The following is a 288,068-nucleotide window of genomic DNA, read 5'->3' on the forward strand; positions in this document are numbered from 1 at the left end:
CCATGTCTGGAACAGAAATCAGTCCAGCAAATGGGGTTGGTATTAACTGCTGCTGCTGCTGCTTTCAGCCAGCCAATGATATGGTGCAATGGTTAGAGTGTTGGATTATAACCTGGGAGACCTAGGGTTTGAATCCCCACTTAGTCATGAAGCTCACACTCAACCTAACCTACCCTTACCGGATTGTTGTGAGGATAAAATGGGGGGGGGGGGGACACACCATGTAAACTACCCTGAGCTCCTTGAAGGAAAAGGAGGCATAGAAATGTAATAAATAAAACTTATTTATTTATTCATATTCATATTTATTTATTCCTCTCATTTGTATAGTGTTTCCTTTTTCGCTGAAATGAAGGTGTTGGAATAAAATAATGACACCAGAGTAGACATAAGTTATTATGAAAGTTACATCATTTTGGCTGCAGTAGACAGCAGCATAAATAATGCTGGTTTTGGTGGGAGGTAAAACTGCAGTGAAGTGGAAATGGGTCTGCAGGCAATGAATACCATGCAGAACGGAATGAAGTGTCTCATCTTAAGTCCCTGTTGGCGAGATGGCAGAGCTGGGCATATGTGCTTCATGCAGCCTGTCCTGTACCTCCTAAATTAGTCTCAGCTGCAGCAGAGGATGCTAAGATAAGATTCAACTGCCAGCGTGGGAAGCTTTTGTATACGGGATTTCAATGAATGTCAGCTTGCCTTTTGCCTCTGAAAGGTCGTGGCTCACTGGTAGAGCATCTGCTTTGCATGTAGAAGGTCCTAGGTTCAAACCTCTGCAGTATTTCCCGGTGGGGCTGGGATAGCCTGGGCAGGTACCACAGAGAGACCAGCTGCCAGTCAGTGTTGACAACACTGAGCAAGGCAGACTAATGGTTTGACTCAGTACAAGGCACCTCTCTGCACTCCTATTTAATCCAGCCCTTTATTCAGAAACCAAAAGGACTAGAATCCTGCTTGCAAGAAGGCCCCAAGTTCATTCCCTGCCATCTCCTGGTAGGGCTGGGAGAAATTCCCTTCCTGAAACCCTGGAAAGACACTGCCAGTCAGTGTCAACAATATTGAACTAGGTGGACCAAATGGGTCTGACCTGGATATACCATTGATTAAAATGAGATGAGGGTTGAGCAATGAAGGTCTTTTGCTTCTATCCAAAACTAGCAGTCAACTCCTGACTACAACTAATGAGAATAAAGTGCTGTTAAATTCAAGGGTCTTTTTCTCAGGTAAATGGTTTTAGGGTTGCAGACTGCCTCTAAAACCTGTGCCATGCTTTTATGGGCCTGGAATATCCTTACCAGGGCCACAGACTGTGGATTTGATTCCGGTTTTCTCCAGCACTGGAACTCGGTTGATGGCGCCTTCAATGTGCTGTGTAAACACATCCCAATCCAGATCGAAGAGGCCAAAAGCAAACTTGTCCAGCACCTGAAAGAGCCAGCATGCTCATTTCCAAATGTTCTGGCCCCTCAAGAAGTTTTCAAAGACGGGGATTCAGCAGTGGACAGCTGTGATTGCCAGTCCAGTGCTGTCCTGCTTTGGTCAAGACAGAAGCCCATGTCCTTCATTTCAGGAAGGAGGGAGCTATTGAGGGCTACTAGCCATGATTGCTACGCTCTTCCTCCATGAACAGAGGCAAAAACACTTCTGAATACCTGTTGCTGGAAACCACTGGAGGGGAAGAGGGCTCTTGTGCTCAGAACCTGCTTGTGGGTTTCCCACTTGGTCATTCGAACAGGATGCTGGACTAGGTGGGCCACTCGCCTGATACAGAAGGCTCTTCTTATGTTCTTATCCATACCTAGCCTGACCTGTCCACACTGCCTGCCCATCACAGGTGACAGTGCTGCAATCCCTTTCTCCACCTCAAGGAGGGGCTCCAATACCTGTGCAAAAGTTCACAAACAGCTTTCTTAAGCGGGGACTGGTTCACACGCCAGCAGATTCTTTGTGCAAGCCCTGGAATTTTAACAACACCTCTTCAAGGTGGACCAAGGTGGTGCCTTCAAAATCCTCCAGAAACATCTCTGATTTCAAAGTCGTCTGGGCTTTTAAAATGTAGTGTTTTAAGCACCTTGTTCAACACACACACATCTTCCCAGCCTCATGCAGTGCTGTGCTTTTTTAAATTCCTTATGAACACCACTCACCTCCTCCCAGAAGATGGGATTTGACTCATATCCGCCCACAGAAAGGGCATCGCCTTGGAGACGCAGATACACGGAGGTGTCATGATCTCGAACATTTGGCATGTTCTAAAAATACCCAAAGAGGAAAAACTAACAAATCTGGGGGAAGACACAGCATGTTCACATATATATACACACACAGTGTTTGTTTGTTTGTTTGCTTGCTTGTTTGTTTTTAACTGTGTACCTTAGTCACCTGGTGCCCAACCTTTTTTATTATTATTTTCCTGGGTGCTTTACAATCGTTTTAAGGCCTACTGTGATTTTAAGAGCTCTGTTAGCAGAACGTATGTTTTTTTCTGCTCCTGGAGTTATTTAGTTATAGATTGTTTATAAATGACAATATACATTATGGCGATGTACAGCAAAATCACAACTTTGTAAAATTATAAAATCATAAAATGCAGACCAAACAGCCATCAATGAATTAAATCAATTACCTAAAATCACTTTGGGGGGAATGCTTTCAACGGGTGATGACATATCAGAATCATAGGTGCTGTCTGATTTCAAAAGAAGCACTGTATGTATATCATTAGTTTTGTAGTGAGGATGCTTGGCTATGACAAGAACAGGATGCTAGACTCAGTGGGCTTGCATTGTCATCCTGCCAGATTTTCCATGTGCTCTGTCCCCTGACCAATCTCTCCCCTTTGACATCCCAGAGTCTCCCTTCAGAAGCTCTTGATTCATGGGGATGTTTTAGGGTAGGTGTAGACACCATGGTAAAGATGGAGCAACTGAGCAGCCTTGCCTGGTGCTCTGGTGACCTCCCATCCATGCTACCAGAGTGCATTGTATGTGGGGCTGCCCTTAAAGGCAATCTGGAGTGTACAGCTAATGCAGAACAAGGCTGCCAGGCAGATATGTGGGGCAGCCTGATGAGACCATGTGCCCCCCCGCAAATACGATATGATACGATAATCTTTATTGTCATTGTCCCATACAGAACAACAACAAAATTGAAAAAGTCTACATCAAGAAACCAACAAGCCTGCTATCCCAGCTATCCCAGCCTGGTTAGCCCCCTAAAAACTCTGATACCCCATAATTAAATACAATATGCTCACATAGAGACTCCCTTAAAAGGTAAAGGGACCCCTGACCATTAGGTCCAGTCGTGACCGACTCTGGGGTTGCGGCGCTCATCTCACTTTATTGGCCGAGGGAGCTGGCATACAGCTTCCGGTTCATGTGGCCAGCATGACTAAGCCGCTTCTGGCGAACCAGAGCAGCGCACGGAAACACCGTTTACCTTCCCACCGGAGCAGTACCTATTTATCTACTTGCACTTTGACATGCTTTCAAACTGCTAGGTTGGCAGGAGCTGGGACCGAGCAACGGGAGCTCACCCCGTCACGGGGATTCGAACCACCAGCCTTCTGATCGGCAAGTCCTAGGCTCTGTGGTTTAACCCACAGCGCCACCCGTGTCCCATAGAGACTACCTTACACTGCGTTTAAAACCAAAATCGCATTTGGATAGAAACTGTTTCTCAGGCGGCTAGTCCTAGTCTTTATAACCCTGTACCTTCTTCCAGAAGGCAGAAGCTGAAAGAGATCATTTCCAGGGTGCGTAGTATCCTGCACTATCTCTGCAGCTTAAATGCTGAAATCACTAGTTTAGATAGTGTTATTGCTTTGAACTGTTTTTGCAAAAGCATTTTAATGATATAGTTACTGATGCATTTGCTGCCCTGGGCTTCTTTGGGACAAAAGGCAAGATACAAAATTAGTGGTAGTAATTGGTGGTCGTGATAGTGGTAGCAACCAAAGTAAGACACTCATCTGATTAGGCTCACCAAGTGGCCCCTGGAGGGGCGAGAGTAAAGTGAGGAGCATAGGGTCCTACATCGGCTACACTGTAAAGCGATTTGGTGAAGAAGAAAAGGACACACACACCCCAACCCGCCACTAAAGGATCTGAGACGTCTTCCACAGCAATCACTGATGCAAAGCACTAGCCTCTCCTGGGCTGCGTTAGAGGGTCTTAGAAGGACATCTAGTGGAAAGATGAGGAATAAACCATCTCGAGACTGCCTAAAAATTACAGCAGGCACCCATCACAAAATTTAGTGCGGACCCTGATTTGGGGCTTTGTAAAGTAGCCCAACTTCGTAGAAGGTGCTTCATTGGCTGCTCAGTTCAGCTTAGGGTCTGTCTGAGCCTGTTTCATTTCCCCACTATTCATTATTGGAGGGAGGTGGATTGTGGGGGGTGGGAAACTGCAGCTATTCTCCTTATCACAGGACAAAATTTGCAAGCTTGGTGTAGCCCCATCAAATTGCAGATTATGCTCACACACCACCACACCACACCCACGAACATTAAAAAAAAAATTCAGCAAAATTGGATGAAATTTGCAGGTAAGATTGTCCGTTCCAGAGGCACAGATCCCACCAAATTTCAGAAGAATAGATGCAGTGGTTTTCTTGCAGGGGTAGCTGTTACAGTTTTAGGTTGGGTTAAAACAAAAATCACCTAATCTCCCCTAGCATTTTGCTAGTCAGTAATCCACAATAACGTCTAATAATTTCAGTGGTTCTACTCTGTATATGACTGTTTGGATAAAACCCAATATTTATATCACACTCTTCAATCAATATAAACCATGAGCAGTCTTCAACAAAGGGTTATGCTGTGGTACACACAAGAGAGAGAAACTAAGAAAATTAGAAAGCACTGGATTAAAAACTAGTATCTGCAATCCACTAACCTGGATCCCTTCTATCCTCTCTGTGACGACATACGCATGGTGCATTGCCACAAGTGGCACATTAACACCGGCCATCTTCCCCAAGGACTGGGCCCACACACCTGTTGGGAGAAGGAAGATCTACCATTGGATGACCACAGCAATCAGGGATGCCTTCGGGGTGGGAAGGACTCGTTGATGCACTGAGCTCACATCAGCTTCTGGTTTGCTTGACAAACGGCTATAGCTCTTTGCATGAAGAAGACTCAGTTAGTACTGGGAAAGTCTCCATCTGAAACCCTGGAGAGCAGCTACCAGGCAGTGTAGAGCTAGAAGGACTAATGGTCTGACTCAGGATAAGGCAGCACACTGGCAGAGCATCTGCCTTGCATACAGAAGGTCTCCGATTCCGTCCCTAGTGGCATCTCCAGGTAGGGCTGGGAGAGATCCACTGTATGAAACCCTGGAGAGCTGCTCCAGTCAACGTAGACAATGCTAATTGAAATGGACCAAGATAGAAGGAACCCCAATGGATCGTGGTTCTAGAATCTGGAGGGAGGAGACATTTTTCTTACCCATGCAGTTCACCACGCAGGGAGTCTGGATGGTTCCATGGTCTGTCACTACAGCTGCTACCCGTCGGGCTCCCATATCATCCTCCCTTAATTCAATGCCTATCACAGGGCAATTCTCAATCACCTAGACAAAGCAAAGTGACAAAGAAGCTGCATGTTTTTCTTTCCTGCACTTAAACCCCACCCTTCTTCAAGGAGGCATACACAGTTCTCCCCCTCTCCATTTTATCCTCACAACAACCCTGTGAGGTAGGTTAGGATAAGAGACAATTACTGGCCCAAGGTCACCCAGTGAGCTTTATGGCCCTTGTGACTCACCAGAGCTCCTCGGGCGGTGGCTGCCCGGGCGAGGGTCATACAGGTCCCAGCAGGATCCATCGTGCCATCCTTGGGGACGTAGAGTGTGCCATAGAGGTCATCCACATTCATCAAGGGATACAAGTCTTTTGTTTCCCCAGGCGATAGGACATACGATTCAATACCATAAACTTTACCTAGCTAGAAAGCATATCAAGAGGACAAGTGTCTCACAAAACAACATCCAAGAGACTGACTAGTGGATCAAGCAGAGATCTATCTAGTTCTGTCCTCACAGCAGCCAACTAAATGCCCCAATAGGAAACCTGCAAGCAGGACCTGAAATGGGACAGAATTAGCTCCTCAGGCCCTCCTTATTCTCCTTGACAGAGGAGAGGAACCAGCTAGGACATTTTCTACTTACAGACATGAGCCTTTTGTATTCGTCCAATCTTTGCTTGTTAGAGGCAATGAAGAGGCCACCATTTTGAATCCATCCCGTGTGGAGGCCTGTCTCCTGCTCTAGGTCTTGGCTAACGACGGTACGAGTATGAGCCAACAGTTCAACCTCCACATCACTGGGGCGCAATTGCCACAGCAGGCCTAAGCGAGACAGGAAGGGAAGGAGGTAAACTATTATTCAATATGGATGTAAGGTGGTGTCAGTTTCCATTGTGGCCCAGGTTCGGCACACAAAGCACTGTTTCCATTCCACAATGGTTTGGTTTGCAAACCGAAGACGACAATAGTGAATACCGATTTATATTTGCTGGATCTGTTTCTGTTCCAGACATGGGGCAAGTAAGGCAACACTGACCATTTTCCCATTCCTGTTTCCATTAGAATTTTCTGGCATCCCTGTTCTTCAATGAGCAGGGGAAATTGGACACTGTGCCACATTTAAGGCATGCATAAACTATCAGCAACTAGGATCTCTTGTCTCTGCCAGGAGAAGGGAGCATCCTCTATGAGCACAGGGATGAAATTCGTTAGAAAAGAACAACTGCCGCTGCCATCCCTCCTGCAGGAGGCAGAAATGGCCATCAACTTGGATGGCTTGAAAACTGGATTCGACAAATTAATGGAGGAGGAGGCAGCTACCAATGGCTACTAGCCATGACGTCTATGTTCTGCCTCCACTGACAGAGGTGGTACGCCTCCAAATACCAGTTGCTAAGAACTGCAGGTGGGCAGAGTGCTGTTGCTTCCAGGACCTGCACAAGCATCTGGTTGGCAACTGTGAAAACAGGATGCTGGACTACTTGGGCCATTGGCCTGATCCAGCAAAGTTCTACTTATGCTCTTAAATTCAGGCATTCTCTGCAGCAGACCCTAAGCTGCTCTGTGCCTCCCCCACAGAGATGCACCTTGCATCAGGGTCGCTGTGAGTGGTGCAGAGACGTGTGAACACCAACCTAAGCTCTTTGGAGAAGAAGCGGGGCTAAAATTTGGTAAAACAAATAAATAAATATTGGAGAAGAAGCGGGGCTAAAATTTGGTAAAACAAATAAATAAATATTGGAAGCTTTCATTTTTTTGCATTGTAGTTTTTGCCTTCTTACTTTATGGCTGAATCATTGAGCTTTCGTTGGATTTTTTTTACATTGTAGTTTTGTATTGTTTGTTTTTACTTTATGATAGATTCATTAAGTTGTTTATTGGACCCGTGGGGGCTTTTTTTTTGGTAATTTTTGAATATTGTTTTTTTCTGTTAATTTTTATTACTTCATTCCCCTCTCTAAGATTGAAGAGCAGGCTACAAATACTGTAAATGAATGAATGAATGAATGAATGAATGAATGAATGTACACCACCCATCTGACTGGGTTGCCCCAGCCACTGTGAGCAGCTTCCGGTGGATATGAAAACATAATAAAACATGGGTAGGCAAACTGGCCAGATCCAGCCCTATCACCTTCTAAATCTGGCCCGTGAACAATCCGGGAATCAGCGTGCTTTTACATGTGTAGAATGTGTGCTTTTATTTAAAATGCATCTCTGGGTTATTTGTGGGGCATAGGAAATCATTCATTATTTTTTTCCAAAACATAGTCCAGGCCCTGATATAGTCCAGTCTGAGGGACAGTGGACCAGCCCCCTGCTGAAAAAGTTTGCTGACCCCTGTAATAAAACATCAAACATTAAAAACTTCCCTTTCCAGGGAGGTTTTTGCCTTCAGGTGTCTTCTAAAAGTCAGATAGTTGTTTACTTCCTTGACATCTGATGAGAAGGCGTTCCACAAGGTGGGCACCACTACTGAGAAGGCCCTCTACCTGGTTTCCTGTAACCTCACTTCTCACAGTGAGGGAACTGCCAGAAGGCCCTCAGTGCTGGACTTCAATGTCCAGGCTGAATCACAGAGATGGAGACGCTCCTTCAGGTCATATCAGTAATACTACAAATCATCACCATAATCTCTGGCACAGGCAACAGACAGAGCCTCCACAGGCCTCTTCAGCTATCTAATTGCATTTCTTTCCCCTTTCCCTTTACCTGCTGTATGCCAGGTGGTCCCTGAGGTCAAGCGGTCCCTCTCCAGTAAGACAACGTTAGTCACCCCCATCTTGGCAAGATGATAGGTGGTCTGGCACCCTAAGCTGCCTCCGCCCACCACCACCACATCAGCAGATGCTGGGACTGGCTTGGTGGGCCCTTGGCCCTGAGGGGCCTCTTCCTTCAAGGTCTTCTGATAAGGGACACTCTTTTCGGTCTGCTGGCCTGTCGTCCTGCTGCTAAAGAGTCGTATGTGTCTCCAGGGACATGGCGGTTGGAAGGAAGAGGCAATTCGAAATGCTTGCTTCAAGGTGGCCATGGCGATCTGGAGAAGAAAGCAAAGGCATTGATGCAACTCGCCAATCTATGGAGTCAAAATCCTTCTCTTTAACAAATGGGTGCTTATCATTCCCAAGTCAATGTGTTTAGCCTCAGGGTAGCAGACGCGAACACTGCTTTATTCCTGTAGTGATGAGGGTGTTAGAAGAAGTTGTAAAGGAAAGGTGATGGAGAGGAGGAAGAAGAGAAACTTCAACTTGGGTGCTTTTCCAGTTACATCATTCTCATGGTTATTTAAAGGGTTGGGGTGCTGTAAAACCATACAGTCCAGTGCCTAAAATTACCCAGCTGCACCTCTGTTTCTCTCTGAGGTATCCCAGCAAGCTTAAGAAAAAACCCCAAATCCCCCAGAACACATTCTCAAAAACACTGCTCCATGTTAAATGAACTATAAATAAGGCAACTAAACTCATATTCATGTTTTAACTTGTATTGTAATAGACACCTCTTAATTAAGTGTCTTCATTTGGCCAAGCCCTGGGGCAATTCAATTTTGGATAGCAGGGTTGTGGGGAGGGGTGTGTGGAAGGGTGGTTCTAGTTGCTGGAGGGTCAGGACTTTGGGTGTGTCTTTCCTTCATCTGAACTTCAAGCCAGAGAGTCTGCAGGAAGCAGAGGAGGCTCTGTCTCTGCACAGAACCAGGGAGAGGGAAGAGATGCCCAGACTGCTCAACATGCAGAAGCAGAATTCAAAGTCTCCCTGCTTGAAACCCTGGAGAACTGCTGCCAGACATTGCTGACAGTACAGTGGTACCTCGGGTTACAGGCGCTTCCAGTTACAAACACTTCAGGTTACAGACTCTGCTAACTCAGAAATAGTACCTCGGGTTAAGAACTTTGCTTCAGGATGAGAACAGAAATCGTGCAGCGGTGGCGCAGCGACAGCAGGAGGCCCCATTAGCTAAAGTGGAGCTTCAGGTTAAGAACAGACCTCCAGAATGAATTAGGTTTTTAACCCGAGGTACCACTGTACTGAGCAGTGTGAACCCTAATGGTTTGGACTCTGCAAAAAGCAGCTTCCAGTGTTTTGATAAGAGTTCTGCTATGCTTCCCTTTTCATTAATCATCCATTTGCTTTTATCCTGCCTCTCATTTTGAAATTCTATTATTATTACTGGGTTATATCCAATGTTTGTACTACCTTTAATTGAAATTAATGGCACGACTCACTTAGGCCCATGAATTTTAATGGGTCTGCTTCATGTGAGACAATCCATTATTATTTCATTTATATCCCACCTTTGTTGCCAAGAGCCAGCGGTTAGGAGCTTTGGACTTGCATATGAGAGCTGGCCTGGTTTTATTTCACTGCTCCTAATTCCAAGCTCCAGTGTGCACACCCCCACCCTCTCCGGGCTCCTCCACTATTCCATCAGAGTGAGTTTCTTGGAATCCTGCACAGTCAACGAATTCCTCTGTCAAGCAGGCTTGAATCTCTGCTTTTGCAGTAGGGACCTGAGACTCTCATTTGCAACAGACACACACCCTTTCCAAAAGATGAAACCTTGTTTGAAAAATAGTAATTTTCCAACACAGCTCTCTGGTATGAATATAAACACCACAGCTTGAAAGAGACAAGACTAGAACAAGGCAAACACTTAAAATACACATTCCCATGCAATGCAGGAATTTCAGCTATAATACAGTGGTACCTCAGGTTACACACGCTTCAGGTTACAGACTCTGCTAACCCAGAAATAGTGATTCAGGTTAAGAACTTTGCTTCAGGATGAGAACAGAAATTGTGCTCTGGCGGCGCGGCAACAGCAGGAGGCCCCATTAGTTAAAGTGGTGCTTCAGGTTAAGAACAGTTTCAGGTAAAGTACGGACCTCCGGAACGAATTAAGTACTTAACCTGAGGTACCACTGTATCCATGACAGAAGGCCACCCAACCTCTGTCTAAAAACCTCCAAGGAAGGAGTTTCCACCACTTCCCGAGGGAGTTCATTCCACTGTCTAACAGCTCTTACTGTCAGAAAGTTATTTCTGAAATTGTTGGTACAGGTTCTACCATCCAGAGCAGTAGAAAACAAACTTGTTCCATCTTCCATATAGCAGCCCTTTGGATATTGGAAGATGGCTATCATATCTCCTCCTCTTTTCCAGGCTAAACATCCCCAACTCCCTCAACCATTCCTCATAAGCTTGGTTACCAGACCCTCAATCATCTTGGTTGCCTTCATCTGCACACCTTCCAGCTACTCAATATCCTTCTTAAATTGTGATGCCCAGAAGTGGACACAGTACTCCAGGTGTGGTCTGACCAAGGCAGAATAGAGCAGTACTATGACTTCCCTGTTGATGCAGCCTAGAATGTATTAGCTTTTCTTGCTGTTGCATCTCACTGTCGACTCATGTTCAGCTTGTGGTCTACTAAGATCCCAAGATCTTTTTCATATGTACTACACACAAGCCAGTGTCCCCCGTCTTATATTAGTGCATTATATATGCTTGCTTACTGAGACATATATAAAAAGCTGACTTAGGTAAAGGGACCCCGGACCATTAGGTCCAGTCGTGACCGACTCTGGGGTTGCGGCGCTCATCTCGCTTTATTGGCCGAGGGAGCCGGCGTACAGCTTGCGGGTCATGTGGCCAGCATGACTAAGCCACTTCTGGCAAACCAGAGCAGCACACGGAAACGCCGTTTACCTTCCCGCTGGAGCGGTACCTATTTATCTACTTGCACTTTGATGTGCTTTCAAACTGCTAGGTAGGCAGGAGCAGGGACCGCGCAACGGGAGCTCACCCCATCGCGGGGATTCGAACCACCGACCTTCCGATCGGCAAGTCCTAGGCTCTGTGGTTTAGACCACAGAGCCACCCGCGTCCCTTCATAAAAAAGAAAAGCTGACTTACAACAGGTCAAAAATAAAGGACTTCTTCATGCAACAAAGAGTTATGGAACCTGCCTGCAGGAGGCAGTGATGGCCACCAACTTGGACAGCTTTAAAAGAGGATTAGCCCCATTCATGCAGAATAAGGCTATCATGCTTTACACAGTTGATGCATGGAACACAAAACATCCACTTCATGCACAGCTCATATGCATGCCAAACACCACCCTCAAATGCAACATAAAGGAAAGTCAGCTCCATCCTGTTTACCTCTGAAGTCAGGTTGCTGCCGGACTCTTCTCTCTGGCTGCTAGAAGTGCTGGGCTGGGCTGTCAACCACGCTGCTATTACACAAAAAAATTAAGCAAGAGTTGAAAGAGGACACCAGATCAGAAGTGAAGGCAGCAGCAGCTGCTGCTGCTATTGGCCAGGGGCTGCTAGTCCCAGAGTCCAGCCAGTGCATTTCTGGGAATGTGGAGTGACGTGTACACAGCTCATGTGCATGGGCATAGCCAAGGGGGAGCAGGCAGGGGCAGCTGCCCACCCCAACCAATAAAAATCTATAAAAATGCATAGCTAACTGAGGTTCTCCCCTGCCAAAAAAAGGCCTGCCCCCCAACAAAAATCCTGGCTATGCCCATGCTCATGTGGACATATCCTGCCTCAGAAGAAGAAGCTCCTTCTGTGCATCTGTGCGCATTTGGGCAGCAAGCTTTCGCAGAGTCTGGCTTGAAATAGAATCACATAATTCTATGCTCCAATGGGCAAGCACAGATGTTTTTGGCACAATTAACAAAACGAGGGCATGCCTTGCATTGAACTTTGCACAGTACTAACTTGTGGGATTTGTTGATAGAAAATCTGTTGTCAGTGGCAGCACCGGGGGGGGGGCGGGGTAGAATTCATGTGGGCACAGCAGGGCAAAGTATATTTGTAAACTAACAGCATGTGTTAATAACCAGCAATGTAGGTAGCAACTGTTGGGGGAAACAAATTCCTTGTTTTGGGGTGTATTGGGGGCCCCCGCATGCCACACATGTCTGTTTTATGGTTGCCATACATCTGGGATTTCCTGGACATATACAGAATACTGCAGTCAGAAGCAGTGTCTGGGCTGAAATCGTTTTTTTAAAAAATAATAATTAATGTCCAGGAAAATCCAGACATATGGCAAAAAAGCTCAACAATTTTTTTGTTTGATGGTTGTTTAAAGAAACATCAGACAATATCATGCTGAAGGAGAGGCGGCAACTGAATGGATCTCCCCCCCCCAAAAGAAAATACATTGGGGAGATATTTGGGGCAGAAGTAGATTTTACAGGAACAGAGACTCATAAATGGCAGTTAATCCAAGTCTGCAAAGTGAATATTTATGCGTTTCCAAAGCTTTATACATAGCACTGGTCAGGTTTTCTAGATATTCTTTTTTATATCACACCTTTTCCTCCACGGAGCATAAAGCGGCGAACATGGTTCTCCCCCTCTCCTTGCTACCTTCACAACAACCCTGAGATGAAGGACTAGGCTGAGAGAGACAGCGACTGGCCCAATGCCACCCAGTGAGATTCATGCTGCTGAGTTCGGGATTTGACCCCCTGGTCTCTCCCAACGGTCTACTCTAAACACAGCTACATCAGCCTTCCAATGTACATAGCCACTTTTACAGAGCTCTCTGCCCCACCGAGCTTACAATCAATTTGATTCAGAACTGGAAGGAGACAACCGAAGGAGAAGGAGAAGAAGAAGGAAAGGCAACTAGCAGCAGAAGAAAGAGAAAGAGAGAAAGAGAGAAAGAAAAAAAAGAGAAAAAGAGAAAGAGAGAGAGAGAGAGAGAGAGAATGCAAGTGGCAGTGCATGCGTAAGTGTTCGTGTGAGAGAGAGAGGATTATACCTTTGCTTCTTTCTGAGCTCTTTCAACAGCACCACACTTCTCTCCCGCGCCAGCAAACGAGGCAACTTTACAGCGAGAACCATTCCTTGTAAGAACAATCAAATGTGGGCAGTGTCGGCTAGCTGGGCTCTTATTGGACAAGAGACTGGAGAGGGAGGGGTTTGCCACAGTGCAGCTGAGGAAGGAGGGGCTGGCTGTGTTGAAACTGGGTTAAAGAGCCAGACCTCCCGTAGAGGGGAAAGAGGGGCGGCTCAGGGATCATCTTCCGAGCTCTGCCTTTGCACATTTGCACATTCTGCCGGTTGTAGGCTGTGCATTTTCTGAGCTCCGCAAAAAATCCTGTGCACCAATTAAGGAGGAGACTTTTGCTTTCAATAACGTTTCCTTTATTTGTAAAAAGTATTTCTATTCCACCCCCTTACAAAATATTAGGGAGCTGTCCAGCAAGGTAGAAAATCTTTAAAAGCAGTGTGAAGCAAGTCTTGAAAACGACTGGCTAGACGAAAAATCTTTTTAAACAACTGCCTATGTCTGTCAATGTAAGCGAAAGGTCTTCAAGATTCACCTGAAAGGGAAAAGTTAGAGGCTGCCAACCGCGTCTCTGCAGGAAGTGTGTTCCATGCAGCACTGGAACAGCAACGCCAAACACGGAAGGTGGGATTGGGCCCTCTTAACAGGTCGGATAACTAACTTGTAAACCGCTTAGAGGTTTTACTACAATCAAGTGATAAACGTTCTTGAGTAAACACATAAATGAAATAATTACCTCCAAGCAGAGCTTTGTGGCACAATAAAGGGCTATCAGTCTTGCAAGCAAAGGGAAAGTTCAAAGTTTCAGAATTTATTTATTTATAAGAATAATTATATTCTGCCATTCATAAAAGAAATCAAAGCTGTTTAAAATAGCAGCACCATCCCGATACAATAAAAATGAATGTAAAATGTATCCTCTCAGTTGTGTGCATAAGCTTTCTGGAATAGAAAGGTTTTCAGCAGAGTTTGAAAAGTTAAAACAGAAGGCGCCTGCTGAATTGGGCGTGTGAGCCTGCCAATGTTTTCCAAAAGGAGCTGAATTTAGGGCCTTCTCACTGCTTGCCCCAGACTTTGGAACTCCCCTCCTCTCCAAGCCAGACTGGCTTCTTCCTTGGTGTCCTTTGACTGGCAGGTGAGGATTTTCTTGTTCCAACAAGAGCAATAACTGACTACTATAACGAAAGAGCTGGTGCGGTGCTGTTTTTATTGTAATTTTCCATATGTTTATAATAGTCTGTGTAAAAATTAGTGTGCACATGCGGGGCAGTGGAGAGGAAAAAACAAAATTAAGAACAGAAGCAGAAATATTTTGTTATTGGGGTACACGAAAGCAAGAAACACACACCACAGGACATACATACAGACGTGGTCCTTTCCTGCAACATTCTCCCTGCCCCCATAAAGCTAGGTGACTCTTAAGGAAGAAGGGGGTTGCCTGGGGGGGGGAGGTAAAAAACAAGAGGGGAGAGGGATGTTGGAGTTGAAGGAGAGAGAAACACAGATGACACTCCCCACTTTCAGGGTTATTTTTACATCTTTCCATATAAGACTGGGGGGGCTCTAAAAATGGAGGAAGGTGCTGGTGGGATTTTTTGGTGAGAGGGGGGCGTTAAAAAAGGCAGAAAAAAGCTACAGGAGGGGACACACACACACTTCCAAGCTGCACATCATCCAGTTGTTTTGCTGTTTTCTTGCATTTCTCAATCCCTCTGTGTAAAACCACGGAGATGTTAGTTTGTTTATTTGGTTTGTTTGTGCGTGGGAGAGATTTTATTAAGACAAACAGTAGCAGCTAGCAGGCACCATTCAAAAGCCTCAGATGCTGCTCGGAAGAGGACCCGGGAGATGCGAGGAATCGAGAGAAAAGCAGCTGCTTCTGCATATATGTTTTCATTTTATCTTTAAAGCGGGGCAGCAGGTTTTTTGTTTTTGTTTTTAAGAGAGAGAGAGAGATGCAGGAAGACATGGACTGCAAGTAAATTAAGGGAAGGGAAGAAAGGAGGGGAGGGAAGCTGCAGGTCCCCTAAACATTCCTCAAGTTTCCCCAAGGAGCTGCATCTCACCGGTTGAAAACCAATGGTTTATTATGCTATGGTCTTAAAGCCTTCAGGCATTAACTAGAGCTAAGTGCCATGGACTGACTGGATGAAGAGGAGTGGTGGGAGGCACCAGCTGGGGAAGCCCCAAAGGAAATCCCAGAGAAGGAAGGCTCAGAGCCCGGGGACTGGCGGTGGGACACTGAGGAGACGTCAGAGGGGGAAGATTGGGAGGGAGTGCTGGATCCTGAAGGGACAACAGGGTTCAGTGAGCAGAAGGAACCTGTGACAGGGAGAAGTTCAGACTCTGAGGCTGAGGCAGAAGGGAAGGAGTGTCAAGGGACTGCTGAAGAATCCAGAGAATCTCCTCTCCCCGATGATCTCCAGGAATGCACAGGATAATGAGGAGGGCAGAACAGGGACCGGAGGTGCTCAGACACCGTTTGAGGCTTCTCGGGAAACATCTGGGAGAGCAGTCGTCTTAGGAGGGGTAGAAGGCAGGCACCTTCAGCCCTGGCAACTGCTCTATAGGGGAAGACTGGGAAGTGTTGCTGAGTTACATGTTTGTTCTTTGCATAAAGAGTTAACTTCTCATTGTGTGAGATTGTATGGGAAAAATATGGAATAACAATCTTGCTTAAAATGTATATAGGAAGTGCAGTGTAAGTGATGGAAGTCAATCAATGAAATTTTATTATTATTTTCATATTGAGATATTTGTAGAATAAATTTGGAAGAAACTCTTCCAACTTTTCTTCTTTTCTCTTTATTTTTTCTTCTTCTTTTTTCTTTTCTTCTTTTCTCTCTCTTTTGTTCCTTTTTCATGTAAATGTGCCTATTTGAAGTGTATATGTGTGCATGTATTTGCAGTGTTTTGCTTATATTTTTGTAACAATTATGTTAAATAAAATTTAAATAAAATAAAAAAATAACTTCACTGACAATGGAGATCTGTTTCCTTTATTGCTGACCTGCATCTGACTCTAGCCCTGATACGAAGCATGCTGGTTATATGAGGCTGATATTTATCCCACAAATTTTAAGAGGGAGGGGGAGGTTAGGTTGGTAACAGAGCCCCTGTGTTGCATGCAGAAGGACCCACGTTTAGTCCTGGGCAATTCCGGGGGGGGGGGGGGAGACCTCTGCCTGAAAGTCTGTAGAGCTGCTGCCAGTCAGTGTAGATAATATTGAGCTAGATGGATCCAATGGTCTAACTCCGTAGAAGGCAGCTTCTTAGGTGGCTGCTTCCCTGGCAGCAAGACCTCTTGAACTCTATGATCAAATGAGCAACCTAAGAAGTACCTGGCAGGAGTAGCCTCCACACTGTTGCCTGTTCTCTCCAGTCTTTCACAAGAGGCCAGGCCTGAAAGGGAGAGTCTCTCTCTCTCTCTCTCTCTCTCTCTCTCTCTCTCTCTCACACACACACACACACACACACACAACTCTGTCTCAGTGTGTACTCAGAAGTGACGTATCTAGATAAGGATATGGTTATTTCTTGGTGTTTCATAACTCTGTGGCTACTATATGATCTGCCCAATCACCAGCATGAGCAAGAAGCTACCAAAGGGTGATTGGTTGAAGGGTGATTGGATAGCAGAGCAGGTAGAAGAGATACCCACCCTCCCTGCTTTAACTCATGCAGGATTCTTGGCAGTAGCTGACAGAGAGAGAGAGAGAGAGAGAGAGAGAGAGAGAGAGAGAGAGAGTTCTGAGAACCAGATGGAGATATCTGGAGGGCCACTTTTGCCCCTGAACCTGAGATTTAGTTTGGGGTGCTTTTCATTAGGGAAAAACACCAAAAGGGGCAAGCACTGTGGTGAAAACCAGCATTCATATCAGAAGAGAAATTGTTTCATAGATTACACATCTGTTTGGAGTGTCAGACTGGGGAAATCAGTAGTTCAGACACCTGAGGGTTTCTCTTTGCTGAAGTTGCAGCACTGAAGTGACCCTTCCAGGACACAAGCCTGGGCAGTGTGTATGGAGCTCATGGGCTGCCCAGATGACCAGATCCCCCTCTTGGGCTCGCCGTTGGGGTCCAAAGGAAAGCAGGGCAATATGTTTGGTCCCAACTTGGCTACAGGAGTTGCTCAAAGGAGGCATACAAGGTGCCAGCCAACCGCTTTAAGGACTCCGCTCCAGATTTGTGGCGGAAATGTGGGATACAAATGTAAAATAAAATAAGTGAGGAGCATATGAGCACTCAGGTGCTACTGGGGACAAAAAACACTCAGGTGCTACTGGGAAGTTTTGTCTGATGCAAATCAACAGTTCAGCATTTCTTCAGGAGAACATGAAAGTTTATTTATACAGCTGCCTCCATTGGAAATTTGATTTTAACTATTTGCCATTAAACTTCAGTGTGGAGGTGGCAAAAATATCTCTCTTTGGCCTTACTAAAAATGCATTTCTCTCTCAAATCTTTTGTGAAGGGTCTGAGGGGGAGAGAATTTGGCACATAACCCTGTCTTCTGTATCCAAACCCTGCCAGCTGTGGGAGGACAGGGACCTTCAGTGTCCACAACTGCCTCATAGAGGCATGACCTACTGAGAAGAGTTGCTGTGTTCATTAGGCCTGGCACTCCTGAGCAGACCTTGTTTCTTCTAAGGAAGAGTAAACTTCACTTGCTCTATGTGATTTATTGCTGGCTCGCTCCTGACACCATCTAAAGGGTTGGGGGACATTCCATGGTCTATGGTCACCCAGCAGTACCCCTGTTGTCTGAGGAAACCCCCAGCAAGCTTAAGAGAAACACCAGGATCTCCTAGAACACTTTTTCAAAAAACAACTCTCTGTATTAAAGTGTGAGGCCACTAAATCCACTGCGTTTTAAATTGTATGCACCAAACGTCTCCTAAATCAGTGTCTCCTTTTGGCCAAGTCTTAGAGGCAACACAATTTTGCAGCGGAGGGTTTGAAGAAAAAATAATAATCGGTGGCTCTAGTTGCTGAAGCCTTATAGGGGAATGCCTCTTTTAAATAGATGCATTCTTCCATTTATTGTATGCAACAGAATCATGGAATTGTAGAGTTGGAAGGGACCCCAAGGGTCATATAATTCAACCCCCTGTAGAGAATGCTACTTCTTAAAGTAGGATTATTGGCCATGATGGCTGCAGCTGATATTAGGTGAAATCCAATAAATATGGTTCCCCACCCCTGATGTAAGAGGTGGCACTCCACTCTCACAAGAGAGTGCTTCTTTTAAAATAGGGACTTTTCCCCATTTCCTGCATGCAAGAGGAGAAATGCTGCTTCTTAGATCAGGACTAAGACAGGTGTGGCCCTCCAGATGTTGCTGAACTAGAACTCCTATCATCCGTGACTATTAGCCATACTGGCTGCTGGAAGTCTGGCTATATATGGAGGGCACCATGCTGCCTCCCCCTGCTTTAGATCATATCCCACAACTATGCCAAGATTCTGAGAAACACACGCAGGTGATGGGAGCATCTGTGTGTCTCAAGCAGCAACTCTACCATTCCTGTTTGCCTGACAATCACAACTACAAATGGATTTTCAGTTCCTCTCCCCATCTATAAACCAGACTTCACATGATCGTATATAATGTCCCGTCTTCCATCTGGCCCCAATTCAGGGGTAGTGCAAAAAGAACCAAACGAGAGCAAACAAATCAGGGAATTTACATATTCTTTTTTTATCCATTGGTACAATTATTTTAAAAATGTTTTTTCTTCTTCAAAACCAACTAAAATATATGTACAATATTCTCACCACATCATCATCATCATCATCATCATTAAAGAAAACTTCCTTTCTTATTCACAAATATATATTGTGGTGACAAAGTGGGTCCATAATTAATTACAAACGAAATAATCCCTTAGATTGGGGTAGGGGGAATATTACATCAGTAAACAAACATACAAAAGAAGAAAACCCAGCCCCCTCCAACCCACCATCCCTTTCCTCCCCCACCCCAAGAAATGCTTTTATTTTTTCTCAGAAATCAGCACAGAAGGCAGCAAAGGCATTTCAAGAGAGAGGTGCGCGCTGCTCCGGTTTCATTTTTGAAGGAAGTATGATTTGCCTTCACCAAGAGGTAAGCAACCAGCAACCCTTAGTTATTTCATTATTCTGGCAGAATACCCTCCCCACTTTCCCCTCTGTTTTCCAAAAGCTGACCAACAGAACTGCGAGGCTGTAGACTCCATGCACATCTTATTGGAAGCAAATCCTACAAGGAAGCCTGACAGCTGAAGGTGCACAAAAGAAGGAGTTCAAAGGTGCTTCAGTTTATGCTTTGCTGGCTTCTCTGGGCTGCTCCCTGCAGCAAGTTCCAAGATCAGCTCTTTGCATTTGGTAACAGTTATGGATCAAAGAGGCACCCAGAGGCAGGAGAGGTTGATTCATTGGGGCACAGCCCCACTAACCCCTGCTCAGTCCTCATGCCTGTCATCTTCTTACTTCCAAGCCAGACTGGGATGGGGGTGGGGTGCTGGCTATCAGCTTCCTCCTCTTCCTCCAAGCAGATCCTCACTAAACAGTTAAAGCACATTGAATAGGCATTTAAGAACATGGCTACCCCCCCAAAGATTCATGGGAACTGTAGTTTCACCCTCACAGAACTGTACAGTGGTACCTTGGGTTAAAGACGCTTCAGGTTACAGACTCCGCTAACCCAGAAATAGTACCTAGGGTTAAGAACTTTGCTTCAGGATGAGAACAGAAATCATGCGGCGGCAGCGGGAGGCCCCATTAGCTAAATGGTACCTCCGGTTAAGAACAGTTTCAGGTTAAGAACAGACCTCCGGAACGAATTAAGTTCTTAACCCGAGGTACCACTGTACTTCCCAACAACCATAACAAACTACAGTCCTCACGATTCTTTGTGGGGGAAGCCATGCATGTTGAAATGTGCTTTGCATGAATGCAATGGATCAATCCTATGTTGTCCTTGCAGAGCTCAGCAGGGACAGTAGGGATGACACTAGAATCAGCTGCCTCTGCCTGTCAATGCAATCCCTAAATATATTATCTCTTAAGTGCACCAAGCACCTCTGGATGGGAAATGAACTTGATGGGGGGGGCAGGATTTAACTGCCGGTGATGGTGCAATCTGGGTAAACAGGGTGGGATATTAATTTAGACAAATAAATTATTTTAAGGTGACGACTGAGCGAGACATGTTGAGTTTTAAGAAAACGAGTTGCATATTTTATTCAGAACTGACAGCCCTTATCAAATCCTAACCCTTAGGGTGACCGATGTTTGGACGTCAATGGGTGATTTAACACTTCTCTCTTTCCAAAAGAGCGAAAACTGTGAAATTTGCTGATTTCTCGATTGGGTGTGCCCTGGGGATGTTCTTGGACTCCAGCTCCCAGCAGCCTCCAGTAACCAGCATGGGATGATGGGAATTGTAGTCCAAGAACACATGGAGGACCCTAGGTCGGGTGGGGAAGGCTGCTGTGGAGCACAGGCCCCAGAGAACCAGCCTGACATCCCCCAATCACAAGGGAGAAAATCCACTCAGAGATGTGCAAGGGAGCATTTTTCAGACTGAGAGCCACATTCCCTCATAGAGAACCTTCTAGGGAACACAGTGGTTGGCAGTGGTTGTGTTCCTTCTAGGGAACACAGTAGTTGGCAGGGCCAGTAGTGGAAGCTGGTGGAGGAACAGGTGCAAGTCTTACATTTCTATGGCAAGCTATATCCCAGCCATGAAAAAGGCAAGTGTTTGTATGTCCACCTTTCTTCATCCATTCATCCAAACAAGAGGCATTACCCCACTGCAAGGTGAGATATCCAGTCAGCCAAACCCACTTAAGGTGTGGAGCAAGCATTCTTAAATGGGGACAGGGGTGTGTGGATGTGGAGTGGCCTCTGGGACGAATTAAGAGGCTTAGATGGCCACTTTCAGCCCCCTGGGGTCTGAAATCCCCCACCCCTGCACTAAGAAATGAGGATCAATGTCACACTCCTTAAAAGTGAAGGAGAACCTGATGAACAAGGTCAGACACAGGTGATGCCTCACCTTTCTGGGCAACCTTCCAGGAGTGACATTCTCAGGGTTCATCCTCATCCAAATTGAGTAGATGGTCCTTTTATGCCAACTGGGGAGGGTGTGATGCCTGAATGAGAACAACACAACCATGGCCCTGCCCCCAGACACCGATTCATGCCTGTTGAGTGTGTGAGATCAGTCCCACATACCATCCAAACTACGTCTGTAGTCTGTGAGAGGACTCCCTCCATTGTCCTAATGCCAGAGTCCCCAGAAGCCTTGTAGAAATCAGGACTCCCCTTCTCCATCGCTCCCCACCCAGGAACAAGAGACTCTCTCCAATTCCAGAGTTCCACCATGCCATCCCTGTGGTGGTTTTGGTCCAACCTTCACTAAACAGGCTTTGTAAACCACCCCTAAGCCATGTGTCACAGAAGGCTTCCCTCAGACGCCCCACAACTTTCCAGAAACACCACCCAACTTTGGATTTCAAAATCTTATGTACAAGTCAAGCCATCAATGAAAGATAAAGCTAAACTGTCTCTCCCAACCCCTCACCCACAGAAAGCACAAATGCGCAAAGAATCCCGTTCTGTTGCATGTCCATGTGCGTTTGCTTGCTTGTTTGCTTGCACCCCATTTGTTACAATGGGCCCAACAAGAGGCTTTTGTCTTAGTTGTTAGTGCTGGAAGAGGGACAGTCGCTTTTTCAGAGCCCCAGAAAAAGGGCTTGTTTCGGCTTTCCACTGGGCCAACTGCTGACAGCGCCTGGGAGCTCCAGACGTCACTGGACACCCTCTTCTTCAACGTAGGTCGAAGGGAACCAACCAATCTGCAGTCGGAGATGGAAAGCAGCAATTAAAAAAACAACACCCAGAGCCAGAGCCAGGTATCTATCCACTCTTAAGAAGGACCCAGTTATCCATGTTAAAATGTAGAAGGACCCAGTTATCCCAACAACCAGTACGCACTCTTCCATTGGTTTCTCCTTTCCACCAGCCCTGGTCCCCGCCTATCCGGCTGTAGATCTTCACAACGTCCCCTTCTCTCAACGAGAGCTCCCGCATGTCCCGCGCAGCAAAATTGTACCTCGCCACCGCTGTCCCTACGACCCGAGGTGTGAATACTGCAGGCAGACAAAAAAAGGAAGGATGGTTAGGAAGCATTGTGGTGCTTCACATCTGCCAGACTCTTTCCTGAGCACAGCTGGACCGAGTTCAACCTGACCTCTTGCATCTGCTGTAAGAGCAAGGCAGCACAATTTCACCTTGTGCACATAGGCCTCATTTGAAATGTGTCACAGGACATTGTTAAATTGGTTCGTGCCTACTGCTTTGTGGGAATGGAATAAGATTCTTGGATTTTTTTGGGGGGGGGGGGGAACTGGCATGTGAATTAAGCCACTGATGAAGTGCTGTGCAGATCATACAGTGCTGGGGTGAGGAACCTTCTTCAGCCAGAGAGCTGCATTCCCTTGCAGACAAGCTTTCAGGGGCCACATTCCAGTGGCTGGTGGTTTGCCGTGGCCTAACAACAACGCATGCATCTCACCAACCCTGAGGACCCACACAATTAAAATGCACGGTCACAGTTCAAGGGAGCATTCCTTCTAGGCAAAAGCAGTCAAGGAAAGTGTGAAGCAAGGATGAGGCGAGGGGGGTGGCTCAGTGAGAGGGGTGGGTCTGGTGAGAGTCCCGAGGGCCATACAGAGAGGTTTGGAAGGCTGCATTCAGTTTCTGGGCCTGAGGTTCCCCACCCCAGTATTAGGTAATTCTCTTCTTAGCAATGTGGTCCTCATTCAAAATAGTTAAAAGTAATTACTGCAGAAAGGAAAACTCCGCCATATTTTTTTTTTAATTGCAAATGTGCTGGAAGAGGAGTGATTTTTTACAAACATGCTTTAAAAAAATAAATCCCTGGTGAAGTCACCCTGTGCTTTAATGCATCCATTCAGCAAGCAGAGGTTGAACTGCGTTCCATGCAGGCTGAAAAGTGTGGTCTGTCTAGACAGGCTTCTAAATGTGGGATCAGGAAAGGATGCAAAGGATATGCCTCTGAAATGTGGCAATGAATGGGACACAGGGACAGCTTGTGTTTGGAATCCAAGATGACACAGAATGAATGCAAAGGCAGCAAAGGGAAAAAAATCCCACCAGGACATTCAATGCCCCACTGAAACAAATGGAAGGCGCATCAGGGCAGGACAGAGAATGCTGGTCAGGTATTTTTTTGCAAAGAGAAACATGGAGGTTTCCACAGCTATCCAGTAGGAAATTCAGCTCAGAGAGAGACTTGAGTTTTGATCTATCACAGTCCAATATTGACACCAAGTTCTGGCTAAATGGAAGTCGGAGGTGAGCTTTGAGGGAATTACTGGGCAGGGGGGAGGTGGAAATAGCTCTCTCCCCCCCCCCCAATAATTTATTGTGTGTTTTCAGGGTCAGCCAATGATATTTTGCTGCCAGAAGCAAAGGACAAGAGGGTTGCCCCCTCCCATGAAATGTACAGAATCCACCCCAAGGGCCAGCTGTTTAGGAGGTACAAGCCAGATCTTGTAGCACACAGAGATTTGTTCTGCAACTCCTTGCTGCTGTCTGACCACCCACAACTGCCTCACTCTGCCTAATGGTCAGAGATGACATGGGGGGGTAGGGTGGGGCACAGATCCACACCATAAATTTAAACCACAACCAATATATGTTTAAAGCACATGGCTTCCCCGGCAACTGTAGTTTGTTAAGGGTGCATATTTTATTCATTTGTTGCATTTATTTATTGCATTATATCCCACCTGTTCCTCCATGGCTCTCTCCCCTCCTCATTAAATTCCCACAACACTTTGCGAGGTAGTTTAAGCCGAGAGGCGGTGGCTGGCTCCAAAGTCTCCTGCAGTGAATGCCACAGCCGAGTGGGAGATTTGAACCCGGGACTCTGTGAGGGGAAACTACAGTTCCCAGGATTCTTGAGTGGGGGGAGCCATGTGTTTTAAATGTGCTTTGAATGCACATTAAAAGTTTGCTGTGGATCTGGCCAAGGACTGATGGGAAAGCCCTTTTCTCTTCCAGGTGACCAATGGATGAATGTCTTCTGGTGGTGATGATGGAGATGGCAACATGCTGCAATTTCTCAGGCTACCACCAGAGGCCAAGTTCCTCTCTCTTTTCATGCACATATGTATACATACAGATCTCTAGATATATATATACACACTAACAAACACATATGTATATATATATACCTGACCAGAAAGGAGTGGAGGCATTCTGAGAAGTGAAGTTGTGGCCCTGAGGACTGAGAAAGGAAAAATTGTAGGAAGCACAGGCAGCTGCAGAAAGGTCAGAGAGAGAGAAACAAAGCAACGGGAGAAAGGAAGGAAGGAAGAAAAGGGTCGGAAAACACAATTAACGAGGGAAATTAACAAAGGCGGGGAGAGAAAAACATGGCACACACCCAGTAAAAGCAAACTCAGAGCATGCATAATTTTTCTTTTTCATTCCCGCCCCCCAATAATGATAATAACTATGTTTTATTTTTTGGAATATCAAAACATTATCATTGGATCAGACCAAGGCTCATACAAAGAGTCTGGCTGCTGGATCAGGCCAATGGCCCATCCAGCCCAACATCCTGTTCTCACAGTGGCCATCCAGATATAGAGGCCTGTGGGAAGTCCGCAAAGCAAGACTTGAGCCCAACAGCAACTCTCCCCTCCTGCAGTTTGCAGCAACTGGTGTTCAGAAGCATTGCTGCCTCTGGCTGTGGAGGCAGAGCATAGCTCATCTGCCCTCGCAACTTGCCCATTTTGGCCTGGAGCAAGGAAGAGGGGAGCCTGACTGCCTTTGACTGCTCTTAGTGGGCAGAGTAAGATACACACATCCCATAGGACCCACTCCCCACAAAGTATATAGCATGTTGGTAGCGACTAAGCCCCTGTAGGTTTTGGGGTTGCATGCAATGCTTGTCACACTCCAGGCAAACCCACTGAAACTGATAGGCATGATTAACTTAGGTAGGTACGGCAATTTCAATGGGTCTACTTTGAGTGGAACTTACTTGGATGCAATCTTTGGCCTGTGGCTTGCAAGCAGAGGGTTTGCTCTACTGTTGAACTAAGGACAGCACCCATAACATCCCTGTCCTGGGTGTTTTTTATTCTCAAGTGATTAAGAGAAACTGATTGAAGGAAGGGATTTCAACTTCCTTTTATTACCTGGTGACCGAGTCACGGTTCTGGAGGTAGAGCGTTCCCGCGACTTGTAAGGGTATTTCAATGTTGTGTCCAGTTGTTTAAAACTCTCCTTGAGTGAGTGAGCTTGATAGTATTCAACAAGTTCCTACAAGGGGATGGAAGAAATTAAAACAAAAAGCAAAACTTTAACTTCTTGGAAGAGGGTTCTCTAAATAAACTTTAGTCACCAAGGCAGGCATACCCGGCCAAGTTCAAGATATTATTTTCAGTACACAGTCGTACCTTGGCTCCCAAACGCCGCAAACCCGGAAGTGATTGTTCCAGTTTGCGAACACTCTTTGGAACCTGAATGTCCGATGGGGCTTCTGCAGCTTCCGATTGGCTGCAGGAGCTTCCTGCAGCCAATCAGAAGCCGTGTTTTGGTTTCTGAACGTTTTGGAAGTCGAACTGATTCCGTTCGACTTCCAAGCTATGACTTTACATTATTATACAGTCAAACCTCAGTTTTCAAACATCTTGGCTATCGAACGTTTCAGAAGCCGAATGGACTTCTGGAATGGATTACGTTCAAAAACTGAGGTTCCACTGTATTATTATATATTCATTTATACCCTGCCTTTTCCCCTGATAGGGGCTGAAGGGAGGTCTACAGATGAAAACAAGAATTGCTAAAAACATAGAAAAAACAATAATTAAAAAATAATTAAACGTTGATAAAAATTAAAACTATATACATCAGAGCTTTCCAAACTGTGTGTTGCGACGCATTAGTGTGTCGGCTGCCATGTGTATTGTGTGAATGCTCCCCGCACTCCTCCCAGGGCTGGAAAGGGGTTAATTAAACCTCTGGTTTGCTAGGAAAACTGAATTACCATTTCATGAAATGATATATGTCTAAAAAAGTGTGTCTCCAACATGAAAAGTTTGGAAACCTCTAATATACATAAATAAAATTTGTTTAAAACATAACCAGTTACTACCATAAAAACAGCATGGCACCAGCCCTTTAATCAAAAGCAGTCAGTTCCCCAAAGCCTGTTGGAACAAGGTTTTCACCTGCTGGCAGAAGGACAACAAGGAGGGAGCCAGTCTGGCTTCTCCAAGGAGGGAGTTCCAGAAACTGGGAGAAGCCACCAAGAAGCCTTATCCCACAGCCCTACCAAGTGGGCTTCTGAAAGTGGTGGTACCAACAGAAGGGCCTTCACCAAAGATATCAAAACTCTGGCAGGTTTGTATGAGGAAATGGTCTTTCAGAGAGCTTGGACTCAAGCCAGGTAGGGCTTTATAGGTCATAACCAGGACTTTGAATTATGCCTAGAAATGGACTGGCAGCCCCTTCACTTGAAACTCGCCACCTATTCACACCAATAAGTACTCTTTGTACTCTTTTCAAAGCCTGCTGAAAACATTTTGTTTGGACAAGATGTTTAGAAAGTTGATACGAGCATTAATGTATTTAGTCTGTTGTTATTTTGACTTTTCAAAAGTATTAAATTATTGTATTGTTGTCAATTCTTCTTTTTCATTTATCTTTTTTTGTGAATAGCTTTGAGGGATTTTTTTTTTACGATCAACCAAGCTATGTATAAATTTTATGAAAATATGTTAATAATAATAATAATAATAATAATAATAATAATAATTTGTTATCTCCAAACAAAACATACCAATAAGCTTTCAAATTTTTTTGCTTCGGTGATGTGAATCCAGTTGTCTTTTTCGACCACCTTAATGTGCTTCACCTCCTCATTAAACCTGCAGGGGGAGACATGGAGTAGGTTAACCAGAAAGATCACAGTCAGGTTGGGGTGGTTTGGAATGCCACTGTGCCCCTACAGCAGGGGTCGGCAGCCTAAGGCCCATGGGCCACAAGCAGCCCATGGGGGTCATTTAACTGGCCCATGGACCCCCGCGTCCCGCTCAGTCGGCTCCCGTGCACTACGCTAAACCAGAGTGGAGCAGAGTGAGGACCGCCTTCCGCTATGCCGACCAGCTTCCCATTGGCTGCAGGAAGGTCCTGCAGCCAATGGGAAGCTGCGTACGGCTCCTCCGCGCTGGAAGGAGCACTGGAAATAGCATTTGTGCATGCATGCACTCCGGCCCATGGCAGCTTCTGCGGGACAAAGAACCGGCCCAAGTCACAAAAACTTTGACAACCCCTGCCCTACAGGAATGGTGGTGTCCTAAAAAGGCCTACTGACCACATGGGGTAGGCAAATCTGACTCTCTCTTTTTTATTTTTATTTTTTTAAATGATATTTATTCCAGATTTAAAGTTACAAAAAAGAAAAAGAAAAACCATACAAAATACAAAGAAAACTTTAGCCATAACAAAGCAAGAAATAAACAAGTAAAAAAGAACAATAAGATACAATAAAAAAGAAGACTTAACAAAAAATATAAAAATACATTGAGTTAAAATAAAACAAAAACAGATTAAACCTTTACATAGCCTTTTCCCTTTACTTATTTCCGTGACCTCCTCTCACCTCCCAGTTTTGTATTCTAGTTCAGATCGTGTTTCCAGCAAATCCTTCTAACCTTATTTTCATTTACGTATTTTAAAATTAAAGTAATGTGATTAAACCTCCTCTAATTCATCAATTTCATCAACTCATTTTTGCTTAGTCCATTATATCATATCTACCAGAACGACCTAATATTCTTTTTCCAACCTCTTTCTAACATTCTTTTATATTGCAGTACTTTTGAAGATATATTTTGAATTTTTTCCAATCTTCTTCCATTGACCCTTCTCCCTGGTTCTGCAAAGTATTATAAATCTTTGAAAGAATGGTTAATGCAGCCTTTAAAAGAAGTTTGCAATGAAATATTAGGGGGGGGGGAGGCACCCGAGTCGTGGAAAGAAGCTTATATTACACTTATACCGAAAACAGAAGCGGAAAAGACACAGCTTAAGAACTACCGTCCCATATCTCTACTTAATGTGGATTACAAAATTTTTGCAGAAATTATGGCTAAAAGATTAAAAAACGTATTGGTGAAATCCATAAGGACCAAGCGGGCTTTCTCCCGGGGAGGCATTTGTCAGATAACACGAGGAATATAATTAATATTTTAGAAAAATTACAAGTTAATATTAACACTAAAGCAGTTCTAATATTTGTGGATGCGGAGAAAGCCTTTGATAATATTTCTTGGAGTTTTATGAAGAAAAATTTACAGGGAATGGGGGTAGGCCAAGGTTTTGAAAACGGTATAGGTGCAATTTACTTGGAACAAAAAGCTAAGTTGATTGTAAATAACGTAGTTACAGAAGAGTTTAAGATTGAGAAAGGAACAAGACAGGGTTGCCCAATCTCCCCACTGCTTTTTATATCGGTCCTGGAGGTTCTGCTTAATATGATCAGGAAAGACCAATTGGTTAAAGGTATACAACTCGGAGCCAAACAGTATAAATTGAAAGCTTTTGCTGATGATTTGGTTTTGACATTACAGGAGCCAGAATCCAGTACCAAAAGAGTATTGCAATTAATTCAAGAATTTTTTTAGTTTCCCATAAATATTTAAAAGGGGATGTGTTGTTATGTGGGGTTAGTGTACGATGTAGTTTTGAAATTGGTGGTTGTGGAAGCTTCAGTCCACTACAGTCATACCTTGGTTTTCGAACATGCCTAGTTCTCAAACGTTTTGCCTCCTGAACAATTGAAACCCAGAAGTGACTGTTCCGGTTTTCAACCGTTGTTTTGGAAGCCGAACGTCTGACAGGGCTTCTGATTGGCTGCAAGAGTTTCCTGCAGCCAATCAGAAGCTGCGCTTTGGTTTTCGAACGTTTTGGGAGTCGAACGGACTTCCGGAACAGATTCCATTCGACTTCCAAGGTACGACTGTATTTTGATTCAGAATTTGCATCCTCAAATTGTATCCAGGGTCAGACAAAAACCTGCCCCTTGATCTTGGGAACTATCCTGCAAATTTTGGTTGCGTTATCAATGTGTTCAAATGCAGAATGAGCAAACACAGCTTACAAAATGATATAGTTTATGGGGCAGTAAGATTGGGGTTGCGAGCAAAATAATACCCAGGGCTCATCCCCCGCACAGGGCCCATACCCTAACCATGTGCCCATATGCCAGGACAGAAGCATGAGGTCTTTCTCCTTGCCCTACAGCTACAGGGGGCTTTTTTGTTGTGGCCCTGCCCAGGCAGAAACCCCTCTCCTAACAAAGCTGGTGATACAACTGCAAACATTCCTGCACCCGCTGCAAGGAACTACACCCCATCTCAGAACAAACCTAATTAGATCACTTACTTAATGCTGATTGCAAAGCGCTCTGCCTCTGCCGGCCTCTCCCGGATCAGGTACGTCCCAGTAACATGCAGCTTCAATAGATTGTCTGTCTGCTGCCTTTCCATGTTTCCTGCAAACCTGAAAAACAAAAAAACATGAAATGCTCATTTACTCATTTGTTTTTGAGAGCAGAATTTTCTAGTTTGAAACCCCTACTTTCATTTCTCCAAGTTTCTAGCCCCTGTGGCCAAGAATAACTTGTATGGATTTATTAGTAATTTGTATTCATGCTACATTTGCATTATTTCAGCATTTGTTGTTGTTTCGGTGGTCTGCTGTTGTTGCTTTAGTTTTCTATACAGTGGAACCTCGGGTTGCAGAAGTAATCCGTGACGGAGGCACGTCTGCAACCTGAAGCATTCGCATCCTGAAGCGCCACGTCTGCGCAGACACCAGCACGATTTGGCGCGTCTGCACGTGGCAAAACCCAGAAGTAACCTGTTCTGGTACTTCCGGGTTTCCCACGGTCCGCAATCCGAAAACACGTAACCTGAAGTGTCTGTAACATGAGGTATGACTGTACGCTGCTCCCGAGTTACGTTTTACATATTAAGTGCTACAGAACTCATTTGAATCAAGTTATCAATAAGGTAACTTGAGTAAGTAAGTTTTAATCAGTCCCAGCTGGCGTGACAATTGTCAGGGGACAATGGAAGTTGGATTCCAGAAACACTTTGGCTACTCCAAGGTATGCCAAACAAAAGCCGTAAGCATCCACCTTTAGGTCTCCTGGTAAAAGGTAAAGGGACCCCTGACCATTAGGTCCAGTTGTGACCGACTCTGGGGTTGCGGCGCTCATCTCGCTTTATTGGCTGAGGAAGCCGGTGTACAGCTTCCGGGTCATGTGGCCAGCATGACTAAGCCACTTCTGGCGAACCAGAGCAGCGCACGGAAACGCCGTTTACCTTCCCGCTGGAGCAGTACCTATTTATCTACTTGCACTTCATGATTTCGAACTGCTAGGTTGGCAGGAGCAGGGACCGAGCGACGGGAGCTCATCCCGTCGCGGGGATTTGAACCGCCGACCTTCTGACCGGCAAGTCCTAGGTTCTGTGGTTTGACCCACAGTGCCACCTGCGTCCCAGGTCTCCTGATAATGCATGCCTAATTTGAACACTGGAACTCACCAAGGATAGGCAGAGTAATCCATCTCTCGTGATGGGGGCCGGCTGTTAGGAGGCTGCAGAAAGCAGAGCAGAAAAGAGTTACGCAAGTAGTGGCATCCTAAGAAGGCAAACAGTGGTGGTTGTTTTTTAATGAATCACAGCATTGTATAGTTGGAAGGGACCCCAAGAGTCATCTAGTCCAACCCCCTGGAATGCAGGAATCACAGTTAAAGAATAACTGAGAGATATCTATCCAGCTTCTGCCTGTTGTTGTTTAGTCATTTAGTCGTGTCCGACTCTACGTGACCCCATGGACCAGAGCATGCCAGCTTCTGCTTAGAAACCTCAAATAAAGGAGAGCCCAGCACCTTCCAAGGGAGTTCATGGACCAAGTATAAGTGTGTAAGTTAATGAGTTATTAGCTGTGAGGAAGATGAAATTGGCCACATTGGACAATATGTTAGCAACATAACTGTGCCCTTAAGTGAACGTAAGAGGCCTGCAGCTGGATCAGGCCACAGGGTCCAGGTGCCCCAATGGGAAGAAGCCCACAAGCAGGACCTGAACACAACACAATCTCTCACCATTTGAAAATTCCGAGCAACTGGTATTATTCAGAAGTATACTCATCATGGCTAGTAGCATGCATGCTGATTAGCTTATTCCCATGCCTCCCCCGCCACCTCCATATGTTTGGCTGAATGTCTCCAGACTAAGAAACACAAAACGTCTTGATTTGTTTTTTCTCAAATAATACACTGGTTTTGTCCAGTTTTCTAAATAAGGTTCTATCAAGACTTTTCTCCTATCTGCATAAGTTAAGTGATTCTGCTAACATTCCTGTCTCCTTACTCTGGCATCCACTGGGCAGGGTTTGACTGACGAGCTGGGGAAATAACCAGACTTCTTCGACAATATTAGCCTTCCCTGCAAACGAAGATGAGAAAAAGAGTCATAGGGCAGAGTCATAGCAAGAGTAATAAAAAGAAATTGTTATTTAGGGGAATTGAATTTAATTCTAAATTATATACCGCAAATGTAGGAGATTACAAAGGGTAAAAAAAAAAATATGGATGCACTGTGCCATATTAGAAGCAAAAAAACTCGTTTTGATGAATTGGAAGAGCTGCAAAAAGATTCCATTGAGCACATGGATTGATCATATGGACAGACTAGCTACATACGAACGAATTGCATGCCGACGCAAATTAAGAATGGATAAATATGAAGAAATCTGGAAGGAATATTTAAGCGATAAGGCGGACAGTGGTGGGAAGTAGGGGGAGGAGAGGTGGGGAAATATTGTTAAAAAGGTGTAGTCATAGGTATATCACTACTCAAATCTGAAATGTTAAATTGTGTTATTAGTGTTATTGTGGTTTTTGTTGCATGTAATTTTTGTGGTTGTTGTTTGTATTGAAAAAATGATTAAATAAATTTTTAAAAAGTCATAGGGCAGAGTCATAGCGGGTCCTTTTGGCCTCAGAGAGTCATAGGTTCAGTTAACATGGACCAGGAGAAGCAGGACCAGGAGAAGGCCGCAGTGCAAGCAGGCTGCTGGGGCAAGGGCTGGGGAATTATGCTGGCCATCCAGGTTGCCCAAGAGGCCACTGTTTTGAAGCCTCCAACATAACACCCATGGGTGCACTGGGACCCTTGAGGTCCCCCCTCAAGGAAGAGTCATGTCAGAAATCAAGAATGCTTTCCAGCCAAGCAAAAATGCTCAAGGAGGGTGTGGCCTAGGAAGACTTATGGGGGCCATACAGAGAGGTCTGGAGGGCCAGATTAGAGCCTGAAATCCCCCACCCTGATTTAAAACTAAGTTGCAAATCAGTTCCATTGGATGCAATGGCTGAGCTTGTGCCCCATCTTCACCTAAGATCTCCTGGAAGTTTCCAGAGGGCCTCCCAGCACTCACCTCCCACCACTGTGACTCTGGGTCCCCTCGGAGGAGCTCAATAACTTCTCCCGTTTGAAATGTCAAGACGGGCTTCCCTGGGGGAGCTGGGTTGCCATGGTAGTTCTGGACTGCCACCATTTTGGGACCTGCATGTAGACAGAAGGAAGGAGATGCCATGCTGAAGTTGGAAGCAATTAAGTCAGTGAATGAACTTCTATCAAAATGTAATCATCATCATCATCATCCACTCATCTGACAGGGTTGCCCCAGCCACTCTGGGGGGCTTCCAGCAAAATAAAACATCAAACATTAAAAATTTGCTATGCAAGGCTGCCTTTAGATGTCTTCTAAAAGCCAAAGTTGTTTATCTGTTGACTTTGCCGTTATATGGTGGAATCGAAGGCTGATATTGCTTTGGGGCAGCCTCATTTATTTAAAGAATTTCCCATTTTCACTATTTGGCCAATAACTAAGTAAATAAAGATTCCCAGAACAGCCTACAGATCAACTAGAAATAAATAAATCAGTCTCTGCCCTTGAGCTTATATTCTTTTAAAGAAAACAACCCAGCCTATCCTGTTTAATCCTGCCTTTTACTCAGAAACAATGAGGACTAGACTATCACTTTAAGGGGAGAATAGAGCAGCTGCTTTGCATATAGAAAGCCCCAGGTTTAATTCCTAGCAGCATCTCCAGGTAAGGCTGGGAATATCTCCTGTCTGAAACCCTGGAGAGATGCTGCCAGTCAGTGTTGACAATACTGAATTAGATAGACCAACTCTTGGGGGTCTAATGCTAGTATTTAATTCTACCCTTATTCAGAACAATGAGGACATGAACCTCATTTATTTTTAGTGGAAAGTCCCTAGCTCAGTGGCAGAATACCTGCTTGGCATGCAGAAGGTCCCTGGTTCAAGCTCCACCGGCATCTCCAGACAAGGCTGGGAAAGAGTCCCTTGCCTGAAACCCTGGAGAACTGCTGCTGTCAGTGTAGACAATACTGAGCTTGATGGGCAAGTGGTGTGACTCAGGATAATGCAGACCATTCATCCATGCTCTGAGACACACACCAGGGATGCAGCTGATCTGTTCTGCAATTTACTGTTCCTCATCTCACTAAGCAGCAGGAGTATTTTGAGGAAAAAAGAAAAAGCACCAGCAATAATAATAATAAAGAGAAAATCGCAACCTTACCCATATTCAATGAATCCTGGACAAACAGACAGAAAGAGAGAGAGAGAGAGAGAGAGAGAGAGAGAGAGAGAGAGAGATTTTAAAATTGTATATGATTCTTTCTGGGCCACAAAACATCCTGCTTGCTGTAACAACAGTTCACACTCTTCCTCTGTCTTCCCTCCGAGAGTTGAAAAAATAAGTATCACAAAACAGGTACAAACCTTGTCAAGAAACAAAGTTAACTCTTGATTAATAGGGGGGGGGGGGGCTTTTTCAATCTGGGAGCTCTTCCTAGGGACTGCATGCCAGTAGTGAGTGGAGCTAAAATAAAAAGTGGGCACAGCAGGCAAAAAAAAAGGGGGGGGGGGCAAACAAAGTACAGGTGGACAAAATTCAGCCATGCAAAAGCCAGAAGTTTTCCCACATTTTGCCTTGCTTTCTCTGTCCTCCATCGGAGCAAAGGGAAAAGGCATCAGGTAGAATCATAGAATCATAGAATCATAGAGTTGGAAGAGACCACAAGGGCCATCGAGTCCAACCCCCTGCCAAGCAGGAAACACCATCAGAGCACTCCTGACATATGGTTGTCAAGCCTCTGCTTAAAGACCTCCAAAGAAGGAGACTCCACCACACTCCTTGGCAGCAAATTCCACTGTCAAACAGCTCTTACTGTCAGGAAGTTCTTCCTAATGTTTAGGTGGAATCTTCTTTCTTGTAGTTTGGATCCATTGCTCCGTGTCCGCTTCTCTGGAGCAGCAGAAAACAACCTTTTTCCCTCCTCTATGTGACATCCTTTTATATATTTGAACATGGCTATCATATCACCCCTTAACCTCCTCTTCTCCAGGCTAAACATGCCCAGCTCCCTTAGCCGTTCCTCATAAGGCATCGTTTCCAGGCCTTTGACCATTTTGGTTGCCCTCCTCTGGACACGTTCCAGTTTGTCAATGTCCTTCTTGAACTGTGGTGCCCAGAACTGGACACAGTACTCCAGGTGAGGTCTGACTAGGCTGGCACTGGGTGTGCCTGTCAGCAGAGCCAATCTGCTGCTTCTGCTGCCACACAACTGCCCTCCCTGTCGTCACCTCAACTTTCCCATTATGTGGCAGTGACTTTGCAGGAGTGACCGACTGCTCCCGTCCCCATCTCCATTGCCCAGTGATGCCAGTGCACAAAGGAAATGAAATCTCAGGCACTTGCAACCAACAGATAGGAACATCCTTTCCTGGAGAGAAGACAAAAAGAAGTGATGGATCTTACCTGGTCTGCAGGCGAACCTGAAGATTTGGGTGGGTTGGGGAAAAATGAAATGAAAATTCTGATTAGCTTGAGCAAGAAGCTCCACATTTCAGTTTACACCGTGGGCTGAAAGGATCCCAAAACCCCAAGAGAATATTTACTTACTTACTTACACCCCTCCCTTTTCCCAGACTAGGACTCAAGATGACATACACAAATTAAAAGAACACAAACAGAATACAAAAAGCTAAAAGCATATAAAAGATAATTGTTAAAAAGGAATGAAACTCATTTAATAGAATTAATACAATATAAATATCAAATATATTTAAATACAGGCAATAAAAACAGCACAGCACTATTTCAAAGCCCTTTCCTTAAATAAATTAATAATAATAATAATAATAATAATAATAATAATAATAGTTTTTTTAAAGTCCCGAAAAGCCTGAGAGAATAAAAGTCTTCACCTGCTGGCAGGAGAACAACAAAAAGGGAGCCAGTCTGGCTTCTCTAGAGAGGGAGTTCCAAAGTCTGGGAGCAGTCACCAAGAAGGCCCTTCATAACGAAGGGGGCAGTGTATTGCCTGGGGTGGCTGCTCCGAGGCTTTGTGGGCACCAAGAGAGGACATCAAGGGTGGCATTGCACTCACGTACCACATTAGGGACCAACGGATCATTGAGGCAAACCACACTGGTGAAAAGCAGCTTCCGCATAGGAGAAACTTACTGATTTTGCAGGGGGGAATGACTTCCAAGCATTCCTTGTGAGCACCAACTTTGCATTTCACACACTGATAACCCTGGTAGAAGGTCCCTCTGTGAAAAGAGGAGTTGGGAAGGGTTAGGAATCACAGCTGAATAATCCATGACAGATGGCCCTCTGTTAAGCTAAATGTAAAGGGACCCCTGACCATTAGGTCCAGTAGTGGCAGACGCTTGGGTTGCGGCACTCATCTCGTTTTATTGGCCGAGGGAGCCGGCGTACAGCTTCTGGGTCATGTGGCCAGCATGACTAAGCCGCTTCTGGCGAACCACAGCAGCGCACGGAAACGCCATTTACCTTCCCGCTGGAGCAGTACCTATTTATCTACTTGCACTTTGATGTGCTTTCTAATTGCTAGGTTGGCAGGAGCAGGGACCGAGCAATGGGAGCTCACCCCGTCGCGGGGATTCGAACCACCGACCTTCTGACCGGCAAGTCCTAGGCTCTGTAGTTTAACCCACAGCGCCACCCATGTCCCAGGCCCTCTGTTAATCTCTGTTAAAAACCTCCAGTTAAGAAGAGTTCACCACTTTCCAAGGGAGTCCTGTCCACTGTTGAATGGCTCTTATCATCAGAAGGTCCTTCTTTAGGTCTAGATGGAATCCCCCTTCTTGTAATTTCCCCCACCATCAGCAGAGACACAGGACCAGATACTTCTCATGAACAAGCTTCCCCACAACACACCATTTTACCTGCGTCCGTTTTAGGTGCTTCCCCTTCTCCAAGCATAGAACAGAGAAAGATGCCTTATACAAAGTCAGACTATTGGTATATCTTGCTCAGTACTGCCCACTCTGACTGGCAGAGGCTCTCCAGGATTTCAGGCAGGGCTATTTCTCAGCCTTACCTGGAGATGTCATTGGAGAATGAACCCGGGTTCTACTGGATGCAAAACTGATGATCTACCACCATGCATCTTTTCCCTCAGAATAAAATACGATTCCAGTCTTAAATGGAGTCAGGCCATATTAAGTCTATTTAGCTCAGTACTGCAGGATTTTAGGCAGGGGACAATCCTAGCCCTACCTGGAGATGTTTCTGGGAACTGAACCTGGGAATTTCTGCATACAAAGCAGCTGCTCTGCCACTCAGCTGTGGCCCGTCCCCAAGTCACTGAGTCACTGCAAGCCTAGCCGCTCTGTTGCAAATCACCCAGAGATCTGCCAGCAGATGCCAACCCACCTCCCGCCCACCATTGGTCTGGATAGACACTTTCCAGCAGAAGAGTTTCACCTGAGAAACATCTTGCATGCTTTACAGTTTGTCGTCTTGTCAAAGGTGTACATCTGGAAGTTGTGGTTGTTTGCCATGGCTTTTTCCGGCTTGATGTTCGACCTGATTCAAAGGGAAAACGAAAAGAGCTGATGTTTATTTTTAGTTCTCAGGACTATCCTGATCAGCTTCAATAACACTGCACGCTTTTCCAACTTATTCAGGAAGCTTCTGTGGGCACCCTGAGGATCACGAACCCAAAGTTCCCCGATAAACTCAGCATTTCAATTCTTTTGTTTTAATTTCTAAAGGAGTCAAGAGGGAGCCAACCTGTCTACTCATGAGTAACCCCCACTGTGGCCAGTGGGGCCTGACTCCTTAGTAAGTGGGCTCGGGATTGGAGCTAGGATTTGATTTGCCTGCAAAAATGCTTTAGCTTCTTCTTTTTAATAAATGCAAGCATTGGGGGGAAAAGGGGGGGGGGAAGAAAATTTTATTTATTTTAGTTGCATTTATTCCACTCCTTTTCCTCAAGAAGCTCAAGGACAGTGGTGTACAAGGTTCTTTCCCTCCTCATTTAATCCCCACAAGAACAACTCTGTGAGGCAGGTTAGGCTGAGAGGCAGTGATTGGCCCCAGATGAGCTTTATGGCCAAGTGAGGATTTGAACCCTAGTCTCTCCCAGGTCCTAGCCTGACATTCTAACAACAATTCAAATGACAAATCCCATAGAAACATTGGACAGGGAGATCCTGGGACATCCTCTCAGGGGCTGCAGGACCGAAAGACTGGTGGTACCCACTTTTAAAACCCTTCCCTTAAAAATATATAGAACAGCAAATAAAACTATGTAATGTCAAACTGCCTCAATGTTGCCTATTGTCGGGTCTTTTGCTGGCTCTGGAGTTTTGCCGGTGTTTCCTTTGATATGTGCCAACATGGTGGCTGTCAAGCCTCTTCTTCTTTTAAGTGCCCCAATACTCACATGGCCATTTCGAACTGCTCCATCCACTTCCTTTTCATGTCTTCCGTCTTGCAGAAGAATTGGAAGCCCTGCTTGCCTTGGAGGTGAGTGAGGTAGAAACCGTACGACCACTACCAAGGGAAACAAGAGAGAGCAATGGATGCTAAAGCAATCAAAATGGTCCCTCCCAATGGAGTCTGGTCCAATCAGGGCAAATGGGGAGTGCTGTCCTGCCAACCTCAGCCTGCCCTCAGCCAGCCCCCATCTGCCCTCCTTCCTTCCTTATAAAGTGTCCCTTATTGACGTGTTACAGCGATAAGATAAAATTAAATCTGACTGTGTGGACGCAGCTTACCATTTTTCCATGCAACTGAGAAGCATGAGAGGGGAAAGCAGAGACACAGTTTGTTAAAAAGAGGCTCCAGGGTCCAGGTCACCCATGTTTTAAAGAGAGAGATTGGCTTCCAGGAGCAGGGAAGACTCAACCTCCTGCCAACCAAGCCCTGCACCCCAAAATATAGATGATTAAGAGGCAAGGAACTAGGATGGGCACATAGCCACATCAGAAGTCCTCCATTGGCCACATTTTGAATTGAGGTCAGGGAATTTTTACATTCTTAGATCTGATCTATATGAAGGAGCGTTCAGCCCCAAATGGTTACTAAACCAAAGCCCACCTGCCAAAACTAAGCATTTCAGGACCCTACTAGGCAAGGGAAGCTCTTTCCATGATGCCATCACCAGGGGATTCCAGTCATGGGGTCTTTTCAATGCTGCCCCCCCCTTTTTTATAGAATGCCCTCACTGGCAAAATGTGCTTGATTCCCTTGCTATTAGCTTTCAGAGGGATTTTAAAATATTCGTTTTCACCCAGGTCTTTGGTAGTTAAAAAGACTGTTCCTGGCAACCCTAAAATAATCAGGGTAATATGATTGCTTTTAGAGGTTTGTAAACATTTCACAAATGTTTTAATTTTATTTTTTAATTGTACTGTTTTAACATTTTGGTGTTTGTCTCCCTGGGCTCTTCTGGAAGGACAGAATAAGAATGTAAATGCTAATAATGTGAGTTTGGGGGTCAGTCTGGAGGATTCCCTGAGTCCCTTCCAATTCCTGTACCCAGTGAGGATTAGAATCCAGTAAATGAGTTTGCCAAAGTAGTGGGAGAAGTTTCTTTGTAAGACAATGACCTTAGCTGGCCACTTAAGGGTCCTCATCAGCACCCCAAAGGAGGAACTTGCTGGTTGCAAAAGCCCCAACTAAGTGATGGTGCCCCTCTGGCTAAGGCGTGGGTCTTTCCTTCACCATCCACTCCTTGTTATTAGGTAAGCGAACAAGAGCCAGAGTGGGCTGTGAGAGCTGAGCTGAAAGCAGTCTGGAGGCTGGATACACAGAGACCTGCTTGCTCTGTGCTGGATCCAAAGCTGTGACTAATGGAAAAGCACTAATGTGAGCCCCTCCATCCTATGCTCAGGTTGTACAGATGTGTAAATGAAACCATATATCCCAAGGGCAACCGCAGTCTCAGCTAACCCTCATTGCAAGGAAACATAACCTGGGTAAGTGCCTGGAACCCCTGGGGTCTCTCACCACTTAAGAGATTGGGATGGTGAGTAATCATCATCATCAATAATAACAACAACCTTCTTTATATCTTTATTGTTCATCGGGTCATCCGTCATCTTGTAGCAGAACAGCTCGATGATATCCTTCTGCTCATAGTTGTAGCCTTTTCTTTTGCAGACGATCACCACTTTGTCAAATAAAAACAAGTACCTGCCCCCACACCAAAGAAAAGATACAAAGCCAAGGCTTGAAAAACACATTTTTCAACAGCATTAAAGTAATTTTGAGTGTCACTCTCTTCCCATCCCTTCCAAGGTAGCCTGGGAACATTACATCCACATCATCCATTTAAAGCATATTTATGCCACTTTTCACAGTTGTGGCTTCCTCAAAGAACTCAGGGAAGTGTAGTTTACACTTATTGCACTACAATTCCCAGCATCCTTAGCAAACCAGAGTTCCCAGCCTTATTTGGTGAGCAGAAGCCACCTGCTTGTTCTCACCTATCCTGCTTCGTATGGTTCACTATTGAGCGGACCTTCAGTTCACCGTCTATTTTGGGCCTCCCATATTCTTCCAGTTTCACTGGCTGTGGGGTAACACAGGAAAGTGTTGAGAGAGGGGGAAAACAAAAACCTAATAATAATAATAATAATAATAATAATAATAATAATAATAATAAATTACTTATACCTCACCCATCTGGCCGGGCCTCCCCAGCCACTCTGGGTGGCCCCAACAGAATATTAAAAAGACAATAAAGCATCAAACATTAAAAACTTCCCTAAACAGGGCTGCCTTCAGATGTCTTCTAAAAGTCAGATAGTTGTTTATTTCCTTGACATCTGATGGAAGGGTGTTCCACAGGGCGGGCGCCACCACTGAGAAAGCTCTCTGCCTGGTTCCCTATAACCTCACTTCTCACAGTGAGGGACCTCAGTGTACGGGCTGGACGATGGGAGTGGAGACGCTCCTTCAGGTATACTGGGCTGAGGCCGTTTAGGGCTCTAAAGGTCAGCACCAACACTTTGAATTGTGCTCGGAAACAATAACTATCAAAAATAACTTAATGATACCCAGGAGCAGCCTCAGATCTTGACTTCAAATCTTGCTTAAGAGGGAATCCTGGTTAAGGCTAGCAGGAGAAAGAAAACGGGGTCAGAGAAGCTCCTGATCTGCTGTTTATAAATCCCATGGCTCCCAACCTTCTGTGGTGTGTGATCTGTTATTAAAGCTGCTGCTCTTTGCTTTTAGATGCTTTTGGTTCTGCTTGTTTTTGTTCTGTTTATAGGTTGTGTTTTCATGCTGGAAAGGGCTGCAGCTTTGTGGCAAGCCTACCTTGCAAGGAGAAGGTTTCCAGAGAGGCCTGGGAATGTCAAGGCACTGGGCAGTCAATACAGACAATATTTTGCTAGGTGGGTTGAGGGTCTGACTAATAGAAGGCAGCTTCCTATGTTTCTGGGAAGGGTCACAGCTCAGTGGAAGAGCAACTACTTTTCATGCAGAAGATCCAAAGTCCAATCCCCAGGTGCACCTCCAGGTAGGGTTAGGAATGCCCCTTCCTGAAACCCCGGAGAGCCATTGCTGCCAGTCAGTGTGGGCAACACTGAGCTAGAGGGACCAAGAGTCTGACTCAGCATAAGGCAGCTGCTTCCTTCGTTCCTATTTAATCCATCCCTCTATTCAGAACTATGAGGACTAGACCCTCAATTTATTTTTTAGGGGAACAGCATTCAGAAGGTCGCCAGAATTTTATCTCACCAAGTTTTCTATGGAACTCTGAAATTCACTTATTTTCTTTAACGTCTCCTTGTCCCGCTTGACTTCGTTTATATACATGGCCAGGTCCTGAAAAAATGAAACACACACACACACACACACACACACACACACACCACACACCACACACACACACACAGAGCTGGCTGTAACATTGTGATCTGGCAGAATCAGCTGAGAGCCGTCAACACAATAAGAAACAGTGGTGGACAGGCACGCATACACTGGCTTTGGGACTGCCCCATTCAGATATTTTTCAAAGGATCAATTCAGAGAAGGGCTATTCCAAGACACAGTGGATGCCACCCCCCAGAATCCTTTGCAATGCTGCAGGGATGGCCACAGGCGGGGGCATAAGGCGGAATTGTCTTCTATTTTGTATGCAACACTGATTCCAATCAGTTGAAGTGCATCTTCCTATTCACCTCACTGCCTGCTGTAGCAAAATTATGTAACTTATGCCATTTGCACAATTGATTATTTATTTATTTATTTATTTATTTATTTCACCATATAACTGCTTTTTAAAAAAGCATCATCCTTTAAAGCAGTTTACAAAAAGATGAAACAAATTATCAAGGGAAAAAAAATAATTTAAAACTTTCAAAAAGTTAAAATAGCAACAGACTAAAAAAAGATCAAAACTCACACAAACTTCCTAAACATCTGGGTATGTTTGTCTATGAGCAAAAATGTGTCACTAGGCAGGGAGTTCCAAAGTATAGGTGCTGCTGCACTAAAAGCTCAATTTCTTACAAATTTGGGATGGGTATTGCATGGTCCCTATAACAGGGCCAGTTCTGATCAAAGCAGCCAAATGGGTACACAGAAGGCAAGGTGCTCTTAGAGGTGAACTGGACCCAAGTTGTCATGGGCTTCATATACTAATTACTTAAGTTATGTCATCATTATGTTACTGCACCCCACGGATTTCAGTGGCAAAGGAAGTGCAATGAATGGTGTCCAGTGCTAATCCTGCTCAGAGTAGACTCATTGACATTTATGGGCATGGTGAACTTCATTTAATGCAACCCAATTGGGGGGGGGGACGTAATCAATTATGTATCATTTGCGAACTGAAAGTAGCAAAAGCAGCAAATGCTGATTATATTTGATGGATTGATCTCTGTTCTAGACAAGGGATGAATAAGCAAACGTCAGCAATTGCTGCTCCCATTTCCATGGGAATTCTTAGTCACAGGTTCCTCTTGAATGGAGCTGTGGTGCTTTCACTGTGGTGCAGTTCAAAATGGATGAAATTTGTGCAGTGGTTAAAGGGCTGGGACTAGGAGTCAGGACATACCGGGGTTCAATCCCTGCACTCAGCCTGACAGGTGCTCACAGGGTGATCTTGCACCAATCACTGTTTCACTTTCTCTCTTTCAGCCCAGTCTACCTTACAGGGTTGTTTGTGAGGGAAAAATGGGGGGACAGGACATAATGCTGGCATGAGCAACTTGGATAAAAAGTGACACACAATAAATGTAAAATAATAATAATTTTAAAAAATCCAGTCCCCAAAAAACGCACACTGCAACAGGGGCTGCTTTGCATTTTACATGGCACCGCCGAAATTTCATGCAGAAAACACATGCAGCATGGTGGTGTCCCTCACCACACTTGCATGTGAGCTTGCCCACTGGCAGCTTGTGATGACCTGCATAGAATGTTCAGGGGTGTTTTAAGGTTTGCCATTGTGAGAAACGCAATCGCTGAGCAGAAGGGAGCCCTTGGTCACGGTGCTGCAAATCCCCTGGTGGCCAGGAGAGGGCGGCAGATGGTGTAAGGCTGAGGAAGCAAAGCAGCACATTTGTTTTCTGTACCAGGGTGTGTGTGTGTGTGTGTGTGTGTGTGTGTGTGCGTGCACCACAAGAAATAAATTAAACAGGCACACTTGTGAGCCCGAGCACTCATGCAGAGAACAGGCTGCCAGTTGAGTCCCTGTGCAAACTTTGACAGGCTCTAATCCAGGCTTCCTCAGCCTCGGCCCTCCAGATGTTTTTGGCCTACAACTCCCATGATCCCTAGCTAGCAGGACCCGTGGTCAGGGATAATTGTAGTCTCAAAACATCTGGAGGGCCGAGGTTGAGGAAGCCTGATCTAATCTTTGCCTCTCCCCTGCAGTGTATACATAGTTGGGGGCGGAGTCCTGGGTGATTATTTTTGTGCCAAGGGGAAGAAAAAGAGGAAGAACCTGCCTTCACAGGACGCTGCCACATATTGTCAGGGCTCTGGGATAATCTTCCCCCAAAATCAGCATCTCATGCAGAGACACTGGGAAGAAATGTAGGGAGCTCTTGCTCTAAGACTGTAATAAAGCCTTCAACAACTTGTCCTTCTCCACATGTTTTGGACTACAACTCCCATCAGCCAGTCAGGGATGATGGGAATTGCTATCTGCACAATCTGGAGGGCACCATGTTGGCAGCCTCTGCCCTACTGTATCTTTAGAATGTGTGTGTGGGGGGGTGCGCGCATACCACTTCTTTTCATAGTCTCCCACCTCCTCCATCTCCCCCCCCCCCGCCCAAACACACTTTCTGCCCTGTCAGTTCAGATTAAGTCAGAGGGATGGAGACTTTTCCAAGACAAGCCCTGGGGGTGCTGACCTTCCACAGCTTCCCCAACATAAGGAAGATTAATCCCTGGCTGAAGTGACAGTGCTTGTTAAGGGTCACACAGTCCCAGGGTTTCAAACACTGAGTGGCAGCAACAGTTAGCAAGGCAAACAACACCCAAAGCGTAATGGAGTGAGCCAAGAGTTGCCTGTGGCCACCATCTCCTTGCATTCCAGGAAGTGGCCTATTTCAGGAGGGTTCAGGAATCCAGGGAGAGCTTTCAAACCATGTTTCGAGGGACCTCAGGGGCTCTTCAGGGGTCAATCAAAGGTTCAGAATGTCAGGGAGATACGTCCCCGAAGGTAGTTTGTCCAGGGCCTGATGACTTCCCAATCTGCAGCCTTAGGAGCCTCCCTTCATATCAGGGGATGCCACCTCCAAGGAGAGCCATCAATATCCCGCCCTCCTTACCCATTAGACACCTATGGAAGACCTTTATTTCAAGAGGCTTTTAAATGTTTCATAGAATCACAGAATCCTAGAGTTGGAAGGCCCCCAAAGGATCCTCTAGTCCAACCCCATTCCAAAGAAGAATCACAAAAAATTGATTGCTTTTAGGGATTTCATGGACCACTGCATTTAAAGTGACATATTTTGCTGTGGCTTTTTTTAGAATTTTGAGTACTCATTGGAATCCATTGGCAGACGCTCAGTAGTCTCAGTGTCTTTGTTGGAAATGTTTAATATTATCTTACTGTGGTTTAGATATTTAAACTAGCTGGGATCATTGGACAGGCTTTAACGACTGATGTCTTAATTGACCACGAATAGAAAAACGTTGCAATATCATCTGTATTATCAAAAGGAGTTATTCCTTTGGATTGGAGCATGGCACTTTGAAAGGAATTACTGTAGCATTTAGACTGTTGCTGTGATGGTTTTTCAACTTGCATTGTTTCCTGTTTTGCTTTGAGCTGCTTCAGTGTGGAAACTCAGCAGAGAAAACCATAAGTTGATGCAGAGGTGAACTGAACTTCAGCTTGGAAAAGAGAAACAGATATGATTGATAGATTAAGTTGATAGATCGGACTTTGGGACCGTGAACTTTGGAGCATGAAAGCCTTGCAGCTGGGTCCATCTGGTCCTACCTCCTGTCCTCACAGTGGCCAACCAGGTGCCCCAGTGGGAAGAAGCCCACAAGCAGGACCTGAGCACAAGAGCTCCCCTCCCATCCTGTGGTTCCAGCAGCTGACATTCAGAGTCACACTGCCTCCAACAGCGGAGGTCAAACACAGCCATTGTGACCCTCCATGGATTTGCCTATAAGAATATCTGGAACTTTGGAAGATTAGGAACAAGTGTGGCCTTGAAACAATACACCCCAGCCCAATACCTGGTTAAAAAAAACTGGGGCTCCTACCTGCATTGCTTCCAAGGCTTCCTTGAGCTGCTGCTTTTCTGGCCGATCCGATGAATGGCTGAGAAGCTCCTGAAAGGAAACTGCAGCATGTCAGAGGCATGCTGATGTCTTGCTCCATCCCACAGTGTGAGCCTCACATTGGAAGCTAGCATCAGTGGCAAACTTTCTGCAGCCACAGAATCACCGGCAGCAGGGAAGTGAGGGTGTGTGTGTGATGACTCCACCTCCACTGTGTATTTCTGCGAACCAGAAGCCTGTTACAATCATCCAGCAAGTAACCCATGAGGGGTGTGTTGTGGCAGCTCAGCGAACCCAGAACTAACAGAAGGAATTTCATGCATCAGCAAATTATTTTCAGGTTTCTTTCCCCATCAGCTAATTGACCCTCCTTGCAAAACAATGAGGATCAACAAGCCCATGCTTCACAAAGGCTCCGTTGCAATTGTGCAATTGCTGGTGCAATTATTAACATTTAAAAAGATGAGTGAAAGAGGGTGGAGGGAAATAAATGTGGGGAGGGGAGCTATGCATCCTTTCCTGGAAAAGGTGTGTAGCAGCAGCATAGCTCTTAATTGTATCAGACTAGGACCTGGGAGATCAGGGTTCAGTTCCCACTTTGCCACATGAAGCTCACTGGGTGACCTTAGCCTAGTTGCTGCCTCTTGGCCTAACCTTCCTCACAAGGTTGTTGTGGGGAATTAATCAAGAAGTGGAAGGAACCATGTATGCTACCTTGAGCTCCTTGGAGAAATAGGTGGAATAAAGGTAAAGGTAAAGGGACCCCTGACCATTAGGTCCAGTCGCGACCGACTCTGGGGCTGTGGTGCTCATCTCGCTTTATTGGCCGAGGGAGCTGGCGTACAGCTTCCGGGTCATGTGGCCAGCATGACTAAGTTGCTTCTGGTGAACCAGAGCAGCGCACGGAAATGCCGTTTACCTTCCCGCTGGAGTGGTACCTATTTATCTACTTGCACTTTGATGTGCTTTCAAACTGCTAGGTTGGCAGGAGCAGGGACCGAGCAACGGGAGCTCACCCCATTGTGGGGATTCGAACTGCCGACCTTCTGATCAGCAAGTCCTAGGCTCTGTGGTTTAACCCACAGCACCACCCGCGTCCCATATAGGTGGAATAGAATAGAAATGCAATAAATAAGAACGGCGTATAGAGCTTGATGAGAGAAAGGGGACTGGGGTTTAGTGGAGTCCCAGGCTAAGCCCCAGAATCTATCTTCAACAGTCCCCTGTGGATTTGCAGGGGGGTTCCCTCCTGCTGACAATCTTGCAAGACCACATAGCTTGTATTCTTCCTTATTGAGGAACAGAATCTGCTTGAACACGAAATTACCCAGGTCCTGACTGATCAGGCTCCTCGTTTGCACGAGAGGTATTATTCTTGATCAAAAAGTGCCAACACAAGCCTCCACAGGCCTACCCTGCAGGGACAACTGGGGGCTGAGCATGCTGTGCAAGGGGATGCTAGGGGGCGGGGCTTACTTGCCCACCTTGCCTACCCATAGACACAGCTTCTGAATATTCAGGTAAGTGCCTCAACTCACCTTATGGGAGTTGTTGAGCTTTGCACAAGGGAGCTAGTATAACGGACTGTAGCTTGTGTGCACTGGGGACATCTTTCTCCAGGCTAACTCTGCACACACTGCTGCTCTCTTTCTGCCAACTTCAAACTCTTGTCTAACTTTCAGACTTCATCAAACCTGCCCCTCAGGCTGGATATTGAACCAAGAGTGAGGTGGCAGCAGGGAGAGGAGAGAAGAGGAGAGGAGCGTTGCAGCTAAAGGCCACTCCAGAGAGGGCATCTGATGTGACCTATGCTGTCAGGCTGATCACATCACATCTGCCAACATGGCACAGATCAAAACTGGGAGATGCTTGCATCACTCCTTTCCACAAGCTGAGGGCCACAACCTTATTTCATCCAAAAGACTACCTGCCACAGGACGAAGAAAACTCCATTTGCTTAGCCAGGGCTGTTTCAGAAGACAAAGGGCAGCAAATTTTTGCTGCCCATTGACCTGACAACTGATGAAAACTGAAACAAGTTAGTGACCTTTTCGATCTAAATGTTATTTCTTGTAGTTTTGCTTAATTGCTTTGACATCGATGAGTTTTAATTTTCTATTTGAATTTGATAACGGGCTGTAAGCTGCCCTGAAGGGAACTGTAGATGTGGTAGAAGTTGCTACATCCATCAACTTGAGCCCTCTAATTAAAGGTGTGGAATAACACCTGGAGTCCTGGGTTCCGATAAGGGATATCTGGCTCTGAATCCCTGGGAAAAAGCAAGACCTGCAACAAGGTGTTTCAAGCATGGGTGTATTTCCCTGCTCTTAAGAGATTTTAGTTGACTATACTCTTTTCTGAGATACTCCTTTCCGTTCCACAATCAAATATCAAAGCATACATCAATCAAATATGCTCTTCTATAGTTTCTACTGAAAGCCAGTGTGGTGCAGTGGTTAGTGTCAGAGTAGGACCTGGGAGACCCGGGTTCAAATCCCCCACTCTGCCATAAAGCACACTGAACGCAATGTTGGGCTCAGTTACTGTCTCTAAGCCTAACTTATCTCACAGGGCTATTGGAGGCGTAAAATGAAGAGGGGGAGAATTGTTTATACTACCCTGATCTTGTTGGAAGAAATGGGGTGTAGAAATGTAACAATAATTGTGATAATAATGATAATAATATTCACAAGAAACGTTTATCATTTTTTTCTTGATTTGCTTTATATACTTTAATTTCCCTCCCCCCCCAACCACACTGTAGCTGGAGGAATTTCTGCCCCTATCAGAATAGAGGTGAACCCACTTACTTTTAATAAGAGGTGATACTTCAAAACTCTTTGCATTGGCACCACCAACAAGTCTTGCAGTTTAAACTTCCCATCCTGAACTTTCAGTGTACATTCCTGAAAGAGGGGGGAGAAAAGTGAGAACACTTTAAAAAAGAAAAAAAGAAAATCTTTGTTTTCAAAAGACTATCACTTCATGCTACTGTTAAGAAATTATCTAGTTTCAATTGCTCTGACTGTGGAAATCCAATTTGCATCTAAAAAACAGTGCCTAGACTATCAGGGATCAAAGCTGAGCTCTTCTTTCATTGATGGCCATTAACATGGAAGGCTTCAGAAGAAGAATAAGGCTGTCAGTGGTGACTAGCTATGATGGCTATGATATTCCTCTACTTTCTGAGGCCCAGTATACCTGAAGGAGCGTCTCCATCGTTCAGCCTGGACACTGATGTCCAGCTCCGAGGGCCTTCTGGTGGTTCCCTCATTGCGAGAAGTGAGGTTAAAGGGAACCAAGCAGAGGGCCTTCTTGGTAGTGGCACCCACCCTGTGGAACACCTTCCCATCAGATGTCAAGGAGATAATCAACTATTTGACTTTTAGAAGACATCTGTTTAGGGAAGTTTTTAATGTTTGATGTTTTATCACTTTTTTATTATTAATATTCTGTTGGGAGCCAGTCACCTGGGCGGGGTATAAATACTGCTTGCACTTTTCCCATAATGGTCACTGTGAAAATTAGACTAGTTGGGCCCCCTTTGGCCTGACCCTCTTCTTATGCTTTTTCTAGCTTTCTACTTAGAGAGATCTCCAGCAACTGGTATTCAGAAGCAGGTTGTCTCCAACAATGGAGGGAGAACACAGCTGTTGTGGCTAGGAAGCCAATGATGGCAATGAATTCATCTAATCCCCTTTCAAAGCCATCCAGGTTGGCCACCCACTTGCTGATCTCTCCCCGCACCCACCAAAAGCGCTCAGCACAGTCACCTCAATTTTCTGATGAACATCTTCCCGGTTGGCCATGAGGTGATTCAGCGTGGTCTGTGCATATTCCATGCGGCTGCAGTACTCGCCATATATCAAGAGCCTACAAGGAAGAAGAAGGGGAAAGGATTTGACAACTGCTTTGACTCTCTGCTTGGCCCACTTTGGCATGGCATACAGTCCAACCCTAGTTAACATTGGTGATGTGACAACCCCACTCCTGACACAAGTTTTAATATATTTTTACCTCTCCCTTTGCTCCAAAATAGCCCCGTGCAGAGTACATACAATCCATGCACTGGATTTTGGGGTGCATTCTACGTTCCAAGATTCAGGCTGGGATTGCTCTGGCCCCAGCATCCACCTAATGCAGTGGTCCCCAAACTTTATGGAACCAAGTGGTTGCATAAAGCGATCACCAGTGCCCACTACCCTAGAACTTTCATTATACACCTTTAGGCACCAGGCAAAAACTTTCCTCTTCAACCAGGCCTTTGGCTGATTAACATCTTATACCCCTTTTAAATGGGCTCATAGGGAGAGCAGGGATTATGGCTTTTTTGGTTTTGTTTTTATTAGGCATTTTGTGTTTTTTTATTGTATTTTTATGCTGTGAACCCAAGATCTACAGATGAAGGAACGTATACAAATTTAATAAGCAATAATAAAAAATAATATCCTATCCTACCCTATAAAAAACAATATTTAGAATAGTGGGCTGAAAAAAGAAAAGTTCTCCACCCTTGTGTGACCTAAACTATCCAAAGGAGAAACCAGAAATCTTAGCCAGTATGAAACTGTTCCAGAATCTGGATTGTGTAAAGGGTGGAACACACACACACACACACACACACACACACACACACACACACTTGGGTGGACCTTTACATAATATCTTGCTCTCTTCTTGCATCACCTTCTTCTTGTTCCAGCCAATTTGGCAACATGCTTTTATGTTGAAACAGTTTTCCTTGGGCGGCTCGTTGAGGGAGATAATTGGAGCCTTTGCAATCTTTGTGCTGCCAAGCTTGACATGAATGCATTTTGGGGCCGGAACTTCGAAGGAAGGTCAGGATTTCAGTGCCAAATGATTCGGACAGGGACAGCTGGCATCAGAGTTACACCGAAGTCCCTCCGATAAGTTTCCAGCAGTCTTGCTGAAAACCTTCTTTGCTTCTTTAGAAATTCCTCCCCAGCCAGAGCCTCTAGATTCACACCAGGACACAAGTCCCAGCTCTTGAGATCTTTCACCAGATGTGGATCAGATTATGCATGAGGTCAAGAGAATCACCCATAGCACACTTCGGATGCCCCAGTGGGGGGGGGGGTGGAACACGCCTGGGATATATTTGCTAGTCTCATCCAAAGTTGCCCCCCCTTTTTTTTGTTCCTGCAGGGGGTCGGGTTATTAGCTGTGAGAAGAGGACCCTTGTGGGTCCCTTCCAACTCTACAATTCTGTGACTGGGACTCCCACATCCTGCTTACTTTGTGGTGGCAGGAGACCTGGGTTGAAATACAGCGATGTGCCATCAGTATGCCCCATGCAACTAATCATCTGGGGCTCTGAGAACACCTTTAGGAGGTTCCCACAAATCCCTGCCATGTTCTCTCTCTCCCTCCACCAATTGCCAGTTTCCTTTCCTCCTTTTTCTTTTACCTTTCCTTGAATTCTAGAAACACTTTGGCCAAGCTGCTCCCTCCAGACATCATGGAAACATCGATAGCTCTCAGGAAATTGAAGTGGACTTTGATGAGGTCCTGGAAAAGAAAGAAAGGAAAGGGGAAGAGACATAGTACCCAAAGGTTATGCCCACTTACAGTGGTGGAGCTTCATGCTCCGGCACAGGGAGGTGGAGACATTGGCGGAGGAAGAGGAGTGCGGGGGGAGCGCACTGCCCCTGGCAGAGCGATCCTGGTGGAGTGGCATTGTGGCTGCTCTCCCACCCGCACTGGGCGCCATGCCCCCTCAGACGTGCGCCACACCACCAGGACGCACGCCAGCCCCACCCCCACCTGCTCTCTGCCCCCAGTGCTGGAGCATGAAGCTCCGCCACTGGGGGCATGTTCTGGGGGCGTGTTGCCCAGCACAGGTGGGGGGGCAGCTGCGATGGCACCCCACCAGGATTGCGCTGCCAGGGGCGGTGCGCTCCCCCCCCCTCCTCTTCCTCCGCCAGTGCCCACTTATGTGAAAGAGAATACAATTTACTTGTTATTTAGAAACAAAAAAGCTCCACTCAGGCCACCATAATTAACCACTCAGGAATTATTAAAAGGGAGTCATTGTGTGTAAAGTGAATTGTAAACTGCAGCAGGGTCAGACTTGAAACCCAGGTTCCTTAAATCAAGGAACTAAATCTGCAGCCTGTGTGAAAAAGGGGAGAAGAGATTTAAAGGTCTGGATCTTAGACAACATTAAGGTAAAGGTAAAGGTACCCCTGCCCGTACGGGCCAGTCTTGCCAGACTCTAGGGTTGTGCGCCCATCTCACTCTATAGGCCGGGAGCCAGTGCTGTCCGCAGACACTTCCGGGTCACATGGCCAGCGTGACAAGCTGCATCTGGCGAGCCAGCACAGCACACGGAAACGCCATTTACCTTCCCGCTAGTAAGTGGTCCCTATTTATCTACTTGCACCCGGGGGTGCTTTCGAACTGCTAGGTTGGCAGGCGCTGGGACCGAGCAATGGGAGCGCACCCCGCCGCGGGGATTCGAACCGCCGACCTTTCGATCGGCAAGCCATAGACACTGAGGCTTTTACCCACAGCACCACCCGCACATGCACAGAAGCACTAAATCACACTTTGCGCATGTACAGAAGCACCAAATCGCAACCCGTACATGTGCAGACGCAGCGCTGCGGGTTGTAAACGTGCCTCCCGCATGGATCATGTTCACAACCCAAGCATCCACTGTACGAAACCTCTCTTTGTCCACCCATTTGATATATTTTTTCTTTAGCCAAGGAATAAAAAGCAAATTGTAAGTTGAGCTAATTTCGTGTTTTAAAAACATTAATGTGTTTACAATGTTGCTTAATCACCAAAGGGGAAAGTAACATTACCTCCAAGACAACATTACCTCCAAGTTAATAAATATTGCTTCCATTTCTTGTAGAGTCAAAACCAGCCTCAACGGATTCATGTAGTTCTGCAAAAGCGAAACAGAAAAAGGTGGGAAGCATAGGCCACAACACCCAAATTCTACAGCAGGGGTGAGGGAGTCTAACATGGTCATCTAAGTCTCTCTATCTGGCACATGAAATTCCCAACAGGCCATGCTCCGTCTCCCATGTTCATGCGCTCATGGGTCTTGCTCTGGTCTTGCTCTGCAGTTTCCTCAGGTGATTTTGCCTGGCTGGAAGTTGCCCTTGAATTGTGATCATGTCTCTTGCTTACCTGAATGGAGGTTGTGTGTGTGTGTGTGTTTGTGTGTATCTTTAGAAACCTATGACTTTGAATATAGCTTGCTGTACAAGGGTGAGAGCCATATCGTTTATTCTGCCACTTTTGTCTCTGGCGCCACTTACCACTGTTGCATTGCCCTCAGAACACTGCCCACAAGGCAGTAAGAACTTAAGAGCTCTACTGGATCAGGTCAAAGACCACCTAGTCCAGCATCTTTCTCTCACAGTAGCCAGTCAGATGCCCCAATGGGAAACGCGAAAGCAGGACCTGAGCACAACAGCAACACTCTGCCCACTTGAGATTCCCAGAAACTTAGAGGCAATGCTGCTTCCGAGAGTAGAGGTATAGCGTCAAAAGAGCCTGGCTGCTGGATCAGACCAAAGGCCCATCTAGTCCAGCATCCTGGTCTTCTGGCTAACCAGAAGCCACAAACAGGACCAAAGTTGCAAGAGCAACTCTCCCCTCCTGTGTTTTCCAGCAACTGGTATTCAGAGGCACCCTGCCTCCAGTAGTGAAGAAGAAGCAGGAGACCCTAAGAAAGGCTCTGTTGGATCAGGCCTGTGGCCCATCCAATAAAAGCAACTTGTTCCCACAGTGGCCGACCAGATCGTGTTATGGGAAGCCCACATGCAGGATCTGAACACAAGAGCAACTCTTGCTCTAACTAAATATTCAGTGTACATACCTCGGGTTACAGACACTTCAGGTTGCGTTTTTTTGGGTTACGGATGCGCTGAAATCCGGAAGTACTGGAATGGATTACTTCCGGGTTTCAGTGGTTGCACATGCACAGAAGCACTAAATCACACTTTGCGCATGTGCAGAAGCACCAAATCGCAACCCATACATGTGCAGATGCAGCACTGCGGGTTGTAAACGTGCCTCCCGCATGGATCATGTTCGCAACCCAAGCATCCACTGTACAAAACCTCTCTTTGTCCACCCATTTGATATATTTTTTCTTTAGCCAAGGAATAAAAAGCAAATTGTAAGTTGAGCTAATTTCGTGTTTTACAAACATTAATGTGTTCACAATGTTGCTTAATCACCAAAGGGGAAAGTAATTACTTGGCTCCTGGCTCCACATTATGCTCCTTAAGTTATCATCTTTACATACATGTGTGTGTGTGGTTTTAAACAATTCTGAAATGCAAAACCAAACCATAATTCATCAAAAGGAATTAAAAGGCAGGCCTGGCGAGACGTACCCACCCAAGATAAATGGCCCTGCTCCCTTATCATTTGAAGGCCATCAAACGGAGGTAAGGGAAAGGGTCCTTATCAGAACGGTTATGGAGCTCCTGCCCATCAGGAAGAGTAATGAGTCTGTTAAAAGCTGTCACTGGACTGGGCACGAGAGGGGGCTGGATGTTGCAAGAGGGAGAGGAAAAAAACTTTTTGGCAGCAAGGACAGAAAAACAAAAACTCTCCACCTCCTTTCACGATGCCTTCAGCTCCAGGGGGCATTTTCCATGAAAGGAGGGTGGCCTGGCTGTTTTAAAGTCTCCCTTCCTTCCTTTCCTTGTTTGTTTGCAGCATTTATCTCCCACCTTTTCCTCCAGTGAGCTTAAGGGTGTGCATAGGTAGATTAGGCCGGAAGAAGGAGCGGGGGGGGGGGGGGGAGAGGGAGAAAGAGAGACTGGCCCACGAAGTCATACCCACACCTATTGTCAGAATTTTGATTGTAAGATCCCCGTCGTAGAGCCCAAGCGTCAAATGCACTGACATATGTAATGTAGCAATTTGTACTTGACATTCACCTTTTCTATGTCTTCGAGAGTCTTGTAGTATTTGGCCTCAGTTTCCTGGATCTCTAGCAAACAGCAATTCCTTTTGTCATCTTCCGTCATGCCCATTTTCTAGAGGGAAAAACATAAACACTGGCATGTTAGCATGTCTAAGCTGCTCGTTTTGATCTGAACTCAACAGAATGGAACTTAGGGATACCTTCAGGTAGACAAGGGAAGCTGTTTCATGCAGAGCCAGACCACTGCCTATGCTATCAGGCAGCAGCAATCCAGGGTTTTAGGTGTGGGGGGGGGGGGAGGCAATTCCAGCCCTGCCTGGAGATGCCATTGGGGACTGCACTGGGGCCACCTGCATGCAAAGCAGATGCTCTACCACTGAGCTATAGTCCTTTCACTGAAAATACAGTAAGGTTCAAATAGGAATGAAGGAATCTGCCTTATCAGACCACAGTATAAGGCCATCATCAGTAGCTTTGTCTAGCTAGATACACATGAGGCAGGACGTTCCCAGAAGCAGCTCCTGGATCAGGACTCACCAACCTTCTTAGGCCCATGGGAACATTTGGATTTTGGAGGGACTGCTCTGGGCGCTATTTCCTCTAGTCACTTCTACCCCACCCCACCCTCCAAAACCAGTCCTTCTCTTGCACACACTCCACTTTCCCAAGGGATCTGGGTAAAAGTTGGACCCAGTAGAATTAAACTCAGCCGTGAGCATATAGGGTTACTTGAGGAAATGGGAAAGAGGGTCACTCTGCCAACTTCCTCCTTCAACTTTATGTGCTCTTTAAGGGAGAAAATGATAGCTACCCTCATCACTTTGTGGCTAAGAGGGCAGTTGCAGGGTGCACTGGGGCTTTTACTGCAGCCCCTTCTTGTCCTACCACATTCTAAGTGTATGAACGAATGTTGTTTTGTTTTGTTTTGTTTTGTTTTGTTTTAATACTGTCTTATGCTAACCAATGAACTGTTTTACTTTTTGAGGTGTAAATTGCTTTGTAACCTATTGGTGGCAAAAACAAAAACAAAAAAATCAGTTCATAAATAAATAGCCAGATCTATGCATGTTCCAAATGAGGCACAAAAGGCACCTGAGATGTCCATTTTGAAGCATGCAAACCTGGGCTTGGGACCATGGCACATGCAATGGATAAAAACTCTTTTCACTTATAGCCGGGAACACTTACCTGCATATATCTGATCTGAAGCATGGAAGGGGCACACAGGGAAAATCAAGAAGGGTTAGGACGTTTTGCATCACAAATCACCCATTTCATTTGGAATTCTAAAAATGTTTTTGCTGCACATTGTGGGGATAAGTTACAAAGGCCTGCAAAGGCCGCTAATATGTCTTAGGTATACTCATAATAACAAAAGAAGAACTTGCTGGATCATGCCATAGGGGTTGCATCTAGCCCAGCTTCCTGTCCTCACAATGGCTAACCAGATGCCCATTATGGGAAGCCCACAAGCAGAATCTGAGCACAAGAGCACTCTTCCCTTCATGCAGTTTCTAGCAACTGGTATTCAGTACGTCCAACTGAAGGCAGAGCAGAGCCATTATGGCTAGTAGCCATACAAAAGCCCTCTTCTCCTCCTCCATGAATTTGTCTGATTCACGGTTTAACTATGCTCTGTGCGAATAAGGACTTTATCTGTCCTGAATCTTCCAACACGCAGCTTCATTGGATGTCCACCTGTTCTAGTGTTATGAGAGGAGAGGAAAACTTTTCTCTGTCTACTCTCTCCATCCACAATCTATAAACTGAAAAGTCCCAAAATCCTCACTTTTGAAAGCAGCAGACTTTGCATGACTTTTAACACACTGCTCAAAAAAGGGGGGAAGGTGCCCCCCAGGGAGCGGAATATCAGGGCAATGTCTGTCAACACTTGCCAGAATCTAAAAATACTCTCAGGAGAAGACGTGCAGCTGGCTAATTGAGCCACCCATCCATCCCAACTTTCTCAGCCTCAAGAGAGAAGATGTGACAGCTAGCCAGGGCAGGTTGTCATCTGCTTACTATTTTTATGCCTCCCTTACACATTTATCTCTCTCTCTCTCTCTCTCTCTCCCCCTTGCAGAAGGCACTCCCCATACTCCAGATGACCTCCCAAAATGTTTTGTTTCCCCATCTAAAAAGCAGCAGAAGTGAAGGTTTAGTGTGCGAGATGACCCCAAAGAGAGGGAGGAAGAAGGTGCATTTCAAACAAGAACAAAAAAACTATTGGGTGTGGGTATGCCATTGATGATGGGAATAAGAGACACACACACCCCCATTACAAGTGGCACATAAGAATCATTCTGCATTGGTAAGAAAACAGTATTTTAGTGTGGAAGCATCCACACTTTCACTGATCCACACTATCACTATCACTGAGCTATGGCCCTTCCCCCAAATCATTCAAGTGGCTACCCACCGCCATCACAATTCTATTCAGATTGCCCCCCTCCTGATATTCAGTTCTAAAAACAGTAGCTAAGGGGACCACCCCAAAAAGTTATGAGGCTGAGGCCTTTCTTTCCATTGTCATTTGAGCATGCTCAGGCCTTCAATGATGCCCTCACCATGGGCTGCTGGACTTCCACTTTGATAATATCTTCATAGATGTCATCCCCTTCATCTTCACATGGGACGCAATCATAGATGTCTTCCCCCAGATCGTGCTCACTGGAACAAAACCAACAAGGGTCGTTTAGTGCATCAAAAGAAACAGAGGAGGCCACGCTCATGGTTAAGTGTAAAAAGTCACACAGAAAATGTTAAATAAATAAAAGGTGGTTACGTGAACTGCAGCATGACGACAGCCATACATTTTTATGTATATAGGGGGAAAACCAAATGGTTAAACATATACCGTATTTGCCCGAATATAAGCTGTACCTGAATATAAGCCGCACTTTTAAAATTCGGGGGGGGGGGGGAGAATACCCAAATATAAGCTGCTCCCTTAAAATTCCATGGGCACTCACACCCATTCCATTTTACCATATGTCTGTTTCAGCAGCGATACCTTAAAAAAGCCCATTTTTGTAAAGTCGTGAATTTAAGCTGCACTTAAACTGTTCACCGTCGGAATATGGGGGGAAAAGGTGCGGCTTATATTCGGGCCAATACGGTAAACGAATCTTGTAGATGGGCAACCTTCTGGATGCAGCATGCCAAGGGTGGGCAGGGCCAGAGGCAAACATGGACAGAGAGCAACAAATGTGCCTCTTGGTTTTGTATGGTAGGCTACATTCTAGCCGTGTCCAAGCCAGAGCTTTCTACACATGCACACACAACACAGCAACATCTCTCAGATGCTGAGATGGGCACAGGGGGCCCTCTTCATAGGTCCTCCACCCTCAGAGGCTGGGGGCAGGGTGGACCAGGGGGAGAGGGCCTTCTCTGTGGTGGCCCCTAAGTTGAAGACCTCCCTTCCCACAGAGGTGTCTATGTATGGCCAATGCATGCCTCTTTCCCTTGGTCTTTGGCACCTGAGGTGTGTTTGTTTTAGGATGCACCTTATTTTGTTATTTTAAGCAGTTTTAAGCTGTTTTTAATGTTGAGTTTTTAACCAGCCCTGGGATCTTAGGGTGAAGGACAAATAATAAATTGTAACAACAACAACAACAACAACAACAACAACAACAACAACAACATGCTGCCTCTTTATTCTCCATACAGGCAAGCAAGAGGCATCATCATAGTTCAAGGCTGAACATCTGCACATGGTTTTGTACTGGAAGACAACACTTTATGCTTGGTAATTATTATTATTTTTAAATCAATAAAGTTTGTAATCAATCATTCATTCAATAAAGGTGGCAGAAGTCCTTGAGGAGGGAACAGAGTAGGACTCATGGGGGATGTGGTCTGGGAAGGGGGACAGCCTACGAACACTCCCAAGGGCCAGACAGAGAATTCTAGAGAGCTGCATTCATTCTCTTGGCTTATGTTTTCCCCAACTCTGCTATATATCCAGAATTCATAGAAGGGGGCTTTTGAAGAGCATTTTTAGGGAAATCAAATTTGCTTAGTCTCCAGATTCTGTCTCCTAGCCGTCATTCCTGCACTGCAGGGACTTGAAGTAGGGTCCCTTTGGGTCCCTTCCAACTCTGCACTTCTATGATTCCTGTCCAGCAGTTGCCAAACCCCAATGTGGGGACCCACACCTTCCGGCAACTTCCGCAGCAGGCACTCAGCAACTTCTGATAGCAAAGGTTGGCTTTGAAAGCAAAGGTTGGCTTTGAACTCGGGATGTGAGCTTTGGCCTCCTGCTGAGTTTAAAGAGGGCACTGGCAGAAATTGCCTTTCTCTCCCTCCTCCTCCATCGCCACCAGCTCTCTTTGCAGTGAAAAATGGCACTTTGCCTTGCAAGCTGAGGCTCTGCGAGAGCTGTTTAAAAACAAAAACAGCTAGAAAGCGTTGGCTGGAGAGAAGACTCTCTGTCACACCCATTCCCTAGCTGCTTGTTAGGGGAATGATGGTCTCCTAATTGCCCAGATTATCTAGGGAATATGAGGGTCATATCACTGCCCAGCCATGATGAAGCTTATATTTACTCCAACCATTGGGGTCCCCTGGATGTACCCTTATCTCAATCCCATCTCTGGCTCAGAGGAATGCAGAAATAAAGGAAGCTGCTTTATATTGTATCAGATCATTGGTCCATATAGCTCAGTACTGCCTGCACTGACTGGCAGTGGCTCCCTAGGATTCTGGATAGGGGATCTCCACATGAATATGCTGTTGAGGATTGAAGCTGGACTCTTCTGCATGCAAAGCAGATGCTCTGCTCCTGAGCTTTGTGGCCTTAAAAATGATTCTAGTACACGTGGTTCTAAATAAAGGGCTGAATTGAATAGAACATAGGAAGTTGCCTTGTACTGAGTCAGACCATTGGTTCACCTAGCTGCATTGACTGGCAGCAGATTTCAGACAGGGAATCCTTTCCTAGCCCCACCCGGAGATGCCATTTGGGGATTGAACTTGGGACCATCTGCATGCAAAGCAAGTGCATTACCACTAAGCTAAGCTATCACCCTTCCCCATTCACGGAAGACACAAGTGGGGAAGGGTGGAGAGATAGATCACCCGGGCAGTCATTCTCCATGACTGTCCAGGACAGAGGGCATGGCTTTTCCCAAATCGTGAGGGCCAGACAGAGGTCTGGAGGGCTACACTTGCAGCAAACCAGGGGCAGGGAACCTTCTGCATTCCTGATCTTGTGCAACTACAACTCCCATCAGCCTCAGCAAGCAATGCCAGGGATGATGGTAGGAGTTGTGGTTCAGCAACATGTGGAGGGATGCAGGTTCTTCACACCTGCAGCAAACCAATCCACTCCAGTAAGATCAACGAGTCTGCCGTTAAATAATTTCAGTTGCTGGTTTGACAGTGGCAGATCTGAGCAGCATGTGAAGCCAGCCTTTGCTAATAGCTTAAGAACCTCCTGTGTGTGTGTGTTTACGGACTTCCTGGATGCTGCTGCCTCTGTTTGGTCACTTGCAGCATCCCCCTCTTTTTGCAAAGGACAGCAACCGGGATGGGCTGTCAACTCTGGTTATATAGCAACCCAGCAATGATCGTTTTAGCATTTTGCCGCACCACACAGCAGAGCCCGTGGGTGAAACAGCGCATCTCAACTTGTCACTTGGGTTATTGTAGGGGACACAGCATTGGCAGGGGTGGGGTGGGGGGGATACCACACACACACACACACACACACACACACGACCTAACCTAACACAGTTTGGCTTGGAATGCTGGGAACTTCATATAAGTTACGGCAGTCAGCCCTGGAAAACTATTTCATACCCTCAGCTCTGGAACTGATCTGCAGGAGCGCAAATCAGCTAGCACTGCTGAGAACCATCTTCATCAAGCTCCTCCTTCAGCCATCATCCACAGCAGTTATTCCATCAGGCTGCGTGGCAGGGAGAAAGAGGGGACCGGGGTGGGTGGGGACAGGGCTTCTCTCTTGCCGAAACACCAGTAACTTTCGGCTTCTCCTCTCCTTGAAATCTGCAATTCCAGCTATCTATTACAAGAACTCAGGAATGAAGGAAGAACCAGAGTCATTGTGATCTGGGGTCCTGGAGGAGGGGGCAGGTTAGAGACCTGCTACTATTTTTGAAGCTGGGTCCCAGTCTCCAGCATCTTAGAGCTGCCCAAGCAGAGTGAAAGGAGTTGAATCAGCCACTGAGGATCGGGTCCTTGGGTTACTCTGGAGAAGGTGCATGGGAAGAAGACAAATGCTCATGGGGGTGTGAAGCAGGGCTAGGAAGAGATGTGGTGTGGGGAGAAGAGTGTGTGGCTTGGGGGAATCCAAGGAAAAGAGAGGGGGGAGTGAAGGGCCATATTTAGACCCATGGGCCCGAGGTTCCCCACTCCTATGCCCAAATAAAAAATGAAATCAGGAACAAATAAAATCCCATGGCAGAATCCGTTATTTGGTAGATACTTACTCAGCCAGTTCTTCCAGGCTCCTATAGACATCATCATCATTTTCTGTGGTCTCCTCTGAAGGGAATGGCCTGGAAAGAAAAGAGTGGGTGGGTGGGGAGATACAGAGAAAGTGTTAAGTCTACTAAGAATAAGAGTTGGGAAGACCTGGAAATATGAGAACATCTGCTTTACGTTCTTTTTAAAAACAGGATAAGGCAAGTAAGGAATGCAAATATGATCAATGCTGCTTCTGTGATATGCAGGTTAGAGTGGTCTGGAGAATGAACTTTTGGTTCCTACTCAGAGCCTCTGTATTTATGGAGACTAAAGCCATCAATGGTAAGGGGCCTTGTGGAGAGCCAGTGTGGTGTGGTAGTTAGAGTGCTAGAATAGAACATGGGTAATCAGGGTTCAAATCCCTAATTAATCATGAAGCTCACTGGGTTGCCTTGGGGCTAGTCACTGCCTCTCAGCCTATCCTAGCTCACATGGTTGTTATGGGGATTACAGTAAACGAAAATGGGGAGAGCCATGTGCACCACCTTGAGCTAATTGGAGAAAAAGGTGAGATAGCAATGCAATTAATAATAAAATAAGTAATAAATAATAATAATACCAGCTGATGGGAATCATAAATGGGGAGAGCTGCTGTTGCACTTAGATCCTCATTGTGGGCTTCTCAATGGGGCATCTGGTTAACCATTGTGAGGGACAGGATACTAAACTAGATGGGCCTTTTGGCACGTCTTATGTTCTGAATGACATCAAATTCATGTCATTACATGGAAGAATAAAATGTCAACTGTGCTAGATATACAGGAAGAGATCAGAATTTTAAGACCCTCCATGACTCATTTTCCTGAACAAATAATGCAGTTCCTCATTGCCTGACGTTTCTGATGAATGCTGAACCACTTTCAAGGATTTTTGGGGTTAATAGTGTAAGAGGAGGTGGCGCTGTGGGTAAAACCTCAGTGCCTAGGGCTTGCCGATCGCATGGTCGGCGGTTCGAATCCCCGCGGCGGGGTGAGCTCCCGTCTTTCAGTCCCAGCTCCTGCCCACCTAGCAGTTCGAAAGCACCCTTAAGTGCAAGTAGATAAATAGGTACCGCTTACCTAGCGGGAAGGTAAATGGCGTTTCCGTGTGCTGCGCTGGTGCTGGCTCGCCAGAGCAGCTTTGTCATGCTGGCCACGTGACCCGGAAGTGTCTTCGGACAGCGCTGGCCCCCGGCCTCTTAAGTGAGATGGGCGCACAACCCTAGAGTCAGACACGACTGGCCTGTACGGGCAGGGGTACCTTTACCTTTACCTTTAGTGTAAGAGGAGACCTGCTGGATCAGGGCAATGGTTCATACAGTCCAGCATCCTGGTCTTACAGTGGCCAACCAGATGCCTATAACCAGTGAAGAACTCGGACCACCCCTCGTGGGTGAAGCCCAGGACCCAACAGTTTGTGAAACCACCTCCCCCATCAAAACAAATGACCCAGGCAGTTGCAAACTGCTTTGGTATCATCAGCATTCTTTTCTTCTTATTTTTTAAAAGCACTTTGTTATCAGGGGGTAGCGCTCTCTCTCTCTCTCTCTCTCTCTCTCTCTCTCTCTCTCTCATACAACGTGTTTAGCTTCAGAGGAGTACATGTCCACCACCATAGAGAGGTGATGCCCCACACAAGGGGAGTTCATTTGTTCTTGGTTCCCAAGGCAAGGCAAGAATCAGCACGATTGAGAGATACCAAGGTATGAGTTCAGGACCATGGATAATGCTCCTGCAGAGGAGGCCAAACATCAACGTTGTTTTAGCAAAGCCTTGCAGCAACTGACTGATTCTCAAAGCAGGGATAAACAGTCATTGGCTGAAGGATCCATCCACCAAAGCTCCTCTTCCTCCTCAGTTAAAGGATTGATGCTGCCTTCTTCATCCATTGGCTCATCTGAAATAATGGGATTTTTAGTAGTGGGATCTCCACTCCGGACTCTATTGATCCCGAGGAGTCTGTGGATCAGAGACGGGTGGTAGAGCTGTCTCCTTGGGGCTCAGGGAATAGCAGCAAGCTGTAGTGCCTTCTGGGCATGGATCCATCTCTTCCTCAGAGCTGTAGGTGCTTGAGGACTTACTGCTGAGGATTAATTTTCCAGGGGCCATGACAGAAGAAGATGAGTGCTTCTGGCGAAAACAAGGGGCCAACCCTTAAGTCAACTTGATTTCCTAAGCTTGCCTGTTCAGTTGGCTATTCAGGTGGAGCAGAGGGTTAATCAGATTCGTTTCCTAGAACGCCAAAGGGCACTCCTTCAAAAGCAGAGCCAGGCTGGAGACAGAGAGGCAATGATGAGGAATTACTTACTGCAAGGTGGAATAGAAATCTCAGGGCCCGTCAGTCACCCTCTCGGCCTGAAGAACTTGACAACTTCCTTTTAATTATTGAAGAGCTGGTTCTTGATGCCATGTCCCAGTTGGTCAAGTCAGTGCACATCTGCATGGCAGAGCTGTACACTAAATCCCGCCTCATGCATAAATATTCGGTTGTCAAAGCAACCAGGCATGTGGCAGCTGCCCCCAAAGGCCCTACAGGTCTTTAAAGACTCCCCAGCAAACCATTTCAGAGTTTTTCTTCAGTTGATGTGCCCCAGAGATACGTCTGCCATCCATGTAGGATATCCTTCTTGGAGAAGGGGAACGCCACTACTCAGTCATTATTGTTACACAAAAGTTTGAGTGGGGGCATATGGGGTAAGACTACCTTATCGATATGTGTCTCTTACTTCCAAAATGCTTTCCTTTGTGGAATCTGTTTTATTAGGATGTCTGCAAAATTGTACTACACCTTCTGTTTATTTTATCCCAGCTGCAATAACATGCCCCACACAACTGTCATTCTCTGTTTCTTTATAGTTTATAAGTTGTTGTTTTTTAAAACTCAGCAAACACATCTTTTTATTACTATAGTAATTATTATTATTATTACTACTATTATTATTATTATTATTTTATTTATACTCCGCCCTTCCCAGTTTAAAAACCAGGCTCAGGGCGGCTAACAGCAAATATAAAACATTGATTAAAATGCGACTTAAAGACAGCATAAAACAGCATAAAATACAACATAAAATACAGCATCAATATTAATAAAATTCAGGGTTTGTTTGGGGGGGGCAGTCAGTAGACATCAAATGATAACCAGGGCTAACTGGCCAAGTTGGTCCTGTTAGGACCAGCAAGGAGATCAGGGAAGAATTTAAATGTGGGGTCCCAGAAAGGGTTTCTTCATAGAAGAGGAAAGGGAAATGGGGAATAGAGGATCAGGCTAATTCAAACTGAAGGCCAGGTGGAATAGCTCTGTCTTACAGGCCCTGCGGAAGGAGATCAAGTCCTGCAGGGCCCCAGTCTCATGGGACAGAGCATTCCACCAGGTCGGAGCCATCACTGAAAAAGCCCTGGCCGTGATGGAAGATAGTCTGGCTTCCTTAGAGTCCAGGACTCTTTTATTATTCATGGACCTTAGGGTACTCTGCAGGACATACCAGGAGCGGCAATCCCGTAAGTATGAGGGTCCTAGGTCTCTTTTAAAAGATGAAAAGGCCTGGAGGCTTTGCAGGTAGACAAAGGAGCCCATCTAGCCCAACATCCTACTCTCACCATGGACAAGCAGATGCCTCAATGGAAGTTCCAGTAGCAGGACATGAGCACAACACCATATGCAGAAACAGAAAGACTCAATTTCCATCAACTGGTATTCACAGTGGAGGTAGACCCTGCCTACCAAATCAGGCCCTCTGTTCTCACATTGGCCAACCAGGTGCCTCAATGGCGAGCCCACAAGCAGAAAGTGATAGCAACAGCGGTCTCCTCACTTGTGACTCCCAGCAAGTGGTTTTTCAGAAGCATTACTGCCTTCAACACTGGAGTTAGCATACAGAACCTAAGGAGAACCTATCTGGATCAGGCTAGAGGCCAGCATCCTGTTGTCATGATGACCAGCCGTGTGCTCATTAAGGGAACCCCAAAAGAAGGAACTGAACACAATAGCACTCTCCCCTCCTGTTCTTTCTGATGACAGGAACCCAGAAGCACCCTGCCTCCATTGTTGCTAATTAAAGGGTCAAATGACCTAGGGATGGCCTTCTGCATACTCTGCAAATGGGAACTACAGTAAATTCCAGCTCCCACAAACGGTGTGATGTGCCCTGAATCTATTGTATCCATTTCATTGTGGAGTGGAACAGACCATATTTCATAGAACTGTGTTGACATTCTGGAGAAGACTAATCCCGCCATGGCACAAGTAATAGAGTCCCCATACCATTTGTTTCCTCCTCCTCCTCCTCCTCCTCCTCCTCCTCCTCCTCCTCGGACCTTGCCTGCACTGCAGGGATGTTTTGTTAATTAGAGAATGAGAGAAGAGAGATTGGCGGCTCAAAAGGTATTACACACCAGTACTTGTTCCCAATTAGCCGAGCAAGCACCTCCGTGTAATTACAAGTGCTGGGTCATCATCCATAATTTTTCTGTCCCCTTTTCTTTGCCTGCAATGAGCATTAATCATGCCACACAAAAAGCAGGCTTACTTGTAAGTGGTATTCTGACCCCACTTCACCCAGGTGATCTCTAGTTCATAATTCTCCCTTTCCTGCAGCCTAAGTTTCATCATACATGATTAAAAATCTCCAAGAGGTGCTATTCTGGATTCAGAAGCATGAACTTTAAACCCGTGCTTCCCACCTCCATCCCCAAGTAGGAACATAGGAAGCTGCCTCATCCTGAGCTAGACCATTGGTCTATCTAGCCCAGCATTGTCTACACAGACTGGCAGCAGCTCTCCAGACAGGGGTCTTTTCCCAACCCTGCCAGAAGATGCTGGGGATTGAACCTGGGAGGGTTTTGCTGATTATGCTACCACCAAATATGGTCCATTGGCAAGGCTCTTTTGTCCTAGGCTGGGGGATATTCTCTTCTCCAAGCTGTGACTTACCGTACTTTTCGCTCTGTAGGACACACTGGACCATAGGACACACCTTGTTTTAGAGGGGGAGAACAAGGGGAGAAAAATTCCCCCTCTTGCTCTCGAGGCTTTAGCGAAAGCAACGCGAAGCCTCCAGAGCGCGGAGAGAGCGCTCCCTCTGCGCTTCGGAGGCTTCGCATTGCTATCGCTGAAGCCAAGGAGCCTGCATTCACTCCATAGGACACACACACATTTCCCCTTAATTTTTGGAGGGGAAAAGGTGCATCCTATAGAGCAAAAAATACAGCATTTCTTTGCCCAGCATTCTGGAGAATTTACCCCCACCCCTTGAATGTGTTTTATTCTGCTGATAGGCTGCTGTTTGTTCTATATTTCATTATTTTCACATTTATATCCCACCTTTCCTTCAACAAGCTCAAGGAGCTCTATACAGTTTTCCAACTTCTCCGCCTGTTATCCTAACAACAGCCCTGTGAGGTAGCTTAGCTAAGAGACAGTGATTGGCCCAAGGTCACACCCAGTGAGTTTCACAGCTGAGCAGAGATTTGAATCCTGGCCTCTCCCAGACCGTAGTCAGACCCTCTAACTTAGTGGTTCTCAAACTTTTCAGGACACCACCCCCTTGGTCCCATAAATTCATCACCAGTGCCCCCTACCTTACCCTTTGAAAAGCCTTATTCAGAATAGTGGTTTGCATGACCTACCAAGGAAGATAATAGCACAATAAAATTCAAAACAGTGACAATTAATTGCACTTTTATTCTAAATCCCATTTAGTTTAACTAAGTCAACAAAATGAATGAACATGATTCAGTGATACCACCTTTTCAAAGTTTAATAGTCATTATCTCTAGCATCTCCTTGCCTCTTGGTGCCCCTTCAAGTAATCCCACCACCCTCCGGTGGATGGTACCACCCACTTAGGGAAGCAATGCTCTAACCACTACACCACACTGCCCCCACTATGTTGACATTTTAGAGCACATATTTCCCTGACACACTTTACTGAAAGGCTACTAAATATTCCAAGCTGAATTTTGCAGAGCTGGAGAGGAAGACACGTGTGACATTGTGCATGACTACAGCTGCAGCGTATTATGTCTAATCATAGCAGCACAAGAACAGTGGTTCATTAGAAACGGGCCTTTGTCGCATTGTGCCGTTCACAGCTTGAGCTCTGGAGAATAAAACCCCCTCTTCCCCACTGAGATATATAGGCAGCCGCTACCTGCACAACTCTGAACAGCAATTCTATCCTCTGAGGTTTAAGTAATTGCATTTACAAAATAATAAATTTTAAAACAGAGCAATACAGAAAATTGAGGATGTTGTGCATCCTAGCTCAAATCTCGCTGTTATGGTCTAGTTCTGTGCTGAAATCTCCTTTCTGGTTCCGTGAAAGTGTTCTTCCACCGAGAAAGAAGCTTCCAGGTTTTTTCCTGCCTTGTTCTCAGGGGCACATAAGGAGTTTTTAAGAATATCAGAAGAGCCCTGCTGGACCAGGCCTATGGCCCATCTATTCCAGCATCCTGTGCTCACAGGATGCCCGTGGGATCTAGACGGTTTTAAAAGAGGATTAGACAAATTCATGAAGGGCAAGGCAGCAATGCTTCTGAATACCAGTTGCTGGAAACCACAGGAGGGGAGAGGACTCTTGTGCTGAAATCCTGCTTGCAGGTTTCCTAAAGGCATTGGGTTGGTGCATGACGAATTTGAGCTCTTAATACAGGATGGCAAATATGACCTAGTAGGCATTACTGAGACCTGGTGGGATGAGACACATGACTAGAATGTAGAAATGGAGGGGTTTAACCTGTTCAGAATAGTCCAAAAAGGAAGGGAGGAAGAGGAGCATTATATGTAAAGGATGTGTACACTTGTAAAGAGATCCATGACCTGGACCTGAGAGTATTTGGGTAAAAATTGTAGGAGAGGGGGAGAAACCCCCCCAATAATCTTACTGTGGGTGTCTGCTATATATACCTAAGCCAGTCTGAGGACTTGGGTAATGCCATCCTACAGCAGATTCCCAAACATCCAAAAAGGAGACTTCAACTACCCAGATATCTGTTGGAACTCAAACCAATTCCTCCAAAGCTCTGCTAACAATTTCAGAAGGTGGAAGAAGCAATAAGGCCATAATCTATATTGGACCTGGTCCTCAGTAACAGGGAGGAACTGACTGACGAAGGGGAAGTACTGAGAACCTTGGGAGGAAGTGATCAGTTCCTCCTGGGTTTCATGGTACTGAGGCAAGCTAAGTGTAGTCGAACATGCACACTGGACTTTAAGAAGGCTGGTTTCAAAAAGCTGAATGAACTATTGGGTGAGATCCCATGATCAGAAATACTGAGAGAGAAGGGAGTCCAAAATGGATGGGGGTTTCTTAAAGGTGACTTGTGCCCTGTGCCGCTTCCTTGAGCTGACTCCAAGCATTGCATATTTATTTCAGCAATGATAGCCAGCCTTTGAAGATCCAAGTTTAGAATAAATGGAGGCCACACTTGGGTTTGTGCAGGGCAGGCAGGCAGGCAATGCGAGGGAGGGTGAGGAGAAGAGGAGGAGGGTGGGTGGGTTTTCGTCCAACCCTTCTGGCAGCTGATCCAACAAGGCAGCGGGAGTGTTTGTTCCTGGGATGAAAGGCAATGTTTGCAAAGACCAGATCTTTGTTGCATGGGATTGCAAAAGAAACTTTCCACTCCCCAAAATTGGCTGTCCAGGGATCAAGTGTGAAAAGAGTTTTTAAATGTCTGGAGGTTGCATTTGTTGGCCAAGGAAAGAGGAACTGGGATTACTCATCCATGAGAATGATGTGAGGGGGTGCAAAAATCTGGGGGTTCCAGTACCTGCTGGAGGAAGAATATAATATAAGCCCTGCTGGATCAAGCCCATCTGGTCCAGTATCCTGTTCTCACAGTGGCCAAGCAGATGCCCCAATGCGAAGAAGCCCAGAAGCAGGACCTGGGTGTAATAGCAATTCTCCCCACCAACTGGTATTCCGAGAGCATGGGAAATTCTGGGACTTTGACCCACACACACACAAAAAGGTAAAGGGTAAAGGACCCCTGGATGGTTAAGTCCAGTCAAAGGTGACTATGGGGTTGCAGCGCTCATTTCGCTTTCAGGAAGAGGGAGCTGGTGTTTGTGCATGGACAGCTTTCTGGGTCATGTGGCCAACATGACTAAATCGCTTCTGGTGCAACGGAACACCGTGATAGAAGCCAGAATGCACGGAAATGCTGTTTACCTTCCCACCACAGTGGTACCTATTTATCTACTTGCCCTGGTGTGCTTTTGAACTGCTAGGTTGGCAACAGCTGGAACTGAGCAATGGGAGCTCACCCAGTTGTGGGGATTCAAACCACCGACCTTCTGATTGGCAAGCCCAAGAGGCTCAGTAGTTTAGACCACAGCACCACCCACGTCCCACCTACACCAAAATCACCAATCTGCTTCACAACACCAAAGCAACCCCTCCCCCATCTTCACAGGTAAAGGTAAAGGGAACCCTGACCATTAGGTCCAGTCGTGACTGACTCTGGGGTTGCACTGCTCATCTCGCTTTATTGGCCAAGGGAGCCAGCGTACAGCTTCCAGGTCATGTGGCCAGCATGACTAAGCCGCTTCTGGCGAACCAGAGCAGCACACGGAAATGCCGTTTACCTTCCCACCGGAGTGGTACCTATTTATCTACTTGCACTTTGATGTGCTTTCGAACTGCTAGGTTGGCAGGAGCAGGGACCGAGCAATGGGAGCTCACCCTGTTGCAGGGATTCGAACCGCCAATCTTCCAATCGGCAAGCCCAAGGCTCAATGGTTTAGACCACAGCGGCACCCGTGTCTTCACAGAGCAGTAAGCAATTAAATTTAAGAAAACCTGTTCTGCAGATTTAAGAAAACAATTTTGAAAATGCTGCAACCTCAAGCAAAATGGAACCCCTTACCTAATTCCTTTGTTTTGAGCGATGCTGTGATGAGATAGTCTGGAGACTGCCGATATCACCTAATGAAAGAGAGACAAGGATGGGTGTTAGAGACAGATGCAGTTCTAGAGTCAGGTAACAAGGCTGTTATCGTCATGCAAGAAAGTCTCAGGTGGGAGTCGCTTTTAAGGATCTGTTTCCCCACCTGTTAGAAAAGAATGTATTTAATTTTGGTATAATTGCAAAGCCGTTGCTCACCTACAAAAACAATAATTACGTCAAGGAACTACATCTAAGTTTTACTCAGAATAGAGCCATTGAAGTTAATGAAGCTAAGTTCATTAACTTAGGAGGGGAGGGCAGTTGCTCAGTGGTAGAGCTTTGCAGACAGAATGTCCCAGGTTCATTTCCCAACGGCATCTCCCTGCCTGAAACCCTGCAGAGCTGCTGCCAGCCAGTGTCAGCAAAACTAAGCTAAGTGGACCTAGGGGCAATTCAAAATGTCTTTCTGATCATCTCTATCAAAGCAGCCGCCATAGTGAAGCATCAATTAACTTTTCTTTTTGCCTTATGAGAAAGACCACATTAAAAAAATAATAATAAATAAATCAGTACATATAACGGTAACAGCGTTTTACAAACTCACAATCAATAAAGAAACATGGCTGCATTGTCCTTTTCATTAGTAATTCATACACAGTATACAATTGCATAACCGCCCGCCCTCCCGCCCCCACCAGCTTGAAGTCCACAGTGATTATTCACTAGTAGATCACTTATTTTCCTCTGCCCTCCCGCTTCTTCTTCTTCCTTTTGTGTCTTGTTAAGGCTGCAAGCCTGAGGGCAAGCAGCCCTGTTGCTGTTTTTATTGATTCGCAAGCCACTCTGGGAGCTCTTTCCTGCAAAAGAGCAGGGAGTTTTTGAAATAGGCTTTGAATAAATAAAATAAAATAAAATAAAATAAAATAAATAAATGTCCCAAAGCGAAACTAAAAATCTGAATGTAGCGAAAGGAGCTATTTTGCTAGGCAAGGATGGCATGATTCTCACATATGCTGAGAGGAGCTGTGGACAGGGATAGAGTCTTCCACAACTAAGCCTTATGAGGAATGGTTGAAGGAAATGGGTATACAGTGGTACCTCAGGTTACATACGCTTCAGGTTACAGACTCCTCTAACCCAGAAATAATGCTTCAGGTTAAGAACTTTGCTTCAGGATGAGAACAGAAATCGTGCGGCGGCAGCAGCAGCAGCAGGAGGCCCCATTAGCTAAAGTGGTGCTTCAGGTTAAGAACAGTATCAGGTTAAGAACGGACCTCTGGAACGAATTAAGTACTTAACCCAAGGTACCACTGTATTTAGCATGGAGAGGAGAAGACGCCTTCAAATATCTGACGGGCTGTCACATGGAAGATGAAGCAGGCTTGTTTTCTGCTGCTCCAGAGGGAAGAATCCAAGCCAATAGATCCAAAGGAAGAAAGGAGACTCCGACTAAACCCTGGGAAGAACCTTCTGACTGCAAGTTGTTCAACAGTGGAATGGGCTTCCTCGGAAGGTGGTGGGCTCTCCTTCATTGGAGTTCTTTTGATGGCCATCTACCAGGGATTCATTGCAGTGGGGTTAACATACGAACATAAGAAGTGTCTGCTGGATCTGGCCAAAGGGGGCGCATCTAGTCCAGCATCTCATTCTCATAGTGGCCAGCTGGTTCACCTGTGCAGAACCCACAAGCTGGATTCAAGCACAAGAGCAGCACTCTCCCCTTATGTGGTTTCCAACAACAAGCATTCAGAAACATTGCTCCAGCTGTGAAAGCAGAGCCTAGCCATTATGGCTAGTTGCTGTTGGTAGCCTCCTCCTTTTTCTTGAATTTGTCCAATCCTCTTTTAAAGTCATCCAAGTTGGTGGTCATCACTGACTTCTCTGGGAGCAAGTTCCATAGTTTAACTATGCGCTGCTGGGTTAGACTAGATTACCCTTGGTGTGCCTTCCAACTCAACAATTCTATGACTCTTTGGGATGACGTGGAAGCAAAGGAGTTCTACTTATTGACCCCTTCCTGGCCAATAAGGGAAGGGGAATGTGAGAGGGGCTCTGTGTCTTTGTGACTGAGAAATTGTTCAATGATCACCTGTGCCTGCCATCACCATTAGACCCATCATTACCACTCCTGTGCCTAACTGGAGTTAATGGACTGCATTCAATATTAGTCCTGCTCAAGAGCAGCCACCATCAAAATGACTAACTTAGGTTCATTCATTTCTATGGGTCTTTTCTAAGTAGAACCGATGGACCTGCATTAGTCGCACACATTAAAGCAAAAACTGAAGACATCTGAAGGCAGCACTGTATGGGGACGTTTTTAATGTGTGATGTCTTGCTGTGTTTTAATTTGTTGGAAGCCTCCCAGAATGACTGGGGTAAGCCAGTCAGATGGGCAGCATATAAACAATATATTATTATTATTATTATTATTATTATTATTATTATTATTTCTACTCTGAATAAATGTGTATGAAGTGTCAGGGGAGAGCAGTTCCTCTGATGGGGACGGGACACGTCATGTTCCTTCTGGGGTAGTTTGTCCACCATTGGTTTCCACCCTGCACGCAGTTCTCACCTGTGGCTCCTAAAAGTTGTCAGCATATGACAGCAGCCACACCCTGGGAAATGACTTCGACTGGCCAGCTAAACCAGGTGGGTCTCAAACCCTTAGTAAATTAAAGACTTCCCCTGCATGTGAAGACAGGCTCCAGTGGACGAAGCAGACCAGACCAATAGTGGGTCCAATGGTCAAGAAGGCAGCTTTTGCATGTCCTGTAGAGGGAAATGAGGGGCAGATGTGGCTCATCAGCCTGCAAAGGGAGCCCATCTCAGAGAAGGAAAATTCTAATCCTAAACCTCCACTGCCTTGTGGAATATCTTCAGGAAAAGGCTAAGGATTAAACCTACACAAATCTGGATTAGAATCCCTAAAACGGTTGGATGGCGCCTTGTATTTCTGCAGCCAAGCTGGTGCCAAATGTATTGCTCTGCTTTCCTTTGGACTACATCAGTGTGGCTGGGGGAGGGGGGCTTGTTGTCTGGGCAGCCCAGGACCTCCACACACACTGCCCAGGCTTGTGCCCCCACCTCGCGAAATCACTTCAGTGCTGCTAATGCAGGAGTTTGACCTCACCCCTGGAGGCACACTCCATTGTTTCTCGAGACAGACAGATGCTAACAACAATTACTCTGAATAGAGCTAATATAGTGGACGCTCGGGTTGTGAACATGATCCGTGCAGGAAGCACGTTCTCAACCCACAATGTCCGCAACCCTCAGCACCCCGTCTGCGCACACGCAGATCGCAATTCGGTGCTTCTGCGCATGTGCAAGCACCGAAACCTGGAAGTAACCCGTTCCAGTACATCCAGGTTTGGCACAGTGCACAACCCGAAATCACGCAACCTGAAGCGCCTATAACCCGAGGTATGACTGTACTGGATGTTTTATATACTTTTATTTCATAAAATTTATACAATGTATGATGATTTTTAACAAAACTTCAAAGCAGCTTAAAAAAAGGGAATAAAACAAAATTATCAGCAAAAGCAGTAAAAACTCTTCAAAACGTTTTTTAAAAATAAAATCTGCAAAAAACTAAAAAAAAAAAAAAGATTAAAACATGCACCAGCATTCTACATATCTAGGTAGTCTTGGCTAAACCAAAATGCTTTTAGCAGATGCTGGAAAGAGTACAGTAAAGAAGCCTGCCCGATAGGCAAGGAGTTCCCATGTGTAGATACGGCCACGCTAAATCACAGAATTTTAGAGTTGGAAGGGACTGAGTTATGGGTGTAGGAATGGGTATTATGTGGCACCTGTATAAGTGCCAGTTCAGTTGAAAGCGATTAAAAAGAGCTGCACAGGCCTGTCCATTCAGATAGATTACATATAGATCTATTTATGTATGTATATATTTGAAGATAACATCCAAGGGATAGCCTGAGATGTAAATCTTCCTCTCTCTCTCTCTCTTTCAGGGAACTGTGGGTTCTTTTCCACAATTCCCTGTAAATAACAAGGGAAAAGCCATCCCTTCTGTTACATCCCGAGAGTGCCATCACCACATGGACATAGCTGTCACTCGGCATTTGTTAAAGGGTCAGACCTTCTGACAGGCTTATTAAAGAGAAGAGATCGATTCTTGGACAGAGTTAAATTTACCAAGCAAGCAGAAAGGAGAGAAGGAAAACAATGATCTGACCTACAAAAACAAAACAAAAAAAGATGAAGAAGAAGAGAGGTAACAGGCCAGAGGCAGCCCATCTGCTTCTTGCTCAGACTTCCCCTGGTGTCTCTCTCTTAGGGAGACGCAGCCACAAAGTACAGCCACAGCCCACATCATCTCAACCAAACTGCTCGAAATTTAGGCATGATGACAGTAGTCCTACCCTTTTAAATGAGGGGCCTGTGTGGGATCACAGAGGAGAGGAGGAAGGGGGGGTCTGGTTTTATGCAAGAGAGAAGGAGGGAAAGATGCAAGGGAGAGATTGGGAAGAGAATTTTGGAGCGGTTCTCCTTTTCATGCAGACCTCTAGCCAATTCATGCTTGCTTGAACCAATAAAGTGAAGCTAAACTTAAATCAATTTTGTTGCTCTTGTGCCTAGGTCCTGCTTGCAGGTTTTCCATCGAGCTTCTAGTTGGCCACTGTGAGGACAGGATGCTGGATCATGAGAAGCCTTCAGCCTAATCCAGCAGGGCTCTAATTATAGTCTACCTCCACCACTGGAGGCAGCATGCCTCTAAATGCCAGTTTCTGGTGATCACAAGTGGGGAGCATGATGCTGTTGCACTCAGTTCCTGCTTTTGGGCTTCCCATTGGGGTATCTTAGCCACTGTGAGAACAGGATGCTGGACTACATGGGCCACTGGCCTGATCCAGCTCTTCCTATGTTCTACAAAAGGCCCCAACCCCAACCCCCCACACCTACCTGCTTGATTTTAATACTTTTCATAACTTCTTCAGTCTGAATCAACCAAGACAGGTGGGTGGGTGGGTGGGTGTGCATACCTTTTTTTGCACAGGTCTCCTGCCTTTAACCATGAGCCCCCGCTTCCAACTCAAGCAAAAGTGTTTTAAGCAATTCAGTTTTGCAGCCCTGTCAAGCACATCCTCTGCTTGCACAACCAGTTCTCAGCAGAGGCAAAAGATGCAAGGCAGAAATTTGTCATGAAGAAACATACAAGGCCCTATGGAAGGGGAACCTCGGTTTGCCCTTCCATGAGCTTGCCCTCCTGTGACTCTGAGCATGCTTGACACTTGGCGTGGCTGTTCCAAATGATGACAGACAGTCACACGCACACACTGACCCCGTGCTGCAGGCAGGCACGGAGGAGGAAGAAGGTGACGACCCTCCGGTGGCTGTGTGAGGGTCACAAGGGAGGCATCCTGGCTCATAAAGCAGAATTCTGCGGCTGCATAAATTAATTCAAATTAAGACAAATCTGAATAATTGCTTCTGCTACTGTTACCTGAGACAAGGGGCTCTGGAATTCACTGAAACCTGTTTGGTTTTTTGTCTGTATTTTAATAGATTTGTTTTTATATTGTTTTAATTTTATTAGAGTTTGATTACTTTTTAGCAATTAACTTTTAGCTTTCTGTATTTTATCTGTGTTGTTTTAACTTATGTAAGCCACCTTGAGTCCTGGCCTAGAAAAACGGTGGATATAAATAAAACAACGTCATCATCAACAGCAACAACAACAACAACCTCACTTCATCATCCCCTAAACGTTGAACATCTTATCCAGCCATCGACCAAGCTTTAGAGATTCTGGCAGGCACACTCACATACTACCAAATCTACCATTGCAGTCTTGAGAGCTAGAAATCTGTTTTTGAAGATAAACATATAAACAAACGAAGAGTTCCCAGAAACCCAGATTCTGCACTTTCCCCCCAAGGTTATGACCTTTTCCTGCATCCCTTGGGAAGACAAGTCAGTGCTCAATGGGTATTCGGGTACATTACCTTAGCAGTTCTCACAACAGCCTGTAAGGCAGTACAGTACTGGTACTATCCTTTACTGTTGTACCTTAGCAGCTTTTAAAAAGCAGAGGAGAGCCTGTCTATAGGACCATTTTACTACCTGTCTCATCACAGAACTGCATTTGATGCGGGGGGGGGGGAGCGCTCCTTGTAACTTGGTTTGATGCTACAGATAATCAGCCTACCCTGGGGTGAGGAGCAGAGAATGAGAAAAATGAGGTAAAAACTGGTGACCAGAAAATAGCCTGCCCTATTATTGTTCTCTAAGATCATCTATTGCCTGGGGAAATGCAAAACTACGAGGACTAGAATCTTACCTTGTTTTTAGGGGCAGTATGGTATTTATTAAGGGACGCGGGTGGAACTGTGGCCTAAACCACAGAGCCTAGGGCTTGCCGATCAGGTCAGCGGTTCGAATCCCCGCAACGGGGTGAGCTCCTGTTGCTCGGTCCCTGCTCCTGCCAACCTGGCAGTTTGAAAGCACATCAAAGTGCAAGTAAATAGGTACCGCTCCAGCGGGAAAGTAAACGGCGTTCACCAGAAGTGGTCTAGACATGCTGGCCACATGACCTGGAAGCTGTCTGTGGACAAATGCCAGCTCCCCAGCCTATAGAGCGAGATGAGCACACAACCCCAGAGTTGTCCACGACTGGACCTAACGGTCAGGGGTATCTTTACCTTTACTATGGTATTTATTATTGCTGTTTAAAAGTATTAAACTATCACACTGTTATTGTCAAGGACCTAACATTTTCAATGCCATGAATTACAGTGGTACCTCGGGTTACATACGCTTCAGGTTACATACGCTTCAGGTTACAGACTCTGCTAACCCAGAAATAGTGCTTCAGGTTAAGAACTTTGCTTCAGGATGAGAACAGAAATCATGCTCTGGTGGCCTAGCGGCAGCAGGAGACCCCATTAGCTAAAGTGGTGCTTCAGGTTAAGACCAGTTTCAGGTTAAGAACGGACCTCCGGAACGAATTAAGTACTTAACCTGTGGTACCACTGTAGTGCAGAAGGAATCAGGTTCAACCCCTAATGGGTTCCTGCATGAAACCATTGAGAGGCACTGCCAGTCAGTGTGCACAGTACCAATGACCTGACTCAGTCTAAGGCAGCATCCTGTGTGCCTGTTTAAATTAACCCGAACCATGAGGACTAGAATCTTGCCAAAGGAAGGGTTGTACCTCAGTGATGAAGCATCTGCTTTGCATGCAGAAGGTCCTAAGTTCAACCCCCAAGAGCAAATCCAGCCACGGCTGGGAAAGAGTCTCCTGCCTGAAACCCTGGAGAGCAGCTGCCAGGCAGGGTAGACAATACTGAGCTAGATAGAACCCACAATCTGGCACAGTGTAAAGGAGCTTTCCATGTTCCTATGCAAGAAAGGCAAATTTCATCCTTGGATAAAAATTCCCTGGGAATTTTTTTTCTCCCCTTCACTAGCTCCAACAAGACTGAAAATGTGGAATAGTGTGGCAGAGATCACACCCAATTAATATTTCAGGCCACCAGCAGGGGATCAGGAGGGCATCTAAGACCTCTTAGTTGGCGGTGGTTCAATCCAGCTGGAGGAAGCAACGGGTCAGCTGACAGCTCAGCGCACAGCAGTCCTCAGGAAAGGATAAAAGTTGGAAGGTAAAGGAACCATGACTTATTCATACGCCTCAATTCAGCCCTACGCTCAGAGGCCCCATGACACTGAAATAACAGTTCAGCAGCCGTTTGGTGTAACTGAAAGGTTATTAGGAAACCAAAACAAAAAACAAAAAAGCAAAATATAACCCACCTCTTCCCCCCCCAGCACTAAAAACAAATGAATAACTAAGAAACTGATCCCTTTTGCACAGATATGGGAAAGCTTTTTTTCTGCTGCTGCAGAGAGCAGATACAAAACCAATTGATTCAATAGACAAGAAAGGAGATTATGACAAAGCATCAGGAATAACTTTCTGACGGCAAAAGCTGTTTAACAGTGGAACCAACTCCCACGGAAGGTGGTGGACTCTCCTTCCTTGGAGGTTTCTAAGCAAAGGTTTTGTGGTCATCTGTAGGTGGTTCTCTAGTAGAGATTCCTGCATTGCAGGTGATTGGACCAGATGGCCCTTGGTGACACCTTTCAACACTACAATTCTATGACTCTAACAGCTCTTTGAAGAGGAGGGCATGTGTGTTAACCTGATTGTGGGTATGGGGGCAGGCAGCAGATCTCAGCTGCTTGATTCTACCACCATGAACAAGTATAGTACAAGAGGATACCATCCTTGTATTAAATGATAAGGCAGCTCTGGTTTGGGACATAAGAGCAAAATCTGGGTTCTGCTTAGGCTGGGCCAGACACAGCTGTGCTGGCTGGGACTGGTGGGAGTCGTTGCAGCTCAATGCACCAAGAAGGCACTGGGTTGCAGGAGGCTGGTCTAGTTGCCTATCTAGTTGTACCTATCAACCCAGTTTCCCCATTCTCCCAGCAGTCAATAATATGGGTCAGGGCAGAAATATAATAGTACCTCACAAGGCTATCCTCACAGCCACAGCATTTTTAATTGGGAAAGGGTCTTAGCTCAGTGGCAAAGCATCTGCTTGGCAAGTCCCAGGTTCAATACCCAGCATTGCCAGGTAGGGTTTGGAAATACTCCAATCTGAAACCATTGAGTACTGCTGCCTGTCAGTGTAGGCAATACTGAGCCAAGTGGACCAGTGGTCTGACTCAGTAGATGGCAGCATCTTATGCTCCTAAGGCAGTTTCTATATTCCTAATTAAAGAATTTCAACTTTCTCTAACATGATTATGGTGTTTTTTTCTAAACAACCCTAACAGGCCCTTCCAAAGGAAAGATGGATTCGAGAGAATAAACATCAGCAGAAACAGCAGACTCGAGGCACCCTCCTTGCAGAGTGAAGATAGCATTAGATTTAATCCCAGAACCATCTGCACATGCAAAGCCAGGAGGGTGAGGATGGCGTGTGGGGCCTGAGGAAAGCTGCTTGGAAAAGCAGGCAAGGCGGCTAAGAGCCCCTTGACATCTAAATGGCTTTGGGCAGGAGACATTACTGCTGTCAGTAATGACTGACAACACACTGTGGAAGGTTTCCTATCACATCACATACCCCTGCAAAATCTGGTCGAAGGACAGCAGGAGAAAAGAGCATTTAGCTAAGTGCAAAGCAGCTTCAGAAGCAGCGCTGGCAAAAATGGGTGCTCTTTATTGCTCATTTTTAATTTTACAATTTGTTAGATTTCTTACTCCCACCCGTTCACTCTTGACACTTGAAGAGTAGATTTTTAGGATGTGAAGTGTAGATTTTTAGGACCCACCTTATTTTTGTGATTGTAAGTTGTTTCAAACTGATTTTAATATTGTGCTTTAACGGTGCAAACAGCCCATGGACCTTAGGGTGATGGGCAAGTGAGAGAAGAAGAAGAAGGAGGAGGAGGAGGAGGAGGAGGAGGAGGAGGAGGAGGAGGAGGAGGAGGAGGAGGAGCACTGGAGCATAAAAAGAGTCTGCTTGCTGGATCAGACTAGCGGCCCATCTAGTCCAGCATCTTATTCTCACAGTGGCTACCCAGATGTCTCTTCTGAGAAACTCGCAAGCAGGATTCGAGCACAGGATTCGAGCACTCTCACCCCACGTGGCTTCCAGCAGCTGGTATCCAGAAATCTTACTGGCTCTGACCACTGAGGCAGAGCGTAGTCCTCATGGCTGGTAGCAATTGATGACCGTCTCTTCCATGAATTTGTCTAATCCTCTTTTAGAGTTATCTAGGTTCGTGGCCATTGCTGCCTTCTACTTCTGAGAAGATACGGTTAGGATTGGGTCCCTCTCCACCCTGGCTTTTGACACCTTGAAATGTAAATTATTATTTTTTTAGGACTCAATTTGTTTTTATGTTTGCAAATTGTTTTAAACTGTTTTTAATTAAAAGTTAGCAGGGTGGTAGAACCCAGGGGTGAGGTTTTTTTTCTGCCCGCACCTAGCCTATCAGGTTTTAGGATGTGGCGATGGGGGGAGGCTGTGTAGGAGAAGCATCGCATGCGCTAATGCACACTCAGCCCTGTGAGATTGGATGTGACACCCTGACGCAGGCGTGTGCTTCCCAGCATGAAATCCCAGAAGGAGGCCAAGCCACCACCTACAGAGCTTTCCACCTAACCATCAGGTCCCCTTAGCGCTGGGCTCAGTGGAGACGTCGGGCAGATGATCCCAGTGTCAGCCTAAGAGAAGCATCCGAACTTTACCAGCCTGTCTTCACTCCTGGCAGAACATCATCACCACCTTTTGTGTAGTTAGAACTGTAGATTTGTAAAGCTGGAAGGGACCCCAAGGGGGTCATAGAGTCCAACGCCCTGCAATGCAGGAATCACAGCTAAAGCATCCATGACAGATGGCCACCCAACCTCTGCTTGTAAGTCTCCAATGAAGTCCACCACCTTCCAAAGGAGACAGCGATTACCGTCAGGAAATTCTAGCATTACAGGTGAGGGGGGCGGGGGGAGATTCCTCTATCCCACTTTCTCCATGTCATGCATAATTTTATAAACTTCTATCACATCGCATTTTGATGAGTTGTTATTTGAATTGTTTTTTTAATTATTATTTATATTGTTCTACTGTTAAATAAATTAACAATAATCATAAGCCCCCAAAGCTGCAGCCTTTTCCACACAGGGGATCTGCTCCAAGCACAGAAAAAGCAGGGTGTCACTAGATCGCTGCCCACCCCCCGCCCACAATTACAGCCTGCTTCAAAAAAGATCAATTATTTAGCTGAGCAGCACCTACCCACTCACACTGCACCCTGCCCCACAAATACCATGTCAGCCCGCATATGGCGCCTGAAACACGACAACCCACTTACAGCAGATCAATTATTCATGGCCACTTCATGTCATCGCCGAACACATAATCCTAACCGCTCCTGTTACCCCATAACACGTGTTTGGGAAACCATGGGGGACCGCAAGGCTAGCACAGCACCATCTATCTCTTATCTCTTTCCTTTTCCCCCCTCTTTCTTTTTTGGTTCCAGACAGACAGAAGACAACAACAGGATTTTATCAGGTTTGCAATGGATTCCCCCAGTAATGGGTCATTCCCCAACCCATGTGGCCTGAGGGAGATAAGAACACAAGACTGACTCTGCCAGGTCAGGCCTGTAGCCCATCTAGCACAGCATCTTGTTCTTATGGTCACAGGGGCAAGCCTGCAAGCAGGACATAAGTGCAACAGCAAATCTCCAGCTGCTATCCCCGCCATTGTCTGGTTCTCAGAGGCAGACTGCTCCTGGGCATGGAGGTTCTGCTATCACAATAGGCCCTCATAGGAAGAGGCCTAGGCTGCTGGATCAGGCCAGTAGCCTGCCTAGTCCAGCCTCCTGTCCTAACAGTGGCCAACCAAATGCCCCAAATCAGAAGCCCAGAAGCATGGGATCTCTGACTGTGGAGGCAGAACATAAAAAGAGCTTTGCTGGACCAGAAGCCCAGAAGCATGGGATCTCTGACTGTGGAGGCAGAACATAAGAAGAGCTTTGCTAGACCAGAAGCCCAGAAGCATGGGATCTCTGACTGTGGAGGCAGAACATAAGAAGAGCTTTGCTGGATCAGAAGCCCAGAAGCATGGGATCTCTGACTGTGGAGGCAGAACATAAGAAGAGCTTTGCTGGACCAGAAGCCCAGAAGCATGGGATCTCTGACTGTGGAGGCAGAACATAAGAAGAGCTTTGCTGGACCAGAAGCCCAGAAGCATGGGATCTCTGACTGTGGAGGCAGAACATAAGAAGAGCTTTGCTGGACCAGAAGCCCAGAAGCATGGGATCTCTGACTGTGGAGGCAGAACATAAGAAGAGCTTTGCTGGACCAGAAGCCCAGAAGCATGGGATCTCTGACTGTGGAGGCAGAACATAAGAAGAGCTTTGCTGGATCAGAAGCCCAGAAGCATGGGATCTCTGACTGTGGAGGCAGAACATAAGAAGAGCTTTGCTGGACCAGAAGCCCAGAAGCATGGGATCTCTGACTGTGGAGGCAGAACATAAGAAGAGCTTTGCTGGACCAGAAGCCCAGAAGCATGGGATCTCTGACTGTGGAGGCAGAACATAAGAAGAGCATTGCTGGATCAGAAGCCCAGAAACATGGGATCTCTGACTGTGGAGGCAGAACATAAGAAGAGCTTTGCTGGATCAGAAGCCCAGAAGCATGGGATCTCTGACTGTGGAGGCAGAACATAAGAAGAGCATTGCTGGATCAGGAAGAACACTCTACCTGTCTTTGAGGTAGCTGGAGAGGCACAGGAGGTGCATTTGAACCTCATTCTAGAGGTTCCCCATCCCTGTCCTGCAGGCTACTCACAGCCCCCACAGTGTTGGGAACACACACTCACACAGAACTTCCTTTGACCTCTGCACATCGAAGGGCAAAGTGGATGTCCAGCAGGGAAAATCCAGTCTTGGCTGCCAGTCACACACTGTACAATTGCGGAAGCTGTTAAGGTATTTTTATGCTAGGGAACACATCTATCGTACCTGTAACCACACCTCCCGGGTGTCCCTTGTGTGCTTGTTGAAAGCACATGCAGAGGCCTGGAGGGGTAATAGCCAACTAAATGGAAAACTCATTAACCTTGGTCACTTATAACTCCCAAAGGAGTAACAGCTGAATTTCCTGAAACTTTGCATGGTATCAAAACAACAATGTTTAATATATCTTTGGTGTGTTTTGTTTTCGTTTCTAAAAATGGAGTGGCTGCCACTGTTGAGGACTCTCCAGAATTGTAGAATTGTAGAGTTGAAAGGGACTCCAAGGTTGTCTAGTTCAGCCTCCTGCAATGCAGGAATCACAGCTGAAGCATCTCTGACAGATGGCTATGTAGCTCTATTTACAAACCTCCAATGAATCATAGAACTGCAGAGCTGGAAGGGACCCAAGGGTCATCTAGTCCAACCCCTTGCGATGCAGGACTCATAGCTCAAGAATTCCCACCAGATAGCCATTCAAACTCTGCTTAAATGCTTCCAATGAAGAAGAGCCCACCGCCTTCTAAAGTAGCCCATTCCACTGCTGAACAACATAAAAAATGGTCAGGGATGATGGGAGTTGGAGTTTTGCAACATCTGGAGCGGCACAGGTTCCTCAACCTGGCTTTAGATGATTCTGGCCCTTTGTTGAGACAACATATCATGGGGCTCATCCATCAAGGCCCAATGGGAACTGTCTGTGGTCCTGAGCTTGCCTTTGCTTCATGAGACTTTTATAGTTGCTATCATTTGCCCAGCATGTGTGTGTAAGAGACTTGGAGTTATGATCAACATCAGTCCTACACAGAGTAGACCCACTGAAATTCATGGATAAGGCTACATTGACAACCATACATTTAAAGAACTATGTGCCACTTTACACAGCCATGTCCTCTCTCAAAGAATTCTGGGAGAGAGTTGTTAGGAGACCTCCTATCCCATTCCCACAGCTACAGCTCTCTAGGTGGTTTAATAATCATTCCCTCTTCCCAGGGAACTTTGGGAATGGTAGTTCTGGGGAGAGAACAATGGATCTCCTAACAACTCTCAGCACCCTTAACAAAACTATAGCTCCCAGAATTCTTTAGGGAAAGCCACAACTGTTTAAAAGGGGCATCATAATGTTTTAAATGTAGAGTGAATGTGGCTTAAATTAGGTTCATTAATTTAAATGAGCGTCTATGGGGTGTTATGGGAGGGGTAGTACCTCTGGTGGGGGACATGGTCCTTCTGGGGTAGTTTGTCCACCTTTGGTTCCCACCCTGCAGTCAGCTCTCACCTGTGGCTCCTAGAAGCTGTCAGCATGCCACAGCAGCCACACCTTGGGAGCAGCTTTGACTGGATGGCTAAACCAGGTGAGAGTAGCCAATGGGTCTTAAACCCAATGGGGCTTGTCAACCTGGGAAGGGAGCCCATCTAGGAGAAGGAAAACTCTGATCCTAAATGTTTGAAGGATATCTTCAGGAGAAGAAAGGGGTTAGGAGTAAATCCTACACAAATCCAGAGTGGAGTCCTTAAGACAGATGCTGTCTTGTATGCCACCTTCCAACAACTTCTGCAAACCAAGCTAATGCCAAATGCTTTCCTTTGGACCAAATCAGTGAGGTCAAGAGGGGGGTCTTGTTGTCTGGGCATCCCAGGACCTCCACACACACTGCCCAGGCTTGCTCTTGAACCCCGAGGGGGTCACTTTGGTGTTGCTAACATAGCGGTTTGGTTTCACCCTTGGAGGTGCACTCCATTGTCTGTTGAGACAGATTGGATGCCAACAAAATTTAAATGAGTCTACAGCTTAGTTGAAAACAACCTCCTAAAACTTCCACTATTGGAGTTATACTGTTTCCCCAATTTGGCAACAAATGTTCACACACCCACACACCCAGAAGAAGAAGCAATCCGAAGTCAGCCCGTTCCCAACTTTGACTAATGCATATCCACGCAGAAAGTCCTCAGGGTAAACGCTTAAGACAGACGGCCCACTGACCTTTTAGCCACAGTTCAGAGAGTCCACGTCAGGCCATGTTAGACTTGCTGAGCTGCTACAGGGACAAGCGATTACACCTCTCAAGATAATAAGGTTAGAGCCCCTTAACAGGCTCTGATTGCCGCAAATGCATTTTCCAGATGAAAGCATTACTTCCTATGGGGGGGGGGAGGGGAGAAAATCCCTCTTATCCAAAAGAAAAAGAAAAAAACACTACAGAAAAAGCTTTATGATTTTTATCACATCACTGCTGAAAGATTCAGGAAATATTCTTCTTCACACAGTGTGTAGTTTGACAATGGAACTCCCTCCTCCAGGAAGCAGTGAATGCCACAAATCTAAACGACTTTAAAAGGAAATCAGACAAATTTAAGGATGGCTACCAGCCATGATGGCTTTGCTCTACCTCTACAGGTGGAGGCAGAAGTGCTTCTGAATGCCAGTTGCTGGAAACTGCAAGATGTAAAGGTTGCTGCCGTGCTCAGATTTTGATTGTGGGTTTCCCACAGGCATCTTGTTGGCGTCTGTGAGAACAGGATGCCAGACTAGATGGGCCACTGGCCTTGATCCAGCAGGGCTCTTCTTATGTTCTTAAATATGACAATTTGCAGCTTGGCTCACTTCCTTGATTTATCTGCTCTATCCTGAAGTCATTTACCACTTTCTTTCTTTTCTTTTTCCACCTTTGCCACATCAAGCGGTTGGTCCCTTACCTTTCCTGCCCCAACCTGGCCACAGTGATCCATGCGACCGTCACCTCCAGGCTTGACTACTGTAATTTGCTCTACACGGGGCTGCCCTTGAAGCTGTCCCAGAAACTCCAGCGGGTGCAGAATGCTGCAGCGAGGCTCCTCACCTAGGACCCTCGTACCTACGGGACCACCTCTCCTGGTATGCCCCACGGAGGACCTTAAGGTCCATATATAGCAACACCCTAGAGGTCCTGGGCCCTAAGGAAGTTAGATTAGCCTCGACCAGAGCCAGGGCCTTCTCAACACTGGCTCCAGCCTGGTGGAACGCTCTGTCTCATGAGACCAGGGTACTACTTCTGGGTTAGAGGAATCTGTAAACCAAAGTGTTCGTAACCCAAGGTGTTTGTAACTCAAGGTACAACTGTACCCCTAATTAAATCAACCAATCTGATTCCTGAAGACTAGAAGCTTACTTCATTTTTTAAGGGAAGGGCCATAGTTCAGTGGTAGAGCATGTTCCCTGCAAGCAAAAAGTTCTGGGTTCAATCGTCAAGTAGACAGCACTGAGCTAGGTTGACCCGTGGTCTGATTCTGTGCAGGGCAGCTTCCTACATCCCTGCTTTTGACTGGATTTACTAAAGCAGATGGGAAACACACATACATGCCCCCTCCTTCCATCAGTAGGAAATACACAGCTATTCAAGGCCTTCTTCCCAGAAAGCAGCTTAAATCCACATGACTCTTAATCTCTCTTGATCAAGGGTCTCATGTGTAAGCAGGAAATATTATAGATCTATTTTCCCCCTTAGGCCTTGGAGCAGTTTCCTCAACATTCACATAGTATTCTAAGTGCTGGAGGATATAATTCAAGGTAGTTAAAAGACGGAATAAGAAGAAAGCTTGAGATGGGGAAAGGTTGTGGAAATTGTGTGTTTGTGTGTGTTTGTGTATGTTACTTTGGTCATGAGGGAGAAAAGAAAATGAGTACATACGCTGCAAAGATAACAATCAGAAGTTAACCTTGGCATGTTCCTATTTATTATCCAGCTTTCAGCAGCTTGGAAAACAGCAGGTTTAAAATACACACACACAAACACATGTCCTTTGTGATCAGAACTAGGGGAAACATTTGATTCAGTTTGCATTTAAAGGCGTACCTACCAAATTCACACTTTCCAAAATAATATGCAAGCTGAAATGCAACCAGCTTTCAGAACCTGCCCTCCTCCAAATTTTGCAATGCAACCCCTGTGGGTTCAACCTGAATGGCCAATAAAACCCAGACTCTAGAGGTCAGCAAAACAGGACATTTATTTAGGCGTTTCAACACAACCTCAACCAGAAAACGCTATATGAAGAAGAAGAAAAAACCCCACAAGCATTTATACACTTACAAGCAAATGGAAGTAAAGGGGCAGTTGTGTCTATATATGGCAGCACTTCCTTCTACTAGCTTTTATTGGTTTAATCAAGAGGAATAACAACTTTCTTATCTTTGCCTCCTTCCTTTGTCCTCAACAGGTAAAGCAATAGTTCCTGTGTACATGTTGTTCTGTCCTTCTCCCATGGTTCTTTTGGAAACAGTCTTCACATTCCAACCTTCACCTGCTCATCCTTTCTCTCACACATTTCAATATTCTTTCATTCTTTAATTTCCTTATAATTTTATTACCCTTCCACATAGTAAGTGCAAAAATGCATATGCTAGTGTAAAGCATGCACAAAAGTGCATATCATAGTGGAAAAGGACATACAAAAAAACAACAACCATTCAGCACTAGCTGTTACAACCTTTTCTCATAGTTTCTCATCCAAGAGCTTGGATCAGCCAAAAGGAGGCCCACCTAGTCTAGCACCCTGCCCTCACAGTGGCCAACCAGGTGTACCAGATAGAAGCCTGCAAGCAAGGACCCAAACACAAAGCAACTCTCCAGTTGCTGTTCCCGTCATCTATCATTTAGAGGTAGAAGTCCCCTGGATATGGAAGTTCTACTATCACAATACACCACCTTAAAAGGAGAGCCTGGCTGCTGGATCAGGCCAAAGGGGCCCACCTAGTCCAGCATCCTGTTCTCACATGCACCTGAGCACCTCTCACAGTAAAGGGAGAACATGATCATTGCAGCTAGCGATTCCAAACTTTTTCATAGCTCAGCCTTCTAATGCTGTCTCTGAGGTTGGTGGTATCAAGCTGGAGAAGGGCTATAGCTCAGTAGTAAAGAGTCTATATTGCAAGCAGAAGGTCCCAGGTTCAATCCCCGCTGGTATCTCCAGGTAAGGATGGAATAGATTCCTGACTAAAATCCCAGTCAATGTAGACAGTGTAGACAGTACTGAATTAGATGGTTTGACTCAGTATAAGACCACCTCCTGAGTTCCTCATCCAGTATATCCCTGTGACCCAAATATTTTGTCATTTCAGTGGAGCAGGGTAAGGCAAACCCCTCCTTCCTTGCACATGCAGGTTCGCTCTCTTAAAGCCCTTCCTGCCTTTTTGAGCAGGGAGGCAGCTCAGAAGGCAGAGAGTGTTTGTCCCTCTGGGGAGAATGTCAACTTTGCTAAAAGGATGTTGACTGCAACGGGGAAACCAGGTTAAAACTCCCGAAGAGGCACAGGCAGCCTTGGGGAAAGGACGATTTAAAGGCTCAGAGTTGCTAGCGGCTGAGAGCTTTGCATGATTCAGAGTGTGAACTGCCAGGGGATGCCAAGGAGAGGTTTCCAGAAAAATCTTTTTCTCACTATAAATTTGGGTGGGGAGATATTAGGGTCCATCACTCTCACCTCCTTCACAGTTCAGAAGCTGCCTTATACAGAGTCAGACCAGTGATCCATCTCGCTTAGTACTGTCTGCAGTGGCTGGGAGGAGGAGAGTTATCTTGTATTGAAATCCTGCTTGCAGGTTTTCTACAGGAGGCATCTATTTGGCCATTGTCAGATCAGGATACAGGACTGGATGGGCCACTGGCCTGATCCTGTGACACAGCTCCCCTTAGTGTCTGCCTTTGCTGTCCCCAGTTGCTTTGAGCCCACAAAATGGGAAGACTGGTCTTCCACAGGAGCTGGTGTTTATTCTGGCAAATTGTCAACGTGTTCAAAAACAAAAAGGTTTGAACCTTGGTTTTCCAGTCACAGTCCTCATTAAATCCCCACAACAACCCTCTAAGGTAGAATGGACTGAGACACAGTGACTGGTTCCCAAGGTCACATTGAGTGAGCTTCATGGCAGAATAGGGAATTTGAACCCTGGTCTCTCTCCCATTTCAACCACTGCACTACACTGTCTTTTTTTTCTTTTTTCCACCGCTCCATGTGGGCCAGCAGGGCTGAAGAAATAAAGGTCCATTTCACCATCTGGAGCAGGTGGAAAGTACCTCTATTTTACAAGGAAAACACCAAGAGGCAACTTTTGTTACTTTGATTGACAGCGCTGCGATTTGCCAAGATCCAGCGAGCAATGCATTCACACAAGCCAAATAACGAGTGAAAATATCAGAGGAAGCACCTTAAATGAATTGCAGCACGTGCAACCTTTTAAAAATGCTCGCTGCTTCAGAGAGTTTGCCCCTCAAAGCCTTCCACAATAAAGAAATGGAAGAAGACATCCATGGAATAGGAATTCCAGCTTCAACTCATGCAGTGTGCCCCTTCCTGAAATCCATTGTTGGGATGTTAATAGGCCATTGGAAAATTGCAGGTTCTTGTTTTGGCGACACTGTGGCACAAGGCATGATATTGGGTTCACAGAAAATTGCAGAGTCGTAAGGGATCCCCAAGGGTCATCAGGTCCAAACCCCTGCAAAGCAGGAACCACAACTAATGAGAATCCCTAATTATGTTAATGGTGAAAAGAGAGCGGGTAGCTCTGTCAAACCTAGATGGCTCCAAGCAGGGCTCTGCTGAAACAGCTCCAGTTCCAAACTGCCGGATTGAAGATAGTAGATTTGGTCATCTTGGAAAACATTTCATGAGGAAGATCAGAGGTACTCAAGCTGGTACCCTCCAGATGTTGTTAGATGCAAACTCCCATCATCCCTGAGCATTGGGCGTGCTGGCAGGGGCTGATGGGAATCCAAAAGCATCTGGAGAACACCAGGTTGCATTTTGGACAGGGACTCCTATCATCCTCCCCTTCTTTCTTGTAACGCTATAACTCCAGGTTATCCAATGAATATGGGAAGATTCAGGACAGACAGAACATGCAGCACAGAGTTAAACCATGAAACTCGCTCCTCCAGGTGGCAGTGATGACCACTAACTTGGATGTCTTTAAATGAGGACTGGAGAATAAGAATAAACCCTGATTTGAACCCCCCCAATTTGGCAGCCATCACTGCATCCTGTGGCAGAGAGTTCTACAGTTCAACTGTGTGGAAGAGTCAAGCCACTTGGACCAACCAGACAGCCAGCTTTGATATCAGAGCTTTTATTGGGTCTGATGGGCTTGGATTTCCCAGGCAAGCCTTTAACATATATGGATAGTGAAGGGCAAAACATCATTCAACCAAAAGAAAGCTGAACACACACAATTCCTTATTTCTGTAGCTGTTAAAAGCACCCTGTGCATGTCGCAAATAAGTCAGACACGACACTCCAAGTACCCAACATTGTGCATGTCAAGGGGAAAAAATAACAATAAGAGCAGAACAGAAAGTAAGGATTGCAGTGTAAACGATTTTTGTTCTTCTACAGAGTTCCCAAGGGGAATGTCATGTTGCCTTTCCAGCTTCAGAACATTATTCCAAAACCCTCCGCAACCCAGTTTGTACTGTTTGCATGGAAAGCTGTGGTGCTGCTCAGTTATGATATGTTATTATCCTAGCCTGTCAGATCCATCCCCACAGACCAGCTTCTTCCACAATTTGCCGGGGGCGGGGGGAGAGGATACGACACAGGACTGTGGAGTACAACTCCTGAAGTCAACTGATAATAAAGCCTTTATTTATACATATCTGATGATCACAATGCTTTGCAGGGGATTTCCTAGGCATTTTCTGCCATCAGTTGTAGTGACTATCGTAAGTGGTTGTGGGTTTTTTTTTGTTTTCGTTTTGGATTTTTGTATTAATGGAACATCAAAAGCACAAACAATCATAGTTACAAAACATAGCAGCAGTACAAAGGTTGTGTTTTTCAAATAGCAGATAACATAGAAAAATAAAAGCAGCAAAACATATCATGAAATCATCACTGTTTGGTGTGGGAAGAGAGTCTTGTATATCTCAATCTGATAAGTAAGAAATTAAATCCCACCGATGTGGATATGTTCCAAGTGTTCCTTATCCTTAGAAAAACATGATTTGCGAATTGTTTTCTCTGAAGTAGCCGGAGTCCACATATTATTGCACTACAATGACACTAGCCAGTACTACAGAGTAGGACCTGTGAGACCAGGGTTCAGATCTCCACACCCCCATGAACACCGGGACCAGGTATAGGGGGTGCTAGGGGCTCCAGACCCCTCAATATTTTGCATTGGGGGCCCAGACCCCCAGTATTGAGAGGGCTGACATCCCCCGTCACCACCAAGTGCCCCTAGCCGGGAGCCAGGAGGGGGCTAGGATGGGCGAGGGCAAGGATCACCCAACCTCCTCCTCACGCGGCACCTGGCAAGAAGAAGGACAAACATGGTACTGGCTCCTCCACACTTCCCTTCCTTCTCCCCATCATATGTCCCACTGGGGTGGACTTGTCACATGACCTCACGAGACACGTCATGTGACATGTCATGTGATGCCTCCCATGTGCGCCTTTGCCCATGAAGTTTACTACATGACCTTTGGAGCCAGTTCTCCCCCTCTTCACTTAATCCTCATAACAACCCTGTGAGGTAGGTTAGGCTGAGAGGCAGTGACTGGCCCAGGGGGCTTCATGCAGAGTAGGGATTTGAACACTAGTCTCCTGGGTCCTAATCCAATACCCTGACCACTACACTAGCACTGGCCATCCAGAATTTTATTTTATCACTTATTTATATCCCACCTTTACTCCGTAAAAGCTCAGGTTGGCATCCATGCTTCCTCCTCCGCCCTGTCCCCCATTCATGAGCACAACCAGCCAATGAGGTAGACGAATGAGGTCATGCTGTGAGTCATGAATTCATGGCTGAGTGGGGATTTGAACCTGGGTCCCTCGTGCCCTGGTCCAGGGCTCTTAACCAGGGTAACAGCCCCACCAGCTCAGGACATGCCGTTTCGCAACCGGTTACAACTTAACCCCATAGGAACAGTGCCCTGGGAAAGGCCTGCTAGGTGCTGTTTAGCAGAGCTTGGACTAGTATTTGGGCACAATCCTGCTTTTATTCACCATTTTTACCCCATGGGGCATGGGGAATGCTGGGCATGAACAGACGTCCAGGGAGCATGTTTAGGTAACTTAACTTAGCTGCAGGCTCAAGGAAGAAGCAGAGAGGGCTGAGAGCATATCCTACCCAATTATGATTTAGTAATCTTGGAATGTAGAGGGCTGAATGCAAAAGAACCTGCCCTCCAGCTCACAAGAATGTGAAAGGAGGAACAAATCCCCATAGCAGAACAGCTGATAAAAGTTCTTCCTACTCAACAGGTCTCCTGCATACGCTCCGCTTCCTAACTCAGGCTGGGTACACACAAGACATTTAAAAAACACGCAGCTTCCCTTCCAATGAATCCTGGGAACTGTAGTATTCCTCTAACTGAAGGGTGACAAACTGAATTTAAGATTAGAAAAAGAAAAAGAAAAAAGACTTTCTTCATGAAGCACATAGTTATTATGGAACTTGCTCCTGCAGGAGGCAGTGACTAGTCACCAATCTAGGTAAAGGTAAAGGGACCCCTGACCATTAGGTCCAGTCGTGGCTGACTCTGGGGTTGTGGTGCTCATCTCGCTTTATTAGCCGAGGGAGCCGGCGTACAGCTTCTGGGTCATGTGGCCAGCATGACTAAGCTGCTTCTGGCAAACCAGAGCAGCGCACAGAAACGCTGTTTACCTTCCCGCCGGAGCGGTACCTATTCATCTACTTGCACTTTGACGTGCTTTCGAACTGCTAGTTTGGCAGGAGCAGGGACCGAGCAACAGGAGCTCACCCTGTTGCGGGGATTCGAACCACCGACCTTCTGATCGGCAAGTCCTAGGCTCTGTGGTTTAACCCACAGCACCACCCGCGTCCCATTCACCAATCTAGATGGCTTTAAAAGAGGGTTAGACAAATTCGTGGAGAAGACGGCTTTTGATGGCTGCTAGCCAGGATGGCTATGTTCTGACTCCACAGCCAAAGGTAGTGATGCTTCTGAATCCCAGTTTCTGGAAACCACGGGGGGGGGGGGGGAGGCTCTTATTCCTTGATTCCAGCTTGCTGATTTCCCATAATGGACATCTGGTTGGCCACTGTAAGAACAGGAGACTGTACTAGGGCCACTGGTCTGATCCAGAAGTCTTATGGTTTTTTTAAATGTGGGCTTTGCCTATTGGTAAAGAGGTTTCCATACGTGAACAGCTAACTCTATATCTTCTGGTAGTCAGCTTGATTAGTAATCGCTCAGGGCCGGGAATAGAGTTGGGAGAAGTGTGGGGTGGGAAATAGGGAATAGGCAAGGAGGGGTGAGGTGTAAAGAGAGAGGGGCTTGGAGAAAAGTAAAAGGGGCAGGGTTGGTGAGCTCAGTGAACAGGGGTAGCAGCCCCTAGAGAGAATATATTTCCTGGAGAGAGGCAGGGCAGGGAGAGGCATAAACAGAGAGATGAAATGAGAAGAACAAAGCTCTTTGCAAAACCCCTTAGGGTGTGGCACGGTTTGGGGAGCATGCCAGCCTGTCAAAAGAAATTGTTTCAGTTTGTGTCATGCTGCAACCTGCCTTCTTGAACTGACAGGATTCGAAAAGGCACATTTTAAAGTCTGGTGTCTGGCCAGAGAGGTTCCCGAGCCAAGCCCACTTTTCAAGCCTTTCAAACTGACCACTCCCATATCTCTAGCTTGCTTCCCTGTAGGGACAGCTGCTTGACAGGGGGGAGAATCAAGCTCTCTCCCTCCCACAAGTAGTGCATTTGGAATTTCTGTGTGCCAGGTGGGATGCAGGGGGTGGCTGCTACTATTCAGAAATGTGGCAACGGACCTCTTGTGTGGCACAGCCGCCTCCTTGTTCAATCCCCCCCCCCCCCATGATTTAAAAAAAATGATGCTCCCCTGGAAGTTTCTCTTGCAAAAAGAACTTTGTCCCTTGATTATGTCCATGCTCAAGGCAAATCGACTGTATATTGACAAGCTGGAAAGAGTGAAGAGGAGGGTTGACCAAAAAGAATCTGGAAATCAAGCATTATATGAGGAACAGTTAAGGGAATGGGTATGTGGATAAGAGGAGACTGAGAGGAACCACCTTCAGATACCTAAAGGGTTCACACATGGAAGGTGGAGCAAGCTTGCTTTGTCCTGTCTAGAGGGTAGGACCTGAACCAATGGCTTCAAGTTACAAGATTAAGAGATTCCAACTAAACATCAGGAAGAACTTTCAGATGGTAAGAGCCATTCAACAGTGGAATGGACTCCCTGGGAAGGTGGTGGACTCTCCTTCCCTGGAGATTTTTAAGCACAGGTTAGATGGTCATCTGCAAGGGATGCTTTAGTGGAGATTCCTGTATTGCAGGGGGTGGATAAGATGATCCTCAGGTGTCCCTTCCAACTCTACAATTCTATGATCAAACACAGTGGTAGGGAACCTATGGTGAGCAGCCCTAACAAGCCCCACCAGGCCTCCGCCTTTTATCCCATGAGGCTATTTCAGCCAAGAACACCTGTCCTACAATTGACATAGAATCACAGACTTGTAGAGCTAAGAGGGACCTTCAAGGGTCAAGTAGTCCAGCCCCCTGCAATTCAAGAATCACAGCCCAATAAACCCTAACCCTGATAACAGAATGGCATAAAACTTGCCCGCAGATTTTAACGAACATCATTTTGCTAGGCCTCTAGGATTAGCTTGATCCACTGTTGCATATTTTGAACCTGAACACACACACACACACACAGAGAGAGAGAGAGAGAGAGAGAGAGAGAGAGAGAGCTGCCTACTTGAAAATAAATCTGCTTAATTTTTTAATAAAAGCTCACTCAAGTTCCTGGAGGCACCAGAGAAGCTTTCAAAGAAAGTCCCCAGCAAGGACTTCTTTGCAAGAGTATACTGCAAGTAGTTCGGAGAATATTTTCAAAAATTATGCATCAGCCCCTGGTACTCTACTTCAAATCCTCTGGATGACAATCGATGGCTTCTGCCATCAGCTGCCACTGCCAGTGTAATGCTGTAGAGCTGATTTGCGGAGCTGTCGCTAAAGGCTGCAAACTTCTTCTCTCCCACACTCTCACTCACACACTAAGAGAGATAGAATACAGAAAAAACATCCCATTAATCAAGCTCACAAACCAAAACCAGCAGATTCCTGTGTCCTGTACGAACAACACGTACTAAAGCATTATAGAAACACATTTTTGCATAATTTATTCTGCATTTTTACACTATTTTGCATAATTTATTATATCTTATATTATGGCTGGCAATTGCTGCACACTTTCAAGCCTATTTCTGCAATCATGAGGGCTAGGTACTTGTTACTGCATATTCACAAATGGAAGCAAAGATCCTCAGTGTGCTCATTTCAGCATCCAGCAGCACACTATCCTCTTGCAAAACCACTAAATACCCAGCTGGGGCTGACCTCTAGCATGATGTCAAAGGCTGCTAAACTGCTCATCATTTACAGCTGGACCATACATGGCACCCGCCAGAGTAATAATAGACAGGTCTCAAAAGGTCTCTACTATTTGTTTTGATTCTCCTGTCTCTATTCTGCTCTTTGTGGGATCTAACAAGTTTTCTCTGAAACCACATTCACACCATACATTTAAAACACTCTCATACATTTTAATAGTCATGGCTTCTCCTCCCAAAGAATCCTGGAAATGATAGTTTGCGAAGTGTGACAAGACGTGCTAAGACAGGGGTAGGCAAACTAAGGCACAGGGGCTGGATGCGGCCCAATCGCCTTCTCAATCCAGCCGGCGGACGGTCCGGGAATCAGCGTGTTTTTACATGAGTAGAAGGTGTCCTTTTATTTAAAATGCATCTCTGGGTTATTTGTGGGGCCTGCCTGGTGTTTTTACATGAGCAGAATGTGTCCTTTTATTTAAAATGCATCTCTGGTTTATTTGTGGGGCATAGGAATTAGTTCATTTTTTTTTTCAAAATATAGTCCGGCCCACCAAATGGTCTGAGGGACGGTGGACCGGCCCCCTGCTGAAAAAGGTTGCTGACCCCTGTGCTTGGAGATCCCCAGTTCCCCTCACAGAGCTACAGTTTCCAGAGCTTTCTGCAGAAGAGGAATTGCTTGTTAAACCACTTTGGGAGTTACAGCTCTGTGTGGGGACTATGAGGTCTCCTAACAACTCTCAGCACTCATAAGAAAACTACAGTTCCCAGGATTCTCTGGGGGATGTCATGGCTGTTCCAAGTGTCATCATAGTGTTTAAAATGTTTAGCACCAGTGGGACACTAATCTTATCTTACCTGATCTAGAGGCCCAAATCAGATGTGATGTGTAAAACAGGTACACTCCAAGATTCCATCTGCATTTAAAACACTACCATACCATTTTAATAGTCAGGGCTGCTTTCCCCAAAGAATTCTGGGAACTGTGGTTTGCAGTGCTAAGTGTTTGGAGATCCCCAATTCCCCTCACTGAACTACAATTCCCAGAATTCCTTGGGGAATAAGCATTGTAGGACACTAGACTAGATGACAAGTCTTTGATTCTGATTTGAACATTAAACCGTTATGGGCATTGCAGAAGAACTGAGGATGGACCGAGGCAGTGGAGAGCTTTTGGTTGTTTTTTTTAAAGATATTTATTAAGATTTTCAAAATATTACAAAATAAAAAAAGAAAAAAGAAAAATACAAAATAAAAATAGTTAAAAACAATTCAGTCTTTCAATCACTTATCTTTCATTTGCTTATTTCCCGGACCTCCTCACACCTCCCTTTTCTGTATTCCAATTCAGTTTGTTAGTTCAGCAAATCCCTCCCCTCTTTGTTTATCCTAATCTTCAATCTTAAAGTATTGTAACATTAGATTTTTACCTATTAATAGTCCATTTTTTCATATTCCCTTATAACATTACAGCTAGAAACCACTTAGTTTCTATCCAACATCATTCTAACATTCATTAATTTTACAATATTTCTGTAAATAGTCTTTAAACTTTTTCCAATCTTCTTCCACCGACTCTTCTCCCTGGTCTCGGATTCTGCCAGTCATTTCTGCCAGTTCCATATAGTCCATCACCTTCATCTGCCATTCTTCCAAGGTGGGTAGATCTTGTGTCTTCCAATACTTTGCAATAAGTATTCTTGATGCTGTTGTGGCATACATAAAGAAAGTCCTGTCCTTCTTTGGCACCAATTGGCCGACTATGCCCAACAGGAAGGCTTCTGGTTTCTTTAGAAAGGTATATTTAAATACCTTTTTCATTTCATTATAGATCATCTCCCAGAAAGCCTTAATCTTTGGGCACGTCCACCAAAGGTGAAAGAATGTACCTTCATTTTCCTTACATTTCCAACATTTATTATCGGGCAAATGATAGATTTTTGCAAGCTTGACTGGTGTCATGTACCACCTGTATATCATTTTCATAATATTCTCTCTTAGGGCATTACATGGCGTAAATTTCATACCTGTAGTCCACAACTGTTCCCAGTCAGCAAACATAATGTTATGTCCAACATCTTGTGCCCATTTAATCATAGCAGATTTCACCGTTTCATCCTGAGTATTCCATTTCAACAGCAAGTTATACATCTTTGACAAAATCTTAGTTTTGGGTTCTAACAGTTCTGTTTCTAATTTTGATTTTTCCACCTGGAAGCCAATTTTCTTGTCCAAATTGTATGCCTCCATTATCTGATAATAATGAAGCCAGTCTCGCACTTTATCTTTTAATTTCTCAAAACTCTGCAATTTCAATTTGTCTCCTTCTTGTTCCAAAATTTCCCAATATTTTGGCCATTTGGCCTCCATATTGAGCTTTTTCTGAGCCTTTGCTTCCATCGGTGACAACCACCTTGGGGTTTTATTTTCAACGAGGCAGTGGAGAGTTTTTAAGGAAAGGAAAGGTCATCTTGCTAAATCCTATACATGCCTATAGTAACAGAGCAATTTCAGTTCCGTAGATCAGATCTTAAATGCAGGAAGGTGTTGAAAGTCAAGAGATTTTGTCCCTGAGGATGATCCTAATTGGCTCACAGCCCTTCCAGCTCCTTTGTATCTCTAAACAGCCTCCAAGCTGTACGGATAATATTTCTGCTTTTCACACACAAGGGCCGTAATGTTTCTGTGCTTGGAGAAATCCATCTTCCAAGCTGTCCTATTTGGTATTAAAAACTGGTTTCCATAGAAACAGCTAGGTAGAGAGCACAGCAGCTAAATCTTTTTTACCCGCTTTAAAAAATGAAAAAAGAATGAGCCTTGATTTTCTATCCCTTGCTATATTTTAGGGGTTAGGCCTAGTAAGCTGGAAAGTCAGGACCATGTCAACGACTCATGGAAGACAGCTATCATTGACTGTGAGCTGAAAATGCTCAACACTGACATTGCCACTCTACTGGAAACTAGGCTTGCTTCAAATGGCTGCCTCTGAGATAGTGTGTACTTTCATTCGAGGAGTGATGGGGGTCTGTTGAACCTGGCACGTCTCCACTAGTTTATGGAAGTGAGTTGTGGGCAACTTACAACCTCCAGGAACAATGCCTCAACACATACACTGTGTCAGGAAAATTTTGGGCATCACATGTCAGGACAGAGTCTCAAACAAATATGTATTCTCTCAAGCCTACTACTTCCAGGCATTGTCACACCCATGTCTCAGGGATGTCTACACTGGCTTGGTCATGTCCACAGAATGGAAGATGGCAGGATCCCCAAGGACACCCTCTGTGGAGAGTCTTCAGGCAACAGACTCATTGGCAGACCAAATGTGTGTTACAAAGGTATCTGCAAACGTGACATGAAGGCTGACAACATCAACCCTGCCATGTGGTAATCCCTTGCAGACAACCACAGTGCCTGGAGACAGACAGTCAGGTCATGCATCAGTAGCAGTGACCAGAGGAAGAATGCCCACTGGGAGGAGTGTAGAGAGAAGAAACGCCTTGGTGCATCTGCAGCAGCACCATACGCATTCATCTGCCCCAGCTGCAACAAAACATGTCTCTTCCCTATCAGTCTCTACAGCCACAGAAGGCACTGCAACCTTCCAACAGTTTGACTTCGCCCCCAAAGGCACACTCCTCCATTGCCTCCTGAGACAGGTGGATGCCAACAAAAACAGGCTAAGTCCAAAGGTAGTAAATTGAAAGCACAACAAGGAATGGCTTTACTATTATTATTTTTAAAAAGTGTGCCAATTAGAAGAATAAGGGTCCTTAAATTCACTCATGGATCTCACTCATTTTTAAGGGTCTAAATTGCGAAGCCTCCCTTGGAAATCGCTTGACATTTCATTTCAAGATCAAAGGTGAATGGCATTAGAAAAATTAGACTGGCAAAGTCCCAGCACGAAGGAAGAAGCACATTTCTCCTGCCAATTAAAAGAATTTGGAGGCATGGGAGAGCATGCTAATTACTAACTCGAGGCTGCTGAAATAAACAGCATCTCAAATCAAATAGTTGGACCATATGCCCACAGAGGAATCTGAAAAAAGCAGGCTCTTGGGGTCTTAAGAAAGACCCTCCACTCTGCCCCAAGGCTGATACGCCTTACCAATAAATACGTTCTGCAGATATTTGGTCACATGTCAGCAAATTCAACAATGACATAGATGCAAAAAGCATTCGATTCCCTCGTTAGGTAGCGGGAGAGATGTTGTAGCTCTGATACATCTTTTCTGCCTCTTCCTCCGCTTCTGACACGTCCTGCGCCCCCTCCCCCATGCCCCTTCCTCTATCTCTGACTGCTCCAACTCTTCCCCTTTCTCTAGCCCTGACTCCTGCCTCACGGGTGGCGCCCTCTCTCAGCTCAGCCTCCGTCCCCCTGCCTCCGGACCACATTTGTCAGAATCCTGCCAGTCCTTGACACCCGGGCACAGAAGATAGCAGATCTAGCTGAAATGCAACACAGGGAAATCTGCACTGACTGTTGCAAGGTATCTATAATTATAATTATTATTATAGTATGACTGTAAAATTATTATATAATCTTAAAAGGGGGCATGGCTGTGAGGGGATGTGACTATCGTGAAGGGACCCTGCACTTGTGAATTTGCCACTATGCTATGGGGATGGGGGGGGTTGCACACTCAGGCCCCTCCCCCATCTCCCAAGCAAATTTTCAAGACAGTGTAATCACATTTAGGCTTATTTAGACAAGAGAAGTGGCTCAGCACTTTATAGTGTTTATCCAGCACTTCTGATGCATTTGCCATGTAAATGTTTTTGGGAAAGAAGGGGGGAGCAAATAAGAAAATATCACACAGAAGGAAGGAGAGCAGAGAGCAACTCATCATGCATTATGTAGCTCTTCCTTTCAGAGCACGCGGAGGGTAAAAAGAGATGGTGCTAAATTGAATTGCTAAAAAAAACAACCCAACAACCTGGATGTTAAAGTCCTCAGAAGATGTGCATTTCAAAATCTATTTCTTCTTGTAAGCAGAAGATCCATCTTGTCACATCATAATGGCAGAAAAAAGTCCTTCTTCACATGTGATGAGTCTGCATGTTAGGGGCAGGGAACCTTTTTCCAATTGAATTTCAGCCCAAAGACTGCAGCTCTTTTGAGGAAAACCTTCCATGAGCCATGCAATAAAAAAGATCAAAAATAACTAATTATTGTGCAAATATGTTTTTTTTGGGGGGGGTGCATTTCTGCCCCTCCAGCAACTCCCATCAGCCCAAGACAGTGTGGCCAATGGCCAGGGATGATGGAAACTAATTGGAGTCAACATCTGCAGGAATACAGGTTCCCCACCTTGATTTAAGGGGACACTTCATGTCCCCATTGGGGAGGAGATATTAGTGCCCCCTGTTTCCAGACTGTGACAGAAATCCACATGTTTTGGCTAGCATACGCAAAACGGATCTGATTTGAGCAAGAGGCACACTGTTTCTAGGCTCCGGCATGCAAGTCAAAGGCATCTGTGGCTCGTGGACCCAGCAAAAGCTCTTCCTCAGTTATTCAGCCGTCCCTGCTGAATGCAAACGAGGTCACGTCCCCGATGTTCATCAATTAAGGCAAATCCAAAACATTGCCTTAGTTGGCCAAAGCCTCATTTATTCAAACTTCATCAACGTCTCCTGCAGCGTTTTGATAATCAGTTACTAATACTGCTGCTCTTTTAAACCTGGCACGGAGAGGAGGGTCAGATGGGAAAGATGTTCATTGAAACATTTCCTCTGTCTCAGCCAAGGGCTATGGGCTGGTTTCAGAGCAATGAGAGTCATTATTACTGTTACAACCAACGTTTGCCCATTTGCTTTTGCTCTGAAGGCGTCTATGACAGCTGCTCTAGTTCAATGGCTACTAATCAGGATGGCTCTGCCTTTATGGTACCAGAATACAGTGGTGCCCCGCAAGACGAATGCCTCGCAAGACGGAAAACCCGCTAGACGAAAGGGTTTTCCGTTTTTGAGTTGCTTCGCAGGACGAATTTCCCTATGGGCTTGCTTCGCAAGACGAAAATGTCTTGCAAGTCTTGAGATTTTTTTTTTCGCTTTTCGCCCCCTTTATCTAATCTGCTAAGCCTTTAATAGCCTTTAATAGCCTTTTAGCAGCTAATCCGCTAAGCCTTTAAGCCTTTAATAGCCGCTAAACCGCTAATAGCGCTAATCCGTTAAGCCGCTAATAGGGTTGCTTCTCAAGACGAAAAAACCGCTAGACGAAGACTCTCGCGGAACGGATTAATTTCGTCTTGCGAGGCACCACTGTACCAGAAACTGCAGTAGGGGAGAGGGCTCTTGTGCCCAGGTGCTGCTTGAGGGTTTCCCACTGACAGCATCTGGGTGGCTGCTGCAAGAACAGGATGCTGGACTAGATGGGCCAATGGCCTGATCCAGCAGGCTTTTCTGATGTTCTTAGCTGAAAGGGGCAAGCCCCTGGACGTCTAAGAATGTAAGGAGAGAGTCGCCTCTGTTGCCTAATCCCACTTTTGCCTATTGCCTACCCACCACTGGCATGCAGCCCCCATAAGGTTGCCCACAAAGGAAAGTGGTCCTACAACTGAAAAAGGTCACCCTACCCATTAAGGGGCCCAGAGCTTCACTCTACACTGAAAACACACTTGGTGAGGCAGAGAAATACTGTTTGGTCACACGCTGGTTTGGTAAAATGCTGTTTAGGCAATGCTAGACAGAAGCTACTCCTTCATGCCTGCTCTCTGAGGGATCTCAGCAAGACAGAGGTGTGCAGGGAGCCTTTAAATTTCCTGTCCCACGGATGATGCAGGCTGTGGTTCACCCACCACACACTCCTTATGGGGAAGATGAAAATTCAGCATCTGTTCTTAAAGGGTTTGAGATATAATTCAGGCTCCTCAGGAATGAAAATGAACAATGTGGGGATCTTGGGGTGGGATAGAAGGAGGTGGCCACAAATTACTAACCTTAAGACATGTGGATATGCAATAAAGCACATTTGTGGACAAGTAATTTTGCCAGTTTGTGTGTAAAGACTGGTTCTGACATCTTTCATGCAAAGAAATATCTCTCACTCACTCACTGTGTTTGTGTGTGTTCAGGTTCAAAAGATGCAACAGTGGATCAAGCTAATCCCTCCAGACATGAGCCACTGCCAGGGGTCAGAGAGTCAACTCCCCTTCCCCCCCCCACAGCTTTCCTAACAATACTAATTAAAAGAGAGGAGGGAGGACCCCCACAGGGCTGTTAGCTCAGCCAAGTCCACCCCACCCCCCATAAACAACAAACCCTTGCAGGAAATCACAGTCTCATGTAGGTATTTGTACTTTAAATGAAAACAACACTCTGTGAAAATCGGCACATTTTTATAAAAAATGATAGTTTTTTAGAGTTCCACACTTTTACAATAGCACAGTTGGGTCAGTTCCCCCTTCCCCTCCATAACTTATTTTTCTAGGATCTTTTCATTCTGCCATTCGGTCTCTTGTAAGGACAGTCAAACATATCAATTTCGTGCATTGCATTTTTTTATTTCATTGAAAAGATTTTTGGTTACTTTTTTTACTTACTATTATTTAATTGTGACTGTTTTGAATTATTTTGTGTTGTTATCTTCGCTGGTGGATTGTGGAAACCACTATTCTGAGAGAGGCCTATTAAAAAAAATACGGTGGGGTAGGGGTCCCTGGGGGTGAGCTTACGGGAACCAAGAGGAAAGGGGCCCCGGATAAGTTTCAGAACCACTGATCTTCTGGGTGCTTTAATGAGGGGGAACCCCAGAGAAAGGAGATCTAACTTGAACAGCCCAAACTGGGTCTGCAGGGGGGAAGCCAGCAGAGTAAAAAGCTTGGTCCTGTGGGCGTGCCCTGCTGTTCCTGTCAATGCTGCAATGTGATGATTTCCTTCCAGGAAACGAACATGGGCTGGGGGAAAGAGGGTTGTTTCACTTCACTTTGAGGTTTCACATTTCTAAATAAAGGTTGGTGGAGGTAATCTCAGCATGACCCAAAGGGAGAGAGAGGTTGGCTGTGGGCCATCTAGCAAGTTGGTGGCTGCCCCAGTAACAGCTCTAATTCATGGTCAATACAATACCTGTCCATCTCTCCCTTTGTCTCTCTTTGTCTCAGCAGAGCACCTGTAGAAAGTCCCAGGTTCTATGTTGGACAGGTGCTGCCAGTCAGTGCAGGCAATATCAAGCTAGATGGGTAATGGTTCCACTCATGTGAGACAGCTTCCTACATTCCATGTTAAAGCAGCCCTTTCTTCAGACCACGGGTACTGAAATCTTGTTTTATTCTTAGGGGGGGAAAGGTCCCAGTTTCCATCCCCAGTGGCATCTCCAGTTAGGGCTGGGGAAACCCTGGAGAGATGCTGCCAGTCAGTATCAACAACACTGAACTTGATAGACCAATAGTCTGACTGTATAAGGCAGGTTATTGTGTTATCTAGAATCACAGAATTGTAGGGTTGAAAGGAGCTCCCAAGGGTCATCCACTCCAATCCCCCGCAATGCTGGAATCTCAACTAGATCATACATTGAAGAATGGCCATCCCAAAACCTCCAGGAAAAGAGAATCCCCACCTTTCATGACAATCCATTCCACAGACTAACAGCTCTTACTGTCAGAAAGTTTTCCTGATCTTTAGTCGGAATCTCCTTTCTTGTAACTTGAATCCATTGGTTCGAGCCCTACTCTCCAGAGCAGGAGAAAACAATCTTGCTCCATCTTCCATGGTACAGCACTTTAGATATTAGAAGATGGTTATCATATCTCCTCTTCAGTCTCCTCTTTTCCAGGCTAAACAGACCCAACTCCCAGAACACAACCACAAGAAGGACACTCGCGGGGTAGAAGATTGTCAAAAGTGTGCAAATCTAATTTATGTCAAAGGGGGGTGGGGGAGTGGGGAGGCTGTTTTGAAAAGTCTGTGCCATCTTCACAACAGGGAATCCAGAAAAGATATTGTTCTTGGAGAAGACAGGCAGAAATCTTCAAGGAGATGACTACAAAAGCAGGACAAACCCCCTGCTGTCTTCCCCCTCTCGCTTCCAAAGCTTTGATTTTCAACAAAATAAACTTGAGTCGCCCAGGAATAACTCAACCCAACCCAACCCAATCCCCACACCCTTGATCCCACACCCAGACCCTTCTTTCCGCCAAAGCTAAGATGAAGGTAAACATGTCCTATGGCCAAAGTGTTTCAAGTTCTGCCAGGAAGCACACATGTGCACTCTTGGTTGGCTTCATAAGAGGATTGGACAAATTCATTCAGGAGAAGGCTATCAATGGCTGCTGGCCACAATGGCTATGCTCTGCCTCCACAGTCACAGGCTTCTGAATACCAGTTGCTGGAAACAGCAGGAGGGAAGAGGGCTCATGGTAGATGGTTCAGGGCAGATAGGGTTAGGGTGGAGTTGGAAATGGTTCAGGAAAGGACAACCACAATGATCAAGGGGATGGGGCAACCTACGAAGGAAAAGAAGCAGCATTTGGGACTTTTGATAGACGTGTATGCAATTAGGCATTCTATGGAGAATGTGGATAGAGAAATTTTTTCTCCCTCTCTCCTAATGTTAGAACTCATGGACGTCCAAAAAAGCTGAATGACCCAACATTCAGGACAGAATAAAAGGAAGGAATCTTCATGCAGTGCCTAGTTAAACTATGGAACTCCCTCCCATGACGAGCAATGGTGGTAACCAAATTAGATAGCTTGAAAGGAGGATTGGTCAATACAATGCAATTAATACTGAATACAATGGCCCATCTGAATACTAGCTGCTGCAAGCCACAGGAGTGTGTGTGTGTGTGTGCGCGCGCGCTTGTACACACTATTCCACACACTAATTCCACACACTAATTGGAATAATGCTAAAGGTCACATCACTTGCCCCATCTGGTCTCTCAGTTGTTCCAGAGCAGGGATGCAACTAATTAAAAAATAAATTGAGCAGGCTTTGTTCAGCCAGCTGAAAGAATCGCTTCACACACGCGCGCACATGCACACACAAAGTGTCTGCTTCCTTATCTAAAGTCCGTAATTAATCAAAGCACACACACTTCCTATTGGCTAGAAATACAAAACTCCATTGGTGACATTATTTCCTGGAGGGCAACAAGCATGAGGCAACAGGAAAGAAGAGGCTTGTTTTTGGACGATTGTGGGGCATGACAAGGGAGGGGTGATGGGCATGAGAGGTGACCATCCTGAGCAGCAGAGGCTACTGGGTTCCAAACCTTTTGCAGCACCCCACATAAGAACATCAGAAGAGCCCTGCTGGATCAGGACAATGGCCCATCTATTCCAGCATCCTGTTCTCACAGTGACCAACCAGATGCCCCATTGGGAAACCCACAAGCAGGACCTGAGGACGACCTCTCTCTCCTCCAGTGGTTTCCAGCAACTGGTATTCAGATGCATTGCTAACTCCTACAATGGAGGCAGAATATAAGAAGAGTCCTCCTGGATTAGGCCAATGACCAGAAACCTGTTCTCATGATGGCCAAATGTCTGTGAGATGCCTGCAAGCAAGATTCGAACACAAGAGCAGCATTCTCTCCTCCTGCAATATTCAGCAACTGGAATTCAGAGGCAGAGCATTAACCATCACCTCTGCTCTGTACAGGTGTGGTACTTTTGATCTGAAAGCTTGCATATGACTGAGCTCTCAAAGAATGAAAGACAGGTATGCTAAGACTCCAGGCTGGCAAATAATTTATTAGACCAGGATGGAGATCACAGCTTTAGATCCCTCCTTTGTTAGCTAGAGCTCACGCTGGCTTGCCTTGTCTCCAAGTGACAAAGGGAACGAAGATAAGATCTTACATTATCTAATGCCCCATGAATTCAATGCATATAACTCCTTCAGAATTCAATGGGAGCAAGACCGAGTAAGAACTCTCAAGGGGGAGGGGAAAGGCAATGGCTCTTGTCCGTCCTTACAAACCAAAGAAGACCATCTCTGAATGCAGAGTGGTGTCATTTAAGTCATTCTTCCCCCAATCTGGTGAACCACTCCAGATGTTTTGGTCTGCAACTCCAATCAACCCCAGCCAGCATGGCCATGCTCCCACAGAATCATGGAGTTGGAAGGGCTCACAAGGGTCAACTAATCCAACCCCCTGCCATGCAGGAGTCTTTTGCCCAACGTGGGACTCAAACCCACGACACTTGAGATTGAGAGTCTCACGCTCTACTGACTGAGCTATCCATCAGCCCCAGCATCATATGGCCATGCTTAGGAGCACAGGTTGTGTAATTTTCCTGCAACACACAGCTACACTGGCTGAAGCTGCTGGAAGTTGCACTTCCAAACATCTGGAGGGCGCACGTTTTTGGGAGGCTGATGTAAGCCATCATGCCTAATAACCAAGCACATTCAAGGACTGAAGACTGGTGGTTTGCTTAACTTTTCTTAACCAAACGGAACTATCTACCGCAATAAGCTGTTGGGATGGCCTTTAAAAAATTTAATGGGGCATGTCTGCCATAAGACCCTAAGAAGAGCCTGCTAGATCAGGCAGATGTCCCATCTTGTTTGTTGGTTTGTATGTCAGTTTAATAAAATTTATACGCTGCTTGATTGTAAACACACACACACACACAGCAGTTTTAGCTTTGATAAAGCAAAAACGTCAAGAAAAATTCATAATGTTATTTAAAACATATAAAAGTCCAGCATCCTGTTCTCACAGTGAATGAATAGGTGCCTGTGGGAAATTGGTAAGCAGGACTGGAACACAAGAACCCTTTCCTCACACCACCTGGTAGTTTCCAGCATTCAAAGGCATAATCTCTCTGACAGTGCTGATAGCCTCCTCCATGAATTTGCCCAGTCCTCTTTTAAAGCCCTCCAAGTTGGTGGCCTTTAATGAGTTCTATGGTTTAACTCTGCACTGCATAAAGAAGTGTGCATGCACGCGAAAGCTCATACTAATAACAAACTTAGTTGGTCTCTAAGGTGCTACTAGAAGGAATTTTATTATTATTATTTTATTTTATTTTATTTTTTGCATAAAGAAGGACTTCCTTTTATCTGTTCTGGAGCTTCCAACATTCAGCTTCAGTGGACATCCACAAGTTCTAGAGTTATGAGAGAAGGGGGAAAGCTTCTCGTTCTCCACTTTCTCCATGTCACGCATAATTTTATAAACTCCTATCATTTCAGCTTCTACTTACCTTTTCTAAAAAAAAATAAAAGCCCCAAATGGTGCAACCTTTCTTTAGAGAGGACTTCCTCCACCCCCTTGGTCATTTTGGCTGCCCTTTTCTGAACCTTTTCCATTTCTGCAATATCCTTCTGGAAGTGAGGCAAATCTGTATAACAGCATTATGATATTCATCCAAGCAGTGGGGGGGGGGGGGAATCTCCCCGCAAATATTTAAATCAGCAAGACTCCCATGCAAGTAATCATTAAAGGCACTTTCCTATGAACTCAGTAATTGAAACCAAGGCTGTTTATTGACAACAGTATTTAAGAGCTAAAATAAATGTTAAGCTAAACGCCTGTTTACTGCCAAGTAGACAGCCATGCATCCTAAACCATCCTCCGTCTCTCCCTGCTGGGTCCCCAGTAATAATTGTAGAATTCTGTGATGTTGCTATTTATTCAATCCATATGATAACTAGGCAGGAAATAAGACAGCTAAAAATTAAAGCTTATACAGTTGTACCTTGGATCCCAAATCCCTTGGTACTCAAGACGTTTTGGCTCCCAAACGCCAGAAGTGAGTGTTCCGGTTTGCGAATGTTCTTTGGAACCCAAACATCCGACAGGGCTTCCACGGCTTGGCTTCAGGAGCTTCCAGCAGCCAATCAGAAGCCGTGCTTTGGTTTCCGAACATTTTGGAAGTTGAACGAACTTCTGGAACGGATTCCATTCGACTTCCAAGGTATGGCTATACTCCACAGCAGAGGTCACCAACCATGGGAGGAATTGTGCCCTTGAAGTTTCCCCCCTGGGTCCCAAAACACCTTGGAGCCCTGTACCACATGCAGAGATGCTTGCAGGAGTGGTTACTTTTTCCTTCAGCACTCTTTCAAGGCAGGAAGTTGGAAGAGTGATGCATTCCCCCCTCTTACTCTTCTCAGCTCTACAGTCATACCTCGGGTTGAAGTAGCTTCAGCTTAAGTATTTTCAGGTTGCGCTCCGCAGCGACCTGGAAGTAACGGAGCATGTTACTTCTGGGTTTCGCCACTCGCGCATGCGCAGACGCTCAAAATGATGTCACGTGCATGTGCGGAAGCGGTGAAAAGCGACCCATGCATGCCCAGACGCACGGTCACGGGTTACGCTCTACTCAGGATGCGAACGGAACTCCGGAACGGATCCCATTCACATCCAGAGGTACCACTGTATATGCTTTCTAGGGCTCAGATTAACTCTGTGCCTTTTAACTAGATTAAGGTTACCAGATGTCCCAGTTTCCCAGGGACAGTCCCCGGATTTACAAATCAGTCCCCATACAAAACCCATTGAAGTTGAAAAGTGTCCCTGGAATCACTGAAAAAAATCTGGGAACTTTAAACTAGATCCCTTGGGGACAGGGAAATCTGAAGTGTGCCCACTCCTCCTCTCTTGTGCAGGGGTGGGGGGTGGGGGGGTCCAGGGGAAACAGGAAAGAACTGACCGAAGGCACAGCACCGACCAGGGGTTAAAATGGTTGGTGGCTCCTGGCTTAGAATATAAAGAGAGACAAAAAATGAATTACTACTACTATTTTCATTAATTACAATTATATACCACCTTTTCCTCCAAGGAGCTCACGGCGGTGCACTTGGTTCTACTCCTCCTCCATTTTATCCTCACAACCACCACAAGGTTGGCCAGACTGAGAGGCAGTGACTGGCCCCTAAGGCCACACCCAGTGAGCTTGATGGCTGAGTGGGGATTTGAACCCTGGTCTCCAGGTCCTAGTCCTCATTTAATTCCCACAACAACCCTGTGAGGTAGGTGCCACGCAAAAAAAAAACCCCTCTTCTCCCTAGCCTTTGGCTCATCTATGCCTTTTAAACGGGTTTCACATTTATATATATTATTGTGTTTTTATGCTGTTAAAAACTCTGTGATCTTTGTGTGGAGGGCAGTACAGAGACCCATCAATCTTTCCTTTGTCCAAAGCCAGCTGAGATTTCTGCCTCTCCCAACTCTTGTTCTGGGATTTTGCAACATCACTGGGATTTTGCAACATCACCTATTGGGGTGAGCTCTCTTTATAAAGGCTGGAATGTTGATATGAGAGATGCTCTTCCTCCAGGGCAGGTGCAGACATTTTGCAATGGCCTAAAACAGATATCATCACTTTGCAAAATGGGGTGGGGGTGGGGGAGGTTCTTCTGCCATCTCTGTGTTGAATCTGGGTCAGAATAACAAACTGGCCAGTTGGTTAAAAGCTAAAATTAGGCACTTCACAGACCCATCCAGGAAAGGGAAAATCCATAGTATTGGATTGGTCGCTCGCCTCAGGGCAAATCATGCATCACGCTGCTTTCCTCGTCACCTGCTTGACAAAATGGGGAGGTACTATCCAATGTGAAAGAGGTGCACCTTTCAGCTGAGAGGCCTCAGTGCAACGCTTGCGATTCCTGACGATTGGTGGCCATAGGTACCCATGCTTCCTTCAACAGTGGAGGTAGAACATAAGAGCATGAGTGCTGGATCAGGCCAATGGCTCATCTAGTCCAGCATCCTGTTCTCACGATGGCCAAGCCCCAAAAGGCAGCCCATAAGCAGGACATGAGTGCAGTAGACTGACACTCTAACCACCATGCCGCACTGCCTCTCCCTCCTCCTCCAATTAGCTTAGTACTCTCCAGGGGAGCACCAGAGATTTTACACCATTAAATAAAAGCATTTCAGCTCCATGAGCCTCCCAGTTTGTTCTCTGCAGGACTTTTATCTCCTGCAGGTCTCTCCATTCTGACTCTCTCTTTTTTTCTTCCTAAAGGTTTGTAAAAATAATAACTTGGTGGAATCAAAACTAGTTAATAGACTCTGGAAGGGAAAATTGACATTTCCCCTCCCCCTGCCCGGATTGCCCTCCTTCCCTCAACATCCACAGTCCCCATAGATCAATTTTCATTTTTCCGCATAGAGCTCAAGGTGCTTCCAGCCCTTGTAAATAAATGCCAGGCATAATGAGTTTTGAAACAAGTCGCCTGAAAGTAACAAAGAAAATGACAGCCTTGCTGAAAAATGATGGTACTTTGCAGGCAATCCCGGGCGTCACTTAAAATGATTACCGAGAGCCATGTGACGCTGCCGGGAAAGGCTGACAGCATGGGATGATGACAACGCTCCAAGCCTCCCTCCTGGAGCCTCCTCTGCCCTCGCTTCATCTCTCTCTCTCTCAAAGAACAGATGGATTGCAACTTGTTCCAGTTCACGGAGCTGGTGGCTTCCCTACGCAGCTGGCAAAAACGATGTGCCTTCTTCCTGGCACTCCCAGGGAACCCCTTGGAAGCGCCTCAGAGAAAATGGATGAGAGGCAGAAAAGCTTTCCATGAAGGGCTGAAAAGCATCTCCCAAAGAAAGGATTCCCCCACAGCCAAGCTGCCCTTCACCCTAGTTACAGAATTTCCAGTGTAAAAAACTATATAAGCTAGGTGCTAAATGGCTCCTTTAACCAGCGTTACGGTTGCCAAAACAAAATGCCTAGTTGCCATTCCCGGGGCAGACAGCTCAAAAATTTTAAATATGACTTTTTGGTTCTTGAAATTCTTTCTGATTTTGTGCAGGTGAAATATAACGAATATAATTCTACAGGATGTGTGTGAAAACAGTCAAGATCAAAGGATTCCCAGGCATGCACCTCCAGATGGTGGAGACGTCAGTCGCCATCCTGGTGCCCAGGTATCTTCACCTGGTCACAAGCAGATGATAGCCAGATGAAAAATGCGCCTGGTGCCTGGCAAATTTTGAATGCTGAGCATTACAACACAATATTAAAAACAGTTTAAAATAACTGACCTTCACATAAATAAGGTGGGCCTTAAAACTGTACGCCAGACAAGTGTCAAAAGCCTGGTCAAAGAGGGGCATCTTCATTCCAGCATTTGCCAGAAGCTGTGTAATGAAGGTGCCAGGTGCACCTCTGATGGGAGGGAGTTCCACAGCTTAGGAGCTGCCACAGAGAAGGCCCTTTCCCAGGCCATTCCACCCACCAGCCTCTGAAGCTGGAGGAACTACCAAGAGAGCTCCCATTGCCAGTCACAATGCCCAAGAGGGTCTGTACGGAAAGAGGAGGCTTTCGGGTAGTTTGGGGCCCTTTCAATATGAATGTCTTAAATTGGGCCTGGAAACTTAACAATGTCCAGCTCTTGGGGGTGGGGGCAGATACTGTTCAAAGCGAAGCTCACATTTCACACACCAGCCTAAGGTACAGTGGTACCTCAGGTTACATACTCTTCAGGTTACAGATGCTTCAGGTTACAGATATAGTAACCTGATATAGTTACCCAGATATAGTACCTCAAGTTAAGAACTTTGCTTCAGGGTGTGAACAGAAATCGCGCTCCTGTGGCGCAGCGGCAGCGGGAGGCCCCATTAGCTAAAGTGGTGCTTCAGGTTAAGAACAGTTTCAGATTAAGAACGGACCTCCGGAACAAATTAAGTTCTTAACCTGAGGTACCACTGTAGTCACATTTGTTTATTTCAGTGGCTCTAACACTGAACAGGACTAGCTTTGGGTACAATCCAGGGGGGTTGGGGCATTTAAGAAAACCTGTTATCCCTTTTTTTCTCTTTTAATCTACAATAGTACCTCAGGTTAAGAACTTAATTCGTTCTGGAGGTCCATTCTTAACCTGAAACTGTTCTTAACCTGAGGTACCACTTTAGCTAATGGGGCCTCCTGCTGCCGCCAACGCGTGATTTCTGTTCTCATCCTGAAGCAAAGTGCTTAACCTGAGGTACTATTTCTGGGTTAGTGGAGTCTGTAACCTGAAGCCTCTGTAACCTGAAGAGTCTGTAACCCGAGGTACCACTTTAGTTTTAATTGACTAGTGGGGGGTAGTTACACCTGCATTTTATTTCAGAGTGACTATTTTTCTCCAGCCTTTGGACCAGAGTGCATTAAAAGCGTGTGTTTAAATAGATAGTGCCGCAGGAACAAGAGTGAGTATATTACTGCCCTGTTCTGGTATACATCAAACAGCAACATGATACAAAGGCTGCATGAGCCATTTCAAATCAGCTTGTAGAACAGTCACATAAAAATGTGTTATGAACGGGAGATGAAAGGAGGGAGGGTGCACGCAGGTGGATAAAAAGGAAAGGAGATTTCACTAGTTGCCCTGTCAATTTTAACCACGTGCCCAAGTTAGATTTTTGCATCCCCATCTTCACAGGCATAATAATTTAAGAAGAGCCTGCAGGATCAGGCCAAAGGGGGCTTAGGTAGTGCAGCAACCCGTTCTCACAGTAGCCAGCCAAATGCCCCCATGGGAAGCCCACAAGCAGGACCTGAGCACAAGAGCCCTCTTCCCCTCCAGAAGTTTCCAGGAACTGGCATTCCTTACTTCCTCTGACCACGGAGTCAGAGAGCACAGCCACTGTGTCTAGTAACCATCAATAGTGCTCTCTCCTCCTCCATGAATGTGTCTAATCCTCTTTTAAAGCCATCCTGGTTGGTGACTGCTTCCTGGGGGAGCAAGTTCCACAGTCCAACTATTCGCTGGAGGAAGAAGAGTTTTCTTTTGTCTGTACTGAATTGTTCAACATCCAGCTTCATTGAATCTCCGTCAGCTCTAATGTTATGAGAGAGGAAGAGAAACTGACGAGAAGCACTCAAATAATAAAATCAATAATGAATAATAAGTGCTGTGCAGGGTGAAATCTACCAATGCTAGCAATTTCTCCAGCCACACTTTTATTCTGAAATTCTCAAGCAGGGAGCCTGAATTTCTAATAGACTAGTCCTGGGTCAGGAGAACTTTCCCAGAGTGGTTTAACCATCAATCCCTTTCTCTAGGAAACCCTGGAAATTGCACCTCTGGGAGGTGAACAGGGAGTCTCCTAACAAGTCTCAGCAACCTTAACCAAATACAGTTCCTACATTTTAATTTTTTTATTTTTTGCTGGAAGCCATGACTGTTTAAAGTAGCACAATACTGCTTTCAATGTAAGGTGCAGAAGGGACATCTCATTCAGGTTCTCAGCCTTCAGGCACACAGTGGATCCTAACCAATTTAGCATGGTGTGGATGTGCTTTCAGCAAGTGAGCTGACATCCACACGGCACCAGAAATAAAGTGTGCACCCCAGGATCATTCTGACAACCTCCCAGCTCTCCGCACAAACCGCTTTCAAGGTGTGATTCCTGCACTGCAGGGAGGTGACTAGATGGCTATTTGGGTCCCTTCCAATTCTACAATTATTATTATTAAGCTTCACACCTTCTCTGCCAGGCACCACAAAATACAATTAAGCTCCGGCCAAATCTAAACTCGACAGCAGATAAGCTGCACAAGGGTCATGACCATGGGGAAATGTGCGGTTTTAAAGCTGGCACATCTCAAAGCCTCCTGTTTCTGATCCTTCCGTCTTTGTTCAACACGTGACAGGTAATTTGTTTTATTATAGTTTGGGATTTGTTTTTTGCACTACCACAAATTCAATCTGGAGGCAGAGTGGGGCCTGTTATCGGGTTTCTTGTCAAACTGTAGGCCTCCAAAAACAAGATTAGTCTCAGGGAGAAAGGGGGAAAGCTGATGGATGGGGCTTGCATATGCTACGGCAGTGGGATTGTGTGTTTGTGTGTGTACCCATTATAAAAAAAATTCTGATTTCAATTTAAGTTAATCTCAACAGAACAGCCATTTCTCACAGTAGTACATAACAGAAAATGGAGCAGTTTGCTGAAGTAACTGCCCACTAGGGTTGCCATGCGTCTGGAATTTCCCGGACATATCCACTTTGTTCACCTAGAGAAGATGTTTACTCACCACAGGTGACTAAGTTGAGTGGAGATCTACAAGCCTGTCTATACTTAGAGACCACCATCTCCTACCTATTCGGCCTTGTTTAATCCCGTTTCTGCCCACTCTAAATCCAATGACCACACAATAAACACAATTTGATATATAAGTGGCTTCCTGATTATACTTTTCTCAGTTTCTTTCTGAACAGGGAGTGCTGCACATATATTTCCAAACAAGGTAATTAGACTGGGCCTGCCAAAACAGAACAGTTCTGACAGAAAATGGCAGCTGAATCTCATTTGTCCTTATCGCCAAGCGGGCAGACAACCTGGCCCCAGTTCCAGGCAAGTCTGGTGGGTCTAGGATTGATGGCTGCTCACGTCTGATGATGGAAATCAAGATACAGACAGGCTTGCAAAGAACAGGAAGACAACAGGCTGATCCATTGTGATCTGATGGACAGACCCCTAGGCAATAAACACTGTTCACATAATGGGGGTGCCCTGCCTGGCGATGAACAGGCTCTGTTCATCCCCAGCCCCCCCAAAGAATGCAGATAGCACAGATTACAACTGCCTCTATTTATTTGCTATTACAGTGGAACCTCGGGTTGCGAACGTGATCCATGCGAGAGGCACATTCACAACCCACAGCGCCGCGTCTGCGCACGTGCAGGTCGCAATTCGGCGCTTCTGCGCATGCACGAGTGCTGAAACCCAGAAGTAACCCGTTCCAGTACTTCCAGGTTCGGTGTGGTGCGCAACCCGAAAACGCATAACTTGAAGCATCTGTAACCCAAGGTACCAGTGTATAAATTTCACTTTTTTTGTCTGAGTTACATCCAATCACTTTTAAAGGGGCCAGTGGTCTCCTACATCTCCCACTGCAAAGAGACATGCAACACATCACCATGATATCCAAGTAGCAAGTTCCTGCATTGCAGGGGGCTGAACCAGATTAACCTTTGGGGCTCTTCCAACTACAATTCTATGATTCTATGAAGTGCTGGAGGGGAGGGGAGGGGAGGGGATTGCATAGGGAAAATGCCACACAGTATTGGAAGCTTCTTGCAGGAACCAGCACTGGCCTGCAATCAACAATATTTGCAGCATCAACTGGGAAGGTGGTGATTTATTTTGATTTATTTTTATAGGCTGGAATCTGGCACGTGGGCATCCAGGACACACGTATTGAGGTCGGATGTACCCCGATGCAAGCCCGATTGTGGTGTTGTGTAAACAGAGGGGTTAGAGTGAGAATGTTTACTCAGGAACAATGGGGAGGCTGATTAACTGAGATGGGATAATAGCTGGACTGGGTACGTGGGTGTTTTGGCAATAATGACCTTTCGTACAATCATGCCTCAGTTGCATTATTAACCCAGTCCCTCTGAGGCCACCTTGCTCAAGCTAGAGGGGTGTTTGCATGGAGATGCACAGAAAGAGAGAAAGCCATGTCCTCTGGTTTTCAGTTTCTGTGCTCCACAGCCATTCCCCCTGGCTTCAGTCCCCACCTTGTCCCCTTTCTTGGCAAATCACAGCATCTGAAAGAACAGAGGGAAGTCTAAGAAAAACCCTTATTCACCCCAATGCCACCATGCAAATGCCAGCGATCTGGAGCACCAGAAGGAACAGCATGTCCAATGCCACAGCTGTGAAAACTGTCATACATCTGCTGTCTTTCTTAGCTGCTTTGCGTTTTGTTTCCTCTTCTCGGAGACCCTCATGCATATTTTACCATCGCCTGTAGCTCCACCATCATCAGATCTCATAACAACTGAGAGATTAAAATTGAATCTGAAAGGGAGATGTTAACAATGGTGAGGAAAAAAAGCGTTATTTCAGCTGTGGCCTGTGTCAGGGTCTGTCCTTCCTCCAGGGCCAGTTCAACAATTAGGCCAGGGGTAGGAAACCTAAGGCCCGGGGCCAGATGAGGCCCAATCATCTTCTCAATCTGGCCCGCGGGCGGTCTGGGAATCAGCGTGTTTTTACATGAGTAGAATGTGTGCTTTTTAAAAAAAATGCATCTCTGGGATATTTGTGGGGCATAGGAATTTGTTCATTCCGCCCCCCCAAAAAAATATAGTCCAGCCCACACATGGTCTGAGGGACAGTGGACTGGCCCACGGAAGAAAAAGGTTGCTGACCCCTGAATTAGGCCAAGCAGACATCTGTCCTGGATGCCACCAGTGGGAAAGGTTGCTGGTCTCTGCTAGGTAAGCTGCTTTGCTGAGAACTGGAGATCCCAGCGGGGACTGAATCTGGGAACTTTTTGCATGCCAGAGCAGAGAATTGTGCCACTAAGCCATGACCCACCTGCTAAAAATGAATAAGATCTTAGTCCTCATCATTCTGATTAAAGAAATGAGAGCAGAACAGGAAGCTACCCCATCTAGCTAAGTGTTGTCCACACTGGCTGGCAGCAATTCTCCAGGGTTTCAGTCACGGTTTTCCCTCCCAAGCCCTACCAGGAGATGCTGGGGACTGAACCTACATGCAAAGCAGATGTTGTGCAACTGAGCTGCAGCACTTTCCAGGACAAAGGTTGCTCCTGCGTCCATGAAAAGTCAAGCCATCTAGTTTGCCCCTGCCCACAGCAAAGGCTTGAGGGAGGGGGACCCTTTTCCAGCACACTTGCTAGGTAAATGGGCCTATTTGTGAAGTCTGCCAGTGAAACAGTCCAGGAACTCTGTAGCCGCTGCCACCCTTGGCATACAGAAGGAAAAGCTATGTGTAAACATTTCAGTTGCATGCATTCATTTTCCCCTTCTTGCATTTCCAATATTAATTGGATTATTATATCTGCAATGCTCCAGGAAAGAGGTTTCTTCCCTCCTTTCCTCACCTGCCACTTCCTTCATGAAACCTTGTTGATAAAGCTCTTTGCCGTAAGAATGAAAAGCATCACCCTAATCTGTAGGAGCTGAGAAGTTTAAACTGAAACAATTAAACTGAAGACCCGTTTTCCTGTTTAATTCAGCCTTTTATTCAGAAACATGAGATCTATTTTTATATTTTATTTTATTTTCTGTTTTTATTTTATTTTTATGGGAAGAACCTTAGTTCAGCGGTAGAGCACCTGCTTTTCATGCAACTGCATCTTCAGGTAGGGCTGGGAGAGACGCCCTGACTGAAACCCTGGAAAGCCGCTGCTGCAAGCCAGTGTAGACAACACTGGGCTAAGATGGAGCAATAGTTTGACATAGTAGAAGGCAGTTTCTTGTCCTCCATTTCTTTTCTCAGGTTGCAACCAGAAACTTTGCTCCATTTGCATTCATTTCCCTCGAAAGAAAATGAGGTCATGCAAGACTTCAAAGCACCAGTTTGTTTCCCAAATTCTTCCCAAAGGAGCCAACCTTTCAACATCCCGCCCTGTTTTGCTCAAGCGGTGACCCTATTCTGTCTTGCCTAAAAATTGAGTACATGATTATTATTTTTTAAGCTTCACATGCTACCATGTGGAAGATGAGTAAAATCATTTTAGCAAGTGGAGAAAAGCAAAAGTAGATGGTGCCTCCTAATTTTAAAATCAATTGAGAGTCCTCTAAGATTAGATCGAAGGATCAATGGAGTCTACCAGTACTGTCCACTTTATAAAAAACATGCATCAAAGAAAGGTTGAATTCTACAGCCTGGTTATTTGATGATCATCCATATTCTGAGCCTCAGTTTCAATTAGGTGATTACTGTAAACTGAGGGGTGGGTAGGTAGTGTGGTGCAGTGGTTAGAGTTTTGTACTAGGATTTGGGACTGCCTGGTCCAGCATCCAGCCACTTCTGAAGTTCTTATGTGGTATTGGGGGTGTGGGGAGGCACCTAGAATGTCCTATGAACTGGCAGCTTTAGTAGAGTTGCTCTTCTTTTTTTGCTCCTTTTTTAGGGAATTCGCAAAAAATAAATAAATCCAACACTTCCAATATGGGCTGCCACACACCCGGGTTTCCTGGACATTTTAAGCAACTATTGAAAATTCTGGATGTACGGCATCTTTAAGCTTTATACAGTGACTATTGCTGATTTTCTAGTGCATACATGCACCTATATGATAGTTCAATTCATCATCTTTTCACGCAGGCTCTGCCTCCTCACAGTTTTACAAATCATCCCATTCTAGCCTGCGCCATTTTATTTGCGTTTCACTCTATCAAGTTTTATTACAACCTAGCGCTGGGACTTAATCATATGTATCTCACATTCCAGTGCCGGGTGGGGGGGGGGAATGCTACAAAACAGTATCTGAAGGTTTGGCTTTGAAAATTGTGTTCATTTGCAGTACCCTTTTCATTTAAGGTGGTGGTGGTGATGATGGTATTGAGGGATTAAAATCCTGCAGAAAGAAGAAGCAAGAGAGAGGGGGTAGCTTCATTCTGCATCTCTGCACCCAGTTATAGAGCTGGGTAGAGCAGCTTTTTGAGCCTGAGGGCCACACACCCCTAAGGGAAAGCCTTTAAAGGGCCACATTCCAGCAGTGGGAGTGGTGCCAGGGAAGAATGGTTGGGGAATGGATGGGACTCATACCTTTGAATGGCAGGCTACATTTCAACCACACAAAAGTCAGAGGGTGTGTGTGTGTCCCACCTTTTTTCTCCATGGGGCTCAGAGTGGCTTACATGGTTCTGCCCCTTCTTATTTAATCCCCACAACAATCCTGTGAGGTAGGTAAGGCTGAGAGTGAGTGACTGGCTCTAGGTCCCCCAGTGAAGAGGAGAAGAAGAAGAAGAAGAAGAAGAAGAAGAAGAAGAAGAAGAAGAGTTGTTTGGATTTGATATCCCGCTTTATCACTACCCGAAGGAGTCTCAAAGCAGCTAACATTCTCCTTTCCCTTCCTCCCCCACAACAAACACTCTGTGAGGTGAGTGGGGCTGAGAGACTTCAAAGAAGTGTGACTAGCCCAAGGTCACCCAGCAGCTGCATGTGGAGGAGCGGAGAAGTGAACCCGGTTCACCAGATTACGAGAATACCCCTCTTAACCACTACACCACACTGGCGTCATGTGAGCGTCATGGTTGGTTAGGGATTCGAACCCTGATCTCCCAAGTCATAGACCAACACTCTAACCACTGCACCACACACTAGGGGCTTCCTCCCTGCTCACTCTGCTCACCGACTCCTCTGCCAAGTATCTTTCCTCCACACCTCACCAACCCCCTCCCTTTACACCTCATCCCCCTTCCTTGCCTATCTTCCCACAAGTTGCCCCAAGGTCCTCCCCCTCCTGCCCAGCTTGCTCCAAGCCCCACCCCTGTTTAAAGGCAAGGGCAGGTGCTTCACACAGCAGCTTGCTAAACCACTGTGTGAAGAGCTTCTCCCCTGCCTCTGTTAAACCTTTCTGCAGAGCATGAGGACACCTAGCTTTTTATGTACATAAGAAGATATGGACACAGACACACACTGGAGAGTGGCCTATGGAAACTCCCAAGTCTTGTCTAGATGATGCATTTGTACCCCACACATCCTCCAAGGAGCCTCAGGTACCCCCCCCTTTCATCTTCACAACAACCCTGTGAGGTAAGCTAGACAGAGTGAGGGCAACTGTTTTGGGAGCTACACCTGACCATGATTTCAGGACTAACCCTAGAGTTACAACCCTGGATCTTCTTCAGAGATGGGAACCTGGCCTTTCTTCGAACCTTTCTCGCTGCATCTTAGAGGACTGTGGTCAACAGAACTTTCTGCTTAGTGCACACGGTCAGCAGCATAGTCTGTTCACAACCTGTGGGTCCCCAGATGTTGTTGGACTACAACTCCCATCATCCCTGAGCTCTGGCCTTGCTAGCTAGGGGTGATGGGAGTTGTAGTCCAACAATATCTGGGGACCCACAGGTTGAGAAAGGCTGGTCTATTGGGACTTACCTCAAATACACCAGGGTTCAGGGCAAAAAGTCAGCTAACCACCGGCATGAATCCTTGATACAAGTCCTGCACTATCTCTTCTCTGTCACATCATCTCTTTTTAATGTTAGGAAAGAGGGACTATTCCCTTGCAGACAAATCTTTCTGCTGTAGGTAACCTCCTTAACATGCACAGAGCCTTGCCTTAACTCCCCAGTGTTGCAGACGGAGCGGATTTTACCTCCTCATATAATATATAAATTTCCACCATATGACATAAAAACGTTCTAGATCCTCCATCTGTCTGTAGACACACAGTTTATGTCTTATGGTTTCTGCAATAGCCAAACTCTGTAAATTCTTATACCACACAGCCAAATGCATTGCTGGACCGTTGAAATCCTGGCTGCAGCTAACATCCATGTCAAAATGTCTTTGGAGTGACAAGCTTTCAGGTCGTCCACCCACATATTCAGTAATGACAGTTGCAAGGAAGCCTGAACAGGGGATTTACGGTAATTATGTTAGATATTTCTTGATATGCTCGAGAAACCAGAGGGCATTCCCACCAAACATAGAAGAATCGAATGCTGCTACATGCAGATTCACAGTTAATAACCCATTTGGGGATTTTCCTGACTTTTAAAAAATGTTGCTTCCTCCTCCTTCTCTGATACAGAAGCCAATTGCTCAATTAATTTCATCTCTTTAAAATACAATCTTCTGCAGTCAGGAGCTGCGCTAAGACTTTGGGTTTGCAACGATTGCACTCTCTCTCTAATTCCATTGCTATTGACCGGCTGAAGGATGCCTTGTGAGCAAGTAAAGGGAAAGATGACCTAATGTGGGTGGATTTGAAGAGTGAAAACCTCAGGGAGACAGAAATTAAATAAGGTTTGATGATTTTGAGATCCTAGTCACCTGGGAGCTGATGAAGCAGTGGGCCAGATGAGTGATTACGGGTAGAGAGTATTTTATTTTATTTTATATTTTTTATTTTACTGAGAGGTAGCTCAAATGGCAACAGTTTAGAGTAACTGTGGAGGGTTCAATCACAGAAGAAGACAGAAAACAGGACTTGAGTGCAACAGCTGTGTTCTTACCACTTGTGATTCCCAGAAGCTGGTGTTCTGAGCTAGACTGCCCCTGGGTATGGAGGTTCTGACAGTAGACCTCCATATGGAGAGCCCTTCTGAACTGAACCAAAGACCTAGCTAGTCCAGCATCCTGTTCTCACAGCAGCCAACAATATACCCCTTATGGAAAGCCCACAAGCAAGACTCAAGCACAAGAGCTTCCTCCCCTCCAGCGGTTTTCAGCGACTGATATTCAGAGGCATTCTTGCCTCTAGTCATGGAGGCAGAGTACAGCCACAATGCTTAATGGCCATCTGTAGCCTTCTCAACCATGAATTTGCCCAATCATTCTTTAAAGCCAATCCAAGTTGGTGGCCATCACTGCCTTCTGCCGAAAGGAGTTCCATCATTTATGTGCTACATGAAGAAGCAGAATAGGGCACTATTAAGTAGAGATCGTTCGGTACCAGAATTGCTTTGACATGTTTTATTGCTTTAATCATCATCATCGAATGTTAAAAACAATACAGCATTAAATATTAAAAACTTCCTTAAACAGGGCTGCCTTCAGATGTCTTCTAAAAGTCAGATAGTTGTTTATTTCTTTGACATCTAATGGGAGGGTGTTCCACAGGGCGGGCGCCACTATCGAGAAGGCCCTCTGTCTGGTTCCCTGTAACCTCACTTCTCGCAATGAGGGAACCGCCAGAAGGCCCTTGGTGCTGGATCTCAGTGTCTGGGCTGAACGATGGGGGTGGAGACGCTCCTTCAGGTATACAGGACCGAGGCTGTTTAGGACTTTAAAGGTCAGCACCAACACTTTGAATTGTGCTCGGAAATGTACTGGGAGCCAATGCAGATCTCTCAGGACTGGTGTTATGTGGTCCCGGCAGTTTCCAGGTCACCTTCAAAGGTAGCCCCACGTAGAGCGCATTGCAGTAGTCCAAGCGAGAGATAACTAGAGCATGCACCACTCTGGCAAGACAGTTATGGGCAGATAGGGTCTCAGTCTGCGTACCAGGTGGAGCTGGTAGACAGCCACCCAGGACACAGAATTAACCTGTGCCTCCATGGATGGCTGTGAGTCCAAAATGACTCCCAGGTTGCGCACCTGGTCCTTCAGGAGCACAGTTACCCCATTCAGGACCAGGGAGTCCCCCACACCCGCCCATGCCCTGTCCCCCCAAAACAGTCCTTCTGTCTTGTCAGGATTCAACCTCAATCTGTTAGCCGTCCAATGGTGAGGCCTGAATCCCGACTGGAAGGGGATTTTGTTTATTTATTGCTTGCACTTTGCTGCCCTGGGCTCCACTGGGAGGAAGGGCAGATTATAATTTTAAATAAATAAATAATTTAGGAAAGTAATAGTTCCACTCTATTCTGCCTTGATCAAAACTCACCTGGAGTCCTGTGTCCAGTTCTTGGCACCACAATTTAAGAAGTATATTGACAAGATGGAACGTGTACAGAGGAGGGTGATGTCATTCTGTGCGTCTGCATATGCGCATGCGCGAGCGGCGAAACCCGGAAGTAATCCTTTCCTGCACTTCCGGGTCGCTACGGGACGCAACCTGAAAACGCTCAACCTGAAGCAAACATAACATGAGGTATGACTGTACCAGACTTTTAGAAGACATCTGAAGGCAGCCCTGTTTAGGGAAGCTTTTAATGTTTAATAGGCTATTGTATTTTAATATTTTGTTGGAAGCCGCCCAGAGTGGCTGGGGAAACCCAGCCAGATGGGCAGGGTATAAATAATAAATTGCTATTATTATTATTATTATTATTATTATTATTAGATTCCTGCATTGCAGGGGGTTGGATGACCCTTGGGGTTTTTTTCAACTCTACGATTCTATGAATCTATAAAATTAATATTAACACTACTCTGTTGCAAGGTGAATGATGCCTTTCTAGATCACATCAAAGCGGCCATCACAACTCAGGAACTTGTACTGATGGCATTTGGGGGCTACAAAAATTAAATAAACAATCTATCTCAGCCTATATGAGCTGCCAGAACCTTGACTCAGGGCATCAATCAAGCAGAAGAGCCTGCCAAGAGTGCCACTTCTAGGGAGAACCGATCATATGTGCACACTATCCCAAGCTCTGAAGGAAAAGGGTCGTGATCTTTGGATTCTTGACAAACGACAGCAGCAAATCTGGCAAGGGAGTAGGGCAATGTCATGTTTTATATGTGCAAATGGCCAAGCAGAGTGGGATGCACCCAAAGTTATTTCTTAGGGCAGATTACATAAAGGGGCTTGTATGGAACTGCCAGGGAAGGTTTAATTTAGTTCACATTTATATCCCACCTTTTCCTCCAAGGAGTGAAAATATCTTGGGAGGTGGCCAAACCCATTCCAAAAACCAGGCAAAGTCATACGAAGGCCAAGTTTCAGTCTGCCATCTTAATTCAAAATGGTGTCTGGCACCCAAACATCTACGCAGACCCCCACTTCAGGAACCCTCATGCTGAGTTTTGCAACTACATTCCCACAGGTGGCTGAACCAAAAGGGCAAAATCACACCAAAATGATGTTTTGGTCTGTCATCTTAATTCAAAATGGCAGCCATATCCAAACATGGACAAAAACTTCCACCGTCTCCTTGAGAATGCTCGTGCTGAATTTGGAATGGCATCTCAAGAGACATCCAAACCTATAGAAAACAAATTGACAGACTGACCGCGTTCCAAAATGCACAGTATATGTGGAGACCTGGGACAAGGGTGAAAGTGCAGGAGAAATGAAAACCGACAAATTCCTCCATCTCTAGTAGAGTTGCTATATAACAAATGCTTTTCTTGCATCTGTTTTATCACAAGGGTGTCAACAGAAAGAGAGGCCTATGGGCTTTATCTAGGGTTACGGGTAGATTCAACTCTAAAGCCTGCAGTTGCTGACCTAGGAAACTGTTACGAAAACTCTCCTTCTGTGTGTGTGTGTGAGAGAGAGAGAGAGAGAGAGAGAGAGAGAGAGAGAGAGAGAACGAACCCCCATGTGTAAATTAAGAACTGGTGATAAAGAGGCAGAATCTCCACAATTCGTTCTGCAGATTCCTTGCAAGAACCCTTTCCCCTCCCCAATCATCCTTCTTTCTTTTCTCCAGCTTTTCTTGCTAGAGCAGAGCTGGAATTCAGCTAGGATGGGGGGGGGCAGGGGGGAGAGAGGAATAAAAAACAATTGACTGCAAGGCTAGAAATTTGTAGCAGATAAACTGCTACTGATCTAATTGCTGCCACCAACGACAGAGTTCTTTTCTGTCCTTCATGATTTGCCTTTGCTGGAAAGTTGTTGTAATGACTGTATGTACAATGACTGTTGTAATGAATGGCGGGGGGGGGGGGGGGAGGAATGGGGGATTGGTATGCTGATCTGAAGACAGGCTTTGCTTTGATCAGCCCTTATATATCTGGGACCCTAATTGTCTTCCAAAGGATTTTTATTTTTTAACAAACCCTGTCCTTTAATCTTATGCCACTTCATAATCTATTATTTTATGTTGCAGTCCTAACAATGTTTACTCAGAGGTTCCACTGACTTCAATGGAGCTTTCTCTCAGGTAAGTGGTTTTTTTGATTGGAGCCTTGGGGATCTATATCCAGCTAAAGCTCCAACTATTCATAGAATTAATCATAGAATGGTAAAGTTGGAACGGCCAAATCAAGCAACGTATAAATTTCATGAAGTAAAAAAAATAAAATTAAAACTGTGAGTAATTCACTCTTCTTTGAGTATCTCATAAGCCTCCTCTTTACTGAGGTTTAGGCAACGTGCAAATTAAATCTATCCAGCAGTTCAAAGGCAGAGGATTAATCAATATAAAATAAAATGATATGAACCTGCAAAAAACCCCACAAAAACCCCACAATCCTGTCCAGCAAGTATCTCCTTTGAAAATGGGAGCAATCCTTATTTGGTGTCATGTGCACACACCTCTTTGTGTGTGTCTTCCTCTAGAGTGCAGTTGGTCTTCTTTTTGTTTTGGCCAAATGATCTCATGCTCTAGCAAAAATGACACCACTGCTAAGTTCATTCACTCTCTCAGTCCTAATGGTGTGACACATAAGTAAAGCATCACCTCCCCCCTCTCCTCAGAACCACTCACTTCCTGCTAATTGTAGATTAAAATGCAACCCCAGTAGCAGGAGAGAGTCATTAAGACAGCCCAGGAAAAAAATTAATGATTCAGGGACAAGTTGCTAAGAGTTTCTCTCCCTTCATCCTTGGGGGGTCGGTGGGAGGAGGGAAGCTTCCACCACCAGTAACTGCAAGAATTTCAGAGTCAAGCCATAATCTGGTTGTAGGTCTTTCTACAATTTTTTTTATTTCTTTATTATTTTTAGTCATGGTATTTATAGCCCACCTCTTTCTTTAGGGAGCTCAAGGTGGCACACACAGTTTCCCCCCCGAGTCGTCTCATGTGACCCTCACAACAACCCTGTGAGGAAGGTTAGTCTGAGAGGCAGTGACTGGCCCAAGGTCAGCTGGTGAGCTTTGTGGTCCAGTGGGGATTTGAACCCCTTGCCCCCCAGGTCCTAGTCCAGCATTCTAACCGCCACACCACACTGGCTCTCCTTGTATGAACGAGGCAAGCAGGTTGAAGACATAGCCAAAGACTTACCTCTGGCGAAGCCAACAAGAGGGATCCTAGAGTTTTGTTTGGTGGCCTCAACATCATCGCCATAATCATCATTACTAGATCATACCACCCATAATCCCCTGTGAATACTCATCATATTGTAGTGTTGGAACAGGTTCAGAGAATGAAATGGAACAACTCCCCTACAAAGAAAGGATGCAGTGTTTGGGAGTCCCACAGGAGGCAATGATGGCCACCAACTTCAATGGCTTTAAACAAGGACTGGACAAATTCATGAACAAGGCGGCTATCGGTGGCCACTAGTTTGTCTTTACTTAGTTCCAGCCTTATTTCAGACATTGTGATATACTGATATATTGTGATACTTTGCTGGTGATATATTGTGATGTTGAAAACCAGATGTCGCCAGGCCCAGACAGAGGGGGGACATATGGGCCATAAGCGAGCCCATCTAATCTAACATCCTGTCCTCACAGTGGTCAACCAAATGCCCCAAAGTGAGGCCCATGAACAAGACTGAAGTGCAACGGCTTCTCCCCCACACCTATGATGAGGATCCCTAAAGTTCTCCCACAACTCCCTGCCTTTCACCACATTAAACACATGCAATTGCTCAAGCACAAAACTTCAGAATAAACTGCAAAATAAGAAATCTTGCAAATCAGTGTGTTATGTGGAATTCAGAGGTTTGAGCTGGGGTGCTCTAGTGAAGTGCACAAATGATCCACAGAACATCAACAATGCCCCGGGTCTCTCATCTGCGGATGCAAGGCCAATCATGTGCCCCCCCCCCCACCCAAAACACTTGACATAGATTCTTTGTTTCCCCTATACCCAGATAACTATAGGAGACCACCTGTCCCTGAATGGAAACATTTTCCAGAAAACTGTATCCATTAGGAACAAGAAGAGAGCCTTTAGGTTGCTGCTTTCCCCAGGTCTCCAGGGAACTCTGCAGGCATGTTCTCTCTAATGCAGAAAGATTCCGGCACTTTTGTCATGACTAATTTGAGCATTGTATACCAACAAAAGAGCTTTTGCGGCCTCGCCAGCAGAGACTTCTCCTCCCCTTGCTGTCAGGAGGCCTTCCGCAGAACTCCCGTCTTTAAAAAAAATCACATGTCATTACATTATGGTGCTTCCTAAACCATCACTCAAGACATGATGATAATGAAGCAAAACCTGCCCCTTAGATTGCCTCTCCCCCCCCCCAAGCCTGAGAAAGTCAATCAAATAGAATCAGATTTAAGGTTGTTGACTAGATTGGGGGGGGGGGAGAGATAATAGAATCCGAGAATTGTAGAATTGGATGGGTCCCAGTGAGTCATCTAGTCGACCCTTCTACAATGCAGGAATCACAGCTAGATGTCCATGTTGGGAATGGATCTGGCCAGGCGGCCATGACATTTTGTCATAACCAACTCCGTATCCCATTACCTGCTTTACATTCCTCTGCTGGGTTGCCTTGCTTCATCCTCAGCTTTACAAGCTAAGTGCAGCTTAGAGCAAATGACTGGATCAGGGTCACCAAGAGTCCCTTTTAGCTGGGATTTGAACCCAGGTTCTCTTGAGGCCACATTTGCACCATGCATTTAAAGAATTGTAATGCCACTTTTAAAAGCCATGGCTTTCTCCAAAGAATTCTTAAGGAGACCCCCAGTAGTAGCATTCCCAGAGCAGTTTAAGAACCAATCCCTTTTCATGGATACCATGAATAGTGCTCCCCCAGATTATCTCAGTGATCGAAGGGATGTAGATGATAAGGCAATTCTTAAGGTCTCCTGGGTCCAAGCTATTCAAGGCTTTGTTCACTAGTGACAAGAACTTTGAACCTGGCCCAGTAGCAGGCAAGAAGCCGTGGCAGATCTTTTAACCTTGTTGTCAAAGAGGTGACATGATAGAAATTTTATAAAATAATGCCTGGCATGGAGAAAGTGGATGGAGAAAACTTTTCCTCCCTCTCTCCTAACTCTAGAACTCAAGGACACCCAGTGAAGCTGAATGTTAGATGATTCAGGACAGATAAAAAGAATCTAGATGGCTTTAAAAGAGGATTGGACAGATACATGGAGGAGAGGGCTATCCATGGCTACTAGCCAGGATAGCCTCCACAGCTGGAGGCAGCAATGCTTCTGAATACAAGTTTCTGGAAGCCACGGGAGGGGAAAATACAGTTATGTCTGGGTCCTCCTTGAGGGTAACAGGTAATGGGCATCCGGTTGGCCACCGTAAGCACAGGATGCCAGAGTAGATAGGGCATTGGTCTGATTCAGCAGGTTCTTCTTTGCACGCTAGTATAAACACACACCTGTTAAAGAATAGAAAGCTCTGTGCTGTAATAGACTAAGTGGGCAAGTGGTATATAAACGTTAAGAAAACAAACAAACAAATGAAGTTGCACAAGCGCTGATAGATCCAGCATGCGCTCCAACTGCCCAAAGCAGTTTTCCTCAGTTTGGCTTTCCATATTTTCCTCAGTTTGGCTTTCCATGTTCTCGGTTTGCGTTTTGCCATTGGGATGACTGGAGGCAAAAGGATGCAGCATCCTGCCCAGAGGCATGATTCACAAGACAGGTGTCTCCCCAAGGCAATTCAGCGTACGTCTGCATAGGACAGCACTATTAGATGGCTCTGCTCTGCTCTGCTCTGCCTCCACAGTTGGAGGCAGTAATGCTTCTGAGTGCCAGTTGCTGGAAGCCACGGGGGGGACGGGACAGTTTGCTCTTGTGCTCAAATCCTGCTTGCAGATTTCCCACAGGCATCTTCTGGCCAGCCACTGTGAGGACAGGATGCTGGACTAAATGTGCCAGTGGCCTGATCCAGGGTCTTAGGCTCTTTTGCCATTTTAAAGCTGTGGTTGTCTTTCCCAAAAATGTGCAATCTCTCTCTCTCTCTCTCTCTCTCTCTCTCTCACACACACACACACACACACACACACACACAACACTGAAGCCTATTGTCCCAAGGAAAGAAGGAATGAAAGAAAGATTAGGGACAGAGAAGATTTTTGTTGGAAACGCACAAACTCAAATCAAGAGGCTCTGAGTTTACAGCCTGTCTGGCAAGCATATGAATTAAGTCAAGAGATTTTATGGGTAATCCTGCGATCACAGAACTTAATCTATTTAGGATGCTGGACAGTGGCTGCTTTAATAAGGAAGCCAAGAAGGCCAACCCCGATGAACATTAAGGGCTTCTCAGTTCCTTGGCTTGCCTGCTTTCGCCACCCTCCTATTTTCAAGAAAGACTCACTCAGTCAAAACAGCCAGGCTGCTGTCGGCAGGTGCAGCCTGTGGAACAGATGTTTCCAGCTTAAAATACTCAGAAAGCCTGCACAGGAAGGACTCCCCCATTTTTTTAAAAAGAAAATGAATCAATTACAGATTCCTGTGTTTGTTCAACTGTGCAACAGCATGAGCTCTCAGTTTCATTGCACTGCAAAATGGCCCAGCATTATTGCAAGGCCCTGTGTTTTTCATTTTAAAGGTATCTGTTATTCTGCCTTCCCACTGGCAGCTGTGGACAGCCTCACACCAGCTAATTTAGGGAAGCTCACAGAATCAAGGCTGTTTGCATTTGCCATCAAGGTAACCCAAATTGCATACTGTAGCATATCGTGTTTTGCAAACTGGGGAGCTTATGTTCATGCGCGGATCAGCCACTTCCAAATAAATTAAGTCGTTAAGAGGCTCAGGGAGCCCAAAGCACCCACCTGCTGTCAAGGAGGCTGCCTACTGTCTCTGTGTGATGACTGTGCCTCCTTCCACTCAGCCTTTGCTGCAGGTGCATCACGGTGCCACATTTCCACATGAATCATACTCTCAGTACAGTGGCATCATTTGCCTTGCCAGGGAGCTGTCTGTCATGCCTCTGCATGAGTTGTTGCTCTGGGTCAGCCTTACAGAAACACAGAAATCTGCCTTATGCCAAGTCAGATGTGGTCCATCTAGTTGTCTACACTGACTGGCAGCAGCTCTCCAGGGTTCTAGACAAGGAGTCTCACAAAACCCCACCTGGAGATGCTATTGATGATTGAACTTTGGCTCTTCTGAATGCAAAGCAGACGTTCTACTACTGAGCTGTGGCCCTGCCCAGGGCAGATGCAATAGGTTGGAGTCAGAATTATAGAGTTGGAAGTGACCCCTAGAGGCATCCAGTCCAACGCCATGCAATGCAGAAACCAGCAAAATAATCCATAATAGATGGCCATGCAACTCTGCTTGAAAACCTCTATGGAAGGAAAGTCCACTACTTCTCAAGAGAGTCTATTCTATTGTCAAGCGGCTCTTACTATCAGAAAGTTCTTCCTGGTGTTTAGTTGAAATCTCCTTTCTTGTAACCTGAAGCCATTGGTTCAGGTCCTACCCTCTGTAGAAGGAGAAAGCAAGCTTGTTCCATCTTCCATGTGGCAACCCTCTAGGTATCTGAAGGTGGCTCCTCTCAAGTCTCCTCTAATCCAGGCTAAACATACCCAATTCCCTTAACTGTTCCTCTTTTAAGTCTTGATTTCTAGACCCTTCTTGGTCACCCTCCTCTGCACACCTTCCAGCTTGTCATTATATAGTCGATCTACCTTGAGCATGGACATAATCAAGGAACAAAGTTCTTTTTGCAAGAGAAAACTTCCAGGGGAGCATCATCTCTTTAAGCATGGAGGGAAATGAAGGGAAAGCACCCAATATATTTGCAACTTGCTCAGGCTTTGCTGTGACCCATTAACCTTCATCTGCACACATTATAACCTGCTAAACCTAGGAACCCCTAGTTTGCTTGTGTGTATTTGTTTGTTTGGGTAAATGCAGGTGGAGTAAAGTGGCAATGTGTTGCTAATTGGAAATGGCAGAGAGCCGGATGGAGGATGGAGCTAGGGCAAACAAAGCCAGCTGCCCACCCACCCACCATCCAGGCCACAGTCTGACTGCTGTCGTGCCAAACAGCTCTGTGGGGGTTCCCTTTGAGACATTGCTTTCATCAGCAGCTAAGGACCCTGAAATCCAGCGAGTTCTCTTTCCCCCTCCTTCCATTGCCAGAAACACGACCATGGCAAGCATGTTCTCCACAAGGCAGGGTTTTTTTGGGGGGAGGGCCTTTCCCAGTGCTGAATGTAGTCAATTGTTAGGCAATGGTCAAGGGATGCCAGGTGGAAGCTTTCCAATCAGTCTAGCTCAGTTGCCTGTTTTGTGGGCTTTGGTGGAAATCAAAACCACCTCCTGGTTGGCCCCCTGCCTTGGTCAACCCCAAACATGCTGGGATCATGTTGTCTTTTCTCTCTGATGCTGCAGGGTGGTTTGTGCCATGGAGCAGAAGCACCTACACTTTGGAACTCCCTGCCTGTTGACATCAGGCAGGGGCCTTCACTATACCCTTTTCAGTGCCTGCTAAAAACATTTTTGTTTAAGCAAGCCCGTCCAGATATATAGAAAGAAGACGTGAGTTTTAATCTGTTTTTAGTTTATTGTTATTTTAACTTTTTTGAAAGTCTTGAATTGTTGTTAATTCTTCGTGTGTGTGTGTGTGTACTACAGAAAACCTAAAAGAAAACCTAAAAAGAAAGAAAGGAATTGCTGGCAAAAGCAACAAACACACCCATCAAAAGACATGGCTCAGTCACTCAGTTGCTAACCCAAACAAGCGCCTTCATTTTTCTTAAGTTGACTTGTGACTCAATATCCCCCTGCCAGGATTTTTTTCATAGCAAGATCCCACACACATGACCCATTAATTCAGAACTGCAGAGTCATTAAATACTCCCTCTTTTAAAACCATCCCTGGCAAGCTGAAAAGAAGAGTCAAAGGGAAGAGAGAGGGGTGTCTGCTAAGTTAATGAGTGCTTTGAATTATAGTCCCCTGAAAGAGAGGAAGCGAGACAGAGAGAGTATATAACTGGAAGATTTGCTCAGAAAACATGGTTGGCTCCCTTTCCAGATCATCCTGGCCACCAACCGCCCTGGAGAGCTCATTCTATATTTATCTAGGCACATCTCATTACACCATGCTCCGGAAAATTAAAGAGCCGGCGAGGAACTGGCTTTTATGTTGCCACTACTGTTAGCCAAAGGCTTTGGCCTACATTGTAATTTTGCATAATTCACTGAGAGGTTAATATGCCAAACCCTGGAGGCTGGGAGTCACTCTTTGGCCACAGCTAATGCTAGATGGGCAGCGGGGGGTGGTATTTGTCTTGCACTACAAGGAATGAATAGGCAGGAGGCCCAAGGTTTACTTGAAATAAGGGGTATCCCTCTTTGTTCCAGTTGAGAGCTGCTGCCAGTCAGTGTATGCAATACGAAGCCAGATGAACCAAAGCCCTTGTTCATTATATAAGGCCACATTCACACCATACATTTAAAGTACTGTGATGCTATTTTAAACGGCCATGGTTTCTTCCCTCCCAAAATCCTGGAAGCTGTAGTTTGTTAAGGGCACAGAGAGTTGTTCAGAGACCTCTATTCCTCTCATAGGGCTGCAACTACAGGCGATTGGCCTAGATGACACTTTTGGCTCCATCCCGCTCTACAGTTCTATGATTCTCTGAATTTCCAGGGTGGTTTAACAATCAGTACCTCTTCCCCCGGAACTCTGGGAACTGTAGCTCTGTGACAGAGCAACAGAGGTCTTCTAACAACTCTTAGCACCTTTAACAAACCTTTAACAATTCCTTTAACAATTCTTGGGGAGAAAGCCCTCACTCTCCGTTTTATCCCTACAGCAACACTGTGAGATGGAGTTAGGCTAAGTGAGACATTGACCAGCCACAAGGCAAGCTTTGTGGGAAAATGGGAGGACTGGAACCCAGATCTCTCCAGTCCAAGCCCAGTACTCTAACCACTATACCACACTGCCCCCCATTTTCTCCTGTTAAGTGTTAGCTGCAACATTGCTTGTTTCCCCTCACATCCAGCAGATGGAAGTAAGTTGTTCTGATTCTGTTCTGGCAAGATTAGAAAGTTTATTTCTCATTCCAAAATTACCGTATTTTTTGCACCATAACACTCACTTTTTCCTCCTAGAAAGTAAGGGGAAATGTCTGTGTGTGTTATGGAGCGAATGCCTGCGGGTGGCGGGGGGGATCTGCTGCAGTCGTGAGCAGAGGATCCATGGTTCCCCTTCCTTCCCTCCTCCGTGGTTACAAAGCATGGATCCACATGGATCCTCAGGATTTTTGCATTGGGCTACTCCAAACTCACTGTCAGATCACATGTCTGTGGCCACAGCATGAACCACAAAAATCATATATCCACTATTTCGTTTAGAATTTTTTTTCTTGTTTTCCTCCTCTAAAAGCTACGTGCGTGTTATGGTCTGGTGCGTGTTATAGAGCGAAAAATACGGTATCAATCCTCTTTTTCCCTGTCTATGGGAAAGCAGAGAGGTCAGAATACAAAAATAGACCTCTTTAAGGTGATACCTAAACCCATCAACCCTGCCCCGTATGGAGCACTTACTGTATCAAAGCAAAGCTACAAAGCAAGGCTGGTTGTGTGACATACACAGACATACAGTCATAACTCGGGTTGAAGTGGCTTCGGCTTAAGCATTTTTGGGTTGTGCTCCGCAGCGACCCGGAAGTAACAGAGCATGTTACTTCCAGGTTTCACCACTTGCGCATGCGCAGATGCTCAAAATGATGTCACGTCCATGCGCGGAAGCGGCAAATTGCGACCAGCGCACGCGCAAACACGTGGACACAGGTTGCGTTCGCTTCAGGATGCGAATGGGGCTCCGGAACGGAGGTACCACTGTACATCCAGCGGTACCACTGTACATCTCCTTGCTTTTGGCCTTCCAGCATCTGAATGAAAAGCTTTGCAGGCAATAGTGGCTTAAAATGCAGTGAGGTCGTTTTTGCCCATTGGGCTGCAAGTTTATACATTGCTGTGCACACAGAGAGGAGGCAGGAATGCACATTACCAGTTTGGTTTCCCTGCACCTGCAGTCACCCCCAAATTCCTATTCATGAAACCGTCATCTGAGCATGTACAATAACTGTCTCAAATGGGCACACCTCAGATGGACTGCAAAACCAATGAGGCTTATGTTTTCATATTGAACAGAAGCTGGTTTAAGAGAAGACACATCAAATTTCTCAAGAAACTACAGGATCAATATGGATTGTGACTAATGTTGTACATGCTCAGAGAAAGTGAACCAGAAAAAGCTCTGTTCTCATATGTATCTCATCTCCACCACCAACCCAACTGACGGCAACTGACTCCTGCTATTAACTATGTAAGATGACATGGCCAAGAATCTTCTTTTATTTTCCTCACAGGCAAATAAAATGGCTGAAAAAGTTTCCACTCAGGAAGAAAACACAGAGGTACTACACTCCTGACAGACACAGGCCAAGGATTTCAAATGCTGGGAGTGCCATCGCCGTACATATTTGGCTCAGAAGCCACTTAGAAATGGTCTCTCTAGATTCTCATTTGACACACAACGCAGCATGGACCTCTGATTCTGGACAGAAAGACACCAAAAGCAATGAGGGGGAAATCAACCATTCTTTTGCATGGGTTCCCTTGGATTGCATAAAGTATGTTTATTATATATTTGTTTTCTTAAAGAGGAAAAAAATCAGCCACAGGACAGAGACAGTGTACAGGGGTGGTTACAAGGAGGTCTTCCATCCAAGCAGGGACCAAGCCCTGCCTGGCTCAGCTTCAGCAAAGTAGCCTTGTGTGCCTCCAGACCATATCCCTGGGACCCATTATTTTATATTTATTAGTCACTTCATAATATTGTTTCTTGCAATTGACTTGCATATACAAAAAGGCAAACACATGCTCTTACCTTGCCAAAATCCCGCACATCGAAGAGATCAAAAGGGTCAAACAGCTCGCTGTTCCGTAGGCCAAATTTGTCATGGCACACTTTGAGGAACGTCCGGATGTTCTTCAAGCAGAGGAACTTGAGCCAAGAGAAGGGAAGAAAGAATTCAAGGGTCATTGCGGTAGATATTTACCTGGTTCACAAAGGAAAATGCACTGAAACAGATTTACACTAGTCATGTTAGTACAGTTCACGTACATCTTCACAGCTATCCCATGATTGCCACCTCCCCACTGAGGATTGTGAGCAGCAGAGATTCCCTTGCTTCTTAATGCATCTACGGAAGAGGAAACAGCTGACTTTAGCTCACAGTACATACTCTTAGCTGCAACAGACATTTTCCCACTCGTGTGTGTGCTTGTTAAGAAGCTACAGATCTGAATTATGGCACTTCTTTTTATTTTGGCTTGCAGCAAAAACAAAAAACATTGCTGTTTAAGGATTTGATCATCGCTCTTTTTTTACACCAAAACATTCTCCAGCATGAATCAAAATATAGACATCCCCTGACTTATGCAGGGGTTACATTCAGGGCCCCTGTACACATCAGTGACATCACGTAAAGTGAGGAACACCCTCTAAAAAGTCTCTAAATGACTATTTCCCCCTGCTCCTCAACTCTCTCTCCTGCTCTCGCTTCACACAGCTCTCTCTTCAAGTAAAGTTGAAGCTCTGGGGTTGGCTGGAGGACACAGAGGAAAGTGTCTGCTGCTGCTGCTGTGTTACTGCCCGCATCAGATGCTAGGCAGGGAGGATAAGCAACATAAACAAAGCCCTGTGCCTCCAGTCTCTTTGGGGCTTCCTCCACCCTCACTGATGTCCTTTTCGGCCTCAGGGGAGGGTCTCTTTGCTAGCCATGAGGACTCTCCAGCTCTCTCTTGCCATTTCCTGGTATGATTCTGTTTATGTGTGTAGGTAGAACACGTGTGAGTGTGGGGGTGCCTGTACAGCAAAAGAAATCTATACAAGTCAAACCTCGGTTGTCAAACGTAATCTGTTCTGGAAGCCCGTTAAGCTTACTAAACCTTCAACAACCGAGGCACGGCTTCCGATTGGTTGCAAGAGCTTCCTGCACTCAAGCAGAAGCCAAGCAACATTGGATGTTTGGCTTCCAAAAAACGTTTGACAACTGGAGCATTTACTTCCAGGCTTTCAGCATTTGGGAGCTGAAGCGTTTCAAAACAGAGCCTTTTGGGAACCGAGGTTTGACTGTACAACTAAATCAATCAATGCAATAAAGCACACTAAAAGCATTCCCATGCACACAAACCACCTTGCCCCCACAACACCTAAACCAAGAGTAAGAAACATTTTTTCATCCTGAGGAAGCAAGAGCCACTACCACAATTTAAAGACGCATTCCTGCCAGGCAGCAGGTTTTGTGGGCTATTCATAGTGTTTATGCATGGGTAGGCAAACTAAGGCCCAGGGGCCGGATCTGGCCCAATCGCCTTCTAAATCCGGCCCACAGATGGTCCAGGAATCAGCGTGTTTTTACATGAGTAGAATGTATCCTTTTATTTAAAATGTATCTCTGGCTTATCTGTGGGGCCTGCCTGCTGTTTTTACATGAGTAAAATGTGTGCTTTTATTTAAAATGCATCTCTGTGTTATTTGTGGGGCATAGGAATTCGTTCATTCCCCCCTCCCCAAAATATAGTCTGGCCCCCCCACAAGGTCTGAGGGGCAGTGGACCGGCCCCCTGCTGAAAAAGTTTGCTGACTCCTGTGTTAACGTCAGCTAGAAATAAAGGGGTTTGTTTTATTTTTTATTCTTATTATTGATTTTATCTTTCTCCCTATTATATGTGCCAATTTAAAAAATAATAATTGTGGAGGGATTCAAAAACCAAACATTAGCATGTCCTTCTTGGTGAGGCATTTTCCTTTTCAATCGGCTTTTTCCGGCTCTGCAATATTCCTAAGTGAGATGAGGATGGCCAGAAGTGTTGTATTATTTTATTTTTAGGTCAGCTGAATGTATCATCTTCTTCTTTTTCATATATAAGAAAAGGAACCGGCAGAGCGGGGATGGACGTGGGGCAGCTCCCCAAAGGCTTGGCACACGGTCAAAGCTCAGCCAAGCATCCAGATCACTTCTGAGAGCTAATGCAATCCCTCTTTTTTCCTAGAAAGTGGGAGGCTGCCTCTCTGACAAGGGCAGTAATGGACTGATAGAGTGTGACCATTTTGCAAGACAGCATCCCTCTCGCTCGCTCCTGGGGCCCTGCAAGAAGCACCCAAAAACGTTTTAATGTGCTGAAATCAAGCAAAAGAAAGGGTCTCACTTACAATAAATGGATGACCAACTTGCACAAGGTGACGGGGGAGATCAGGGTGCTGGGTGGGGAGTCTGCAAAGACCCCTCATAGAAGAGCCCCTAAGTGACCACAGGGAAAAAGAGATTGCCATTGCCAAGTTGGGGGGGGTGAGAGTTATTTAGAGCATTTGTACCCCATTTGTACCCCATTCCTCAGCCAAAAAGGCTCACAAAGCAGCTTACATACAATCGGTGAAACCAAGACAATCCCTACCGACAGGCTAACAATCTAAAAGAATATGATACACAAGGTTAAAGGAACAGGGAAGGAAGAGGAAAACCAAAACTCAGGCAGCAATTTCTAAACAGTTGCTCCTATAATGACCAGCTGGCACAGTTGAGGGGCAGGTAGGGCCTGATGGAGCTGAGTCTCCAGCAAAGCTGATGGACTGAGTCATTCTGCTCCTATTTCTCCTGCTGAGGCAGTCTGGTGGGATGGCTGCCCTCATGCTGACAGGTGAGGAAGAGGAAGCCTGATGGAGCTGGCCTGCTGCAGCAGGGCCAATGGAAGGCGCTCTGCTTTGCAGGATGGATGTGTGCAGGATACATTGTTGATTTGTTCAGGTGTACACCTCAACATAAAGAGGGAGTTTCTGCATGGGGCTCCAGTTTCAGACCACTGAGGCTCCTCCACTCACAACAGCTGCACACATCCAGCAAGGTAAATCAAGTTTTCCAAATTTCATGAATGGACAAGTAGGGATATAACTCGTTTTTAGCTTGTTATGATTTTCTTGTTTGGTTTTATGTTTTTATATTGTTGTAGACCTCCGTGATATATCCTTACGATGCAGCAGTATGTAAATATTTTTACAAATTACCAGTAATAATAAATAAGGAGGCAGTCATTTCTGTCCCATCCAGCATCAGCCGCAATGAGTGCTGTTTCTATTCTGCTACAGTTCGGCTTCTGCTAAATTTGTTATTTGTCTTGCTAGCTGCTGTGGCCAAAGCTTACGTAATTAATTTCATACGTAATTAATTTCAGTGTATTTGAATGGAAGGGAAGCGCCAAAAACAACATAAACAAATACAGTAATGATTTACATGCAAATGCTGAATGGATTCGCTTGCATGCTTTCCATTCCCGACCCCAGACAGACTGCAGGAATCTCTGCTCCCACTTGCTATGAAATTGCCCTACTAAGAATCCTCTCCCACACACAGCTAGTTTCTGCCTAGGATTAAAATATCACCTTGGCCAACTTTCAGGTACAGGGTGAAACTCTGTTCTGTGCTTCCACACTGTTTTGTGATCAGATGGTCCTGATTGCTGACTGGGGACCAGGGGAAGAGAACACCCTTCCCCCGCCTCAACTGAAAATGGCCACACTGCTGTTCCATTCTAATTCCTCCATGCAAATCTATGATGCAACTGAACTGGGAGTACCATGTACAGTTCTGGCCATCTTATCTCAAACAGGACATTTGTAGAGCTGGAAGAGGTTCATAAAACGGCAACCAAATTGTTCAATGGGCTGGAGAAACTCCCTTGTAAAGAAAGGCTGCAATGTTTGGATTTGTTTAGTTTGGAGAAAGGGCAAGTAAGATAGAACATTATGCATAGCATGGAGAAAGTGGATGGAGACAAGTTTTCCTCCCTCCATCTCTCAGAATGCTGGAACTCAATAGGGGACATTGAACAAATCTGAACTGAAGATTCAGGACACACAAAGTACTTATTCACACAACACACAGTCTAGCTTTGAAATTCGCTCCCACAAGAGGCAGTTGTAACCACCAACCCGGGTGGATCCTTCAAGGAAGTCAAGGCGGCATGCCCTGATCTTCTTATCCTCCTCATTTTATCCCCACAACAACCCTGTGAGGTAGGTATGCTTTATCACCCTGCGAAGTGATAGAGCAACTGGCCCAATGACTCCCAGCAAGTCTCATGGCAGAGCAGGGATTTGAACTCCGACCTCCCTGTTCCAAGCACAGCACTCTATCTGCTACATCACACTCCCTCTCCAAATGAGTTAACTTGTTTTCTGTGGTCGGCCTTTCATAGGCAGCAGACTGTTCCTTCCACACAAGTGCAATTCTGCAGAGAATAGAGAGTTACAGCTGGTTTTCTTGACCAGGTAGAATTTCCTTCCTGGCGCTTGGCATTTCAGCATCACAGCCAGTCTCAAATTCCCAACACATACGTAGCTGGCTTCCCTTTAAACCTCCCATTTTCAAAAATGAATGGTTTAGCTTGTGACCATAATAACACAGAGCCTTGAGACTTAGGCTGGCTCTTGGTTCATAGACCTGGATGTGAGCTGCTCCTGTGCCTCCTACTCTCTGCAAACCACATGTCTATGCAGCAAGCCTCCCCAAACTTTGGCCAAAGGAGCAGCAAGCAAGCAAATGCCATTGACGCGTAGGAGTCTGCTTCAACATAGCTCTGGGACATGAGCCAGCAATGGTCGCAAAATGAGCCCAGGACCATTCCTATGGATGCTGCCAATGGTTAGAGGGTTGGACTCCATGGTGCGGTGGTCCAGGGTTGCTGGGGGATCAAAACCAGTTACTAATTCTGCAGCAGGGTCCTTGCCTCCAGCATCCTGCCCAGTCAGCATGAATGGGGAGATATTTAACCACTGACTCTTTTCAACCTTTGTGGTGACGGGAGCCAATCAGAGTGAAAGGAGTTGAGTCAGCCACTGCAGACGGGCTCCCAGGGTCCCTCTGGAGAAGGTGAATGGGAAGAACCGTGAGGAGGAGTTCTGTCTGCTCCAAATCTCAGCACTTAAGAGCACAGGAGAGACAATGAGCTTCGGTTCCAAGGCAATGGGGAGCAAGTTCTGTTATGCACAATGGATAACAGGGAACCACAACTTCCGGGGCAGGGGGAACACCTTAAGTATGTATTAAGTATACATGTATTAATACATTAAGTATTAATACATGGTGGCAAATACAATATAATAGGCATTACTGAGACCCGGTGGGATGAGACTCATGACTGAAATGTAGAAATTGATGGATATAACATATTCCAAAGGAATAGGCCAAACAGGAAAGGAGGAGGAGCATTATATGTAAAGGATATGTACACTTGTGAAGAGATTCATGACCTGGAGCATGGAAGGTAGATTGAGTACTTGGGTAAAAATTGTAGGAGAGGGAAACAGCAGTGACCTTACTGTGGGTGTCTGCTATAGACCTCCAAACCAGACTACAGACTTGGATGATGCCTTCTTAGAGCAGATTACCAAACACTGAAAAAGGAGAGATATAGTAGTCATGGGAGACTTCAACTATCCCAGTATGTATTGGAGCATGAACTCTGCCAAAAATGTAAGGTCCAACCAATTCTTCCATTGCCTCACTAGCCAATTTCATTTCCCAGAAGGTGGAAGAAGCAACAAGGGGGTCATCCATCTTAGACCTGGTCTTCACCAACAGGAAGAAATTAATTGACAAAGTGGAAGTACTGAGAAACTTGGGAGGAAGTGATCATGTCCTGGTGGGTTTCATGATACCAAGGAAAAGGAAAGCTGAGTGTAGTCAAACATGCTCTCTGGCCTTTAAGAAGGCCAATTTCAACAATACTTCTCTATTCTGCCTTGGTCAGACCACACCTGGAATACAGTGTCCAATTCTGGGTACCACAATTTAAGGATAATTGACAAGCTGGAATGTGTACAGAGAAGGGCGAGGAAGATTATAAAAGGTCTGGAAACCAAGCCTTATGAATAACTGTTTAAGGAGTTGTGTAAGTTTAGCCTCAAAAAGAGGATGGCCATCTGCCATGGATGCTTTAGTTGAAATCCCTTTATTGCAGAGGGTTGTGCTAGATGATCCTTTCCAACTCTACAATTCTATGATTCTAAGAAAAAGTGTATAGCTGAACAAAGGCTGCAACTGAACCTCAGCAGTACAGGAGGGAGGGGGGTGATAAAAGAGTTAAGGAACTCCACAGGCAGCAAAACACAACTGAGATATTTAAGGGAAGCCAGTTCACCTCAAGCAAAAAAAAAAAAATCCTTGGTCTATCTAGTTCAGTGCATTACACTGTGTTTTAATGTGCTCTGTTTTTTTTCTACCTTCTCTGCTGGTTATTGATTGATGTACAGTATATAACAGTACTGTCTACACTTGTGGCAGCAGTGGCTCTCCAAGGTTTAGGGCAAGGGACTTCCACAGCCCGACCTGGAGATGCCATTGGGGGGGCTGAACCTGGAACCTCTGAATGCAAAGCAGATGCTCTACCTACTGAGCTGCAGCCCTTCTCCAAACCAACTGAAGTAGGGAAAAGGCAACATATGAATCTTTTGAAATTACAGTCATTTTCTTGTCACTTTTCACCGTCCAGTATCCCTCAGTCTGCGTTTTTAAAATAGGTTCTCCTGCGGTTGGAGATGAAGTAGAGAGAGCTGGTTTCCATCACCATTTTTCCTGGGGAGCTAGTCAAGGGGAAGACATTGTCTGATAAATCTGCTCAAGCTGGTGAAGGCATGATAAATGAACGGCCTCTGAGCCACGTGTAGAGAACGCCCAGGTTCCAATGGCTCCATTATCCTAATTGCTTTTAACGGGGGTGTCAGAGGCCTTCCAAGGGGGGAAAAATGTAATGAAAGAGCACAGGAAACCAGAGGAAAATGGCACATCAGGGGACTGCCCTAATGGACGGGTCGGGATTTCACAGAGGTGCTGGCTGCAGATCAAGAGCCTTGGGTGTTGAGGCTTTCGGAACAGGCAGGTCCTTGTGGAATTGCACCAAGGGCGGGTGCTGCATATGAAGGAAGTATACCAGCCCGATCAAACTGTGCTGTGAAGGGGCATCGATGCAGACGCCAAATGGCCCGGCTCCAGCACTCAGACATGGGGACTGGAGATGCGGCAGCTTCTGCCTCTCCGAGATAAAAGCCGGTGACGGATGCGGAGCGTAACTCTGCTCGGCACTTTCTGACGGTGATGTACAGCCGGCTGCTTATCTCGCTGCAGGCACAAGCCGCGGACTCGCTGAGCCAAAGAAAATCTCTCTGGTGGGAGCCCATCCATGTATGCCTTGCTACAAAAAGAAGAAAGGGGAAAGGGAGCAGCTGGCACAACTGGGGGGTGGGGTGGGGGAAGGAGCCGGAAAGGACTGGGATGGAAGTTGCCATCAAGCACACGAGGCAAGAGAGGGCAGGGCACAGAGGGCCTCCGGTGTGATGGGGGGTCCCTGCCATGCACATGATAATAGAATCAAGCTAAAAGAGACCCCCAAGGATCATCTAGTCCAACCCCCTGCAAAGCAGGAATCACAGATAAATTATTAGTATTACTATTATTAAAAATTTGTATACTGCCCTTCACCTGAAGATCACAGGGCAGTTCACAACCTAAAAACACAAAATGAGGACATAAAATACATTTTTTTTAAAAAGAAAAACAAACCAATAGCTCCTCTCCCACAAACATGCAGATTGAATGTTAATTCGCAAAAGGCCTGGTTAGAGAAACATTTTCACCTGGTGCCTAAAGATATGTGATGAAGGTACCAGAGGAATATCCCTGGGGAGAGCATTCCACAAACAGGGAGCTACTTAAGAAAATGCCCGCACTCGTGTTGTCACCCTCCTGACCTCTCATGGAGGAAGCACACAAAGAATTGCCTCAGGTGATTATCAGAAGGCCCATGTTGGTTCATATGGGGAGAGGCGGTCCATGAGGTATTGTGGTCCTGAGCCTTTTAAGGCTTTATGGGTCAAACCCAGCAGTTAGAATTGGGCCTGGAAATGAATTGGCAGCCATTGCAGCCAGGCCAGGATCAGTGTTATATGTTCAAACAGTCTTCCCCAAGCGAGGAACCCGGCCATCGAATTCTGCACCAGCTAGTTTCTGAACCATCTTCAGAGGCAGCCCTATGTATAACACTTTGCAGTAATCTAACCTAGAGGTTACCAGAGCACAGATTAAAGACGTTAGGCTATCCCTTTCCAAATAGGGGTGCAGTTGGGCCACCAGCCAAAGCTGATGGAAGGGCCTCTGTGCCACTGAGGCCACCTGAGCCTCAAGTGACAGCAATTAATCCAGAAGGGCCCACAAGCTATGTACCTTCTCCTTCAGAGGTTGTGTAACCCCATCAAAAGCAGGCAGCCTCCCATCCATTGAGTCTATGGAGCCACCCACTAAAGTGCCTCAGTCTTATCTGGATTGGGCTTCAGTTACTGGCTCTCATCCAATCCATCACTGAAGCAAGACAATGGTCCAGCATATCCACTGCCACACCTGGGGAGATGCAAAGGAGAAGTAGAGCTGGGTGTCATCAGCATATTGCTGACAACGTACTCCAAAACTCCAGAAAACAAGATGCTGGAATGCGTGGGCCATTGGTCTGATGCAGCAGGGCCTGTCGTACGCTCTTAATTGTTTTGGCTCTATTTTCTATACACAGCCTGGATTGAATGCACCCAATCTTGCCTTCTTCCACAGACCCCCCAGTGCCCAGTGTCCATAATTCAGGATAGCCATCCCCTCAACATGGCGGGGCCTCTGCTGGAAGCCTAAGAAGGTGGGAGCTGTGCTACAGAATATTTGGAGGGCACTAGGTTTTTCCATGTCAGCCCAAGGCCCATATACTTGTAGCTGACTCCACTTTCTTCCTGCAGAAGAGCCTCAAAAACAAAATCTCCTCCTTTGGCCTGAAGAAGCTGAGAACAAAGAAGGTTTTTGTCGTGTCAGAATTTCCACCAACCCAACCCAGATCTTAATCACCATCATCGTTGCCCCTGGCATGTTTAAGCCAGCTCACGCTTCACTGACAGCAACAGTCAAGGCTGTGTGGGTTAGGAATGAGAGGTGAAACAAAGTTCAGGCCACAGTCGCGAGTGGCGCAGGAGGGTTATTGTGGTCGAATTGGGCAGCCAACAGGTGTGACTCTGGACTGAAACTGTTTAACAGCAACCTGCTGTGGGCACTTCGGTTCCATCAGGATCAGGCACAATCTCTCCACTTTCAGCCAACCTAGCTTGCAGAATCCAGTTCTACAGGCCCAGTTTTTGAACAGGAGCATCACGAACAATGCTTTTCTTGTCAGACCCACTAAGGAAAGGATCGTGCTGTTGGCGTATAGTTTCAGGATAGCCTTCAAAGGCAGTCCCACACACGCCACATTGCAGTAGTCAAACCTGAAGGTGACCATGTGGGCTTAACTGCAACCAGGCTACTTTTGTTCAGGGATGGTCATGGTTGGCACACCAGACTATGATGTTGCCCTCCTCCACCTTTCTATTCCCAGCCAACCTAATTCCGAGAACCCAACTACACTTAAATGCACGTATGCCTAGATCTTGACCATCAGCATCACAGGAAATGCTTTGTTCATTGGACCCGGTGAGGGCAAAGCTGTTTCCCAATACTGAGCTAGGGTAACCTGGACACAAGTCCATGCTGGTGTCTTTCTAATTCCATATTTAATAATTAAAATAATTGCCACCAGACATCCTTCTTTGACCACACTTGTCAAGGGCTCCCCCCCCCCCTACATCCCTGTAACACTGGAACTGGTGGACATGCAATGAAGCTGAATGTTTGAAGATTCCAAACAGATAAAAGAAAGGACTTCTTCATGCAACACCAGGTTGAACTATGGAACTCACTCCTGCAGCAGGCAGTAATGGCCACCAACCTAGATGGCTTTAAAAGAGAATGTTACAAATCTACTGAGGAGGGGGCTATTGATGGCTACTAGCCCCTGATAGCTGTGCTCTGCTCCACAGAACTCTCTCCTCCTATAGTTTCCAGAAACTAGTATTCAAAAGTATTGCTGCCTCCATCTGTGGACCAATGGGCTGACTCAGTATAAGACAAGGTTTATTATTATTATTTAGAACAATGAGGGCTGGGATCTTAGTTTAGAAGAAGGGTCATAACTCAGTGGCAGAGCACCTGCTTGGTATGCAGAAGGTCCCAAGTTTAACCCCCAATGGCCCTTGCCTAAAATGCTAAACAGTCACTGCCTGTCACTGTAGATAATACAGAGCTAGCGGGAGGAAAGGTTTGACTTAGCATCAGACCCTTTCTCTGTTTCCAGTGCAGGAGAGGAAGCACAGACTCTGCCTCGGGCACTGGGACTATCACAGCACTGGGATGGAGATTGATCCAGAAGCAGAAGAGCGGGCGACACACCCCACCTCCCAGATACATCCTGCTTCACTATGCAGAGCATAGATTTCCAGATGACACAGAAAAAGGCACTGAGCTGGGTTGTAAAGCAGCAACACTTGGCTACCAGGATGAAAGGCAGAGCTCCCACCCTCCGCCCTGCAATGTGCCTTTTTGCATCCTGCTCCAGCGAGTCCCCTGGGTTCCCCTAGGCTATTACCGTATTTTTCGCTCTATAACACGCACCCGACCATAACACGCACATAGTTTTTAGAGGAGGAAAACAAGAAAAAAAATATTCTAAACGAAACAGTGGATGTATGATTTTTGTGGTTCATGCTGTGGCCACAGACATGTGATCTGATGGTGAGTTTGGGGTAGCCCAATGCAAAAATCCTGAGGATCCATGTGGATCCATGCTTTGTAACCACGTTTTTGCACCACTGCGGCCCCAGGCAACAGTGGGTGCGTGATTTTTTTGGTGCAAGCTGTAGCCATGGACATGCTATGTGATCTGATGGTGAATTTGGGGTGACCCAGTGCAAAAATCCTGAGGATCCATGTGGATCCGTGCTTTGTAACCACGTTTAAAGTGGGGAGGGAAGGAAAAGCACTCAAGGGACAAGGAGCACACGTGGGGGGGTGGAGAAGGATGCTGCTAATAATGAAGAGGGGTTTAAGGGGAGAAGGAACACGCGTGGGGTGTGTGGAGAAGGATGCTGCTAATAATGCAGGTGAGGGGTATAAGAGGAGAAGGCTCCTCTCCTCTCCCGCTTTGCTCCTTTAAAGAAGCAGGCTCTCTGTCCCTCTCTCCTCCCCACTCAGCGGCTCTTCTCCCGCTTTGCTGTTTCAAAGCGAGCCACGGAGGAGGGAAGGAAGGGGAACCATGGATCCTCTGCTCACGACTGCAGCAGATCCCCCCGCCATCCGTAGGCTCCGTAACACGCTCCATAACACGCACAGACATTTCCGCTTACTTTCTAAGAGGAAAAAAGTGAGTGTTATGGAGCAAAAAATACGGTATCTCATCTTGAAGAAGCTGAACCTGTGCTTCTCAACCCCCCCACCCCGCCCCCACCCTTCCAGAGGCCTTCCTGGTGAAAAAGCCAACTTAAAAGTGTGCATGGAGGAAAAAGGGAAGAAGTGGGGGGTTGGAAATAAGAGAATGCTCAGAAAACACTTCCCCATGCATGAGAGGTGCTAGGTCTCGTTCTTACTAGATATTGCACCTTCTACATTGCTTTCAGTGGTATAACAGAATTTAGACACAGAAGAGATTATTTGGTCTTGCAGCCTCACTGCCCCCCCCCGGGCCCCCTGCTTGTTTGCCACGACTCCTTCTTCCTTCTTCTATGCATTTCCCTTTTATAAAAACACACACAGAGAGACAGATGGATACCTAAGGTAAGTGCCTCTGAGTATGTACAGAAGGCTGACCCTTTTCCCAACCAGCAGCCTGTTCCCAAATGGTTTGGCACATAGGTAAAGGTAAAGGGACCCCTGACCATTAGGTCCAGTCATGACCGACTCTGGGGTTGCGGCGCTCATCTCGCTTTATTGGCCAAGGGAGCCGGTGTACAGCTTCCGGGTTATGTGGCCAGCATGACTAAGCCGCTTCTGGCAAAACCAGAGCAGCGCACGGAAACGCCGTTTACCTTACCGCCGGAGCGGTACCTATTTATCTATTTGCACTTTGACGTGCTTTTGACCTGCTAGGTTGGCAGGAGCAGGGACCGAGCAACAGGAGCTCACCCTGTCGCGGGGATTCGAACCACCAACCTTCTGATCAGCAAGTCCTAGGCTCTGTGGTTTAACCCAAAGTGCCACCCGCGTCCCACAGTTTGGCACATAGGCATCACTTAAGGCTGGGGCTGATGGGAGCTGCAAGTTCTAAACATTCAGAGGGCAACACGTTGGCTGTGCCTGACTTGTACAGCTTCATAAAGGCATTAAATAAATTCATGGCAGAGAGATGATCAGTGGTTACCATCCACAATGTTGGTGCTGTCCCTCCACCCCTGGAAGCAGTGAATGCCTCCAAATACTAGTTTCTGGAACTCGCAAATGGGGAGAGCTGCTGTTGAGATCAGGTCTTGCTTGTAGGCATCTCGTTTGGGAATCTGGAGGCTGGACTAGATGGGCCTTTGGCCTAATCCAGAACAGTTCCCTCTCACACACTCTCTCTTGCAAACAATTCCTTTTTATAAGCCCAAGACAATTTCCATTTCAAAAACCAACACAAAATAGAAAGGGAGATCAAAGAGCAACTCCCAGAAGTCCTGTCTGGACACAGTTCAGCACCGTGCTAATAAACGCTTCAGGGAAGAGCAATGCCTTTAATCGCTGGGAAAGCTAAATAGGGAAATGGCCAAGCTGAGCACCTTTATAAAAGTGCCTCAAAGGGGCAGCACTGAAAGTTGGGGGGGGGGGCAACCCTCACCCTCCTGTAGAACTTTAAGGTACTCAAAGATGGGAGTTGTTGGAGGGTTACAGATGGAAGGGAGTCAAAGTGAGAGCCCAGAAGAAACTGAAATGAACATAAGGAGAGCCATCTTGAATTCAGAGGTAGACTACTCCTGAGTGTGGAGGTTCAGTTCTCACAGTAGACCTCCAGAAGAAGAGCTTGCTGGACCAGGCCAAAGGGGGCCCTATCTAGTCCTGTATCCTGTTCTCACAGCGGCCACCCATATATAGGTAGATCTGCCTGTCCCAATACACACAGCTGTCAACCCAGCCCTCATAGTGTGCTTGAAAAGCAGATCAGCAGAGCCAAGTGGTACCCCAGGAAACATCCATCACCAGAGCTCCGCAAGGACAAGCAGTTCTTGGGAAAACAAAAACATCTTAGCAAGAACACCTGGACTTCTTCCGTTTCATAACATTTGGAAAAGCATCAGATGACCCCCTCACCTGAACTGCACACGGTTTATATTATGCCCGCTGGCATGAGATGAGAAATGGAACGGTCCAAGAATCAAATGGCAACTTCTTCTTGGCAATGACGTTAAAACACCTCTGAGATTGGAGGTGGGGGGGGGGAGCGCTTCCCAAAAGTTATTCAACCATTTGGCTTGGGATGACTGGGCTTTACACTAGAGCAGGGATAACTGAAAACAGACCCCCCCGCTCCTCCTCCCAACCCGACATTGGCATTATCCAAACCACCAACCAAATACTAGGTGTTTTTTTAAATGATGTCCAAACTAGAGATGTTTTTGTGATGTCCAAATCGTTATTCCCAATCCATGTCCATTCCCCATGTGGAATTTATTTATATTGACTATTCAATTTATTTATATTGACGCTTTTCAGTTAGATATAAAATATATAACAAGACACACACAACAAAGGTTTGACTACGAACTTAGGTGCCACTTGTAAATGCACAGAAAGAAAGGGGGACCCAAACAATCACGAAAAAGATGTAGATACAGCAATCTGGTTGGCCAAGAAATATATTTTTTAGATTTTAATCCAAAGGCCAAAAGTGTATAGGTATAACATGAGTCCACAATAGACAATGGAGATCTGCAGGGGGTGGGGGTGCTCCCTGTTGTCACAAAACCAATATGACAAATGGAGAGCAAATAACTGAGAATTGTGTTTTGGATTTAAGCCCTCTAAGCTGCCTGTTATGTTCTGTAACTTTTCCCACAACTGCCAGCAGCCATACCTTGTTCCACCATCCCCTTAGAGTACAAGGGAATAATATCTCCAGTGCTGGACAAGTTCCAGCCTAGCCACTGCTGCTAAATGGATGATTAGATCCTTGTGAGCATTTGCAAATCCATTCCATTTCCACGTTCATCTGCTGTGTGTGTGTGTGTATATATACATATATATATATATATATATATATATATATACACACACTTTAAATCTACACAAAAATTAATTGCTAGATGTGCATTCATCATAGACACCACTGATCACAAAATGTGCATTTAAGTATTTAGAATCCAATATTAGTGGACCAACGAAAACTGATGGGCATGACTAACTTAGGTTCATTAAGTTCAATGGGTCTACGATGAGTTTAAATTTGTTGGGATAAAACGCTATATCTCAATATATGCATCTCTGAGAGGATGCTAGTTTTGAAATATGCATTTTGGGAAGGGAACTTTCTTTTTTTTATATAAAAAAAGGCAAAAAGGATATCATGCAATTAGGAGAAGTGTGGAATCCAAGGATAAATCATGTTCCAGTTATTCTCACATTGGCCAAGGAGATGCTGATCTAGATCAGTATATGTCAGAATTAACAGGAATCCAGTTCCTCAATTCAAAATGGAGAGGTAAGATTTCACTATCCATTGAAGAGAAAATAGTTGCCCATGGGATTTTTTTGGGGGGGGAGGGGGGAGACAGAGAGAAATGTTTATCTTGCCATCCAGGACTACAAATTAGTATACTGTATTAAACCTAAGCAGGGCTTAGATCGCCCCCGATATTATCAGACTGACAACAGCAGCTGGTTTCCGTCGTTGGAGCAGCCTTGGCCGAGAGGAAATTAGCCAAAGCAGTTTTGGAAATGAGGACTTTGCTTGAGGGGGTGGGAGTGAGGTTTCCATGCTGCTAAATTTTTATTACCCTTCATTTTTACACTTTATTAAATTATTTGTGATAGAAGCACAGGGCCCACGGCAGGGCAGATACTTCAGTTATATCGCCTAGATAGCTCTTAAGATTTACAGACCTGCATCTGGTCATTCCTGTAAAGGGGAATTTAAGCAAATTTAATCTCTTACCGGTGGGGGGGGGGGAGTACAGGAAAACATGCTTATTATTTTTTTCATTATTATCGTTTTTCCTACACTGGATTAAGCATTTAGGGCAACAGTGAAACAATTCACAATTGGTTTATTGCAGGAACTGGGATCCGGGGCAACTAACCCAAGCCCGTGTGGTGCATCACACAACATTTAAAAACTCACACCTCCCACTGCAGCAGTTCTGGGTTCCAATCCCTTCTAAGCCATGAAGTTCAGTGGGTGGTCTTGAGTAGGCTGATCACTCTCCCCCTAAATGACTTCCATGGATTGTGGGGGAGATAAATTGAGACCACCCCAACTGCGGAGCACTAGGCATTTTGGCAGAACACAACCACAATTAATGGATATGTTCCAAAGTTTCAAAATGCTCCCCAACTATATCTGGCCAGCCAGATGCCCCAGTTTGAAGCCTGCAAGCAGAGTCCGAGTGCAATCGCTGTTGCTCCCCAACAACTGGTATTCAGAGATAGACTGCATTTCAACAAGGATGCTCCATTCCATGGCTAAGAAAGGCCCTGCAGAATATGAGCATAGGCTCATCCAGTCTAACATCCTGTTCTCACGATGGCTAACCAGATGCCCCAATGGGAAGCCTTCAAGCAGGACCTGGGAACAAGAGCAGCACTCTGCCCTCCTTAAGGCCAAGATGGCTCCATTGAAATGGGAAAGCTGCTTTCCATTAACAGGGAGGCAGAAGGTACCCTGCTTCTGTCTCTCACCATTCCAGCAAGGTTATTGTTTTATGCACCCCTAAAGGACTCATTCGCCATCTAAAACAGCACTGTCGATGACATGCTGGGTTTTTTCCTAAACACCCTGAAGCAAGACCAGAGTGCAAAACAGATCATGGCAAACAAACTAGATCAAGTAATTCGCAGAATGTGTGCAGTGAGAGAACAGCTGGTGTGTTGTAGCTGGGCAGGGTGTGGGGTGAGAGAAACAAATAAAGCGATTAAAGGCTGCAGCCTGCCCAGAACATTCAATCCACAGAAGAGGCTTCTTGCTGTTTTCAGCTGGGTAATTCCGCAGGGAGGTATTTCTGAAACACTGGGTCACTTTGTCACTTTGCAGAGACTCGGGAGACTTGACCGCCTGCCCTGAAGCACAAGAGTTTGCCTGTCTCTGTTTGAGTCACTGTTCTGGGCTTGCCTATGTTAGCAATGCTCAGAACAGGGAGTCAGACAGAAGGTTTGTCTTAGGGATGGGCTAAGCTACTAATTCCATCCCATTTCAGTCTTGTTGGAGGTCAGTTATGGACCCCTTTGATCACATTTTTTGCAGGTATGTTTTGTTTGTTTGATTGATTTTTAACCAAGGCTGGGTTGACTGCCAAAGATTGTGGAGAAACATATAAGAACTTAAGAGTCTTACTGGATCTACTCTAGCATCCTGTCCCCACAGTCTAGCACTGGATCTAGTCTAGCATCCTCTGGGAAGCTTGCAAGAAAGACCTGAGTGAAATAGCACTCTCCACAAGGGATTCCCAGTAACTGGTATCCAAATCTAAGAAGAGCCTGGCTCTTCCAGAGGGATTCCATCTAGTCCAGAATGATGTTCTCCCAGTGACCAACCAGATGCCCCAATGCAAAGCTCACAAGACCACTTGCAATTCCCAGCAGCTGGCATTCAATGGTATCCTGCCACCGACAGCTGAAGTAGAATGTAGCCATCGTGACTAGAAGCCACTGATAGCATTATGAACTTATGGAATCCTCCTTTGAAGCCGCCCAAGTTGGTGGCCATCACTGCCTCTAGTTGGAGGCCAATTCCACAGTAGCATAATGGGGAAGGTTTCACCTAGCAGTAAATGAAATCTGTTGGGGAAACACTGTATGCATAGCAAGTGCCTACTTCTTTTTAACAAGCTGCAAGCATCAAGAAAACGGAAAACAAATGGGAAAGAAGCAGCACACAAGCTTTTGCTGGGATGAAGAACACGTTCTGCTTCCGACCCCCTAAATCACGAGGTTAATGAGGCCATCTCTGTATGAGCCAACCCGCCTTCTTTCTTAAGAAAACATAAACCAGGTTATAAGACAGCAGAGAAGCACCCTGGAAAAACAGATTCTTCTACCTTCCAGTAAATCGCACTTGCCGCATAGCACACTCTGACAAAAACCCTCTTTTTTTGCTTTTGTTTTCCAGGTCGTGCTGTATTTTAGATGAGGCTATAAAACATCAGAGAGAAAATACAGCAGCCAGATCCACAGCGTGGCTTCCAAAACAGGGAGGTGCCACAACTCAAACGGAAGAGTCATCTTGAGTTGGAGCAGAAACAAAACTGGTTTTGTGCATCTGGTACATTTTAACTCGGGTAGCAGTGGGATAAAGTCGTAGGGCGAAATGTTATCGTTACCAATCACACATGGGAGGGACGTAGAACCTCAGGCCTATGGACTGAATGCGGCCCTCCCGGCCACTCTCCCCAGCCCTTGGAACTCCCCCCAGGACACACCCCTCACTGGTCCTTCTTCATAGCCTCCTTGACTGTTTTTGACTAGCTGGGATGTGTCTTTGAACTCTGATAATGCTTCTTGCTTGCCTGGATCAGGGATAGAGAAGTGTGTGTGTCACTTCTGCCTCTGGCCCTGCACACCCTTGGCATGTGGCCCCCAGAAAGTTACCCAGAAGGGAATGCAGCCCCTGGACTGAAAAAGAAAGTCCCCCACCCTTGCCCTAAAATAATCTCTATATTTGAACTTTCACAAAACATATAACCCTGTTCTGGAAATACTGCAGAACACAGAGCACGTTTATTGTACATTTCCGTGTTAGTCCAAATGGATTTTTCTTCCCCAGATGCAAATAACATGAAAAAATGAGCTATACTCTCTACTAGGTTCGGAAGTGGTTTTTGCACCATGTGAAAGCTCAAATATAGTGCAGGTTTGGAGCTCGTTTGCATATTATTTGCTTCTATTAAAAAAAAGATAAGTCAGTGCTAAACTTCGCACTATACTGCGTATTTTCCCAGAAGTGGCTTTACATCCCACGGGAGCTCAGATATAATGCGGAAATTAACAGTTAGGGAAACAGAATAAACTGTCATGTGGATGCAGCAGAAGCTTGTCAGTCAAAGCCACTGTCCAATCGGAATCTCCCATGCATCGATCTTTGTCCTCCCAACAGCTCTCCTCAGTATGCAAGTTTGCTGCTCACCCTTCCAGAACCGATTACAACCCCCAGCCCTTCCTGTTCCGCTACGCTGGTTGGACTTTGCCACGAGAAATCTTTTTTTCTCCTTTACAGCAAAGAGCGGCATAAATATTTTAGTGGAAAGTTTTAGAGAGCTTTTCTTTCAGAGATGTGGCTTCAGAAATCTTTGAAAGTGGAGGGGAGGGCATGTTTTTGCAGAGAAGTACAGTAAGTCTTCCTTGCCAGCCTAGTGGGGTCTTTATTCCCCCCCCCCTTTTTTTTGGCAGGGGGAGTTTCAGCTTCAGCTGAACTAGAATTAAACTGTCCCACCATTTCTTTGGAGAATAATCTTCTTAAATACTCCTCTTCCTGGCAGAAGGAGGAGAGCAGGAGAAGGGCTATGTGTCTCAGTGACTGAGAGCTTTGTTCGATAATTACCTGCCTGCTATCGCCATTAGAACCATAATTATCACTCTTGCACTTTCCATGCCAGGGAATTCTCCAACCATTCCCTAGTGCAATAGAAATAAGCAATTATGCAAGGTTTAAGGTAATTTGTGGGGGGGGGGTTATCATTTAAAAAGGAAGGAAGGAAACAATGAGGAATTTAACCTGTCTTTTGGAAGAACAAACAGAACACCTGAAGCGATCAGCTTTTGTATGTATGAACATAAGAAGAGCCCTGCTGGATGAGGCCAACCAGAATCAAACACAAGAGCGCTCTCCCCTCCTGCAGTTTCCAGCAACTGGTATTTGGAAGCCTTGCTGCCTCCAACTCTGGAGGTAGAGCAGAGCCACTGCGCCTAATATCCATTGATAGCTCTCTCTTCTATTAATGTGTCCAAGCTTCTTTTAAAGACATCCAAGTGGGCGGCCATTGTTGCCTCCTGTGGAAGGGAGTTCCACAGTCTAACGATGCACTGTGTGCAGAAGTCCTTTCTTTTATCCATCCTGAATCTTCCAATACAGTGGTACCTCGGGATGCGAACAGGATCCGTTCCGGAGCCCCATTCGCATCCCGAACGGAACACAAGACGCAACGGCATGTCTGCGCGTGGGCGGGTCACGTTTCGCCGCTTCTGCGCATGCGCGTGACGTCATTTTGAGCATCTGCGCATGCGCAAGCGGCGAAACCCGGAAGTAATGCGCTCCATTACTTGAACGCAACTTGAACGCGCTCAACCCGAAGCACATTCAACTCGAGGTATGACTGTATTCAGGTTCATTGTATGTCCATGAGTTCTAGTGTTATGAAAGAGGGAGGAAAAACTATGCTCCATCTTCATCAGAACTGGTTTGCAGTTTCCATGGAACTAGTATTAACATCTGGCTTTTTTTGTGGCTGGATTGGGCAGGAGATTACTAAATGACAGAGAAAGTACGGTACTTTAGGTTATTAAAATACTGAGGGTGGGGGAGTGTCTTCATTTTATTTCAATACACCAGAGTAGGGGGTAAAGACAACATTCGAATTCATTATTAGAGGATCTCTGGAATTTTACTGAATTTAACAGAGTGGCATTGTTTTATTCCCGGTCCATGGGCTCCAGGGGATAGATTTCTCATTACTTCCAAACTGCCCAATAACAGATTATATTCAGCAGGACGTGACAAATTTGCTACAAATCCCCAAGGAACTTTTCTGGAAGGTTGTTATTGGAAAAGGGATAATGCAGCTATATGCGGGGGGGGGGGGGGAGTGGCAAGGGAGGGGTTCAAAGCCCAGGTCACACAGTTATCAACCTTTCTTTGGTCGATGCTAATATGATGGCCAGCTGGCAGGATTCCGCCACCATGCAAAAGATAATGAAGGCACCGTATGTTCCTCTGGTAGGTGAGTTTATGCATTTCCAGGCCCTGCAACCACCCCTATTCAGAGTATGCACCAACATGGCAAAGTCCTATAAGATCAGTCCTTGGTTTTTTTTTATCTGTATCCAGTTCCTAGATTTCTGCTTTATACAACCAGATGGCTGTAGGAAAGCCTTCATCTTCAGAGGCACTCTGTGTCCGATGACCCATTGGTGCCAGGGGCAAACAATGAGGGGGCAAACAATCAGGGATCATAGTCAGGCTTGTGATCTTGCTGGAGGCATTTGGCTGGCCTCTGCTAAGGGAAAAGATGGTGCTCCTCAGCTTTATTTCTGCATGCTCCATTGGATTATTTGATGCGGTGCAAAATTCTAAGCAGGCTAGCGCCAATTCTGTGGTCTCTCCAGTGCTGCTGTGCTCAGGGCCTGCTTGTGAAAGCTCCCCCTTTAAGCATCTGGCTGGTCACTGTGAGAACAGCAGCAAACCTTTTCTTTTAAAAGCTTTCTTAGCAGAACCTCCATCTCCAGAGGCAGTTTACCTCTGAATACCAAATTATGTGGAACAAAAACTGGAGAGTGCTGTCGTTCTCAACGCCTGCTAGAGGATGCTTCCCACAGGGGCACTTAATTGGCCTCTGTGAGGGCAGGAAGCTAGACAAGGAGGGGCCACTGGTCTGATCCAACAGCCAGGCTCTTTGTATGTGGAGGCAAGAGATATATTTCTCAAATGCAGCCTTGCACCAACCTGGCACCCTTCAGATGTTTTGCACTATGACTCCCACCAGCCTCAACCAAACCTGGGCCATTCTGGTTAGAGTTGTAGAATCATAGAATAGAAGGGTTGCAAGGGGACCCAAAGGCTCATGTAGTCCAACCCCCTACAATGCAGAAATCATGGCCTGAAACATCTGCAAATGGGAGCCTCTTAGGAACAATCACTTTAAGACAAGCAAAGTCTCTTTAGCTTGATAGATAATCTGGCAACCCAGCTGCATAATACTTGGTTTCATGCATTTGTTTTTTGCTTTTTTCAGAAGGCTATAAATGGCCCAATGACAGGGCTGGGTGCTTTCTCTGAATGATTCAGCTGTGTTTTGGGGTTGACCTCCTGAACAATCTCCCCCACCCTCCCCGCCCCCGGTTTGCAGCCGCCTCTGGAGAGAAAACGTCGGGCAGGAATCTGTTGCTGGGAACTCCGCCCAAGCGTCTCTTTCTCTCTGAGGAGCACTGTGTGGGTTTGTCAAGGGCTGGCTGCAGAACACTCTCTCTCTCCCTTTCTGATGTCCTCAGCCCATCCTGGGATTTCAGGATGGGCAAAGGTGCCGGGCTGGAGGATATAGCTCCAAGTAAGAAGCTAAGAGAGGAACGCGGGTGGCACTGTTGTCTAAACCACAGAGCCTAGGACTTGCTGATCAGAAGGTCGGCGGTTTGAATCCCCGTGACGGGGCGAGCTCCCGTTGCTCGGTCCCTGCTCCGCCAACCTAGCAGTTAAAAAGCACGTCAAAGTGCAAGTAGATAAATAGGTATCACTCCGGCGGGAAGGGAAACGGCATTTCCGTGCACTGCTTTGGTTCGCCAGAAGCAGCTTAGTCATGCTGGCCACATGACCCAGAAGCTGTATGCCAGCTCCCTCGGCCAATAAAGTGAGATGAGCGCCGCAACCCCAGAGTCAGTCACGACTGGACCTAATGGTCAGGGGTCCCTTAACCTTTAAGAAGCTAAGAAGAGCCTGCTGAATCAGGCCCATGGCCCACCTAGTCCAGCATCCTGTTCTCACAGTGGCCAACCAGATGCCCCAGTGCAACGCCTGCAAGCAGAACCCATCCTCTAGTAGCCTCCAGCAACTGCTACTGAGAACCATCATTACCTCCAGCCATGGCGCTGGAGTGTAGATATTGTGGCTAGAAGCCACTGATAGCCTGAGCAAACTAAAACTTAATCCAGAGGAGATAAGGGGTGCCTCTGGCTAGTAAGAAACCTGATATTCTGGTTGGTATTCCCCTCTTAGGAGTCACTCTGAAATGTCAGGTCCACAGTTCTAGTGTGACTTTGTTCCTGGATGCTCTGATGGTGTTGGCTGTGGCCAGAAGGGAATTTGATGATGATGATGATGATGATGATGATGATGATGAAAGTTATTTTGATATTTGTGGGTGACTACTTTTAGCATATATTTTTCATTATTGCTTTTTAAATCTCATCTTGGAAGATTCCAAACAAATGAAATGAGGTCCTTCTTCACGTAGTGCAAAGTTAAGCTATGGAACTCTCTCCCACTGGAGGGAGTAGTGGCCACCAACCCAGATGGATTTAAGAGAGGAGGAGACACGAGGAGGAGGAGGAGGAGGAGGAGGAGGAGGAGGAGGAGGAGGAGAGGGCTACTGCTGGCTGCTAGCCGCAATGGCTATGCTCTGCCTCTACAGTCTGAGGCAGCGATGCTTCTGAGGACCAGCTGCTGGGATCCACAGGATGAGAGAGGGAGCTCTTGCACTTGGGTCCAACTTGGGGGTTTTTCCACAGGCATCTGTGAGAACAGGAAGCTGGACTAGATGGGCCACTGGTCCAACCCACTTATCTTCTTAAAACATCTAGACATGTCCTCCCTGAATCTGATTCTTTTCTTTCTCTCTTTTTAAAGCCTATTTAAACTGGCAGACACCATCCCTACCCTGAGGCAATGAATTCCACAAGTCACTTTCATGTTGCTCCATCACCTTCTTCCTGTTTTTTTATCTTGAACCATTCATCACCCACTGCTGGTAACAGCAGCTGGGGCTCTAGAAAGGAAAAGCAAGTTGTGAGCCACCCGCATAGGATTATAATGAGACACAAAGACACATTATTTTTGGTTAATGGGCAAAATAAGGCCACAACTTTATTGGTTACAGCATGTGAGTAGTATTGGCTTAGGCACTGGATAAAACAGCAATACATGACTCCACCCCGCTCAGCAGGGAGTCATTTCAGGGTTAACAACCAGTGGGAGGAGCTTGTTGATGCAAATGCATCTGGAAGCTTCCCTATGACGTCACCAGGGGTCACCAGGGGTCGTGCCATGGCCCTAGCCACCAGCAGGGCATCGGACAGGATCCATGACCGCTGGATTCCTTTAACGGAATACCCAAAAGAGGAGGGGTAGATGATGGGCATACCCAATCCTCCAACACAGTACACATATTCCAATGCCTAACCGCCAATACCAGAAAGTTGTGACGAGTTGCTACGAAGTAGGCGAGAAAACCAAGAGGCTGGTGCCAATTTGCCAAATGGATTAAAAAAGTCCTTCCAGGTCCCTTGGGCAACCAAGGCAACCAACTGAAGTCCATAGCAAGGTCAATACGCAGAGGAAACTGACCTAAAGGGAGGGAGGGCAGGAGATCCGATGCAAGCAGGAACAGACTGGGGACAGGGCACTGCTGCAGCTGCTTAAGTGCATCTAACCCCGCCCACCAGCTAGCCCTATTGGCCAGCTGAAGGGCTTGGTCGCGGCAGCGGGGCAAATCAGAAGCAGGGAGCCGAATACGCCTCCCTGCTGCTGCGGGAAACTGCTCCCACTCACAACCCCTCCCCTCCAGGAAGAGGAGAGGCCTTGCTGAATTGAGTTGCGGCATCTCACTCATGATAGAATCATCAGAGGGGGGTTGGGTGGGTTGGAGAAGGGGCTTTGTAAGGTTGCCTAGTCCAACCTAGGACCAGTGAGGGTTGTGGGCAAAATAGAGAGGACCGGAGGGCTGCATTTGGCCTTGGGGCTGGAGACTCCTGTGTGAAGAGTTATCAACCCAATGAAGTCAATACTTCCATTAGCATAACAAGAACAATTATACCCCACAATTCCATAATATTCAAAGCCAGCAGGTTATATCAATTGCTAGTCCTACACATAGAACCACAGAACCATAGAATTTTAGAGTTGGAAGGGAGCCCGACAGTCGTCTAGTCCAACCCCCTGCAACGCAGGAATCACAGCTAAATAAACCCTGGCAGGCAGCCATCCAACCTCTGGTTAAAAACCTGCAATGAAGGAGAGTCCACCACCTCCTGATGGAAACTATCAAAAAAAGAAATGTGATTCATCTGACATAACTTGTTTTTGAAAAAACCCATGCTGGGTCTCTTCGAAGTGCTCATAGACCAACTGCTTAATTATTTGTTCTAGGACCTTTCCTGTTATCAACATCAGGGTGAACTTGGTTTTCTTTTATCCCCTTTCTGAAGATGGGGACATTTGCCCAGCTCTAGTCTGCTGGGATCTCATCTCCAAGAATTCTCAAAGATTATGGACAGGGGCTCCAAGATTAGATCTACCAGCTCCTTTAAAACCCTTGGGTGCAGCTCATATGGCCCTGGAGATTGGAATTCATTTAAAAGTGGGTGTTCCCTTACCACCTCTTTTCCTATCTTGGGCTTCAGTGCTTTCCTTACATCATTGTTATCACCAGGTTGGGCATTGCAAAGTAGGTGTTGAGCAATTCTGCCTTCTCTCTGTCGCCCAAGAGCATTTCTCTGTCTTCTCCATGCAGAGGACCCACCACTTACCGTATTTTTCGCTCTATAAGACACACCAGACCACAAGACGCACCTAGTTTTTGGAGGAGGAAAACAAGAAAAAAAAAATCTGAATCTCAGAAGCCAGAACAGCAAGAGGGATCGCTGCGCAGTGAAAGCAGCAATCCCTCTTGCTGTTCTGGCTTCTGGGATAGCTGCGCAGCCTGCATTCGCTCCATAAGACGCACACACATTTCCCCTTACTTTTTAGGAGAGGAAAAAGTGAGTCTTATAGAGCAAAAAATACGGTACTTGTTCTTCCTCTTGCTTCGAACATAGCCGAAGAAACCTTTTTTATTCATTTTAACCTCACTTGCAAGGCTGAACTCATTCTGAGCCTTAGCCTGCCTGACATTCGCCCTGCAACTGTTGGGTATTCGTCGTGCATACTCCTCATTTCTGATGTCCCCTTTCTTTCATTTCTTATACAGGGCAAGTCTTTTAAAAGAGGCCCTGTGGAACATGTGTACTCTGTATCCACAGGGCCTCTTTTAAAGGACTCACCCTGTACCTGTCCTTCTTAAATCTCAGTTCATCTTTAAGCTCCTTATGCAGCGATACCTATTTCTTTCTTGATGGAATTGTCTGCATTTGGGCCTTCAATTTTTCACCTTCAAGAAAGTCCCATCCATCTTGAGCTCCCTTCTCTCAAGAGTAAAGCAAGTGAACGTAATTGGCATGGCTAACATCTCCATTCATTTCAGTGGGTCTACTCTGACTAGAACTTAGCTGGACACAAACGCTTGTTTCGTTTTACACAATGATCATGATAATTGATTGTCTCCAACTAAGTCCAACTCAGAGTAATAATAATAATAATAATAATAATAATAATAATAATAAATTTATTTATATCCCGCCCTCCCCAGCCGAAGCTGGGCTCAGGGCGGCTAACAACAATAAAACAGTACAAAAGTACAGCACAAACAACATTCTAAAATCATTCATTATAAAATTAATTAATTCAAGCCACTGGCAACCATTGGGTCAGAGCTCCGCGAAGATTGCCGAGGGAGGGAGTCAGGCTGTGCCCTGGCCAAAGGCCTGGTGGAACAGCTCTGTCTTGCAGGCCCTGCAGAAAGATGTCAAGTCCCGCAGGGCCCTGGTCTCTTGTGACAGAGTGTTCCACCAGATCGGAGCCACGGCCGAAAAAGCCCTGGCTCTAGTTGAGGCCAGCCTAACTTCTCTGTGGCCTGGGACCTTCAAGATGTTTGTATTTGAAGCCCGTAAATTTCTCTGTGGGGCAGACCAGGAGAGGCGGTCCCGTAGGTACGAGGGTCCTAGGCCGTATAGGGCTTTAAAGGTTAAAACTAGCACCTTAAACCTGATCCTGTACTCCACCGGGAGCCAGTGCAGCTGGTATAGCACCGGGTGAATGTGATCTCGCAGCGAAGACCCCGTAAGGAGTCTCGCTGCAGCATTCTGCACCCGCTAGAGTTTCTGGGTCAGTCTCAAGGGCAGCCCCACGTAGAGCGAGTTACAATAATCCAGTCTGGAGGGTGACCGTCGTGTGGATCACAGTGGCTAGGTCAGGGCGAGAGAGGTAAGGAGCCAACTGCTTAGCTTGGTGGAGATGGAAAAATGCCGCCTTTGTTGTAGCTGCAATCTGCGCCTCCATGGAAAGGGAGGTGTCGAAGATTACACCCAAACTCTTAACGGACGGTGCTGGCACTAATTGCACCCCCGCAAGAGATGGGAGTTGCCCCCCCCATCCCATATCGTCCCGTCCCAGCCACAGGACCTCTGTCTTCGAAGGATTTAGCTTCAACCGGCTCCCACGTAACCATCCAGCCACAGCTTCCAAACATCTGGTCAGTGTGTCTGGGGCCGAGCCAGGATGGCCATCCATCAACAGATAGAGTTGGGTGTCATCAGCATACTGATGGCAACCCAGCCCAAAACTCCGGACAAGCTGGGCGAGGGGGCGCATAAAGATGTTGAAAAGCATCGGGGAGAGTATCGCACCCTGAGGTCCTCCACACACCAAGGAGTGGCGCGATGACAATTCCCCCCCCAAGCGCCACCCTCTGTCCCCGACCAGAGAGAAACGAGTGCAGCCATTGAAGGATTGTGCCCTGGATCCCCACGTCGGCAAGGCGGTAGACCCACTGAATGGTACCAATCCATTTCAACAGTTCTTCTCTCAGTAAGATCAACTTTGGATGCTACCCAATAATGATTATTTTATTTAACAGCATTTATATACCACTTGGCTAATCAAACTTCCAAGAGGCTTACAAAAAAAATCTAAAATATTCAAAAAAAGGCTGTTTATAACATGCATATAAAAAACGTTCAAAAGATAATTAAAATTGACAACAGACTGAAAGGAAATGTGTTTTAATATCATCTTCTACACTGGGATAAGCTTGTTTAAGCAAAACTGGTGATCAAAATATGATTATGATCATCCACCTCACCATTCACAGATCCTGCAAACCCAGGTCCAGCTCAAAGAGGGTCAAGATCTCTTGGTTCTGCCTCAAGAATATCACCTCATTTTATTGTCCAGTGTGTCAGGCACACACACACACACACACACACACACACAGTAACTTTATACTTCCTGTTGTGCATTTTGGCCAGGGATGACAATTCAGATCCCAGCAAAATGTTCACAAGGGGACCAAGAGAGAAAGTCATTGTCTGCAGTGAGCAAAAGTATGGACCAGTCTACCATCCCAGAGTAACTCTCACTCAACAAAGCACATTGAACAGTTTTTGCTGATTTGCTTTTCGTTATTATTACTGTATTATTAAGAAGATGGCTTCCTTTAAAAGAAATAAAACATACACACAAAAACAGCTTTCTGGTTTTATTTAAAATAAGATGTAAGTTTCTAGACCCTAAGAATATGAAGATGGGCAGCGCTTGCTGAAACATCGGATGGGTAACATTGCCCAGACCCTTTCAGGTTCATCTTTGCAATAATCATAAGGGCTAGAATTTCTCTTTCTCTCTTAGTAGGAGGCTTCCACACCTGCTCACTCTGCTCACTAACCTTGCCTACCCCTTCCCCACACCTGACCAACTACCCCCTCCCTTTACACCTCCACCCACCTGCCTATTACCCCAAGCCCGGCCCTCTTTTAAAGGAGTGGGGAGGCACTCCACCAGCGGCTTGCTTCACAGCACCTCCCCTCTCTCCATTAAACCACTCATCTGGGCCGGCCTGCCGTTTGCCAGGCTGCAGTTCACACGTCTGCCTATAGGTGGTCATGTAAACTACAGCGTGTAAAAACACCTTTCGTTTCTATGTATATAGGAAGAAAACAGTATCTCTATATCGCAAACTCCCTGCACAATGCCAAGATTCTGCACTGATGAGAAATTGCAGGATTCGGAAAATCTGCACTCTTATTTTTGTTTGCAGAGGATGGAAATTTAAACAAAACCTCTAGAACAATTTAAGAATGGCTAGCTCAGGGAGCAAACTGGTTTCCCAAGTCAATTGTAGTAAGCAGAGCAGAGGGGAGAGGGGGAAGGATAATGAACAGACGGGTGCCTTGCGGACTAGCAATTAAGCTAAGAGATCCAAGAATCCATGAACCAGAGAGATGATGAAGCGGACGGTGCCAGCCATAAGGCTTTGCTAATTACTGTAGTCTAACATCCTCTCTTTCTCCCAACCCAACACTCCTCATAATCTTACTGATTATAGCTTCGCTTAACATAGTCACAATAAAAATTTCATCCACTATTTAATTTCCATATTTCCAGAATGTTTAGCCCACTCATCATTAAGATGACCCTAAGACAGGGTGCACTATTTTAAAAATAGATGAATACAACATAACCAATTTAGTATTATATAGTAACAAAAGAAGCTGCCTTATACTGAGTCAGACTCAATAGTCCTTCTATCTCAATAATGCCTATACAAGCCTTTCTCAACCTTGGGTCCCCAAATGTTGGACTACAACTCCCACCATCCTTGACCACTGGTCTTGCTAGCTAGGGATGATGGGAGTTGTAGTCCAACAACATATGGGGGACCAACAACATATGGGGGACCAAAGGTTGAGAAAGGGTGGTCTATGCTGACGGGCAGCAGCTCTGAGATGCCATTAGGGACTGAATGTGGGATCGTCCACATGCAAAGCAGTTACCCTACCCCTGAGCTATTACTCTCTCTTTAAAAATAAAGTAAGATTCTAGTGCTCATGGTTGTGAATAAAGGACTAAATTAAATTGGAACAAAGGAAGGAGTCTTGCACTTTGTCAGATTCTAGTCCTTTTGCTTCTGAATAGGCAGTAGGTGACTGTCTTATAGCGAAGCAGTCTCATATTGAGTCAGACCACCAGTAATTCTAGCTCAGTATTGTCTACACTGACTGGTAGTGGATCTCCAGAGATTCAGGCAGGGAGACTCTCCCAGCCCAACCTGGAGATGCAGCCAGGGGCTGAATACAGGACTTTCTGCAAGCAAGGCAGATGCTTTACTACTGAGCTACGGTCCTTCCTCTACAAATTCTAATTCTCATAATTCAGAATTGAATATGAACTATGAGGCTCTTTAGTACCAGGCCAGACCATTGCTTCATCTAGCGCAGTACTGTTTACATGAACCGGTATTGTTGCAGGGGGGGCTCTCCCAGGCACTATCTGTAAATGCTGGAGATTGAATCTGGGACCCAAACCTCTGCCCAACATTCTTCACATCTCTAAAAACATAGCTTTGTTTAACTGTTCAGAATAACACTTTCATCCCCTGTAAGACTACCAGGGACAGATTTCAGCTATCATTTTTTCCCTAAATTCACAGAATGCTTAGCCTGTTCCAAACAGGAGTGAAAAACGTGAATGGCACTTGATTTATGGAGCTTCCATTCACAGCTTTCCATGACTTGAAAGCTTATCTGCTTGAAGATATTTTAAAGTGCTCGGTTCTTCCAGAATTGTGGGACACACACACACACACACACCCAAACCCTGTGCAAAAATGAAGAACTGTCAGCTTCAGAGATTGCTCACTTTCACAAATCAAAGCTGAGAGCTTTGGCCTAATTCAGTACCCCTGTACATGCATCCTGGGTATACTTCCATGCTTCTGTGGCCTGATGCGTCTGTATTCCTCTCTCTCTCTCTCTCTCTCTCTCTCTCTCTCTCTCTCACACACACACACACACACAGAGAGAGAGAGAGAGAGAGAGAGAGAGAGAGAGAGAGGTTTGTCTCTGCTGTTCATTAAGATAAGGAAGTTTCTGTAATAGGTGGCAAATTCAGGCTGCTACTGTCACTAAAAGATCATGGGTTTGAGGAAGTGATGGAGAACTTCATATCGCTATGGATGCCCATACCATTTGGCCTGCCAGAACTCCCCATTTTGCAAGCCCATTTTGCAAATAAGTTAGGATGCAGCTTTATACTAATTCAGGCCATTTGGTCCATGTAGCTCGATACATGGTAGTGGTTCTCAACCAAGTTTCAGGTAGGAGAAATTTCGCATCCCTGCCAGGAGATGATTTACCCACTGAGCTAATGATCACATGACATCAGAGGAAGGACAGGAAAAGCCATTGCTTCAAACCCTCCCGAATTCAAGGCACAGCTGCAAAACAGCATCCTTTGAATTCAGGGCTGCTTGAGTTTGTCAGCTCACCCTGCCGTGCTGCTTTCAGTAGTAATCAGATGCACATGGGCGCTCCCAACCGCTCCAGCGTACATCAGGCCACTTCCAAAATCAGCCCAGGAGGGAAAGGTGCATAATTCAAGATGAAGAAAACAGAAGGGCACTAAGGATGCTTTCAATTCTTCATCTGGTCTGGTAAATTCTAGATTGGAATACTGCAATGTGGGGCTGCCCTTGAAGACAACTCAGAAACTTCAGTTGGTCCAAACTGCAGCAGCCAGGTTACTGGCTGGGTTTCCATTTAGATCTCATATAACCCCTATTTTAAAACAGCTGCAATAGTTGAACTAGGCCCAGTTCAAAGTGCTCACACTGGTGGTTAAAATCTTAAATGACTCTGGCTCCAAACATCTTCTCAGGTGCTGAGATCAGCAGAGGGGCCCAAGTCATGATTCCTCTGCCCTTGGAGGCTTGTGGGGTGGGGGTGGCCCAGGAGAGGGTCTTTTCTGAGTGGCTTCTAAGCAGTGAAATTCCCTCCCCACATAATGTGCCTGGCACCTTCATTGCACAGCTTCCAGTTAATGCTGAAGATGCAACTCATTATCCTGGACTTTTGATACATGAGGTGTATGTTTCTAGGACCTACCTTATTTTTTATGATTTTAAGCTGTTTAAAACTGTTTTTAATAATGTGGAGCTTGAACCCACAACCCCTTGTGATTAACGGTGGAGATGTCAGCAAAGAGCAAAATGCCATTTCTCAACTGCAAGCTCCTGTCAATCAATGGCAACAAAATAAGGGGGGGTTCAAAATTACACTTGGGGAAACTGTTGGGGTTTTTCAGACGTGCTCAACAATGCTACTACCTTTGCTATTTGCCTATCGGTGGGGAGCGATTTAAGTTTCCCAACAGAATCAGCTTCAACAAGGCAACACAAATCTGCCCGTGCGGTAATTAACGCCACAATCTGTTTATGACCTTTTGAATAAGCCATTCTTTTTGACAGCCAAAGCTGCTAAACGCATTAGCAAATATAATTTAAAAGTGGAGGGGGAGGGAGGGATGGGGAGGGCAGAAGAGAAGCTGGGATTAACTCTCTCATTGTTAAAAATGATTCAGGCAAGGAAGAATACATATCAAAAGGATTAAGGGGTGGGGCAGTGGAATAGCTGTGTTTGCTCAAATTAATGGGAGAGGGTCATTCTTTCACCTGCAGATTCATGCTGGACCACAGTTCAGTGGTAGAGAGCATTGCTTGGCATGCAGAAGGTCCCAGGTCCAAATCACTGGGATCTCCAGGTAGGGCTGGGAAAGATTATTTGCCTGAAACACTGGCGAGCACCGGCCAGTCAGTGTAAAAGTAAAGGTAAAGGGACCCCTGACCATTAGGTCCAGTCACGGACGACTCTGGGATTGCAGCGCTCATCTCGCTTTGTTGGCCAAGTGAGCCGGCGTACAGCTTCCGGGTCATGTGGCCAGCATGACTAAGCCGCTTCTGGCGAACTAGAGCAGCGCACGGAAACGCCGCTTACATTCCCGCCAGAGTGGTACCTATTTATCTATTTGCACTTTGACGTGCTTTCGAACTGCTAGGTTGGCAGGAGCAGGGACCGAGCAACGGGAGCTCACCCCATCGCGGGGATTCGAACCGCTGACCTTCCGATCGGCAAGTCCTAGGTTCTGTGGTTTAACCCACAGCGCCATCCGCGTCCCGCCAGTCAGTGTAGAGAGTTACGATTGCACTTGGGTCCTGCTTATGGGCCTCCCATAATGGGCACCTGGTTTGCCACTGTGAGAACAGGATGCTGGATTCGATGGGCCATGGCCCTGCTACAGTAGGGTCCTCTTATGAAACAAATAAATAAATAACTGGCAATCGGGGGGAGAAGTGAGCCTGGGGCCAGGCTGTTTGATAAGGCTGTTTCTCCTCACTCTTCATGCATTTGCAGCACAAGGTTGGGGTGCGGTGCTGAATTCTAGGCAGCCCCTGCTTCTCCGTAAGTGGGAGGCTGAGAGCATTGTTGCTTAGCTAATAAATCTCAGCTGTTTAGGCTGCTTGTCTTGGGAAACTTTTACAGCAGGGCTTAATTTTTATTGCTGGTGTTGCAAGTGGAACAGCTCCCAGGATCACAAAAATCAAACAAAAAACCACCTAACTCTCCCTTCCTTCCAGTGGACCTTTTCCCTGCATCAGCAACAAACCTAATCAAAGGCATGCTGAAGACAGATTGTCACTTTTCCAGAGAGAGAGAGAGAGAGAGAGAGAGAGAGAGTCAAAGAAGGTTTAGATGAAAGGTTGATGCCCATAGTGCCTGCACTCATTCTCTTTGGACAAGGTAGGCAAGGTTTGAATGAGCACCACACCAGAGCTTCTCATCATATTTCTCAAAAGTTTGCATCTGCAGCAAACGAGACATCTGTTTTACTGCTTCTTTCTTGAGGTACTCTTCGAATTTATGGGGCTTGCAGTTTATCTTGTCAATGAACTACCTCCAGTGTCAGAGGAGATATACCTCTGAATAGAAGTTGCTGGGAATCACAGAGCTGTAGAGCTGGAAGGGTCTTGGGGTCATCTAGTCCAACCCCCAATCCAAGGAAGAAGTGGGGAGGGTTATTGCAAAACTTAGGGTGCTGGATTAGAAGGGCCACTCCTGTAACCCAGCTGGGTTCTTTTGATGCTCTCATATTATATTTTGCAACAGACCCTTCCCCTAATTGTCCTGAATCATTCAACCACAGACTTGGCTCTTTTAAGAGCAGAAGCTGTCAGCCTTTCCAAAACACTGCTGCTGATTTGCATGAAATCAGGCCTGTGGTTTCCCACTCAGCCTTGGCTTCTCCATCTGTAAAATGAATATAATAGGTGGAGCTGGTTTAGTTTCAGCCATAGGGTCACCTAAAAACATCAGAAGAGCCCCACTGGATCATGTCATTGGCCCATCTAGTCGAGCATCCTGTTCCCACAGTGGACAACCAGATGCCCCAATGGGAAGCATCCACAAGCAAGACTTGAGCACAACAGCAACACTCCACTTCAGTTCTCCACTGCCAGGTATGAGTAGTTGATTGCCCCTGGACATAGAGGCTCTACTATCACAGTGAACCTCCATATGACCCATCTAGCCCAGCCTCCTGTTCTCACAGTGGCCAACCAGATGCCCATTACGGCAGCCTTTCTCAACCTGTGGGTCCCCAGATGTTGTTGAACTACAACTCCCATCACCCCTAGCTAGCAAGGCCAGAGCTCAGGGATGATGGGGGTTGTAGTCCAACAACATCTGGGGACCCACAGCTTGAGAACTGCTGCATTATGGGAAGCCTGCAAGCAGTAAGTGCATAAACAACTATACCCCTCCTGCAGTTTTCAGCAACTGCCAGAAGGCAATTAGAACAGGAAGAGGCTCAGCAAGGTGCAAAAGGGAGTAGGATCAGTGGGGCAAGGGGTGCAAATCCCATACAGAATATATGAAGCAGGATTAGATCTGAAACAGGAGAAGGGAGAAGGGAGAAAAATGGAAGGCAAGAAGCTGAACCAAGTCAGGGCAGGTTGGGCTTTCAAGCCCTTCAATGCATTCTATACTGAACCAGCGGCTAAGATGAAGCAGGAAATGATCTTCCTTTTAGCAGCCAACTTTGGGACTTCAAAGCACAGCCAAACTGAGCAGGTTCAGTTTTGTGCATGAAAGAGAATTCCTGGCAGAAAAATGGCCTTGTGGGCCAAATGGGGGAAAGCCTGGCAGGTCAGGTTTGAGCTGCAGACCAGATGACCCCCACAGGTGATCCCTCGGGTCTACACGGGAACAAGCAATCATTCAACCCAAATGTGCGGAGATCAGGGGGTGCAGCTGGGGGCCAGTGGGAGTTGTCATCCAATGGCATCTGGGCAGGTCAAGTCTGGGGATAGCCAATACAGATGACAGAACGGGTAATAAATACAATTTTCTCCCTGAAAATGTTGTGCAGTAATCCTAAAGAGCAAACTGACCCTTTGATTCTCTGCATGTGTATATTTTTAAAAAAACAGCAGCCAGAGAGAGAGCCATCTGTTATGGGGAAGAGACACAGAGAGGGAGGGACCCACACTTCTGGTTAAACAAAATTTAAACAAGATGGAGGGATAATGTGTGTCTACTGCTAACATGCCATTATTTGCCAATTCCCATAAACACCCGCACACATAAAAAATGGAACGCATGTACACACACAACAATTTCCCCAGCTCTGGAAGTTCAAAAACAAGCCACCCACACTGAAACACAGATAGTAAGCTCCATGGAGCACATACCTGGTTCTTGCAGCACTTACTTTACTCTGGGAAAGCATTGTGGAGAGTGGAAGTGAAGTAGTAATGAAGAAGACTGACCTTGATGTGCTGATGTGGGCTAAACAGGCTTGGAAAGGATGTGCCTACTAATGCTTCCAGGCATATATATATATATATATATATATATATATATATGGACCCTTGTAAAGAACAGAGCAGTCATAGTATGGGCCGTCACCAGAAATGACCACAAGAAGTCCTAAGGAGAGACATCTTTCATCGGAATGAAATATATGCAGTCTGTGACAGAATCAGAAGACCTAACAAGAGCTGGAAGGTCTATCAGAGTCCTACATCCTCTTCTTAGAGTGGCCAATCAGATGCCCCAATGAGAAGCCCACAGGCAAGACCTGAGAAGAACAGCAGCAACTCTCCCCACTTGTGATTCCCAGCAAATGGCGTTCAGAGTCATTGACTGCCTCTCACAGTGGAAGGAGAACATAAGAGCTCTGCTGCTGGATCAGGCCAAAGGAGACCCATCTGGTCCAGCATCCTGTGACCAACAAGGCGTCCCAGTAGGAAATCCACAAGCAGGACCCAAAACAACCGCTCTCTCCCTTTCTCCCATTTCCAACATGCAGTATTCAGAAGCGTTGAGTACCTTCAGTTGTGAACACTGAGCATAGCCATCGTGGCTAGTAGCCATTGACAGGCATATTCTATTTATTTATTCATTCATTCATTCATTCATTCCCTACCTTTTTTCCTGCTGGGACTCAAGGCTGCTTGCATATAAAAATGAGAACTACTCAAGACATAGAAATATATATAAATCAAATGTTGTGAAAAGTAAAACTATACACACATATTACAGTAAAAACAGCACAGCACCAGCCCTTTCATTAAAAGCAGTCAGTTCCCAAAAGCCTGTTGGCACAAAGAGGTCTTCCCTGCCAGCCCTCTCCTCCTCCATGACTTTGTCCTATCCTCTTTTAAAGCCTTCCAAAGTTGGTGGCCATCGCTGCCTCCTGAGTTCCATAGTTTTGAAGTGCTTTCCTTTATCTATTCTGAATCTTCCAGCATTCAGCTCCATATCTTCCAGGGCTGAGCACAATTTTAGACCATGAGTAGGCAAACTAAGACCCGGGGACCGGATCCAGCCCAATAGCCTTCTAAATCCAGCCCGCGGACGGTCCGGGAATCAGCGTGTGTTTTTTTACATGAGTAGAACGGACGCTTTTATTTAAAACGCATCTCTGGGTTATTTGTGGGGCCTGCCTGGTGTTTTTACATGAGTAGAATGTGTGCTTTTATTTAAAATGCATCTCTGGGTTATTTGTGGGGCATAGGAATTCGTTCATTATTTTTCCCCAAAAAATATAGTCCAGCCCCCCACAAGGTCTGAGGGACAGTGGACCAGCCCCCTGCTGAAAAAGTTTGCTGACCCCTGATTTAGACCTCAGAGACAGAAAAACATAGAACTGAATAGTTGGAAGGGACCCAAAGGGGTCCAGTTCAACCCCAGCAGTGCAGGAATCACGGCTAAAGAATCCCTCACAGATGATTCTCTGACAGAAGGTGCAATCCTTGCAATGCACAAGAGAGGAAGCAGCCAGACACCTTTTTTAAAATAAATAAATAAACTGCTCTCCCCACTTCTGCCTCTGGCCCTGCACATCACTGGCAAGCAGTCCCTGAAATGTTGTCCACGAGCGAAATGAGGACCTTGGCTCAAAAAAGCTCCCACCCCCTGCTTTGATTAATTTTAAGTTTGCAGCACCAATCAGGAGGACAGAACAGCTTCCCTCCAGTTGAGCAAAGGTCCAGTGTTTATTTGCTTAAGGGATTTTATCCAAGGCAGTGCCCCGTTTTGTAAACTATCATAGATTGAATCATAGAACTGTGGAGTTGGAAGGGTCCCAAAGGGTCATCTAGTCCAGCCCCCTGCAATGCAGGAATCACAGCTAAATAATTTAAACACAATGACGGCTGCAGTCCACTTCCTGGTTCTTTGATTTGCTAGGAACTGGTACTCAGGGGAAGGCTCTAGGCTGCTTTCGAAGCTGGAGATAAAAGTAACAATAAAAGGAAGTAACACAGTTCTCTTCCGCCACTTTGCAATACAGTGGTACCTCGGGTTAAGTACTTAATTCGTTCTGGAGGTCCGTTCTTAACCTGAAATTGTTCTTAACCTGAGGCACCACTTTAGCTGAAGGGGTCTCCAGCTGCCGCCGTGCCGCCGGAGCACAATTTCTGTTCTCATCCTGAAGCAAAGTTCTTAACCTGAAGCACTATTTCTGGGTTAGTGGCATGTGTAACCTGAAACATATGTAAGCTGAAGCGTATGTAACCCGAGGTACCACTGTAGATCCCTTGCCTAATCACCTGTGGGCTCCAACTCACCAGAGGTGACTGGCTTAATCACAAGAATGCAAGGAGATTCTGAAACTATGCCAAGCATCTGAAACAAACAAAGAAGCTAATCATAAACCCCGCTCTGTGGATTTTAAGTCATGGATGCAACCTTCTGCAGTGGTTTGGGGCTGCAAGGAGGGAAGAGGGTGAACGCAACGGGCAGCTGTGCTTTGGAGCTCTGCAGCTCGAATTCTTCAGTGGGAATTTGTCTGCGCACAAAGCAGTATCCAGGCAACGCGGAGTCCCAACCCCTCCAGGAAAAAAAAATACAAGATCAGCATCCCAAAAGAGACAAGACACTTTCTGTTAGTGGCAGAGACGTGAATGCAATGAGATAATGCTGTCCTAGTTTTAATATATTTCTTAAAAACAGGAGGGTCTGTTTGCACACACAAAAATGCCTCCACGGTGTCAAGAAAACTCCTTCCAACTCAGCTGTTAATTTTTGGATCGTAAATTTCTAGTTGGGTCAATTTCAGTTTCCTACCTTTCCAGTCCTACATCTGGTTCCTCGTCACAAAAATCCATCAGGAACTCTAGATTTTCACATTTAAAGCTCCTCAAAGCACTCTATTGCCCTATTGGGGAACCTATGGGTCTCCAGCCTAACCTACCTCACAGGGTTGTTGTGGGGATTAAATGAGCCATGTACACTACCTTGCATTGCTTGGAGAAAAAGGTGGGATAGAAATGCAATTAATAATAAGAATGCTTAGAATAAGTTGGAGGGACCCAGAATGTGCTGAGACACCTTGTTCTCTGACTGTATGTCTTTTGCATCTGCCTGTGATTAGAAGATCTTGAGGTTGTACTACTAAGTTTGATAACTGCCCACTCCTGATCTAGCACAGCATGTCAGAAACTGAGCTGGGAAACATGATGCTCTGGGTTCAAATCTCGCCTCAGGTAGGCAAGTTCCACAGACTCATCTCTCAAAACCACTCTCAGTCTTATCTCTTAACACCCCCACCCTCCATAAAAAAATCTGCAAGTTATATTAGTTATGCTACGGATCTTATGGTAAGGGCTAGTAAAACAAAGTGCTGATTTCCATAGAAATTCTATCATCAATGTGTTAATCAAGCTTGTCAATATTTTTATCTGGAAATAAACTGCAGGTTAGCACACAGATCAGTACAGCCAGCACCAGGTTGTTTTTAAGTTTTAAAAAAACAAAAACACAGAGCACCCAAGCTAAATAAAAGATCTGTCCCATGTACATAGGCCGGTCACTGGACTGAACAACTCTTACTAAACAGAATTTCAGAGTTTTGTAGGGGTTCTTGTAAGGGCATCCAGTCCAGCCTTGTGCTTGAGACAGGTATGGCATCCCCAACAGATGCTTTCTGGCTTGTGCCTGAAGACTTTAAAAAGGTAAAGGACTCCTGACAGTTAAGTCCAGTCGCGAACGACTCTGGGGTTGCAGTGCTCATCTCGCTTTACTGGCCGAAGGAGCCGTTTGTCCGTAGACTTATGGTAAGGCAAAATGAGACCCTCCATCAAAATTCTCTTATCATTCAGAAGCCAGTCCCAATGACCAAACAAAATCTGCCCTCCTGTAACTTAAGTCCCATGGCACCTTGGGGCAGCAGAGAGCAAGCACTTTCCCCTGCTCTATAGGGCAGCCTTTCAGGTATTGCAGGAGAGCAATAGTCAAGTAACAAATTGATTAGACTGGCGAAAGTTTGCATGCATATATATGCAGAAAAGAGTATAGGCTGATTCTAGATAAATACTGCACACTTTCCCTTTTGTCGTGTGTGTGTGTGTGTGTGTGAGAGAGAGAGAGAGAGAGAGAGAGAGCCCTTGTATCTTTAACACAAGTGCTTAAAAATAATAGTTGTTTTCAAACAAAACGGCTGCCCAATTAATTGAACTCACTTGAGTCGGTCATCAGATTTACTTAACTTTGCATTTCCATTCACAAAGTTTCGTATAACTTTGGGGTTCCTTGCCCCCCGTTTCATAGTTCCCTTATTTATTTATTTATTTATTTATTTATTGCTTTCTTACTCCAAGAACATAAGACATTTTAAAGACGGTGTTTACACCAAAGACTCCTCAGACGTCAGGAGGCTGCACCCCACTTCATTCACCCATGGCTTCCTTCCCACTCCCACACAACTGTCTGTCCTTGGAAGGGTAATGTCCACAGAGTAGCATTGGCTGAGCCAAACAGCACTCCTGCCTCACCCCCCCCCCCCCAGCTCTCCTCTATACCTTCTGGGGCTTTAACCAGGGGACATTTCAAAAACAAGTCATTTCAAAAAGAAGTGTCCCCAAGGGTGGGAACTAAGGCTGGTAGCAGTCAAGACACATAAATAGGATGAGCCCTTAAAAAGGGTGTGTGTGTGTGTGTGTCAGCATTTGGGTTGCTTTCAATTAATTCCCTCTCAGAGCAAACCCCTTGGCATCAATGGACACAAGTTAGTCATGTTCATTCATTGCAAGGGATCTACTACGAGCTATAACTGAGACGCACAACCTTTTATTCCCGGCTACGAGACAGCCCACTGAGGTGTGATTGCCACACCACACGAGTCCCGGGACAACTGCCCTCCACGCTGGGGATCTCCAACCTTTCTTCCCACCCGTCGAGGGTCGAACCCTCCCGGCTGCCCAATCCCGAGGGGGTTTCGTCTTTCGCTCACCTGGGACATCTGGGGCCGGAAATTGATGTCTTTGAGGTCGATAGACCCGGGCGAGAGGTTGTGGAGCAGCTGGCAGAGGAGGACGCCGTCGCGGAGAGCTTGGGCCAGCTCAAAGACCACGGCCGAGGGCCAAACCACGCGGTGGTTGGCCGGCAGGACCTTGCAGTCGATCAGCCAGCGCCCGCACTGCCGCCACTCCTCCATGGCGCCGGGCAGAGAGAGCGCAAAAAAGAACCGCAGCGGCAGGCCTGCGAAAGGAGAAGACGGGACAGGCGCTTCGTCTCCGCTACTCCCAGCGCCTTGGCCGGGACGCCGCCTTGGCCATGGGGCAGCGCTGCTCCAAGGAGCCGCCCCGGAGGGGCTTCAGAGCCGGGAGTCCGGCCAGGGTGCGCCTCCCATGGCTCGCATGCTCTGCTCCGGCGCCTTGGGAATAAGGGCCGAGCCCTCGCGGCTCTCCGGGATGGCTGGCTGCCTCCTCCTCTGGGGCAGGAAGCTGATCCGGCCGCCTTCCAAGCCTGGAACCGGGCAACGTGTTCTTCTCCGGAATGGGGAGCTCTAGGCTCCTCCGCTTCGCTTCCTTCCTTCGCCGTCCAGGGAACAAAGAGTGCTTCGCGGAGCGCACCTCTTGCACTCGCCTCGCCTGCCTCTTTTGTGGAGAGGCGCTGCCCGGCTCTCGGCTCGCTCCGGCCACGGCTCCTCCTACTCCTGCCGCCGGGGGAGGGCGCAGCGGAGACGGCGGGGCCAAGCGCGACTCCTCCTTCCTGCTTGCCTTCGCTGCCTCTCTCCCAGGGTTGCTTTCTCCTTCTCCTCCGCAGGCAAGAACTTTTCCCGGATGAGATAGATGGGGCGGCGTCCGGTTCTCTCTCCTGCCTGGCGGCGCGTTCCAATTTTGGCCCCGACGGCGGAGAGAGGCACCCTTTGCAGGCTCGCCCTGGGAATACAGTGGGGGAAAGGAACCCCTTTTTTGTAAACTTCCAGGGGGACCTTTTCCCTTCCTGGCTAACGTGTCTCGGATCGGCTAGCGCTTTGAGGATCCGGGTTGACTGTCTAGGGACGCGCGCCTGAGCGCTGTCAGATTTTTGCTACTCTCTCCCGTTTCCAGAGCACAGCTTTCATTTCCTTCCTCTTTCTTTCAACAATTTTTTTAAAAAAGTAGTTACAAATGTAAGAACCATAAAAATGTAAAAATGCATGCTTTTGGATTAAATACTGAAACTGAATATGTATCGAGTTTCTTACGGTTCTCAAAACAGGTAAGTTATATCAAAATGTGGTTAGGGAAATAGCTTAACCGGACACACTGCCAAATAAACTGAGAATGAAGCGTAGGCAGAGCAAGAAGGACAACTTTATTCCTGTGTGGGTTGACTTTGTAGTGTAGGAGCTTTTCGGAAAACGAACAGTCTCCACCAGCGGAATACAGTACAGTAAGGTCTGGCAGGTATGACGCCTTCACACGCACCTCATGCCGTACCAATAAAAGAAAGGAAGAGAAAGATATAACAACATTTTTCTTTCTTTCTTAAATACTCGCTCATTTTCTTCCAGGGTATAAACACGGCGGTAAGTGCCCAACCTGGCTCCAGCCCCATGGGAATCCACTTGCACGCTCGTGCTTGTTTCTCCCCCAGCACAGAGGGAGGAGGAACTGCATCCTGATCGCTCCTCCTTTCCAGCTGCATCCTCCCTACTTGTGATTCCCGGAAATGATATTCAGAGGCATACTGCCTCCAACTGTGAAAGCAAAACAAAGCCATCGTGGCTAGTGGCCATTGGCAGCCTTACCCTCCACAAATTCATCTAAGCCCCTTTTAAAGTCATCTGGGTTGGTGGGCAGATGTTGCCCTCATCTTCAAAAAGGAGGGGGGGAAGTCCCAGGTAACTACCAACTGGTGAGCTTGACATCATTACCAGGAAAGGTCCTAGAATAGGTAATTCAACAGTCTGTCTGGGAGTACTTAGAAAAGGATGCTGTGATTATTAAGACCCAGCATGAGTTTATAAAAAACTAGTTATGCCAGACGCATCTCTTTTTTTATATATATAGAGAGTTACAAGCTTGGTGGATCAGGGGGGTGCTGTGGATGTAGTGTATCTTGATATCAGCAAGGCTTTTGACAAAGTCCCCCATGATATTCTTGTGGAGAAGCTGGTAAAATGTGGGCTGGACAACGTGGTAATTAGGTGGATTTGTTCCACAGACTTATGTCCTGGACCCATTGCTGTTCAACATCTTTATAAATGATTTGGATGAAGGAATTGAGGGGATGTTCATCCAATTTGCAGATTGTACGAAACAGGGAGGGGTAACCAACACCGCTGAAGACAGAATTGGGATTCAGTATGACCTTAACAGATTGGAGAACTGGGCCCAAACTAACAAAATGAATTTCTACAGTGACAAATGTAAGGTTCTACCATTAGGCAGGAAAAACCAGCTGCACCAATATAAGATTGGTACTTGTGTAAAGGACTTAGGGGTCTTAGTAGACCACAAGCTTAACATGAGCCAACAATGTGATGCAGCAGGAAAAAATCTCACAAATGCTATTCTAGGCTGCATCAACAAAAGTATAGTGTGCTGATCAAGGGAAGTAAAAATACCTCTCTATTCTGCTTTGGTCAGACCACACCTGGAGTACCATATCCAGTTCTGGGTGCCACGATTTAAGGAGGATATTGACAAGCTGGAACATGTGCAGAGGAGGCAACCAAAATGATGAAGGGTCTGGAAACCAAGCCTTATGAGGACTGGAACCGGGTATGCTTAGGCTGGTAAAAAGGAGACTGAGAGAAGATGTGATAGCTGCCTTCAAATATATAAAAGGCTGTCACATGGAAGACAGAGCAAGCTTGTTTTCTCCTGCTCTGAAGGATATGACATGAACAAATGGATTCAAGTTGGGGGGTTTTTAAGCAGAGGTTGGATGGTCACCTATCATGGATGCTTTAGTTGAGATTCCTGCATTGCAAGGGGTTGGACTAGATGACCCTTGGGGTTACCTCCAACTCTACAATTCTATTATTATAGCAACAGTTATTGCTACAGCTGCATTTCCCTGGTTCTGCCTTGAAAAGGGATGTTTGCAGCTTTTCAGACCCTGCCAATTGATTCGGCATATTTGTGTTCACATACAGGTAAGGAAGCAAGCTGTGAATAACTCCCTGCTGTGCTGTAGACATAATGACTGTTTATAAAAAGCTTTCTAAAGCAACTGGATGAGACTCTGGCAAAGTCTCTCTCTCTCTCTCTCTCTCTCTCTCTCTCTCTCTCTCTTCCAAACTCAGGCTGCATTGGCACCAGCAGCCTCAACATATTGATTTCCTCTCAAGATTGTCTCAAGTCTTTCCCTGATGGATCTTCCAGCATCACATTAAAGAGAGACCAACAAGCTATTCCCATGAGTGAATTCACAAAATGCTGTGGGAATCCCTACCCCCAGGTGTTCAGATTCTCAGGTTCAGGGGCCAGATGCAACCCTCCAGGCCTTGTTTTCTGGCTCTCAAGAATCTCCCCAGACCACAACTTTTACTGGCCCCATTCTTGCCTATACCTGGAAATGTGATCCTGCCGCTTGCTTGCTTGCTTGCTTGCTTGAATGTAAGATATGAAGAAGAGTCCTGCTCAATCAAGCCAGTGGCTATCTAGTCCAGCTTCCTGTTCTCACAGTGGCCAGCCTGATGCCCATTATGGGAAACCTGCAAGCAAGCATTATGGGAAACCTGCAAGAGCTCTTTCCCCTTCTGTGGTTACCAGCAACTGGGATTCAGGAGATGTGGAGGCAGAGCATAATTATGATAGTTAGTAGCTGTTGATAATGGAAGCTGTGGGATGGATGGAAGACAGAGAGAAGTGGGTAGGTGTTCAGAATGTTCTGAAATTTGCATGGTTGAAATGTAGATTCCTGTGCAAATATAAGTTCCACCTGCTTTTCCTTCTCACACCTCCCACCATTACCAAACTCCTGAAGGTACACAACTGTGGCATTTGGATTATTATTATTATTATTATTATTATTATTATTATTATTACCAGGGCATTTTTTCCAAGAAGAACTTGCCAGAACTCAGTCCCAGCACCTTTCAGGTGGGTTCCAGCACCTCTCAGGTGAGTGCCATTGTCATTCTAAAAGAAAGAGGGAGGAAAAATAGCACTGATTATTATTATATATTATTTATTAGACTTCTTAACTACTTGTTACCCAAAGGTCTCCAAGCAATGTACAGCATGTTTAAAGCATAAATAATAATGCATTATATGATATAAATAACTCCCATAACCTACACAAAGCTTTTATACCACCAGCGCTTTTTTTTCTGGCGGAAAACTCTGTTCTCGCACCTCTCAGGTGCATGCCATTGCCATTATAAGAGAATAAGGGAGGCATTCATGGTGAGTTCCAGCAACTCTTTTTCTAGAAAAATAGCACTGGATACCACACTGTTGTTGCGGTTGCTGTTGTTGTTTTATTTAATTTCTTAGTCACTTTACCTTGGCCAGGCCAGCCCAAAGTGACTTACAACCAAACAAACAGATGGCAATAAACCACACAGAGGTACGTTAAAACCAAATGGAAAAATAAATACATTTTAAAATCCTGCATACTTTAAAAAGGTTATAGTTAAATGCCAAAGGCCTGGTTATAGAGGAAAGCTTTTGCCTGGTGCCTAATGATATATAAGTTGCCAGGTGAGCCTCCCTGAGAGAACCACCATAGAAAAGACCCTTTCCTGTGTTGCCACCCTCTGGACCTCTCACAGAGGAGGCATACGAAGAAGGGCCTCAAATGATGGTTTCAGGGTCCAGGTCACTTCAGACCTGGCAATCTTTGAGGTATTGCAATCCTGAGCTGTTTAATGCTTTATAGGTCAAAACCAGCTTTAAATAGCCATAGCTTCTCCCCCCCCCCCAATAATTCTGGGAGCTATAATTGGTTAATGGTGCCGAGAGTTGCTAGGACACCATGGGAGCCAGCATGGTGTAGTGGTTAAGAGTGGTGGACTCGTAATCTGGTGAACCGGGTTCGCTTCCCTTCTCCTCCACATGCAGCTGCTGGGTGACCTTGGGCTAGTCACACTTCTTTGAAGTCTCTCAGCCCCACTCACCTCACAAAGTGTTTGTTGTGGGGGAGGAAGGGAAAGGAGATTGTTAGCCGCTTTGAGACTCCTGAAGGGGAGTGAAAGGCAGGATATTGTGTCCAAACTCCTCCTCCTCCTCCTCTTCTTCTATTCCCCTCTCAGAGCTACAATTCCCTGAGTTCTCTAGGAAGAACGATTTGATTGTTCAACTACTTTGGAATTGTAGAACTGGGAGGAGATGGGGGGGACTGTCTCCTAACAACTCTCAGCACGCTCAATAAACCACACTCCAGAATTATTTGGGAGAAGCCACTTTGTCTTTAATGAATTGTAGCAGACTTTGCCAAGCTGGTGTTTCCAGATGTTTTGGACTTCAAATCCTATTGGCCCCTCCTGAAGGCACCAAGCTGGCAAAGGTGGGCATCTGTGTAGATTTGTGTAGAGAACAGATCTGCTGCCCCTTGTTGGTGGCTAGCAAGTATTGTTCCATCTTCCTGGTATTTTTCTATCTCTTGTTATTTGAAGAATTCTTGCTAGAGGGAATTGTTGCTGTTGTTGTAGTTAAGATACTTTTGGCATCCTCATGTAATCGAGCCTAAAAAGAGGAAACTAGGAGAAGAGCCATCTTCATATAGCTAAAGGGCTGTCACAATCACATAGAAGATGGAGGAAGCTTATTTCCTGCTGCTCTGGAGAGAAGGACCTGAACCGATTGATACAAACTGCAAGAAAGGAGATTCTGATAACTTTCCGATGATAAGAGGTGTTGGAAGTTTTTCACTGGAGGTTTTTAAGCAGAAGTTGGGTGGCCACCTGTCAGAGGTTCCTTAGGTGTGATTTTTGTATTGTAGGGGGTTGGGCTAGGTGACAGTTGGGGTCCCTTATAGTTCTACAATTCTATGATTCTGCGCTTTGCATGCAGAAGGTCCCAGGTTCAGTCCCCAGCAGCATATCCAGTGGGGCTGGCAAAAGACACACACACACACACACACACACACACACACACACAGAGCCTGAAATCCAGAAGAGCTGTGTGGACAATACTGAGTGATTGGTCTTGTTATGGAAGAAACTCCCTGGATGGATTCAGCTGAAACAAGCTCTTTATTTTTTAAAAAAACCAAATGAACACACACACACACCCTCCGGGTTTTATTGAATTGTTACATTCTCTTTTTTATTGACATTATGGGCTTTTATTTTTACTTTTTCACAGCACAAAAGCATTGGAGAAATGCTTCAACAAAAGAATCCATGGTGTCCCGACCTTGTTTGGCGCTTATTCGGTGCATGAGACCTCTTAATAAAACTGGATCTTTTGACTTGACAGCATCCTCATTCGGTGAAAGGGACGAGAACTCAGCAGCGCTACAGCATCTTACATAAGAGGTGGAACCTTCCCGGCAGCTCTACTCTACAAAGCTTAATGGGCATCGCAACGGCTGAACTGTCAGGCCTTCTTCCCCACCGGATCGGGGGAAACTGCGGTTTGAGCTGGGGAGGTGAGAGTTATTTGTTGCAGATTTTAGCATTGCAAAGAGCCCCCCGCGGAAGACGCAGGTGCCCAACTCCTCCTCTGGCCGCGCCCCGTTCCTTGTGGCCCTCCGGGGCCTGCAGTGCGGCCCCCAAGGCTCCTGGCCAGGGTGGGCTAGGGCACGCGGGCGGAACTAGCTCTGAAGCCGCGGTAGGCGGCTCTGCCAGCCAGCCGCTCCCTCCTCCTCCCGCTGCCAGGAGTGGGCGGAGAGGCTCGGAGCACCGCCCGTCGACGCCACCGCCGCCTCCTCCTCCGTAGCGTAGAGACAAACGGGGACGCCAAGAGCGCGCAGGAGGAGCAGGAGCAAGAGGCGCCGGGCCCTGCAGCCTGGCCGCGGCTGTACGCCCCGACGGAGGCCGGCAGGTAGGTGAGTGACCGCAGTCGGGGACCCTTAAGCGCATCAGCAAGGACAGGAAGATGGAAGAAGGGGGCTGAACGACGTCTCTCTTTCTGCACCCCCTGCCCGCCCCGCCACCCGCCTCTTCCCAGCTTTAGGGTTGTTTGCAGGAACGTCCTTTGTTGTTGTTGTTGTTGTTTAGTCGTTTAGTCGTGTCCGACTCTTCGTGACCCCATGGACCAGAGCACACCAGGCACTCCTGTCTTCCACTGCCTCCCGCAGTTTGGTCAAACTCATGCTGGTAGCTTCGAGAACACTGTCCTACCATCTCGTCTTCTGTCGTCCCCTTCTCATTATGTCCTCTATCTTTCCCAACATCAGGGTCTTTTCCAGGGAGTCTTCTCCTCTCATGAAGTGGCCAAAGTATTGGAGCCTCAGCTTCAGGATCTGTCCTTCCAGTGAGCACTCAGGGCTGATTTCCTTAAGAATGGATAGGTTTGATCTTCTTGCAGTCCATGGGACTCTCAAGAGTCTCCTCCAGCACCATAATTCAAAAGCATCAATTCTTCGGCGATCAGCCTTCTTTATGGTCCAGCTCTCACTTCCATACATCACTACTGGGAAAACCATAGCTTTAACTATACGGACCTTTGTCAGCAAGGTGATGTCTCTGCTTTTTAAGATGTTGTCTAGGTTTGTCATCGCTTTTCTCCCAATAAGCAGGCATCTTTTAATTTCGTGTCTGCTGTCACCATCTGCAGTGATCATGGAGCCCAAGAAAGTAAAATATCTCACTGCCTCCATTTCTTCCCCTTCTATTTGCCAGGAGGTGATGGGACCAGTGGCCATGATCTTAGTTTTTTTGATGTTGAGCTTCAGACCATAGTTTGCGCACTCCTCTTTCCACCCTCATTAAGAGGTTCTTTAATTCCTCCTCACTTTCTGCCATCAAAGTTGTGTCATCTGCATATCTGAGGTTGTTGATATTTCTTCTGGCAATCTTAATTCTGGCTTGGGATTCATCCAGTCCAGGCTTTCGCATGATGAATTCTGCATATAAGTTAAATAAGCAGGGAGACAATATACAGCCTTGTCGTACTCCTTTCCCAATTTTGAACTAATCAGTTGTTCCATATCCAGTTCTAACTGTAGCTTCTTGTCCCACATAGAGATTTTTCAGGAGACAGATGAGGTGACCAGGCACTCGCATTTCTTTAAGAACTTGCCATAGTTTGCTGTGGTCGACAGCAAAACCATCAAAATCCACCTATTGTATTGTGGGTCTCTGCTCTCAGCAGGACTAGCGTTATGAACAGACTCCAATTTTATGCTTTGACTTCTATACAGTGGTACCTCGGGTTACATACTCTTCGGGTTACATACGCTTCAGGTTACAGACTCTGCTAACCCAGAAATAGTAGCTTGGGTTAAGAACTTTGCTTCAGGATGAGAACAGAAATTGTGCTCCAACGGCGCAGCAGCAGCAGCAGGAGGCCCCATTAGCTAAAGTGGTGCTTCAGGTTAAGAACAGTTTCAGGTTAAGAATGGACCTCCGGAACGAATTAAGTACTTAACCCGAGGTACCACTGTACAGTGGTACTTCGGTTGAAGAACAGCCCTGTTTACGAACTACTCGGTTTACGAACTCCACAAAACTGAAAGTAGTGTTCCGGTTTGCAAACTTTACTTCGGTCTAAGAACAGAATCCGAATGGTGGAAGGACACCTGCAGCGGGAGGCCTCATTAGGGAAAGCGTGCCTTGGTTTAAAAATGCTTTCAGTTTAAGAACGGATGTCCGGAACAGATTAAGTTCGTAAACCAAGGTACCACTGTACTTTCGTATGCTCTGCATGCCAATAAAGGAGATGGATCGGTAAAAATGGGGAAAGTTGCAGTTCCAACTTGGGTGCTGCTAGCGGTTTTCCCATTAAGGAATCTGGTTGACTGTTGTGGGAACAGGATGGTGGGGTAGATGGGCCATTGGTCCGATCGAACGGGAGGGCATTTCTTATGGTCTTTCTTCCAGTATCAGAGGCAAGCTGCTTCTGCACGCCAGTTGATGGAGAGTTGCTGTTCTTCTTCTCAGGTCCTGCTTGTGGGCTTCTTATTGGGGCATCTGGTTGGCCACTGTGAGAACAGGATGCTGTTCTCACAGTGGACCCCCTTTGCCTTGATCCAGCAAGAGCTTCTTATGTTCTTATCAAAGTACATGTTAAAAAAGCATCCTCCTCGTAAGTCCTGTAGGACAGAAACTCAGGCATCTTAAAACAAGGCACTTTCCCCCAAGCGTTTTGCCAAACATGTTGTTTTGTCATGAGTGTTTGTTTTTGAAATCTGTTGACTTTATCTATGTTTTGATAATTAGCATTTGTTTTTAACATCTGTTGACTTTATCTCTGTTTTGATAATTTGTTGTTGTCTCCTTGTTCTTAAAGTTTGTTAGTTTTATCTGTGTTTCTTATAAATATTTCAGACTGCTGTGTGTAAACCACTTGAGAGATTTATCGATTGGCTGAATAAGCAAGTCTGTAGAGTTTGTTAATTAAGCAAAACAAACAACTCAGTACTGGCAGTCTTTTCCGCCCCAGACCTACATGGAGATGCCTCTGGGGACTGGACCCAGGACCTTTCATGTACAAAGCTTGTGCTCTACTGCTAGGCTATAGCTGTGCTTGGAGGGAAGCCTGTGGCTCTGTGGTAGAACAGTTGTTCTCCATGCAAAATGTACCAGGTTCAGTCCCCAGCGCCTCCAAAAAGACCTGCCCCTGAAACCTGAGGAACTACTCTCAGCCTGTGTAGACAATACTAAGCTAGAGGGACCAGTAGTCTGACTCAAAGAGCAAAGCAACCAGGACCGTCTGAGTCTGTTAGTGCTGAGGCTTCTACAATCCAGTTTTGTCCTGAAAATGTCCCCTGCCTAAAATTATGGCGAGCTGCTACCAGTCAGTGTTGACAGTACTGAGCTAGATGGACCTGTGATTTGACTCACTAGGAGGCAGCTTATTATGTTCATATGCCAAAAACCTGGAATGCTTTTATCAATCTCTGCTACGTTCCTGCATTCTCATATCCTAACTAATTCTGATTGTTCTGCAGATTCTTCATTATCAAAGAGAAGTGACTTGGATTTGATCCCAGCCCAGTTGGCAATGAGTAGAAAAAGTCCACAACCAGTTCTGGAGATGGTGCCAGCATCCAGCATTCTGGCACTCTCTCTCCATGGAAACAGATGTGTCATCTACACTCAGCGTGACTTCCATCCTCTGAGCAAGCAAGAGAATCACCAAACTGTCCTTTAGTCAAGTTCAAGAATTGATCATCAAATCCCTCCCCATTTGACTTGAAAAAGAACGTCACCCATACTCCTCTATTTCCCAGCGTAGTCCTGATGGCTCCTTGTTCTCCAGTCCCTGAAGAAGCAATAAACTGGGGCAGGTAGACAAGATTAGGAAGCAGAGGTGGGTGAGGGGTGAGGGGGGCTGAAAGAGGTCACAGCAAGGAAGAGATGCAAGGGAAGGCAAAAGGACTCTTGAGAATGGGCTGTCTCTTGTATCTACCATCTTGGTACAGCCCTCTCCTTAAGATTAAGATGATGGTCCTCATGGTTCTGAATAACCTTTAACCCTCCTGCATTATATGGACTCGTGAGAATTTCCAGGGCAGAACTGGATTGCAGGAGCCTAATAGACTTGGGTGGAGCCTGTTTTTTGCCCTTTGAATCAAGCGCCTTCTGATGATGTGTCCATAGCTGGAGTGTTTCTTGTTGCGACCACAGGCCGCCCTTACGCCTCCCGCACTTGCTGTGTCTGGCAGCGTTTCTCTCCCAGCCCAGAACACCTCCACTGTGAGCCCTGAGCCACAGCCAGAAGACAATGACAACAAGGCTTCTTTCATCTTTTGTGAACAGGTGGTAGCTGTGGGGATGAGCGGACGGCCACCCCTGGCCGAGAAAGCTTTGTCTGAGACTTATGCTCGTCTCCGGTACAGAGATGCCTCTTTGCTGATCTGGCAGCAGCAGCAGCAGAAACTCGAGTCTCTGCCACCAGGAACGTACCTGAACAGGAGCCACAGCATGTGGTACTCACAATATGGCAACCAGGCGATCTTGGTGCGGGATAAGAACAAAGCGGACATCCCCAGGGATACTGGACAATCCAGGTTTTGCAGCGTGATGTGATTTCAAGAGCTAAGAGTGAGCAAGCGAGCCCAGTCTCTAGGCTAACTAAAATGGATCCAGAAAGTGGTTTTCCTTTAAAAAAAAAAGTTTTATTTTTTATGTTGTAGCTCTATTTATATTCTACTGCATTTTTGGACAGTGATCCCAAAGCAATTTGGGAAATGGATTTTCAGGGGCCTCAAGTGGCTGTCCAACAGGTTTGCCTACATTTGTTGAATCCGTCTAAATCAATTTTGAAACTTTGTTTGCTGCTACTTTGCGAAAGGCTATTCCTGATAGACAACACTGAATGTCTTGTCCTCACTCACCCACCCCTATCCCACCCAGGACTCTCCATTACAGATGGAATTTGAAGGTGGGGAGCCGGGGGCCTTCCAGATGTTACCTTGTACCATTCACCAGACATCACCATTGAGAGCCACAATCTCCCCATCTGTTTTAAGTGGTGCTGATGTAGGCAAAGATTTCTTCCCAATCATCTGTTCTGGAGAGAAGTCACATAGGGGCCATTTTGGGGAGGTAGGAAGTGCAGTTCAAAACACCTGTTCTAACACACCTTTACCCCTGGCTGCTTACAAACAGGAGGCATTCCACCACCACCCCTTTCCATGCCAGCTTTGCCTGCTAAATGTCCACATAGCTGTCTCCCTCTAAAACAAGCAGGATCTGGAAAATAATGGGATAACCCACCTACATGAGCACTTCTCTTTTGCTAAGGGAGGCAGGCAATTGAAGTAAATAGGTTATCTCTCATGGACAGGAGTTTGCCCCATTCATCCTCTCACGCTGAAGCAGGCATGAATGCAAGCTTGGACTTTTGCTTTCTAGGGCCTGGACTGTCAGATTGCTGCTGTGTTAACTTGTTGATGTGTTAACAGAACTAAGAGCTAGGTCTTGGGGATGGAAGTGGCTGGGAAGTTCAGAAGAGTTTATAAAAAAAAAACCTCTTTTAAAGATGGACACTTCTCTCTGCAACCAGATGCCTTTTGTTCATCACTTGCAGTATTAAAAATGAAGGGATACCTATTTCAGTGGCTGCAGCAAATTATTGCTTCTCTGTGTGGACACACTCTGACTGCCAAATGCAAAGTCTGTTTTGCAGAGATTGTCAGTTCAATTTAGCTTGGACAGGCACCAGGCTTGTGGCATTCTGGGAGTTCCCATTGCCTCTTGGGTAGGGCGTAAGAGGAGCAGCTGTAGTGACCCTTGAGGTTTATTCCAGCTCTACAGCTTTCAAATGCTCCATGTCACACACATTGGTTAATCAGGTTCTCTAGGCCTCCACCCTCCTGCAGAACCTGACTTAAATTTAGGGGAGGGGATGCAGCTCAGTGGCAGAGCACCTGCTTTGCATGGAGAAGGTCCCAATCCCAAATGCCATTTCCAAGGATAGCTGGGAATGCCCCTTGCCTAAAATCTCAAGAGAGCCACTGCTGCCAGTCAGTGTAGACAGTACTGACTTAAATGGACCAAGGGTCCGAGCTCTGCATAAAGCAGCTTCCTATGCTCCTATTTAATTCAGACTAGTTCTTTAGAACTACAAGGACTAGAATATTATTTTATTTTAGGGGGAAAGATGTAGCTCTGCAAGATGCAACCTACCTCACAGGGTTGTTGAGAAGACACAACTGGGGGGGGGGCAAAAATACTACACCATTTTGAGCTTCTTTGAGGAACAGGATAAAATGAACCACAAGACTGGAACAATACCATCATAAGAAAATAAGAGCCTGCTGGATCAGGCCAGTGGCCCATCTAGTCCATCTTGTTCCCAAAGTGGCCAACCCATGAGAAGTCCACAAGTAGGATTTGAACACAAGGAGCAGTCCCTATCCTTGTGGTTTCCAGCAACTGGTATTCAGAAGCACTGCTGCCACCAATCATTTAAGCCAGGTCTGGAGAATCCCAGATGCTGAGATTTCAAGGCCCTAACCTGAAGCCTAGGGTGATGCCACCCCAGAGAAGGTCCTGCAGATGGTTAATTGGGAGAGACATGGGGAGGTGGGCACACACTGCATAGTGTCTATGCTATAATTTGTAGCCAGCTCCTCCCAGGCTCTCCTGCCCACCTGGAGATTCAATACCTCCACCTGCCACCTATGGCCCAGAAAAAGGGGGCTTCAGATGAGAGCTGGAGGTCTGGCAACCCTGTAGAGGCAGCTTCTTGGACCCTACTGCTGAGATGTGGGAACTGGAAGTATAACCTAAACCCTTTTAGATCCAAGCCACCAAGATGTGAAGAACTGAGGCACAAAGCCTAGTGAGATGGGTTGGCGCTTAGCATTGCCATGGTGCGGTGGGGGTGGGAGTTAGCTGGTGAAGGGCAAGCAAGATCTTGGTTGCCTTGGGTGGTCGAGTGGAAACTGATGGACCTAGCCTGGCATAAAAAACGGCAAAATCTCATCAGCCCAGATTTGATTTTGCTCCTCTCCCAAGCTTCCTCCTTCCTCTGTAGACCTTGGTAAAGATTGAGACAGCTTGGGACCTCTGCTGTGCTGTCAGTTGTGGTCCCTTTGTAGATTCAAGACAGATTTTTTAAAAGTCCTCCTTCATGCAGCACTTGGTTAAATTATGGTATTCACACACACAGGAGGCAGTGATGGCGACCAACATCAATGGCTTTAAAAGATGATTGGTCTGGCAACCACAATGAAACCTTATGTTAACTTGTGAGGAATGGTTGCAAGAGTTGGGTGTTTTTAGCCCAAAGAAGAGGAGACTGAGAGGAGAAATGATGGAAGATGGAGCAAGCTTGTTTTTTCCTGCTCTGGAGGTTAGGACCCAAACCAATAGCTTCAAGTTGCAAGGAGATTTCTGACAGTAAGAGCTGTTTGACAGTGGAACAGACTCCCTTGGAAGGTGGTGGACTCTCCTTCCTTTGAAGAATTTAAGCAATGGCTGGATGACCATCTGTCATGGTTTCTTTAGTTGTGATTTCTGCATTGCAGCTTCCAACCCTACAACTTTTATTAACTCTGCTGCACAATAAATTGAAAACAGAGTTGTGATCATCACACATTTGCCCAACACCCCCCCCCCCAAGGCTTTACAAACGTGTGTATTACAGAAGTGGCATTTGCTTCAAAAAATACATAAATAAATCAGGTCTTTGTTCCTTTATTATTATTTTTTCCAAACTGTTCTACTTTTAAAACAATTAAAGATACAGAGACTGACCTGGAAAGGGGGTAACTAGGAATATACAAATAAATCATGCTTTTATCTGGAAGGTACTAATACCTGTCAAGTCCAAAGTCTGTACAAAAAAAGAAAGCAAACAAATCCCCACCCTAAACCCATCCCTGGGGGGGGAAAACCCCTGAATACACAAATAAGGAATTAAGCACCCAGCACAGGAAACTATCAAAGAGCCATAGCACCTGTTGGTTAAAGTCAAATACATTTAAATTAAAAGTACTCCCAATTCTTTAGAACTTTGTTTTTCTTTCTTAAAAAAAAAATACCAAGACAAATCTGCATTTTCCTTCTTCTTCTGTCACTCTTCAAAATGCAGGATAGTTTGTTTTTTAAGTGACCATTGGTGTTAATAAATAAAGTTACTTGTATATACAAGAAGACAAAAACAAAACAAGGGACAGTTAATTATGGAGTGTGTCTTTTGAAAAAAGTGCAGGGATCCAGACTGGAGAAAATAGTTTCTAGAAAAATTGATGAATCTTACAAAAGTGTTGTTATCTCTCCCCACCCCCACACGCACCCCAGTGTATCCCCCCTCCCCCCTTCCTTTGAGGTAAAAGGTTTATTTGGGAAACCTGCACTTTCACAACACAGAAGTAGCTTTCCAGTCTTAAGAGCTTCTTTCCACTGTTAGAAAAAAAGGGTTTAAAAAGGAATCAAGAGAGATTCAACCTCCCCCAATTCATTCCCTATTTGGGGGGCTTTGCTTGGGTCTCAACTATGCACCTCAGTGACCCGCTAAGCCAAGAATGTGCCCTTAAGTTAAGCAATTGGCTCTATGGTTAACCACATCCTCACTATACATTTACAGCACACTCTTATATAACCATTTTAAACAGGCATAGCTTCCCACAAATAATCCCAGGAACTGTTGTTTGCTCAGGGTGCTGAGAGTTGTTAGGAAATCCTTCTATTCCTCCTCCCAGACGTACAGTGCCCAGAGTGGTTTAACAGTCAATCCCTCTTCACAGGGAATTCTGGAAATTGTAGCTCTGTGAGGGGAATAGGGGTCTCCAGAAATTCTCAGCACCCTGAACAAGCCACAGTTCCCAGAATTCTTTGTAGGAAGAAGCCATGACTGTTTAATGTCGTATCGTAATGCTTTAAGTGTATGGTGTAGATAGGACCTAACACAGACCACATAAATTTAAAGCGCTAAGATACCGCTTTAAGCAAGCATAGTTTTCCCCAAAGAATCCTGGACACTGTTCTTTGTTGAGGGTGCTGGGAGTTGTTAGGAAACCCCCTATTCCTATCACAATATCACAATTTATGTTTATTTAAACAATTTATATACCACTTCACTACAATGAGTCTCTTAACAAAGATACAATATATTTTCTTAAAAAAATATCAGTTAAAACTATAAAATCAGACATCAATTGAAATAGCTGCTGGAATAATAATAAAAAAAGTTTTCATTAGGAACTGGAAGATCAACAGGGAGAGAGGGTCTGTCTGACCTCAATTGGAATGGAGTTCCACAAATTTGGGGCCACAACACTGAACGCAACATGGCTCCTGGTTGATATGAACCATGCATCCAAGTCACAGGGGATTACCAACTCCCTTGAAGAGCTCAGTAATTGGGCAGGGATATAAGGGATTCAAGGTGATCAAGTTATCCTGGCCCAGATTATTAACAGCCCTGTAAATTAATGCAATAACCTTGAATTTAGCCCAGTAGCATATGGGCATCCCCGAGAAGAGGTACTGATTGTTTAAGCACCCTGGGAATTGTAGCTCTTAACAACTTCTCAGCAACCAAGGACTGCCTCCTGCAGTCAACATGGTGCCCTTCAAATGCTGGTGAACACCAGCTCCCAGCATCCTTGGCTGTTGGTCACACTAGCTGGAGTCCATGGGAGTTTGGAGTCCAGCCACCTCCAGAAGGCATCACATCACCTAAGCCCAGGTGCCATGTCTTTTGGAGATCGGTTGGCCACCATGAGGACAGGATACTGTACTAGATGGGCCACTGGTCTGATCCAGTAGGGTTTGTGTTGTTAGAAGCTCTCCAAACATTCCTCATGGAGGAACACCACAACAGCTACTCAGGATGCAGTTGGCTTCCATATGTTGTCTGGACCTCTCAAAAGTCTGGACCTCACAAAAACTGGACAGTGGTGCTACATGCCTCACTGGCTAATGTGAATACAGTGGTACCTCAGGTTACATATGCTTCAGGTTACACACACTTCAGGTTACAGACTCCGCTAACCCAGAAATAGTAGCTCAGGTTAAGAACTTTGCTTCAGGATGAGAACAGAAATCGTGCTCTGGCGGCGCGGCAGCAGGAGGCCCCATTAGCTAAAGTGGTGCTTCAGGTTAAGAATGGACTTCCGGAACGAATTACGTACGTAACCAGAGGTACCACGGTACTTCCTATCTCAACAAAAGGATGATGTGGACCTAGGGCAAAGAGACTGAATGACATCACATAGAAAAGGTCCCAAGTAACAGACTGACCAGGGTGAGAGGGTTTCGTTTTTTAAAAGCCATCGCTAAAGAATATTGTACAAATGTTAAATCAAGGGGTGTATCCAATTGCTAGTCCTAGGCCACATTCACACCACATATTTAAAGCACTATGGTGCTACTTTCAACCACCATGGCTTCCCTCAAAGAATTCTGGGAACTAGTTTGTTCATGGTGCTTATACCCCAAGCCCCCAATTCCTTCCCCAAAATTATGGTTTGCAGTTACCTGTGAAGAGGGATTGATTGTTAAACCAGTCTGAAAATTGCAGCTCTGGAAGGGGAAGAGGAGTCTCCTAACAACTCTTAGCAACCTGAACAAACCAGAGTTTCCAGGATGTTTTGTGGCAAGCCATGACTGTTTAAAGTGGTCTCATAGCACTTTAAATGTATGATGTGAATGTGGCGCTGCTTAGAGCAGACCAAGTGAAAGTAAGGGGTACCCAACCAACTTAGATCCATTCATTTCAGTGGGTCTACTTTTGAGGGGAATTTGGTTGGATGCAAACCAATACTTCACAGACCCTTAACAACAGCAAGAAAAACTGGAAAGGACTACTACCCCCATCCCCCATCCCCAGCACCAACCAAGGTTTGCAGATTGCCGAGAAAAGGTCATTGGGTTCACCCAGAGTTCTACATCAGTGACATTCTTCCTGCGCTCTAGGTGTGCACAATGGGATTGGACCATTCCCAGACTTTTTTTTAAAGCTAATGCTTGTGATGTGTATCGTATGCCTCTCAACCTCCTCCATGCACACACCCAGAGCGACAACAACCTCTCCTTTTCCCATCCTGTAGCCAAATCAGTTTTTTGATTTTTGAGTTTCAACAATTTCATTTGCTAGCTTTAATAGGTCACCCAACCTCTCATAACAGAAGCACAAATCTCTAGTATCATTTTTTTTACTTTAAAAAAAGTTTAAAAGAAATATCTAAAAAGGTACATTTTTAAAACAATCCACAGTACGTGAGCTCTCTTCTCCTCCTTCCCTCATATATATATAATATATTTATATATATATATAAAATGATGCTCTTCAGCACACATGTAGATGCAGGGCCCAATCCACAAGGAAGGTCTGCTCATGGTCTCTGTACTCCCACCCCACCAAAACAAACGGGAGAGGTGCATTTTGTACACCTCCCTCTCATTTGAGAGAAGGGGGCATGCCCAGGAGCATTCCATGGTGGATTGGGCCCCTTGGAGGTTAGGAATACTAGTGCTAGCAACAAATACAATCAACTACTTCAAAAGCTAACGTCTTTCAGATACAGTACCGTTTTACAGAGAGGTTCTCCTCCCCACCACCCCACCCCATTTAAAAAGTTCCCCACTCCACATCAGCAGCAGCACTGAGCTGAGTCTTGGGCTGTATTAAAAAGGAATTTCCATGGGGGAGGAGGGAAGAGTAAGAGAAAAAAGTTACCAACCCCCCCCCTTTTTTAATATTACATCTCGCAAACATTTTTTTTACTCATCTCTCCAGTTCCCACATCTCTTGCTGTTGGTCACCAAAAGACGTCTCAATGATTTGATTTTTTAAAAAAGTTTAGAGACCTTATATGCAAGGGAAAGTTCTTGCCTTAAAAAGTCTAGCCACACACACACCCCAAAAAGATCTTGCAACCTAATAAAAGCTGGGTGGGGAAAGTAGGGGGAGGAAATTAAATTCTGGAAGGTTTTATAACACTGAATTAAAAGAAAAATTAAAAGTAGAGGGGTGGAATGAGATACAGAGCTGGTCCTGTTGCAAGAAAGCAGGCTGGTTTGTTTTTTTAAAAAAATATAGTAACGAGGAAGAAGCAAAAGGGGACGCTGCAGAACTTTCCGGGGCAAGTGCCTATGAGACGTCCATTCACCGTCCGGGAGCATTTAAGGGTCTGTTGCTTTATTCTGAATCGCTACTGTCCGAAGTGGAGCTTGAGCTGCTACTCCCCGATTCCGAGGAGCTGCTACTGCTCAGGCGAGAGGGGCCTCCAGAAAGGGTGGAGCCAGATTTTTCTAGCAAAAGAAATGAGAAAAGAAATAGCATTTTAGGTGAAAGCAATCTTCAGCCTGGATATTTAAGATTCAACTTCTCTAGGCTAAAAATAGTGCATTCAGACGTGTGGAACGTTGAATTAGGATCCTGGATGAGAACACTAGTGCTTCTGTCCCATATTCTAACACTCGTTTCACATTGCAGTACCTGTTGCATTAGAAGGATCATAGACTCAAAGAATCGTAGAGTTGGAAGGGGCCACAGGGGTCATCTAGTCCAACTCCCTGCAATGCAGGAATACCAACTAAAGCATCCATGACAGATGGCTATCAAACCTCTGCTTAAAAACCTCCAGCTACCCTCCAAGTTATGACACTGTGGCTTTTTAAACCAATATACTGGAGCGTTGTGCTAAATTTCATTCGTACCCGTTGTGGAACAACAAATGTCACTGGGCATCAGTGCTACTCCTCCACCCTTTCTGCACATGCACACTTCTGTTCCCCCATGATTCTTCCCATGAAAATGGCAGAAGAGAATTGTATGGTTGGCGTAACTGCCCCACATTTTATCTCTTTGCTCCCATGATTTTCTGGGTTAAGGAGGCTGCAAATGGATTTTTTCTGGCATCACAGAAATGAGTGCTAAATATGTACTATGTTCCTCTAGATTTACGAAACTGGCTCTTACACCATGTGGAAGCTCAACTATAACACAGAAATTGGTTGGGGAACATCATGAAAGTGGAATAAACTGTTGTGTGAATGCAACCAAAACAAAACCTCCTTCCCTGTTAGGTCCCTAAATAAAAACCCCAGGAGTGATGAAGTCTAATTCTGGACATAGTTAACTCACTCCAGCAGGAGGAAGTAATGGCCACCAACCTCAATGACTTCAAAAGAGGGTTGGATAAATTCATGGAGGAGGAGACTATGAATGGCAACCAGCCAAGATGGCTATGCTCTTCCACCACTGTCAGTTATGCTTTGGAATGCCAATTATTTGGAATCACAAGTGGAGAGAGTTGCTGTTGCTCAGATCCTACCTACTGGCTTCCAGCTGGAGCGTTTGGATGGCCACTGTGAAAACAGCATACAAAACTAGATGGGCTCCCTTTGGCATGATCTAACAGCATCTTCCAATGTACTTATATTATTCTTGGACATTATTATTATTATTATTTGCATTTCTATACAGCCCTTCATCCAAGTATCACAGGGTGGTTTAAAATATAAAAACAAATGAACAAAAACCCATAGTTACAAACAATAACATCCCCCTCCCCAGTTTAAAAGTCCATAGATTGTTTAATTAGCCAAAGGCATGGGAGAAGAGGAATGCTTTTATCTGGTGCTTAAATATAGGCAGTGAAGGCGCAAGGCGAGCGCCTCTGGGGAGAGCATCACACAAATGGGGAGCCACCACAGAAAAGGTCTGTTCTTGTGTTGCCACCCTCCAGTTCGCTTGTGGAGGAGGCACGTGAAGAAGGGCTTCAGATAATGTGCACAATGGCCAGGATGGTTGATATTAGGAGAGGTGGTCCTGCATGCAAAGCTTTGCATAGGGAAGGTTGCAGGTTCACAATGGCCAACACAGTATAGTGGTTAGAATCACAGAACTGCAAGCCCCAAAGGATCATTTTGTCCAACCCCCTGCAATGCAGGAATCAGGAGTGTCAGAGGCTAGGACCAAGAAGGCATGGGTTCAAATCCTCCATTTGGTCATGAAGTCTACTGGGGCGGTCACACTCCCCTGCCCCTTCTTCTCAGCCTAACCTACCTCAGAAAGTTGTGAGGACAAAACAGGGAATCAGATGCAGTTAGTAAATGCATACAGGAAGGGAGGAGGTTTTGTTCACCTTTTTTCGCAGGCTTCTTGTTGTTGTTCAACTGCCCGCTGACGTCCTGAAGCCTCTTCTCCAGCTCCTTCTTCTTTTCCTGAGCAATCTCCTCCTTCGACTTTGCCACCTGCTTCTTCCCACTCGCAGCTGCGGGGGAGAAAGGCACAATTGGTGTCATGTGGAGAGAGAAGGAAGAGTCAGCAACCACTGTCTTTTGCATCCTCATGCCAATGACTCCCAAGAGATGCTGGATGGGGGAGGGTCAGATGGCCTCTTGTGGGTTATGCGATAGCATCTCCCCAGCTCCAAAACCTGAGAAGTGGAGTAGTGTGGGGGACAATTGGGGGAACAGCCTTGAAGGAAGCTTCTTTTGACAGGCTGGTGGGGAAGGTCAAGGCAAACACAGAGGAGATGAAGAGAGATGGGCTTTGGACCTTGTCCTGGGTGCTGACAACCCATGTTATGCCACTGTGAGTGAGGGAAGGGCCTTAGATGGTAGAGCACCTGCTTTGTTGAATGCCCAGTGACATCTCCACGTAAGGCTGGGGAAAGAGCTTCTGCCAGTCAGCATAGACGTCCCTCAGCCGGGTGGACCAAGGGTCTGACTCGGTATAAAGCAGCTTCCTATGCTCCTATTAAATAACCCAGCCCTTTCCTCAGAATTATGAGGATTAGAATCATGCCATGTTTAGAGGAGGAGCCATAGCTGAGTAGCAGGGCATCTGCTTTGTATGCAGAAGGCCCCAGGTTTAAACCTCAATGGCATCTCTAATGAACCCAGGACCTTCTGCATGCAAGCATAGGCTCTGGCACTGAGAAGTGGGCCATCCCCTAAAAATAAAAGAAGTTCATTGTTTACAACCTTTGGGACCAGTTGTTGCTTAGCCTACCTCACTGGGTTGTTGTGGGGATTAAATGAGTGGGATTAAATGAGGAGGGGGAAGAGACTCATGTATGCCTTTTTGAATTCCTTTGAGGGAAAGGTGGAATATGAATGCAATATATAGGTAGATAAAAATAATTAAGATATGGCCCTGCTCATTTCAGCATGGGTCCTGGAAGGCTCCCTCCACTTACAGAATGGCTTCCGTTGCTTCTTCTGCAAACAGGATTTGACGTATCTCTCCAGCTCCCGTAACGTGGTAGGCTTCAAGGTTTCGAAATCTATCTCAATTTCATCGGGGTTGGAGTCCCGGAGTGAGGGCTCTCTTGACTGGATGATGTGTACCACCCGGCCCAGCTTCTCCCCCGGCAAGCGGTTGATATCCAAGCTGAGTTGGCGCTTCTCATCGTAGGTCATGGGGAGTCCCTCTTCCTCCTCATCCGAATCGTAGGCCACAGGAACCTGTTTCCCGCCTTTTTTCGGCTGCCTGCAAAGTTACTTTGCTATTATTGCCTGCAAAGTTAATTTGCTCCCCACTGTGAGGGGAGGGAGGTTTGTGGCGAAATGGAAAGAGAGAGGGTTTGGTGAGCAACACGAGCAGGGAATAATAGGGGCTGCCTTCCCTGCTTGTGTTACTCACCAAACCCTCTCTCTTTCCACTTCCAGTGAAAACATTTCTACAAGCACCAAACATGAAGAGCAGTACCCAACTAATTTCTACTCAGAGTAGACACATTGAAATTATTGTACCCAAGTTCATCATGGCCATCAACTTCAGTGAATCTACACGGAGTAGGGCTAGCATTGGTTTCAGCCCCCTTAAACAATTTCTGCAAATGTGCTATTAATATTCCATAAAACAACTGGGTCACACACACACACACACACACACACACACACATATATAAAATGTGACAACTAATTACAAAGGGCTGGAGCTGCAGTGCTATAAGGAGCAGGTGGCCCAAGTCATGCCAATACAAAAACCTCACACATACACTTAAGTAAAATAATGTTATGTTTACCACCCCCTCCCCTCCTCTTTCTTCTCCTTCCAACTTTATACTGTGTACAACATCAATGTCTCACACTGAACATAACTGATTTGTAGAAAAGACTCTATGGAAATAGAGACAACGCCCATACTTTTGTAACGCAAGAATTTTTTAAAATAAAAATTATTTAAAAAACAAAACAAAAAACCACCTCCTCCTCAGGGGGGCTTTCCCATGCAAACTTGGGAGCTGATCCTCTGTGACCAACTCCTCCTTTCCTTCAGATTAGTTCCAGTCAGCACAGAGCAGGAGGAAGCTTCTTTTTTCATGGGATGAAGCATCCAAATCGCTAAGTAAAAGGGTTAACGCTCACAAAGGACTATAGAACTCTGTGATGTCACAGGCCGTGGCAGTTATTTTCCGTTGGTTCAGTTATGGCAGTTATTAACTGTCTTCATAGTCGGAGCAGCAGATATGTTCTGTTATGCTGCTGTCTACCTCAGAGTTAGGTCAGTCTGCAACAGTCTTTTGTTGTCTTAGGTGTAATATGTATTAGTAATAGAAGTAACATCTGCCTGACTTGTATATTTAATCTAACAAGTTCAAGCACACTGTGTAAAAGTTGTTTGTTATTTAAGCTTTAAACAGGGAGTGTCTTGCATATTTTCTTTATAGGAGGGAAAGGGAACTAATGAAAGGGTCAGACCCGGGCTTTCTTCTGCGTAACTCTGTAAATGGGAGCTAGTGTTTAATTCCCACACTTTTCAGTGACTTAAAAAGGCCCCATTTAATGCCGATTGGGTGGCTTTAATCATAATAAATTTTTATTTATATCCCGCTCTCCTCAGCCAAGACCGGGCTCAGGGCGGCTAACAACCAATAATATAAACAAGTTGATTAAAATACAATTTAAAAGATTAAGATACAACATTAAAACATTAGGATGCAGCCTCTTCACAGGAGGAGAAAGGGGGGGGGAAGAGGGGAAGGGAATCAAAATGATTCTAAGCCAAAGGCCAGGTGGAACAACTCTGTCTTACAGGCCCTGCGGAAAGAAATCAGATCCTGCAGGGCCCTGGTCTCATGAGACAGAGCGTTCCACCAGGCTGGAGCCAGTGTTGAGAAGGCCCTGCCTCTGGTTGAGGCTAATCTAACTTCCTTAGGGCCCAGGACCTCTAGGGTGTTGCTATATATGGACCTTAAGGTCTTCCGTGGGGCATACCAGGAGAGGCGGTCCCGTATGTACGAGGGTCCTAGGCCGTGACATCAGAGACAGGGACCGTGCTGCAGAAACAGTAACCCCAGACCACTACACCTCTCTCCTTTACCTGTTTGCGGTGGTGGTGCTGTTGGCCTTCTTGGCCGGTGGCTTTTTCTGCTGGGCCTGCTTCACCGGCTGAGTGACCTTCACCTTCTTCTCCTCCTCAGCCTTTGCCTTGTGCTTCTCTTTCTCCTTCTCTTTTTCCTTGTCTTTCTTTTTTTTCTCTTTTTCCTTCTTCTCCTTCTTCTTCTTTGGCTTGTTCACGGGGGCTTGCGAGAGAGCAGCAAGTTGCTCGTGGACAGCCTTCAACTGGCAGGGGAAGATGGAAGAGTAAAAGCTTAAGGTGGCCATATTGCTCCAGAGCCAGCTCCCTTGGAGGGAATGAGCCACTCTAAAATTGTGCCGGGGGGATCCCTCCTGCATTTCCCACCCCACCTTGATCATTCTCCATCAATTAATGAGAAAAGAAATCACATTCAACAACTATCAAATTTGGGTGAAATTCTCTCCCTTTTACCTTTATCTTACTTTCCTGGTGGCTGAGGGATATTTGCCAATGTTCTCTCAAATCTACAAATCATCTCACCACTGGCTGCACCTTCTGCAGGATCTTACAGGGGCTACCACCAAGCAGTGCTCCTGGCAAAATGCCATTGGCGAGAACCAAAAACTAGCCCCTCCACCACCCCATGTGTGGTGGCTCTATATGTGCCTGCCGTGATCTGGGCTACAACTGCATGGATAGCAGTGGCTTCATACCCCCCTCTCCCAATTGATTGATTGCATAATATTTGTATACCACTTGACTGTAAAAAAACAACAACCCTCAAAGAGGCACCAGATGTGGTCCCCTCCCCATGGAGGTGTCAGTTCTCAAACAACCCTGCAGCCTTAGGGTGGGAAAGCAACAAGCCCAGCTTTGCCTGTCTGATATATTCCCAATGCATTGACACCAGGGGAGTGAGGAAGACACACTGCGTTTGGTGCCTGCTAAAAATTGTTTAGCCAAGCTTTTTTTTTTGGTAACTTGTAATTTCATTTTATAATATACTAGGGGTTGCCACCCCTGCTGTCGCCTTCCCCACTGTGTGCCAATGCAGCTACCGCGCATGTTCACTTTACTTGCTAACCCCATCTACCCCTTTTGGCTTTCCGCGACACCTGACCAACCTCTCTTCCCTTTACACCTCACCTATCCACACTCCCCCCCCCCACAGCTTGCCCTAAGCCCCACCCCTTTTAAAGGAGGGGGTGGCAATTCACAGAGTGGCTTGCTAAACAGCTGTGTGCAGCTCCTCTCCCTTCTATGTTAAGCCTCACTGCAGGCACATTTAATGGAGGGGGGAGGTGTTAATAGAAAGCAGCTTGTTAAACCACTTTATGAAGGACCACTCTGCCTTCCATTAAACCTGACTCTAGCTGTGTTTAATTGGGGGGGGGGGGTGTTGCTTCACACAAGAGCTTGCTCAGCTTTTGTGTGAAGAGCCTCCCCTCCCCCTAAGCCTTGTTGCATGCCTTTTTAGTGTAGGGAGTAGGTGCTTTGCAGTGCTTCCCTTCCCTGTTAAAATAGCTCACCTGTTCTTCATGCTGTAGTTGACACTGCCCCCTACTGGCGGCCATGCAAACTGCAGAGCATAACGGCACCTTGCATTTCTCCATACTGTATATAGGAAAATATCTTTTTAAATTCCTATTTTATTTTGGGGGTAGTGGGTGGGAAGGTTAAATTGGCCATCATTGCGTCTAAAGAAATAAAAGCCTCTCTCAGTACAATGACTGATGGGCTCTTTCCCATGTTCAACCACAAGCTTACAAACACACCACAGACCACCTGAATGAAGCTCGTGGTCTACTGGTAGTCCACAGACCAAGGTTTGGGAAGAGATGCCCTTATGGGCAGCCTCCCCTACCCACTTGTGGGGCTGTCTTTTCCCCCAGAGGTCTGTGAACATCCAGTCCCGAACATTTCCTTGCTTGGCCATCAACTGATGGATGAACACATCAACATTCAGAATAGGGTCCCTTCTAATGTCATTTTTGTTTTTTCTATCCCTGCATTTTTAACTTGCCCCAGGCACTAAGGATTGAGTGAGAATGGAACTTCGTATTTTTTTTTTTAAAAACCACACACATAAAAATAAATAGTCCTAAAATAAAAATGGAACAAAAACAGAGCAAGGGGTCCCTTTTAAAAGTGTTAAAACACAAATAAGACTTGGTTCAGCAATATCACTGTGTGTCCCACCTCCACCCCAGGAAGAAGCAGAGACATCACCTTTAAAAGAATTATCATGAGGACTAGAAATTTGCCCATCATTAAACAAGAAAAAGAAAAAAGTGGGATTCTCAGGAAATCTGGTGGGAGCACTGGGTTATCGCTTTGGATTGCAAACACTCTATGGACTCAGCAGCACTGGCTGTGGAAGAGAATGTACTGCCAATAGGTTCCCCCCACCCCCCGCCCAATGGAGGAGGACTGAAATATGGGACTTTGTCTAAATCATCATCAGATCCTTTAACAAAACTCCTAAGATAAGCATCAGTTAAAAGCAGTGATGAGGCCCTGCCCTTGGGGGCTCACAATCTCATTTTTTCCTACTCTCCTGCCATGCCAAGAGCAACAAAACTCAAAAAAGCCCTCTAGAATATAAACTGTTGTAACAAAATAGTCTATAGCGGGCCACCTAGCTCAATTCTTATCTAAACCAGGTGTAAGAAACATGTGGTGCCCTCTAGATGACGCTGGACTTCCAGCTCCCATCAACCCCCGCCAGCCACACTGACAATGGTCAGATGGGAATTGTGGTCCAACAACATCTGGAGGGCCCCCAGGCCCCCATCCCTGATCTAAGAAGGAGTATTCCACTACTGCATGCAAGAGGTGGAAGGATGCCTCTATACAGAAGAGACATTCCCTCATGTGAGAGTGGAATCCCTCTCCTTGGATAAAGGGTGGGGAACCCGTGGCCCTCCATTTCTTGTTGGACTTCAACTACTATCAGCCCCAGCCATCTTGGCCAATAGTCAGGGGTTGATGGGAGTTTTAGTCCAGCAAACAGCTGATGGGCCACTGATGTTCTCCAGTGCTGCTTTAAGCATTCTCTCATCATTGACCAGATCCAGGTGCTTTTAAAATTCCCGTCCTCCATGACTGTTAAAAGGATCAGAACTCAAAGCTCTTGACCTCTTGTCACCCTCTCTTTTCCCCTTTCATCCCCAATTTATTTTAAAACAAATTTATTATCAAAACACCTGCAGAATCCCACCTTGCCAGCTGAAGCCCAGAGCTTTACTGGATCAGCAGGACGGAAAAATTATCTCACATGCAACACAGCAACACAGCTTACAGATAGGATATTATATATATATATATATATATAGCTATGCTAATGCTACACAACTTGACATATCCGGACAGCAATAAGAAAATGAAAATTTTAAAATTAAAATTAAAATAAACAAATACATTCCATCCATTCCAGTCTCGGGAGTCATTGACCTTGTAGCACTGCCTCAATGATCGGGAACAGTCCTGTGTGAACAAGAAGACAGGCGAGGAAGCTAATCGTGCATCCTGAGTGCGAATCCATTTGGTAGGAAGGGAGGGGGGGAAGGGTAGGGGATCCCGCAATCTGCATTTGCCACATGAACACACAAAAAATTACACTCTGGTCTCCCAAGGAATCCTGAGAATCTTTTCATTTTTTCCTCTCTTTCCTTTTAAAAGGGCCAACTTTCTAGCCCTCCAGGCCACTCAAAGTGCATGAAAACGCAAGGGCTAGCAGCATTTCCCCCACTCGCAATTCTTTTTTCATAATGTATTTTTTGCATTATAAGAACCACACAATGTATGCCTTCAGGCACCCAATTTTTTAAAAAAGAAAGAAAGGTTCCTAGTAAGCCAAAACTGTTTGGATTATTTTGGGATTATTTTTTTTTTAAAGCCTCTGAATATTAGCCACATTGCAGTTTACTTTATAAACACTAAAAAGCAGGACCTTGTTTCAAACAAGTAAATGATCATTTAAATTCTTCAGAGGCAAGTGTAGCTCTCATATTACAGATCAGCCCAACTGAGACTAAGTGACTTATACTCCAAAATAAGTTATTTTGCTGAGGTGGTTCTCAAACTGAAGACTTCTAGAACCATATGTGTGCTGGCTGAACACTAGGTTTTTTCACAGACATATTTCATAGATACCAAAATGTCAAGCAAGCTCACGTGTAGAGGGGCTTTTATTGGAGCTTGGCCTGGAACCCATTGGGAATGAGATCTCAATGTTTGTTTGTTTTTAAAGGACCATAAGAACATAATAAGAGCCATCCTGGATCAGGCCAGTGGCCCACCTAGTCCAGCATCCTGTTCTGACAGTGGCCAACCAGATGCCCCAAAGGGAAGCCCGCAGGCAAGACCTGAGAGCAACAGCAACTCTCCCCGCTTGTGATTCCTAGCTACTAGCATTCAGAAGCATCATTGCCTCTGACAGTGGAGGTAGACCAAAGCCATCATGCCTAATAGCCATTGATAGCATTCTCCTCCCTTAACCTGTCCAGTCCTCTTCCAAAGCCATCCAAGTTGGTGGCCATCACTGCCTTGCAGGACTGAGTTCCACAGGTTAACTGTGTATGGTGTGGAAGAGGACTTCTGGCATGGGACCACCTCTCACCTGCTCCTGCAGCTCAGCCAGCCGTGTGGCTCTTTCCTCTTCAGAGTCTGAGCTGTCCGAATCGGAGGAGCTCTCCTCGCTGCTATGGCTGCTTTCCATGCTTTTGCTGACAACGGGTGCCGTCTGTGGGGGCTGGGCCAGGGGCTCTGCCGGCTCATCCGGCATCTTGGCAAACCTCATCTCAAAGACGTCCTGCGTGCGGAGAGAGAGGGCATATGAAAGAGAGAGGTTTGTAGAGGGGGCAGAGAGAGCCCACAACCCTTCTAGGAACATAAGATAAGCCACTGGCCACATCCAGTTCAGCATCCTGTTCTTACAATGGCCACCCAGATGCTCCAAAGGGAAGCATGCAAGTAGAGTCCAAGCACAAGAGCCCTCTTTCCTTCTGTGGTTCCCAGCAACTGGTATTCAAAAATATCATTGCCTCCGACCATAGAGAAAGAGCACAGCCATAGAATCAAAGAATCACAGAACTGTAGAGTTGGAAGGGACCCCAAGGATCATCCCCAAGTCCAACCCACTACAATGCAAAGAATCACAGCTAAAGAATCCATAGCCAGCAGCCATTGACAGCCTTATCTCTTCCATGAATTTGTCTATTCCTCTTTTAAAGCCATTTAAGATTGGTGGCCATCACCACTTTCCATGACAGTGAGTTTCCCCACCCCCTCCACCCACTTTCTCCTTGGAAGCAGTGTTCCCCAACCTCCCATTCAAAAAAATAAACAATTTGGAACAAAGGCAAGGATGTGAAACACAAGAGCATCATTGCTGAGTCACCCCCACAAAAAAAAGATGGGACGTATATTGGCCAACTGGGCATAATCTGCTTTGATGCAGCCTAGTTGCAGAATCCTCTCACATTTAGCTGTTATTTCTACACTGCAGGGGATTGGACTAGATGCCCCTTGAGGGCTCCTTCCAACTCTCCAATTCTGTGCTTCAAACCAAATCGATGAAAAGCTAACAGGACTTGATGATAAATAGCTAAATTACAGGAAGCAGATGCTGAAATTGAAATGCCTTCCATACAAGGATTTGGAGGAGAATATAAAATCACAAATAGTGATATGGAGAATTGTCTGGATATGGCATTGATGGATTTGAGAGGGGGGAAGCACTGGGAAAAACTTCATTCCTGGCCTTTCTTCAGTTCTAGCAGACAAAGTATATTCTGCAGTCAATTTGGAGTGAATTCAGAGAATGCTGCTGCTAAATTTATGCTATTCTCTATGGAAAAAGACTTGGAAAAACAAAAAAAATCAAAGGTCCTAGAAGAGCAGATTGGGATGCTATCATAAATACAACAGGAAATGGAAACACAACAGGAAATGGAATTTGAACATACAGGACATGGACTAATGGATATATAGTAAGAAAAATATATAATATTATCCCAATATGTGACCAGACTGGATAGATTTAAAATGAACACAGACAGAAGAATTTACTGTCAGCTGATATGGAATAATGCTGGTGGGAATTAATGGAGGTAAAGTTAATATTAAAGAAAAAATATGGTTGACAGGTACCAATAATAACAATTCGGGAACCTATCTTAGGCTTTTTGTTGAGAAAATAAATGATTGATTCTGAGTCACCTTGACTTAAAAGAAATATTGTTTAACAGAAAATAGAGAAGATGGGTGTTAGCATGGACTGAATGTTTTAAATAATCATATTTTTAATGTACATGGAAATGTCACTCTTTCAGGACCAAATGCTGGGAGGAGAAAGGAAAGATTCCAGGTGAGAGCTGGGAATGAGCTACTGTCCCCTTTAGGTGGTAAGGGCTACAAATTACTCTTAAGACAGGACTCCATATTCTACTTATTCTGTTTGTATTTTTTGTAGCAGTTTTTATTGTGTTATTTAAAAACTTTAATAAAAATCTCATTACAAAAAATGATAGCTCCCCCTCCCCTCCCCAGAAGGGACACTTCTGTCCATATGCCCAATTATGCAAACCAAACCAAACTCACCTGTCCTTCACCTCCAGGTAAATACCCAGCTGGTCTAAAAATGCCTCACCTGTCAGCTAACCAGAGGCATCCACTTGATTATCAGTGCTTGTAAAGACCTCTGTCATTGCCTGCATGATTCCCCCCACCTCCCACAACTGCTCAGGCAAAACCCCCCCAAAAAACCCCCACCAGGTCACCCAATATCACCGTGACATCAGGTGACTGACAGGCCGGCATCCTCACCCACCTGTCATAATTTTGCCCAGTGGGAGGAGAGGAGAAAAAGCTCTGGCCCACCAGCGGGACTTACTTGACCACCTCTGCTCCCAATGCAGATGTGCATAAATGATCCACTCTGCTCCTATGAGGAGGCTGCTTGTCGCTTCTCTGCCTGAGTCACTTCCCTGGGACAGGCCAAATCAGGGACAGAAATGCATTATTTTGGAGGCAGGCAAGGGGAATTAGGCACAATCCAAAGCCTCATAGGCACCTTTAACAAGGAAATTAATTTATTTCTCATATCAGTTTTTGAGTCTCTGTTCTGGTTCCATTTTGTCCATCACTTTACCTGAAGCTTCCTGGCCATAGCCACGACTTCATGATCTGGAGGGTTGTACTTATAACAATTAGAGAACATTAACCGAATGTCCGCCGCAAAGCTCTGGGCATCTTGATAATCCCGAACGTCCATTTTTTTCTGCAAATACAAGAAAGTCGGGAGGGAAGGAAGAACAGGGAGAGGGAAAGTTGGATAACAGGTCGAAAAAGCCCTAAGCAACTTGAATTCACATATGCAGAAAGTTTTTTTTTCTTTTTAAGGCAGAGTTTAATCTGGGGCAGGGCTGGAAACCATCGACAAACTACTATGGTCACTGCAGAGAACAAAACAATTATTTACAAGCACTTTTGATGCTTAGAAATGCTACAGGAATAAAATGATACAGCTGAGAGTATGTCATGTGGGATTTGAGTTTTGCTCATGTATGTTGTGACGGTGGTGGACTCTCCTTCATCGGAGATTTTAAAGCAGAAGTTGAATGGTCATCCATCAGGGATTCTTGAGCTGTGATTCCTGCAATTCAGGGGGTTGGATTAGATTACCCTTGACCCCTGAACCCTAAAATTCTATTATATCAGAAATCTGCCAGCAAGCATTGGAGGAGCAGCAAAACAAGTCCACTGTTGATGGACCAGGCCACAACTCCCCCTCATCCAATGCCAGCATCAGCCTGGCAGCTGCCTCTGATGGTAGTCCCTGGGTGCTGCCTGATTAGTTTTGACCTGTGACAGGGTCTTCTCTGTGGTGGCTTCCTGGTTGAGGAAAGCCCACCCTAGTGAGAAGCACTTGTCCCAACATTATTAACTTTCAGGAGGGGTTTGAAAACATTGATGTATGACCCTTTTAACCCAAGCTTGTGGTGGCTGAAGAAGACTGTTCCTGGCAACCCCAAAATCACTGGATTTAAAACATTTTAAATTGTAACCGTTTTTAATTATAATGGTTTTTAAACGCTCCAGCGTTGTTTTTTCTTTTAAACTGTATACCTGTTTGCTGCCCTGAGCTCCTTGGGGAGGGAGGGCTGGGCATGAATTAAATAATAAATATAATCAGTAGGATTTGCAACTGGGACAAGTTCAAGAAGTTATGGTTAGTGTATTAAGCCCTTAACAACTTGGGACCAGTTTACCAGTGAGATTGCCTTGGTCATATATAAGCACTTGACTGCTTCAGTCCATAGAACTGGCACTGTCCCATGTGCCACATAATGCCCACTCTGTGCTTTTAAGAACTCAAACTTGCACTGTAGAACGCCCTGCCTATTGGCAGCAGGGAGGTGCCTTCACTACCTGGTGCTTGCTTAAAACCTTTTTGTTTGGACAAGCCTATCCAGGCATGCAAACAATTCCTAGTCTCCTTTTAACTTACCCTTATATTTCACTACGAAAAGGTTAACAGGCCTTTTTTAAAAAGTGATCTAGCGGTTAGAGTGTTGGCCTAGGAACTTCAAATCCTCCCACTCGGCCATGAAGCTCACTGGGTGTGACCTTAGCTCACAGCCACTGCCTCTCTCAGCCTGACCTAACCTACCTTACAGGGTTGCTGTGAAAAGGGAGGAGGAAAAGGTGGGCTATCAACACAATGAATCAAGATTAGCAGGGGACATACTTTCACAGTACTGAGATCCATCGGGTGCTTGATGATGTCATGGTAGTCGTGCAGCTCGAGAGCCTCAGCATCCACTGGCTTGTAGAAGGGCCAAGCATATGCTGCATGCTTCTTGGAGAGCATCTCCTTGAGGATGCTGTCACAGTACTTGAGGTGTTCGGAGAGCTTCCCTTTCTTCCCCGCGTGCTGGGGCACCTCCCCATCCTCCAGGTCTTTCTTGGGTGGCTTGATGGGCCGGCCCCCGCTCTCCCGGCGGGCCACCACCTTTGCCTGCTTGGAGTCCAACAGCGGGGTGGGCGACTCACTCCGACTGGCTGTGATGGCTGATGTGGTCGGGGTGGTTGTGTCCGCTTTCCGCTTCACTCCCTTTTTCTGAAATTCAAAGGAAAACACACATACACAATTTTTAAAAAATTAATTTTCTTCTAAAAGGAGAGGCTACAAATAATAAATGATGAATGTATGGGCCCTTTATTCAGAACTATGAGGACTAGAATCTTGCTTTGGATGGGCCATAGATCACTGGTAGTGTATGTAAGAGGGTCTCAAGTTCAATCCCCACTTGCAACTCTTTTTTCTTTTTAAATTTATCATTTTCAATTTTACATAGTTTGCACAATGACATTTAACCAAAATACAAACCATACATTTATCATCGATTTTCCTTTCCGCCACCTTCCATGCTTCGTTTTATTAACCCATTGCCGCTCCAAATTCTAATTATTCCGTATTCTCTTTTTTTGAAAATAAATAAAAAATAAATAATTGTCCAGTAGCACCAACTAAGTTTGTTCTGGGTATAAGCTTTTGTGTGCATGCACACTTCTTCAGCTTATACCCAGAGCAAACTTACGTTGGTCTCTAAGGTGCTACTGGACAATTTTTTAATTTATTTATTTCGACTGCGTCACACCAACACGGCTACTTACCTGAATCTCTCTTTTTCAGTTTTATTTCAATATACTTCATACTGATGAATTTATTCTAACACTGCTAACATTTTAGTTTACAATAATTTTTCAAGTATGTTGTAAATCTTTTCCAGTCTTTCTTAAAAATTCTTTCATCCTGGTCTCTTAGTCTGCTAGTCAAATTAGCCATTTCTATATATTCTATCAATATAATCTGCCATTCCTTTGTTGGTATTGTGCCCTCCTTCCATTTCTGAGCATATACCATTCAGGCTGCTGTAGTTGCATATGAGATTTTCCTGATCTCTAGGTATATCTGCATCAATTATTCCTAAAAGAAAACTTCCGGTCTTTTTACAAATTTCCTTTTAAACATTTTTATTTTCAATTCATTATGTATCATCTCCCAGAAGCTCTTAGCCATTTTACACGTCCACCACATACTGTATGATAAAAGGTACTTCCTACTCTATGATTCCTGTGGGTTGGATTTATTTTCTTTTGCTTACCTTGACAATAGGTGACATAGCAGTTACCACAGGCATGATGGGAGTGGCAGCAGGAGGGGGAGGCAGTGGGGGCACAGCAGCAGGGGCCGCAGCAATGGGGGAGATGTTCGCGGTGATGGTTGGCACGGGCGTGGCAGCGATGACTGGCGTCTGCGACACGGAGGGAGGGACATTCTGGAAGGGGGCTGATGGAGACACGGAAGATAAGGCTGCTGGGTGCTGAGCTCCTAGTTGTTGTTTTTTAAAAAAAGAAAAACAAGAGAGAAAAGGGTCAAAGTAGCAAACCCCTCCCTGGTTCTTTTGGGGATGAAGGCCAGCTCAATCAGAAACATTCTACCCCAGCTGGTCATGATGATAATTACTGTTTAAGAAACGGTGCCCGAGTTTGCTGCTTTTTTCTTCTTTCCCCTCTCCCCTCCCTCTCCCTTCTTCCTTGTGTGCCGCTTCTTTCATGACTGCAAGGTCTTCTGCAACGTCTTGTTCCATTAGCTTTTGCCAAAAAGCAAGCTCCAACAGGCGTTTCCTACCCCTGAATAGGGCCAGGCGATATATCACTATATTGTCTTATAATCAATATTAAGAGCAAATTGTGATACCCATTTTTTAAAAATTACCTGGCAATATATCGTGAGTTGTGTGTGTGCTTGTGTGAAATAGTCAAAAAGCATGATATTGCAAAAATCGGGAAGCCAACGCTGCTTCCTGTCCTGTTGCAGCCATTGTTATTGCTAACTCTGCCTCAGCTGCTTCTCTGTGCTTCCTGTCGCAGCAGCAGCAGCAGGCTGACGCAAAAATCACTCACTTAGAAACTTTGTGTGCACTGCAGGGTAAACTCTCTGCCTTAGCTCTCCGTCTCCCCTGCCTGCCTCCTCAGCGGCAGGCAAAAACTCTAAATCTGCCTGAGTGCTCTGTCTCCTGAGCAGGTGGAGCTCAACAACCTGCGAGCAGGAACTTCCTTCCCTCAGAGACAACAGGCTCTTGCTGAATCTGGAGCCCCCTTTCTCCTCCTGTTCTCACGTAATAATATAAACTGGGGGAGTAGTAAAGAGAAAAACACACTGCTCTAGCATAAGAGCTGCTTCCCTCTTTCCCTTCTTGTGCTTGTTGTGGGTGTGCGATTGTCTGTGTGTATGTCTCTCTCCCTCCCCACTCCGATGTTTGTGTTTGTGTTTTGTTTCTGAGAAGCAGCAGAACACCTTGTGTTGTTGTTGTTTTAATTAACCCAGCCTCTCTCCACTGGCAGGCGGCAGGTCATCTTAACTTTACTCTAAAGTAGCTCTTCCCCTCTCTCCCACCCCCGCTTCCCCTGTCTCAAGCAAGCTGCAGAGAAGCACACTACGTAGTTGCTTCAGATTAAAAGAAAGAAAAACACGCTGCTGTGGCATTAGAGCCGTTTCCTTCTTCCCCCTGCTGTGCTTCTTGGTTGTGGGTGTACGATTGCCTGTGTCGTGTGTGTGTCCCTCCCTCTCCATCTCCTGTGTTTGTGCGCGTTTTGTTTTTATGAATACGCAGAGCAGTTTTTTATATAGTGGTACCTCAGGTTAATAACTTAATTTGTTCTGGAGGTCCATTCTTAACCTGAAACTGTTCTTAACCTGAGGTACCACTTTAGCTAATGGGGCCTCCCGTTGCCGCCGCTGCATGATTTCTGTTCTCACCCTGAAGCAAAGTTCTTAACCTGAGGTACTATTTCTGGGTTAGCAGAGTCTGTAACCTGAAGCGTCTGTAACTTGAAGAGTCTGTAACCTGAGGTACCACTGTATATATATAAAATTAACTTAGCCTCTTTCTGCTAGCAGGCAGCAGCTCCTCTTCTTAACTTTAAAGTAGCTCTCCCGCCCCCCTCCACCACCTCCCCTGTCCCAAAGAAACTGCTGAAGAACATGTTCCGTAGTTGCTTCAGATTAAAAGAAAGAAAAACACGCTGCTCTGGCCACTTCCCTCTTTTCCCCATCTGCATGTATTCTCTCTCTCTCTTGCTGTGTGTGTGTGTGTGTGTGTGTGTGTGTGTGTGTACGCACGAACGCAAAATTGTCTCTGTCTCCCTCAATATGCTCCTCATTTTCTCCTCTAGACCCTCCTCCCTACCCTGGAACTCTTCTCGATTCTCCTCTTACCCCTTTGCTTTCTCACACATTTATTATTAAGTTATTAACATTAATATATTTTCCAGAAATCTGTAACGTTACTGTTGAAGCACGCTATCAATGAGTAAATTTTCATATAATTAAATGCATCAAATTTTCCTTGCATATATATATATAGAGAGAGAGAGAGAGAGAGAGTTTAATCTTTTTTTATTCTGTAAATTTCTATCCATTCTTTCTGGTTTCGCCTGCATTATAAAAGAAATGCAGATTCCCCTGGCACTAAAAATATAAAATTTGTTTAGCAATTTTTTTATTCTGTTAAAATTTATCCATTTCATTCACACTATTTTGGCCTGGTTTAGAAAATAAAATTAACAAACAATCTAATAACTGGTGTTGTGGGATGCACACATTCAACGAAGACTCAATAGTGAAATATATTTGAATATCTAAAAGTGTGACAGTGATTGTGAATTGGCTTTTTTTCTTGTTTCGTAATGTAATTTATTTTTTAGGAAACATTCTCTCACCTTACCTTTGATATCTATGCTACTGAATTACTTCTACAGCTTTAATTTTAGAGAAAATGTGCTAATTTAAACATTATCAGTACAGTGGTACTATAACAGTTTTAACAATATGTTAAAGGTAAATAAAAATCTATCAATTTTAGAGTTAGACCTGTAGGTAGGAGCAGTTGCCAGGGCATTACCACATTCACTTCTACATAGTTCCAGCCTTATTTCAAGCATTGTGATATACTGAAATATAATGTTTAGCTGCTGATATATTGTCATATTGAAAACCAGATATCACACAGCCCTACCCCTGAACTATTTCTGAATCATGAAAACAGCTATTATTTAAGAATAATATTATTTAAGTTTACTGTTCCTCTTCCCATCCATCTCCCTTTTCCCTCATGGGTTGTTTTTATGGTGTTTTTGTTTTGTTTTAAAAAAGCTATAAGCCTATGAGGAGGGATTGTCTTGTTTTAAGCCACTCCTGTGAGCCTTTTTGAGTGACGAGAGCCATAGAAAAGCTCTAAATAATTAAAATCCTCTACCTGAATCTTATCTCCTTCTCTGTAACTTGGAAAGTGTTGCAGCAAAAAAACTGCTAGCCCTTAATGTTTCTAGTCCTCACGGTTCTGAATACAGGGCTTCATTAGATAGGAACATAGGAAGCTGCCTCCCACTGAGTCAGACCACTGGTCCATCTAGCGCAGCACTGTCTACACTGACAGGCAGCAGCTCTCTAGCCAAAGCTCCCCTCAAGCACTACCTGGAGATGCCAGTGGCAGCTTAACCTGGGACTTCCTGCATGCCAGGCAAACACTCCATCCCTGAGCTATGGCCCTCCCCCTAAAGATTAAGATTCTAGTCCTCATGATTCTGAATAAAGAGCTGTGTTCAATAGGAGCACAGGAAGATGCCTTATATGAGTCTGACATTTGGTTCATCCAACTCAATAGTGTCTACACTGACTGGCAGCCGCTCTCCAGGGTTTCAAAGAGGACACTTCTGCAGTTCTACAAGCTGCTGTCAGAGATTGAACTTGGGACCTTCTGGATGCAAAGAAGACACTCTGTCACTGAGCTACACCCCTTTCCCTATTTGCTTCATCCATAAATAATCCACTTGCCTCTCAGGGGATTGGACTAGATGACCATCTGGGTTACTTCTAACTCTACAGTCCACCTGCCAGGGATTCTTAAGCTGTGATTCCTGCATTGCAAGGGATTGGACTAGATGACGCTAGAGGATGCATCCAACTCTACAATTCTATGGTTCTATGACAGATGCCAACCCAACCTGTGCTGTGCCCGCTGCCAGCCATCTTCCGCGCTTTGCCTTTCGGAACCGGAGGCAAGAGCTCAACCTCTTCCTGTGGCATCTGAGCGACTTTTTGAAGAAAGATCTTCTCCAAGGCTTGGGCCATGAGAACGATGTCATCAGTGGGCTGGAGACGGGGTGGGAGAAAGCAGGTGGTCATGGGGAGGACACAAACGAAGGCTCGACACCTCACATCTATTTATTTGTTTGCTTCATAACATTCATACACCACTTGAGTGTGGTGGGGAAAGACCTCAAAGTGGTTTGCAAAGAAAGAAAAAGATAATTAAGATCATCACTTAGAAAAATTAACAGCAAGGATTTAAAACTTTCAAAAAAAATTTAAAAATGGATCAAAATTTGCACCAATCTTCTAAAACATCTGGGTAAACTTATCTAAACAATATAGCTCTTAGCAGGTGCTGCAACAAGTACAGCGAAGGTGTCCGTCCGATATCAATAGGCAAGTTCCAAAGTATAGGTGCTGCCACACTAAAATATTGAGTTTTTACAAACATGGAACAAGTATTATGTGGCACCTATAACAGCGCTAAGGCTGCTGATCAAAGGTGCCCGCCTGATGTCAGTAGGAACCCACTCATGCAGCAAAGCATTAATCACACTCTGGACCCAACCAGTCAGTCCCACTATGCTAGATCTAACAAGCCAGGAGGAACAGGGGTCAAGGTTGCATGTGGTCAGACGCATTGCCACCAGCATCTTGTCCACATCAGCTGATTGCATGAGGAGAAACTGATCCCACAACACATCCTTCATGGCAGCAATGGGTACTTCAACCAGAGCTGCAACAAGCACAGAGTCATGATCCCTCCAAAGCTGAGTGATTTTATCCTCAAAAGTGTGTAGCCAGTTGATCACAGCAGGTCTTCAAGGGCTTGAGGTCCCTCCTCTACAGTGGGAGTCAGTAACCCTCAGACCCTCCAAAATATCTCCACCAGCTGGTTACTAGAGGACACAATGTGAGCTGCAAAATGAGCCATTTTTGCAGGCCCACACTGCCACATTGTAGGCACAGTTAAGTGTTTTTAATAGTGTTTGGTCATCTTCAGAGTAAGACTTACACCACTTGCACTAAAGTTCTCATCCGGCTTGTTTCATAGTCCGGACCTCCTCAGAATACTAAAAGGACACAACACCCGACAACATAATCTCAGCCCCCGGATCCTTTACCTTATTGTAGATGTAGCAATTTGTAAACATGGTGTTGAAATCTTGCATACATTCGCTGGCACTCCAGTAATAGTTGTGCTCCAGTCGTTTCTTGATAGTCCCCATATCCATCGGGTTTTTAATTATTCTGTGGTAATCCTGTTGGGAGGATGGAAATCTCGTTTATTAATTATTTGGGGAGGGGGCGGGACCATTTCAGCTAGAGGGACCTATAGGGAACCTTTCAAGAAGTCACAGACCAGTGGCAGAAAGCCAGCCAGGGTGAAGGCTTGTGGCCTCCAAAAGGCAGATCACACAGGAATGCAGCCCACATGCTGAAGGAAGTTTCCCACCGCTGGGAAATACATCTCCATCTCCTGTAATCCACAGCAAGCCAATGACCAGGGATGATGGCATATTTTATTTATAAGCATATTTATATATCCCAATTTTATAACAACAACAAAAATCAGAGCAGTTTACAACCATTATACATAAAGCCATATAAAAAGTTAAGATTTTAAAAAACCAGCTAACTATTGTGGAAAAGATGTATTGATTTCCTGTGTAAGTCTGAGGGAACTGAAAAGTTTTCAGGAGGCATTTAAAGGTTGAGATGGAAGTGGCAGGCAGTTCCACAGCACTGGTCAATGACCCTAAAGATTTAGTTTCTTCTTGTTGCCAAATGAGTCTCACCAACTCAGGAAATGATGCTCCTGCAGAGAATCTCAGCGATGGACTTGGGATACAAGGGTTCTGGCACTCCCTGAGGTACCCTGGACCTCAGTTGCTCAGGGCTTTGTAAGTTAATACAAGGACCTTGAACCAGGCTTGGTAGTAGATGGGGAACCAGAGCAGGGTGTCCCATGTTCTCAACCAGACTCTCTCCATAGTAATCTGGATGCTGCATTCTTCACCAGGTGGAGCTTCCAAACCAGGCCCAAGGCCGCTCCACACAGAGCACATTACAGCGATCCAGGCTCAAGATTATGCATGGACTACAAGGGTATCCCTGTCCAAGTGTCCAGGAATGGCTGTGATTAGCAAACCAGATGAAGCTGGTAGAAGGCACTCCTAGCCACAGAGGACACCTGGGCCTCTAGTGAAAACGATGTACCTAGGAGTACCCCCAAACTACGCACTTGCTCCTTCAGAGATAGGTAAGTTACCTGTTCTCGGTGGGGTTGCCCTATCTCCAGACATGGGACCCACCCACCTTAAGAGCCTCTGTCTTCTCAGGAATCTAACACAGTTTACTGGCTCTCATCCAGTCCACTACTGCATCCAGACACAGGTCCAAAGCTTTCACATTCTCTCCTGATTCAGATGTCAGGGAGAAGTAGAGCTGCATGTGTCATCAGCGTACTGGTGACACCTTGCTCCGAAACTCCAGGAGCTGTCCCATGAAACACGGAGCAAGCTTCTTTTCTGCTGCTCTGGGAGGGGAGGACCTGAACCAAAGGATTCAAATGACAAGAAAGGAGATTCTGACTAAACAGTATGAAGAACGTTCTGTCGGTAACTGCTTGGCAATGGAACTTGGAAGACGGTGGACTCTCGCTTCTTGGAGGTTTTTAAACAGAGGTTGGAAGGCCATCTTTTGGGAATTCTATAGCTGTGATTTCTGCATTGCAGTGGGTTCTATGGTTCCTCATGACAACAGATGACGCCTTGTCAGAGCCTTTGAATAAGTGGGGAAACACCTCAGAAATAAGAAACATTACTCACTAGTAAATTCAATTTAATTGCATCAACAGGCTGGTAGCCTTTAAATAAGTGGGGGAACACCTCAGAAATAAGAAACATTACTCACTGGTAAATTCAATTTAATTGCATCAACAGGTTGGTAGAAAGGCCAGGCGAACTGGTGTTTCCACAGAGTCTTCACCACCACATTCTGCATGTACTGAAGTTGGTTGGTCTTCCGCCCAGGCTTGGCTGAGTTGGTGACCTCTGGGGGAGGTGGGTTCGCAGGGCCTTGGGGAGCCTGGATGGCTGAGGTGGCAGCAGACATCTTTCTCCTGCCTCCTCCTCGACTTGCTGGCGTTCAAGGCAGCAGCAGCAGGTCCTCGGGAAGGAATCGTTGTCTTTCTACGATCCCTGGATGGGATGGGCATCCCATTCCCAGGGACCAGCCATGCAGCCTGGAGAGCAGGGAGAGGACAGCAAAACATCAGTCGATGATTTCTAGAAAAGGGCGGAGGGAAGACACATCGTGGAGGGCTCGATCTTTTGATCACAAGGAGCCAAATCTCATTAGGCCCTCCAGTTCTATGACATGGAAGGAGAAGGAGGAGGAGGAGAAGGAGGATGGTTCCCCACCACGAGTCCTTTCTTGCATACAAGGGAGAAGCTTGCGGGGCAATCACAAATAGCAGCTGACTACTAAGCCTGCAAAGCCAGGGCCAGCCCAAGGCTGCACCCTAAGCCACACCACCCCAGGTCTTTTGTACATACAAGAGCACAACTGGCAGGGCAATCACATTTATGGGGCAATCCTTAGAACTGGCCTTGTTCATAGCAACTGATGGCACAAGAGCCTATTTTTGGAGAAGGACTAGGAGGAAATTTGCTTTGCTCAGAGACTGGAATTACATCTTGACTCCTTACAATGATGATGCAGTGGCAGGAAAAAGTGGGGAATGAGCTCCTCTGTGACTTCTGTAAAATCAGACATCAACCCAGCATTCAAAAGTTGCCAGGAGCATTTTGCACCTTGCTTTCGGCCACTTGTGACCAAGTGAAGATGCCTGAGTGCCAGGATGACACCTGGTGCATCTACCATCTGGAGGTGCATGCCTGGGGATTATTGGATCTTGACTGTTTTCACACACTAGCAACACATCCTGTAAAATTCTATCCATCTTTTTTCTGCACAACTAGAATGAATTTCAGGAGCTAAAACGTTCTATTGAAGAATAGGATTTTCGATCCATCTGGCCCAAAAATCACAACTAGGCATTCCGTTTTGGTGACTATTACACTGGTTTAAGGAGCTATATTGGTGCCTAGCTTATATATCTGAGCTTCTAACACTGCATCAACCTTCTGTATTTACTACACTACAAAGAGGTTTTTAAAAATGTGTTCTAACCACCCAAGTCTAGAGAAAGAATCCAATCTACTACGTTTTTCTTACCATCCTGAAACACATACTGAGCACAGCCAGCACAAATTCACAACACTGAAAGAAAGCTAGGTGGATATATATATTGGGCAAGACATTAACATGGCTCAGACTCAGAACACGCCAATATAACTCCTAGACTACTAACAGCTAAAAGTAAGAACATGCCAACAATGTTTTATTATTTCATACAATTTTATATACTGTACTGCTTGCTTGTTTAAAAAACCTCAAAGCAGTTTGCAAAAATACTAAAACACTTTTAAAAAATTAAAGCATGCAATAACAATAATAATAAAACCAGCAACAACCTAAAAATTCACTAGCCTTCTAGATACCTGTGTAGGCTTATCTATACAGAACTGTTTTGAGCAGGCACCAAAAAGTGTAGTGAGGGCACCTGTCATTAGGCAGGGAGTTCCAAAATGTAGGTGCCATCACACTAGAAGATGAATTTCTTAATGACATGGAATGGGTATTACATGGCATCTTTAACAGTGCCAGTTCCAGAAATCAAAGCAATTGAAAGAGCTTATGTGAAATAAGGCAATGGGGAGAGAGAGATGTGCTCAATCATATCAACCAATTACTTATTTGAAAACCAACTATAAAATGTTGAATCTGTAATGGTGAGCAGCCCAAATAAGATCACATCTAAATCATAAGTGTAGATCAAATTGGATTTATTTGGGTGGTGCCCAAGTAAATTCTACTCAGAGTAGAGCCCACTGAAGTTAATGGAAACAAGTTACTCGTGGCCATCAATTTTTGTGTGTCTACTCCAAGTATGACTAACATTATGTTGTAATTAAAAGTATTTATCATAAGCTACCCTTCACCCAAAGCATCTCACATAAACAAAGTACCAGCGAATGCCAGCAGCAGGGTTCAAATCCCCACTTGGCCAAGAAACTCTTGAGCTCACATCCCCCAGAACCATCTGGTTGGTCTTGTGCTCTTGCATGTGCTAAGGACTTGGGAAGACTGGCCCTGGCTTTGCAAACTCGGTAGCTGCTATTTGTGATTGCTCCCCCAACGTCTTTAGTTGGGTTTTCTTTAGTGCCGTTTTAAAAACTAGCTCTTTATGGTTTTTATGGTGTGTTTGCAAATTGCCTTGAAATGCATGTAAAAGGGGATTCATAAATTTATTATTATTATTATTATTATTATTATTATTAAGCTTTTGGTCCAATCCAGCAGCCAGGCTCTTATTATGTTCTAAGAACCTAAGCAGAGTTTGCTAGATCTAGCCAAAAGTTACCCATCTCCTCCAGCATCCTGTCCTCACAGTGGCCAACCAGATGCCCTAAACCCTCAATCAGGACCCGAGTACAATAGCACTCTCCCATTCTGCAGTTTCCATAAACAAGTATTCAGAAGCATTACTGCCTCTAATCATGGAGTCAGAGCCTGGCCATCATGGCTAGCAATGGTACCCCTTGATATCCTCTGTGAATTTGTTCTCTTTGAAAGGAGGAAGGCAGGAAGGTGTCAGGGGAAGCTGAGGCCACCTGTCCACCAAGAGCCTGGCACAGTGCATATTTACTTGCAAGTACATGCCTCTAAGTTAAATGGAACTTAATTCTATGTGAGCATAGAACTGTAGCCTTATTTGGGTGCAAGTCTTGGGGAACCATCAATCAGCGAAATAAGCTTCCCAGTAAACACCAAGAACCTATACCAGCAGAGTCCATAACTGTATTTCAATGAACACAACACCCTTGGAAGTGCACAATGTCTTGGATTCAGACTAAGTGAGTAGAACTCAGATCCCACTGAAATAGACAAGGCTGAAGTGGTCAAAAGCAAGCTAGCAGTGACTTAATTTAAACCCTTGATGGCAGCTTAAACTCAGCTAACTTAGCCCAGGAATTGTGAGCAATTCTGGTCACCTTACTGCAAAAGGCATATTAGACTAGATGGCGATTGGCCTGATTCAACAAGGCTCTTTTTTTTATGTTCAATCAGTGCCCTCCCTGACAATCCCCACCAGTCCTCAACTGGAACAGCCATGCTTCCATCAGCCCCAGCATTAAAGAGCTGTACAGGCTGGGGCTGATGGCAATTGTGGTCCCAAACATCTGGAAGGTGACAGCTTGGGAAAGGCTGATTTAGACCCAACACAAAGTTTCAACCTGCTTAAGAGCATAAGAAGAGCCTGCTGGATCAAAACAATGGTCCATCTTAGTCCAGCATCCTGTCCTCACAGTAGCCAACCAGATGCTCATTATGGGAAACCCACAAATGGGATTTGAGCACAAGAGTACTCTCCCCTCCTGCGGTACCCAGGAACTGGTACTGTACTTCTTTTAGGAATGACTCCTTCTGGCAGTTTGTTTCCCAGTGCCTGGTTGCAGTGTTAGAAACTCAGATGTATAAGGTAGAGGCCAAATGTCTCCTTAAACCAAAGCTTCAGTCGCCAAGACAGAATGTCTAGTTGTCATTTTTGGGCAAGATGACTCTAAAGTCTTACTTTTCAAATGACGCACTAACATATTTGATTATCAGTTAAACATCTGGCTAGTTCAGATGACAACCCTGAGCTAGGTTAAGAACTTTGAGAACTTAAAGAAAAGTCACATTATCCAGGGACACTTCACATATATACTGGCCCATTCCTAGCTCTTTTTCTTAATGATGACACAGTCCATTCATAACATATGAATATTTTTCACAACTGTGAGCAGGGCAGTGGAATGGGGTAAGTGAAGACAAGCTTCAACAATTAGCTATAATTGTTCACTGCTCCTGCTTAGGATGCACAGAAAAAGCATTTTGGTTCCTGAAATTTATTCTGATTGTGCAGATAAAATGTAACTGATAGAATTCCACAGGATGTAGTATTAATGTGTGAAAACAGTAAAGATCCAATGATCCTCAGAAATGCACCTCCAGATGGTAGAGATATCAAGCACCTTCCTGGCATCCAGGCAACCTCACTTGGTCACAAGTGGGAAATAGTTAGGTGCAAAATGTGCCTGGTGCCTGGCTGATTTTGAACACTGGTTGGGATATGCAAAAGAGGTCCCCCACTGACATATATATGGATACCACCCTGAACACACCCAATCTCATCTGATCTCCGAAGCTAAGCAGGGTCAGGACTGGTTGTTCTTGGATGGAATACCAGGAATACTAGGTGCTATAAGCTTGGCTTGGAAGGGATAGCTCAGTAAGTAGAGCATGAGATTATTAATCTCAAGGTTCTGGTTTCAAGCCCCACATTGCAGGTGGTTGGACTAGATGGCCCTTACAATCCCTTCCAACTCTACAATTCTATGATTTTAAGGATAATGAACTGTTCCTAGTATTACTGACCACTGTCTCCATACCCCCTCATCATGACCACCATCTCCCCCTCTCACAAACCCCAAATTCTGACACACAGTTGTTGAATTTGTCATTAATGGATTTCTGCAGGGGATTCTCACCCCCAATAAGCCTGCAATCCTAAACACACTTGCTTAGATGCAAAGGTGAACGTAAGAACTTAAGAAGAGCCTACTGGATCAGGCTGAAGGGGCTAATCTCGTTAAGCACCCTGTTTCCACTGTGGCCAACCAGATTCCCAAAATGGGATGCTCATGAGCAGGACATAAATACAATGGCACTTTCCAGCCGCTGTTCCCCATCACCTTGCATACAGAGACAACAGAACCTGCATGCCCAAGACAGTCTATCACACAAGCCTCCAGGCCAAAGGGGGCACATCAAAGTCCAGCATCCTCTTCTCAGAGTGGCCAACCAGATCTGGAAGCATATAAGCAGGACCCTAGCGCAAGAGCAACTCTCCTCACTTGTGATTCCCAGCAAGTGACAACCAGAGGCATCCTGCCTCCAGGAATAAGGAAGAACCTAAGAACTTGCTGGATCATGCCAAAGGGGGCCCACCTAGTCCAGCATTCTGTTCTCACAGAGGGCAACCAGATGCCCCAATGCAAAGCCTGCAAGCAGGACCCAAGCACAAGAGCACTTTCCCCTCCTATGGTTTCCAGCAATGGGTCACACAACTAATAAGCACAACCATTCAGTTTAAGGCAACAGAGACTCTGGGCAGAGATGACACCCCAATGAGATGTGTACATGTGAAAAGGATCTAGGAGTCTTGGTTGACCACAAACTTGACATGAGCCAACAGTGTGACGCGGCAGCTAAAAAAGCCAATGCAATTCTGGGCTGCATCAATAGGAGTATAGCATCTAGATCAAAGGAAGTAATAGTGCCACTGTATTCTGCTCTGGTCAGACCTCACCTGGAGTACTGTGTCCAGTTCTGGGCACCACAGTTCAAGAAGGACACTGACAAACTGGAACGTGTCCAGAGGAGGGCAACCAAAATGGTCAAAGGCCTGGAAACGATGCCTTACGAGGAACGGCTAAGGGAGCTGGGCATGTTTAGCCCGGAGAAGAGGAGGTTAAGGGGTGATATGATAGCCATGTTCAAATATATAAAAGGATGTCACATAGAGGAGGGAGAAAGGTTGTTTTCTGCTGCTCCAGAGAAGCAGACACGGAGCAATGGATCCAAACTACAAGAAAGAAGATTCCACCTAAACATTAGGAAGAACTTCCTGACAGTAAGAGCTGTTTGACAGTGGAATTTGCTGCCAAGGAGTGTGGTGTAGTCTCCTTCTTTGGAGGTCTTTAAGTAGAGGCTTGACAACCATATGTCAGGAGTGCTCTGATGGTGTTTCCTGCTTGGCAGGGGGTTGGACTCGATGGCCCTTGTGGTCTCTTCCAACTCTATGATTCTATGATATCAATGTAACCGGCAACACAATCTTATTGGCCTTGAACTGGAACTAGATATCACAACCAGGCTTCCACAAGAATGCTACAAGTGCGTCAGGCGGGCTCTCCTTATCCAAGGAAGAGGACTCAACATTTGCCATACCTAAACTCTGGAACAATATGTGTTTAAAACAAAACAAAACAAAACACTGCTCTAGGGCATCAGGCTTCAACTGGCAGGTCATGGGCAACTTCCACCTTGCAACTTGATCAATGGTGGCTTGCAACAGCAGCACTACCACCACAATGATACATGGGAAATAAACTAAGAAATGGGTCCCTCAGTGCAGAATTGTTTTCATAGTGGGTTGTGGGTCTGAAAAAGTTGAATGCAGCTGGAGTGAGCAGAGGGAGGGAAATATGAAAGCTGCTTTATACACAGAGTCAGGTCATTGGTCCATCTAGCTCAATAATGCCCAGTGACTGGCAGCAGTTATCCAGGGTTACAGACAGCAAGACTCTCCCAGCTGTTCCTGGAGAAGCTGTGGGGGACTGCACCTGGAATCGTCTATGTGCAAGACAGATGCTCTACCACTGAACCATGGCCCTTTTCTTAAAAATGTTTAGTCCTTGTGGTTCTGCATAAAGGGCAAAATTAAACAGGAATACCTTAGTATGGTCCCATTTAGCTTAGTATTTTCTACACTAACTGGCATAGGCTCTCCAGGCAGGGATAGGGGTATTTCCCAGCCTGACCTGGGACTCCAACTCTGCAATTCTATTATTCTGTGCATGCAAAGCAGGTGCAGCCTTCCCCCCAAAATAAAATAAGGTTCCAGACCTCCTGGTTCTAATAAAGGGATAGTCTAGCTCAGTATTGCCTACACTGACTGGCAGTGACTCCAGAGTTTCAGACAGGGAGGCTCTCCCAGCTCTACCTGAAGATGCCATGAGAGATTGAAGCTGAGAATTTCTGCATGCAAAGCAGGTGATATACGCACTGAGCCACAGAATCCAAAGTTAATTGGGATCTACTGTTAGATATCCATGCAATCTTCAGTAGACCAAGGAGTTTCCAACTCCTAGTTATTTTACAATAGCAACAAAACAAGGATTCCCCCCCCCCTCAAAAAAAGGCTACTGAAATGAAATGAAGAGCCAGGAGTGAATTTTTTTATGCAAAAGGATTGCAAAATTAGTTCAGTTCTGGTACAGAAAACAAATCCTTGGGATCTGAATATATTCAAAGGCGGCCTGCTCCTCAGTTTGAAATTCTTGTTTTGGAAGCAATTATAAACAACAACCAAGTAAATCCAACAAGTCTTAAGTCTCCTTGATGCTGCCCCAGAACATGGGCAGAGTGCTTGAGGCAGCATCCCTGTCCATGTCTCTTTTTTTAAGGAGTTGGCCTGCAATCCTAACCACAATTCCATTGGAATAAGCCACACTGAAGGCAAGAGAACAGACTTCCATAATATAGACATAGTTAGGATTGGGGGTCCCAATAAAATCAGCTGATTACCTTCCAGGCAAACAGGTCTAAATCAGCAGGTACAACACACATCAGATAGACACACCAGTTAACTCCAGGGATCAAAATCAGGTCCTTGGACCTTTTGACTGCGGAATTGAGAGTGCAGAGCCCAAGCTGGTGATGGGGAGTAATGGAGCCACATTAAGAGCCAGTCTGGCATAGTGGTTAGAGTGTTGGGTTCGGGCATGTGAAAAACAGGGTTCAAATTCCCCACTCAGCCATAATGCTCACCGGGTGGGCATGACCTTGGGGCCAACCACTCTCAACCCAACCTATCTCACAGGTTTGCTGCTGGGGATAAAATTTGGAGATGGGGTCACGGGTATGTAAGCCACCATGAGCTCCCTGGAGGAGAGATGGGATATACATGCGATAAACAAACCAATCAACCAAACAACCAACTGCAATCGCCCCTAAAAGATATCTCCATATGCAACAGGGTTTTTAAGGAAGAAGAGAAAAGTCCCGTCCCCCCCGCAATCTTTTCTGAGTTTTCTAAAGTGACTACCACACAGGAAAATTAAAAAAAACACAACACACCCCGAGAGAAAAGCGAGGAAACAGAGCGCGACGCGACAGGAGACAAACCAAGGCGCTCGCTGAAGCCGCCTGGACGAGGAAGCGGCGCTGCTTCCAGCCGAGCGGAGCCAGGCGCGCAGCAGCGGCAGCAAGGCAAGCGGCGGGCGCACGGGGGGCCTGGGCTGGTGGAGAGGCGAGCTTCTCCCCGCCCGCCGTTCCTTTGTGCGAGCGCGGGCCGGAGGAAAGCGGGATCGCTCGCCCTTCTCCCCGCTTCGAAAGATGGCGGGCAAGGAGGGAGGGAGTCCGGCGCAGAACGAGGGCGCACGGAGCCCTCCTTGCGTCTGCGGCAGGGCAGCCGCGCGCTCGCCCTTTTGTTACACTGTTGCCAGCAGAGGAAGCGCAAAAAGGAAACGCCGGAGCGGCGCGCTTGGAGAAGGGAAAGGAGCCTTTGTGTGCGCGATTTTGCCTCCGCCCTCCGCGGCCTGCTCTCTTCTTCTTCTTCTTCTCCTTCTCCACCACCACCAAACCAAAGAAGCCCCCCCCCCCCCCAGAAGCGCGTCTAGCTTGCTTACTCGGGCCGGCCGGGCTTTTTCTTCCTTCTCCTCCTCCTCCTCCTCCACCACCACCTCCTCTGGCGGCTGCTGCCGATAGGGCTCGACTGATTCCCCCCTCCTTCCACTACCACCACCTTTTTTTTCTAGTTCTCTCCAAAGCAAGTAAAGAATTGATGTGCTACGAGCTACAGAGAGAGAGTCTTTTCAGTGCTAGCCAGGCGCTCTGCTCATGCGTCCCCGCCGCGGGGGCCGCTGGGTAACGTAGTTTGCTGGACCAGCTTGGGAAAGGTGCTCCGCCCCGGTCAAGACTACAAATCCCAGCCTGGAGCACAGGCTCCTTTCTTTCTTTGCGCCCTCCTTTTTTCTCTCCCCCCCCCCACCGGTATGGACCAGAAAGCGGAGGAGGATCAAGCTTGCGAAGGTTTCACATGCGTCTGTATGTGTACACACAAACACAGGAGAAACATGGGTGGGGGGAGGTGCAAAAATGTGTTTCCCCATTATTTCTTTTTTGAGGAGGGGGTGTCCAGGGGGGCAGGCATTTCCAAGAGGAGAAAGTCTGCCGCCCGGGTCTTCCTCCATGCAAATGCATCTCTCCCGCCTCATTTTGCTTTTTTAGACTAGGAAAAGGCGCGAGGGGCGTGATACAGCTCTTCTCTTTCAGACTTTCTCGTTTTTGCTTCCTAAAGACTTACCAAACCGGCAATAATTTGTAGTAGTAGTGCTGTTATTATTCCTGACTTAATTATCGTCACGGATTTGCATTTGAATCCTTTCCAAAGGTATCTGGCATATTCCTGGCTGGCCGGGGATATATTAAATCCAAAACACCTAATATATATTGATTCCTGAAGACGTAAGGCTGGTAGAAAATATTGTTAATAGTACTATTATTACTGATATTATTATTACTGGTTTGCATTTGAATCATGTCCAAAGGAGTCAGCATTCCTGGCTCGATCATACATATTGTAAATGCAGAACACAGCACGTATATTTTTCTCCTAAAAACTTACAAACTGATTGATAATATTATTACCAGTTATTATTACTAATTTTTTTTTTAACAACAATTTGCATTTGTATGATTTCCAAAGGGTATGTGCATTCCTGATAGGCCAGAAATATTATAAATGCAGAACGCTGCATGCTTGTTTTATTTATTTATTAATTGTGTTTTGCTGGATCTTTCAATCATTCAGAAACAAACAAAAACTAAACAAACAATCATATCCATAAGAAAAATAAAGAAAAGTTTTTAAAAATGAAACTGACTAAATAAAATAAATAACAAAGTATTCCCATCAAAGTATATGGAGTTAAGTGTTCTTGGGCTTTATTGTATCACTATATAAAGAAAAAGGTCATTTTTATTTTCCTCAAAGCAATCAGTTCTGTTTGCACACTCTTACCTGAATAAGACTAGCCATTTTCATTTATTTCTCAGACAACTCATTTTATATTAAAGTATTTCTGTAGTGCTATATTATCCTACAGCGCCACGTTATGAAATAGCTGTTGATGTGTGTGTGTGTGTGTGTGTGTGTGTGTGTGAATTCCCGGGTGCCAAGGGGCAAGTGCTTTTTGGTGAGAGAACCCCAGCAAAGATTGAAAGAGTCAAAATATGCAGCAAAGTGAAGCTTGGAATTATAAACTGTTAGGGCTTTACAATATGCCCTTCTAAGTGAGTTCCAATATTTCCCCATTCAAAGTTCCTTACAGACATTTGGAAAGAAAGATGGCGGACTAGACACCTGTCAACAGCTTGTTGACAGAGATAATTATGTCATGATTAATGATAGCCAAGCCATAAATCTTGGCGATCATATTTGCTCTGGAAAAGCAGAGGGAACAAGAGATCAAGCTCTGATGCTCTGAAAAGGTAGCTTTCCATGCTGGGAGACCAAGAAGCTTCGGGGAACCCAATGGGGGCAAGTGACATAGAGCCAAGGAACCTTCCTCTTGCCCAAACATAATATTACTTAATATCAGCCCTTAGGGTATATGGTCAACAAAGCCTTCCTTTCTCTCTCTTTTTTTAACTAACCTTTTTATTCAGAATTAAAAGAAAACATTATCCAGAAACATATCATCCTTATTCCCCTCCCATTTTTCCTCCCTCCCCCCTCCCCCCACAGAAACCACCCACCCCACCCCCGACTTCCCTCAGTTCCAGTCTTTCTCTAAAAATGCTGTTTTCTGCATGTTACACAGTTGTATAGATCGTCAAACTATTTAGCTGATTATTATCAATAAAAAGTTTGTGAATGTTTATTCAAAGCGACAAAGCCTTCCTTTCTCTAATTACTTTTGAGACTGTTATAAATCATACGTACGCTGGTTGAAATTTGCATCTGGAGTGAAAGAAGAAGTTAAATGTGGTAGAAGAATTATTACACCCTTCGGACAATTAGTGAAAGGATATAAGACAGATAGGGCCAAAATAGTTTCAAAATTGCATAAGGTGTTATTAGACAAGGAGAAATCACCAAAGAAAAGTTTGAAAGAATATTGGAAGTTAGAAATTCAGGAACAGATTTTAGATGAAGAATAGGAAAGAATCTTTCAGCAACCACCCTTTGTTGCGACCTCTAGGATAATCCAGGAACAGGGGTTGAAGTTGGTACAAAAATGGTATTATACACCTGTAAGGTTATATCATATTACAAAATCTGGACGTAAGAATTGTTGGAGGAAATGTGGAGTGATGGGAACGTACAGTCATATGTGGTGGGATTGTCCATTAGTTAATGAATTTTGGGAACAGATTGGTATAGAAATATCGGGAATTGTGGGTAGGAAGGTGGGAATATCTAAATTAATGGTTCTTATTTGTCTGAGTAGCACCGAGTTAAAAACAAAAGAGGAATGTAAATGGGTAAAATTGATGGTAACTGCAGCCAGACAGGTTATAGCGAGTAATTGGAAAAATGCAGAAGAGCTAGGGGTGAACCAATGGAGGAAGAAAACTGAATAATATTATAATTTTAGAATATCTAACTGTGAAGATCCACAGAATGAAAGGGTTTAAGGTCAGTGAGAAAGAGGAGGATTGGTTTGAGAAGATACTGAATTATTTGGGTAGGTTTGAACAATTTGGGGCAATTAAAATGTTAAAAGTTAAATAAACCTTGTGGATGGAGGAGTGTTAAAATATATAAAATTGTACATACGGTTGATTTGAATATGTTATTATTGATTATGTGTACCCAATGTATCAGCTGCCTGGGAGGTTTCACTGTTTGTGTTTTGGTTGATGGTAAAAAATAAAAAGGGCGGGGGGGGGGGGGGAGAGAAGAGATTATCATTAAAAACTGAAAGCAAAACAAAAGGCACATTTCAATTGTTTGCAACTGAGAAAGATTCCAAGAAATGGCTAAGGGGTGTTCCAACAGTTAGAATTCTTTATTTTATTTTGATGAAAGTGCTCAGTTCTGGCACCTCTCAGGCGCCATTGCCACTCTTAAGAGAATGAGGGAGGTGTTCATGGTGAATTCCGGCACCTCTTTTTCTATAAGAATAGCACTGCATACACCTGTCAGAAAAGTTGCAGGAACTGGAAAACTTAGCTTTGTTACAAAGTGGTAAACATTCTTAATTTATTGGTATAGGTCAGAACACAAGAGTGGCTGGTGAGAGCCATGTGGTTGAGCTAGAGCAATCAGCTTAAATCAGCTGGGTTTCTCAGGTAGACTGGGGGTGGGGGACAATAGGACTGCTTACCTGTTTGTTCCCAAGGTAAAGGAAGTGACATAGCTAAGCCTGGCAGGACAGCTTACTCTGTGGTATTAACCAATTTATGCATTAATTAGACTTAAGTATGTTGGTTATGGGATGCAGATGGCACTGTGGGTTAAACCACAGAGCCTAGGACTTGCTGATCAGAAGGTCAGCGGTTCGAATCCCCGCGACGGGGTGAGCTCCTGTTGCTCAGTCCCTGCTCCTGCCAACCTAGCAGGTCAAAAGCACGTCAAAGTGCAAGTAGATATATAGGTACCGCTCTGGCGGGAAGGTAAACGGTGTTTCCGTGCACTGCTCTGGTTCGCCAGAAGCGGCTTCGTCATGCTGGCCACATGACCCGGAAGCTGTACGCTGGCTCCCTCAGCCAATAAAGCGAGATGAGCGCCACAACCCCAGAGTCGGTCACGACTGGACCTAATGGTCAGGGGTCCCTTTACCTTTACCTATGTTGGTTATATGAGGCTGGTTATCCCACAACAATGAGACAATGTACAACGTTTAGAACATAAAAATTACACCATTAATTAAAAATAATAATAATACAGACATCCATGAAACTAAATGCCTCCTTACAGGACTGAAGCCCTGATTCAGCAGTTCCTGGCAACACCTGCAGCTGAATTGGATCACCTAGCTGGAATGGTGAAGTCAAAGCTGGGCTGAGCTAGCCAGGGTGGGGTTAGTGCCAGCTTGTTGTGCCAGGGGTATCCCATGCCACTGAAGACACAATCGGGATTCAAGATGATCCTAACAGATTGGAGAACTGGGCCCAAACTAGCAAAATGAATTTTAATAGGGACAAATGTCAGGTTCAGCCCTTAGACAGGAAGAACCAGCCAGACAAAACTGAGATAGGGGGACACCTGGCTTGCCAGTACTCTGCAATTCTATTATTCTATGTAGATATTTATCTGTTTAAAAAAAAATTGTACGAGAAATTCCTCTGACCAGGTAAACGTCTTCCTTATGCTACTCTGTAGATGGATAGCCCTTTCAATTTCAGTTCTCCTCCCTAATTTTCCAGTTTGCACATTTCCACATCAACTTGCATTAAAAAACGTCTTCGCAAAAAATCAGCTGCCTGTTCATGCATACACCTAATGTGCAATTTTTTGCAAGTAATTTACCTTAATATTTGCATATGCTATTTTCACTGTGTGGATTTTGATATATATATATATATATGCACCTGGGGAGGGTGGGCACATAACATAGCCAGAGAATTGCATTGCAAAACATGGGGAAGTGTAAATTTTTGAAGGACGGCTATATTTTGGTTCATGACTTGTTTGGGGAAGGATGAATTCATAAACTCATAGAACTGTAGCATTGGATGGGATTCCCAGAGAATCATCTAGTCCAGCCCCCTGCAATGCAGGAATCACAGCCAGAGAATCACTGGCAGATGCCAATCCAACCTCTGCTTAAAAACCAGTGAAGAGGAGCGCACCACCTTCCAAGGTAGTCCATTACAAGGTTGAACAGCTCTTCCCACCAGAAGAAATCTTACCATCAGAAAAGTTCTTCCTAATGTTTACTCGGAATTTCCATTTTTATCATTTGAATCCATGGGTACAGGTCCTCCCCTCCAGAGGAGCAGAAAACAAGATTGCTCCATCTTCTAGGGGAAATGTTATTGGTCAGGGATGTTGCAGCATACATACAGATCATCCTTTCTGAGTCTTGATGCCAAAGCAGAGAGAGGGATGTTTCCCAGGGGGGCATAAAAAACTCAAGGTCTAGTGGTGCCTGGAGTAAATAACTGCAGGTGTCTGGAAAATTAATGAGACACTTAATTGCATAAATGTGGGTTCCTGTCGAGAAAAGGACCAGGGAGGTTAATCAGGAGGATCCCAAGAAGTCTGGGACAGTGAATGAAGAGAGATAAACAGCTGTTGCCTGTTGTGTATGTGGCTTTGTTGTCATCTTCATCTGCCATTTGACCATTTTCTGTTCGCACAACCATCACTACTTTGCCTCTGCAGCGCTGCAATGCTTTAAGCAGTGTTATGTTACTTCAGAACTACCTAACCAGAGTAGACCATATAGTCCAGCGTCCCTTTTCCTACAGCAGCCAGGAGGGATGTGATGAAATATCTACAGTCTGTTGTTTGTCTCTGCAGATATATATAAAACGTTATTCACAACACATCGCTACAGTATGTTGCTTGAAAATCAAATCAAATTCTTCACTCAAAAAAAACCAAAAAACTTTCCACATATTACCACGAGATTGAAGGGGATTATAAACATGATCTTCTTGATGCATATAACAAAATAAGGTTGCCATACAATTTAGAAAAGATAGGGCTTAAAATTTCCTTTGGTTGCGTAAATCTGATGTTCTGACAGATAGCAAAAGCAACCCTGGACAGCTCAAACGACCATAATGTGAGTTTGTGGGAGGGTAGGTTGTATGCCTGAGTCCCTTAATTCCTGGATCCAACAAGGATTGAATTGCTGTCAAGTTTCTTGGTATGTAATGGCCCTCAAAGTATGGGTCATTAAGGTAACAAAGGAAGTGGCTCTGTGCCAGAGGCAGAAAGGCAAAAGCCTGGGCTGAGGTGTGTGAGCCAGAAGCTAGAACCAAATAAGCCATGTGGGAGACACAGCCTGATCTATGTCTGGGTATACCAGTTTGTGGCTATGGGAGAAGCAAGACCCTCTTTGGATGCTAATGCTATGAGCCCCTCCATCGTAGGCTCAGGTTCTATACATGTGTAAAAAAGCTTCTCTCCCTGTGTCTTTAATTGATGTGAGTCATTCTGGAAGACAATAATTGTCTGCAAAGCAGGATAATATTGTGGCACGCACACCACCCCGATCTCTGAGCAGTGTGAGGGGTTCCAGGCGCTTACACAGGGTATTTCATTGAAGCTAAATATTATGTGGGCTACAGTCTACTACTACATCGCATACATGAACTATTATCTTGAGGTGCAGGAATGCATTTATTTATTTATTTATTTATTTATTCATTCATTCATTTACTCACTCATTCATAGAATACAAATCGTTAGGTATGGGTGTGAAATTTTAACTATAACACTGATGCAAAATAATTAATACTTTATGCAATGTATAAAGTTAAGGAAAGCTTCTTCTGCCTCGCTCAGTTATACAAGCCTCGCCGCTTCTAATTCAGCCCCTGCCCTGAGAAGGACCGACACGTGTCTTTTTTTTTTTTTTTTTGCCTGCTTCCAACCCATTCGCACATTCAGGCGGCGAACAAAGACGTCGCTCCCCTTTAAGGCGTTTGGCGTCCGCGTTCCCATCCACGCCGCCTGCCTTTTTTGGTTCCTCTCGGCGCTCCGTAGCAGGCGCGCTCAGGTCAGCCTGCTCTCCTCGCCCTTCTAATCCCCGCCCCTTTTTAAGGTGGGCTTCGTCCGTTTTTGGAAAAAAAGAAGATCATTGTCCCTTTGCGGACACTATACCTTTAAGGGTGGGGCCTCCCTCCCTGGACTGCAACTCCCTTCACGCCTTGGTCGCTGCGCGTAAGGGGCGGGTCGATGGGAATTGTAGTCTGATAACGTCATCGCGGCGAAGCCGGCCCGTGGTAGGTGCGTAGAGCGCATGCGCTTGGGCCACCGCCGCCGCCGCCGCTGCTACCGTCTCTTTCCCTTGAGCTGCAGCCAGCGCGGGTGCCGTGAGTGGTGCGTCGCTTTTTCCCAGCCGGGTGCGTTTAGTGCGCCTGCGCGAGGCCCTCCTCCTCAAGAGAGAGCTGCTGCCGCGGCTTCTGCTGCTGCTGCTGCTGCTGCTGCTTCTCCCGCCGAGCGCTGAGGTGAAGGCGGCGGCGGCGAAAGCGGCGCCTCTAACCGCGCCTTAAGGTGAGTTCGACTTGTGAGGAGAAAAGCGGCGGCGGCACCTCCGCCTCGTTCGCGGAGAGAGCAACCGGATCGCTGAGGAGAGGAGGGGGCCGGGGAAGGGAAGCGGGGGGAGAGTCTGGGCCCGCACCCTCCGCCTGTCCCTCGCTTCCTCGCGGGAAAAGCGCACGCGCGGGGGGGAGAGAGCTTCTCCTGCTGGAGCCCAGTAGCGATTCCTTCGGGGTGGGGAGATGCACGCTGGCGCCCCTGCACGCTTCTCCCGCCGTCCTTCCTGCCGCTGCTCCTTATGGGCCACCACGGTTAGGCTTCCCGGTGGCCACGATGCTCGGGCTCCTCTTCTAAGTAGTGCCACCGATGGCGAGGATGTCCCTCTCGAGAATGCTGGGTAGTGAGTGCCACCACACTCGTGGCGATGCTCCCAGTGAGGCTGCTGCTTAGCGCCTCCAGAAGTAATAACGCACCCGGTGGTGGCACAGGTATGGCGATGAGGTCATGGATGCCGGCATGCTTGAAGAGGGGGCTGTTAAGTAGAGCCCCCAATAGTAATAGTGGGTTGCATCCCACGAGGATCTGCTCAGAGCAGACCCATTGCCGTGAATGGGCCTAAGTTAATCATATGCAGAGTGCGCAGTGGCTCCCCTGCCCTTTCCTTGCGAGGAAGGGGATTCAGCAGCGTGGAGGGGGGGTTCCCTGGGTTGGGTTTGATGAAGTCCCGCAGGGACAGGTTGTGGAGGGAGGAGAGCCGAGGACTGGTAATGAATCCTTGAGGGACCCCAAAAGAAAGAGGGAAATTAGAGAATTCTAACCCCTCACCCAATTGAATATTGGACAATTAGGAAGAAAAGTTGGACCATGTGGAAACAGAATCATGGAGTCCTACTGGGTCCTTTCATGCTGAGGTCTATGTTGTCCTCCCCTCCCTTTATTCTCACAACAGTACTGTAAGGTAGGTTAGGCTGAGAGGAAATAATAGAATCATAAAATTGGATTCGGAGTTGGAAGGCCATACAACTTCTGTTTAAAAACCTCCAACAAAGGAGAGTCCACCACCTTCCCAGGTAGTCTGTTCCACACCATGAAGCTTACTTTGTTTTTTAAATAATTTTTATTGATTTTTTTTCTCATAACAAATATCCAATATCCTAACTAAACATTCATTTTTCAATTTCCCCCCTCCCTATTGACTTCCCTCAGCTTCCTTGTTCTCTGTAAATAAGATTGTAAATGTTTATTTAAATCATGCCAACAAGTTGTTTTTGCAAATATATTGTAAAAGGTTCCCATTCTTTTTAAAAATCACCGTTGTCCTTTTCATACAGTTTGTCCGTTAACTTTGCTAACTCTGCATAATTCATAAACTTTTCTTGCCATTGTTCTTTTGATGGTACATGAAGCTTACTTTGGACTACATATACATAGGATCACACTGCTGATGACTTATCTGCCTGGGATTTGTGAGCTGTGATTTCTGCATTGCAGGGAATTGGACTAGATGATTCTTGGTGTCCCTTCCAACTACAGTTCTATGATTCTATGTCCATTAATCCCAGTGGTCCTACTCTTGGATAGAACTACTGTTGAATAAAATCCAATTTTCATAATGAGACTGCTAAGGAACTACTAGTACTGGTATACGTCATTTTATTGCACTTTGCAGAGCAGTAGCGTTGCTTGGGTTCCTGTTGATTTGAAAGGGGAATGTGCAGGAAAACTTCCTGCTCGGTTGTGTTTAGGGCTATTGTGTGTGTTATCACAATTACCGTATATTCCATCTTTTCTACAGGGAGCTCCAAAGTGGTGTACGTGGTTCTTTCTGCCCACCTCCCTATTCTGTCTGCACATCAACCTTGTCACGTAGGTCTGGCTGAGAGGCAGTGACTGGTCCCCAAGTTTGCAGCCAGGGAGCTTCATAGCTGAGTGGTGAATTTGAAGCTCTGAGGTTGCCCCAGCCCTCTTGGTAGGTTTGATCATTATTCCTTTACCTCAGTTTTTTCAGCTCATAAAAATGGGGCAGAGATGGAGGCATCTGTAAGGCATTTAGTTTACTCCAGAGCCTGTACTTGGGTAATATTAGCAGCAGTGGTGCATAAAGGGGGTGGGACTGGGGGCAGGGGCGGGCGGAACGTGTGTCTTGCAATGGAACCCCAGTGTAAGTGGTTCCTACAGGGAATCTGCAAGGGAGCCATGGACTCAAAAAAGGTTGAGAATCACTGGACCTCAGTATAGTGAACATATTTTTTTTAAAAAAATAATTTTTATTAAGTTTCTTTTCTCATAACAAATAACAAACATACATTTTCCAATTTCCCCCCTCCCTGTTGACTTTCCTCAACTACCATTTCTGGTTTGTTACATCAAATGATACATTCTGCTGTTTGTATACTGTAATATGTTGTCACATTGTTAAAGTTCTTATTCTCTATAAATAAAGTTGTAAATGTTTATTTAAATCCAGCCAACAAGACAATTGAATTGTGCTGCTCAGAAACTGAAGGTCTGTTGAGTCATGTCAGAATGAGGGAGGGAGGGAGCCTCCGTGGGCAGAGGCAGTCTACCTGAGGAAAGGGGAGCGTTTGGTTGGTTGCTTGGTTTTATTCTCATTCTCATTGTGTATTTTGTGTTTTTATGCTGTGAACCGCCCTAAGATCTGCCAGGTGAAGGACGGTATAGAAATGTAATAAACAGAAACAGAATGTAGGGTGTGTGTGTGTGTGTGTGAGAGAGAGAGAGAGAGAGAGAGAGAGAGAGAGACTAAGACTAACCAACTAAAATACCAGATGAATAATAAGAATAATACGTAAACAATGACATAGTGATTGATGGGGGTTATTATTGGGTTGTTTTATTTTGATTTTATATATTCTGATCTTTTTTGTGAACCGCCCTGAGACCTCCAGGTATAGGGCGGTATATAAATTCTAATAATAATAATAATAATAATAATAATAATAATAATTTCTTCTTGTTGTTTCTGCAAATATATTGTAAAAGGTTCCCATTCTTTTTCAAAGTCACTATTGTCCTTTTCACGCAATTTGTCCGTTAACTTTGCTATTTCTGCATAGCTCATCAACTTTTTTTGCCATTGTGCTTTTGATGGTACTTCTCCAGTCTTCCAGTTTTGAGCTATTAAGATTCTTGCCGCTGTTGTAGCATACATAAATAGGTTCCGTTTTTCTTTTGGCAATTCTTGTCCTAAAATACCTAACAGAAAAGCTTCTAGTTTTTTAACAAATGTTATCTTAAACATTTAAAAAAATTCATTATATATCATTTCCCAAGAGTGAGTATAACTTTTATATGCACTGAGAAAACAACAAATTTGTGTGACTTGCTTTATTGTGATGTTTGCTTTATTGCAGTAATCTCCGACAGAACCTGCAATATAGCTGTTTGTGTTACAGGCATCCCCCCCAACTTAAGCGGGGATTACATTCTGGGCCCCTGTGTGCATAAGCGAAAATCACGTAAGGGGGGGAGTACCCTCTAAAAAGCCTCTAATTGCCTGTCTGCCCCCCCCCCCCGCTCTCCAGTTCTCTCTCCCACACACTCTCCATGCAATACTCTCTTCAACTAGAGTTGAAGCTTTGGGGCTGTCTGGAGGCTGGAGGACACGTGAAAAAGCGGCGGCGGCGGCTGCACTACTGTACCCCCTGCACTTCTTGTCTCTCTGGGGTTTCTTCCGCCCTCATTGAAGTTCTTTTTGAGCTCCCAAGAGGGTCTTTTTGCGAGCCAGAAAAACTCTCCAGTTCTGTCCCACCATCTATTTGTTTATTTCCTGGCTCTGTGCATATACGTGGTCAAGTTGGTCATGTGTAAGGTGGGGTGTGTGTGTGTGTGCCTGTATTAGTGTAGCAGTAATGCTCTTCGTAATAATTATGCTACTAATTGTTGTGATTATTGTTTGTGGTAGTGATAATGCTCCTAGTAATGTTACTATCACCTATCCATTGAATTATTTAATGTTGGTTTTAAAGCAGTGCCAGCAGTAGTGCTAATGCTCTTCCTCCTCCATATCATCCATCATTACCTGCACCCACAGTAGCAGTAAGAACTTAAGGAGATCCCTGTTGCCAGGTCCACCTAGTCTATCATCCCTCCTTTCCTAGTGGCTCCTCTTCCTGCCCACTTTCTGCGGGAGAGACTCCCTGTTTGAAACCTTAGAGAGCTGCTGCCAGTTAGTGCAGACAGTAGTGTGCTAGATGAACAGAAGGGTTCATTTGACTTTGTTTAGGACAGCTTTCTGTTTTCCTGTGTCTTCTGAACCTCAACTTGTGGCGTGTTTCCTTCAAACAAGCCACGGCATTAACCAAGGTTTGTTCTTGGCTTACCACTTGTGGTTTGTTTGGAGGAAGCAAAAGCAAGAGTCCAGATCTGGGCAGCATAGCAAGGCCAATTCTAGATTGTTTTGTCTTTGATACATAGGAACAAGGTTGAATTTCTTTTGAGAAGTGAGTGCTGGCACCCTTCTCATTCTGGATAAACCATAAGTTGTTTTAAAACTGTGGCTTAATGTGACATGACGGTCTCTGTGTGTGTAATATAATACATTGCCTGTACTACACCTTGAGGCAAGAGTCCTGCTATATCTGGTGAAAGCACACCTGGAGCAATGCTGCAGTGAGATGGTTCCCTCCGCAGTAACAGCTCAAATTTCCTAGAATATGAGTGCAGCATTTTATCAGACTTCTTTGGAGACTCAGACATAGAAGATGGGGTTTTGCTGCAATAGCAGCAAACCCTCTTTTCTCCTTAGGTTGTTTGCGGGCTGACCTTTAAACTCCCAAACTCTTAATTTCATTTCATTTCTGAATCTTACTATTAGCATTTGTTGGTATTGCAAACCCAGAAGACTTGATTTCTTAAATCACCCAGACCTTGCATATTTGAGGGTCTGACTTCCTAGTTTAACAACAACTTACACATGACAGTTTGTATTACTTTTTGCAGATTTGCACAGATGTGGAATGGGAGGCAAGCTTTACCAGCTTTCTGTTTTAAAAATTTCGAATGGAAAATATGTTTAATGGGGAAAAACAATGAAGTGTCTTAATTCAGTTAAGAGTTATAATATATGCAAAATAAGCTGAGTGACTCTGCCATAGCAACTGGGCAGTGCTGAATTAATTAACAGTTGTAGTGGGAAAGGAAACCATTGCCTCTGTTCAGATCCAAATGAATAGACGTAAACTTCTTGATGAATCACGTCCGCACTTTTAAAGCACTGTTAAAGCATGTAGCTTTCCCCAGAGAAATCATGGGAACTGTCATTTACCCCTTCACAGAGCTGCAATTCCCAGCACCCTTGACATACTACAGTTCCCAGGATTCTTTGGGGGAAGCTATGGGTTTTAAATGTATAGAATAGATTTGACCTCAGTTGTTTCTCTCTGGACCCTGCCTTTGAAATTGTTTTGCTTAGGTCTGGTCACCTTAAGATCAGTGGCATAGTGTCTTTTCAGATTGAAATGTACTACTGTTTTTTTAATACTGCCTTTTTCTGATGTAGGATTTGTGCCAGTGACTCCCTTGTGCAGGGACTCGGTGTAGCATGCAGAAGGGTCCTGGTAGTAGATAGCTGCATATGCTGTGGTTGGGTCTGAATAGAGAGAATGGTTTCTTTTTTGTCTTTGCTGCCACTGTCTACTGCAGCTACCCCTCTGGAAGTTATTTTTGGGAAAAGCAAGTGCAGAACAGGAGAGCAAGTGTTGAAGGACAAAGCCCTGGGTATGGCTGGTAACTAGCTTAAAAACCAACCCCTAATTTTTCTCCTGCCTCTCCAGTCAGCGCTTACACAAACACTAAAGAATTTATAATATCAGCTTTAGGAGACTGCCATCACAGTCCAAGAGATGGTCGCTACAAAGTGTGATAATGGCTTTAAGAAGCTTTAAAATTTGTCATTGGGCATGATTGAACCTCTATGTTCAGAGATGCTCCACCTTGGAATATCAAGTGCTGGTGAGCAAATGGGAAGGCTGTTGCAGGATGAGGTAGACTGTGGTCTGATCCAGCAGGACTCATGTGGGTTGTAGGTGTATTGGTGCAATGGGCTTCTAGTTTTAATTTGGGGTTTGTGTCTGTGATGTGTGTCTTGGCTGCCTTAAGTTTGGAAAACCATTATTTTCTCCCTGTTTCCTTGTAGGAGACACCCTCCTTTGAATTGGCTTGCACTTCCATCCCCTGAAGTGCCCAGATCCTGGCTTGCTAGTTTTCATAGCCATGGCAACGGAAGAGAAGAAGCCAGATTCAGAATCAACCAAAACACAATCAACACCCTCCTCTTCAACCAATCAGAGCAAGGTGTGTGTCAGGGCTTCTGGGCTGTAATTCTGTCTGCAAGTTCAAATAGTCTGAGGATGGTAAACTCTTGTGTGTGGACCTGATTTTATGGGGCATGTTTGTTGGATACTGTTCAGTTAAGAGCCCAAACCCAGCTCCGACTCTTCTGTCACTAGAGGCAGATCTAGATTCATTCATAAGGATCTAACTGCCATGCTGTTTACTGTTGCCTGCTTATAGGTTGCCTCCCTTTGGAAAGTATCGAAAGGGATTGTAAGGGAAAGTTCTGATCCAGCTCTTTCCAAGCATCTAACACAGGCTTCCTCAAACTCGGCCCTCCAGATGTTTTTGGCCTACAACTCCCATGATCCCTAGCTAGCAGGACCAGTGGTCAGGGATGATGGGAATTGTAGTCTCAAAACATCTGGAGGGCCGAGTTTGAGGTAGCCTGATCTAACACAACACAGAAGGGTTGTTAGAGGTCAAACTAAACTTGATCATTTTGATTAGGTCCGACCCCCATCCATCTTGGGCTCCCTTATCTTTGAGTATTTCTGACTGTTTCCTGAATACCTGTTGGGTTTGGATCCTGCCTGCCTGGGACAGCAATAACAGGTGCTGTGGCAGGCCAACTGACAGACCACAGCATGCTAAGTCAGGCTCAGAGAGTCATGCAAGTTTTGTAGGGCTGTTCTTGAAGCATCTCTTTGTGGTTTTCTTTTCTCAGCCTGCCCCTGTAAAACCAAACTATGCCCTGAAGTTCACGCTGGCAGGACACACAAAAGCTGTCTCATCAGTGAAATTCAGTCCCAATGGGGAGTGGCTGGCCAGTTCTTGTAAGTATCCATTCTGACATGGTCAAGAGGGATCCTTTCCTGACTCCTATTCACATTTATTTCTAGGGCTGTTTCCCAGTTCAAGAAATCTAGTGTTCATTGTGTTAGCACATGCATCAAGCAAGAGCCAAACCCTCTTTGTTTTTTTAGATTATTCATTCTTGGGGCAAAGATTAGGCATTCTCTCCTGTCCGAGAAGGTGGGAAGCTGCCTTATACATGGTCAGACCATTGGTCCATTCAGGTCAGGATACCATCGATACTGACTGGCAGCAGATCTCCAGGATTTCAAGTGGGGGGTTATTTTCCAACTCTACCTCAGTTTGCCAAGTATTGAACCTGGAACCTTCTGCATGCAGAGCAGATGCTCTTCCAGAGTGAATGTCCCTTTTTAGATGGTTCTTACCATCGCTAATTTCACACTTGGGACTTCCTGTACACTATGAAAACTAAGGGAGGGAGGGTTTTTTGGGTTTTTTGCTAGAGGGAGCATTTAGAAATATCCTATTTACAGTCTGCATTTGAAACTGAATTATATGCCTTGTGCAAGTCAAGTACATTTGCACAGTTTCCTACTCAGATGTGAGAGGCGTGAAAATTCTTCTGCTTATATCATATGTTGGTGGGCTGTATTTATGTATTCACTTAAACAAATGCATCTTTATAACCCCCATCTTCTCTAAAAAGAGGGCAAAAAAGAGTATAATCAGAGTTCAAAAATACCTGCATGCCTCCCCACCCCTGTGTTGCAGGGTCAAGGTGCCTAAAATAATTTTTGTTGGTGGATTCTCTTTTTTCTTTTAGCGGCTGATAAGCTTATAAAAATCTGGGGTGCCTATGATGGCAAATTTGAGAAAACCATATCTGGCCACAAGCTGGTGAGTACTTCCCAATTAATAAGGGGACTGGTTGAAGTGTTTGTCGCAGAGTTAACTGGACAAGTGCCTCAAGGTGTAACAGTGGCTTCTGCCTATGCAAATAAGGAATCGGTGGCTGGGGATTTTTAACCATCGTCTTGCCTGGAGGGATTTAGCCTATGGGGGCATGGGGAATAGGTTACAACAGTTGCTTTTTGGTTCAGGAGTAGATCGTTAACCATTTCTGTTGCTTGGGTTGTTTGGTTTTTTTGCCTGCTAGAACATGAGAAAAGTTCATTGCAAAATAGTACATGAGAGAGAAGGAGTTATTTGGCTAACCCTTTTTTTGGTTTCTGTTATGCTCTGCTGCTTGGAGGGAGGGTTTTTTTTTTTTTTTTGCTAGAGGGAGCATTTAGAAATATTACCCTATTTGTAACCACCTCATTCTTTGTAAATTGTACACAGTTTCTCAGTTAAAAACAGGCGAATGACTTTTTGTAAAAAACTAAACATTATCTGTTGCAGGGAATCTCTGATGTCGCTTGGTCATCTGATTCAAACCTTCTTGTATCTGCTTCAGATGACAAAACTCTCAAAATCTGGGACGTGAGCTCGGTAAGAAGCTTGTAGTTGCATCCCCTACTTGTTTTGCTTACCACCCAGCCATCTTGGAGAGCCTTAACTGGATTCTAATATGACTGTCTATCTATAATGGTGCTCCTGATCCAGCTAAACTCACTTCTGACTTTTCATGGCACTGAATCACAAACTCAGCTTTATCAGGACTTCTAGGTTTTCCTGTCCATTGAACTGAGTCTGCTCTTGGTTGTTAAAAGGCTAGATTAAAAGTTCAAAATAAATTTACCTCAATTTATATCCTGTTCATTTTACAAAATGTTGCCAGCAGTCTGTGCATAACGAATACATAAAAACTACCTGTGTGGTTAAAATAAATCTTTAAGGGATCCGTTCTGATAATTCAGACAATGTCAGAGACCCATTTTAGGCAGTAATATAATCCTTTTTGTGTGTGGATTATTATTATTAACAGTCCAAACTATAAACAAATACCTTCACCCCTTAATGTGGACCCAGCCATCAGATATATAGCCTTTAAATATCTTAAACTGCTATGGAAAATTTAACACACATTTTCCTTCTCGTGGGTATTTATGTTCCTGACAACAAAAAGAAGTTTGTGTTGGCTTAACTTTGAGAGCTGTAGTGTACATATTTTCACTGAAATGTGCATGGATAACAAAGCATTTTTTTAAGGCCAAGATTAGCGAGTTTGTCTTAACGGTTGTTTTGCAGGCTGAATAGTTTTTAAATGCAGTTCCCTTTTTGGTTAACTTTTTGAAGGGGAGATATAGGAATTCCCTTCCTCCGTTGCTGGCTCATTGTTGGCCTGTTAAACCTCTTAGTGGTTCATTCCACTAATGGTGCTGTGGTCACTTAACATTGGGGGATGGGGAGCAGGGAACCAGGACATCCTGCAGATGTAGCTTTGTCTCCAGGTGAGCTGACACTGGTTCTCTCCCACCCAATAGCTGAGCGTTTTAAACTTGAGTCCCAGTCCGGTGTGTGTTATCTCTAGTGTCTGCACCATATGGTACTACATTCCTCAACATGCAGCCAGTCCTAAGAATATGGAGCTCTGGCCCATTTACTGTTTTTATTATCTTTTTAGGGGAAATGCTTGAAAACCCTGAAGGGGCACAGCAACTATGTCTTCTGCTGCAATTTCAACCCACAGTCCAACCTCATTGTCTCAGGATCGGTGAGCATTTGCTTTTGCTGAAAAGAGGCAATGGGTCGCTCTTGCTATCTCTTTCATAAGACAGAAAATGGTGGGCCGAGCTCTGACTCAGATCTCTAGCTGTGTTGCAGCAGGCATTAACTGTTTTGTTTCAGGGCATCATGGTGCTGGTAGGACACAGTTTCCTCTTGCCATGGCAGATATTCAACTAATGTGGGGTGGAGAAGAGAGATATTGGCCAAGCATCTGCTCTGTTGTTGATTTCATCAGTGAACACACCATTGTGATATTTGAGTCACAAAGGTAGAGTCCACAGGCCTATAAATCACACAGGCTTATGCAGAGGCATTTCCTTACCTTAGGTTTACACAGGTGCAGAACAGGTGCAAGGAGAACAGGGTGCCTGCTCCTTACCAGGCTAGCTGAAAGCTGAGTTTTTCCTGCACAAGCATTATTGGCACATTCTTAAAACAGTCTGAGGAAGTGGGTGATCCCAACAATTTCCTCTCACACTCTATTACAGAAATTACATCTCTTCACGTGTTAGCTATCTGTTAAAGCATATACTGTAATTTCCACTAATTTCCAAAATGCATAAAGATGACAAGCCATTTGGATCTGGGCCTCCTGCTGAAAGGCAGGAGTAAGCCCTGTCTATCTCTGCTTTTTGTGAGTTGGGTGTCCCTGCAGTGCACTCTATAGAGCAGCTGCTATATAAGCTTGTGATGCTCCAGGACAGTTGGAAAGCCCCCCCTGGTTGTTAATTTAAGTCCCAGGGTGAACCTTCACTATCTGTCTCTGCTGTAGTTCAAACTCGGATGTTCTGTGCAATGGCTGTGTAACAGGACAGCAAGGAAAAGGAACAAATATTGGCAATAAAACTTTTTGCAATAGAGGTAGTGTTGTTTGTAAAATCTCAACTGTGCAATAAACCTTGCCCTGATTTCACACAGAGGTGCTTGAACAGTGACTTCTTGCTTTGGAAAGAGGAGAGATGATGGAACCTGATTCTAGGTTTCTTGTGAAGATATTAACCACAGAGAAATCTTGTCCCTGATTTTGTCAATGGAGTTCCATTACAAGTAGTTGAAATTTTAAGAGACAACACTGAAATCTTCTGAGTTTATTCCTTTGTTTTGTCTCCAGTTTGATGAGAGTGTGAGGATATGGGACGTCAAAACCGGGAAGTGCCTAAAAACCCTGCCAGCCCATTCTGACCCGGTTTCAGCGGTAGGTCCTCTTGGGATGAGTTGAGATGAGCTGGGCTGTCCCTTATGCTCCCCCACCCCCGCCCCATCCCATGACAAAGTTGCCTGCCATCTGTCAGTAACATTTCAAGCTTCTTGAGTGAACTCCTGGTCTTCCAGGCTGAGCAAGTGGAGTAAAATATTGCTGCTGCCGCCACCGCCTTGTTTGGCTAATGGTTCAGCAGTGTCAGCTGGGGAGGAAAGCTTGCCCTGCTAGATGTGAAATCCTACATCTGATGCTTACTTCCAGCCATAGGAATACAACACTCCATGCCATAGCAGTCTTTGGCTCCAGGTGGATGTCTTGCACCTTAAATTCTGCAGTAAACGTTCAGCAAACTGGCAGAGTCTCTTAAAGAGCAGCAGTGTATTTAAATTGGGTCTTGGTATGGGGGGCATTCTGGCACCAACCTTAGGGAATTTTCTTTCTGAAAAAGGTGCCTTGTACCACAGATGCAATATTGCCTCTTGCTAAGCCACCAAAATAATGTTTATTTATGTGTGGCAGTATAAATTCAATTAATAATAAATTCTTGCCTCCAGGTGCATTTTAACCGTGATGGCTCCCTGATAGTGTCCAGCAGCTATGATGGCCTCTGGTAAGTGGGAGAAGGAGAGAAGGCTGGGTTTAGATCCTGAGTTTGTGAGGTGGGGGCATTCAGCCACCCCAGGAATGATGGGTAGAGAATGGGTCCATCTGTCCACAATTTTGACTTGATTTCCAGTCCCTCCCTCCAACCCCCCAAGAGGCAGCTCTTTTGTTCTCCTGCCGCTAAACTGGCTCAGACTGGCTGTATCTTAAATATTGATAATTTTAAGCCTCAACATTGGAAGAATAGGTGTGTGTTCACATGTGTTGTGTTTGTGGGAGATCTGCGTCACTTGCTTTAATTATTTAATCTGATGATTATGCAGGTTCTGACCTATAAAAAAAAAGAAAAAGGAGCTGTCACACAGTGCATAGGGGAACACACAGCTTTCATGCAAAAGGTCCCTGCAGCATCTATAATCATCGTTTATTTATATGTCATGTTTACATTGTTATACCATGCTCAGGTCAGCTTACGTAATTACCAAAAAAAAATCAACCATATCCAGTCATAAACAATACATGAAAACTTTTCAATAAGTATAGAAGGATTTATTTTTTTACAGAAAACCCAAATAAAAGGTATAACAATAAAGATAGAAAAGCATTAACAGCAAAGCTTATTCTCACACACACACACACACACACACACACCTTGATTAAACCTTGACACCCTCAACAGAGACACCTTCATGTCCCACCCCATGAGTCTCTAAGCCAGGCATCCCAAACCTTCGGCCCTCCAGATGTTTTGGACTACAATTCCCACCATCCCTGACCACTAGTCCTGTTAGCTAGGGATCATGAGAGTTGTAGGCCAAAACATCTGGAGGGCCGTAGGTTGGGGGTGCCTGCTCTAGGCATCCTGAACAGTAGGTCCTGCAGGACTCACATTTAAGATGATCTCTGGCCCCTTCAGCAGCAACAGCGCTTGCAGGACTTGTTTGGAGCTCTCTCAGGCCAGGTGGGAATAGCTCAGCAAAGCTGGGAGCAGGTCACCTGCAAATACTTCAGCAGTTAAGAGCAGAGGATATACCAACTGTCTGATCCTCTGCTTTTGCCAAACGTGTGTGTTGTCCCCCTCGGCTCTCTCCCCCAATCATAGTTTTTTGTTGCCTTACTAATGGTGACTTTTATCTTCACCTTGCAGCCGAATCTGGGATACAGCATCAGGACAGTGTTTGAAAACACTGATTGGTAAGTTTTTTGTGTGCGTGCTCCAAAGGCCTCTGCTAACTTATCCCGCAATAATAGCCTTTCATATGAAAATGATGGTTTCTCTTTCCCTTCGCTGCAGATGATGACAATCCCCCTGTGTCTTTTGTGAAGTTCTCTCCCAATGGCAAATATATTCTAGCGGCAACGTTGGACAAGTAAGAGTCAAGGGGTGTTGTGCTGTTTTTTTCAGAGCAAATAACTAATTATTGTGGCAGGGTTGCTCAGCTTTATCAAAGAAACAAAACTTCGAAATACAGGGACATTACACCTCCCGATTTACTAGATCACAAACATACATATTTAAACATTAGCTAAACTAGCACAACAGCTTGGAGAAAGAAGTATGTGCAGTCATAACCATCCAGACTTCATTCTTGTTGACAGCTTTGAATATGTTTCTGCATATATATTGCGCTCTCATTTTTCTGGCCAATTTGAAACCTAAGATAAAAGACCACTCTTTTCAGTTCCAGGGATGCATTCTAGAAGATGAGAAGTAGCGGTGGGAACAGAGTGATTGTGAGGGCAAGTTGCTGAAAGGGTGAACTGTGAGAGTTCAGAAACAAATTAAACTCTAGTGAGGAGGGAGTTGAACAGAGATCTGAGTGGGGGAGGTGCAATGAGCTCACAGAAAAATGGCCACTGCGATACAATGAATGGCAATGGGAGAGAGAAGTCACTCTAAAGTTTAGATGAGAAGAAAGTCTCTTCTGTGGGTAAAGACATAAAATATGATAGACATTTGATGAAGAGGCTTAAAACTAGTAGATACAGTGGTACCTCGGGTTACAGACGCTTCAGGTTACAGACTGCTAACCCAGAAATAGTACCTTGGGTTAAGAAATTTGCTTCAGGATAAGAACAGAAATCGCGCGGCAGCGGCGGGAGGCCCCATTAGCTAAAGTGGTACCTCAGATTAAGAACAGTTTCAGGTTAAGAACGGATCTCCAGAACGAACTAAGTTCTTAACCCAAGGTACCACTGTAGTTGCTTTAGATAGGCATGAGGATGTATGAAACATCTGAACACCCTAGAAGCCTAGATACTATTTTAAAGTATTGTGCTTCATTTCCCTGTCTTTTTCTCCAGCACTCTTAAGCTTTGGGACTACAGCAAAGGAAAGGTGAGTCTTGATATTTTCCTTAACAGAGAACTTACTAGGGGAAGTCTTTTTAATAAATGTTTCGGTTGGCTGGTTGGTTCCCCCCACCTTTTACTTACAGTCCAAATTTCTGTGTGTGCTAACTCAGAAATAACTCGCTGGGTTCAGTAGGGCTACTCGGTAGTAAACGTTTTAAGACTCCAGCCATAGGTTATTATTGTAATTTTTCAGTACTATACCGCTTTATATTTTCAAGAAAAAAATCTCAAAGTGATTTACAGCACATTAAAATAACAATCCACAGTAAAAGATTACTGAAGAAAGTAAAACAAGTAAAAATGTGATCTTAAAATTGTGTCACTGGAGTGAATTGTGCATTGATTCACATGCTGGGGGGGCAGGGAAAGATGACTGTAATTGGTAAAATGTCCAACTGAATTGTTAAATATATTAACGTTGACAATATACACAATTCATTTTTTGCTTTTCTATCTTGAGAAAAAAAAACAAAAAAGGCCAAAGATGATTATAATGGCACCCGCAACCTACGTTTAAGGGGCCATTTGGCGAATAGCTTACACATCTGAGTTTCTAACACTGGTGAGCACAGGTTGCTGGATCCAGCATCTAAGCTCTTATTATGTTCTGTTGTAAAGCTCTGTCAAGGAAATGTGCTTGAGAGCTTCTTTTTCTGCCTCTGACTTCTGTGGTGTATTCTGTGGGCTTTTTATATTCCAGTGCCTAAAGACCTACACAGGCCACAAGAACGAGAAGTACTGCATCTTTGCCAACTTCTCTGTTACTGGTGGAAAGGTGAGAATTTCTTTTTCTGGGCTGCTGTGGAAAGGGTTTTGAGCCTAAATCCTCAAAATCAACTCATGGTTTTGCTTTGAAAGTAAACAGGGATGCTCAGTCCTTGTAAACTGTTCTCTAGAGTTCATTAATAAAAAATCCTGCATGCATCATTTTAGTTGGCCTGGGATGAGGTTGCTCCTTCTTCCCATTTTAATACATTTGTTTTCTCCCTCATTTAGTGGATCGTTTCTGGTTCAGAGGACAACCTGGTTTACATTTGGAACCTCCAAACGAAAGAGATTGTACAGAAGCTGCAAGGGCATACAGGTGGGAGGTCCCAGAATATTTTAAGTGGTTTACCCCCAAGTGGTGTGAACTCACAACTATTTTGGACTGCTTACTTAGCTAGGAAAGGAAGACCTAACTAAATAGGATTCCCCCCCAGCAAGCATCCCTCTCCAGTGTCTCATGTCTTTAGAGGTGTTGCTCTAGAAGTGTGTTGAAGATGGTTCACTGAGGACTAGTGAACTTGCTTCTGAATGCTTTGGTACAGAAATTCTGTCATGGGTGTGTCCTTGACTTTAAAGGAGTAATTGTATTTGATTAATCAAGAAGATTTCTTATCCTTCATAAGCAGTTCGTAGTAGAATACAGTGGACCCTCCGGATACAAACTTAATTCGTTCTGGGGGTCCGTTCACACCCTGAAAATTACGCGCAGAGTGCTTCTGTGCATGGTGAAACCCAGAAGTATACACTTCCGGGTTTGCCGTGGCCGTTACCCAAAGATTCTGTATCCAGAGGGATACGTAAGTAGAGGTACGACTGTATACAATTAAAAAAATTATTACAATTATAAAATGCACAAAAACCTTTCTAAGTGGAACAGGGCAGTGTAAATTCATCCTACTGAATGAAATTCCTTAACTATTAAAAGATAGGTTTGGCAAGCAATTAGGGCAGGTCCATTATAGCTTAGTGGTTAGAACATCTGCTTTGTATGCAGTCCCAGGTTCAATCCCCAGTCTCCTGGTGTGGGGATGGGAGAGATTCCTACATGAAACCTTGGAAAGCCACTGCCAGTAAGTGCAGACAGTACTGAGCTAGCAGCAAACTTTTGTGGGTTTATTTTGCAGGTTACCTTCAACAATCGTCCACTAACCCAAGCAGATTGATGTTTTGTTTTGTTTTGTTTTTTTACTAAATCACTGGATGACCATGCCTTTTGTTGCTTTCTGTCTCTCCCAACAGATGTTGTGATCTCTACAGCTTGCCATCCAACGGAGAACATCATTGCCTCAGCAGCTCTAGAAAACGACAAAACAATTAAACTTTGGAAGAGTGACTGTTAAAATGCTTTCAGCATCACTTCAGAGACTGCTGGGGGGTGTCTGGAAAACATGGGGGTATTTTGTGTTTGTGTTTTTTGAAGACCCATTTGCCAGGAAACAAAGCAACCTTTGAGAAGATGATTTCTCCTAGTCTTTGCCCAAAGAACTTCTCTCTTTGGCTTGTCTCCAAACTGGGCAAATATAGGTTTTTTGTGGGGGGGAAATAATAAAAAGGTTCTGTTTTCTTTGATGAATTGGCGGCTTTTCCTATTGGGAAGCCATTAACTATTCTCTCCTTGGAGAATTAGATGGCATCCTCATTCCTTGGAGGGAACACTGTCTCCTAACAGCAACCACCGCCAAGTCATAAACTTAGAAAGAATCTGGATATGTTAACATTCTTAAAGAAAAAGAAAAAAAGATCCAGGCAGGTAGGCCCTAGTACCTAAAACTTTAAATAGAAGAGCCATGGTGGCTCATTACTAAAGGCAATTTTTTTAACGTGACCAAACAAGTGTTCTTTTGCCTTGCGCCTCTTCTCATTTCCCACCCACCCAAGTTTCCAGAACCTGTGATTAAATCACCCTTTCTTTGTCCTTCTGTGTAATGCACCCTGTTCATCATGCTCTCTGATAGATGCTACTTGACAGTAAAAGTCTATTCACGCTTTTCACCCCACCCCCACCCCAAATTATCTGTTCAACCTCTGTCCTCCAAAGTCCTTGCTTGTGGCTTTTTGTTTGTTTTTACTTAAAAAAAAATATTCTGGCAAATTTCACAAACTCTGTACAGTTATTTCAGTGTAAAAAACAAAAGAAAAACACTTTTTTAATCTTGGAAACCTCATTGTATGAGCTTGTATTTGCTAATGGTATGGCTTTATTCTATCCCCCCCTTCCACATTGGTATATTCCTTTTCTACCCTTTCTTCCCTCCTCTGCGCTTATCAATATTTTACACATCAAACCTGGTTACCATATGCACAATAAAAAGGTGGGATTTTTTGTGAATTGGTCGTCATTCAAGTGGACTGGTGTACGGTGTCTCGATGTGGCCCCTGCCAATTCCTTGTATGGACCACAATTCCTTGGGGTCACAGCTGATTGCCTCATGACCTGCTTCCAAAGACAAAAACCAGCGTGCAGTGGAAGGAACTGAAGACGAAATTATTATACATTCAGATTTATTACATGCTCTTCCCCATCTCTTCCCAAGGCAGGTTACAATTTAAAAATCAGTGTTAAATTCAGCCATAGGAGTAGGGTGGGTCCTGAAAATATCAAAAGCTCAGGGTAGTGAATGCATTGAAGGAAACTCACTTAGCTATTGCTGAAGAGACACTGAAAATAGTCTTTCCTACATAAGAGAAGCCTGCAGGACCAGGTCAGTTGCCGCCCATCTAGTCCAGCATCCTGTTCTCACAGTTGTCAGCCAGATGCCCCAAAGGGAAGCCCATAAGCAGGATCCAAAAACAAGAGCCCCCTCCCCTCCTGTGGTTCCCAGCAATGTATTCAAAAGCAGTGCTGCCTTTGACCATGAAGGTAAAGCATAGCTAGTAGCCATTGAAGCCTTCTCCATGAATTGGTCCACTCCAGCCCAATCTTTTAAAGCTGTTCAAGTTGGTGGCCAGTTATCTTGGCAGCTGTGATTTTAGGGATTTTTTTAGGGACACTTGAACTTCTTAGGATGATGTACTGACACCCATTTCCACTCAGAGGAGATGGCCATGGAAGAGACCAGCTTCTGTTAGTACAGTTTGTTAAGTTCCCTAGGTCTGACTGGTGTACAGGATGTATGTGTCTGTATATATGTATACACCTGGAGCTCTACTTTACATCTGCAGGTGAGGCAGCTTGCCTTGGTAATGGACTGGATGAGAGCCAGCAAACGAGCTCAATCCCAATACAACGGAGGCAATCTTAGTGGGCAGTTCCCTAGACCAGATGGTTGGGAGGCTGCCTGATCTTGATGGGATTACATTCCCTCTGAAGGAGCCAGTATACAGCTTGGGGGTACTCCAGGATCCATTGCTGTCATTTGAGGCTCAGGTGGCACAGAGTGCCTTCCATCAGCTTTGACTGGTGGCCCAGCTGTGCTACCAGTCAAAGCGGGACAGATAGCCTAACTTCTGCCTATGCTCTGGTAACCTCTGCTACTTGGGCTGCCTCTGAAGACTGTTCAGAAACTTCCACTGGTGAAGAATTCAGTGACCATGTCGTTCACCAGGGCAATACAATTTGAGCATATAATGCCAATCCTGGCCTGACTGCACTGGCTGCCAATTAGTTTCTGGGCTCAATTCAAAGTGCTGGTTTTCACCTATAAAGCCCAGGACAAGGCAGCAATACTTCAAGGACTGCTGCTCCCCATATGAACCAACCCAGACTCTGCAATCACCATCTGAGGCCCTTCGTGTGCCTCCTTGATCAGAGGTCTGGAGGGTGGCGACATGAGAACAGGCCTTTCCTGTGGTGTTTCCTTAGTTGTGGAATGCTCCCTAAGAAGGTTCACCTGGTGCTTTCCTTACATAACATTAGGCACGTTCCTCTTCTTTCAGACCTTTGGTTAATTAAGCAATATATGGCCTTTTAAACTATATATGCTGGGGAGAAGGGGTGTTGTTCCTATGTTATGCTTTTTCTGTTTTTCTATTGTAAATTGCCCTGTGATCCTCTCATGAAAGGCACTATATAAATTTAATAAATAATATATTAATAATAATAAAACATCACACTTAGTGGTATTGGTGAGGAATGAAAGGGATGGCCACGAGTACATACGTGGATTCATTTTACATAAGGTTGACCAGTACTTGTGCCCAATTCAGATTCACCCCCTGACCACAGCCACATCTATTTAAACATCAACATTTAACTTCAAGTATCTGAAAAGCTGCTATATGTGAAGCATTAGTCAAGCTTGTTTTTTGCTGCTCCAGAGGGCAGGACTTGAAACTAATTGAGATTCAAATGACAATGAATAGGAGTCCAGCTAAACATTAGGAAGACCTTCATGGTGGTAAGAGCAGTTCAATATTGGAACAGGCTACCTCAGAAGGTGGTGCTCTCCCTTCCTTGGAGGTTTCTGAGCAGAGGTTAGATGGCCACCCATCAGGGGTTCTTCCTTGCTGTGATTCCTGAATTGCAACAGGTTGGACTAGATGGCCCTTTAGGTGGGGATCCTTTCCAAATCTACAATGCTATGATTCTATTTATTGTATTAATATTCCACATTTCCTTCAATGAACTCAAGGTGGTGGGCATAGTCCTCCTCATAAGAATCCTGTGAGGTAGGTTAGACTGAATCTTTTTCCAGTCTATGCGCTTGTTTACCCACCCAAGCTTACATAAAATCAATATTAAGTTGTCCCACTACTTCTGTGGATGCAAAAACAATAATGGAACATTTTATTTTTACGGAGCTTCGCTGCTGCTAATGTTTTGAGTTTTCATTCTTGGAGTTACACTGTTTTTTTCCCCTTCTGCAAAACTGGCCAACCTCATCAGTAAAAAAAATGGTTAGATGCCACAAAGTAATTGGCAATATCTTAAACGCCTCTTTCATCCTTAGCATTCTCTCCTTTTATGCAGCACGGAAGTATGGGATACATATATTTTAAAGTTTACGGGGAGCCAGTTTAGATTATCTCTCTCTCCCCTCAATAATGCTTTAATTACCTGCCTTTCTCATTTACATCAATCAATCAATCAATCAATCAATACACATACACTGAGTATTTCATTTAACAGCTACGGAACGCTTCATTAAGAAAACAAATCTGCACGACTTAAAAATTCAGCGGCTTCCTGACCATATCGTCCTAAAATATGTATTCTTTTAACCAATCGAAAGTTAAGACTTTGGAAAGCTATTAGAATTCAGGAGCAGATTAACCCCGTCCCTGTTTTGTATTATTGGAAAAATAAACACGAGGATTATTTAAAGCCTAGTCCTCCTTTATGCTTAAATTCAGGGCAGGTTTACTTAAACAACTGAGTATTTAAAAGTAGAATAATTTGGATGGGTGGCCAGGCGATGGAAATGAAGGATGAATCCTCGATTCCGAAACGTCCGATAGATTTACTCGACATGTTAACATCGGGTAAAAGTCGTCAGAGAGGCTTTTTCTTTTTCCCTCTTCCAAGATGGCGACCTTAGTGAGTATGCATCAGAGAGTTTAGGTTGAGAGTTCGAATCCTCACCCCAACCAAGGCTAATTAATTGTATTTTCATTTGGAACATATATTTCATTGCTTTTTAACTGAGAAAGTGAGAAGTGACTTTTTTTTAAGAATACGTGTTTAGATTTTGCTCATTCTGAAAATAATTTCTATGATTTTCTAAAAAAGCTCAACAACTTTTCTGTCTGGATTTTTACTGTTTGAAATATGGGAAGCCTACATTCTGTCTCTGTATACAGTGATTTGGTATACAGTGATTTGGTAAAAGTGGGGAAACTTGTGTGTTTCACTTATTTGCAAAAATACAGGAGCAACCATTGCATGTTTCTTCATTTCAGCAATCCTGAAATCTTCTCAACACTTATTCATATCAGGCTGAAAAACTTTACAAAAAATGTTACAGGTACTTGTTTTAAAATTCTGCTGATTTTATCAACATGTTTGATAATTTTATTGCGTCTGCTGGTTTTTAAATTTGATTGACTTTATTGGTTGTGCTAACTGCTTAGGCACTTTGTGCTCTTGATTAAATAAACCCTCTATATAACTTTTCTAAAATAAAATGGGGTCCAACTGAATTGAGTCTGCAATCTCTCACTCTCCCCACCCCCACATCCTAGGAATTGTAGTTTACACCTGGCCACCTGGCAGAACTACAGTTCCTAGCAACCTTATCAAATGACAGTCCCCAGGAAGGGGGGGGGGTTCATGTGTTTTAAATGTGTGCTGAATATGCTTTAAAGTGACGTTTTAGGGGTCTCAAGGCATATGAAGCCATCGGCTAAGTGAATCGAGTGCAGTTAGGAAACAAAAGCGACAAAAAGAACAGAAGGAAATTCTCAAACGTTTAAAGCCAATCCCGTCATATGGCTTTGTAAAGCAGGGAGAAACAGCACTACATAATCCCTCAGATGTAGAACATTCCTGTTTACAAACAGAAGAAAATCAAGTAGACTTCACTGTGCAGTCTGAGCAGACTCAGTTCGTACTTAACCAAAACCATATGCGAAGAGGTTATCCATTTGATGGCTAATACTGTTTGAGAAGCAATACTGAGCAACATCTAACAGGCAGGTTATTTTCGTTTATTAGTTGATTCAACCCCTGATGTTTCCGTTGTTGATCAACTTGCTGCCATTGTTAGATATGTTTCTCCTAGTGAGTTGAACGCTTTCTGAGGTGTTTTTTGTTTTGTTTTTTGTTTTAATGAAAGATCACACCGGGTGAAAGTACGGCTGAGATGACACTGAACTACATCAGTGAACTTGAACTAGATTCATATGACAATGCAGCCGAAATGGGTGGAAAGTATAATGGCGTTCAGCAACAAATTCTGGAAAGGAACAAGTTTGCAAAATTTGTTCCATTCTCTAAATCTAGTTGGACGAATCGCAGATGACCTGTGCATGGATGCAGTGAATTTTTTTTTGCCACAATATATTGTTTTTGTTTTTTTCTCAGCTTCTACAAAAAGATGGGCAGTGCTAAAAAAAACCAACCTTGCCTCTTCAGTCAAAATTTCCTAAACATTTACCCGACACAATATGAGAGGCTCCTGCAGCTGTTAGCGAAAGTTATGCTTACACTGCGGAAGACCTCAGGTGTAGCTCCCCACTCCCCATGGCTTTATGTCTGTGCCAGGAAGAAGAAGCTCAACCTGTGCCATTCCTGCCTGCCAAAGCTGCATCAAGATTAAAAAAGGCCCCAGAGCAGGTCAAGTGGTGGTAATTGACCAGCCTTTCAAAAATATTAGGCTCTCCTCCCTACCCCTTAAAATCAGAAACAGCTGGCAATCTTAGCAAAGGCCCAAGCACTACGGGATTTATTTATTTATTTTGACTGAGCAGGGGGAAATGACTGTGATGAAATGAGATCGGTTGTGTGTGTCCAATATGGAATGATCTCTAAGAAGGATTGCCAGGCAAAAACCGTCTAATCTGTGCATGGCTTATCCGCCTTTCTGGGGATCCCAAAGGTTTAAGTGAGAACATGAACACCCTCTGGGCTTGTTAATAGAGCCTGCCCCCCCCCCTGCCCCTTTCTTGAGCAGTGTCGAGCAGCAACAGGTTTCCCTGTTCACCCCTCGCCCCCCACAAAATTACTAAGGGCAGCTTTCTGGAGAAATTGCTGGTTCTTTACATTCAGACTTAAGGAAAAAGGAAACCCATGTGATTCCCTAAGTGGGGAGAGGGAAAGGTGAGGCAGGTTTGCAAAGAAAAGAAACCCAAAGCCACCTCTACCTTTTATTTAAAAATGGAGGGTTGGGTATGTTCTCCCTCCCCACCCACCCCCGCCAATTTCCAAATGGAAAGAGACTGCAGGGGTTCCTGCGCTTACCTGTGGTCCAGTTTCCTTGGTGTGAAAATCAGCAGAGACTGTGGTATCTTGGGGATATAGAGTTTTATCTACACACATCTATATACAACCTGAGCATAGGATGGAGAAGCTCACAGCACTGACACCCAAACAGAACTTGTTACCCAGCTGAGTTTCTAGGAAACCCCCAAGCCGCTGCTTTCGGTCCAGAACACAACAAGACATGTCTCTGTTTCTCTAGCTTCCAGCACCACTCTCTCACGCACATCTGCCCTTGGCCTACTGTTCTCCCTCCTAGGATGATGAGGCATCCAGCCATGTGAGATGGGAAAAGGCCCACCCATTTGTCACTATGGCAACAGAGCTCACTCTTTGGGCATGTCAATGGCAGTGCTCAACTGGCCTGCCAAGCCCTTTACCTTTAACAAAGCAGCTGGTTCTGCAGATTTTCACTTATTGATTCCAACCTCATAGGATCACAAGTTTGGAAGGGACCCCCAAATAACATCCAGAATGACACCCCTCCCCCAAAGCTATGGCAGATACACCATGAGACTTACCAATGTTTTTTAAAGAAATGTACCGTATTTTTCGCTCTATAACACGCACCCAACCATAACACGCACGTAGTTTTTAGAGGAGGAAAACAAGAAAAAAAAATCTAAATGAAACAGTGGATGTATGATTTTTGTGGTTCATGCTGTGGCCACAGACATGTGATGTGATGGTGAGTTTGGGGTAGCCCAACGCAAAAATCCTGAGGATCCATGTGGATCCATGCTTTGTAACCACGTTTTTGCACCACTGCAGCCCCAGGCAACAGTGGGTGCGTGATTTTTTTGGTGCAAGCTGTAGCCATGGACATGCTATGTGATCTGATGGTGAATTTGGGGTGACCCGTGTAAGCGGCTCCTCTCCTCTCCCGCTTTGCTCCTTTAAAGCAAGCAGGCTCTCTGTCCCTCTCTCCTCCCCACTCAGCGGCTCTTCTCCCGCTTTGCTGTTTCAAAGCGAGCCACGGAGAAGGGAAGGAAGGGGAACCATGGATCCTCTGCTCACGACTGCAGCAGATCCCCCCGCCATCCGTAGGCATTCGCTCCATAACACGCACAGACATTTCCCCTCCACGGTTGTCTCCACGGTTATTTCTGAAAGCAGCCTGGATTCTATGGTTGTGATTCGATCACATAACTGGCAAGTTCAAGTCTGCGCAATCAAAGCTGTCTTAGTGCTCATGTTCCAAACACACTTCTCTGCCTCCCATCCCTGCAACCTTTTGCAATAAGGAAAGTGATGGGGAAAAGCTACTAGAAATTGTATGATAACCATTGTTTGACATAACCACATCTAACCTCCAATAGATCAGAAGGAATGCATAATAAAGAAGTTGGCTCATCTCCTCACAGTGGGTAACCTCTGACTACCTGAATGTTGCTGAACTACAACTCCCATCAACCCTAGCAAGCATAGACAATGTTCAGGGGCCAAATGTTTCCCCACTCCCATAGTGAACAATAAAATAATGCATTTCTTCAAATATTTCACAACAGTTTAGTGGGGTTGATATTACTGTGGTTGATATTAAGTACGGTTTGTTTAAAGAAGTTCTGTTTTAAAAAGGATATTGACAAGCTGGAAGGTGTGCTGAGGAGGGTGACCAAGATGATTGAGGGTCTGAAAACCAAGCCTTATGAGGAACGGTTGAGGGAGTTTGGTATGTTTAGCCTGGAAAAGAGGAGACTTGAGAGGAGATATGATAGCCATTTTCAAATATCTAAAGGGTTGTCACATGGAAGATGGAGCAAGCTTCAGAGGGCAGGACCCACACCAATGGATTCAAATGACAAGAAAGGAGATTCTGACTAAACATGAGGAAGTCCTAGTAACAACTTAATAATAGCTTTCTGACAGTAAAAGTTGTTCGAGAGTGGAACGGATTCCCTCAGAAGGTGCTGGACTGTCACTTCCATTGGAGATTTTTAAGCAAGAGATTGGATGGCCATCTGTCAGGGATTCTTTATCTAGGATTCCTGCATTGCAGGGGGTTGGACTAGATGGTCCTTGGGGTCCCTTTCAACTATACAATTCCATGATTCTATGGTTTACACATTACAAGAGGCTTGCTTGCTTTAGTAATACTGTTTCGGGCCTAATCAGGGATCATGAAAGCCAGCCGCAAATGAATTCTGGCGGGGCGTCCCCCTCTTTCCATCTCTGTTGCTCGAAGGTCTTCATTTTAGCTTTTAAAATTAGCTTGACGCCTGGCTTTCTGTAATAATTTTTTTCCGTGTTTACCAAGCCATCGTAAACATTTGCTCTCTCTCTCTGGGGTCTTCTGTTGGTTTGTAAAGATGCAGGTGAGAGAGCTGGAAAAGTGGTGGTGGTAGGGGCGGGGGGCAGGGGGGGAAGAAGACTGGGGAAGCTTTCCCTGCTTAATCCAACTGAATTAGAGGATTTTGAAGTGGATTTAGAGTTAAATCTTGATTAGGGAGAATTTCTCTCCCAACAGCTTCTGCATGGTTTGTATTAATGGGTAGTGATCCTGGGCCGAGGAACTAGGACAGATATAGCTAAGGGAAATGTAACACACATATGCTAGCGTCTGTTCATCAACAAGGAAAATTTCTGAGGAGGTAGAGGAGGAAAGGAACTCTCTCTCTCTGTGTGCACCTGCTAATTTCTAACACCAGGCTGATTATTATTATTAAAAAGATTCAACCAAAAGATCTCTCTTGCACACAAAGAGGTTTCTGAAGACCTGGGATTCAGAGCTGAGAAGGACTAAGGAGATCTCAATGATTTAAGGAATCCAGAGTCTGCTCTGTCTTCAGTCTCTACACACACAAAAATTGATTATTATTATTTTACGGGGAAAAAGAAGCCTCTACAGTAGATATCTGGAATCAGCAACCCCTCACGATGTTAGGAGGTGTGTTATTGAGCACTGCCTACGGGATGCTGTCTCTGGCGATGACGTCTTCTCTGCTTCCTGTTGGTAAGTCCTTCTTTTATCATTAACGATGCACTCGGAATTCAAATTGTGCACAGAAGCCAGCTTCCCCTCACCTCTATTTATTTATATATTTAAGCAATTTAAATGCCACTTAAAACCCAGACTCCAATAGGTTACAATAATGGAATGTTGCTTCCCTGAAAGTCCTCAGCGATCAGACAGGAAGTTAAGGCATGAGGTGGTCCTTAAGGTGTCATGAACACAGGGCTTTTTTCAGCTGGAACTCACCAGGACTCAGTTCCGGCACCTCTCAGGTGGGTGTTTTGCCATTCTAAGAGAACAAGGGCAGCGTTCATGGTGAGTTCCAGCACTTCTTTTTCTAGAAAAATAGCACTGCATGGACCCAAGTCGTTAAGGGATTATTACAAGATCCTTCAACTTGACCCAGTACAGTGTGGGCATCAAGTACAAGCTTCTAAAGCCCAGAGTTATGTGCTGAGATGGGGTTTGAACTTGGGTCTTCCCATATGCAGTCCTGTACACTGATCATTAAACTGCATCTTGCTCGTTGCATGAGTCAACATTCTGGGCACAGTGGCGTAGCTAGCTGCTCGGGTGCCCGGTGTGGTGCATGCCCCCTGCCTCACCTAGCTACCAGTGGCGTAGCAAGGTGTGTGTGGTGGGTGCAGGTTATTTTTTCAACAAAAGTGTCGTGAGCCCAATTTTTAATTTTATTTTAAAAACACACATTCTTTTTGCCATTTTGTCACCCCCCCCCCCAGTGTTGACATCCGGGCTGGCCTGCACCCACCGCACCCCCCTTCCTACGCCACTGTCTGGGCACAGCTGATGGAAGGAAGTGATCCCAGAACTTCCTGGGGGGAACCTAGTTTTCTGAGGGCGAGCAATTGTGTGGGTGTTGCTGATAGATCCAGATGCAGGAGGAAGAGGAGGAGGAGGAAGGAGCCAGAGTGTTTAAGTATGCAGAGACTGAGCAGGCAGCCTTCCCTATCGGTAGATCTTTTGAGCTTGCAGGAGCCTATCGTTATTTTTAATGACGCGGACTTGTTCTTCCTGGAAGCAGTTGAAAGCAGAATTAAAACAGTTGCTCCTCCACTTGGTGGAATATAACACTATTTCATATTTTAGATGTGTTTTCCTAAATAAATAATAATGCCCATCTCTGTAAGATATTACACATTTACTCAGAACTAAATCTCAAGGTTGTATCCAGTGTAAGCCGTATTCAGCATACTTCCATAGGTGACTTAGCGGGTGGCGCTGTGGGTTAAACCACAGAGCCTAGGACTTCTCGATCAGAAGGTTGGCGGTTCGACTCCCCGCAACGGGGTGAGCTCCCTTTGCTCGGTCCCTGCTTCTGCCAACCTAGCAGTTCAAAAGCACGTCAAAGTGCAAGTAGATAAATAGGTACTGCTCCGGCGGGAAGGTAAACGGCGTTTCCGTGCACTGCTCTGGTTCGCCAGAAGCGGCTTAGTTATGCTGGCCGCATGACCCGGAAGCTGTACGCCGGCTCCCTCGGCCAATAAAGCGAGATGAGCGCCGCAACCCCAGTGTCAGCCATGACTGGACCTAATGGTCAGGGGTCCCATTACCTTTACCTTAGTCATGTTTATTCTTTTTTCTATGGGTCTACTCTGAGTAGGGCAACCCTTAGTCAACAAATGTCTTGCTTCATGCAGGTACTGGCCCTTTAATTTTTTTAAAAAAAGACCTTGTTCCCCATTTGCGGTGCTTCAAAGTGCCTCTTGCTCATTTCTTCTACTGTCCCTTTGGTTAGTCATTTTCTGGTACCACAATTGGCCCTTCAGTAAATTACTTCCTACTTGCAGTCTGAGAAATTCCTCTTTTAATTTTTTCTCATTGCAACAATAAAACACAAATAAAAGTGTGTGTGCGTGTGCATTATTATCACAATTGTAATAATAGTTTTTAAAAGGTGGAATCACTTAGATCCCAAACAAGAAACAGTTGTGGTCCTAGGAAATGACTGACCAAAGGGCCAGAAGCAGAGGAAAAACCTCAAAAGTGCTTTCCAGTTCCTGCAGGGGAGGCCATTGCTTTTCAAGAGAGAGAGAGGAAAATACCACCATTAATGGGGTCTGGGAAAATGTAGAGAACTACAAAGAAAGCTGGATTGCAATAGCTTGGCAGCAATGTTTCTTGGATTCTCCATAAATCTGAATAAACAAATGAAGCCCATTTCAGAGATAACAGATCATGTGAAAGCAACCTTATTTTGGGAAGTTGCTGACCTAAGCGGTGACTGTGGTGGTAGGGGAGGGAACTATATCAATTCAGAATTCTGCATCTCCTCCAGCCTCTAGCCTCCAGTGTTACGGCTGCAACATTGTCGCTGGCACCAGATCTGTAGACACTGGATGCGCCCACCCTGAAGTGATGACCTGTTCCCATTCACACCAGGGATTCAAGCACAGGTTTTGCATTAAGATGGAAAGCGGTGAGTGGATGCAAGGAGGATCTGTTCTGTCCAGGCTTCTCAATGGTGGGGGAGGAGGCTTTGCTGCTGCTGCTGCTGCTGCTGCTGCTGCTGGGGTGGCCAGGTGGGCATGGAGGTTCTACTATCTCTGAATACAGTGGTACCTCAGGTTACATATGCTTCAGGTTACATACGCTTCAGGTTACAGACTCCACTAACCCAGAAATAGTACCTCGGGTTAAGAACTTTGCTTCAGGATGAGAACAGAAATCACGCAGCAGCAGTTTCAGGTTAAGAACAGACCTCCAGAACGAATTAAGTTCTTAACCCGAGTTACCACTGTACCAGATAGCAATTGCAGAGTACCATTCCACTCATGTCCTGCTTGCAGGCTTGCCACTGGGGCATCTGGTTGGCCACTGTAGGAATAGGATACGAGACCAGGTGGGCATTTGACCTGATCCAGCAGACAGGCTCTCCATCAGGAGGTCCACTGTGAAGGTCAGGACCTCAGTGCCAATGGGTAGTCTACCAGACAGAATACCAAACAGTGGGGGGACACAACGGGGGAGTTGCTGTTGTGCTCACGCTGTGAGCTAGGTTGGCCGATGTGAGAGCAAATGATGATGGACTGCTATGAGTTGCATTTGTCTTGATCTGGCATGTTATTCTTATGGGAGGTCTACTGTGATAGCAGAACTTCCATACCCAGGGAAGTCTACATTTGGATAGCTCAGTCAGTAGAGCAGGAGATGCTTAGGGCCATTGGTTTGAGCCCCACACTGCGCTAAAGATTCTAGCATTGCAGAGAGTTGGGCTAGGTGACTCTTGTGGTCCCTTCCAACTCTACAGCTCTATGATTCTATTAACATCAGTGGTAAACACTAGTGGCGCATTCTGTTGCACTCAGATCTTGCTTACAGGCACCCACTGGGGAATCTGGTTGGCCACTGTAAGAACAGGATGCTGGACCAGCTGGGCCCCCTGTAGCCTGATTCAACAGGGCTCTTCTGATTTTCTTATCCCCTCTTTTATGTGCCCCCCTCCTCACTCTCTCACTCCCTGCTTTACAGTGGTCCTGGGAATCCTGTTGACCAGTGGATGTGCTACATCCAGGCACTGCCAGCAACAAGAGCTCCCAGGAATCCGAATCCACTGCTGTGACAGAGATCTTTGCAATGGAGCCCTGAGGACCGCCCTTGCAGACTACTACAGCCCATTCTGTTGCCTCCTGGTGTACTGGATGCTACTTCTTGCCTGCTTCCTATGAATGGATACCGGAATCCTTGAGGGAGGGGGTGCAAAGCAAGCACAATTTGGGGTGGGGGAATAAATTCAGTTCAGCCACACTGAAAGGCAAACTTACCTAATTTGCCCTTTCCAAAACAATGCAGGAACAGAAACACAGCTATTTTTTTGACAATTGCCAGCTATTTTTTTTTTTTTAATTTGCAATGCAGTTTACCAGCCAAGTCAAGAGCAATGGGAAAATGTATAGACTGGAATGAAGAATGTCTGTGTGTGTATGCATATGTTAGAGAAAATATCAGAAAAGAATGCATTCTATTAGGGAAGCAGCTATTGTTCAAGATTTGCACTCCTCCAGATACAAAAATAGCATTTAACAGGGTAACGTGTGCATAAAAGAATATGTATATCACAGAAAATAATGCACAAAGATGCATTACGTTAGGCAAAATTGCATTACAAAATGTGTATAGTAGGAGATGCATACTAAAATGCTGATAAATTTAGATGAGTACTTTAAAATCAATATAAAAAAAATCACAAACTGATTTGGAAATGTGGAGAAATGAAGAGGAAGAAAAAAGAGAAACTTAAGAGATATCAAAATGGGCAGATTCGCTCATTCCTGAAAATTCCTCCAGAGGATTATTACTTATTTATTTCTCACATTTCCTCCCACCTTTTTCCTCTAAGGAGCTCAAGGTGCCATGTGTGGTTCTCCCTCATCATTTATACCCCACAACAACCCTGTGATGTAGGTTAGGCTCAGTGAACTTCATAGCCAAGTGGGTCTCCCAGGTCTAAGTCTGATGCTTCAACCTCTACACTACACACTCGCTCATACTGTCTCCTAGCATAAACTCTTACCCACTAGGCCTGATGTTGTCCTAGGATTGCAATTCCCCCATCCCTTGATGCCTCCTCTGCTTTCCACTTTCCACTCTGTCATCAAGACTCTTCGGCATTGCAAAAACTGCATTTTCCTTGCACTCCTGAAAGGTTCACTGGGATGGGGTGGCAAAGTGTCTGCTCTCTGTGTTTATGCAAACACATATATCAATAAATAGGTCAGTTTTAAAGGGGAGCTTTAAAGGGGCAGCGGTTCTCATGGCTTTTCCATTTGTTTTCCTTAAAATTGTTGATTCAAAATAAAAATAAAAAGGTTTCCGGAAGCTGGTTCCTGGATTTCATAATCCTTTAGTGTTAGCTCCATCAAACATTGTTTCTTTCTCCATCCTAACACACTTCCCTTAGTTCCCGAAGTTCCTATTTATTCAAAACAATGAGGTCTAGTATATTACTTTTCTTTTAAGGTAAGGGCCATAGCTTGGTGCTGGAAGATCTGCTTTGCATGCAGAAGATTCTGGGTTCAATCCCCAATGGGTGATTGGTCTCTGAAATCTTGTATAGCTGCTGCCAGTCAGTGTGAACAGCAGTGTGAGCTGGATATGCTTCAGCAGCTTCCTGCTTAATCCAGCCCTCTTCCACTCACAGAGATGCAATTTCCAGAGTGATTTAACAATGAATCATCCCTCTTCCTAGGGAACTGCTGGAATTCTGGCTCTGTCATAGGAGTCTCCCAGCAATGCTCAGCAATCTGTTCCTGGGATTCTTTGCGGGGGAGCCATGCCTGTTTAAAATGGAACAAAATTGCTTTAAATGTCTACTGCAAATGGGCCGTGGTCTGGAATCACTCCATAAGAAAGGAAGTGTGTGTATTACAGGATGCAGAGCCTCTAACCCAGGGGTTCTCAAACTTTTTTGGGGGGCCCTGCCCCCTTTGATTTCATAAACTCATTTCCAGGGGCCCCTATTATATATAAAAAGAAACATTATTCAGAATGTTGGTTTGCAGGACCTACTAATGAAGATAATGACACAATATTCAGAATAGTAACAATTAATTGCGCATTTATTCAAAACGCAGTTTAAACTACTTAGTTTTATTGATTCAGCAAAACAGATGGACTTGATCCAGTGATAGCAACTTTCCAAAGTCTGGTAGTCATTTACAACTCCAGTGCCCTTGGCCTCTTAGGGATGCCCTACGTAACGGGGCAGTGTCACCCACTTTCGGAACCAGTGCTCTAAGATTCCACTGTCAAAATGCCCTAACAACTCTCCCTAGCCCAGGGGTTGTCAGCCTGGTCCCTACTGCCCACTAGTGGGCGTTTCAGGATTCTAGGTGGGAGTGGGGGGCACAAGCTGAATCCTCCTCCCATCGAGCACTGGTGGGCAGTAAGGAAATTTCACCATCAAGAAAGATGCATTAGTGGGCGGTAGGTATAAAAAGGTTGACTACTCCTGCCCTAGCAAAAAGCTCGTCACAATCCAGTTTTCTCTCTCCTTGCAATGCTTCTGGTTTGCCACAGGGTGGCGCTGCTGTTCATGCAATTGCTCAGCCAGTTCTGGGTGGCTGTTTCTTGCTCCGGAGACATAAACGGGCACGCGCGCACGCGCGCGCACACACGGCCCTACTAAAGTAATCCATCTTGCTATGTGTAAGAGGCTCACTGTACACTGAAGTGTGGCTGAACTCTTTAACCTTTGCCCACCATGTTATACTTTGCTAACCCAAGGTAGTGGATGGGCTCCATTGCACTCTGCAAACAGCTCTCTCTCCCCCCCCCCCCCACACTCCTCCCCACACTCAGACAGCTACACAATCTCTCCCTCTCTCTCCTGCTGGATTCTATTAGCACCCGGAGGTTGAAAATGCAACTTTGGAGTCTTTCAGGGTGAGCTGATTTATACCCGCAAAGCGGGAGCAATTCATTTCATACCTGAATTACACACAAACAGCGGAGGGGAGGAAAGATGACTGTGAAAAGGGTATTTGCCAATGCACTCATGACTGGAACGCAAGAGCCTCAGAGTGCGTGCAGACTGCCCACCTCGCTCTGTCTTCTCATATAAAGTCCACTGAAAAAGAACCCTGTCTCTTCATATGCTCGTGACTGAAATGCAAGGGGCCCTTTGAACATGTGCAGAGTGTCAAAACTTTTATCTCTCTGAAAATGTGCTGTTGATTTCCAGCCGTTTGTATGAAGTAGGCAACCTCTGGGGTGGTGGTGGTAGTGGTGGTGGTGGTGACCCCCCCCCCGTTTATTTATTTCTCCATATCCTTTGCCAACACGCTCATGACAGCAATGCAAGAGTCCCTCTGAACATGGAGGATAATAAGGTGATATATCGATGGCTACTAGCCATGATGGCTGTGCTCTGCCTCCATGGTCAGAGGCAGCAATGCTTCTTGAATACCAGAAAGCCCAGGAGGGGAGAAGGCTCTTGTGCTCGGAGCCTGCTTCTGGGTTTTCCATGGGGGCATGTGGTCTGCAACTGTGAGAACAAGAGGCTGCGCTAGAGAGGCCATTGGCCGCATCCACGAAGCTATTCTTATGTTCTTAGATATACAAATCACATCCATGGATCTGCCACACTGGCCCCTGCTTGCAGGTTAAAATCTTTCCTGTTGCATAATAGCGATGGCAACAAAGCCACTTTTGCCTTTGGAAGAGCAGAGGAGGCAGAGAAGCATGGAGGGTTGTGTATGCAGCAGAAATCTTAAAGAATATGCTAGAAGTTTATTTTGCATTCTCAAGTGCAAGCTACCCACCCCCTCTTTTAACTTAAACTGTTCGGGCATCAAAAGATTTTGCAGAAAGCTTCAGTAGCTGAAGAGTTGCCTTTGTCTCAGTCTCTTGTGAGTCCAGGGCTTAAAATAATTCCAGTTTAAAGCACGTATTGACGTCTTGCCCAGACAGGCGAGAGCAAGCGAGCGAGCGAGTGAGCAAGCAGGAGTTTGGGAAACTTCTCTTCAAGACGCCGTTCTTTTCTTAGAGAGTTTTATGTTTCATCAAGGAAGGTTCTGGATTTAGGTTTTTGTTTTTTTGTTTTTTTTAAAAATAAAATCCCACCCTTCCATCAAAAAAGGCTCCCAGAGCAGTTTACAAATCACTGAAATGAAAAAGTAGAAACAAGCGAACAGGAAAAAACAGCCCTCTTTTGTAATCTGAAAAGGCAGAACATGAAAGGAAGATAGGTTGGGGGGGGAGATTATTTAAACCAGTGGTGTCCAAACTTTTTTCAAAGAGGGCCAGATATGATGAAGTGAAGGGCTGTGGGGGCCGACCAAAGGCCCAACCAGAGTTGTTGACCTTTTTTTAGGATTGAAGTTTTTGAGCTTTTTTTTTTATGATTTTACCCCAAAGTTGTTGAGCTTCTTTTAGGATTGAAGTTGTTGAGGTTTTTGTAGGATTTTACCCCAGGAAATAAACTGCCACAGGGGCCGGATTAAACCAACTGGCGGGCCGGATTAGGCCCCCAAAACGGACTTTGGGCATGCCTGATTTAAATAAACTGCAAACTGGACGTCACGCCTGCCTTCTACTGCCTTCTGTCAATGGTCTATCTAGCTCAGTATTGTCTACATTGACCAGCCACAGCTCTCCAGGGTTTCAGACAAGGGACATTCCCAGTCTTACCTGGAGATGCCAGGGACCTTCTGCATGCAAAGTAGATGCTCTGTGGTCCTTCCTCTAAACTAAGATACCAGTCCTCATGGTTCTAGATAAATTAGCTCCCTTATATTCAGTCAGACCTGTTAGCTCTCCAGGATTTCGGGCAGGGGACCTTCCCAGCCCTACCATGCTAGGTTGTAGATGGAACCTAGGGCCTTCTGCATGCAGGGCAGATGCTTTCCCACTGAGCTTTGACCCTTCCCCATTTTTGCAAGTAATTTTTCCAAACATACAATGCATTTTGGTATGCTATTGATTTATTTTTTAAAAAGAGCACTATTTTCCCTACTGTGCGAGTTGGAGAACAGTTGCAAAATTCAGAGAAGGGTGAATTTTTGAAGGATATATGTGTTTCATTTTGCATATTGTTTTGGGAAGGGCAAATCAGGTTCACCTTGAAATGTATGATGAAACCCCCTGCTCTTAGGCTGGAGCTCCACCGGCTGCTTGGATCCAACAGAACTTAGCAACTGCACCCTTCCTCATGACCTCCACATGGCTGTTTCCCAAACTTTGGTCGTTTTGAGATGCACATTTTTCTCAATTAAAATGATTGCACAATTTTTACACTCTCCCTTCTCAGCCCCCACAACCAACCTGTGAGGTAGCTTAGGCTAACAGGCCAAAGTGACAGGCCAAAGGTGAATTTTAGGGCTGCGTGGGGGAGCTGAAACCTGATGTCCCAGGTCCTAGTCCAACACACTAATCTCTGCACCACACTGGCTTTTACCAACCTAGCGGTTGTGTTATTATACCCCTGGATGTAAGCTGCTTCTCAGGGACAGAGTTGTGCTCTACTCCCTCTTCTGCCTGCTAGCCTATTTACACCCCCCTTCAGGAACGTGCTAATGGGGTCACAAGCATATTTCTTCTTTTGCTTTTTCCTGTTGCCCTATTGCCTCATTTATCCAGCCTAGCATAGCCTGCTCAGAGTGTTTTGCTCTGCTGTTGTTTTAATGTTTTGACCCCCTTGGGCCACAGTTGCTGATTCTGCTGGCTGGGCAGATGGGGAGGGAGGGGTGTTTGCACGCTTTTCCTGACAACACGCCTTTCTTCATGTTCTTCAGATGAAGGTCATTGGATTGTCAGGACATGGGAAGAAGATGGGCAACTGAGTAGGCTTCCTTCCAGCCATGTAAAAATCAGAGGGTTGTATGCAACAAAGTTCCATGTGGGCTAAAAGTTATTCCTGTCCATTATTTTCAACAGGTCTCCTCTAAGTAGGTTTAGCATTGGATGCAACCCAGAGATTTCTACAACACCCACCCACACTGCTCCACATCTCTCCATGTAGGCAAGCACAAGGCGTTATTCAGGGACACATTCTGCTTGAGAAGGATGCAGAGTTAGAGAGTCCCGGGGGGCCAAAAAAGAAAAAAAAGTTTGGAGGGCCGCTTCTAGTCTGTGGACCAGAGGTTCCCTGCCCCTGTCTTAAGCTCCCTTGTTATTTATTTCAATTGCAAATTACTTCCTTGAGCAATTTCACAATGCAATAAAAACCCAATTAAGACAATTCCATATTTAGAAACCATTAAACCCTGTGTGTGTGTGTGTGTTGGGCATCTGTCTGTCTTGGGGCTATCTTTGGGGGTGAAGTCAAACTGCTGTAAGGTTACAGCAGCTGCTGTGGCTGTGGAGACCCATTTGGGAGATACATGCATTCTTGCATCTGGGGCAGATGAAGGCATCCAGTTGTGCTGCTGCAGATGCACTATGGCACTTCTTCTCTCTGTGCTCCTCCTAGCAGTCATTCCTCCTCTGATCACTGCTGTGGATACACGACCTGACTGCCTGTCTCCAGGCACTTTGGTCACCTGCAAGGGATTTCCACACGGTGGGGTTGATGTTGTCAGCCTTCATGTCACATTTGCAGACATCTTTGTAGTGCAGAGTTAGCCTGCCAATGGGCCTGGTGCCTGAAGCCAGCTATCCCATAGAGCACATCCTTTGTGATCTTCCATTCTATGGGCATGCCCAAGCCAGCATAGATGTCGCTGAGACAGTAATGTGAACATGCTGGGAATGTGGGCTTTGGAGAGCACATCTTTGTTTGGGGCTTTGCCCTGCCATGTGGTACCCAAAATCTTCCTGACACAGTGCACATGGAAGGCATTGAGGCATTGCCCCGGATAGCTGTAAGTTGCCTACGACTCACTTCCATAAAGCAGCATGCTCAACACGCAAGCGTGGTAGACCTTCATCTAGGTATTGGTCATTAGCATCACATTCTCCGATACCCTTTTGGAGAGGCGAGCCGTTGCCAGAGCTGCCTTGCCAATACACTTGTCCAGCTTAGCATCAATGCAGAGCCTGCTGGTTATGACATGGATAGGCAACGTGAGGCCCGGGGGCTGGATGCAGCCCATTCGCCTTCCCATGGACGGTCCGGGAATCAGTGCGTTTTTACATGAGTAGAATGTGTGCTTTTATTTAAAATGTATCTCTGGGTTATTTGTGGGGCCTGCCTGGTGTTTTTACATGTGTGCTTTTATTTAAAATGCATCTCTGGGTTATTTGTGGGGCCTGCCTGGTGTTTTTACATGTGTGCTTTTATTTAAAATGCATCTCTGGGTTATTTGTGGGGCCTGCCTGGTGTTTTTACATGTGTGCTTTTATTTAAAATGCATCTCTGGGTTATTTGTGGGGCATAGGAATTTGTTCATTCCCCCCCGCCCAAATATAGTCCGGCCCCCCATAACGTCTGAGGGACAGTGGGCTGGCCCCCTGCTGAAAAAGTTTGCTGACCCCTGGGTTATGGTATTCACAGTGAAGGCTTTGCAGTGAGGAACTCCCTTTTGTCTGTGATGGAACTGCTGACCAAGGGCTCTATACTAACATAGCTAACAAGAAAGTGTGGCCAAACACTAACATCAAAAATCAAAGGGTAAATCAAAGCAGAACAGGATTACTGGAGGCACATACTTCAACAAGTTATTGCAGTGATTTCCCTTTTGGCAGAAGAACATGACTAGGCATTTAGAGGAGATGATGAAACATTTGGTTTCCCAAACAATGGTAATTTTCTTGGATTGCTTGAGTAGGGTTGCCATATGTCCGGTTTTCCCTGCACACATCCTCTTTTTCAGAGCAAGAATTTCTGTTCAAGCAGAATATTTTTTTTGGGGGGGGGGGCAGATTTTTTTTTTAAATTTGGTGGTCAATTTACTGTCATTGTTAGATACATTTCTTCTAGTGATGGATTACTAATTTAATGCTTTCTGAGTTTTTCTGAACTGAAAGATTACCCTGGTGAAAGTATGGCTGAGCTGATACCGAACCATTTCAGTGAATTTGAAAGAGATTATTCTTATTCTTATTCCTAATTTATATGCCACCCATCTGACTGGGTTGCCCCAGCCACTCTGGGGGGCTCCAAAGAAAAAATAGTAAAAAGAGAACAATCATATGACGGTGTAGCCAATATGGCTGGAAAGTAGAATGGCGTTCAACAAAAAAAATCTGGAAAGAAACAAGTTTGCAAAATTTATTCCACGCGCTAGACATTCTCTAAATCTAATTGGACGAACTGCAGTTGACTCCTGCATGGATACAGTGATTTTTTTTTTTGCCACAATAAATGAGACTGAGATGGCATGTAACAATATACATGCCTTTGATGGAAGAAAGGCTGGATATAAACCAAATGGGGTTGGAGTTAAGATATTAAGCTTATGGTTGCCAATTGTTGTGGTGGTGCAGGTTTTGCCTGACATTCAATGAGTAAAGTTTTTTTATGGCCTTATCTCTGTGCCAGGAAGAAGAGGCTTCACTCAGGGCTGAAGTTGCTTTAATTCGGGCCTGGCTACAATCTTATGCTCGGGTTGTATATCCAGGCCTGGACCTGAATTGTTCCTTCTGCACGCTGACCACCTTGCAAGTAAGGTAAAGGTAAAGGGACCCCTGACCATTAGGTCCAGCCGCGGACGACTCTGGGGTTGCGGTGATCATCTCACTTTATTGGCTAAGGGGGCCGGCGTACAGCTTCCGGGTCATGTGGCCAGCATGACTAAGCCGCTTCTGGCGAACCAGAGCAGCACATGGAAATCTCGTTTACCTTCCCGCTGGAGCGGTACCTATTTATCTACTTGCACTTTGACGTGCTTTTGAACTGCTAGGTTGGCAGGAGCAGGGACCGAGCAACGGGAGCTCACTCCATCGCGGGGATTCGAACCGCCGACCTTCTGATCAGCAAGCCCTAGGCTCTGTGGTTTAACCCACAGCGCCACCCGCGTCCCAACCTTGCAAGTAGGAAAGTGCTAAATGAGAGCCTCTGCTCCATTGTCCACAGTGTGGTTGACCCACAAGGTGGTGGCTACTAAGTTATAGCCACCTCCTCCCTAAAGCTGATGCTCAATGCATCAATGGAATAAATCTCTCCAAGCCTTGCGGGTCTCTTTGGAGATGGATGATCACAAACATCCAGGCTCGGAAAACGCAGCAGTTCTTCAGAGTGAATTGCTACCGTGAGCCTGGCATAAATAAATAAAAAGAGCTGAAGGAAGGTGGGAGATTTGTGGGTGGAAACACAGACGCAGCGATGCTTCTTAATGCTGGTTGTTCAAAGCCAAGGGAGGGTAGAGTGCTCTACTTGTGGGCTTCCCATAAGAAGCATCTGGGTGGCCACCATGAAAACAGGATGCAGCTCTTTGTTTTTTTTTTAAATAATATTTATTAAAGTTTCAAAAAAAGAAAAATCACATTAATAAAAAAAATTAACAATAAAAAGGAAAAATACAAAGTAGAAAAAAGAAAAATCAGTTAAAAACAATTCCATCTTTTCATCACTTCTTTTACGTTTACTTGTTTCCCGGACCTCCTCATACCTCCCTTTTTTGTATTCCAATTCAATTTGTTAATCCAACAATTCCTTTCCTTCCTTTTTAATCCTAATCTTTAATCTTGATATATTATAACATTAAGTTTTTACATATTAAAAACCAATTTTTCCATATTCTTTTGTACCTGTACAGCTAGAAACCACTTAACTTCAATCCAACATCATTCTAACATTCATTAATTTTGCAATATTTCTGTAGATAGTCTTTAAATTTCTTCCAATCTTCTTCCACCGACTCTTCTCCCTGATCACGGATTCTGCCAGTCATTTCCGCCAATTCCATATAGTCCATCAGTTTCATCTGCCATTCTTCCAGAGTGGGTAAGTCTTGTGTCTTCTTGCACTAGATGGACCTTTGGCTCTCCCTGTGTTCCTTCTCCATCATCAGAGGCAAAATGTCTCTGAATGCCAATTTGCCTGGAATCACAATTAGGGAGTGTCATATGCACTCAAGATCTGCTTGTGGGCTTTGCTTTGGGGCACCTGTGAGAAGAGGCTGCAGGAGGAGATGGGCCTTTGGCTGGGCTCTTCTTAAATTCTGGATGCTGCCTTTTGTAGCTTCCATTGCTAGGAAGCACAGCAGGGAGGAGTTGCTGTTGCACTCAGGTCCTACTCATGGCTTCTAAAGAGGCATCTAGTTGGCCACTGGTGAGATCAGGATGCTGGAATAGACTGGTTATTGGCCTGATCCAACAGGCCCCTTCTGATGTTCTTAGGCAGTATATAAGTGTGGGTGTGCTTGCACTACACACACACACACACACACACACACACACACACATGCGTGCACACACAGACACACAGGATCTTTGGCCTCGTGGTTTTCCTTGCTTCCTGTGAGTGAAGTCATCTTCAGAAAGTTACTTAGCAACCCTAGAAAAATGTTTTGAAAGTTCTAATTTTTCAGCACAGTCACCCCCAACCCACAAGTGCCCCCTCCTCACAAATGAAAGGGGAGAGAGAGAGAGAGAGAGAGAGAGAGAGAGAGAGAGAGAGAAGCTGGAGCAAGTTCCAGTAATCACCTTCTTGGCGAGCCAGAAGCTGGTGATCTCATGCACCAGATCATTATTTTATGTGAATTGGGCTTTTTAGCTGTAAAGAGACAGCAGTTCTCTCTCCTCCCCTCCCCATTCCCCTCTTTTTTTAGCGGCAATTTGCTTATGGCTCCAAAAGGATAATTAAATGCGGTCTCCACACAAATAACTATGGCAACAAACGGGTAATTAGATTGTTTCCAGCACTTTGTAACGGAGATGGCAAAAGGAGATGTTTTGGATCAGCGCAAATTGCAGCGCATAGTTGCCATAGCACCACCTCCAGTTGCACACAGGCATTGAACCAAATGTCTGACTGTTTGAGAATTAATCCTTCTGAACCCTAAAGAAGGAGCTTAGCTTTCAGCCACTCAATGCTTGGGTGTGTGCTTGTGAAGTGTGAGTTGCGTGCCCCCTTTAAGATTTTTTTTTTAAAAATTGTTCTTTAAATTTCCCCAGATACCTCCCAAAATTTCTACATTGAGGGGGGTTGGACTAGATGACCCTCGGGATCCTTTCCAACTTTACAATTCTGTGATGATTCTGCATTATGAAGCCCTGTGTTCCCCTGTACACACCTAACTTACAGCTATATACATCTGCAAAAGACGTTCTTATCAAATGAACCACAAATTAGAACAAACCTTTGAAACTGGTTTTTGGTTTTCTAGAGGATTTGCAAAGGTATTAAAGTGGGGCTTTTAAGGGGCATGTGATGTGGGTGGGTACATAATGCACAGGCCTTAGAGTGGACAGGCTTCAACTAGCTGGCTGGCTTATCCTCCTCTGGCTTATCCTTCCAGCCATGGTGTGATGCTGAAGCTACAGAAGGATGAACTTCTGCCTTGTTAGTTTTTCCAAGCTGGTTGGGCTTGGCAAGGACTTCTCTGAGACTGGGTTCCTTTTGGGCTTGGGGTGATGGTGTTCCTTTGAGCAGGTGTGTAAACAGGCACCCTTCTAGTCATCTGTATTTTTATTGTCTGCAGCGGAGCCATGTCAGTGGTGAGACCCTGATATACTGTGTATCTGCTCTAATTTGTGGTGTTTATTCTGCAGCTTTCTATTGCCTTTATTGATGTATTATAGTGCTTTATTGCACCTTTGTAGTTGTGCTATTACACCCTTCTTTTGTATTGATATTCTGTTAATGGCTTTGTAGGGCCTTTGGGCCAAATAGTGGTGCATACACTACCCAACCATAGGAATGACTAGCTAAGCAGTTGCATCATTGATGTTTGCAGAAGATATTCTTAGCACTGGTGTTCAGAGGTATGCGTGCATGCATACATGTGTGGATACACACACACACATCCCTGAAAGAACTCTTTGTATGATCAGCATAAGTCTGCCTACCCCTCCATGCCGTGACTTCAGGTAAATCATCCAATCCCTCCATGCATGACAGTGATGTGTGAATGCCAAAATTAGGGGTCGTAAGAAAGCATAGTTTCCCTTTCCACCCTGTATTAATCACATGCAGCACTGTCTCCATTCTGCTGCAGTTTGACTTTAGCAAAAAGAGCTATGTTATTCATCTCACTGTACACTGTGATGAAATTTCTTAATATATGCAATTCAACCAGGTGCCACATGACACTCCCTCTGCATTAATAAAGAATTTATTTATTTTAGCCCACTTTTGGAACTCCCTGCCTATTGACCTCAGCTAGGTGCTTTCGCTATACTCTTTTCGGTGCCTGCTAAGAACATTTCTGATAAGGCAAAGCCTCTCCAGGTATGTAGAATGTGGACATGTGTTTTAAACTGCTTGTAAGCTTATAATTGGTTTTATTTCTTTTTTTTATTGGTATGTTTTGAATAGTTGTTTTTAACAGTTGGGTTGTTTTACTGGTACAGTGGTACCTCGGGTTACAGACGCTTCAGGTTACAGACTCCGCTAACCCAGAAATAGTACCTCGGGTTAAGAACTTTGCTTCAGGATGAGAACAGGAATTGCGCAGCGGCAGCGGGAGGCCCCATTAGCTAAAGTGGTGCTTCAAATTAAGAACAGTTTCAGGTTAAGAACAGACTTCCGGAACAAATTAAGTTCTTAACCAGAGGTACCACTGTAATTTGATTATTTGTAACAAAACCTTAAACTGTTTTTACAAAATAGAATCAATCAAATGGCATCTAAATCGTGTCAAACAAAGAAACAAACAAAGATGTTCTACCCCCTCCCCATTCACTAAAAAGCAAAGGGTGGGGGGATATTTTATTTTTAGTTTATTTATTTATTGCATTGGCTCCAAGGAGCTCAAGGTAGCACACCCAGTTCTCTTCTGCTTTAATCTCCACAACAACCCAGTGAGGTGGGATAGGCTGAGAGGCAGTAATGGGCCCCCAAAGTCACACCCAGTGAGCTTCATTGCTGAATAGGGGAATCGAATCTTGGTGTTCCAGGTCTCAGCCCAACTTCCAAACGAATACACCAATTATGCCTTGTTTGCAGACCGAAAGCAAAACCAGTTGTGAATCCTGATTGTATTCACTGGATTGATTTCTATTCCAGACATGGGGGCAACTAAGGGAACACCAGCGAGTTCTGGTCCTGTTTTCTATCTTTGTCAGAATTCTCTGACATTCAAACCTGGGATTCTGTGAGTGTTTCGGAAATGGCCATAGCACCCAGCTTCCTAACTTTGCGCACAGATTTCTGTGAATGTCCCTAGCATTCCTGGCTATGCAGACATGCTGGGAAGTTTGCTGAAATCACAGAAGCTGAAGTAGATCAGCAGCAGTTGGTTCAGGGCCCTGCCGACACAGGGATTACTATGTGGCTACCAAGACCAGCATTCGAGGTTTTCGAAAGTTTTAAAATGGTGTGATGAGCTATGCAAAGTACAGAGGTACATGCAGATCTATTCAGCACACATGACTGAGGAAGCCATGACTGGTTAAAGTTGGCAGAAGAGTGTTTTCAGTGTGTAGTGTGGATGTGACCCAGGTACACACATCTAGCCCAGCAGAGGGGGCGCAAGCTTGTCAGAGCAGCCACAGAAATGCCAGCCTTTTCTTTCTGCTGTGTTCCCCCAACTTTTTCACTGCTTTCTTTCCTTCCAAAGTTTTGGAAGTTCTTCAGCTGGTAACGCTTAATGCTGACTGCTTCCAATTCCACCGCCCTCCCCGCACTCCGTTCCTGCTGACTGGAGGCGGGGGGAACCTTCCCAATGCCATACAATGGCAGACGGGCCTCTGAGCCACGTGGATTGCCCTTAATCAGAACCAGCCTCCGTCTCTCCAGCTCCCAGTGCTTCCTTGACCTCTCCCTGACCTCCCTGCTCTTCAAACTGGGTTGAAAGAGGCAGTATTGAACCCTGACTCTGTTTTGCTCTCTCCAGGACTTCAGCCCTCATTTGCTAAAACTGACAACCTGGGAAAGCGGTGATTAATTTATAGCGTTGGGGGCGGGGCAGTTCCCCACGCTGCAAAAGGACCACATCTTTGGAAGAAGCGCCTGCGTGTCCATACCCTCCAAGTGTCCTGATTTTTCAAGGACAGTCCCGGAGTTATGAAAGCTGTCCTGGCTTCTGATTTGATCTCAGAATGTCCCTATTTTCCCAACCAGTGGTGCTGCCACCAAGCACGGGGAGGAGGATGAGCTGGCGTTTATCCCTAACGACGGCGGTAGCGGTGGCGGCTGCTGCAAAGGTGCATCCTGTTGGCTCTCCATGGCTGCCACTGCCAACCTCCTCCCTTGGGCGACGAGGAGGAAAGGCTGTGGCTGCCAAGGTCACATGACTTTGAGGGGCAGGCTGCCCTGGGTGGGAAGAAAGGGGGAGCAGAGCGTAGGGAGTTTTGGTTTTCTCTTTTTTAAAAAAATAATGCTTTGTGTATCTATGTCTAATCTTGCCCCTTTCTTTTTTTTTATATGCAAAATTTTTAAATTTACTCATTTCATTTAGATTCTTTGATAGATTTTACATACATATGTAATAATATTGCAGATAATTTCCCACTTTCTTAGCAAGCACAAGGCAGCACCAGACATTGTAGATGATTTAGCATGAATTACTTCTTCTTATCAACAGATCACAATGCATCAACACAAACTATAAAATTCCCCATGAGATATAAAGTTAGTTATGAGACAGAGGTTTACGCAGTTTGCTGCCTCTTATCCAAGCATCTCTCAATATCATCAAGAACTTGGACAGCTGCCTTTGGGATTTGGGTTCCAGGGCCAAATATATTGGAAACACCAGAGTCATGCAGGAAGTCATAATCTTGGGGAGGGATGACGCCTCCACATATGACGAGAATGTCTGGGCGGCCAAGGGCATGCAACTCTTTGAGGAGTTCAGGAACAAGCGTTTTGTGGCCAGCAGCCAACGTGCTCACACCCACGCAATGCACATCCGCATCTACCAACCGCTGGGCCACTTCACGGGGTGTCGACGGCATCTTCCAACTCAGGAATCTGTAAAATCATCCCAGTACAACATATTCTGATAGTTGCCTTTGGTGCGAACAGGAAATTGAAACAATAGGTAAACCCCCCTTTAAATCCATATCAACGAAAAGAAAAGAACTCACTTTGAAACTCACCTACAGGTGGAACCTAACACCAAGAAAACTAGCGCTAATATGCCCAGGAACCTCACCAAAATGCTGGAGAGGGTGCACCTCCACAGGCACATATCTCCACATGTGGTGGGAGTGCCCCAAAATCCAACTATTCTGGACAACAACCACACAAGAAATATGTAAAATAACTAAGCAAGTATTAGACATCATCCCCGAATTGGCCCTACTAAACATCTTCCAAGACAACAATGCCCATTTACACCACAAAGAACTCATAACCCACCTACTTTCAGCAGCCAGAAACACCATAACCAGACACTGGAGAGACCTGTCAGGAGTAAGCATGGACCAATGGTACCAAATAGTATGGGAAACAGCCCTACTAGAAAAATTAATCAATAAACTGAAACTGACACGGGGACAAACAGAAGAAGACGCCTTTACCCCGGTATGGCTCCCCTTTATCACATACACAGCCCAACAAGACAATGACAATAATCCACCAACAGCATACAAATCAATATGGCTAACCTGATCCAAAACACCCACCAACCCACTCACACACGAAAACAAAGATCACCACAGCCAATCACAAACAAACAACCACACCCTAGGCCAACCCCAACCTCTCTCACCACCAAAGGAACACAAGTGAACAGCACAAGCAACGCTGACACCAAACCCTACATAATTAAGCATAACAGAAACATCGCCACCTGACCCCACCCCCACCCATCTTCCCTCCCTCCCCCCCTTTCCCCCCTCCCCCTAATGTCTCAACAAATGAAATGGATTTGTAAAAATGTTACATGGACAAAATATGAGAGACATTACACTTACTTCTGTAAAACAAGAAAATCTTTAATAATATTTTTTTTTTTAAATTGGCTTTTAGTAGTGTAGCTCCAGCCCTCTGGAATCCATTCCCAGCTGGAATTAGACAGGTGCCTAGCATCATAATGTTTAGGTGTCTTTCTGAAGATGTTTTATTTAGCAAAACTCTCCCTAATGTGTGACCCAGTAATTCATCTGTAGGAATGGTTTTATTTATTTTTTGAATATATTACTTTTGTATTTTATATTTTTGAACACAGCTTTGAGGACCTCAGGCTCTTAAGCAATTTATAAATTTGTAAAATCTATTTTGAAAAATCTTGCCCCTTTCTAAGATTTATTTACTGGTGCATGTTTTTCTTTTTGTACATTTACCACTGTATCACACTGTTGACTCATGTGAAGCTTGTGGTCTACTAAGATGCCCAAATCCTTTCCAGCTAATGCCCAGCTCCTGTAAGCAAGTCAGGTGTCCCCCATCTTATCTTTCTGCAACTGGTTCTTCCTGCCTAAGGGTAGAACCTAACATTTGTCCCTACTGAAATTCATTTTGCTAGTTTGGGCCCAGTTCTTCAATCTGTTATGGTAATCCTGAATCCATTTTATGTCTTCAGCGATATTGGCTCCTCCTCCTAGTTGGGTGTCATTTGCAAATCTGATGAATATACTGTACCTTCAATTCTTTCATTCAAGTTGTCCATAAGGATGCTGAGCAGCTACAGGCCCAGGACAGAACCTCACAGCACTTCAATTGTCACTTCCTCCCAGAATGGTGAGGAACCATTAGTGAGCACTTCTTGGGTTTGGTCAGTCAACCTGCTACAAATTCACGTTACAGTTACCTCAATAAAGCCAACATTTTACCAGTTTCTCCACAAGAGGAGGCAGACTTTGTCAAAACGTTACTGAAATCAAGATACACTACATGCACAGCATTCCTTTGATCCACTGAGCTTGTAACTTTATGCGGGGGGGGGGGGCAGAAATGAGATTCGTCCAGCTTAACTTGGCTTTGATAAAACCATGCAGAGTTTTAGTCATCACAGCATGCTTTTCTAAGTGCTCACAGACTGACCTTTTAAGTGTTCTAGGACCTGTCCTGGTATCAATGTCAAGCTCACAGGTTGGTAGTTACCCAGGTATTCTCCCCTACCCTTTTGAAGATACATTCAAAGTAGCTTGGTGTTCCCTTAGCACCTCTTTTTCTATCTTGGGCTGCAGCTCCCTCCTTGCATTGTTTATTTTGTTAACACCAGGTTGGGCACTACTTTTCTTTTGGGTGAAGACAGAGGCAAAGTAGGTGTTCAGCAGTTCTGCCTTCTCTCTGCCACCCAATAGCATTTCTGCATCTTCTCCACAGAGGACTTACCACTTGCTTGTTCTTCCTCTTGCTTCTAACTTAGCCATTATTTTTAATCTCTCTTGCAAGCCTCAGCTTCTTCTGAGCTTTGGCCCTCCTGACCTTCTCCCTGCAACTGTTGGCTACTCTTGTATACTCCTCCTCTGTGATTCCCACTTTCTTCCATTTCTTGCACATGTCCTTCTTAAATCACATCTCATCTGTAAGCTCTTTATGCAACCACACCAGTTTCTTTAGAAGCTTCCCACTTGTTTTTCTGTTGGGATTGTCTGTATTCGTTTATTCAGTAGTTCACATTTAAGAAACTCCCACCCATCTTGGACTTCCTTCTCTTTGAGTATTTCTGACCATGGGTATTTCTGACCCAGGGGCGTCTTACCCATAGAGGCTAGTGGCACGGGGTGCCAGGGCGCCAAGTTCTGGAGGGCGCCAGGGAAGAGGCAGAGGGTGGATGCAGCGCCTCCTGGCATCAGCTCGCCACCCTTGCCCGCCTCCGCCATGCCGCGCCGAAGCAGTGCTGCGCCCGGAGCCTACGTCTGCCATGGTCACTGCGGCATGAAGTGTCCAGCTGAGCTGGGAGGCACTGCGTCCAGCCTCTGCCTCTTTCCTGCTGGAGGAGCTGCCCTCCAGCTGCTGCCCGCCTCCTCCAGCCCTGCCGGCAGTGCTGTCCTCCCTAAAAAACTCTGGGAAGGGGGGGGGGGCGCCGGAGGGAGCTTTGCACCACAGTGCCGTATATGCTTAAGACGGCCCTGATCACACTCAGTAGCTCCTTAAGCTTTTTGAAATTGGCACTCTTAAAGTCCAGAGTGCATGTCTTGCTACACTCAGCTTTCCCTTGACTCTGGCAGGGGAAAAACATTTCTCTATGGGCTTCCTCCATGCCATGCAGAATTTTATAAAGTGTTATCATGTCACCTCTTACAGTATGCACCTTTTCTCTACAACTTTTCCTCATAGAGGATTTGCTGTTGGATCATTTTGGGGTATTGTTTTTTGGGTTTTGTGTTGTGGAGGTATTTTGTCACTATTGGGAAAGTGGCAGTTTTCTGAGCATCATCAATTGTTTTCCTTCTGTGAAATAGGTACTTCGTAGTGTTTGTGGCGTGGGACATGGGTGGTGCTGTGGGTTAAACCACAGAGCCTAGGACTTGCTGATCGGAAGGTCAGCGGTTTGAATCCCTGCGACGGGGTGAGCTCCCGCTGCTCCCTGCTCCTGCCAACCAAGCAGTTCAAAAGCACGTCAAGTGCAAGTAGATAAATAGGTACTGCTCTGGTGGGAAGGTAAACGGCGTTTCCGTGCACTGCTCTGGTTCGCCAGAAGCAGCTTAGTCATGCTGGCCACATGACCTGGAAGCTGTACACCGGCTCCCTCGGCCAAAAAAGCGAGATGAGTGCCGCAACCCCAGAGTCGGTCACGACTGGACCTAATAGTCAGGGGTCCCTTTACCTTTTAGTGCTTGTGGCAGCTTCTGCGATTCCCAAATGTGTGCCCTTTCAGGCCCACATAAGCCCAAGATCCATTCTATAAATCAGTTGCCCCTGCTCAACTTGGAACAGGCCAATGTGCCATAGCTGGAAGTATCTGAGGCCAGCAACAATAACCCTATTTCTTCTTCTGATTAATCAGTGGGTGGTGGGCCATGGGCGGCAGAACAAATATCCAAGGTTTGTGCAGCAAAGCTGTCACTGCTGAATGCATTGAGTTTATCTGAAGAAGAAGAAAGGAATGGTAGCTAGTTCCTTTGTGATTTCCTGGCTTTTCAATTCCATCTCAAGGCTAGCTTTCATTCCAAGAGCTACCTTTCTGCCAAGTGGGTCATGTGATTTTGTTTCATTGTGTTCCCCCCTGAAGCGATCAGGAATTTGGAAGGTGTGTTTTGCTGGAGGCTTCAGAAGGAGACCTCTTGCGAGGTCAGGGACAGCTCTCCACAAGATTTGAAAGAAAACCTTGTCCTTCCATCCTCCCAAACACCTGCTCCAGCATCTCTCTCTCTTTTCTGATTAACTTGCTTTTTCCTAGAAACTGGTAGTGCTGATTTACCTCTCTCTGACCTCTTCCACACTCACCTTTGCTGTGCACTTTCTGGGAACAGGTCCGAGCTTTCCAATTTAGAGGAGTTTTTGTTCATCCCAGTGCTCTCCCCAGGAAAACCTGTGTTTTGCTCTGAATCAAAGCAAGCAGTAATCTGTGGAAAACCTGGCTGCCAGTGGCTGCAATTCAGTGGTGAAACACAGGAATGCCAGGACAAAAAAAACACAAAACCCTGCTCAGGTATAGACCTGTGCCTAGAAGTGCAACACAAAATGAAGTGTGAATAAGCCCTTGCTCACTCCCTCAATCCATAAGAATATAAGGAGAACTTGATGGATCAGACCAACGGCCCATCTCCTAATATTCAGCTTCATGGGATGTCCACAGGTTCTAGGATGATGAGGGATGGAGAAAAACGTTTCTCTGTCTGCTTTCTCCATGCCATGCATAATTTTATAATCTTCTGTTGTGTTGCCTCTTATTCACTTTTCCTCTAAACATTATTATTATTATTATTTATTAAATTTATATACTACTGATTATCATGAGGACCTAAGGGCAGTTGGCAACGTAGAACACAAGAGCCGTAATACAATAATAGTAAAGACAACAAAGCAATAAATGAGAAAATAAATAAAGACAACCAAAGCAATAAATGAGAAAATAAATAAACAAACCGAGCCTCAATAGTTGACGCTGCAACCTTCCCTCGTAGGGGAGTCTGAAGATTTATACGATCTGAAGAGAAACCATAGGGGAGTCCCTCCACCCCCAACTCATCATTTGGGTTGTCCCTTTCTGACGTCTCACCCCCCCCCAGGCACCCCACTCACACCCTCTCCTTTCCCGTTTCCTCAGCCTCCCGAGCCCCAGCTCTGGGGGTCGCTAGGCGCTGTGGGTCTTGTAATGACGAACCCCCCCCTCAACGTTTCTGACTGAAGAGATCCCCTGGTCCAGCCTGCCACCTCTTCTCTCATCACCCTCTCCTGTGCTGGATCTGTGTGAGACTGAAATCTGTTTTTTAATAGAAAAAAGAAATACCCACGATGGCAGCCATTTGCTTTAGGCCTTCATTTTTCACTCCCTGCAAGGTCACGGGCCTGTATTGTCTCTGTCTAATGGGATGCTATTAAGGCCTGGCCCGTAATGTGCAAGCCACATCACATTCTGCCATGTGAGATCAAACCCCGGGCAAGTTTCCAATTTCCTCCTGTCCGCCTGCAGTGATCTTATCAAAACCTGAGTGATCTCTTTATAAAGAAATCAAACTGGAAGGCGTTCTGTGGCCGGCTTTCCTTCGAGGCAGATGGATGGAGGAACACTGGGTGGCTGCTAACGGCCTCCTCTGTCCTCCCCCACCCAGATTTCACTTTCCCACTGGGAAAGGTCAAAATGGCGATTGCCACAGGGGGTGCTGGAGAGGCCACTGCTCACTCAGAAACATATGCTGCTTTCCACCCCTGGCTCCTTCATCACACCTTTCCAAAGTTCCATTCTCCATTCAAGCGCCAGCGGAGCTTTCGCTGTTCAGCATTTCATTTCCTGGGGGAAAGCGCATGGTGGCCATTTTTACCATGGAAATGGGTCAACCTCACATCTGTTCGTTGTGTGGTGAAGCCCGACCCTCCCTTAAAAGAAACAGCAACCCCAAAGACAGAAGAGGTTGTAAAAGATGCAGCCTCAGGACAGCCAGTGTGGTATTAGTGGTTAGAGAGCTGGACCAGGATCTGAGAGACCAGGGTCCAAAGTGACAACCATTGGGTGACCCTGGCCCAGTTACAATCTTTAGCATTACCAGCCTCGCAGGGCTGTTGTAAGGATAACAGGGAGAGAGAACCACATGTACCACCTTGAACTCCTTGGAGGAAAACATATACTGTAAGTGTGTGTGTGTGTGTGTGTATGGGTGTGTGTGTGCGTGTGTTGTAGCCAATGTTGTAGCTCTACTCAGCAGAGCCCACAGAAGCCAATAGATACGGCTAACTTAGGTTCATTTTGCTCTGAGCAAAACTTGGAAACAACCTTATATAGTGGTACCTTGGGTTACAGACGCTTCAGGTTACAGACGCTTCAGGTTACAGACTCCGCTAACCCAGAAATATTACCTCAGGTTAAAAACTTTGCTTCAGGATGAGAACAGAAATCGCACGGCAGTGGCGCGGCGGCAGCGGGAGGCCCCATTAGCTAAAGTGGTGCTTCAGGTTAAGAACAGTTTCAGGTTAAAAACAGACCTCCAGAACGAATTAAGTTCTTAACCTGAGGTACCACTGTAGCTCCATATGTGTGTGCCTGTGTGTGTAAGGCTGTCATCACACTCGGCATTTCGCATGGCTGATGACAGGCAGGCCCAGGCAAGTTGCTTAAGAGAGCAAGGGGAGTGTGCTGTGAAGTTCCACCACCCACTTTAAAACGGAGTGTGGCTTGGCATGGGAGGGGCTTAGGGTAAGCCGGAAGGGGAGGGATTTGGGCAAGCTGTAGTGGGGGTGGGCAAAAGTGTGGGTGAGGTGTAAAGGAAGTGGGGTTGATTAAGTGTGGGGAAAGGATGGTTGGGAAAAGTGTAGGAGGGGTTTGGGCATGGAACGAGCTGGGGTGGCCACTTCCAGTCTTTGTTTTAGAACTGTACTGGAAAAGTTGCTGCAAAAGACACACTTCTGTAAAGGCATAGGAAAGTGTGGTATAGTGGTTAGAGTGTCGGACTTGGGTTATTTTGAGGGGAAGGTATCTAGAGGCAGACACCTGTGTAGAAAGGCTGTAGTTCAAAGGGTAGAGCAGATGCTTTGGATGTAGAAGGTGCCAGGTTCATTCCCCAGTGGCATCTCCCACAGGGCTGGGAGAGACTCCTTGTCTGAGACCCTGGGGAGCCATTGCCAATCAGGATGGACAATACTGAGCTAGATGGACCAGTGATCGACTCAGTAGAAGGCAAGTTCCCATGTCCCTATTTAAAATCTGTCCTTTGTTCCACACCATGAAGTCTGGAGTCCTTCTTTATTTAGAGGAGAAGGACTGTAGTTCAATAGTAGGGCATCTCCAGCGCATGCAGAATGTGCCAGGTTCAAACCCTGGCAACATCTCCTGGCAGTGCTGGGAATGTTGCCTGCCTGAAACCCTGGAGTTACCCTGCCAATCAGTGTTGAAAATACTGAGCTAGATGGACCAATCGCCTGACTTGGTATAAGGCAGCTTTTTATGTGTAGAAAAATAGTACAGGAGACATTAAGCAAAGGTTGTCTTTGCTTTCTGGAGTTCATACACTTCTTTCAACAGGATTTCTAAAGTATTAGAAACTACTGAATCGTCCTTAACCTCCTTCATTAACTGGGGGGAAAAAGGTAGATGAGAGTTTCTTTTAGCTATCACTGGCTATTTTGCTGCTCTCATATCTACCGGGCAACATTTTTAACGTGGAAACAAAGCCTGATGTGAATTAAGTGTATCCGGTTTCTTTCATGTTGCCCTCTGGACAGTTGCAAATCTGGTTCTGATTTGGAGACTGCTTTGGTTGGAATAGAAGTTGTTTCGGGGGTCAATCCTGCCAGATCATTCACACAGATGATGTAATTTTCTGCACATTTTAACAAGTGCCGGCTGAAAATATCTCACGCATTCCCCCTCCCCCTGCCAATCATTCTCTATAAATTAATGAGAAAAGAAATTGTACTCAAAAATTATGGGTGTAAATCTTGGGCTATGGCATTGTTGCTGTAAGGACTACTAAGATCACATGCAAACCCTATCCCTAACCCTCATCCACTTCAGTCTGTAGTACTGGCACTCTTACAGGTTCCATATAATCCTTGTTCCACTCTTGTAAGAAAGTAATTATTCAGTGTGACAGCATCTACACTTTGGAACTCCCTGCCTATTGATACAAGGCAGGCGCCTTCGCTGTACCATTTTCCATGCCTTCGAAAAACTTTTTGATTAGCAAAGCTGAACCACCCATGTCATTTTATTATGTACAGTTGATTTTCAGATCTCTTGGTTTCATTTATATTTTGATATAAATTTGAAGAATTTTATTTAAAAAATCAAAATACAGATAACAACACACACACACACACAGAGAGAGAGAGAGAGAGAGAGAGAGAGAAAGAACTTGAGTTCTGCTGGGCAGAAAGGGCTCCATTTTGTTTTGTTTTGTTTTGTTTTTAAATTGCTGTTATTTTTTACCTATGTCATTTTAAACTGTGATATTAATGCTGTATTCTTAGTTTTAGATTTTGATTTATGTGGAAATTGTGTGTATTTTTTTGATGTGGTTTATTTATTGTTTATGACTTTTGTAATTATGTAAATCTTGTTATGCTGTAAGCTGCCTTGAGCATTGTTTTCTTAACTGTGGAAAGGCGGCATACAAATAGAAAATGATGATGATGATGATGATACAGTTGTGTCAAGTGCTGGTCTTACTCAGAGTAGACCTGTTGAAGTTAACAGACATGGCTAACTTGCGCCCATTAATTTAAAGTACAGTCATACCTCGAGTTGACTGCGCTTCGGGTTGAGCGTGTTCGAGTTGCGCTCTGCGGCAACCCGGAAGTAACGGAGCACGTTACTTCCGGGTTTCGCCACTTGTGCATCCGCAGATACTCAAAATGAAGTCACATGCATGCGCGGAAGTGGCGAAACGCGACATGCGCCGATGCACTGTCACGTCTTGCATTCCGTTCAGGATGCGAACGGGGCTTCGGAACGGATCCCGTTCGCATCCCGAGGTACCACTATAGATTTACTCTGAGTAAAAGTTAGTTGAATGCAACCTATTACTATTTTTAATAAATGTTTTATACTAATTTTTGTAAACCGCTTAGAGATTTGTTTGATCAAGCAGTGTATACATCTTGCTAAATAATAATAATAATATACCATTTGCGGTGAATATTTTAGATCATTTTATGCTGAACACTTACATATTTATCTGTTGGATCAAGCGGTTTTATGTGTCTTGCTGAATAATAATAATAACAATAAAGCCAGAATGCATTGAGACAAGTGAGGTCTATGCGAATGGAAGAATCACTGGCGCGATGTCTGTGATGTATCATCGCCTGTGCTCTCTTGAGCACCAGGATCTCCCCTTGACAGTTCTCAGCAGCTCCCAGGCATTTGCCTCCGTGTGAAATTTCAACATTTGGATTTGCATTTGGCTGCTCCTGCCAAAGTCTCCCAGTGGTTTAAGAATGGCTTGAAACTAAGCCACATATCACTCCATCCTTTTGCTCCCTCCCTCCTTCTCTGTGTATGTATATATAATATAGTTGCTGCCTCCTACCGTCGACAGGAGCTGCGGGATGGATTCATTTTGACGTGTGGCTTTGAATCCTGCTAGCTCCCATCTTAGCCAGCTGTTCCAGCATCCCCACCACCACTCTCTACTCTGTTAGTGAACCAAACTGGAGTGGAGACTGGGTGGGGGAGGAGGAAGAGGAGGTTAGGATGGCAACAGCCTCATTCGCTGGCTCTTGTGCTGTGCTCTTCTGAATGGTCCAGAGTCTCATATTTCAAAAAGCTGATGGAGAAAGACTCCAGCCAAAACTACTTCTCAAGGGCGGGCTGGAATGGGCCTCACTCGTCTCCAGGGATCATTATTCATGTTTTTATTGGAAGTACAGAAGGAAAAGGTTTCTCTCTTCTTCTTTTTTTGGATGGGGAAGGGGTGTTGGTGGAGAGCGATCAGGCGATTGGGATGGAGAGGGGAGTAGTTGGGCAGTGGAGGGCAAAGATGTCTGGGTAAGACGGATGGGGAGAGTTTGTTCCAGAGGGGGTGTCAGATAGGGATGGGCAAATCTGTACATTTCAGTTTCTCAGTTTCTCATTTTTCCAATCTTAAGTTTTGTTCTCCACTTTCCCACATCAGTTTTCCATTTTTGAAAAAAATTAAAAAGCCTCCTGAACATTTGCTGGTGTTTTAGTGCAATTTTTTCCTCATTTGCACATTTTTTGGTACTATATTGCCTAATATACAGATTTTGTTGCTGTTGTTGCAAAGCATGATCTTTATATTTTCCTAATAATACATTGTTGGGTGTCATTGCCGGACTAAGATGACCCTTAGGGTCCTTTCCAAGTATACAATTAAACGTCCAAGATTTTCACTAACATAGGCATTTGTTATGCATGCTTTGCCTTAGCTTATGCATTTTTGTACACGTAGTTTTGGCATTGCAAAATTCAGGGAAGTGTAAATTCTGAAGGAGGGCTGTTTTCAGTTTGCGTTGAAGGTATAGATTTGGTAGACTTGTTTTTAAACACCAACTGAATAGAATGCATCACTCACCCCCAGCTTCAGCTGTGGCCTCAGAGTTGATTAGGGTTTCCATATTTCAAAAAGTGAAAATCTGGACATAAAAGTATTCAGAAGCATCGCTGTCTCTAACCGTGGAGGCAAAGCATAGCCATCGTGGCTCCCTCCTCCTCCAATAATTTGTTGAAGTCTCTTTTAAAGCCAACCAAATTAGTGGCCATCATTATCTCCTGCAGGAGCAAGTTCCATAGTTCAACTCTGCACTGCATCAAATACTTGCCCTGAATCTTTGAACATTCTGTTTCATTGGATGCCCACCACTTCATGAGCTGCAAGACCCTTTTAAAGCCATCTAAGTTGGTGGTCATTGCTGCCTCCTCCATAGTTTGTCATACATATAGGACAATATCTTCCGCAAACTCTTCTTTCTGTTGTTCAGCTGCTGTTCCTTTTAAGGGAGAGTTGGGCTCCACTTTCCCACCGCAGAGGAACTCCAGGCCATTTCCTCCATGAGCAGGGCTTGGATGGCACATTGGATCACACAGATGCCAAGCAAAGGGGTACGAGAGTCTTCTTGGAAACATAAGGGATTTCAGCAGATTTCCCCCCACCCCACCCACATTCTGTTTTCCTTGCCTGAAGCCGTTTTAGCTCACGCACGATGCTCTGTCACAACAATGCTACCATCTTGCACGGATGGGTGCCTAATTGCAGCTCAGGAAAAAAAAGAGAGAGAAAGATTGTGCAGTAGGACTCCCATTTGGGAGTTGGGATTTCAGGAGTAGGGATTCCTAAAGTGTTTTGGGGTTCACATCTGCCTGCAAAGTTACACTGGATTCGATGAGCAGTCCCTGGGCAGAACCTCAACTCTGTGTGGTCTTGGGAACCCACTGCCCCTCAGTCTGGCAGACCTCATAGGGTTGTTGTGACCAAAAAGAATAAAAACGAAACCATCCCATGCATTGCTGATAAGGCATGGTAAAAAGAACATAGTAAAGAAGGATTTTGTGGCTGAAACTGGCCTCTCCTTCTGGCCTCAATACCCCTCACCCCTGACCCAATATATTTTTATTGGTATTTCTGCAAAGGATTGGGCAAATTCATGGAGGAGAAGGCTACCAATGGGTGCTGGCCACAGTGGCTATGCTCTGCCTCCACAGTTGCTTCTGAATGCCAGCTGCTGGAAGCTGAAGGAGGGGAGAGCTACTGCAGTGAAACAGAGGTAGAAGTAAACTGTGTAGAATGAATTATTATACACATTTTGTTACAATCCAATCCAATTGACAACCGCATTGCTGAAAGACATAAAGGCATCAGTTTTATCTCCTTTGCTCGATATGTAATCCCTCAACAGATGAGTGTGAGTAACCGGCGGTGTGATTGTATCACTTAATTTATTTACGTAATGGACAAAGGGAAGCCAGGTGCTACCAAGTCAATCACATTTAATATGCCCTTATCTGTATTGTGTTAAATACTCAGGGAGCGCTGTATCCCAAACCTTTTCCATCTATCCCCTTTGGATGGACTCTTAGGGAGCTACAGTTCCCAGAGTTCTCTGTGAAGAGGGATTTATCATTGAATTAGTCTGGAAACTGTAGCTCTGGGAGGGGAATAGAGGGGGGTCTCCTGACAATTCTCAGCAACTCTACACCAGTGTGGTGTAGTGGTTAAGAATGGTGGACTTGTAATCTGGTGAACCGGGTTCGCTTCCCTGCTCCTCCACATGCAGCTGCTGGGTGACCTTGGGCCAGTCACACTTCTCTGAAGTCTCTCAGCCTCACTCACCTCACAGAGTGTTTGCTGTGGGGGAGGAAGGGAAAGAAGATTGTTAGCTGCTTTGAGACTCCTTAAGCGGAGTGAAAGGTGGGATATCAAGTCTATAACTCCTCCTCTTCCTCCTTCAACTCCCTGATCAAATTACAGCTCCAGAATCTGTTGGGGGGAAACCAGGACTGTTTAAAGTGGTATAATATGGTGTGAATGTGGCCGGCGATAGGCACCTCCTCTTGGTGCAGTGGAGGTGAGACTCTTGTCAGCCTGACAGCCACATTCCTTTACGGGCAACCTTCCATGCTAGCGGTGGGCGGGACCAGAGGAAAATCTGGGTGGAGCAACAAATGTAAATACTACTTTTATATAGTAAGCTAGTTTCTGCACAATTTGACACACACCTCTCTCCATCCTCCATTCAGGCAAGCCAGAGGCTTGATCAGAGCTCAAGGGGACACAACCCAGACAGGCAGAAATGCTCAAGCTGAGCATGGAGCAGGGTAAGGGAGGTTTGTGGCATGGAAAGGGGTTGTGGCCTGGGGAGAATCCTGAGCGCCAGGCAGAAAAGCTCAGCAGGGCTGCATTTGGCCCTCAGCCCTGATAATCTGCAGCCCTACATTTTTCCAAGGGGCAAACTGGTGGCTTTTAGCCCACCCTAAAGTGGGCAACTTCACCCTCCCCCCCTCTTCCGCCCACCTCAGCTGGCAGCTTCTCTCATCTGCCTGAGCTGTGTTCCACCTGGTCCCAGCTCGTTGCATAGGAAGCCGCTATTGATCACCAGTGTGGTTGATGGTTAATTAAATTAGACAGCTCTGCCATTCGGTGGTGAAGAGGAGGAGGGAAGGACCCGCTCCTTTTGCGTACATGTGTGCACAGCCAGGTCCTGCTGAGTTGGGCGTAATCCTTGCCAAGAGGAACCACTGTGAACAAGGCTGGTTCCCTGTTGGAAACGGAGAGTTAGAATCAATCCCATCCTTCCCTCCCTTCGGTGGAGCAGGATGTTGTAAGCTCTGGCGGCGAGGAAGGCAGCCTCTGGCCTCCTGCCTGGACACATTACATGCTGGGATCCAAAGTCAAACTCGGAGTGCAGTGCTCTTCCTCATCTGCTCCTCTCTTTCTTGCACATCCAGC

At 45.4% G+C, this 288,068-nt stretch overlaps 5 protein-coding genes and 1 long non-coding RNA gene across 15 annotated transcripts in view; 3 read left to right on the top strand and 3 right to left on the bottom strand.

The window, feature by feature from the left end:
* SARDH (sarcosine dehydrogenase) overlaps nt 1–13,405 on the bottom strand; it is a 50,047-nt gene extending 36,642 nt beyond the window's left edge. The window contains exons 1-9 of the mRNA XM_080989777.1: nt 13,313–13,405; nt 11,692–11,765; nt 8,246–8,570; nt 6,177–6,355; nt 5,774–5,953; nt 5,456–5,579; nt 4,902–5,002; nt 2,148–2,252; nt 1,296–1,425 (exon numbers count right to left, since the gene is read on the bottom strand). Coding sequence (XP_080845903.1) covers nt 1,296–1,425; nt 2,148–2,252; nt 4,902–5,002; nt 5,456–5,579; nt 5,774–5,953; nt 6,177–6,355; nt 8,246–8,564 — 1,138 coding nt within the window. The 5' untranslated portion in view covers nt 8,565–8,570; nt 11,692–11,765; nt 13,313–13,405. The remainder of the gene's footprint in view (nt 1–1,295; nt 1,426–2,147; nt 2,253–4,901; nt 5,003–5,455; nt 5,580–5,773; nt 5,954–6,176; nt 6,356–8,245; nt 8,571–11,691; nt 11,766–13,312) is intronic.
* A 5,614-nt stretch (nt 13,406–19,019) lies between these two features.
* Nucleotides 19,020–174,263, bottom strand: VAV2 (vav guanine nucleotide exchange factor 2). Of its 2 annotated transcripts, XM_080989781.1 has the most exons (29): nt 173,499–174,263; nt 133,889–134,005; nt 69,812–69,870; nt 60,929–60,997; nt 57,044–57,146; nt 55,665–55,679; nt 54,490–54,588; nt 52,404–52,472; nt 50,985–51,085; nt 49,330–49,429; nt 48,367–48,462; nt 45,539–45,607; nt 41,543–41,629; nt 40,285–40,370; nt 39,859–39,991; nt 38,238–38,347; nt 37,274–37,375; nt 36,005–36,093; nt 35,297–35,313; nt 34,055–34,070; nt 32,879–33,006; nt 31,813–31,887; nt 30,982–31,034; nt 29,816–29,932; nt 27,210–27,297; nt 25,564–25,687; nt 24,592–24,678; nt 22,325–22,479; nt 19,020–22,185 (listed from the first exon to the last, which is right to left on the bottom strand). In XM_080989781.1, exons 1-29 carry the CDS (start codon nt 173,700–173,702, stop codon nt 22,138–22,140), a joined length of 2,616 nt encoding a protein of 871 aa, XP_080845907.1. In that variant the 5' UTR covers nt 173,703–174,263; the 3' UTR covers nt 19,020–22,137. The 2 variants fall into 2 exon arrangements, with proteins under 2 accessions (XP_080845907.1, XP_080845908.1); XM_080989782.1 differs by lacking the exons at nt 24,592–24,678; nt 55,665–55,679 and having other exon boundaries at nt 173,499–174,249.
* Nucleotides 174,264–180,182: 5,919 nt separating this feature from the next.
* Nucleotides 180,183–195,366, top strand: BRD3OS (BRD3 opposite strand). Of its 3 annotated transcripts, none has more exons than XR_013981414.1 (3): nt 180,183–180,478; nt 183,545–183,883; nt 195,173–195,366. XR_013981414.1 is itself a non-coding variant. In XM_080990011.1 (3 exons), exon 3 carries the CDS (start codon nt 184,371–184,373, stop codon nt 184,623–184,625), a length of 255 nt encoding a protein of 84 aa, XP_080846137.1. In that variant the 5' UTR covers nt 180,328–180,478; nt 183,545–183,883; nt 184,356–184,370; the 3' UTR covers nt 184,626–184,724. The 3 variants fall into 3 exon arrangements, 2 of the variants coding, with proteins under 2 accessions (XP_080846137.1, XP_080846138.1); XM_080990011.1 differs by lacking the exon at nt 195,173–195,366 and adding an exon at nt 184,356–184,724 and having other exon boundaries at nt 180,328–180,478; XM_080990012.1 differs by lacking the exon at nt 195,173–195,366 and having other exon boundaries at nt 180,331–180,474; nt 183,545–184,724.
* Nucleotides 187,727–223,271, bottom strand: BRD3 (bromodomain containing 3). Of its 3 annotated transcripts, none has more exons than XM_080989800.1 (13): nt 223,060–223,271; nt 214,391–214,721; nt 212,599–212,736; nt 211,387–211,534; nt 207,483–207,709; nt 206,063–206,434; nt 204,464–204,592; nt 201,932–202,123; nt 200,764–200,796; nt 197,332–197,573; nt 195,203–195,495; nt 194,144–194,272; nt 187,727–192,305 (listed from the first exon to the last, which is right to left on the bottom strand). In XM_080989800.1, exons 2-13 carry the CDS (start codon nt 214,589–214,591, stop codon nt 192,193–192,195), a joined length of 2,217 nt encoding a protein of 738 aa, XP_080845926.1. In that variant the 5' UTR covers nt 214,592–214,721; nt 223,060–223,271; the 3' UTR covers nt 187,727–192,192. The 3 variants fall into 3 exon arrangements, with proteins under 3 accessions (XP_080845926.1, XP_080845925.1, XP_080845927.1); XM_080989799.1 differs by having other exon boundaries at nt 200,731–200,796; nt 223,060–223,270; XM_080989801.1 differs by lacking the exon at nt 200,764–200,796 and having other exon boundaries at nt 223,060–223,270.
* Nucleotides 196,215–211,350, top strand: LOC308468060. 3 transcript variants are annotated; one of them, XR_013981418.1, is made up of 4 exons: nt 196,215–196,512; nt 200,747–201,756; nt 203,646–203,680; nt 211,224–211,350. It is a non-coding gene; the product is annotated as an uncharacterized lncRNA (long non-coding RNA). The 3 variants fall into 3 exon arrangements; XR_013981419.1 differs by having other exon boundaries at nt 200,747–200,857; nt 203,085–203,680; XR_013981420.1 differs by having other exon boundaries at nt 200,747–200,857.
* Nucleotides 223,272–230,374: 7,103 nt separating the features above from the next.
* WDR5 (WD repeat domain 5) lies at nt 230,375–247,630 on the top strand. 3 transcript variants are annotated; one of them, XM_080989938.1, is made up of 15 exons: nt 230,375–230,609; nt 232,390–232,567; nt 236,752–236,909; nt 237,616–237,724; nt 238,528–238,601; nt 239,106–239,195; nt 240,271–240,360; nt 241,486–241,569; nt 242,130–242,185; nt 243,326–243,372; nt 243,473–243,548; nt 244,483–244,516; nt 245,234–245,308; nt 245,530–245,617; nt 246,541–247,630. In XM_080989938.1, the coding sequence occupies exons 3-15, from the start codon at nt 236,829–236,831 to the stop codon at nt 246,639–246,641; spliced, it is 1,005 nt and encodes a 334-aa protein (XP_080846064.1). In that variant the 5' UTR covers nt 230,375–230,609; nt 232,390–232,567; nt 236,752–236,828; the 3' UTR covers nt 246,642–247,630. The 3 variants fall into 3 exon arrangements, with proteins under 3 accessions (XP_080846064.1, XP_080846065.1, XP_080846063.1); XM_080989937.1 differs by having other exon boundaries at nt 230,376–230,609; nt 232,390–232,563; XM_080989939.1 differs by lacking the exon at nt 232,390–232,567.
* Nucleotides 247,631–288,068: the final 40,438 nt, after the last annotated feature.

The sequence above is a fragment of the Podarcis pityusensis genome, assembly GCF_964106645.2.
Source record: "Podarcis pityusensis genome assembly, chromosome: Z".
In the NCBI taxonomy this organism is placed as follows: Eukaryota; Metazoa; Chordata; class Lepidosauria; order Squamata; family Lacertidae; genus Podarcis; species Podarcis pityusensis.

Coding starts and splice junctions, on each gene's coding strand:
- VAV2 (XM_080989781.1), bottom strand. CDS start 173,702: ATGGAGGAGTGGCGGCAGTGCGGGCGCTGGCTGATCGACTGCAAGGTC. Junction 38,348..39,858: donor ACAATAAAGATATAAAGAAG/GTTGTTGTTATT, acceptor TTCCCTTGGTAG/TGGTCGTACGGTTTCTACCT. Junction 25,688..27,209: donor AAAAATTTGAAAGCTTATTG/GTATGTTTTGTT, acceptor ATCCCCTTGTAG/GAACTTGTTGAATACTATCA.
- BRD3OS (XM_080990011.1), top strand. CDS start 184,371: ATGAGCGGACGGCCACCCCTGGCCGAGAAAGCTTTGTCTGAGACTTAT.
- BRD3 (XM_080989799.1), bottom strand. CDS start 214,591: ATGTCTGCTGCCACCTCAGCCATCCAGGCTCCCCAAGGCCCTGCGAAC. Junction 200,797..201,931: donor TGGCTGAGCTGCAGGAGCAG/GTGAGAGGTGGT, acceptor TTGTTCACACAG/GACTGTTCCCGATCATTGAG. Junction 194,273..195,202: donor GAAGCAACGGAAGCCATTCT/GTAAGTGGAGGG, acceptor TCTCCCCCGCAG/CTGCGAGTGGGAAGAAGCAG.
- WDR5 (XM_080989938.1), top strand. CDS start 236,829: ATGGCAACGGAAGAGAAGAAGCCAGATTCAGAATCAACCAAAACACAA. Junction 244,517..245,233: donor GGGACTACAGCAAAGGAAAG/GTGAGTCTTGAT, acceptor TTTATATTCCAG/TGCCTAAAGACCTACACAGG. Junction 245,618..246,540: donor GAAGCTGCAAGGGCATACAG/GTGGGAGGTCCC, acceptor CTCTCCCAACAG/ATGTTGTGATCTCTACAGCT.